We start from the raw sequence: 288358 nt of genomic DNA, 5'->3' as shown, positions 1-288358 counted from the left end.
AAGCCATTTATCTTCGCCTGTGTGCCCCACGTACAGTCATATTTATGTACCTGTGGGGGCTGTAAGAAGCTTATTTATTATTTGTTTTCATTTAATGATCTCTGTCATTCTCCCCTAGGAATACCCATATGCACTATGCAAATCATATTAAGCCCCTGGCAATAGTGAGAACGCCTTGAGCAGTAATATCTGGCACATTAGCTCTTTGAATGTAGGCAACTTGGTGACTGAACTAAGTCCTCCCCTGCACTTCCCCCCCAGCCTCCTTCATTTGCTGATAGTGTCATTCCCCTCCCTGACTTAGAGTCTTTTCTAGGAACTAGTTAGGGCTTGCTCCAGGCTCCCTTTCCCTCTAACTGTAGCACTGAGGCCAGTGGTTTCCAAATAGTGGTCTGTGAACCCCCTCATCTCTACAGAAAGTAGGCCGTTTTGCATGCTGAGAGCTCACAATGTCACACCAGGAGAAGAAAAGCAAATCAAACACTTTTCTAGCAACTATCTTTAATTTAGGCAATGACTTTGACTGGATGATATGGGCATTGTATGATCAAATATCTGAGGCAAGATGGTGAAAGAAGAGGTCAACAAATCATAATTAACCCCTATGATAAAAGAGTGTCCATAATATGGAGAGAATGTGTGAGAATTGACAAGAATTCCTTCTCTCTAACCACAGCATTGCAGAAACTTATGGACAGTGGATTGACCCTGAGACTTAGAAATGTGTGTTTCTTCACAATGACGACTTCTACAACCTTTGCCAATTCACTTAGCCTTTCTAAATCACATTTTCGTATCTGTGATACAGGGATAAAAATCATGAGTCACCACTGTAGAAATCAGGGAGGTCTGAACTGCAAAAAACATGACCGTACTAAGAATCACTGCTTTTGTTAAGGGAAACATTTGATGCTTCTCATAACCCCTTGCGACGAGCTTTATAGTGGCCAGAGTGTGACAGCCTTGCTATAAGTCAGGTCTAACAAGTCAAATGCATTATTTTGAAAATATATACTACATTTCAACTTATCCTTCATTATCCTTATCCCTGTCTCCTTTTAGCTCTCTGCACTGCTGCTTTGCTATTCTAGCCCACATGATCTGCACTTTGATTAATTAATTTATTCTGATTATTTAACTCCTTTTTCATTTTTCCATATTCTTCTTCCTTGATTTTTCTTCCCTTATCTCCCTGTCAATCTTTTCTTTGTATCTCTTTCTATTTCTGCTCTCAAGTAATTGTTTTTCTTTTCATCTCTGCTTCTTCCATTTATTATCTTCATATATGGAAAAATATACACTAATACCTCCAGGGAAAATAATCCACAATGCAGACACTCAGTGAGAGAGAGAGGAGGTCCAAAGAAGCTGCAGTGCTGAAAGAGATCTAGCAGAGACAGCAAACTGAAGATTAGATATGGTTTTGCAAGAAGATACGGCTACAGAAAAGGCTAATGAAATCTTGTCAACATATGCAGAGGCATCACCTTGTGTTACAGACCAGAAAGATTTAAATCCAGCCTTATAGGGATTTCTTGTTAGCTCATATGGAATACTGCATTAGGTTGTATGCAATATGTTGCCTTAGCAATACACCTGTCCATCCAGGTATTTATATAGTCTGTATCACCAATATTCACTACAGAACCAACAACAACCTAAAGGGAATTCAAAGAGGATCAACAGAAAACCACCAAGAAGCTGAAAGGACAACTGCAAAAAATGATGCAAAATGTTGAATAGCACTCTCAGCTTGGTCAGGAAGGGGTTAAAGAGCTCGCAAAAAAAGTGGCAAATACAGAACATATGTAATTATCAAGGAGGGAGAAATGCATTTTCACATCATGCATAAAGAGACAAAATGAAAACAGGATAACCTAGGTTAAATATGAAAAACTTGAGGCTGTGGAAGAGACTCTCAAGTGAGAGGCTTGTAAAAGCCATCACTTGGGACTTTAATGGCAAGATACAGATTTTATTTTTTTCATAATTGTCCCCAACCGTGTGCTGAGATGCTACACTTCAAGAAATGTTCCTATTAGAAACAGTAACTTTTAGTTTAACTTGCACCCAGATATTAGAATCTCTCTCTCAAATATTTTAGCCAACAAGCGCCTCATTTCAGTGACCTTCTTCCAGATTCACTCTCACAGAAATCAACATAGGATAAAAACATGGAAGTTATCTTTCATTCTGCATTGTTTGAGATGCATGTTCAACCTTGGAGCATAATGAGCTTTATCTACTACTTGACCATGCTGTAAGTCAGTGTTAATTAAAATATACTATAAATAATTAACAGTAATTTAAATATTAATATGTTGTTGGGGGCAAGGCCTTTTATCAGACAGTTGAAGATACATTAGTGAACTATGATCTATTTCACCAAGGTTAACTTTATCCTAAAAATGCTACCCTAGTGCATAGAGTAATAAGATATCAGAATGGCCATCAGACAGTTTGCTAATATATAATTACAATATTCTTACCTGATAAACTACAATTTCAGAAATGGTTGATTCATATGAGCAAGTTTTAAAAAATACTGGAAGCGTTCATTTCATTTGACTAATGCTGATGTTATGCATTAAAAAAAAAAAAAATTTCTTTCTTTTTTTATCCAGGAAAGTGATTTTTCTTCCACAGCATTGGAAATGTCACCTCAAATTGTCACTTGAAGGTAGAATTGTTCCTGCGCCAAATGATACTGTATAGAACTGCAAACATCATCTCCCCCAGGTGACTTTGGGAGCTGTGGTTTTCTTTTCTGTAAGTGTTCATATCTGTAGCTTTGCCTCTGGAGCTGAACAGAAAGCCAGTACTGAGTGTATGCTCTCCTACCCATATGCACAAGTAACTTGGTATTAACATGATCCATACCTACACAGTGATAAAACTAAACAAAAAAGTCTAGTGATTCTGGAAAAAGCTCTACGAATCTCCCTCTGCATGTAGTCTTACTAAAAGACTCCTCTCCCCGGGTGAGTATGCAATACTGACAATGAATTGGATTCAGTGGTGCTATTAACCCCCTACTATGAAATACAACATGAAAACGTTCCTAAGTGCTTTGAAAAAAAACATAATGAGGCAATAGTTATTTTTTTTTTAAAAATCTGAAATACAGAAAGTAAAATTTTATAAATGTGAAAAGTCAATGTTCCAATAGCATTGGTAGTTCATTTGCATTTCTCATCTGTAATATTGATTACTCAAGCTTTTCTCGTTAAATGAATGGTCTGCTGCCTTTCAGTTCATGTTAAATTTATTTACTAAAGTATACAAGACAGACTTAGTAGTTAGAGAAAGGAGGCATAGCTAGCCAGGCCACCCTGTGATACCATTGAATACTTGGTTTTGCAAAAAAAAACCCAAATAAACAGAAAACCAAACTCAGTTACTTTCAGTTACTGAAAGAAATCATTTCACATACTGAAAAAAAAAATTTCTTCATAATACAGTTGCAGAGGATGAGCAGTAGTAAGTGCAATCAGGTTTCCAACAAGGAAATTAATCACAAATACCATCTCTAATTGATTTGGCATGAGTGGTCCAGCGCAGTTCAGCAACACTGCTCCAGCCCTCTGCATTTGATGGCTGTATTCATGTCCTAGTCCTGCACACGAGGACTTAGGGCCAAATTAAAAAGTTTGCAGATCTCACTTCACTTCAGGAGGGACTTTACTCACCGCTATACAGTACATTCTATTTGCTTTAATAAGAAGTTAAATACCTGCCGTTAATGCAGGTATGGCTGCCCAGTGTCCAAGAAGAGGTAAAATATGACTTGACATAGTTTATCTGTTGGATGTTTTCAAAACAAAGGACTTCTGCTAAGCTTTTCAAAACGGCTCATATCAGGAAGCTTGGGGTTTGCTTCTCCCTCACATTTTTTTCCATAGTAAGATCCCAAGTGCTGTGACCTTCTGCACAAAACACAAGGCACTGTTCTTCCAGTTCATTTGTAAGTGTGCAACAATGACAAACAGCATTCAAAGCATCCTTCAGGAATTGGGTCTTTTTATCCTGAGAGTAAAGCAAAAGAAGAGCTCATACAGAGCAAGCAAAAGAGCGAGCTCACTGCAGAACAGCTGTCTTCACTCGTGTACCTGGGTTCATCCCAACAATTTGCCACCACTTTGTACAAACACTGACTAGGGACATCAGCTCCTATTCAGGAATGGAGACAAATCTTTTCCCCCTTTCATTCTTGTTCATGCATTTCCATTGATATTATTTGTTCTGAATTAATACACAGCTAATCAACAACTTAACAAAGGAACAACACATCAAATAGCAGGTTTCACACTTACTTCCTAATCCTTACTCTGCTTCCCATTATGTGTAATAAGTGGGTATGCATTCCATATTTGGAGTGAACGATTAGTCTATGGTTTGCATAAAATTGCAAAGAAATAAGAGATAGAAAATCCAGATTTCATTCCTGAGTTTGCTATACTAGTGGGCAAAGTACTGTCTGTCTCAAACAGCCCAGCCATATAACAGAAATAATTAAACTAGCAACTGAAAAAGTTGAATTTGTAAAGTGTTTTGAGATCCCTGAATGACCAACACTGGGAAAAAAAAAGTGTACTACTGCATGGTGAAAAATCACAGCCATACGGATACAGGAATGTCATTTTTGTGTTAAAAACAAAAGCAAGAAAGGAGGATTATGTTACTTCTCTTGAATGGTTATAAGATACTTGTTACCAGAGCTTATGCTGGAAGGTCACAGCTATCCCCTGACAGGCTTGACTTTCACTGAACTAGTTTTTAAAAAGTAGGTGGGTTGAAGAATCACTTTTTAAAATCAGGTAAGGAGTATTTCCAAGTTCATCTCCTGAACCTGTGACACACCCTTTAAGTCACCTTCCTGGTATTCAAAACCTCTGTTAAGTCTGCCCTGTTATAATTACCGGGCAGCCACTGCCTCAGGATAAATCTAATAGACTTTTTGGCACTGTCAGATTAAAACTTACCTATCAACTCACTGCAGTGCTTTAGCTCTCCCTAAATCTGTACTTGGGAGAGAATTTATGACCAGGAATCGCATTTTGCAAAATGATTAAAGTTACCAAACATCCATAAAAAGTTGCAGTTGTAGATATAATTTTTTTGAAAGTCTGCTTAATTTATGAGAGGTGGAAGGTTTATTGTCATTTAGAGTCCACAGTGATGCAGCAATTTAGCATTTTGCTGAAGCTGTACACAGCTGCTGTCTCATTTATGATTTTTACATGTTTTTAAATTGCCATGTTTGTAACTGGGGGCGTCTGCATACTGGGAAGGGGGGAGGGGTAAACAGACTCTCCTTATTATTCCATACCATACTGTTAAAATGCGAAGCAGGTAATGTTCCTTCTAACAAGATTGTGAACTATGCAGTGAGCTTCAGCACTTACTATAAAGACGGAGTGTCCCTCTCTCCTCTCCGTCCCCCCTGAGTTCTGCAGAACCATAAAATTAAACACAGATGTAAACTCCTCTGCTGCCAGTCCAGCACTGGAGATCCTACATGCTGCAAGGACAATGAACTGCCACATTAACAGAAATGGGAAGTGTTTTAGTTGGCCCATTCCCAGCAATGGGAGGCTCTGTCTGACAGACACAAGCCAGTGACCTGCACATCCATAAAGTAGGGTCCTTTAGCCTTGCAGGAAGCCTAACTCTGTCCTCCTAACAGAAGGCACCCTCTTATTCTGCCCTGCATTGGTGTTTTTACCCACATCGCGGGCCACAGACGAAAGGAAGGTTTCCATCATCAGCTTACATCATTTTGAAGTAAGAGATGAAGTGCTTCTCTAGATGTTAAATCCACATTGCAATGTCAGGTTCTCTGTGCAGGGAGAACTGCAAGCTTCTTAAGAGGACAACCGCTGTCTCTTTACGAGCTACAACATAGCATCAGAAGCCTTATGCAACTCAAATTACATTTCTTTCAGTCATCCTGACAATCTTCCTCATGGCTTAAGACTTCTTCCCCTTAGATCACTTCCTGTTTTCTTCTTCTAGATCTCACATCACTTACCTCTCAGTCCACTTCCATCCAGGTATGTACACTTCAAAGCCTGTCAGATGGAAGGACTCCAACAGGCTTATCACAGGATCAGAGAATGGTTGAGGTTGGAAGGGACCTCTGGAAGTCATCTGGTCAGACCACCCTGCTCAAGCAGGGCCACCTACAGCCGGCTGCCCAGGACCGTGTCCAGACAGCTTTTGAATATTCCCAAGAATGGAGACTCCACGACCTCCCTGGGCACTCTGTGCCAGTGCTCGGTCACCCTCACAGTAAAAAAGTGTTTCCTCATGTTCAAATGGAGCCGCTTCGGTTTCAGTTTGTGCCCATTGCCTCCTGTCCTGTCAATGGGCATCACTGAAAAGAGCCTAGCCCCGTCATCTTCACCTCCTCCCTTCAGATACTTATACATTGATAAGATGCCCCCCAGCATCTGCAGCTTAACAAAGACTCTGCAATGTCATCAGGTAAAAAGTAATACTTGTGCTGTTCATTTGCACCTACCGCTTGGTGTGAACAGGCAACCCAGTATAATATCAGGTAATGGAGTGGCATCTTTCTTTAGAGATGTAGTATCAAAAGCTAAGAAGCTCTTAATATTGCTTCCAGTTGAAACTTTTGCATCTGCGTGCAGGGGAAGGCAAATTCACCCCGACCCTTCAATAAACTTTGACAGAGACCTGGAGAGTTTTGATTAAACAGCAATTAAAGCTACCAACACTGTGTTAAAGAAAGACTACGACAACTGAAATTGAGTCAGTGTAAATGCCGGACCTGGAACATGTGCAAATGCCTGTTTGGAAAATGTTTATATACTATCTTTTGCTGTGGAAGATTTACTCCCATTTGCAAATTGAGCCAGTTGTAGACATGAGATTGGACATAAGACGTCTTGATCACCATCCATGTCCTTCCAGCTGCTCTCTATACAGTTTGCAGCTTGTTAACAATTGAGGTTCTGAGAAGCATCAGCACTGCCATGTGCTCATCAAAACTGAACCATTGAGATTTCCAAGGTCAAACTAGCGCAAAGCACAGATCTCCAAGCTGAGAGGTGTGCAACAGAATATAGGGATGCCTCACTTATCTGCCTATCCTGCTATTATCAATAATTCCTTTACCTTACTTTGCGTCAGTTCATTTTTTCAGTTTTCGTTTTACCAAGCTAGACTTGTGCTTGTAACGGAAAACTAATTAAAGACATTTTGATTTATCTCTGTAAGAAATCCAGTCTCTCCCCCTTGAGCATTATAATTTTCCCGCTTAATTGAATTATACATTGTGTTTATGACGTAATTTTAAGAATCCCTAGAAACAAACTCCAAAGGCTCTTTTCATTACTTCTGAATTTCTTTTGCAACAGGCAGTGTTTTATCTATGGAGAAGGCTGGAGCTCCTGTCAATTGTAATAAAATCCAAACGCTTCTTAATAACTGGAGTGAAGTCAAAAGGAGCCACAACAATGAGGAATTAGAGATTAGCAGCAGTAATCATGAACTAATTGAAACAATAACCTATTAACTGGTGTCTTGGCGGTCCTTGCAGACACAGGAAGCTATATGTAACTGAAGCTGGCATTACTAAGCATATAGACTTGTCCTTCTTAATGAAATCCTTGTATTGCCAGGAAGAGACCTCACACTTCCCCTTTCTGTGAGAATACAAAATGCTAATCGCTGGCTTTTACTTACGTTTCACAATCAGGAGCACATTTCATGCTAAAGAACTACCAATTAGCTATTTTTTAAAAAAATACAGTTTAGCTCTGCAGCTTTCCCATTAACAGTCACTGAGACGTAAACTCTTGCTCTGTAAGCAAATTATTTTGTTGTCTGAGTTTGTTTCCAGAGTAGGTAGATATCATATCATTAAGATATGGCATGTTTAAGTAATTAAATCAATATTAATAGAGTGAACATTAACACATCAGCTTCAGCAAAGCAGCTCCAGGGAGTGTTTGGCAAGGTGACCCCCTTTGAGGATGCCCAACAGTATCAGTCCTTTCCAGCTTATAGGATAGGGCAATTTATTGTATGAAGGAAGCTGTTGCCTCTGTGAAGTGTCCACCGCAATGCAGGGAACATTTCTGTCACTTGACAGAAATTGAGCATCTGCCCTTCTTTCATTCCCCAAGAAAGGAGGAGGCAGATGTTTGATGAATAGATATGGCTAGTGCCCTTAGCCATGTCAGCAATCCATAGCCAAATCATTCACTGCAAAACTCTATCTACCTGTGCGAAATATGGTACCTGTTCGCTCATGCAGCTGATACTGGAGAAGGAAGACCTGGCAGAATTTAACCCTTCAAAAATAAACACTCCCTGGAAACAAAAAGTGGGGGAAATTGTTAACGTTTACCTCAATAATTCTAGAAAGGCACCCAGCATCAGCACAAGCTGTCCTGTAGAATATCTGTGCCAGAGTTGACAGGCTAGCAGCCTAAAATCTGTAGACCAGAGCAATATATGATGTAAATGTTGTCCATCATAAAAATCAATGGTTCTTTTGCTAAGTGGTCAATATTTATTTAGCTTTAGCATTGTTTAATTCAATGCATCAATTAAAGATAGTGTAATGTCTGATTTGGTCCCAAGCTGCTGTTTCTGTTTGTCGTTACCTCATCTGTTTGATATCACTCATGTCTTTAAGTCTCTGCTCTTTTGTCCCCTTGCATAACTCAAGGACAGGAGTAATTGACGTGAAACTTTTAAAAATTAATTTCACCGCATATGCCACTAACAGAGAGTGCAAGTCCTCAGAATCATTTATAACTTCATGGTGATTGGCCCTGACAAAACAATACCTTAAAAACTCACGAAAGTAAATTATGGTCCAGGCAAATGGCTGAATGCGAGCTGGGCCCAAGGCTTGGAGCGCAGCCAGGCAAAAACAAAGTAATGTGCTTTTGATATTAATAACAGAGATGATATTGATCCGTAAGCCAGTGTCACTTCTATGCTCAGGCAAGGAGATTGCTTCAGGCATTTAGTCCACTGAAAGCCACTTTCCATATAGGCCATTTAATTCTGGGAGTCTTTAATTATATGAAATGGAACCCAGTTAAAGGGCCAGATACCTATTTACTCATCTTAGATATGGGCTGTGATTCAGGAAGCTGTCAAAAAGGTATATAACTCAATTCTTAGATTTCAAAATGCAGCCGTCTTTTTATATGTTTATTTCATCTGTGTATTTCTTTGGCTCAGAGCCTGCTGGGAATTTGTAGGTACATGGACTCAAATTATAGGATGATATTTTTCAAAAGACCTGAAGCTAATCTTCGTTTTGGCTTTTTTTTTTAATTTCTTCTTTTTTTTTTTTACACAACAAAAGCAGCAACTCAGATAAGAGAGTCAACATCTTTTACTAAAACACAGGATGCACTAGAAGAGAGACGGTACAGATCTACAGTTTGAAAATACCCTCATGTGCGTTTGCACACACCTGAAAACGTACTTGTTATCTTTAAACAAAAGTGATCAGATTTGCATAAATAAATTACTTGCCTTAAATCTACTAGAAAAGGTTGTCCCTTAAAAATTTTTCCCCAGGGAAGGATACTGAGGAGTGCCAGGGATTGCTCATATTCTTGCTATGTCCTTATCTGCTCAGAGGACAGAGTTTTCTAGGGCTAAGGAAAGGGGACGTGGAGCGCATATGGGACCGCATAAAGGGGAAACCAGGGTAACCAATGCTGATGAAGGTCTGCTGCAAAACTGTACTTCTATTTGACTTCTACCTATACACAGGACCCTAATCAAAGATCCCTCTTTCTAAGGCTGGAGTACCTTATTTTCTGTAGCATTAATTTATTACCGACAGACTCAAGTAACCATTTTAGCATATCGTTATATGTCTTACACATAAGCTACCTGAGGTGTTCAAATCCCTGTACTGGTCTTTAACTAAGCACATTTTGGAAGTTAATGTTGTTCTCTCACAAAGCAGAAAATTGCCCCATGTTTTATTTCCCTCTCAATTCCTATATTACACCCCACCATTGAAACTCACCTGTACAAAGCCCAAATCCCTGGGCTTTAAGCGAGGATTTAATTCAGCAGAAATAAGGAAATGAAGTGTTTCAGACTAACCCAAGTACAGGCTGCAAAACTTCTGCCCATCAGCCAACCTCTGCTGCTCCAGCTGCACCCTTCCCTTCTGACACAACCAAATTTTAGCTTTAAATAAAATAATTTACCTCAGGAGACTGAAGTCTTGAGCTCCTATTAACAGATAGTTAATTCCATCTCTAAACAGATGTTGAGCTCCAAGCTCAAAAGCAGCAATAATTTACATATTAAGTCTATGACAATGTTTCACAAAAGCAGGGGCAATACAGAAAGGGAAGCAGGTGGTCAGCAATGCTTACCTAGCAGACTCCATCTGGAGATCCTGAATCAATACAAGGAAGTTAAAAGAGATCATGTGCTCAATGCCAAAGTGTAGCCAAGTTGTCACGCCATTAAATAATCCATCAACTTCTGTATAACACACATAACTTCTGTCTAGCTATGAGGAACAAGTTTGTTTGTTTTTTTATGGACGTGAAATGAGCTGAATCCTAAACACAGCTGTAGCATTTCAACAGTCCTGTGCACAAAAATACATAATATTGCAAAAAACACACTCTTCACCATTCTTGTGTTTCTTGATGCCAGTGTTTATGCCTGAGGATGTCAATAAACAGGGCACTTTATCCTCATCATTTTAGAGTCAGATTTTGTGTAATCATGCATCACAAAGCAGCTTAAAAGAGTAGGAGAAAAACTAATCTAAAAAGTATGAAGTTCATAGAGGTTTCAGATGCTGCATCAGCAGCAAAATGTAAGAGTAGATGCAAACTGCATTCAAAGTGACAAGCTGAGCTCTTAAAACTTGACAGACCCCTCTCATGGTGGGAAAAATAGTTTAATAAAGATTTACATTGCTGCTGGCTTTCAGTGGATGATGATACTTTCGTTTAACAAAAAGAGAAAGAGCAAAACAAAACACACACACGCCCCCCCCCCCCGCCCCGTTATGGTACTTCATATATCACCTCCTCACTAAAAGGACAGAGTAGGCCTAGGGAAGTACAACAAAGTGACCAAGACGTTCAAGCGGTATGGAATAATACCTTCCTTCTTTATGAGATTAAATAGATTAGGATGCTTAGCTTGCAGAAATGAGCAACTGAGGACAATGATAGGAGCCTGTAAATCAGTTTGGGGAAAATGAATGATTATTTACCATTACCCCAACACAAAAGCTAGGTGTTTTCCCCCCTACCTGTCTAAAATGGTCAAGGAGAGCATTTGTGAGAAGGAAAGAAGCATTTTTTTTCTGTAGCATATGATTACTTTGTGAAACTCATTGCCGCATGCTGTCATGGAGGCAGTAATTATAAAGAGCTACTGAGAAGGGATTAGACAAACTCACGCTATTTTCCGCATACAACTTGATTCTAAGGAATCCCCTGAACCAGAGTGTATAAGAGGGAAAAGACCACTTTATAATTAAAATCATACAATCATTTAAGTTGGAAAGGACCTTTAGAGGTCATCTGGTCCTACTTCTGTTCGAAGCAGAGCTAATTTCGAAGTCGGATTGTTTTGCTCAGGGCTTTGTACAGGCAGGATAGCCTTGCCCAGCCTTGTCCTGCTTCTAATACATTTCCCCAGCATCTGGTTGCTGCCGATGTCAAAAGGAAGATACCAGCTCAGATGGACTCTGCCTAGTGCACCAGTCATGCATGGCAGAACACAGGGCCACTGAATCACAATGGGCTACTAACTAACAAGAGGAATGTGCGGTAGCCTCTCATAATTTAACACTGCTCATAACATGTTTTGAGGATGGAAAGATGAAAACTTTTTTGGTAATAATTCCAAGGCACTACCTGAACCGTATGCATGTTTTCGTTTCAATGACACTCACGCTTCTCGTTGGCACTTTGTGGTCTCAAAATGGCAAAGGATTACCAAAACTACTCATTTTAGACTGTAGAACTCATTAACCTCAGGAGTTCAAACTTCTTTTATGTCCCAAATGAGAAGAGTTTAAGAAAAATCAATGTTATTGCTAGTCTTTGTATCACAAAAATACATTTCTCTCTGTTGCAAGCAGCTGCTGTAGCTCATACAGCTGACTGAGGAAGACTGTGTTGCACGTAACATTTCTCCTGTAACTTTCAACAGTGTGTCTGCTGGGGTGATTCTAAGTGGAAAGCTTTTAGCTCCTCAATCAGTGTGGAGGGTAAGTTCAGCTTTTAAAGGTGGGGAAAATAAGGGTCCACCAGCTGACGCATTAAAGTTATGAACCTTGCCATTTGGTGTTGGAATATTATTGTCATTCTGTATATACTTGGGGTCAGAGAGAAGAAGACAGGAGCAATCAAGATCACCAAGAAACGACTAATTGTTTTTGTTGGTACATCCAGACATTAGAGAGGCTGCAAGAAAGGGAGTCTGCTGATTTGTCTGGAGGGCACCCCTGCTGCATTTCTGAAATGGATATATTGGTACAAAATGAGCAAAACACCAAAAGACAAAATGTGTCTGAAAACAGTGAAGAACAAAGACACTGTGTTGCAAATGCTACCAGCCAAGCATCCACAAATATACTGTCTGCAGTCAACATTCATTCAATTTAATAAGAGTAGTTGGGAAGGAGAAAGGTAAAAAGGAATTGGTGCTATGCTAGCATACATTTTTCCTCTGTAATCTGTCATGTTTCTCCCTTAATTTCTGTAAATAAACAAGACTGGTCATCTGCTTACTTTGGGTGAGGTGTTCGCGTGCCCTCTCACATTCTCTCCTGGTTTTTGACGGGAAACCTCCCAAACGAAAGAGTTAACTCACTTTCTGTATTAAATATTTACATAAAAATGTTCAGGAAGGTGTGTGTAAATTATAAATAATGTAAGGCAGGACTGGTCTCGGTTAGAGCTAAGAGACCCAAATTGTATCATCATAATACATTATTCACATATAATGCATCTATTCTCCCCCATTAGTGTTACTAGAAAAAGCCCCTGAGTGCTTAACTTGAATTTGGAAGAGTGTAATAAATGTGAGATAAACAAACAGCAGTGGGGATGCATCTGTAGTTAAACAAGTGTAAATTAGAGCTCAGCCTAATTCCTCCAAACTATACATAGGACAAACATGACGCTCTCCAGAAACAAGAGATCAGTTGCAAACCGCAAAAAAAAAGACACAATAAATCCAAATTATTAGATATAGTTCCTCCCCTTCCCCCCTCAGAAAAAAAAAAAAAGCTTTCCATGGAGAACAGCATTCTGCTGAATATTCTCCAGCAAAGTTACACTTAAACAACCTTTGTGTTGTGACAGAAAATGACAAATGTAAAAAAAAAAATTTAAAATCACACTTGCTCCTAATGCCCAGTATGTGTGCACCTTTTATTGACACAAGAACAGAAACATGCTCTGAGTCCTTTTCTATTGCTAGCCTGTGCTATACAGCTCATACCATATAAATGCATTTCAAAATAAATGACTTATAAAAATGCTATTGGTCCTCCTTTTTAATATAAACCACAAATATATGTATGAAAATGTGAAAGTACTGTGAGTGGGCAACAGTGCATAGGTATTTACTCAGGACTGTATCTGTTCATGCGTAGTTTATACCCATTTATCTTTGTAATTCTATTTCCCGTAAGCTTTAATGGGTGGCTTCTACCCCATTCCTCCTCCCACCCTTGAGATGGACAGAAATTCTACTCTCCCTCCCACCACTGGGCTCAGTTCCTGCAGTTTCTACTATTTTGAGATCCTCAAAATTATCTGATAATTTTGAGATCCTCCAACTTTGTGTGGTGTCAGTGAGAGACGTATACAAACTGAGTGTGTGCCCTCTAAAAAGGTCTGAGGCGCTAAGTTCAGCTTCCCAGAACAGAGGCACCCAGCATCTCTGGTCACTCTACTAAGTTTCAGTTAACAGAAATATCACCTGCACCAACCAGGTGAACAGAAATGATCTCATCTTTGAAATACCTCCTTTGTTAGTGCAATTTAATCTGTGATTATTCTCAAACAATGCAACTTTAAAAAATATACTCTGTTCAAATCCTCTTATTCCAGGTTTGGTTTTTTTTTAATCTTTTGAACAGAACCAATGGGATGGAAATGTCTATCCCCTAAGCAGTACTCTGAGCAGTGGAAATTGGTTTGGGAGTGAGACTGGAAGTGGGCAAACCCGTGAGGTAAGAGTGAATGTTCCCAGAGCACAGAGAGCGGGGGGACAAGAGGCTGAAGCAGCTGATGATGAATTGTTGTTTCCCCATGCTTCTACTTACAGCTTCAATACACAGAGCAGGAATCACGTCATTACAAATCACCCAAAAGTCTTAACCTTGGTCTTGACAAACATAAAGCCAAAAAGCAGAATAAAAAACCCTAAACTGCAATGTAAAATTATATACAAAAAAGTAAGCGTGTTTAAAAGTTATCGGATGAAAGTATTACCACAGGAAAAACTCCATTAAAAAGCACATCTATAAAAAACCTCACATTTTCAGCAGGCCCCATAAATGACTAAATCCCCTGCAGAACTGGCCAGGGTGCTGGTTACAAACACAGCCCTCCACCCAGAAATCAAATTCTTTAAATAGGCTCCCTGATATCAGACGGTCAAATCCTGACATCGAGAGAACTGGGGCCTGAAACACTACAAATACCGGTCAAACACTGGATCCCTCTGGTTGGTCTGTGAACCAAACGGCAGCGGTGAGAGGAACAGTCCCAGGCACAGAAGAAAAGGCAAGAACAGAAGACAAGGCGTTCACGCCAGCCTAAAGCGAAGAGGGAACGCAGATCGGTAAAACCTTGGCAGAGGGACGCATTTCTGCAGACACGATTTCAGTCTCCTGCAAGCTCAGGAAAGCCATCCCTGCTGCTGTCCTGCATTTTCTCTTCAACTAGAGAGCTTCTTTTCCCCAGGCCCAGAAAAAATATCAGCAGCTGCTGACTACTGAGAGCTTGAGAAGTGATTTATTAATTTCCCACTTACTTTCAGCTTTGGAACATGACTGTACTTAACAGCAGTCACCCGACTCCTTGAGCTAGTTTTGCCAGGTGTTTCCTGGTGCCTCGAGCCTCTCTGTTTCTTTTTCACACGGGTTTGTATTACTGCAACATACAGAATTGTTTCAGTAGTTCTTGAGGCAGTTTTTTACTGTTTTGGTATTTTCCTGGAAGTGAAATAAATAAATGCCCCCTTCCCCTCAACACCACAAATATTTCTGTCTGTTTGGAGTTCTGACTCATTTCTCTAGGTAGCACTGCAGTAACTTGCATGTGAAAGCAACTTTGACTATGGAGCCATGCAGGCACAGGGCAGTACCTGCTGATAAACGGGTGACTTCTATGGCCTGTGACGCATGTTCTGCAGACTAACGCAGCAGACGCCTATGTCACTTAATTCAGATGGTCACTTTCTCACTCCAAGTGATTTCAACAGAGACGTCTTTCCATTTTTTATGTATTCTCCCACAAGATCCATCTCCTTCCTTGAACTGCCCACAAGAAGACTATTAAGCCAATGTCGGACATTACATTTGAAAGGGACATCATTCAAAGCATCCTCTGCTTCCACCCGTAGTTCCTTTTAACATGTCTTTTACAAATCATGTACGTATCTTTTTTCGTTGGAGTAGGCTGGGAGGAAGGAGGAGGATTCTGATAGACTAAGTATTATCTTTCTCATACTTTGCAAGCTGCTGCTGGTCTAATAGCAGGGAAGTTGCCTGGTGGCACACTTATTTGTTGCAAATGGTGACTGAAACATCTAACCTGAAAACTCAGTATGCATAGCACTGGTGAAAAACAAATGATATGTCATAAAGCCTGAACAGTCACAGTGCTAGAGGGGAAAAAAAAAAAAAAGTTGCTTGAGGCCAGCTTCTTTATTTGGTACAGGCCAAAGAGCTGGAAAAAACCCACTTTTTGCAAGTGTGGCACGAAGAATGTGGTGAGCAAACACCACTACAGCAACATTATCCACTGACTTCAAAAGGATATTTTGGTGTCAGAAACAGAGATCTTGTTTCTGCCACTATCCCACTACGGAATCTCAGGTGTCCTTTGTATTACTGTTTCCTTAGCTGTGAAGAGAGAGAAAGAGTTTCCTAGGCCTGGAAAGTGTTTAGAGATCTTCAGGTGAAAGTGTTACTGTAAGCACACAGAATATTCTCATTATTAATTATCAGTACACATTAGTAGAGTTGCAATGCAGTACGTTCAGTCCAGCAGGTCCTAGAACACCATACTGTGGTGCATAGACATAAAGTTAATATTTAGGCTTAAGTGCCTCTCAGAAAGGCTTCATAAACAAGCCTTCAATCTCATTGAAATGAGAAAGTCAGCCACTATGTGAATAGTGTTACTGCTGTTCTGCAGGTTTTTTTTTTAACTATTTATTTCTGCTAACTATGGATGTTCAAGAAGCAAGCACGTTCCCCGAACTGCAACTCAATTAGTTTGAATGACTTCGTTTGACAAGGAATTTTGCTGTGAGGATGAGACTTATGGCAGTAGTACAGTCCTTTTGCTTCCTTCCTGCAGAGCTCAGAGACCTTTGCTAAAATAATAAAATTTATTATTAGTGCAGGTAGAACAGGGGTAAAATAGTTGTCTGGTTAGTGGCATGTCTTGAACAAGTAACATTTCCAGCCCAAGTGAATTTTCACTGTCTGAAGAGTGAGTTGGGGAAACACGTATTCAATAAATAATCTTTAGTAGGAATTTTTAATAGCATTTATAAGTAGCACTGTAAGCAATTAATAGGTCTTGTGCTGACAAACTGCACAGTGATGAATGTGCAGTCGACAAACAAGAACTTCCCAGGACACTGAAGAGTAGAAAATTCAATAAATTAGGAAAATGCACACGAGGAACACTCTGAAGTCATACCCTGAATACAGGAGGCCTCTAGACATTAAAGTCTGCACCTATCCAATAGGGAAGGCTAGATAAACTGTGCTGGACATTTCAGGTGAACTAAAGACAATCAGATCAATTTGCTAATGCTTGACAGGAAGCCCCCCAAAACTGCTTCAACCTGTGAGCTTATGCTAAGAAGTTCTGGCTCTGATACAGTTCCTGTACCTGAAATCTGCGAATGCATCTACTGCAGATGTCCAGGGCACCAGAAAAGAACGAGTAAGAACTACACAACAGGAGATAATAAAAACATATATACACATCTATGCCTCCAGGTGAGACAATACAGGTCACAATCTGGAGTTATGTCCCAAGAAGGTAGCATGGTAGTATTGTTTGATTAACATGACTGTCCAGAGAACTCGGAATCAAGCACAACTTCAAGGTCATGGGTCTTGGGAACAGGATGAATAAGACAACCACCACAGGATACAATCAAAGAGGACAGAAAGAAATTGCAGTGGAAGATGTGAATCATGAACAAGTCAGCCTTAGGAACACTGTTCTCCAGACTGGAAGCCAGAGAAGCTTCTAGTCACAAACCACACCAAGAGCTGACTGCGCAGGCACCTAAGAAATGATGATTACAAGTGCAGATCCCAGGACAAAGGTCACAAACTCATAAGGGTGCCAAGACGAACAAAGACTCCAACAAAACTTCAAGAGATTGCCAAGCAATTCTGACTGGCAGTAGAATAAAGCAACATCAAAGAAAATGATTGCCATCTGCATCCAGAAATGGGGATTAAGGTTTAACTGTATGTATACTTCAAACCTTCCCCTTATCCCTGAAGCAGAGCAGGGCATGCTTTCTGCTGCAACACACAAATATGGTAGGGCTGCAAATCAACCAGGATTCCAGCAACAGAACCTGCAGCATTCCTTAGGAATCAAAGATGATGACCTAGCTGGGTGGCTCCTGCCAAGAAGAACTAGCTTCCCAGAAGCTGCAGTATTGTTGCCACCTTCAAACAAGTAAGAAAACTAAGTCTTATGAAGTCCAAGTTCTCAACCAGCAAAGTAAACCAGAGATCAAGAAAGATTTGTAGCTGAATGCAGCTCTTATTTGCACGCTGACTCTATTCAGTGTCTAGTAGCATGAGTTCTGAGGACGGAAAACAGAAGTTAGATGAGGAATTCTTGCAGGTACGACAGGAGAGGTTACCTCCTGGGTAACCTGGTTACCTCCCCGCCCCTCATGGGGGGTCCCATGCTTAGGCATGCATCATCTTCTCCATGCCTTTCTCAAAGATCTCAAAAAATTGTGTTGGATGCCACATCAAAAGGCTCTATATGTCACAGAAAATCCTCAGAGCCAAGAAATGTCTCTAGAATTCCGTTTAAGAACGTTGATATCAGCTGAACAAAAGAGCAATAAAAATAATAAGAAAAAAAATGCTAATAAAGCTTCCCAAACAGCTACTGCAGAACTATATGAAGGTCTCGGCCTCACCATTTCTTTTGGAGTTACAAATTGTTTTGCTAGATACTTTTAAGCTCTATGTTCCTCAGATGAAGGGAGTCAGACACGCATACCTTGGTAAAATGTCCAGCACAATGGGACCCAAATTTCAAGTGGGCGATGTGTATGTTAATTTAAATATTAGGTAACAACTTTATGATATCCTAGAATACACCCCAGGTAAAACCTACAGAAAAACACCCCAGAATCACTAGAGAAAGTCGACTTCAAATAGCAAACATGTTTTCCCCTAGTAAGGTATTTATCCTCCTCCATTCATTAACATCCAATTAGCTCCTGAGCCCTTTAGTCAGTGCTGAGGGTTTCTTTTCAACAAAACAGAACAGTATTACAAAACAAAACAACAAAGAACCCTAACCCAAACAAAACCCTCAGTGTAATTAATTAATATAGAGACAGATTCGTAGAAAAGCTGAAAGCACAGTAACAGCAACAGAGAAATCCCCACATAAGCTACTGAGACTTACAAGAGCTGCTGTAGGCTGAGAATTGCAGCCTTACAGCCCAGAACAGTTTACCTTACATGATGATGATGACCACGACTATCACACAGATGTATTGGGCAGTACAAAGATCTGGCAGATCCACTGTCATAGCGTCTCCTACTATCCCAGAGGATCTCCCTTGCATTCATGTGCTGATTGAAAAGTGTGCATGAAATTAATGCACGTATGTATGCCACCATGTGACAGAGTGTATGTAGCTATAGAAACATTACCAAAACCCCATTTACTAATATAGTTGAAATAGTCAGTTAACAAATTAAGCAGTATTTTCTCTATCAGCATGTCTTAATACGTAACTCTGTTGTTTTCTTCAATCTTTATCATGAGATCTTGGTCTCTCTCTTACTAAGAATTTCATAAACAAATAACTGGAATTACTTATAAACAACCTGATTTAATAAGACATGAGGATGACTATAAAACCACTCTAGTTCTACCATCACACTAAAATCCGCTAAATTATTCACCAAAGATAATTACATTAAGTGAATTTATAAAGTTGCATAAAATAAAAAGGAGAAGAAGAAACAGACAGATCTGAGGACCTCACATTTTAATAGAATGTCTCCTGAAAAAGACTAGGTTAATCTCATTAAAATGTTTAGTTTTGTTTATGTTCTTTAACTTACAACACCTATCGTTAGCAATTATGCTTTTTTGGCCTCTTTCCACAAACAATTCACTAGAAATAGAACCGTCTGTTTTAAGGCCAAATGCTCCCTTAGAATATTGACATCCCAGTCTCCCACTGGGGCAGCACACAATATTCAGACCCTGAATGCTGACTAAAAATAAAGAGTAAAATAACTGACTTGTTTTCCTAGCTTTTGAAAAGTGCTGTGTAAAGAACAGCCTGAAGTGTGAAAAATTATGTGATTTTCACAATTACTGCATCGCAAGCAGATGAGGGTGTTAACTAATGGTACCAAGCAAAAACATTTTTTCCAAAATTTCAAGAGGAATAATATTACTTGTGGGTATATTTATGTGCTTATTTAATGTGATAGTGTCCCTTTAAGTAAACTTGTCAAAGAAGATTTATATTTTTCTCCTATTGTCTGAGAGTATAGCGTAAGGAGTACAAAAGGTCCACTGCCCAGGATACAAACCCTAGAGGCTTAGGTTTACAAAGTGGCTGACAAGGAGAGACTGGGTGACACAATGAATGAAGTATTCACAAGATCCTTTTGTTACAAATAGCAGAAATATAAAAACAAACAATATTTGATTCAAAGAAATTAGGAATAACGTTAGCATCAAAAATACTAAAATTGCAGCATTCAAGCACTGGAAAAGGTAGTGGATATCAACTATTTAATTATTTCCAAATACTTTATCATATATCTAGATGTAATAACTCAATTTTATGTCACTTTCATGGAAATCTATTTCATTATTTTCTTACTTTTTTAGTTTTTCCATCATTCTGTTCCATTTAATGAATACATGGATTTTGAATATTAGGTGAATAGTCCTTGCAATTGAACACAAAAGGGAAATGATGCAGATAGCATTATAGTCCCGCTTCTTCTCTTTGCATTAGGTTGGAAATGATATGCAGTAGGGATTATGCTTTGTTTAAAGCTGAGCCTCTGCCTCTAAAAGAATACATTATACAAATCTTCTAATGTTGTTGAAATTCCCCAAAACTTGGTTGTGTCAGACATAATGTGGCAATGAGGTTCTTAGCCCTACCTTATGCCGAATAAATATCTAATATCAGAGAGTATAACCTTGGAAAAGTATACACTAGGGAACATCCCTCACGTCAATAATTCATAGTGCTGTTGGTGGGAAGGCACATTCAGCTAGCCCCTAACATTATACGGAATACATTAATGCCCACGCAGCCACAGCTCTGAGGAGAGGCAGTGGGGGAAGGGGAGAGCACAAGAGGGGACTGACTTCTTTTCAGGCCCATTAAAAAAAAAAAACCTCGGAATTATTCAAAGTAGCATTCTATATACAAAAAGCAAAACAAACAAGACTCCCTCCTCAACAAGTCCATAATCAGAATTATTTGAGGGAGAGAGCATGTGTAATGTACATCTTTACACATGCACGTGCTACAGAGATTTGTCTGACATTTTCTGACTGTAAGAAACACAGGGTTAGCTTCCCTGATTCAGTGCAGCCAGAATTATACTGCCGAGAAACTGGAGTAATGCACTGATGAATGAGGCCCCCAGGAGTCCACATATTAATTCTACTAATGTTAATCCAAAAATCAATACATGAAGGTTCAGTGATGTTTCTATAGGCAAAAATACAGGTGCCATTCAAATGAGCTCAAAATAAATAAGATAATTTTCTGATAGTATGTATCTGCCTTAAAGATGATTGCAATTTTAACTAAAGACAAAATGAGAGTAGATTTTAATACAGTTTGGGGTCTTTTGCATTCCTATTTGCTCTTTAACTGTAATAGTTTTAATGATTTAGGAACCAGAAGAATAACTAAGAAACCCAACAGTCATTATCTCAAATAATGAGACTTTTTAATGCAAAATCAATGTTTGTTATAATGAAAATAGATTCCTCAGCTCCTGCAGGGTGATACGTACAATTCTTTTTCGCTGTTAAATAGAATGTGATTGCTTATTTTCACCAACATGATGAACATTTTTATTCAGGAGTAAAAATAAAATGTCAGAATTTATTTACTGTTATTAAGCACATATATTTAACCAGAAGCTCCCACCATATGACTGAAGCTGAGGAAACTGGGAATAATTTTCTGTGAACTTTCAGAAGCTTGAGGAAGAAATGCAAAATTTCCAACAAGTAATGAAAAAGCTCACTCTGAGAAAAAATTGTCTGGTTGCATTCCAGCTTCTGTTCAGATGGTTAACCAAACTCTTCATTTGTTATGTCAAATGAACCAAACTCAAAAGCTAATAAAAAATATCTTAAGCAGGCTTAATGAAGTAAAATAAAACACGTCTTCTATAACAACATATCAAAATTGTTATCAATGCTGAGCAAATTATTATTATGACTATGATTTTGATTATTTTGATTTAGAGTCAATGCATGTATTTATGGTCATTTTTGATCTCCAAACATTAGGAAAAGAATTCACATTAATACTTCAGAGCAATATGCTAGTAAGAGTCCATATGATCTAAAAGAATGCATAAAAACTCATGGGCGGAAATGCTTCATTTGGAAACACTCTGTATCTTTCTCAATAGTCATATTTGGCTTGATTTTTCATGCAATGCCTAAAAGGTGTAAAATCAGAACATGAAAAAGAAGAAAATGAGCAGCAAAGCTGCCAATATCCTTTCTTAGGTTCTTCTTTGAGTAACAGGTGAAGAACAAGTTCTCACTAGAACAGAACAACTGGCAGCAGATCTGCACAGGAATCTTCAAATACTAATCAGCAAGAGGTTCGGGGCCTGTGAGGGGTATATGAGCTCAATTTACATTGATTATTTTGGTACTGCTATCTTGAATAATACGCTTTTTTGGCAGCTGCAATCTCTAAAGGGTGCCTTTTGCAGAAATGACAGTGACAAAGCGTATCATTCAGACATCTATGCATAGGAGGAATTTCTTGTAGTGATACAAATGTTTAGGAAAAACGTAGCCCGTCTTGACTGAGTGCCCAGGCAGGTCTTGGGAGCCTTGAGAGCATACACAGTAAATATAGACAAAGCAGGGCTAACTCGAGCAGGTTGCTCTGGGCTATGTTCAGTCAGCCTTTGCTATTGGCTACTTTTATGTTATACATTATAATCTGCTCAGGTGGCACACCACTGTTTGAAACAGTTACACTCTTTATCTTTGGAAGTTTTAACTGAAGAAACTTTTAAGGATAATTGGTGTGAAAACACTGCAAATCCTACTTTACAGTAACAATAAATGTGAAGAAAACATGCACATTTATTCCAAACTGTTAGCTGAGGCTACATCCACATGCAGAAAACTGCTTCTGGACTTGTATACACTTCTGAAGCAGTAATACTTACTAGCCAGTTCAGCCTTGGTTCCAAGCCAGTCACTTAATGGTGAAGACTCAACAACCAGAATTATATAAAAGAGTTTCCACATGGACTTTTTTTGATAAAGCTGTGTCTTTCCTTCTTACTAATGTTCATTTTTCATGAACATTGGAGAAATGGAACTTTGCGTGGATCACTTACTAAAAACAAATTGCAATCCACACAGAGGCATTTGTGGAAATCAACATAAGAGTTCCATGAGCAAGAAACTCGTACTGGGAACTATTTTGTGCTTATTCAGTAAACCACAGCAATAATTTTATGACAGGTGATAACTTCAGTCACAGCTAAACTTTACAGGTCAAACTTGATAAAAAAATATTAGAAAAATATTTTCAAGGAAGAGTGTTACTTACGTATCATTTTGAGTAAATCATGATGCAGACAGAAGTAAAGCCTAAATTCTTTGAGTGAATTACTCACTGTGATATATTTTTTCTTTTTCAAAGTAACCGTGATTGACACTAAATAGAGAATAGTCATTTTTGCCTACAATGGCAGAATTCAGAGTATTAAAATAATATATAACTAACCAAGAAATGCAGTTTATGGAGGAACTTTCCCTAATTTACACGTTCTTTGTAACAAAACATACAGGGCCTCACATTATGGAATCTGTATGCATTTGCATAAGCTGTTGCATTGTGGTGCATGCTCATATGTGCCTTTCTGAAACAGTTTTCAGAATTGAAAAGTATTTTATTTACAGCATACCAGCTACCTGTGTTGCACTACATCTGCCTTAATTATTACATAAATAATATTAAATAGTCAAATGTCTCTATGCCATATAACAGATTCCTTAACAAATGACATATATGGAAGAATTAACCCCATTCAAGTGTTTATGAAAGCATGGGGTCCTCCAGAAAGTGTCACAGACTTATGCAGTATTTCAGAAGACTTACAGCAACTTTCCTCAACAGCCAGCTGCTTCCTTACTAAATATCTAAAATACCTTAAGAGAAAGTATTTCTTAGAAGGATGAACAATATTAGAGTTTCAGGATGCGGCTACTTTCAATGAAGGGGTTTTCCTAATATGATTCATCTTTGTTGTTGAAATCACACACTTCAGTAAGAAATGGGAAAAACCAAGAGTTATAACCAGGAGTCATATTTGCAATACAATTTCTGGTACATGAATATATTCACTTCAGAGGTAATACTGAGGCAGCTTTGAACAGAGCTTGGAACAAACATATATATGGAAAACTGAGCCTTTCGTGAAACCTTTACTGTAGTGGAACAGCTTTTTGTCTCTTCTTTCTTTCTCCTTTCTCTTTAGCATTTAGGAGTTTGAAAATCCGTAATGCATCTTTTTCAACATGCAGGTGTATTCACTATCAGCTAAACTGAAGGCCCAATCAGCATACATAAACTCTGCCCCTAAGCAGTCTGTACTGGTTTATACAGAGATTAGGATTGCTTTGAATTACACATGCAATCAGGACATTTCATAGAGCAAATTGTGGTCATTTTGACAACTATACAGCAAGCTTAATTTCAGGCCCAAGTATATACGATATTCAGAGATACAATGAGGTAATTTAACATTTAAAGGGGAGTAGCTAGTATAAATTAGTAGAAAAATCATGACACTTACAAACTTGTTCTAAAGATGTATTGTTCCTTTTTCTTCAGAAAAAACCCACCAGTTTCTATTAAGAATAAATTAACCACTAAAGAAGAATCCCATTGATGGCCAATTCATACTGGAAATCTATTTTAAATTTGGAAAAGAAAGGAAGGGAAAAGAGGAAAGGAAAGAGGGAGGGAGAGAAGAATGCAAATACGTGCAGAATGTGTGCAGAAATACCGTACTTCTAGCATGCAGTCTGCAGAACAGCAGCCCACACAACAGCAAACTATCCTTCTCAGAGGCTATCAGCTATTCTTGAAACAGCCAGTTTTTCAGAAAAAGCAGACAGTCCTCACTGTAAATATATATATATGTATGTATATATATACACATATGCATACCTATCCATGATTTAAGAAACCCGTTCTATTTTTCGAGGTATGGGTATCCTAAGCATGAGGGCTTGCTCCTGCCCTGTAAACCAGACTACGAAAGCTGCAGTGATGAACATAATATTGACCAGATGTCTCTAGAGACCTAGATAGGTCTACTTATGCCTTTTATCCCAAAACATCCTGCTATGTAATAAAAAATACAATTTAAAAAAAAAAATCTGACATGCATTTGAACCCTGATCTCTTTGAAACAACTTTTTCCTCTCTGTAAACTGTGAAGGAGTACCTACACTACTTTCTTTATATGCTTTCACTACTCTCTCTATGTGCTTTACCAACTTCTTCAGAATAAAAATACCTCCTCTTCCGTCAGGGATTCCATAAAGCACTTGAAGTAAGTGTGTGGGCACGTGCGCGCCCATGTACTGAATCTGGTATTTTGAAGGCAAATGGCTAAAACCTGAATTTATGCAAACTGCATTCCTAGCTGATACAGTAAAAATTCCACCTGTAGTACCTTACACAGGCTTGGAAGATTTGGTTTTGTCATTTTTCCCCTCCAGCTGAGTTAAGATCTGTTATAGTTTAAACCTATACTAAACAAGGAAATGTTTAGGCTTGTGTGTAAGAACTGGAGTGAATGGTCACAGCAGTTCATCCTGTTCTTAACCTTTATGAATCTGCATAGCCCTACCTTCAGCTCCCAGCTTATATGCACCACAGCTCTTTTTGGTGAAAAGATACTTTGGGCTGAAATGAAGTTACGTGCTATCAGCTGGTGCACTCTGTAGGTGTGATTTTTGCCTTCAAAAAGCTGGAAGTCCTCTGAATATTTGATTAGTACCATAAATACTGGATCAGTAAGGGATCAAATGCCAAGAGAAGGATATGCAAGACAGAAATACTGGTTACTAGGACTTACCATGGCCTTTAGCAAAGCTAATGCTGCTCTCAACTACACAACTCTCATGTTTTTTCATTAATTTCTGCTACAGTCTGTCATCCAGTACAGTATCTCCTTTCAATTAAAGATTTGTGTTAAAAGGCATAAAACTTAACTTGTTTTAGAAAACTTGTTATTTGGAATTATGGAGGGTTTTTTACATTTTGATTGATAGCAACATCATCATCTTAGTCTGATTTATCACTCATCATTTTATACTCCTGCCAAAAAGGGTTAAAAGCCCTCCCTTTCCAAGCATTTAGTACCTGACCTTTACATGGCTGATTTTACTACCCTGACAGAATTTTTAGATCTCTGTATTCCTTAAAATGCACCATGATAGTAACTGGAATCTTCTAATTTCTTCAAACTGCGTCTTCCCAATTATTTATTTAAGAGCTGTGTAGATAAGCTCTCCATTCTCACCTAGATCAGTGACAAGAGAGGAAATGGCCTTTTTAGAGTGTCTGTGCTTTTTAAAGCAAATAGAAATAATAAGGTTGACAAAGGAAAAAGGAAAATTGAGCATTATAAGGGTAATAACTTAGAAAGTGTCAGATTCAGAATAATTGAATTCAATGACATTTAATGCTATGGAAAACAATAGCAGCAGCCCAGCCGCCCATCTGATTCATGTCTAGCTCATGTTTAACAAAACAAGGCTAAGGGTCATGCAGTCATGAGTCCCATAAATAACCTGTTAATGGGATTTCCAAACAAGCTGTCCTCAAAATGGTTTTTCGTCTCACAGAAAGAATATTAAAATGCAAATGGATTCGGGCTGTGTCCTCATAAACAACCATGTTCATTTAACCTCTGACCTCAACGTTTAACTGCCCATTCTAGCAATTTGTATGGTATTAGCCACAGCATGCCACTCCAAAGTGCTAACTTTGAGAAGAGAGGACTAAATGAATGGGTTACTATCTGTGATGCCCAGTTAATGCTGTCAAAATGACTTTATAGGCATAAAAGTATTCTTTTAAAACTTCCCTTTAGTCAGTTGACATTTTTGCTACGGGAAGAAAAACCAAACAAGTACAAAAATGACAAGCAAGTGCCAAGAAAGGTATTTTGAAACATTATTGACTGCACAGAGCTGTGCGGCAGCTGAACCGAAGAGCAGCCAGAGCATTTCAGCACAGGCTGCCATTCAGCGTCACCTGCCTTCACTCACCCTCCCAGCCGGTTGGAAGCCCTGCCTTCGCCTGCCTGCTCTCCTCGGCTAGCAGCCAGGACCGCTCGCATGAAGCACTTAGTATCGCTGCTTACAGTTCTACAGTGCTAAGCCCAGACTTTCTTGCCCCTTTTCTGTATCAGGATATTGCAGGCATTCCCTGCAGCATTTTCAGTCGCATCTTTTTCTTACAGTATTAAAAAAAGCCCACCTGCCTGACATGAATAATATATAAATCAGTCTTTGTCCAAATTCAGCCACATCTCTCCTCCCTGCTACTCATCCCAAGTCTCAAGGAGAGCCCTTCAAAAGGCCTATAGAGCTTGTCTGACCATGGACAATGTCAAATTAAAACAGCAATGAGCAAATATCTGGTAATTGTTCCCAGTTATAAGTATCATGAAAATCACAGTAAATACTCACTCAAACCAAATTAAACTTGGTTTTAAAGGAAGTAAATTAAACTAACTTTTTTTGAAAGCACATGACTTCTGAGAAAGGGCAGAGTAAGAGCCCCTCTGCAGTGAACTATGTGTTACAGAAGGGAAAGGAATAGTTGGGACATCAGAGCAGTCTTACCTGACAGGGTGTCTGTATTTTTCAACACAGAACTACTGTTCCAAAATATTCGTCGCACTTCAGAGTTTATTAAATATTTGTAACGTCTAGAGAAAACTGCCACAGTTGACACTGGATTTTGAAGTTGTTTCAAAGTTTGTTGCACAACTCAGTGAGAAGGAGGAAACAATCTGAGCTAACAGTGTTTAGAAAGTAATAATTATTTTCATGGTTTCTAACATTGGACCATGCCTGTACTCTCAGTTGATTATTCAAATGGGCTGATTTTTCATGTCAGTTTTAGACTTAGACTTTTTCTCCATAAGTAAATTCCTTCCTGTAAACAGCTCTTTGGGGGCAGTTTCTAGGCAGATACCTAGTTTCAGGTATCGCTCATTGCAGGTAACTGATTTGTCTTATTTTGCTCACGTTGATTGGCAGTAAAGTCTCTGAATATTTAGTATCCAGAGTTTCACTTTTCTGAAATGTGTCCACTTCCTTGTCCAAGAAAACTGAAAGTGATGATTTACCTCCTAGAAGAGGTGGTAACAGGTCTTACTTCTGTCTTTGCTGACAACATGGAGCGTCAGGAAATAGTTTTATGGCTCATTCAAAAATTAACAAAGCTTCACCTTCTCCAGTAAAAGCGCATGTGCAGTTACTGTGCAAGAAATACAGTGGTATTTACAGGCTGAAAGAGAAAAATAATACTGCAAGTTGGAATAAATGTTTCATTTTGAACTCTGACAGAGTTCAACCCTTTTCCAATTTTCCTTCTTTGTTTACCCCAAAGGATAAGCAATGGTTTCAGAAATCCCGTTTCACCTCTACATACACACATGCATCTGATCTGCTGGACAGCTATTCCCCAAATGCAAAAAAGAGAAGCCAGGCCATTCAAAATTAACATTTTCTTTAGCCTATTCTGTTTCTAGACCTTTTAACATAACAAAAATGACCATTTTACCACACTCAGTAATGCAGAAATCCGGCATTTCAGAATTGCATCGAAAAATACCAGACTTTATCTATTTTAAGTTAAATGAATCTATTTTGACTTGAGATTACAAATTTTTTTCAGTACACACTAAACTCTAACACAGTAACTCTACACACTAACTGAAAGATTCTCAAACTCTATTAACAAACTCCAGATACAGAGTGGCTACTGTACTCCAGTTAAAAAAAAAAAAAAAAAAAAAATCGGATTATTCCTCTTTTCTGATTTTCTGTGACACCTCACATTATGGATAACAGAGTCTGCACTGAGCAAGCTACAATTAAAATAATATACATTATACTGCTCCGATACACAAGAATCAAATAAATTATTGTTTGAATTTAGTATTTATCCCATAATACATTATTTTATATTTTGTGAAAGCTTACTGTGAGTTGTCAAAGGGAAACATCTTCAGAGACATTCATAGCAGTTTAGCTTTCACCTGACTCATATTTCAAAAGCTATTTTTCCACAGGGTCCATGCAGCCACCATGAAGTTCTGGCACTTTATTCCGAAGTTAATTTCACAGATAGCTAGAAATTAATTTGAATGACGCATTCAAGAAGGACATAATTGTCCAAATCTTAGCAGAATTAGGTAAGATAAAGAAGGACACAGCAATTGTCAGAGACACACTTCATACAAGGAGAGACTAAACTGACAAGCCTTTTCAGTTCGGAAAGGAGGCAACATAGGAGAAATATGATATTATCACATGATATAAAATCATGAATGTCAGGTACAAAGTCAGCAGATAAAGATTATTCACTTTTTCTTCCGAAACAAGACACAGGAGGCATAAGTAAACATATTAAAAAACTCAAATGATTAAAAGATCTTTCTATTACTCAGGTTCTCTCATTTCTGACAGGCACTAAAGCAAGTTCCTTGCATTTTTTTTGGTCAAGCTACCTTAGTCCTTTCTGAGTAAGGCGATTCTTTCTCTCACACTTTTTCTCTGCTCCAGATCTTTTGTTTCTTGTGTGCTCATTTTTTCTTCTCCCTCTCCCTTCTCTTTTGGTAAAATTTTATTAATGGGCCTACAGGCTCCCACTGACTTGACTGGTTTTGAACCTAACCTTTCATCTGCCTTTTTGCTTTATACCTCATGTCTTATTAACTTGCAATCTTCTTTTTCCGTATTAAACTCTGAAGGAAAAAGGAGGAGAGAAAGGTGGGGGAGGAAGAAAAATTGTAAAAGCCATAAAAGAAGGTATCCCCTTACATACCAGAAGCACCATAGAGCATTATATGTCCTATTCTCAGAGCACATTTTAGAGAGATTATTTTAAATTACCAGAGTTTTTACTATGATCGATCATTTTGTGCTATTAAGACGATTCCTTTCATTGTACAGGAAAATAATACTGAATTCATTGTTCTGCCAACACAGCTTTGGTTACATAATTTAAATACCTCCAAAAAAATTTCTTAGGAAAATATCCTCAGAAAAAGTTTTTATCTGTATTTGAGTTCTATTTGTACTTGACTTCCAGTTTTATTTAGTGTTTTCAATATGTCTGAATTAGAGAAAAGCAACGTGGTAAAAAATGCAAAGACAATTATAAATTACTGTCTTGGCAAAACAAGAACAAATTTTTAAAGTATTAGGTCACACTGTTATTAAGAGCAACATTTTTACATCAAGGAGAACGGAAAAATGAGAAATTTATTTAAGTATCAAAACAGGATACATCCAGGTGTTTTCCTTTGTCTTTGTTATTGTTATCAATTAGCTTCACCTTCACTTGCAGATATAAAGGGGTAATTAGTGTTTGATTACTGACAATTTATAGTTTCAAGAACAGATTTTTTTTTTTTTCATTGCTCATTGACAGGAAAAGCTCATAATACATTTTTGCAAGAAACTCAAAACACTATTTCTAAAGAAAAGTCTCCAGCTTTACTGAGATGTCAAGCCATTCTGTCTCAAACAGAAAACCCCATATTTTATACACTCTTTCTTCTTCAGGTTTTTTGCCTTCTATAGTATTTCCTGCCAAGTTTTTAAGTTTAGGAAATGAAAAAATATATTTTCTCTACTTGTGTGTTGTGATTTTTATTTTCTAAATTGTGTGATTAATTTATTTTCTATTGAGAGATGGGTATAATAGGATTAGGCTGTGAGATATTTAAGCCATTATCATCAACATCTTAGAACTAAACTTGATGGTCCATGGATGAGGTAGAGCAGAATCCGTATCCCAAAAATGCGTATAAATCCCCAAAGCCTAAATCTAAAAATAATTTTGCCTGTGTTTGTTTTAGAAAAAAATTGACAAGTTTTAGCACAATGTCCCTCTGTTTCTAAGACGTCTGAAGCACTTGATCTTTGACAGACTTGACAAATTCAAGTTTTCCGACAGGAAACCTGTTTCAGCCGCCTTCATTAGCTGATACATTTACTTTCATAAATTCCCAATCCTCCTCTTATCCCCATGAGAAGGTTACCTTGCAGGTGTTGCTCAGTCAATGCATTCCCTCCTTCATCAACAAGACATCATTGTGCACAACTCAGGTATAAGTTTGCACTAGAGTGTTAACTCTGGAAATACTACAGCTGCTACTGAAGCATCCATATATGATGCAGAAAGACTTCTTCAGCCCAGAAGAGAAATGCTGTCCCAGTCCATTTCTCAGTAATACCACAAAAAGATCTCAGCCCGTCCTCTTTCTGTCATCTCAATGTGCAGCTTTCATCATTCATGACTTTTACCAAACATAGTACACATGAAAAAAAGAGAGAGATGAGAGGAAAGGAGGGACTAAGTGAGAAAACATCCTACATCCTGCGTTTTTGCTTTTTGTTCCCAGATTCTTCAAATATAAAATTTGCATGCCAAGATCTGAAGGTGGTACACAAAGATGGCAGCACTAGTAACTGGTTTATCAAATGCAGGAATGGCTAGGTGAACTGCACCGAGTCTTGTGTTTAAAACGAGTTTTTTCCTGCATATTACTGATAGTGCTTAAGCTGTACCTCATGGATTAACTTCTGATGCATTTTTTCTATGCTAAAAGCCTAAATGTATTTTTAAATCCAACACCGATTTAATGTATCTTAAAGGCAAAAACAAACTGCAGAACAGGCAGTACATGGGAAAGCCGTGCAAATACTATCATGTCTAAGAACAACATTACAATGCTCATATCCTAAACATGGTGGAAAGTAGATTTGCCCCACCGGGGGCATGTTTCACTGATACGCATTTGGAAAAAAAATGTTTTCAGAAAAATCTAACTTTGGCCATGAGAGTCTTTACAGAGGCCTTGGACTGCTCAGTGACACAGCGTGTATTAAAGATTTATGTTTAGTTAGCTGCACCATTGGCTTATAGAAGACCATTCCTTAAAAGTTAAATCTAAGCCCAAAAAAGTTAGACTGGAAACTTTTTTCCTGTAACTGGCTGAAAGCAGAGTCATTAATGCTGCGATCAGTCTAATCCAGAGCATTTGTCGCTGCTAATTATTACGGACAAGCCTCTTTATTGAACCACATCCTCTTATCGACATTAGGATGCATGAGCCGAGGCTGTTGTTTTAAACGCACTCATTAACCACACAAATCAGCCCTGTTGACAGAGCGCTTTTGAATTAAGCTTCAGACTGTAGTCATTGGACAAGGAGCAATTTATAATGCCATTAGCAACACTTGCGAAGGTTACAGGCATCAAAAATTGTTCAGCCGTAATTATTCTTAATGGATACAAGGAATAAACTGACGCAGGACAGCTTTTTCATTAGCTTTCAATCAAGGCTGATGGCTTTGAGAAATGTACAGTAAGTGCGTTTTGGGGAGAAATAATGATGTTGCAGCACCTTTCATTGGAAAATGCTCTCAGTTCAGAACTTAACTTTTAATAACCTTAATTCGATATAATTAAAAAATCTAATTTGCTTTGAAGATCTTGCAATGAATTGTTTTGGCTGCTGTTTAACCCTTTTTCAAGTATTCATCCCAAACATGCTAAAAAATAAAAATAAAACTCTTCAGATACTTTGCATTCTCATGGAAAGCATTAGAATTTTGATTTCCTACACCTCTAGTAACTAGTACAGATTTTTAAAGTGAACTCAAAGCAGTGAGTTCACTCAAAGTGAACTTAGAGAACGAAGGGAATTTTACAAAGTTTTTCTACCCCCGAAAAAGTACAGCACATACACAACATTCAGTTGTAAAATAAAGTAAAATTCAGTCGCAGATTCACAGACAGGTGATCTAGCGGTTTTGTTCACCTACAAAGCAATAAATCCTGAAACCTTGCACTCAATCCTTTTTTCAGAGACATGAGGGCAGACACATACATGTGAACATCCTGTTCTAACCTTCGTCCACTAGCACCTACTCTTCACCCCTGTTAGCCAGGTTTCTGAGCTACACAGACTGTCGGCCTGATGCAGTATCTGTTCCCATGTTCTCTGTCAAGTGTCCTTTTACTATACACTGTAAACTTCTATGTGAGATTATGTCATTTATAGAATGCAGAATCATTGCAAGTGTGGCAAAGAGCACAGTAACAGTGCCATTTCTCTCTGAGAAGCAAACCAGCAGGAATGACTGATTATTTCACTCCTTTTTCTTTATAGCAAGGTACCAGCTTTTGGTTCAAATATTTATAATCGTTGCATTTAATGAGTCAGCTGTATGCTTTATAAGTTAAGAAAAACATTCAAACCATTAGGCCTGTGAAACAAGCACAGAGGCTGCAATGGAGTGTGCTTTCTGTATTGGTACACCTTAATCTCATTGTAAGTGTTGACTTCTTATCACTCAGCCCCTTTGGGTCTCTGGTTACTAACAAGATGGAAGACTGAGAGTCAGGAGGGTAGTAAGCTTTGTTTCAATCAAGAGATGCTACTGCACTGCACAGAGTGATGGAAAGAAGTCTTGACAGAAGTCCCAGACAACAAATCAGAGAAAATGTACAGCTGGTGTCTGTGCTCCCTTGTTGGTTTAGGGAAGTCTGTGAAGACACAGCAAATAAAAGGAAAAGTATTCATCAGGGTATAATTTTTACTCAGCTCTGCTACTTCTGAAGACAGAACATAAGGAAGAGTGAAGAAGTCCCATTCCTTGAATACATACTCTACTTACTAGGGTCCAATGTGACCAGTTAAATCACATGCCACATCCCACTGTTAGCCAAGCCATCTCCTCTAGCTGTATACCATTGCATTTCAAGTTGAAAAGAACCAGACATACTAATTACTAATGCTACAGAAGTCTACACTGATATTCTGTAAAGAAACCAATTTTGAAATTTTATCAGTGAAAGTGGTAGTGAGATTTACTCAATTACGATTAATAGAAAGTTAACATGAATAACGTCTGACTTCCTTTGAGTTAACTTTCCAAACCTAGGAACTGCTAGTTAGATCTAACATTCGGATGGCAAGACCACATATGCACAAGCATATACAAGAAAATACATTGAAATATTCATCCTTATTCCTTTAAAGCACAGGTAAAATGGTGAAACAGAACAAAAAAATAATTTAGGTTTTCAGCTGAATTTGCTAGAGGTAAAATCACATTACCTTATTTCTGGAAAGCAAAAACCTTCATAAACTGATCCTCATTTCATATCTCATCACAGCTGCTAATGACAGTCCATGTCTCCATCAGGAATATCTTCTTTGTGAGACAGGGATCTTTCCAGACAGGTTGAAGCTTTTGGCCCTACAGCCTATTAGCCACATCTGGCTCAAGCTGTAAAAACAATCAGAAGTTCTTCTGCTCTCTAGCGCTACATATGTTTTTAGCTCATATGTTTCCATATTTTTACAGTATAAGAGATCTCTTCACTATTCTTTCCTTACACTTACGCAGTTCAAAGAAAAGAGATAATGAAGAAAGCTAGTCCAAGAGAAGGCAAGAATGTGGTTTACTGTCCTTAGTCGTTCTGTGCTTGTCAGATTAAAGGTGAGGATAGAAATACAGCAGCAGCTTTGCTTCTTAAGCAGTCTAACTGTAACAGTAGCACCACTTCGCACGTGTGTAATTCAAACACAACAACAGAAGAAAGATGCTTTTAAATTATGCTGTGCAGAGAGCTGCTGAGAGTACAGGAAGTCTGACACAAAGCTAATGAGAGGAAATAATCTGATCCCAACTGGTGTACTTTAGTTTCAGTCAGGAGATGCAAAGGCAGGCCTTGAAATCAAATTTGAAATCGGTGGGTGCCAATGCAAGTAACAAACAAAGCAGGGATGTCAGATGAGGCCCTCAATAGGCAGATAGGAGCAGCCTCATGTTCACAAGCCCTGGTCCTCATGGGAGACTTCAACCACACCGATATCTGTTGGAGGGACAACACAGCAGGACATAAGCAATCCGGGAGGTTCCTGGAATGCGTTGATAATAAATTCCTTCTCCAAGTGACAGACGAGCCAATGAGGAGAGGTGCTATGCTGGATCTTGTTCTCACCAACAAGGAGGGACTGGTAGAGGACATGAAGCTCAAGGGCAGCCTTGGCTGCAATGACCATGAAATGGTGGAGCTCAAGATCCTTAGGGCACCGAGGAGGGCGCACAGCGAGCTCACTGCCTTGGACTTCAGGAGAGCAGACTTTGGCCTCTTCAAAGATCTGCTTGGTAGAGTGGCACGGGATAAAGCTCTGGAGGGAAGAGGGGCCCAAGAAAGCTGGTTAATATTCAAGGATCGCCTCCTCCAAGCTCAGGAGCAATGCATCCCAACAAAGAGGAAGTCAGGCAAAAATGCCAGGAGGCCTGCACGGATGAACAAGGAGCTCCTGGACAAACTCAAACACAAAAAGGAAGCCTACAGAAGGTGGAAGCAAGAACACGTAGCCTGGGAGGAATACAGAGAAATTGTCCGAGCAGCCAGGGATCAGGTTAGGAAAGCTAAAGCCCTGATAGAATCAAATCTGGACAGGGACATCAAGGGCAACAAGAAAAGCTTCTATAGGTACGTCGGCGATAAAAGGAAAATGTGGGCCCTCTCCGGAAGGAAACGGGAGACCTGGTTACCCAGGATATGGAGAAGGCTGAGGTACTCAATGACTTTTTTGCCTCAGTCTTCACCAGCGAGTGCTCAAACCACACTGCCCAAGTTGTAGAAGGCAAAGGCAGGGAGAATGAAGAACCGCCCAAGTTGTAGAAGGCAAAGGCAGGGACTGGGAGAATGAAGAACCGCCCACTGTAGAAGAAGATCAGGTTTGAGACCTGAGGAACCTGAAGGTGCACAAGTCCATGGGACTTGATGAGATGCATCTGTGGGTACTGAGGGAACTGGCGAATGAAGTTGCTACGCCACTATTCATCATATTTGAGAAGTTGTGGCAGTCCGGTGAAGTTCCCACTGACTGGAAAAAGGGAAACATAACCCTCGTTTTTAAAAAGGAGAAAAAGGAAGACCTGGGGAACTACAGACCAGTCAGTTTCACCTCTGTGCCTGGCAAGATCATGGAGCAGATCCTCCTGGAAACTATGCTAAGGCACATGGAAAATAGGGAGGCGAATGGTGACAGCCAACATGGCTTCACTAAGGGCAAATCATGCCTGACAGATTTGGTGGCCTTCTACAACGGGGTTACAGCGTTGGTGGGTAAGGGAAGAGCAACTGATGTCATCTACCTGGATTTGTGCAAAGCATTTGACACTGTCCCGCACAACATCCTTGTCTAAATTGGAGAGACATGGATTTGACGGATGGACCACTCGGTGGATAAGGAATTGGCTGGATGGTCGCACTCAAAGAGTTGTGGTCAACGCCTCGATGTTCAAGTGGAGACCAGTGATGAGTGGCGTTCCTCAGGGTTCAGTATTGGGACCAGCGCTGTTTAACATCTTTGTCGGCGACATGGACAGAGGGATTGAGTGCACCCTCAGCAAGTTTGTTGACGACACCAAGCTGTGTGGTGCGGTCAACACACTGGAGGGAAGGGATGCCATCCAGAGGGACCTTGACAGGCTTGAGAGGTGGGCGCGTTCGAACCTCATGAAGTTCAACAAGGCCAAGTGCAAGGTCCTCACATGGGTCGGGGCAATCGCAAGCATGAATACAGGCTGGGCAGTGAATGGATTGAGAGCAGCCCTGAGGAGACGGGCTTGGGGGTGTTGGTTGATGAAAAGCTCAACATGACCCGGCAATGTGCGCTTACAGCCCAGAAGGCCAACGGTATCCTGGGCTGCATCAAAAGAAGCGTGACCAGCAGGTTGAGGGAGGTGATTCTCCCCCTCCACTCTCGTGAGACCCCGTCTGTAGTACTGTGTTCAGCTCTGGGGCTCCCAACATAAGAAGGACATGGACCTGTTGGAGTGAGTCCAGATGATCGGAGGGCCACGAAGATGATCAGAGGGCTGGAGCACCTCTCCTATGAAGACAGGCTGAGAGAGTTGAGGTTGTTCAGCCTGGAGAAGAGAAGGCTCCAGGGAGACCTTATAGCAGCCTTCCAGTACCTGAAGAGGGCCTACAAGAAAGCTAGAGAGGGACTTTTTACAAGGGCATCTAGTGCCAGGACAAGGGGTAATGGCTTTAAACTGAAAGAGGGTAGATTTAGAATAGATATAAAGAGGAAATTCTTCACTATGAGGGTGGTGAGGCACTGGAACAGGTTGCCCAGAGAAGTTGTGGATGCCCTGTTCCTGGAAGTGTTCAAGGCCAGGCTGGATGGGGCTTTGAGCAACCTGGTCTAGTGGAAGGTTGGAAATAGATGATCTTTAAGGTCCCTTCCAACCCAAACCATTCTATGATTCTATGATTTGCTTTGCACCAAACAGAGATCAATGGTGACTTCATACACAGGTGAATTTCAGCAGTAATTGTACCAAATTTTATCATGCAATTTGTGATATTTTGTGATTTGTTCAATCATAAATACTGGGACCAGATTATTACACAGAGTAATATTCCTTAAAAGGTAAAGTTTCTAACATGCACACGTGAAAACAATGAAAAACAATGGGTGCAAATATGGGCAGTTCAGAAACGAGAAATCAAACGATTTCTAAATTTGTCGTATTTTTAAAAATATACCTATTCACAAGAAATCTTATGATTTTGTTATCTAGTGCATAACGCTAAAGCCAATTCTGGTCCAAAAAAAAATAGATTACCCTTGCAATGCTGTGCACCAGTAGTGATGGCTACCAAATCAGACAAAAATACAAAAACTGTATCTGTCTGTATCACTTATAAACTACTACCTTACTAAAGGTTAATTATTAAGTTAATTAACCTTATTATTAAGTTAATTACCTTACTAAGGAAAATTATTCAGGGGAAGCACTACCTTCTACTTCAGTGCTTCTTACTGTTGTTTTACTCATATCATCATAATTTTGAGTCTCTTGCTCACTCGTATTAGGAAACAACCAGGATCATAACAGTTTTGTAACAAAACAACTTTTTCTGACCAGAGGAAATGCATAGAGATGAGACATCAAATCTCAAAACACAAGCAAAATTCTTGCATGGCAGACTCTCTAGGACTGATCAGATGCTATTTAATGTGAGTTCCTACTAAAGCTCTTTGTATTTATTGTTTACTGTCCCCTGGCAGTGTGATTAATTCTGACACAAATGTGCACTGGAGGGTAGGAGAGGTGATACTCATGTTCAGGGACCTAAGGGGTGAGGAAGAGGAAAAAAGATCCATGTTACAGACGAGTAAATTGCTCAGAATCTAATAAAATTTACAAAGGTCATGTGGATGATGGCATCAACCCCCCAGTCTTGGGTTCAGAGCACTCTGAGGGGACAAGTCCTTTCTTCCTCCTTTGATCCTCCCCTTTCTCATGCTGGGCCACCCCTAATGGTATTTTCCCACATTTACCCTACTGACTCCCAAATCCCCATTTTCTTTTCCCTAGACTGCAAGATCTAAGAAGGTTTATGCTTAACCCAGTGAACCTCTTTTCCGATGCCACACACATGCTCTCACTGATTACTTCCCAAACCATTCTTTCTGTAAAGACAGATGAATTTCGAAAAGCAACACTGAGATTAGATTCAAACCTTACTGCATATATCATTAAAGACCAGCAATGATCTTACTTCCATTCTCTATTTTTAGAACAATTCATTCTCACTTTTTAATGGCTGACCTTGAAGTTATTCCTCAAGGGCACTATAGGAGTTTGTTTCTGTCGTCTTAGTTCAGATACCGGACTCTGTGCAGAACAGTTCCAATCACAGTCACAAATACTGTAATTCTGACACTTAGCAACATGGTTTTGGCAGCTGGCCCTCTACTAAGAAATCATTTAGGTAAAATGACATACTTAATGGCATTAAATCAAGGTAGAGGGAGCTAAATTCTCCAATTTTTTAATATATACACATGTATACCGACACACATATATTATCAAAAGGAAGTCTTGATAAACGAAGCATTGGCCCTGCCATCCTCACTTTGCATCTAGATTGCAGATTGATTAGAGTTTGGAATGAACCGGAATATGCATAGACTCCAAAACAAACAAACAACCTACCTGCCCACAAAGCTACAGCAAAGAGCATGAGAAGTTTGGTCAAACCTCATGCTCTAATCCATTTACATATCATCCAAACTTTTTCTAACTATGCTCAGTAAGAAAATTAGAAAGCTAAGGACTGCACCCTGATACCAAAGATTCTTCTTTTTGCCTCTCACTGACACATCACTGTCACCTCCCAAAAAAACCAAACCCACACCACCAAGAGGGTATAAAATGTTGTCTCAATTGGTTGTACTTTACTGAATCTTGTCAGCTGGATAAAAACTGCAGTGGGGAAATCAGGCCCACAGCAAAGAATGTATATGGATCTGATTTACCTCATCATTTCATCTTTGGTGTCAAGGAGTTAAAGCTGTTTACTCCAGCAATAATTTAGTATTTCCTAATCATCTGGAAATACAGATTTGTAAGAAATTTAATTCAAGATTAACATTTTCAACCAATGCTTTTGCAAACTGAAGTCTTGAGAAAACTGGCATTTGACAATCTAATGGTAAATAACCAAATTATGCTGAGTGTGCAGTTATTCCTGACCAGTTGAGGTCAGGTGAGGAACAATGGGCCTCCAAAGTAATCAGAGCTTGGAACTTCATTCAAATTTCTCTATGGATTACTTGTTGCTCACTTTACCCATGAATAATATAGCCTCTCCTTCCTCAGATTTAATGATCTCACTCGTCTTTGAACCCTCAATTTTTGTCCAAGAATTAAAAGAAAAAGATAGTATTTAAACATGTAACCACTGCTACACATACCCTATACACACCATATCCTTATCAGGTAGTAAAGAGGAATTCCCTACACGCATACACTATTTCTACATGAAATTTTCCTCAAGCCATAAATTTGCCTCTGCATCAATGCACACGTGAGCTGGACCTTTTTACAATAAATCATTTACGGAATCCACAGCTTGAGACATCCTGCAAGATTCCATGGAAACCACAATCCACAGTCCAGGATGCGACCCCAAGGCGGTATATTCCAAGCTGTGCTATCATATTGGTACATGCTTATTACAGTCCATGTGATCACTCAACAGTACCTGCTATTCTGTGCTAGATAAAAGCAAACTATCTATTGTATGAATCTGAACATTTAACTGGTTGTTTGGAAAGAGATGTCATGGAAGAATTATGGCAATATTGTTTTTTCAGCATGACAGTCAGGTGCTAATAGCAAAAGGAGAAAGACAACTTTCCAAAAAGTTGCCCAACAGTAGCTAACTGAATTTCTACCCAATTGCTGAAAGTTGGTGGGGGGAGAGGGGCAGGAAAGTAAAAAACGAAATCAGTGTTTCAATAGATTTGCACACCAAAATGTTAACAAGTTATAATGAAAACTGATTTTCTACAGAAAAATCTATTTGCTAATTACCTGGCCTTCATAATGATTTCAACACATTACAGCCTTTCTGAAAATACTGGTTCAATTTTTTAGCAAATTGAAATTTAAGTTCAGGAAAACATGGTCTTCATTCTTCCATCATAGTAGTATGAATCAGGAGGGGCTGTTTTTTTGGTTTTGGATGGGGGGTTTTTGTCTGCTTTCTTTTTTCTTTTTTTCTTTTTTTAAAAGTGCATTATTATGAATGCAGTAATCAAAATTACTCAATCTCTAGCTTAAATCTCTAGTTACATTTTCAGAAGATTCAACTAAAATAAAACAAGTTTTGATTAACAATAGAATAACTTTCAATTATGATTCAGAAATTAAGATTTACATATATCTCTTGCAGTGGGTTTGTCCTGCTTCTTGAAAACATGTATCTGCTTTCATTTCAGAACTGTGAAAAGTTCTTTAGGAACTAGCATGCAAACTTGTACTTTGTGGGGGGGAAGCGGAGGAGTGGGTGGTATAATTTTTTTTTCAGCTGTTTTTGCATTTCAGGGCAGGGGGTTACCCTAAAACTGGGGTAAAATTGATAGATAAAGCCTGTAGGTCAGCTGTCTGCTGAATCCTACCAATATCAGGGATCAATCTCTGTTCTAAAATTTTTAACATCTTGAAGCATATGATGTTAAAATATTTTAGAAAATGGGAAGCTTACTACAAAAGTGTTCAAAAAGGGTTATGAAACAGCTCTGCCCAGTACTCTAGTGGTAACATTCAGCCCATCTGGACTGCTCTACAGGGATGAGTATAGCTGGAGAGATGTCTCAGTTGGGAAGAACATAAATATCTTCCCAGCTCTTTTGGTGATTAAGGTGTCATAGGTCATGCTTCTCATATAAACAAATGAACTAAGAGATGAGATTTAAGCCATTAATAGTAAATTTGACCAACGCTGCAGACACTTCAAGAGATGTCAACAGAGGACCAGCAATGTTGGAAGCAGACAGAATAAGACAATACTGGTTACTTTAGCATTAGAACAAAGCGTATCTTTTGGGCTCCATGAAACAAAGGGCTTGGAGAACAAAAGTAGAAGATCTTAGAATTCTGAATCAGAACGGGTTCAGCATACTTCGGGGGGGGGGGGGGAATAATCCTTTGAGATACTGATTTTAGGATGCAGTAAGTCCAGGGATCTTTAAAATAGCAAGATACTGAAACTCCCTGGCAATACAGAGAAAGAACATGCTCATACACAAGCTAGGAGGCTACTGAGAAAGGGCGTAATCTATAACATTAGAAAGAATTTAGATGACAAAGACAGAATTTTTAATATCAGCTGTAATCTCACCTCCCAGCCTCTCTCAAAGCAGTAGTGAAGAGTGCACTATCAGCCAGCAAGCTGATTTTGTCAGGTAGGTTACACGGTTACAACTTAAGAATAGCCCTCATCTCTCCACTCTATTCAACAAAAGCGCACTGCTTTCCAATATTAGCAAAATGACTGGCCAAGCTGTATGGAAGTTAGCCATTATCATCCCAGACAGCAAGCTAAGAGTCCTCTACATCTCTATAGCACCTGAACATTTCACTCTGGTTATCCAATTCACCCTTGGCAGACTCCTTTCCATTAAGGATATTTTACTGTCATTAATTTTCAGGAAAGGGCCTGCAGTACATTCAGACTTTGTGACTCACCTGTGATAGCAGACGATGTCCAGCATCTTTACATTTGTGGAATCTGGTGTTCCTGAATCCCAGTCCAGTGCCTATGCACTGAATATTGATCCTGGCAGATACAGCAGCACTGTCTGGGCCCACCTTTAAGACAAACAGAAAACAAAGGCCCTGAAGAAAGAGGTGGTATGAAAGAAGATGGGATCAGCTCATGATGCAGGAAATTAAAGGGGGAATCAAACAAGCTGACACCCAGTTTTGGGATGATTGTGCCTGCATGGTATGTTAGTAACTCATGTAAAACATGTACCTTCACATATGCATAATTCATTTCAGCCAGTCTGTCAAAAATTCCAAAGACCACAGACTAAGGATTTCTCTAAGCATTTTCGTGAAGAATTTCACAACAAAATCCCTTATTCATAGAGACAGAACTTTTGTCCTGAGATTTCACAGAAAAACTGCAGTTATGTTTGGGAAAGTAAAAACCATAAAAAAAGCATAGACCATCTCACATCAGAGAAAAAGCTGCTAGATGCTGTGCTTTCCCTGAGACTGGAGGAAAGAGAACATGATTCTGCCCCACCATGCAGAACAAGCTATTCTCGTTATTACAACATAACAACTACAGACTGCATAAAGAAGAATTCCTAACATCTGCTGTAATCTCACCTATCAGCCTCTGCCAAAAGAGTAGTGAAATGAGTGACATCAGGAAGCACGCTGATGTTGTCAGCTAGTAAAGCAAAGAAAGCTCTTGAACTGATCTTGGGAGAGAAGGGCAATTAAAGGTTCATATAAATGCCTAAACTTATAGAACATCATAGACCTCACTCCTCTAATATTAGTCTGTCTCACCTGAATGATCTCACCCACCAGTACAGAACACACGTTGCTTTGCCTCCCTTTTGACTATTTCCATCAAGTATCTCCAAAATTTTTCATTCACCTAACAAGTACTAACATACAGACACTTGAAGACTATGGTGCAGCAGCCTACACTGTAAAAAACTAAAGCGCATGGTACGGCATATAATAAAATATTACACCCAAATGAGCCTATCTGAAGACACACAGTCTGGCTGTTTATGTCTCCACCTAGAAGACTGTACAGGTTTTCAACGAGTGGAAGGAATATTTAATAACTAACCCTGTTCGTGCAGACATTAGAAGCTTATTATGCAGCCCAACGGTTCACATATTTGGCAACTGGCTTGCATTATTTAGATATGTCCCTTGTATGAGGATGCAAACATACATTCAACAATTATTTCTTGACAAGAGTACTCTATGCTCCTCTCAGTCCAGCATGGAACTACTGAAAGCTTTCCTTTGCTTCCCCAATCAAGAACCATGCACTTGTATCTAACTTCAATGTTATTCCATGTGGCCTTTCTTCCAACCCAGATGATGTCACATCCCTCCATAAGGCATCAGCACAATACTCATGACAGGCCTTTGCATTCTTGCTCTGGTCTCAAAAAACTGGTCTTTTCCTGTTATGCTGTTAAAATAACATTTGTGACAGCAGGAATTCTGTACTTGTGCTCTCCAGTGACTCACATTTTCAATTACTGCCACAGACAGCACACCTGATATATCTATGTTCGCACTCTGCAGCATACCTAAAATTCCACTGTGCAGAGAGTGAGCGATTCCCTCCTCAGCGTATTGCCAAGAAGGCACCACTAACCAGTCCCCTGTTACTGACAACAGATTTCATTGATTAAAATCATTATTGATGATTCTATTATTGGCTTGTATATTATTCAAAATTCCTTCTGTGTAAGCTTAAGAGATTAGTAAGACGAGTAACTGTTGCCCTGTCATCGTGTCAACGTAGCCAAGGATACTACCCAACCAGAATGGTTTTGTCAGGCTTACTATGCTCAGGGTAACTTTCAGATGTTGAACAACGTAAGATTTGCCTAGAACTGCTGCAAAAGTAATTGTAAGCCAGCAGCTCCCCTAATATCTGCAGGTGCACTGAAGAAGACAAGCCTGGCTGGCTAGTCTACTGCAAACTTGAAGGCTGCAGGAGAGGAAAGAAATACCATCCACTTGCCCTTGGGGATATCAGAGGTCCTGGGTTGCAGTCTTAAACACATCATTAGGCCTTGAGCCTTCTGAAGACAACCATGAGTCACTGGCTGGGAGTCTCCTCTAGTCTGTAGTCTTTGTTGCCAATTATCAGAACTGAGGAGTGTATTTTTCTCCTAGAAACTCAGAGTGGCAGTTCAATAAGATATAGAAAGAGTATTGGATAAAATCTATGGAATCGAGAACTACATCTGTCAGCTTAAGTAGGTCCCTGCAAAGATGTACCCACATAAACCTGGCTCTCAGCTGCATAATCAACAAATATTTTTTTTTTGTTAAAGTACTTTCCAAAGACTGGTTCACAACTTTTTAAATCCATTTTTGTAGTGATTAAAATGGTCAAGTCTAGAGGATTCATCATTTTACCACCACACATTCATGTTAGCTAGCCTGTTCTCTTATACCTACCCTCTTTTCCATCCTCACCATCCTGCTCAGCTGCCTGAAAAAATGGCTACTGCTGCCCATCTCTCTTTTGCACATTAATTAAAAGACAAGCATTGAAGAGGTAGCAATAGGATTGCTATGAATCATTGCCCTGGTTGAGTTCATCTGGTAAAACTGAAGATGACCCTCAGTGGAAGAGCCAAATGGTGAGGTTTTAATTTAGGGAGTTCTTTTCAGGTTTATGCTATGAGTTTTAAAATATTTCTTGTTTTAATAAAATAAATTCTGAAGTCCAGTTACAGTAACATCATGATGTCTGTTTCTAAAGCTATCCTCAGCTCCAGACAATGGATGGGATAGAGGTCCTGCTCCAGTCTATTAGAAGAATTTAATGACCATTAAAAGGCAAGCAGAGATTTGTATCACTCAGTTGTTCAGTGTCATTGTTCCAGTCTTCACAGTGGAGAAGCAGCACATTTCTTTTAAGTAAAATATTGCTGGGAACTCACTGCTTCAGCAATTACCTCTGAAACACATTGTTTTCTCAAAGCCATTAACATGTCAGATCATGGCAGTGCTTGACATCCAAACACGCCTTGGAGGGCTGCAATTCAATTTAAGGATCACCTCCTCTGAACAGGCCAACCTGCAAATTTCACGAAATCGGAGAGAAATTCTCAGGGCACACTTTGATCATGCTGCTTCCTAAATTAAAAACAAAACTGTAAGTGTTAAACATCTTTAACAAGACATTAAACCTCAGCCATAATCCAGGAAGGGTCCCTTAATGAGTAATGACATATGTTGTGAAGGCAGTTATCTCCTAATGTTCAACGCTGAAACAGTACGATGGAATGGCACACTGTTCAAAAGGGATGTATCATCACTAATGAGAGGATAATTTGAAGCTGCTCTTCTGAGAACCCCAGAGGAGACTTTCCATTGCTGCAGGATGGCGAAGGATGCAATACTCCCATTTTATCACACACTTTAAAGAGGAATGGGAAGTGACAATCTGATAGAACAAAAGCTGAGACAGAGACAGAAAATGGGCTAAGTCATTTGGAGAGTCCCTAAAAGGGCTACCTTCCTTTGCTCCCCAAAGTAAGTCTTGGTCCAAATTAGTCGTATCTCTTTACTCCTCTTCCCTTCACCCAGCTGACCACTAACGGCGTACTAGACACAGTAGAGTGCTGCCCTAAAAGGGAGCGTGGCATTGGCATAGGCCCGCTGTGGAACACACAAAATACCGCAAAAGATGATGAGATAGGGGATGAGTCCAAGAAGTGACAATTGAAGGCCATGCTCAAAAGCAGGAAAGGAATCCAACTCCTCTTTTATTAAAAAAAAAAGAAAACTCCTCAAAATTAGGTTTTGAAGTTTTTCCCCTCATTTATTAGCACTATCTTCTTCCAACATGTTATAGTTAGTCATTGTGTTGGGAAGATTATAATCTCTGCAGGAAAACACAGGGTGAAAGAGGGGAGTCTTCCAGATAACAAGCAGACCTTTATGGTAGGGACAGGAAGACAGAGGCCACACACAAGAACAGAAAAACAGAATTGGTGGAGGGGGAGAAAAGAGCTTCCAACCACAGACAGCCTTGGGTTTGTTGGCAAGGTCTTCTGTGGGGTTGGGGAGAGCAGGGAATTTATGAAGTTTCAACTGTTAAGTTTGCCTTCCCATTCTTACTTAGAGATGTGCCTAGCCAGAGGGAAGCATCGTAAGGTGTGACTTAGTGACAAGACAGCCTCTCCTGGCTCCAAGATGAACTGCTGGAAATTCAGGCAGGTTATTTATTCCATGTTTCTTTTCCCTTCCCTACTGTGACTGAACAGTAGCAATGACTTTTCCAGGTGATACAAATATTCAAGGCTAATGACTGTACAGTACGCTGTAGATAATGTTTTTATTTATCTTTGCCACCCCCACCCTTTCCCCACCCCCAGGAGGTGAAGGTGTCTATTTATTCTTGACTATTTGACGAAGTGGGAAATTCTACTTCCAAGGTTTGAGCATAAAAACTCTGTTTTCAAACACTGAAAAGAATCTGCTCAGACTTGTTTGTTTGTTTGTTTGTTTTGTTGGGTTGTTTTTGGTTTTTTTGGTGTTAACAGCAAAACCAAAAATACCTCAAACAAAAAACTCCATGAAGCAAAGAAAATTAGCTCACTAGAAATGCTCCAGCACTACTTGGGTCTGACCTAAAACCACAAAGCTGAAGAAATCAGTTAAGGCCGTGCTACACTCTCAGTCCCACTGCTGTGCGCTATTCCAAGGGACCTTGCTCGGAGTTGCATTAACAAACACTTGCACAGCACTATAAGAGAATGGAAAATGGAAACTGTAGCTATCGCATAGAATTTCCTAACTTGTACTCATTTGATAAAACCTTCCTTAAATTATCTTCCAGCTTTTCCTATTGAGTTTGAACACCAATTCAAATATCAAGCCACAGGATTTAGTTTAGAATAACAGCTTTCCTCATTTACATATGCAGGTAACCTGATAACGGAAGGACTGTGAATCAGGAACTGGGCAATGGTTTAAACAACTAAAGGCCATTAAAAAACCAAAACACTCCAAAGCTCTGGGAGCTGAGAGCACTTCATGGCGGATAAAAGTGGAGACTGTGCAAAGATCGTGAGAACGCAAGAAAGAGAAGGCTTGATTTTTTTTTTTAAAAAAATAAAGAAAAATAATCAAAATATTCTGAGTTCTTCCTTTCAGTTTAAAGGATTATCTTGGGAATAGGAAAACAGAGTAGACACCCTCGCACAAGATCATCTCATCTCTGCTCCACATCATTACCTTCAGAAGAAAGACATTTAAATAATATTCAGGTTGTGACAAAGATGTGTTGCTCTGAAAATGAAAACAAACAGTCCCAGAAACAAAGGGCAAAATGCCTAACTTCACACTTCCTAACTTGTCAGTTTGATACAACTTCAATATTGCAAGCACAAAGGTAGAGCAAAAGGGATAGAGTTTATTTCAGAGATTTATCTTGCGGAGAAAAATGAGCAGTTTGTGAAGAAAGAAAATAATTATGAAATAAAAAAATTGTAAGACTTTCATAAGAAATGTAAATATTTACTGGGCTTACTGAACATATGTGATAGGCTTGGTTCTGGTTCACACATGGCTTACCAATTGTATATGACGGGATTTGCCATGTGCAACTTAGAGAGAGACAGAGTCACTCGTTATGAGCAGAATTAACAGGAAAAAAGACAATGGACCTGATAATTTTGCACACCATTTCTTTATGTGAAGAGCTGTTAGTTAAAGTCCACAGAACCAATTAATCCCCACACATTCTACTACTAAAGTTTTTACAGAATTCTAATGAGTTTATCTCCTGACTGAAGGGACTAGCATTCACCAAAGCAGCACACTGCTGCATCTGCTTTAGTCACTAATTCCTTGCTCTGCAAGACAGTTTTGCATACAGAGGAGAGACATGTCAAAATGGGCTTTCTGCTCTCACTATCCAATTTAAGGCAGAGGAGCCAGCTGTGCTCCTCTAACAGTGAAGGAACACATGGCTGGGAAGGGACAGGGGATTCCACAGAAGACAACAGACACTCAAGTCAAAGCCTGCCTACGATTTCACTGATACTCATGCAAAATTGTCATTCTCTGTCCAGCACCTTTTTTACTTTGGTATTTTTTTGTTTGGTGGGTTTTTTGTTGTTTGTTTGGGTTTTTTAAGGCTTATCTTCAGAGATTTGAAAGGAAAGCTGCTGGAGACCACTTGTAAATGCTTCTTGCATTACTGAAAAAGCCCCGATTTGGTGACAGAGTAGTATTTAATAATCATCGATATGAAATGCGTAACTCAGCCTTCCTCCCTTGACCCTTCCCCTCATGTAAAGACATATGCAAATTAAGTGAATAACAATCAATTTGAGATGTTGCCATTTGCTGAAGCAGGCATTACTGGTTTCTACCTGATGGTTCCTGCGTCTAAATCAAGGGAACTGCTTCCAGAAACAATGATGATTTGACACTACATTGCAGAAGTTATGACAGGCATCAGAGCTTGGGTGAACCCATATTGTATTTACTAAATTACATTTGTTACTTCTGCAGCACCCCTGAGGTCTGTAGAGAAGGTCTTTTAGATGAAGACCCAGCTAGCCTAATAGCCTGTCCCTGGCAGTGGTGAATAGCTTATGCCTGAGGAAGAACCTAATAACAGGCATACTATGTAGTGATTCTTTTCCCAAATTCTTTCCCACCTTCTAATATTTAGTAGCCTAGGGGCTTTTTGAGCTCAAGGTCGCGCGTACTGATGTGAGAACTTCTACAGCTCTCTCTTTCTGTTAATTTTGTATATGGTAAATAACAGCTTCATCTGATGTCCTCCAGATCGTTCACTGAAAAAAACAGGGCACAATCAATCTTTTTTAGCCTCTCTCTGTCACTCTATCATATTTCCTCTGATGCCTTTTCCTAGGTCACTCTGTCGTTTCTCACACAGAAATAGTGTAAGGCCCCTATCTATTGTTGGTGTCATTCGCTGGTTCATTTCCAGGTCTATTATGTCCTTTTTAGACAGGAGCTCTAGAACTGCATAATATTTACCGTGCAGGAGGCCACAGACTTGTACGCTGTTATAGCAACCCTTTTCCACTTACCTGTCTGTTTCTTTCCCAAGAGTTTCAAGCATTCGGATTCCTTTTTTTGGCTACTGTTGAGTGCCGATTTGACATTTTCACAGATGTACCTATGGTAGCTTCAACATCTCATTCCTTGGCAACAGCAAGCAGTTCAGAGCACAACATTTTTTACATGGAGTAAGGATTGTTTATTTTCTTAAATGCATCACTTCGCATTTATATACTTTGAATTGCATTTGCTGTTTTAATGCCTACTCAGCCTCATAAGGCCCATTTGCAATTCTCCACAGTTATTTCACTTCTCTTTACCTGAATCACTTGGTAGATCAAAAGAAAAGTTTTTCAGGAGTGGTTCAGTTTTCTTACTGAAGTTTGGCATGGTGTAAAAACCAAACTCCATATTTATTGTGCATCATCACTTAAATAATTTATTGTGCATTCCTAATTAAAACTACGACAGGGCAAAAACCAAACGCTAAATTCTACCAGAGTCAGAGGTCTCCATCTCTTTCCGTAGGACTAATGTGCATTAAAACTTCCCAGAGTTACATTAATTTAGCTAGTATTTTTCTAATACAACATGAGGAGGCCTGGACAAGAAATAAATATGTCTGCGTTAAAAATTGCAATACCTAGGACTTGGGATGATTACGTGAAATTCAAACTCCAAACTCAAATTACTGACCAAAAGGTCTCCACCTCTGTTTTGGTTTGTTTGTTTGTTTGTTCCCTAGTCTCCTAGATGACTGCCCTACTTTAGGCAGAGGAAACTAACCTCTTTTTTCACCGTGTGGTTTTCAGCGTTCACGCCCCTCCCAAGTGGAGAAACAGCAGGGGGGCTTAAACACTTACAGGGGCAGAAAAAAGGACAAGAAAACCGTCTTTGTTCCAGGCAGACAGTACGAGGTCACGTTACTATGGCAGCATGAACCATTTTCCCTCATTCTATCTAGCAGTTCAACTTTGCCCATAGTTTATTCCCTGGGAAGCCTAATCCAGAGTTCAGGTTTGTGTATGTGGGGTTAGAGGTCAACAGCAATATGACAATGGCCTAGTCAAAAGAAAGGAAAGCTATGATATAGCAGAATCAAAGAGTCGGTTCACCAATCACTGGGGGCTGGCTCGGACAAAAAGGTTAGAATTCATCCCCTCACTTTAGCCTAAAGTTCCTGATTTAGCTATTTTGTGCTCAGCATACAGAAAGCCTGAATAGTGAACAATAAAGATGACACTGGAGCAAACAGTAAAAGATGAGAAGACAGCGCTGACAGAAAAACTGTGGATCATATGCCCAGTGCTGTGTTGTATTTACTACCTAAATTACTGTTACATTTACAGGCATCTTAGATTAATGCAGTTATTTTTGCTGCATCATTCCTTACAATTGTGAATAACATACTGATGGGATATATAATCATAGAATCATTAAGGTTGGAAAAGACCTCTAAGATCATCAAGTCCAACCATCAACCCAACACCACCATGCCCACTAAACCATGTCCCTAAGCGCCTCATCTACACGTCTTTTAAATACTTCCAGGGATGACAACTCAACCACTTCCCTGGGCAGCCTGTTCCAAGGCCTGACCACTCTTTCAGTAAAGAAATATAAAGAAATAAAATAAAAGAAATAAAAGAAATATAAAACCTTTCAAACTGTCTTTATCTCAACCCACGAGTTTTCTCACTTTTACTCTCCTGATTCTCTCCCCCATCCCACGGGGGGGAGTGAGCGAGTGGCTGGGTGGTGCTCAGTTGCTGGCTCTGGCTGGGGTTAAACCACGACAGTCCTTTTTGGTGCACAACGTGGGGCTCGAAGGGTTCGAGATAACGACAGGTTTGATTGGAGTGTGCTACACTGAATTTATAGCTGTTATTGCCATTTAGCTATTAATCGGCGGGCTTCTGTGCTTGCCATGGGGCCTGCTTGCCCTACTGTATATTAGAGTCTAGTACTCGTTAGTGGCCGCTTTTTGCTTTTGCTGCTTGCTGTACTGCTGATCATCTTACCGTGCTGTGCCTGGGAACACTTTGACAACAGCAATGGCGATGTGCCTGGGCTGGCAGATGGCCAGGGCATTGCTGCTGCTTCTGTGCTGCTGTGCTGGACAGGCTGGAACTCCAGTGTGAACTCGAGGCGAAGGGACTGTGACCCATGGATGAGTCCACGCCAGAGCAGGACACCCCGAAGCGTCTGTGGCCGTGGATAAGCCCATGCCAGAGCAGGTACACCCCGAAGCGTCTGTGGCCGTGGTTATGTCTGGGCCACAGCAGGTATACCTCTGAAGCGATTGTGGCCCAAGGATAAGTCCACGCTGGAGAACGTACACCTCGAAGCATCTGTGGCTGTGGATAAGTCCATGCTGAAGCACCTCAAAGCTTGTGGCCATGGATAAGGCCACGACAGAGCAGGTACACCCCTGGAGGGACTGCAGGCATGGGTAAGGCCATGCTGGAGGCAGGGTCACTCCTGAAGGGACGGTGGCTGTGGGTAAGGCCACGCTGGAGCAGGTGTATCTCCGAAGGCTTTCTGACCCATGGAGAAGGTCACGCTGGAACAGGTGCACCTCAAAGCAACTCTGGCCATGGATAAGCCTATGCCGCAGCAGGTATACCCCTGGAGAGACCATGGTGGTCTTGGAGGCTCCACTTGGAGCAGGTACACCCCTAAGGGACTGCAGTCTGTGGATAAGAGTCCAAGCTGGAGCAGGAGCAAGGGGAGGAGTTCACTGCAATGTTAAACCCTATGGTCTGGTCCAAAGGGACCAGGGGTGGAGATTGTAATGGATATACCTTTAAATTGTTGTAACCTGGGATCTGAGTTGCATGTTATGGGAATTGCTATAGCAAGAACCACCTGAAGCAATGGAGGAGAAGCCTTACAAGAAGCAGCGCAAGTGCAGCAGTGACCCAACCTGAGCTGGCTTTGGTGCCCACACAACTTACCATCTCTCCTGCCCTGAGTGACCACCATAACAGATGGAGCACAAAGTCATGGACTAAATGAACTCAATGGACATTTTGTGGACATTTTATGGACATTTTACAAGGGTGGTCCATAGACTAAGGGAATGATATCTGCGTATTGTATCAAAGGATGGGAAGTGGGGTGGTGGTTAATGAGGATGTATTGGATAGTGTGGTACCTTTACTCTTCTGATTCTCTCCCCCATCCCCCCGGGGGGGAGTGAGCGAGCAGCTGTGTGGTGCTTAGTTGCCGGCTGGGGTTAAACCATGACACTTCTCGACACAGAGGCTGCAAGAAGAGAAGCAGGAGTTTCTGAATAAACACATGTATGTGTATGCATGCACCTGTGTGTATATAAGTTCTCCAATAAAAAGGGACAAGTGTAGACTAAAATATTTTTAAGAGAGCAAGAGGCAAAACGTTCATGTGAGGTAAAACACTCATTTCATAAACCTTAAAAGAAAATAAAGAATTATGATCGGTTTTCTTTCACTTAGTATGCCCAGGTACTCAGTTTCCATTTAGTTTACCATATTCTTTTCCCATACAGCTTCTATTTTGCTTCAGAAATTGTAAGCTGTCTCATGTCCCAAAGAAGAGGTTTCAGAAAAATAAGTCCGTAAGTAACACTTCCTTAGGCAAATAACTGAGAAAAGGAGAAAAGCTGAGATCAATGGACACACCCAAAAGTCAGCTGTGTCATATTTGTTCCTGTTACCACAGTCCTATGCTACTTGCTGGACTGGAATTGCTTTATTAAAATGTCCTTTCATAAAACTCAGTATTTTAGGGTTTCTTTATGGATTATTTTCATTTAGATAAGAAAAATTACTGTTTTGTTCTGAAACACAGAATCTTTCTCAGGAGAAAAGTGGCTTAAATTTAAAAGCCACTTACAACCAAAGTGTGCTGCTCCTCTTTAATTGAAAAATGATCTTAGTAAAAGCTACAGTATTTTCGTGCAGAATTTTCCTGAGGATCTCCCATGAAAAACAAATGCCATTTTAACAGCTTTGATCAACATAAGGGCCAGGCAGCTAGATTCTAGCTCTCAAGTCTCCATGTGGTTCTACACTTCACAGCATCTTCACTGCACATTCATGTAGTACAAGGAGAATACAACACAAAAAAGGAGGGCATGAGAATAAGCCCCAAAAAGTTATTGGTTCACACCCTGGGATGAATTATTCTTTAACATGTCAGAGTTGTTCAGTTGTCAGAATGAAACCACAATCCAAGGGAGCTGTCTGCTGTCGGGTTTTTTTGAGTTCGTCCCGCGTCTCCACAAACCCCATAGCCACTGCATGTCCTGCACTTGCTGCTTTCCATTCCTGCTTCCCAGCTACAGGTGGCAGCTGGGATATGTGAAGGGAACATGCAAATGGTAGTTACCAGATATATATTCTGCCAAGAGCTGATAGATAGGTGGGGCCAATTCACACAGACTGGGGGTCCCGTTTCTCCAGATCCACCAAAAGAGTTGTGCTTGTGTTTCCACCAGCAAGAAGTGAACGTGGCACATAGCAGTAAGAGGCAGGGAGGGATAAGGTTAAAGTTCGAACTGCATTTGTTGCATCACTTAGTTGGAACCTGCACATCATGCTTGTGATAGCAATTCTGCCTCTCACAAAGTGAGCCCTTGGGATGGGGAAGGAAGGAAATGAGCTGGCAGTCCAGGGAAAAAGAAAAAAAGACACACAAGAAAGCAAAGAAATTCACTATAAAAACAGGCAAGAACAAACATCTGTGAGATTAAGGTTGCTTAAGTTTCACTGGTCTTTACACTACAATCCTGAGAAATATTTATGAGGAAATCTGGAATTCCAACAGCAGCACAGGATTTGCAAATGATTCAGGGAAAGCAACATGTAAGACATCAAAGTGGACAACTGTTTTGTAAACATTCACAGGCATTAGTCCAAACCAAAAGATTTACTTTTCTCTTACACAGGGCTACAAATATTTTCATCATCCAACTAAAAGGTCTGAAATCTCTTTTAAATCCTGCAGCATGTCACTGAAGACTTCAAATGATGAAGAGAATTCTACTAATGCCCCAAATACGGGAGAACGCCATAATGGCATATCCTTAACTAACGGCCTACGGGCAGTACTCTATTTCTGGACAAGGGGGAATTGCTACTACATTACACTAAGAAACATTTCCAGTTAAGGACAGTAACGTAAGACAAATTAAATACAGTAAACAGCTGCTGTTGAAAAGCACTAAATTTATTAAGATAAGACATACAGAACTGTCCACTTATGGGGAAACATTGATTTAAAAGACCACTCCAGTCTCACTGGAGCTCAAATATTTAAGTGATATTCAGGCCTTTCAGCAGCTCACATTACAAGGACTTCTTCCACCTCTCCCCCAATATTCTTCCTTTAATATGTTACGATAAGGCTCACATACATGAAGGTATTCATTGCGTAGCTTGAATTAAGCCATTTAACCTCCACTGAAATCCCATCAAGAAAAATCAATCCAGACTGGGCTTTATATTACATCAACTAAAACACGATTGGTACCTGAGCTATACAGCCTAAAGTTATATCAGGTACATCCACATTGTACTGTAATCATTTCTGTGACTGCAGGGTAGACATCTGTAGCCTCTGGAGATTCACTGTCAAGGCCTCAGGAAAAACATGCCCAATGCTTTTCTGTAATACAGATCGCAATGAGGGACTTTCCCAGAGAGAAAGGTGCAAGTGAGTAAACTGACATAGTTCCTGGAAAAACCTAACATGCACACCCTATTTCCTTATCTGTAATCTGAAAACTGATTTGTCTTCTCCTATTAGAAAGGGAGATGGCAGATAGAGAGATTTACAGACATAATTCCTCTTGCCCTGCACAAAGTAGGATACTATGGCATGAAAGGATCTTGTAGCCTATCCCAGGAAGCACCACAATTATAAAGGGAAATGGAAATGCATCCCTGTTTCAAGCTACAGGACTGATGTTCTCATTTACAACACAGTTGCATCCTTGGACAGTGTAAGACAGTTCCCTGTTATAGTTGTCGTCGCACCTCAGTTTACTGTGAGAAGGGGAACCTGGAGGGAGAATGGGGTATGCTGAGCTTTAGTGACCTAAGTTAGTCGTCGTGTTCACGTGGCATCTTCTTTCATTCTCTTATTTGGAAAAGAATAGAGTAGTTCAGTTGGAAGGGACCTACAACGATCATCTAGTCCAACTGATGTTAGTCGTCAGCAGAGATGACAAGACTAAAGCCTCATTTCAGAAGACTAGTAAGGAGAGCAAATTGCTCTAGAGAACTGAAGGTGAGAGGAATGGGTGGGTGTTAAAAGCAGTGAATTTTCAACTCTTAAATACATAATGAAACTAATCAGACCATTGAGTTTACTTAGAACGAAGCAAATTCAAACTTCTAAGAAATACTTCCATTCAAACAATAACCTATTGACAAGGCTAGCATAACAATTAAAATAAGCTCTTTAGGACAGACATATTTGTAAGACTAAAATGCATCTTAAGGAGTCAACTGCCAAGAGATTCTAGGTTACACTTAGGTATCTTAGTAGTTATTTAAATATTTTGGCTATAGCCTTTAATTCAAACTTAAAAATTGTAAACACTGGAAATCAACACAGGCAAAAGAGAAAGAAGCATGTAAATGCTTACCACCAAATGGAAGCATTCCACAAAGCGGTCCTTTTTTCTCAGGCTGTAGGACAGACACCACTTTCCTCAAGGAAGACTGTAAAGATTCATACATATGTATCTGCAAAAGAAAGAAACTATTTTTCTTAATTCTCTATTGGAAGCTGCTAAATAATTTCCATTTTTCAATTAGAAAAATATTGAAACTTAACTTCTTAAGGATGTTTTATCAATTTCTGTAGTTACTAAATGCATAACAGAAGGATTAAATTAGCTGAAACACTGTCTAAGTAAGTTTTAAATCTCTCTCTGGTCAAGCCATAAAACAAAGATAATTGATGTAGATCTGGGGCCAAATTATCTTCAGAAGGATTGGATTTATTTACTGAACATGCCAGATGCACAGAAGTCAGCAGGAAGCATTTATTGATTAGCCATCGACAGCACTGTGTCACCCACGTGCGCCATATTATTGATTAGATTTACTTGGTCAATGTGCATCTGCTACAAGTGAACAGCACAATGGCTTTTGGGGAGAAGCAGGACTGGAGAATACCAAAGATATAAAAAGTCTCTGTAACAAAAGGCTCAGGGCAGCTGTGCTCAATTCCTAGACTGAGAGAAGCAGAGATAATCCACTAATCCTGAACAGAGCAGGATAGAGCATGCCTGCCACCCAAGCTGAATTCCAGAAAGATTTCTGTACAAATAAAGAAGCACCTTTCCCTTTGACATCAGAGGTCATGGGTGTTATTTTGTCTGGCGTTGGCTGGTAGTAGTAGTTCTTTTCATCATGATCATTCTTTTCCACTGCAGGATGAGTCTGCTGTTTTCATAGCACTGGCTGAGAAGCATAGACTTTCAATTTCTCTCTAATTTTGAGGAATACAGGATTTGGAGGAAATAAAGCAATTTGGTACTCTAAGAGCCTGCTTTCATCTTTTTGTTGCATTTTGAAGTGGTTTTGCTACGTTGCGTTTTTAGAAGTAAATTACGGCAAACTGATCCATTCTTAAGGATGGGCAAAGCATGCCCTTTACCTAAAGATGTGTTAAGTGATTGAGATGAGAGAAGAACCTGCTTTAGTTGTTGCTGCAAGTCCAACAAAATCTTCAAATACTCTGCTAGCTTTGATATAATTAATGAAGAAATCCCCTCTGTTCTGGTGGGCACTTCTCAGTCTCATTTCTGTGCTACAGTCCCACACAGACAGGCTGTTACACAGTAGTATTAAGTGTTCCACTTTCAAATCGAAACTTTTGCGTTCTAAGGCAATTGTCTGCATCGCTCAAGTGGCCTGACTCATTAACCACCTGTAAAAGCTGCATATCAGATATATTCTAGTCAATGAATTAGGACTTAAGCAGGACTGTCAGAGGGGAAGCTCATCAAGGACCTATAAATTTTTTTATTAGCAGTAAGCTATTTCTCTAGGAAAAAGGGTCTTTTTTTTTTCCCTTTTCTTTTTTTTTAAAAAAGAAAAAAGTGTCATCCATGGTTTCACTACCTGCAGGCTGTCCTGGCAACTGACCAAAAGTCTGAGGGTTATATTTAATTTGCATAAATCAGAGCCGATTACAGTTACTTTCCTCATTAATACCCTGAGTACTGATTAATAATCGGTAATACACAGAATATACTGATGCATTTCTATGAGTCTGAATGCATGCTTGATGCCAAAAATGCTTCTGAAAACAAAACTCCTGTGTCCAGACGCTCGTTCTCAACACACAATGGACAACCAATCTACATCATAATGCAGTCTTTGTTCCAAAAGGAAGAGAAAGACCTGATAGATTCTTTACTTCCTACAGGACACATCTTCATTTTAAACCCTGGGGGGAGGGTGGAGAGATGTGAACTACTCTCGTGGTCCCTGTCTGGTTCCATACAGATGCTTCAGGCAAAACTCTTGACACCCCTTACTTATATACTCACAGGTCCTGTGACCTGGATCTTCACTAACAGCTGGGTTGCATTCAGCAAGAAAACAAGTATAAGAGGAGTAAACTGTTTTCTTCCCGCCTATACTGGACAGATGCAAGAAGCTTATTCAACACAGCACATCTCTCATTTCAATATGACAATATACATTAGCTACCAGCATATTTATTGCTTACATAGATGTGAGTTATTCACATGAAAAATTGATTTATCTATCAGATAATTAGTAAACTTCAATAATTGCAAAAACCTCTTAGCAATCAGTTGACATTTAATTAACATACAATAACTGTCTTATTAAATCTCCATTAAATACCTGTTGGAGTTAATTAAAACCCATACGTAGGATTCCACGATTCCTGGGGAACCACATTATAGTTCAACAATAAGAAGCCTGGAACTGAGTTGCTTGCTTATTTCTATTGCACCGAGTTGCTCTAGTTTAAGGTAAGAACAGTACTATGTTTCAGATTCTAACACTTTATGACTATGTAAAAACATGACATGAAAAACATGAATGAAAAAACATGAAATACTCTAAGATGGTCAGCTGGACTCAGCTGCAAACCTTCTTTTTTTCTTACACACGTGTGTGAAGTTCATGTGGGGGCCCTGGCTTACCTCAATTCATTCAAGTCATATTGTGGCTAACGTCAGTTGAATTAAAAACACTGGGCCAAATTCTCCTTCTCGAATCAAGCAAAAATCTCACTGACTTCACCGGGAATTTTGCATGAGAAATGTCTGAGTATAAACTAAGTAGTAGTTCCAGGGATTTGGCCCGATATCTGTGAAACGCGAATCTGGCCTAAGAGCTTCTGAGGAATTCTGGAATTCAGAAACACAAGGATGAAAAAGCTGGAGTGGAAAAACCAAAGGCAGCTCTGGCTCTGAAGGCCTACCTTCACAGGAAGCTATCGTCACACAACAGATAAACACGGTGAGAAAGGAGGATGTTGAGTCCCACAGCACCTACCATAAGAAATGTGGGACCCCTTTTCTCACCATATTTAGAGAGAAGCACATCCAGTATTGCTCAAGGAAACCCAGTGCTCATAATTTCTGCGCTGCCATGGGCCTGCTCTTCTCCTCATCTGAGTCACTGTCTGTGAGGAGTCAAACGAAGCTCAATGTTACACAATCTAACACAACCTGATATGACACTGATACTCAGCGCATCGTGGCCCGATTTGCCTCAACGCAGCGTGACAAAGATGCAGGCAGTGAGGAAGCCAAATCTCCCTCACTTCCTGCAGCATCCTCAATGAGAAATAAAAAATAGAAAGGAAGAACTCCATAGGCTATTATCCATCCATCCATGCCTCTCATGACACTAGCTTCTAAAGAGAAAGCTTCAGAACAGAGCACGGAATCTCGCACAAGGGAGCAGGGAAGCATACTTTACATACGCTAGCCTTTTCATTGCACATGAAACCCATCCTCAGGTCTGTGTTAGGTCACGTATACACATGCAAAAACTAATGCCTCCATACTCAACAAAGACAATATTGTATGGGTCTAAACAAGTGTTTTGGCATATGGGTATCTAGTATTTTGGTTATAAATCAATTAAAAAAAAAAAATCAATGATGTCTTCCATATACTTGGGTCCAAACATACTGAATGCATGGGTAATTCCAGAAGCATCATGTCACTTAGTAGTTAGAACTGATTGTTTATTGCTGCTGCTGTGTGAGGAGATATATAAGCATATTCCGTAAAATATATAAAATGACACAATCAATCCCAGGAGTTCACAGTCTACAAAAATAAAACTCCTTGCTGCACAGGAGAAAAGAGATACTACTTACAAGCAAGACACTAGCCTCTGGGGGCTATATCTAGACTAAACTAGATGATCTAGACTAGATCATCTATGTCAAAGAGATCAGAGAACTTGTAATTTGGGCAACAAGTCTATAATGTCTCTTGTGTTACAACGGATCTTTAAAAACGATGCTAAACTTTCATGTAGAGGGACAAATGATGAATAATCCACCATGTTCTTTTGTATGTCATTCTAATGAGATTATTTGGAACTAACAATGGTTTGGTCTGAATTTGTCCCCTTACTCACTGAGACTTACTTTGCTGGCTTCTGCTAAGGTACAAGCATGTTCTTCTGTATGATCAGAGAGACAAAAGATGGAGGATACAGAGAACTTCCAAAACACTAGGCAGAATAAATTAAGTTGGGTTTTGCTTCTACTCAGCCCAAAGATGCTCATAAAATAAAAAAAAAAAACCCAAACCAAAAAACAAACAAAAACCCCCAACAAACTAGCCTTTTCCTCTTGCAAGAGACAAAAATGCAAACATTTAGCACTACTGTTTCATCTGCAGCGCATGAACAACTCCGAGCAAATACGAGATCCTTTAAAATGGAAATCAAAACTGTGTAATAGCATTCATATTTGTACATGTTGCTGTTTACTCTAAAGTAAGTCAAAGTCAGAATAAAGTCAGATCACAGAAAACATCAACAATAGGAATTTGGAAATCTACCTCCTTGTTGCTGACCTAGCCTGATAGTATTCAGGACTTCTCTTCTACATACAGTAATTTTCTGAACACCTAAGCATATGTATAAAAGTGAAATCAAATGACTGCCTCAGACTTGACAGAACTGCTGAACTAAGAACCATGCATTGTCCTCTATTAAAGGGCATCACCTTGAGAAAATAAAGCTTTGTAAATGTTGCTCTAAAAGTTAGTATTCTCTGCTATTGGCTATTATATATATTTATAGAGGTAGTAATAATGATCTTCAAAGAATGATGTTGCCTAAACACATTTTATGCGACCTTTACAAAACCCAGAAATCAGTACTCTGTTAGCAGAAATACAGATTTATTCCTATCAAGGTACTAATGTATATCTAAAAAGGGACCCTGTTTTTGAAAATAGCAAAATAGATACTAAAAAGGAAAACAAACCTCTAATCAGACAGAAAATACTGGTCTAAGAGCGAGGGGCAATACTCACAGTAATCTAGGGACATTCAGGTTATAATGAGAGCACATGATGCATTATTTGTGACTTAACTTATTTTAGTCTGAGGTCCCTGAATAATTAACCTGCTTTGTTTCAATTCATTTAAATGTCCATATCCTACTGCTTATGAAACTGGAATGTGTTCCACAAAATAAACAGTCACATTGCTTATTGCTTCCAGAGCTGTACAGAGTCTGAGATGGAAAATGTTATTCGTGATGATTCTTAGGATTCAAGTATTTTGCTCAAAACAAAAATTAACATTGCTTTGTTAAAAAAATTAATTTTGAGAGCAAGTATTTTATCCTAATTACAAAAGAATACAATTTGATGTTTTTATACTGACATTGTATCCAATTTATTGTTTATAAAAATCTCAAATAAAATAGATTAAGTTACTTTATAAAATGATCTCTATTTAGAAGTTGAATAAGTGGTTTAAAATGAATAAATTATTGTACAATATCAAATCGCAATTATGTAAAGATTTGAGTGCAGCTAATAATACTGTAATTCATGATCACTGATAATGTGCGACTGAAAAGGTACTATGCTTATGTAAACAGAAACTAAGGTAAAGGATATATGGATATATGTTTACACAATCAACTTTTCCAGTTGCACCATGAAGGATATTGAAAATTTCCAGCATTTCACTTGGTGTTACTATCTCATTATGTTTTAAACCATGCCTTTCTAATTCTCCTATTTTTCTTCATGGCTGCATCTCTGCAACACAAACCTGCTTCCCTAACTATTAAGAAATACTACTATCGCTGGAAATTCATCTGTCATTTTACAAATCTTTTTCAAAGGAAGAAATAACAGGCTGTCTCAGTGAAAGAAAATAACATAGAAACAAAAACAGTATGCTCTTTGCTCCCACAGGGACAAACCAAGTAACATTTACCTCTGACACGATAAACAAAAGATCAGAAAGGATTAGAACTAATGGCTCTGTAAATAGTATATTCATAAGAGAGGAATCCTGCTAGAATCGCAAGAAAATTGTATCCACTTTCAGCTGCCAATTTTTGAGGAACATCCTGATTTTTTAACTCTATATTTATGGAACAGTGTAATAATGGCAGCAACTCTGCCATCACCATCATCACCTTTTTACATTATTGCCAGGATTTCTTCTGAAGAATTATTAACAGTCTCTTGCGCAGAAGCAACTAAGGCAGATTCCGCAGAGGTCATTTTCAATGACAGCTACATTTTTGAGAGCAGAGTAAAAGCATATCCAGCAAAAGAGCCCGTCTTCCAAAAAACCACACAAGTATCCTTACATAGGACCTTGGACAGAGAAGACTAAATACCGATTTCTCAATACTCATTTCTCTCCAGCTGTTGGTCAAAGACAGGATAAGAATACCTAGAGCACAGCACAGGCAAGTCAATATTCTACAGATGTATTGGAATGCTTGAGAATCAAAGACACATGCCTGGTGGATATACCTTGTACACCTAAGCATGTTATTTTCTAGTAAGGAGTATGGAAGTAGGTTATGCCCAACTACCTTCTGGTTACAAACAATGGCTCATCATTTGCACATTGGTAACTGTCAATGTAATTTTACCCTGCTGCTTTCCATTGCTAATGTATTCATCAATAACTTGGCTAGTTTATGCTGTTACAGTGATTGCAGCATAACTGTATGGCTGTTATTCTGGCTAATAACAGTGAGCTGCCTTAAACCCTAATTTCTGCCCCATCTACTTATATCAAGATGACTACTGACCCCTGATACTGCTGCAGCCTCTAGAACACACATCCAGCAAATGGCCTACTACTGTGCAAATCACTGCAAGCACACTGAAAATAGCTATGGTTGCGCTAAAAGGACTATGATCTTAAAGATAAAATATGCTTGGAAGAAACAGGGAATGCACAACAGTATTTGCATACAGGCTAGCTATTTGTACAAATGGCTCTTAATTAGTAATACTGATAACAATCATAGTAATAAATTGGCTAAAGACATATCCAGAGTATGAAGTATACAGAAAAGTGTTACTTGGGGACAGAAACGAGGTAACTTGCAGGGAAGAAGCTTTAAAGAGCTTAGACAAGTGGACAGGGATGAAACTTATTATTTCTGTTCTGCCGGTTCAAAAATCAATGAAGCTGTGAAAACAAAAAACATTCATCTCCATTAAAAACTTACCTGCCACTATCATTTTTTTTAGTTTCACATTGGACAAAGCTGAAGAGTTACAGCGAGATCTTCTACAGAGCATTTGCTTGGACTCCTCCTGCAGCCCATGCCCAGCATTTGATGCATAAGATTTTTTTTCATGTTAGGTTTTCCTATTTTTTAGCTTCATATTTAACATACGCACTGCAACCACATATTATAGCCCATTTTCTCAGCCAAAGACAAACTTCATTGCTTTCTAAGAAACCTGCTCAAATCGCACAAGGGAACTGATCAGCCAGCAGTACTAGCACTTCTAGTCAAAAAGGAGTCTAGAAATACCAAGAAATCCCTTCTTTCTGACTAACAGAGCCATGACAGGAAGCTTCATAGAGTCTGGTGATGTGCTCTGCCTGGCTGCGACACTACTTCTTGACCACCAGTCTCATGGTTGAGGTGAACTGGGACACATCTGCCAACAGTGCTCATAACAGGTCTCTGGGGAAATCACACACAATACTTTCTTGGTGTCACCATCCTGGCATGATCTCGCTCTGCTGCTTTGGTATCACAGAAGTACAACAGCAACTCCACTTGCTAAGGTCATATGATGCACTGGAATGGAAGAGATGCTTCCTTAGCTGATTTTCATTAATTGCATGTATTTTAAATTTAAATGGAAGAGACAACAACTGAACACAAAACCAGGGCACATTCTCACTTATAGTACATGTAAATCCTTTCACAAATTTGTTTTAAAACAAGAAACTAACAAAATTCAGGACAGAAAATGTTTGTTCTTGAATTACAATAATCCCAAATTAACCTTACGGCATAGCAAAAAAATAGCCTAAAGTTTATCTAACCAAAACTGGCTTGGCTAAAAAAGTGAGCATCAGGGAGGTCAAGGCGAGAATACACTTTAAACACCTGCAAATACTCAATGAGAAGTGGAAAAATCTTCTAAAATTCTGTCTTATTTATTTGAAGATAAACTCACACCACCAAATTTCTGAATATTTCGTTCTTAGAAAATCTCTCAGGTGAATATTCTCCATGAAGTACACTTTTGTGTTACAAACATGCATGATTTCTGACAACTGCACTGATGCTACAGAGGCCACAGCCCCACCCCCAAATCGAAAACTCACTGTGGTGTGAACATGCCCCCTTCTACATGATCAGTTCTAGCGGGTACAGTGTATTTCACTCTTCTCTAGTTAGTGTATTATTTAAGATATGTAAGTTGAGTAGAGTCTTAGTTTCTTTCTTTCCTGCAATGTCAGATGATTAATAAACAGACATACTCAAAATCAAACGAAAAAATATGCAGTTGTGTAAAACCTTACAACACACCTTTGCCTTTATCACAGATGGACACAAGGTCTTCTCACAGCACTTGCAATATAATTAGAATTCAACACTAAAGAAGAAAATTCTCCGAATAACGGATGCAAAGATTACAATCTAAATACAATGTTGTTAGTTTAAAGAAATGAATGTAGAGTATTGAATGTTCAAAATTGTGTTGAATTAGATAAGCAAATCCCATGTAGACTTTGTTAATGATTCATAATCAGCTAATAAGCTCATCTCTAGTAGAATAATGATCCATGGACCTGTTAGCTCATTTATCACCATGTTTTACAACACTGGCAAAGAAACTAATTAAATCCCAGCATCATTACACAGAATTCCTTTTAATAGAGATACAATGATGCACTAGAGGCTACAGATTACACTGCAAATTGTACCAAGAGATTCCGGACAGCAAGTTTTAATTAACATGTTAGCGAGAAGCTGCTCACTTAAATAATAACTAACGAGGAAACATCTGCACACTCAAAAACATTGGAGGAAGGAGAGAATAAGGAAAGGAGCATTATGTGAGGTACTGAAATTGTAGACTTTTTTCTATCCACAGCAAAAAGCTGTTGCTGTTCACTGGCTGCATTCGTTATCCAACACAAATCAAAAGGCAGAACTCTGGCTCCAGATTGGTGTTGGAGATGCTGGTAGGGGCATGTATATCAGATTACCGAAAAAAACCCACAAAGGTCTGTTCAGCACTACCAGTAGGCCAGTGCAGCTGGAGCATCTCCCAGCATACGGCAAGGATTTATCAGACAGAGTACAATAAGTTGTTATCTCATTTTGCTCATTGTGGGAGAGAAGACAGATGGGTAACTGCCCAGAAGAACTGTTCCCTGTTATGCAAGCAAAAGAAAAGAGTACTTTTCTGAAGAAATAAAGGAAGAACTTAGAGATAGTACAGAATGAAGAAAGAGTGAAATGACTGAATAGTCCACCAATACTGGTATTCAAAGGAAAGACAAATCTACAGTGGGAAAACAACAGAAAGCAATCACTATTCCCTTTTCATCTGAACATTCCACCTAGAGCAAGAAGCATACACAAATTCTGCAGTGAATCTGAGTCAGAAACAGTGTTTGCAAGTATCTTTCAAATGCACATGTAAAGGAATATGTAGCCCCAAAATGGCGAGTAGATGCTATGACTATTGAGAAAGTAATCAAAAACGCAGAACTCTCTAGCAAAATACCCCAGGCTTTGTTGTTTTTACCTCTTTTATTTCTGAGAATAGCGATTAATCAGAGAAGCACAGAGACACATCTGAAAATGTTTAACAGGTCAGGTAAGCCAGACAATATTGCGATACAGTTTGCAACATGGGACAATGAATCACTGAAAATAAGGCTCTCCAGAAGAAATAATGATCAGAGAATAGACAACCAAGATGGACTGGAGAGAACATCTTTCGTATCTTACTGACTACATCTGCCACTTGATAGGATACAGGTGGTGTGTGTTAGGGTGCCAGTACTGCAGGGAACCCATACTCCTTCTTTAAAAAAACTAAAAATAAACACTGTACCAGTTTAATACGGGAGTATGAGTTCTATCACAGCCTGTGTTCCCGCACATCTTAGGAGTGGGTTTGATAGTGTGAAATCATGAAGCTTACCTTGCCTTTGTTTCTTTAGCTCTAAAAGCCATACTCCTCTGTTTTGGGGCTACCTATCAGTCTCCTTTCTGCCTGCTCTGCTTTCTCATGCAGTGTTTGCCACCTAAACTGACTGCAGTTTCCTCAACAGCATCATCCTCTTTCACCTCATACGTTTATCCTCACCCTCAGATCAAGACTCATTAGATAAAGATGAACAGACTATCAGTCTCATCCTTCTTTCTTTAGTGTAAAGGAGAGGGATTCTGTCAAAGCCCAACTTGCTATCTTCCACTCTGTAAGTACTGTTGTGGCTTTAACACTTCATACAGTCTGCTTCCAACATACCTCCAAAATTCAGTGCAATTATAGGCCACAGGCAAAAATAATAGTTCATAGATAACTGAGCATAAATTCAACTCTTTTGCTATAAAAATGGTTGTTCTGACTTCAAAATGGGGAATAAATGGGAATAATTTTTTTTTAATTTCCCCATAAGCCATTCTTCATAGTTAGCAAAAGGAGAATGCTTCAGCAACTGCAAAATCCATGTGGATTTCACCTGCTGCACAGAACACCCTGAGCACTATTATTCAGAAAACCTTTGAAACAAATTTAGTGAAATCCCTAAAAGAGTAGTAATAAACTGTTATGAAATAATCCCAGCTGGTTCCACAGAAAGTGATACGCTGCTTGAATTGAGCAGGATCTACATAATTCTTTACCTTCTATGACCTAGAATTTCTCTAAGTAAAAACACTATGAAGATAATATACTAACAACAGAAGACATAATCAGTTTCTCCAGAATAAATCTAGACATTTAGTGAAATTAAACCAAATGCTTCCCTTTCACTAAAAATAGTAATTAACTAAAATTAAAACATCAGTAAATGTAGACTTACACTTGGTCTTGTGCTCCGTCACAAAAGCCACAATAATCAGGACCACATTGCAAAGTTCTGTGCTCACAGCAGATTTCTTCTTCTCCCTTGTTTTGCACAGTCCCTTCCACACTTGTTTTTTTTATGGAAACCTTTGAGTAATGCTAGGGAGCTATGGTGCAAAAACAGAATCTTTCTGGCTTGTTGTAAATCTGAACCCAACACAGCACGGGAGTCCATCCCAATGGTATCGCTGCAGCAGTACTGAGAGAACTGCTAGAACCCCACATAAGCTGCTGCATACCCACCTCTGGCACTGTGCAGAAGTGTTAATTTGCCTCATCCCTGCAAATACCAGCACTACAACAGGAGTTGTGCAAATGTCCTCATAGGTGATGTGACTAATGGACACAAACATATGTGGTCAACTGTGCTGGTTCTGGCCCACGACATCAACGAAACCCCTCATTTTTTGATTCCCTTACATGCTTATGCTCATGATTTTTTCAAACCTGCTCGACAGGTTGGTATTTTAAGGACTTTTTCAGTCAACCTAGATTTTGCTGAGATTTCAAAAGTCCATCGAGTTCTTTAAATTATTTAAGTGCCAACACAGAATCTACTGTTTATCAACTTTGAGTCACCCGAGGTCAACTTAAGTTTGAAATGTTAAGCCTCTCTGGTTTCCTCCCTCTCAATGAACTTCTCTTTTAACAGGCACCACAGCAATAAAACATCTTGACATCACTTAAATCTAGAATGGATAAAACAGTAATTTTAAAAGACCGGTTTCAGTATTTTAACAGTCTTAAAAATCTTTTTTTTTCCCCTCTTAAAAATAGTTATGTAAAATTAAATCAGAAATTATAATAATTTACATAAAGACCTTGAGTGTAACTAAATGACATTTCAATAAGTAAATAAGAATATGTTGTATCAATGTGCCTCCTCAAATTTTAATGAGTTAAAGGGTACTAGTTTTTTTTTTTTTAATTGTGTGAGGAAGCAGGCAAAAATCACCTTTACTTTAGAGGCCAACTCAAGTGTTATAAATGTATCAGAATGTTATGTATCTTATATACTATTTTCATTGCCAATTCTTCAGGGGTTTTGCATCAATAAATGCTATTGGTTTAATTACTTTTGGTTTCAGTTAAGTGAAAAGAAGCAAAGAGAATTTTCTATCTGAAGAATTTTCCTCCACAAAGTTGAGGAACTTTCCACAAATTGAAAAAGCAAGAAAGCTGGTTTTCTGCTTTGTAGGTCCGTGTAATATGCAGTTGACAGAGGATCAGATCTGCTAATTCTAAAGCCATAAACATGGGCCAAATTTTGAAGACTGTTTATGTAACTATAGTTGCAGGTATCTTAAGGGATTTTTCGAGAACTGCTAAATGGGTACTGGCCTAGCAGTTCAAGTATGTTATGTTGACTAAACTGACCTAACTACAGGTTGCCATTAAAACAGATCGTCCTGCTCTCTTTGGACTCAGAATCTGCCTTGTCTTGTTTTCCTCACCATGCATCAAATTACATGATGATATGATCAACTGGACTATCTCACTGATCTCATGGAAAAATAATCCCAGGATCCAACCCAGAAAGGGCTAAAAACCTTTGGCTACAGCTGGCAGGCACAGAACTGGCAAACTTATTTGGCAGCAGCACGCAATTAGATTGGATTGCAAACTGCATACTAGTTCCCAGACTGTGACTGCAATAGAGAAAAAAGCATATAGGTACACATGCTGCATAAATTGTCCCATTCCTTTTGGAAACCTACTTTAAGATAGAATGTCTTGTCTTCAGGAGGCATCCTTCTCTTGCCTAAACACAAATAGCCCAGAACTCTACCTGAGACCACATACCTAATTTTCAGATGTCCAAATCAGAAGATATAAACCCCATTCCAGTTACCTACAAATCTGGACTATTATGAGCAAGGGAAACGCTATTTTTTCCAGTTAATATTTCCTATTTTATAAATTAATAGAGTTTGAAAATATATAAAAAAAATAAAGAGCTGGGCAGTGTCACTTTTTCTTTTCACAGTTGAATTAAAGGGAAACAAAGAACAAACAGGAAAAATCTGGTTTTGAGTTGGGTCTGTTTTAAAATTAGTTCTCAAAGGACTTTTACAGGAATTTATTACTTAAGAGTGTAGCATTCAAAAGAAAGTGTCCATCAGAGCAACTGGTCACTCCAGCAGGATCACCAACTTCTCCTCATTGATTTCTCTGTTTTATTGTCTGATGAAATGTCATTAAAGACTCTGATGGTGCCAATTAAAGACTTCAAGGAACTGAAGTTGGTGTTCACATTATCACATGGTAAAACACAGCGACACTGTAAACATCCACTAGCCATTACAGTTCTCATTAGTCCCTGAAAACAACTCATTAGTGTCCTTAGACATGACAGATAAGTACAGTAAATGAGATAAATCTATCAATATATTCATTGTGTGCAAAATCAGGGCTTCCATCACCATATTCCATACAGTGACAATTAGAAGGTTAAATACACCTTCTGCAAGAAATAAACATAAGATGCAGAGCATCTAGCCAGAGTGAAGAAAGATGCTATGTGAGAAGCTAACAAAGACATTAGACATTTCATTTATACATAGGGTAGGTTCATCTGAAATTCAGGTTGCTATGAACAGTCACAGTCGTTTAGCCAAGGCTAAATTTTATAAAACATATTGATTTAACTTAAACTGCCATAATTTACAAAGTTATTTCAGAACTGAGGGCTGTCAGTTTGTGGAATTCGATGCAGGCTCCTGGTTACCTATATAAAACCTCAGTAGATCGATTAAGAGCTAGATACACACATCCAGGCATGATAAGGCCTATCACAGTGCACTAGTCGTAACGCTGCACACTGCTAAAGATGCCAGTATTAGACCAAGTACCACTTTTCCAACGTGAGATACTGAAGCTTTAACCATTACCAATCACATTCAGAGTACAGACACATACTTTCTCATATGAATATCTTTACTTACCGGTTATTTTTCATTCTTTCTCCCAGCTTCTCTGGATCTATGCTAGCTTCATGAACTCTTGACAAAAGCCTGTCATTGCTTTATCTCAGAAACAACACAGCAGGAAGAGAAAGAACTCAAAGACAGGTCACAAAAATGGTGCCAGGCCAGCAGGAATTTAACTACAAGGCATAATTAGCAACTGGGTCTGCTTAGTTCAGAAGGAAAAAGATTTCATGCAGTTATACAAAACAACAAACCGCATAGGGAGTAAAACAAGAGTTCTCACTTACTGCATCTGGGAATACAAGAACATGATAAATAAATCTGAAAAGCAACCAGTACCTTTAATGCAATCTTTAAAAAAAAAAGGGGGATTAGGGGATGAACAAAATTGCACATAAAATTCAGTAGGGCATAACAAAGATATATTGCTATAGATAAAGAAAACATCTGCAAATGAAGGGCTGGTAGCACCAGTGACGTTGTGACGACTCAGCCATAATTTAGAGACCATAGCTATGCCAGGCCGAATGATTGTTCTAGAAATTTGAGATAGAGGAGAATCTGGCCTCTGAAACTATTCTACCTGTTCAGTGTAGGAAAGGATATGGCAATTCCACAGGTGCAGAAAGCATATGCTGTAGCCCTCTCTATAAGGATAAAGATGGTGATCTCCACAGACCTGGTGCATCAGGCTGGTACCAAGTCTGTAATAGCTGACAGCACAAACGAGACTTTTCCTCAAGATTCCCAGGCTTGCAAGAAAGCCACATGATGGGTGTTTCTGTGTTCATCTGTTAGCTTCTCAAACGGGAAAACATAAATTGGATTTTTGCCATTGTTCGTACAGTGGCAAAATTTTAAATGCATCACATGGTTTATAAGACATTTTAAAAGTACCACCCACATGTTTCAGAATGGTCTTATTTAATGTGGGTGCAGAAAATTTCTACACCTTGTCCACCACTAAGTCTCCTGAAACAGCAGGGGTTCTAGCAATAGTCAGCTTACCACTGTATGAGAGGTGAGTCCTGATTCAAAAGCAAAGATGCAGTCATTCTAAATCATTTTAACGCTAGGTACTCCAGCAGTAATAGAACAAAAAGCGTTCAAGGAATACTGTGACCTTACTGCCCCCTATTCTGAGGCTTAGAAAATTACAACTTTCCCTGAACTATACATTCTAAATGGTTCCGCAGGGACAGGAAAGAATTCCCCTGAAAAGGAAATGACAGTGGAGATGTGGTTTCTCTTAGTTCCATAAAATTGTCATCCCTACATGCTATCTGTATTCCCTGATGTAAAGCCTCATGGCCACTTTATGCAGAACGCACTGTGGGGAATGAGCTCTTTTTTATCCTGAACCAGTCTTTGTAACTCTTTGGAAAAATAGGTTAGCAAGATCCAGACACAACCAACTAAATAGACCCAAGATGCACAGGGTGTATCACTCAAACACTTCGTATCATACTAGGGTATTTTTCTCTTCTTGACACACAGAATATATTACACAGTCATTCATGCAATGAGGACCTCAGGAAAAAGTCCAAGGATTATACGTTTTTCCATATTTGCTTTTTTCCCCCCTCTGTAAATATCTGCTAGCATGTCAGTTGCATCTGTCACTTCTTTTTTTCTACCACTGTTGGCCGGCTCACCATCATCAGTTCATGTGGCCAAAAGGTAACAGCTTAGTACACACTGCAGCAGAGCTATCATCCGAGTAGTTTAATTGAGAATATATGGGACTATTTCTTTTGAACTACTGAGTGCTCTATGCATTTAAAGAATTGAGGGTGCTCAGCAATTTATACAGCAAGAACGGGGTTGAAGATCTCAAGGTCCATAATGTGTACCAGAAATGGATATTCATACACACATCCACACACTCAGTCTATTTCAATCTATTTCAATTTCCCTGCCACCTTATTGGACCCTATCTGGGAACTGATTTGTTTATTCTGTTTGCTATTATAGGAAACAAGAAACCCAAATTTAGCTATTCTTTGCGTTCAAACTCAGATCTTACGAACACAGAGCTACCAGAGGAGAAGGATCTTAGTTTTATTAAATATATCCTTTTGAGTTTGGTGGTTTTTTTTGGCCTACATTTCAGTAAACAACTGGGGGTGAAAAAGAACCATGCAACAAATCGAACAGTCCTTTCCCAACAAAAAGCATTGGAATCTAGCATCCACCTCTTCTATCTGTCCATAACAGAATCCTCAACCTCTAAACAGTGAATGTGAAATAAATGAACAATACCAAAACATTCACTGGCATTTGCTCAGCATGCTGCTCAGACCCTAGTTGCACGAGTACCAGGACTAAGAGAATACCTGTAAAAACCAACAGGTACATTTGATATTGAGATTAATCAGAATAAGCTTGGTGTTATGGGGTTATTTCTTTGCAAGTGTATTTGGTAAGTGTATTTCCTTTAAGGTATTTCAGACTCCAACATGGCAATTCTTCACCCCTAGTTTCCTTTCTCTTCCTGTCCAAATTACACCAAGTGGAATGACTTCAATATTGTTGATTCTACAGGCAATTAACTGACACAGCAGTTACATTTACTTCCACAAGTCATGGTAGCAGTAACTGATTTTACACTCACATAGAACTGTTTCTTATTCTTAAAATTAAAAGAATTAGCTTTTGAGTAAAATGTGATTTTTCCACAAAATCTACAATAATTTTTTAAATACAGAAACCAGTTCTCCTCACACTCTCTTCTTTCATCAAAAAAAGTCTTACGTTTTAAGTACAACTCATATCAGGAACAATCCTAGCGCACAATCCTAATTCACAATTAATAGAATTAATGCCAAGTTGATTAGAATGCTTGTAAAAACGCATAATTTTGGGGATGAACAATGACAGATTAATCACTTTCCTTTTTAACTAGTAAACATGTTTACTCTTTCCTCTAGGAGTTTTTCTTGTTTTCTGTTTTAGTTTTTCCTCATAATGCAAATATCCCTCCCCTTTCCTGCTCCCAGTCTCACATATTTTGCCTACATTCCTTACATGCAAAAATTTCTATGCCAGTTATCCCATGAGCAAGAACTTCCCAAATAAAGCAAAGCACAAACAAACTACTTTTCTTATATCAAAACATATTAGGCAGACCTCACAGACTCTTTGTCCGATTTTGAAGTGGATTCTGGAGGAACAATGAAGCTTAGGTTTTGAGCAAAGGTAATTTCGGAAGGTGGAATCACAGCTTAAGAAACTCTCCAGAGTATTTTCTTGATGCAAAGCTAACAAGACTTTGTGATAATTTCTTAGGAACTGGCCTCATTCCAAGTTAGATTTTAAACACAGATTATAAAGCAAACACCATCCCCCACAAGTATTAAGAAAGAAGAAAATAACAGAATGGGGGCTGCAGAAATGGTCTCTATTGTGGGACCAAAACCTGTCAATCAAGCAGCTTGACAGGCATCAGAGATTGACAGACAGGGCCTCTCTCTTGACTTCAGTTATCTGGGGGAATGGGAAAAGTGTCTGCAAGAACATGTTAAATTGCCAAAGTCATTACCAGTCACCAATTACCAAAGAAAAGATAACAAGGTGTATTTTAGAAAAATCGATGCAACAACATGCATTTCAATAAAGCGAGTTTTTCAGAACTTTAGAAAACAAAATGAACTATTTAGGGAATACACGATGGTTTTTTCACAGAATACCGAGCACTTTACTATGCCAGCAGGCTTTGGAGATTCATCACTATTCTCTCTATATTTTGTATTGGGGCCAGAGGTCAACCAACAAATATTTCCCTTTGTCTCTTCTTAGGCTTAACCTAAAGAAAGAAAGTAAGCTCTGTATCCCAAAGATTAAATCTAGGTTCTATGCTTGGCAAACTACAGTCCAAAAGCCGTTTTGGTTCCCAAGTGCATTTATTCTAGTAGCAGGAGTAAATTCTATTATATGTTAATAAGTTACAAAAAAAGACCAAAAAGATATTTACTGCCAGATTTGACTTTTTCATTCACCCAGGCTGAAAACGGTGAATTGTGTCGGACCCACTGCAAGATCTTTAGACAGGTTGCCTAAGCTTGGAATACCACATTTCTCTCACATCCCTCTATTCAAAATTTTTCTGTACTAGTGACCTAAGTCAAGTGAAATGAAATTTCCTCTGACAGAAAAATTAAAAAGCCTGCAACTAAGAGTCTGAGAAAATAAAGCCTTTGCTGTGATGGAAGGAGGCAGCCCCTTTGTTTCTGTCACCTTCCTTCTGCCAGCACAATCAAGAGAAAAGCAAGACAACCCTTTTCAACATAAATAAAAGTGTTCACTTATCATGAATTAAAGTGTAATGCCTTCATATTTTCCAAGCTCTCCTAACAGTAATTAAATATCATTGCAAATATGTTGAACACATAAAATGAATTAATTTTTTCTAGATTGCTGCCCACTTACTGTTCGTTGAATTATTCCAAGTGCTTTCCTTCTTTTAATTTAGCTGGCATTAGGTTGTTCAGGAGCTGCTTCCACTTTCAGTGGAAACAAAAAGGAGTTTTTTTATTACTACTGTTCCAGCTGTGATCTGCAAGAATATGATTATGGTCTACAGTGGATGCACAGACAGCACTGAATTCAAAAGGGTCCTCTTAGGCATCATATCTCTCTCCTACTGTGTCCAACAACACACGACATATCCCATATCAGCTTCTGCACCCTCCATGACGGCGGATGGAGGGAAGTATGGAAACTGCTGCTCCAGGCTCTATTTGCATACCTCTTGGATACCTCCTCAGGCTTGCAGTGGCTTCTACTAGTCTTTCTGACTCATGTAATTTTTACGGCTTTTTTTAAAAAGAAAAAAAGTACTCTGCAGTCCAGTTTGATGATCACACACACATCTTACACACTTTAATTCCTGCAGTTCTCTCAAATGATCCATTTGGACACCGTACAGTAAGGAACTTAACACTTCACCTCAAGAGCCACTTGTATCCATGTGTATCACATACCAGACCATATCTCTGTGTTTTTATAGAATCACAGAATTGTAAAGTAAGTTAGGTTGGAAGGGAAGGGACCTCTAGAGGTCATTTAGTCCCACCCCTTGCTCAAAGCAGGTCTAGTAAGATCAGCTTGCTCAGGGACCTGTCTAGTCGAGTCTTCTGAACACCTCCAGAGATGAAAATTTACTCACAGGGTTAAAAAAAAAAAAAAAAAAAAAAAAAAAAAATCTTTTTACTGCATTTAAGTGGAATATCCCACGTTCCAACTTGTGTCCATTGCTTCTCGTCCTACTGCTGTGCACCCTTGAGAAGAGTCTGTCTCTGCCTTCTTTGTATCCTGTAGTCAGGTAGTTGTAGACAACAGTAAGGTTCTCCCTTAGCGTTCTCCTCTTAGAATAATTTTTTAAATTATTTAAATAAAAGACTAAATACAGCATTGAAGTTCTTAGTGCTTGACTCACTAGTATTAGGACAAAAATATTCAGAACACTTACATTTGCAGGGGGGAACGTTGCCACTAAGGACGAGGAAAAGGCTGAGGTACTCAACGCCTTCTTTGCCTCAGTCTTTAGTAGTCAGAGTGGTTATCCTCAGGGTACTCAGCCCCCTGAGCTGGAAGACATGGACGACGAGCAGGATAAACCCCCCATAATTCAAGAGGATGAAGTTAATGACCTGCTATGCCACCTGGACGTTCACAAGTCTATGGGGCCGGATGGGATCCACCCGAGGGTACTGAGGGAGCTGGCGGAGGAGCTTGCCGAGCCGCTCTCCATCATTTACCAGCAGTCCTGGTTAACTGGGGAGGTCCCGGACGACTGGAGGCTCGCCAATGTGACTTCCATCTACAAGAAGGGCCGGAGGGAGGATCCGGGGAACTACAGACCGGTCAGCCTGACCTCGGTGCCGGGGAAGATCATGGAGCAATTGGTTTTGAGGGTGCTCACGAGCCATGTCCGGGACAAACAGGGGATCAGGCCCAGCCAGCACGGGTTCATGGAAGGCAGGTCCTGCTTGACCAACCTGATCTCCTTCTACGACCAGGTGACCCGCCTAGTGGATGAGGGAAAGGCAGTGGATGTGGTCTACTTGGACTTCAGTAAGGCCTTTGACACTGTCTCCCACAGCATTCTCCTAGAGAAGCTGGCGGCTCACGGCCTAGACAAGTACACTCTTCGCTGGGTAAAAAACTGGCTGGACGGCCGGGCCCAGAGAGTTGTGGTCAACGGAGTTAAATCCAGTTGGCGGCCGGTCACGAGCGGTGTTCCCCAGGGCTCAGTGCTGGGGCCGGTCTTGTTCAATATCTTTATCAACGATCTGGACGAGAGGATCGAGTGCGCCCTCAGTAAGTTTGCAGATGACACCAAGTTGGGCGGGAGTATTGATCTGCTCGAGGGTAGGAAGGCTCTGTGGAGGGACCTGGACAGGCTGGATCGATGGCCGAGGCCAACTGTGTGAGGTTCAACAAGGCCAAGTGCTGGGTCCTGCACTTGGGCCACAACAACCCCAGGCAACGCTACAGGCTTGGGGAAGAGTGGCTGGAAAGCTGCCCAGAGGAAAAGGACCTGGGGGTGCTGATTGACAGCCGGCTGAACATGAGCCGGCAGTGTGCTCAGGTGGCCAAGAAGGCCAACGGCATCCTGGCCTGTATCAGAAATAGTGTGGCCAGCAGGAGTAGGGAGGTGATCGTGCCCCTGTACTCGGCACTGGTGAGGCCGCACCTCGAATCCTGTGTTCAGTTTTGGGCCCCTTACTACAAGAAGGACATGGAGGTGCTGGAGCGTGTCCAGAGGAGGGCAACGAAGCTGGTGAAGGGCCTGGAGCACAAGTCTTATGAGGAGCGGCTGAGGGAACTGGGACTGTTTAGCCTGGAGAAGAGGAGGCTGAGGGGAGACCTCATCGCGCCCTACAACTACCTGAAAGGAGGTTGTAGCGAGGTGGGTGTTGGTCTCTTCTGCCAAGTAACTAGCGATAGGACAAGAGGAAATGGCCTCAAGTTGCACCAAGGGAGGTTTAGATTGAACATTAGGAGAAATTTCTTTACTGAAAGAGTGTTCAGGCCTTGGAACAGGCTGCCCAGGGAAGTGGTGGAGTCCCCATCCCTGGAGGTATTTAAAAGACGTGTAGATGAGGCCCTTAGGGACATGGTGTAGAGGGCATGGTGGTGTTGGGTTGACGGTTGGACACGATGATCTTAGAGGTCTTTTCCAACCTGTATGATTCTATGATTCTATGATTTACAGTGAAGGGAGAAAAAATCCAAGATGACTGAAAATGGCTCACAAAAGACCTCTCAGAATCATTGAACTCAAGAGCAAAAAATGACTTAACTAGCTGAATTAATTAGCTGAATCACAGACGAGGGACCATAAATGCTCCCCTATTTCTAATAGTAACCTTGTACGGATATGCATTCAGAAGAACACGAGCATTAGTTCTCCTGAACACCAGAAAAATGCCAGTATAGAGAGCACCTAAATCCTGCTTAAGCTCTATTTTGTTGGCTTAACCTTGTACTGGTTGTCTCTAGCAGAAAGACATCCCCAGAGTTTTAACCTCGAGTTGACTAGCTCCTTTTAACATGTATGACCCTGATCTTCAAAAGGGAAGCCATCTCTGACACTCATGAACAAATGCCAAAACCAACACCCATTTCATCATAGCGGAAGAAGAAGAAGATACTAATTCTGAAAATGCTTTCCACTGATATTTTTCTTAACTTTCACAACACCTTTATTTTTAAAGAAACTTAGGTGGAATAGAAACTGATTTTCAGCGGCATGTCTGCACAGTGACTTTGGGGGCAGACTTGCTTACAGCTAGTCTGATACATGAGGGACCAGGTCTGTATTCTAAAGAGTCAATTATTATTGTGGCAGGTGAACAATTTTTTAAAATAAAAAAAATTGCACAATGTACGCAGAACTGAGTTTTCAGAATGCTCAGTACTGACCACAATTAAGCCGTTAATCTGACCACAATCAACAACAGAACCACTAGAGAAATTCCATCCACCACACAGTTTTATATACGTAACATAAATTCTAAAACAAAAACCAAGGAATAAATCCAAAAGAGAGGGAAGAATTGTTAATCATGAATGACTGCTAATTTGCAATCTGCTATTACAGAAGCGATTCTTTATCCGTTATCAGTTCGATAATATGAACAGCTTTGTTACATTTGAGCACAAATTGAGACCCACCTCTTGTGCTTCTATTAAACAAAGTTTGCAGCATCACAAACAGTTAAGACTTCAGAGTCTAAATTTAATTATCTAAATTCCTTACAAGAATCTGAAAAAAAATGCCTAGTTAATTTCAAAACTCTAGCAGATTTTCAGCTTGGATGCTCAACATGACTGCTGTTCTTGCACTTCAAAAGGAATCTGTTAAACACTAGTGCTTCAATTCTCTGCTCATCACTGGACCAAAAAAAAAGGGTGAAAAATTTTCTGTTTAGTCCAACAGAACAGAATGCAAAGTTTACTCTGCTAATAGTCCCTGTATGGAGAAAATACTCTCCTTTGGGAACCTAGAGCCCTAGCCAACATACTAAAACTGGTCCAAAGATATGCTCTTTTTCCTTTATTCTCTCATAGTTCCCGCATCTGCAAGCAGGCCTTGCAGCAAAAGCTGATGTGTCCTTCTCTTGCACTGCTCTTCTAACAGGAAGAGCAAAGAGGAAGGAAGATGAAGGAAAGCAGATCATGTACTGAATGTTACATTTTAAAGGGCAGGAAAAAAAGCAATTGGTGCTGCCACATTCAGAAATGGGAAAGGGGGACCGAGTCTCTGTTTTCTCAGCAGCAACTTCTGAGAATCAAAGATCAAAGAGTTTCACTTGCAGACAAGCTGAGGCCCTCTGATGCAACCTTGGGAGCTGTAGTGACAGCAGCAGGAGCTCCTTGTAAGAGAAAAAAGGGTGTATTCAAGAAGAATCATTTTGTTCATGGGAGCAGGCTTGTGTGACTTGCTCAGTTAGTAGGAAATAGGACAATTGATCTGTTTAGCATGCTTTTGTTCCAAGTCCAACAGGTCCTAGTTATTGAATTACTTGGGAACAAGAGCTGGTCCATTCTCCACGTGTCTGTAATTACATATGAACAAATTCACAGCACTCCCAGAGAACTGCCTAGTGTATCACAACATAGTAAGAACAGAAACGGAGGAGGAGAGGATATAGAAAGTAACTTCCAAGGTTTATTATGTTAAGATCGAATTTTCTTTGCTCAGGGCTATATACTCTTACTGCCACACATCAGGGAGAGAACAATACAACCCAAATTTAGCCTAAAATTTCACATGAAAGCTCACAAAGACAAAACCAGCACAATTAGGAAAACCAGTCAGTAAAGAGCATTCAAGAACAGGGCTCAAAACAAAAATGATGTAAAAAAAAAAATTATATCAAAATTATTTTAACAATAAACATGCATTCATATTAAGATGCCATTGGCAGTCTTAAATCTTGATCCTTCAGCATGCATATATTACAATGATTAGAATGCCCCTTATAGTTTCTCTAAAATTCATATCCTCAGGAAAGTAGCAGCTTTTGCAACCTGCACTTTAACTAAAAAAGTGTTATTTCCCACCTACCCCACCCCCAATTTATACATTCAGATGCAAAGAAAAGACATCCATCCTCAGCCATCAATAATATGAACAGGCTCTGGCAATTATCTCTATATAAAAACATCACCTAGAAGTAAGAGAAACTAAATGACTATCAGAAAGTCTTTCCAAACTCCACAAGTAATTCACTTAAAAGTGCTAATTATTGCTTGTAATTCACACATGAGAAGTAAGGCTGGCACAACAGATACAACACAGGAGTGGTTTGCATTTCCTAACAGTCACATCCTATTAATACTGCTGCAATGTCAAGCGAACACATTAACAGTAACGTGACACACTCTGAAAAGCTAATACATTTTCTGGAATAAAAAAAACATAAATAAAAATGTTAGATGAATCATTCTGTTTTTAAAACATAAGCGAATAGGCAACATACCAAAAGCAAATGTTTTGCATCTCACTGAGACTAGAGCTGCTCTCACCACTAATGAGGTCACTGCATATGTATGTATTATACATGTTAGTCTTTTAGTTCATATTAGGAGTGTGCTTCTGAAGGAAGTCACTTGCTCAACCCTTTTCACTGTACTTCAGTTTGTGCTGCAGAGTTGTCTCGGAGCACGCTAGCTGAGCTCCTTTGCATGAAACTAAATCAGAAGATGCACTCCAACCAGTTACGGACACCGAGCCATCAGAATCAGACTAGAGCAAGTAAAAACAAAAACCCTCTGAAAAACACGAAGTTTGAACTGGACTCCAGTGCCAAGTGGACCAAGTCCAGCACTAACTATGTATAAATCTGCACTTATTGGGCTCCACTAGGTTCTAATGCACAATCCCTCGACACAATCTATACATTTGAGTGGCACTGCTAATGTATGCATAGACACAATAGTTATATTTCATATGTGGGCCTGTTCTCTCTGATTTTGCACTGATTTAATCTAAATGAATCAATTCTATTTTCCCACAATTTACATCAGTGTAGAGCCAGCCATACTTTAGTTTAAAACATTCAATAGCTCCTAGTTTTAAAGGAAGAAATGTTTAGCAGCATATTTCAGACTTGTAGCACAACCTTTGCCAACACTTCAAAGACTTATTTGGAAGACCTTAATTTACACTCTTGATCCTCTGCAGTCTCCATACCCAAGCAGGCTGACATTTGACTTACGTACCTCTGCCTTCCTGCAGAACCCTCACACCAGATAATGTGATCAAATCAAAACTACTTTCCATACAATTATAAAACATAACAGGCCACAGCAAAAAATGTAAAACCTCCAAAGCAGCTCAAAGCTAATTAATTTCTATTACTAGTGAAAGAAGAACCACTTAACGTGTCTTTTCTTATTTAAATTACCATTGACAGCACCTGCTTTTTTTATTCTTGGGAAATCCTGCTACAATACTAGTTAAATTATGTAAGACACTAGAATTTATGAAGATAAGGCAATTACCATTACAAAAACAATTCCAGGTTACAATTTATGGTGAAAAGAAGAGAGTTATGATGCTCTGTTAAATCATTCAGTGATGCATTACATACATAGTTAACCCTTCTAGTTGTGAAAATTTAGGGCTAAATGGTGTCATTGTGTTCAGTAATTAATTATTTTGTTTCATTTAGTGGATACTTCATATATATTGTTAAGGAATAATGCAACTTAATGAACAGCAAATGCACAAGCCCATGTGGCAACCATGTAATATATATAAATGACCAACAGGAGGCAGGAGAAATGACTGAATGCCCAGGAACATCAGAAGTAAACTTTTTTATTATAGCAGAAGGCATCTCATAGTACCCAGATGTTCTGACCACTCTGACAAAACAAAGTTTCTTTAGCATTTCCTGCGTGTTCTCTTCTTACAGCAAATCCAACCACCTCTGTTGAAAACAACAGGCCTGGACTCGCATCTGCTAACCTGCTTGTACTTAAAAAAGATACTCCCCATCCATAAATACACCTGGTATGTGGAACATGGTTCTAAGTAAAACAACTGGAGTGTCTGAACAGGCTTTGCTTCCAGGCTTTAAAGAGAAAGGACTTTCCAGATATGTATGAAAGACAGAATGCACAATTCTGTAAAGCTTTGATTTCCTTTCACAGCAATGGCAGAGGAGAACTCTTCTTGGAATTTTAGATTTTTTTTCTTCCTGCCACTTTTCCACCTTCAGAAAATAAAGGCTCGACTCCAGTGCCGAGTGGTTCAAGACTGAACATCAGATTGAGGCATAAGACCATGGACACCCATGTCCCTTTAAGCTGATCATAAATATAAGTCTTCAGCCCTCTGCCTGGGTAAATGGCAGCCATCACATAGAAGAGTTAATCCTGTGTTCAGAGGGAGCTTCTGAGTGAGAAGTCTAACACTGGCTAGCAAAAGTTGCTCTTGCTGGCAGAGAATGCTCTCGCTCAGTTTAGAGGGCACGACTGAAAAAGCATACCAAGAATTCAACGAAAATTATGAAACAGGAAAATTTCTGTCTTAAAGTTGTGATTGCAGCTGTCTAAACTGCAGCATTACATTGTCTGGAAGAACCATGCTATACAGAAAGAAGCAAGGGAATTATCTTTCCCAGACTGGGTACCTTCATCCTCCTCTGAACTGCTCGCTGCCAGAGTTCACTGAAAACACACTAGGAACCAAAGGTGCTTTTCCAATTTGCTGCAAAGAAAAAAATTCCTAAGCCAGAAAGGTTTGAAATCCTCAGTCATACTGACGTTAGAAATTAGGTTCTTTTGCATGCACACGTGGCTGTTCAGACGCTCACACAGCTTACATTTAAAGGATTCAGTAAGAATGTGAACGATTCTTTATGGTAGGAAACTGCTAAACATAGGCAAGAAAATGAGATTTTGGTCAAACAACATATGGTAACTCCAGATAGACAGAAATATTTGCAAAAGGCAGCTTTTGCTTCATTCTAGTTCAATTTCTATTTAATAGGAACAGACAACAAAATGCATAAAGCACCTTCTCTATTCTTTACCAAAAGTATCCAACAAGTTGAGTCTGTACAGCCACATACACAACAAATGGAGAGAGAGACCCAAGATAACTTCTTGGTAGAGACGTTTCTCAGTGTGGTGGTGCATTCATACCCCGCCCTTTTCTTCCCTGGGCCACTTGTTGATCTGGGCCCCTAAACCACTCATTCGCGACACTCAGGTTAGCCATAAGAGAAAGAAGTAGCTTGTGTAATACTTACTGCCAGGATCCCATGTGAAAAAATAAGCAGCTCCTTTTTTAGCCCTTCAGAATTGAAGATCATATCATAAGCTTTTCTATTGTCCACAGCAGTATTAGTCTCTACTTGAAGCAGCTCACCTCATTAATGTACACCTCATTAATGTACACAATTTTATATGGCCTTTATTTACGATATACACAGTTTTGCATCTTTCAAGACAATCTCTTCTGCCATGTGCTTCTCAAATTTGTGACAAAGGAAAATACCCATTATCTTTATTAAATTATATTTAGATGTTAAGAAACAAACTTCATAAAATTTTTTAGTTTAAATTGACTACCTTCTACTGGCCCCAATCTCCCCATGGTTCAGGCTCACATTTCAAAGCTGCCATGTCTCCAGAATCAGGATCTGATCTGTCTGCAGGATGTCTCAGTGAATATTTATTAACAAGACTGGAGGAAGCAGCCTCTGTATTAATCATCTTCAGTCAAAAAAGAGAAGGCCAGCAAGCAAACTGTGGAGCAGTCAATAGATTTGCCTTTCTTAATTCATTTAGGAAGGTTTAAGTCAACTTTCCCCAGTAGTAATTAATAAGCTTGTCCACTGTTCTCAATGGCAGCGGTGTTCTTTGAATCTTTGTAGATTTAGAACAAGTATTTCTTAAGAGAAATGGCACTTGTAGGAAACGATCCAGTTATCTCGCATTGAGGATGCAGCCTGCAGTCACATAAAGTCACGCTGAACTTAAAAAAAACCCCAAAACCCACACAAAACCTTATGCAGTATGAAACTGCATAAATGGGCAATTTTCACTCTTTTTTTTTTGAAATCTGAAAACCAATCTGAAATTGGTGAAATCTGAAAATGCCCCATCTGATAGATCCAGAGGGAGCTATTTTTAAGAGAGTTTATTTTTGAAAAAGTAATATTTTGGAGGAAATGTAATCCAAAACAAACCTTCAGGAAAAAAAGCAAACTGACACCCTCTAGAAATAAGCAATGATAATAATCTGTAGATCTCAAGGCAATTTGAAAATCCGAATTTCTTTGGGAAGAACAACATATTTTTACTTTCAAAAAAACCCCCACATTTATTTATTTTTATAACTGTTCATGTCTAAAGGGGACCAATACAATAATCTGAAACTGGTTCATGCATAGCAAAGGCGTTTCTTCAGTAACTAATCTCCCAGCTGCAGATCCAGCTGCAATCCCTTTTTAAATGTAACTGCCTCTTACAAAGATTTTGTGAATGTAGTATGGAAGTGCAGGGAGCTGTATGAGGTCGCACACACATAACAAGGGCTGGGGGGAAGGGGAGGAAGGAAGGAAAACAGATATATTCTTTTGACTCTTAGCTATAGGTAGAAGCAAACAGATATTCTTTCTCTTCAGAACCTCTCTGAATGGCAGCATTCGTTTGATTTGGAAAAACTTTACTCCCAGAAGAGGAGAAGCAGATCACGGTCACTTCCATTAATATGCCATGCTGTCAAGCCTTAGAGCTAGACAATACACAAGGATCATGGAAATCAAAAAAAAAAATACAGAGTAGTGAGACAGGAATACAGGAAGGAAAGCAACATGCTTGAAATAGTATTGTCAAAATTCCCATTCACCACTCATACAGCAGCAGATCAGTTCAGGGTGTTTGCAAGAGTATGTGGGTCTCCTGTCCAGCCTCCCCACAAGAATAAAAATGTAGTTATGATGCCTTCTGAATCCCTCTTTGTGCCTGCTCATACCAACTTCGTGAACTTGAAAAAACTGGTGTGGACAAGTGAGTGCCAGTCATAACTTCCTTCAAATCCGTCCTGCCAACACACTTGGAATGTTTTCCCTAAGAGACAAGGATTAGCAGGTTAATCCTTCTCTCTGAATACTTTTCTTAAATCCTCAGCATTATTTTAATGCAGCTTTTGTGATATGAATAAATATGCTACAGAACAATAGACTTTCAGGATCTATTCTCCAAAGTTTTATGAACATCTATGCTAAGAAATACAGATATTTCAGTAATTTTCACTAAAGGAGAGAGCCAGAAAGCACTTTCTACCTTGTTTCTATTCCCCAACCTCAAAGTAAGACTCTCTTAGAAATTTAGATAGAGCAGGCCAAAGGAAAGGGACATTTGAATTATTTTTCAACATTCTACTTAAATTTTCATAGCAATGCTCTAAAATTCACTTGTGCACCTGCCACTTTGCAAATAAAAAGATATCTTCATATTTGCTATTTCTGTCAATAGATATATTAACCCTGCACTGGATAAAAAGGGCAGATTCAGAAATATGTCCAAGCATGCATATCCTGTACTTTTCCCCACCCAGCTCAGTGTGCATATCACGCCAACCCTCACTGAATACCCTCAGCCTGCTGCTTACCTATCAATAGCAAACTGACTATAGACCTCTGCCCACTTACACATCCTCTTATAAATAGGACCAAACGTGGCCAAGTTCAGGTTGCAATAAGGTAATGGGCCAGGAAAATAAACAACCGAAACATAACAGTTGATAGGATAAAATATTGGGTATATTAAGCAAAATCGTACTGATTTACTAAATCCTCACTAATTCATTGTACTTGTTCACAGAGAGATGGCTGGACACAAGGCAACCTCTACCCACGAGCAAGGCAGTCTATACTTGCTCCACAACATGCAGAACTGCACTTCACTGTAGACTGAACCATTTTCAAATTCACTCTTGAAGTCTTCATTTTTAAGCTTTGCCAAGGTAATCAAAATGCAGGGAACTGCATGACTGGGCAGAACACCTTTTTTTCCTATCAAGGCAGATGGCATTATGGTGAGCATACTGTTCTGCCTGAACATGCACTGGTCATCTAGGACATCCTAGAACAGAAGGGGCAGAGGAAATATATTAAATGAAGCATCATGCTTAATTTAAAGACTAATTTCTAAAATTCCTGTTTTGATCACTTCATTTGCAATTGGTCAGACCCTAACAATACAACCCAACTCTAAGCTAGGTTTCAAGGGAAATGAGGAGGTTGCTATTTCCCACTAGGAGGATGAAACTATAAGCCCGCTGTGCTGGCATAACTTTTACTTGAAGATATTAATAACATGTCAGATGATGGGATGTGCTGAATTCTAAATACTCATTTCTCCTCTATGAATGTGCAACATCCTTGTTTAGTAAAGTGCAAACCTGCTACTGCACTGAATCCTTCTGCAGCATCTTATGAAATACAAGAGGCGTCTTTTCCCAATAGGTGACTAAGCTCATTGACAGTAAAAGTAAGGATGTGCTGCTTTACTTGGGTTTAGATTAGTCTATTTATTACTATTTTAAAATTATTTTTTCCTTATTATTTGTTTCTAAATTCCAGATACAAACTAGAGTACAATCCATTGCATACTCTCTAGATTGTATGTCCAAATCATTCCAAACTGATTTATCCAGAAAGGTCACAGATTCTGCACTCTATATGGCACTACTACCAGTGTTTCCAAATTCAGTTACTAACGTGGACAAGATATTTCTAATCATAAAGAATGTTTCTTTTCTGTCCTTTGAGTTCTTTTGCTCTTCAACGCAAAAATCACAAAGAGCGAGCCCATAAGCTAGGGAGTCTAGACCAAAGTACCATGTGCCTATCAACTCTCTCACATCCTCAGACAACTAACTTCGGCTAAAATGAATAATATTCTACAATTGTTATTGATTTATGAATAATTTTAGAAAATTAAATGAAAACAAAAATTTCACTGTTATTTTTTGCTATTTTTTCTGTTGCTTTATTGCAGTAAAGACCCAGGCTGGACCATGGCAAATATTGTGTGCTCTGCAAACCCAGATGGGAAGTGCAGGAGGAAAATAAATGAAAAAAACAAAAAAGCCACCAAAACAAAACAAACAAACAAAAAAACCAACATAGAAGATAACCAACAGATTCATCTCCAAGATGAGTCTCACAGGGCAAAGGAAGTTAATGTTGGAATTTCAGATTTAATCCATTCCTGAGCAGGAAGAGCAATCACTTTGGCCTTAACCTCAGCTTTGAAAACACTGTTTTGCATACATGCTGTTTCAACATTTCTGGGTTGCAATTCAGCATCAAATAATCAATATTCAAGCCTGTTCCCCTTGCAGCCTCCCTGACACACCAGGCTGAATTCCACCTTCTACAAGAGCACTGACACCATTTGAAATTGAAGAACGAATTTTGCATATCTCCCTATCTTGAAGAATGTTTTTGTGCAATACAGATGATATGTTATGAATTTTTGCAAGTTGCTGGTATATGCACACCTAGAGATCTGGTTCCATTCTTTTGATTGGTATGACTGCTTCCTGTGTTTCCCAGACAGTAATAGGGACGCAGTACAGTAAATGCTATATACATGTGAAAATTCAGGCAGTGATAAAATTTACCATGTAAAGAAACATTTACATGATTAAAGTTATAGTCTCTCTATTATTTTTTTTAGCAGACGTTTTGAGAGGATTTTCTTAACCTTTGGTGCAGCAGAGTACCCTGATCAGAAGTCCAAAGATTTTCTGCTGTTTTAAAACTGATTTCTGGTACAATGTTAGGTATACCATCTTTTTACAGCTGGCATGCACTGGAGGCAATCTGCAAATATAATTCCATGAGAAATTACTTTATCTTCATTCAGATAAGCTCTTTGCTATCTAGAACACTGCTGTAATGCCCGAGCCTCAACTGGGAGTTCATTAGCAAAATTTCTGCATAATAGGAATATACTTGAAAATACATTTAGACAGGTGTAAAACAGACAGAATTTATCATCTCTGTTTTTTCGATAAAAACTTCTCAAACATACACAGAAAATAAACCATAAGGGAGTAAGATTTATTTTACTTTACTGCAAAATCCTACTTAAAAATTGTCAGGTCTTTTTATATCCTCGTTTTGTAACATTAATGCATTTCCTAAAAGTGATTACAAACTGGATGTCCTAATTAAGGAAGGCAAAATTCAAGGCTTACAGTGAGAATCTAGAGAGAGAGGTGCAGCGGCAATTATATTTTCTGTGTTCATTGAGCACATAAAGAGCTTAGAAAAAAATCAACAAGACAAAGCTATGCTGTGGCTTTCTCCAGAGATGTACCCAGGCTGCAGTTTTTTCCCCACCTGCTTGGGGTTTTCCTGGTAGCACTGAGGGTATCTGTGACAGTTTCCTGAACTGCGTGACAAATTTAAACAGATTATTTTAGAGTAAAACATAAACTGTGTGATCAGCTCCTAAAACACTAAAATAACCAAACCAAAAAAAACATCAAAAGAAACACAAAACAAAAACCCAACCTAGAATCTAAAGAAGGCAAGGTATAAGCAGAGCAGAGAAAGCTGTTCTCATGTCTGCCAGGTATCTCAGTATGCGGGCTCTTTGTACATCTTCAGCTGAAAGGGCATTTTAAGGCTTTCAAGAATTTATAGCAGATCAAAAATGGAAGGCATTCCAAATCAGGAAGTGTGCTGTATCACACACACACAAACAAAAGAAATAAAATATCAAAGGATGTGACTTAACCTCCACTTCTCAACCCTATAAAGCTCACCATTCTTTCAGTATGTCCTTTCTTATCTTGGTGTTTGACTCATCTTTGATGAAAGAGATTGCTTCATCTTTACATCTTACAATCACAGAATCATTTAGGTTGGAAAGGACCTTTAAGATCGAGTCCAACTGTAAACCTAACACTGCCAAGTCCACCAGTAAACCATGTCCCTAAGCACCACATCTGCACATCTTTTAAATACCTCCAGGATGCTTTACTTTTGAAGCTTATAGCCCTCATTGGGAATAAATTTCCATGAACTTAGCCTGAAGGTTTTCCGATGCAAGATATTTAAACATCAGGAATCCACAAAAAAAAGGCCGTGTTTACAAATTCTACATATTCTCCAGTACATTGAAGACACATTTGTTCTGAATAATTCTTCAGAATTCTCAATTTTTTGCATTTTTTAGCAGGAAGACTAAGCAGAGCTAAACAAATAAATAGGATTTGCTCTCTGGCAAGTCCTACTATTTTTGCAAACCAGACATACCAGCATTTAAAAACACGTTTTGATAGAGAGAGAAACACAGCTGCTGTACGTAACTGTTTATTCTCCTCTTGTGTATGTCCAGCCTCGTCCTAAACTAATGCATCCCCAATTCCCACCTGCAAGTCTTGGGACTTTGTTTTGCAGGTTGTTGAGGAATTTCTCTATGTGATGTTGCTTCCTCCTGTTTGGAGTGCTTATACAGACAAGAATCATCAGACCGGCTTCCAAAAAGCATGGGATTCTGCAGGAATGGGCCTGAGTTGAGAGGACAGTCAGAACGCTACAGTCTTAACAGAGAAATGTATTACCACCCATACCTCCTATGAATGGTGTTCCACATCGTAAGTGGTCCACAATGGGGCAGGCTGCACAGTAAAATGCTGTCCAGCATGAATCATTAATTAAGCCAATTTTCCCTTCAGTGTTAACAAGTACTTTGGAACTCACCACGTGGCCTAATTGAAAACAAAATGCTGTATCTGGGAACATTTTAACAAAGATTAAGCAACTTCAGAAAAAAACATGACAGCTTCTGCTCAGAACAAGAGAAAAATTGAGTTAGCTACCTCAGAGTACTTGCTTTCTTTTTCCAGCGCTCAGGGCATCTGTAACAATGCTGAAGTATTTTGTTACAGGTGTATCTCACGTAATATGCTTGTAGCCATGCTCCAGATTCCAAACCTGTGCTTGCAGCTTCCCCAGTTCTCAGTTTCCCACATGGCAGGAGAAAGATGTGTAAGAAAGAGAAAGCCATTTTGACATAAAATCCCTGGGAAAATTACTTAGGAAAATCCATACAACACGAGCACTGTCCCACTATGCAGGAAATAAATCTAGCACGTGGCCAAAAGCTTACTGCCTGTACCGCAGGCTGTGCTAAGGTACATAACCCTACTGGAGGACACGTCTTCTGTGCACCAGGTGCATGTCTGCAGCTAAATCTGCACTAAAAGGTCCCCTCCAGTCTGGGCTGACTCTGGCTCCCACTCAGCCAACTGAGATGCTCCTAGTAGTCTTTAAAAACACCACAGGTTTCTGGACTAGCTGTTGTCAACTACCCTGGAACAATACTCAGCCTTCTTGTGGAGGACAAACATGGCTGAGCGCGGTCGAGTCAGAATGTCTCAGCAATTACCAGATCTTCTTTTCACTACAAAACTTTGACAACATCAGTGACTAATACTGGGGTGTCTGCAGAATATTCAACTTAGTATTCACCATTTTCTAAAATCACAAGAATTTCCCACGTCATTGTAGTTCAGTAGAGAGCTACTACAACTCTTTGCACAGCGGCTCTTAACACGGGATCTCTGACTACCCTACCCTTACACAGTCTGCAGGAGCTCCTGTGTTTGTGGTGTTGCCCCACGGTTCCCCTCAGTGGTACTGAAATAGTTAAGGTCACAACAGACTGGTGCTATGTAAAGGAGAAATTTCCCTGTCCTTGCCTAAGTGAATGGCTGGGATTAAACTGACAGCCCACCTTAGTGATGGTGGAATAATTGGTTGTTCAGCTCTGTCCTTGTCAGAGCTCTGACAGTTCTGCAGATGTCCTGCTCAGCTCTCCAAAGGTTAGCCTCAGCTGGAGCTGGTGTTCATTAATCATTCCTTCCTGACAGGACTCAGAGCAGCCCACATCTGCCACTCTGTCCCCCTCAATCCCTGTCGCACCCAGCTTGTGTGTAATCACTGCTGGTTTTCTTAAGAGGATACTTGATAAGGGAATATGCATTTAACTACGAGACACACGGTGTTGCCTTCTCTCTTGGTAATCCTTTCAGCAAAGGGCCGGTAATATGAATTTGGTGTCTTTGTCCAAGACAGTCTGGTACAAAAACAGTGAACTGTGGACTGGATGTACAAGAATTATACAGTATCACAGTCTTTTTACAGTCTGTAATGCCCTCATATAACAATAATTTTCCATCTAGTGTCATACTCACACTGAAGATGGAAGGATGTGGTATCGTAATAACCTTGCAGGGATACATGACAGCTGCAAACTGCACATGATTTGGAGGGAGTGGAAAAAAAACATCATGCAACTATCTCACTGAGCAGTTGGGGAAAGAAAAGCTTCAATGCATTCTTCTGATCTGGTCATTTTTTCCAACCACTGGATCTCTCTGGACTATAACAGCTGCTTCACTGTCTGCTTGTGTACACAGTGACTGAAAAATCCTGTCGCCAGCATTGCTTTAACCCAAGTGAACTGGATAATTTTCAGAAGTTCACACATGACTAATTTCTTTGGGTTATTCTGACTGCTTTTATTAGATTCACCCATGATTAGTAGGCAGTTTAGAAAAATCAGAGAAGAACAACAACTAAGATAATTCCCAGCAATTTCAAGTATACACGGCACCTAATGCCAGATGACCCATGCCAGAAGACCTCCAACATGAACAATTTGGCAGCACAGGACTTCTCTACTTGGACAACAATGAAATGAAAGTACTTGTAAAACACACAGCCTTAACAAGTCAGTCTCTAAAGTTTGTTAACCATATACATATAGGTTTTAAAAAGAAAAACACGAAGCTGGATTGTGGTTCTGCATAGCTCACAGGCTCCCAACCTGCAAGAAAACCTAAGTGGGTTCTGAAACAGAAAGCCAAATGGAAAAAAGAACATAGGTAAAGAAGGCAAAGGAATCCCTCTCAGAAAACCAGAAAAAGCAAAGAACATAAATCATTGCCTCCGTCCCCTAGAGGTACAGGCGGGGGGGGGGAGGGTTCAGTTTAACTGCTCACTAATGTGTGCCCCAGAATAAACTATGCATCCTACAGTTAGACAAAAACACAAATATATTACTCATGAATCTTGATTAAATTAAAATAAGCATCAGCACACAGACTGCCAGTGTATTATAGTTGCCAAGACTGTGTAAGATATGAAATTATTACCCACTTCACAATCTTATTACAAGATTGTCCACTGACTTTTCTTAGGGTGCTGCTGTTCATATGTGAGCATTGCAGGAATCATAATTTCAGATAATTGATTAACTGTCTAGTCCACAAAGTTTAAAAAGGAACAAACAAGGACATTAAGTGATTAGCATTCTTCCTTTTAATTTGCAAATCCTGTCTTCACAGCTAAAAAGCCAAATGCCTCAGGCTCCATCCCAGGCACACAGATCCCAACAAGCTTGACAGTAGAAAGAAGGTGCTACAGACGCACATAACTGACATGCTGGATTAAAGCAATCAACACATTGACCATTAATCACAATTGAAAGCTTTACAGTGCACTTACAGAATGGCAGTGGGCCTGTTCCAGAAGGTAGCAGCAGCAATGCTGAATTTCAAACTGTTGAGCCAACCCACTAATGTGATTTTGTCAACATAAGCAGTAATAGCTGTGGATCTTCAGTTAACTCAAGTAAATTTTGGATTTAAATGAAAAGAGAAAAATCTAAGTAATGGACTGCCTTTTGAGTTCCACAACACTGACTTCGCTAGGGAAACTTAAGTAATCAAACCCCGTCTAAATGACATACTTATAACCAGAGTCCCCATCATGTATAGCTGTTCTCCCAGGGGACATTAGAAACTTTCATTGCTCAGCTGACGATGCTTTGTGGTGCTGCCTCCAATGGATATATCAAATTTAACATCAGAAGAGCAGGAGAAGGTATGACCACCTGCAAACCATTTTGAATCTCTGCAGGCGTGAGAGTGCTTATCAGTCACAAAAAGATGTATGCTCCATTGCTGGATGGTACATTAACATCGCAAAAACTATTGGCAGTTCTATCAACCATGCCAATAGCCCCATTGCTGGGGACTGTACAAGGACACATTAAAAAAGCTTATACTATAAAGGGACTAAAACAGATGAAGAGCAAAACTGAAACAGATAAGAACCAATCCCATTGCTTTATGAATTATTTTCTCATCACTATTATCCCTATGCATTGCAGTAGTGCCCAGTTAATGAGTCACTCAAATGCAAAACAAAAAGTTGGGCAATGACCACTGGTTGGAGAAAAATTTTGGTACCACAGGAACAGATCCAGTAGAATATGGCTAAAATTGCTGTCCATAAACGTTAAGCAACAGTCAGACTCAAAATCTTCACTATGCTTTATGTGTATGTATAACTAAAAGACATCCTCCTAACAAAGGATGTACATGTTATCTCTCTGATTTTCCTTGAACCTACTGAGAGCCACATAAAATGATTAAATGAGTAAGGTGTGTTTTTAAGTCAGTAAGAATTGCATTTCTGTCATGTTTTAACAAGGATCCTACAAGCTACTGAATTACCAGAGCAGCTGCATTAGATTATCTAGTATTCCAGCACAAAATACTGTCATTTATTTGTGTATTCTCAATGGCAACTACAGAAAACGAGGAACACTATTTCTTGTTTTGAAATTTAGCTGTGTCCCCGCCTTTCTGCTTCCTGTACTTATGCTCCCCCCACCTTGCCACACACTTCACTTATCAGTAAAATGGACTTACAACACTGACGCATCTGAAGAACACTTTTAGATTCTTAGACTACAGACAAGTAGAAAGTTCAATTACTTTTATTATTGTGCTCCCTCTGCTGGTTCTAAGAAAATCACTGTTGGAAAAAAATCATTTGCAGAACTACGCTGATGGCTTAACTGTCCTGGTTTACTTACCAATACACAAAAGCTGGACACTGAAAATGCCCCAATATCTTGGCTTGAGTTTCTTAAGATTCAGAGGAAGAGACTTCTGGGTTTTTTCCAAAGACTGAGAAAGACAATCCTGAGAGCAAGGTGCTACCTAATGCCTAGGAAAACACTGCAAACAGTTGGGGAAACAATGCTCTCCTGCATAGGAGCAGAAAGCTTGCTCCACAGAGGACACAGTTTTGACAGCCCAGCACACAGGAGAGAGACTCCTCTGGCACTTGTGATCTCTGTATAGATGGACTTGTATGGATAAAAACTCCAGAAGGTGTTAAGTGAAGAAAAGGGTGTCCCTTTAATCCTTAATTGTATGGCCTGTGGAAAAGCAGCACTACGACAAAAGTAGACAGTGGCATTGCCAGTAATGCAATTAAAATCACTGTGATACAAGTAAAATACAAGAGATTATCTCATATGTTCCATTCCTACATTTTCTCCTTTGCCCAGTCCTTCTATCCTCCGAAAATAGGTGTAGGTCTGTAAAAATAAAATAAAACACACAAGTATGACAGTTCTTTAGGTAGTGACAAGAGCTACTTGCCTCCATACACTGGCCAAGACCTGGCATGTTTAGACATACACCATCCTGTCACAAAATAAATAACGCTTGACCAAAGACTCAGTTCAGTGTAAAATGACGTATTAGGATAATCAGAATGAGCAAGCTTGCCATGCTCAAACAATATGTCTCCTCACTGGTAAATACAATTAAAGTTTTTAAGTGCATTTAGAGAAAGCAGACAACAGGAATACAACAAACTTAGCCCTTTCATATGTGGGGTTTTTTTTTTCCCCCCCTTCTAGTAAAAATGCCAGTTTCATACTGCCCTCCCTTTTCCTCCACTTTCACTTAGCTATAGACAGGCATCAGAGTCTTCATGCAGAGCTGTCACTTATTTTGGTGATCATATGTACTACCTTCAAATGTCCCAAAGCACCAGCTGAGAGAATTCAAGTCATATCTGTTCAAGTAAACTGTAACATATGAACCCAGTTTCTCAAAATACACAGAGACTGTAAAGCAACAAGCATTGTGCACATTTCATGTTGAAAGGTTTCTATATTCAGTAGGTTTAATATTGTATTGTATTGTCCCTACGGTTCCTCCACGGGGAAATTCAAAACTCAACTGGACAAGGCCCTTCAGCAGCCTGATCTATGTTGGACCATCTCAGAGCAGTGGGTTGGACCAGCTAACCTTCAGAGGTCCCTTCCCACCTATATTATTCTGCGATTCTATGTTTTGTTGAAAGTTCAGCCTGAGTGGAGATACTGAGGTTGTGAATTTTCAGCACACTTTTACTGATCCCAGAGTAATGGGATTTTTTGTTTGTGTTTGGGTTTTTTTTATTTGTTCTGTTTAATTGCAATTCATTATTAATATGGTGACTAAAACTGAGAAGATTGGGAATTGTTTACCAATATGTATTGCTAAAAACTGCAGATCTGCTTCTTGTGTTGAATGGCAGAAATTTTTTCTTCACAGACAAGTCCTCTGTTTTGCAAATGTTATGGAAGACAATATGGTTTTTATAGCTTCTAATATGAAAACTGGTTACTGATTTTCTACGAAAATAAACCTGATCTGACATTCAAAGAGGGGCTATACATAATCCAAATTACAATTTTTGGATGGCTATTTAACATCTTGTCTATGCAAAAATGTCATATGTTAAATGGCTTGGAAACCATGACAACACTAGCTGTCTAGAGCTCACACAAGCTTAATCAAGCCATAATCAATGGTTTTCTTACATGATTGTCCATTATCTCCTTCTCAGTCAGAGATGCACATTATAGGAGTAAAAAGATCAGAGTGGAATTACCAGCATTAATTACATGCTAGACTAGATCTGTCTTCCTTAAGGAGCTGTCAAAAGGATTTGGAGTACTTCTAGGACATTCAGAAGAGTCCTGCACTGATTCTGCACAGGCTGTAAGCCATAATAAAAAGTATTAGCACAAGTCAGTGTTACTGAAAATATATTAAGTTCCTCATATTTGATGAAAGTCTATTCAACTCTGTGAACACAGATGCATTCCATACTATGGATTACTATTAGAATGACTATGTCCTTCTAATAATGAGAAGGTACCTAAAAATATAGCACAGGTGATATGTGTTTACCGTGAAGAACAAGGTTTTAGACTAGATTATTCCAGTGTATATTTATCAGACTAAAGGCTTGTTAATAGCAGCACAGTCATTTGAAGCCTGTGTTGAAGAGAAGTAAAACTTTTTGTCTTTGTAAGTTTGTTTGAAAAGGCACGACCTTCTTCAGTCTTATTCTTTCGGTAAACTTCCTAAAGCAATTCTGGAAGCTCTGACCAAGTTAAGAAAGAAAGAGGTCTATAAATACCTATTTTTAATATGTCCAAAGAGAAAAAGAATTTCTTTTTTTTTTTTTTTTTTTTTTTAAATCAACAACTAAAGTATGGACTTGATTAGTAACTTGGAGTCCTTAAACACTCTGAAGTTCAGCAATACAACAACATAGCTTTCAAGGTAGAAACTGTGAAAGATGTCAGTAAAGAAAATAACAGCTAACAAATCATGAACCAGTTACACTCCTTTCTTTGCAGCAATTACAAATATCTAATTCCCCTGTCATGTCTTGTTCACAAAGGTTATCTTACAACAGGAGAACAAACAAAAAGGGGTAGAGCTCCTCAGAACCAGAGCAGAACCTCATGAACTAAAATACACAGATACAGCACAGAGCATCCAGATGGAAACAGTAGTAAGTTTAGTGAATACACTGTGGACCATGAGGAGATCAGATATGGCAACGAAGACCTGAGAAGACAAATGCACGTACAAATGTACGTACAAAGAGCATCTAAGAAATATGTTCTGCAAGTGCTGAAACTGTAGAGAGCTGTTCAACATGCAGTCCTCCAGCTGCTCAGTATTTAGTATGAATGTACGAGGCTCAAACAATGTGAGTGAAAAAACAAAAAAAAAGAACAAACCATACCATGTGACTTATACAGCCAATAAAAGCTACGCAAGAGCAAATAAAAAAAATACGAACAACAAATGCGAAGAGCTTGTGAACTACTCATGGATTTTTCATGAGGCGAAAAAGAAATTTGTCAGACAAATTATTTGCTCTGAATTATTCACTCAGCTGTAATTATGGCCATTGGCAGGCAGAGAAACCAATAACTTTGATGATTTCTGAGCTTCTTAGCAAATCCTTCATCAGAAGACCATGATCGCGAGAACAAAAGCCTTTTTGCTGAACTTGTGAAGCCATACATTGTTTCGTTCAGGCCACAGCCGCTGCTCTGGACAGTTACTCTAGGTCAAGATTTTGTTCTTGTTGAAATCATAGCCATAGATATCGCATCATCTGGCAATTTCCTTTCTTTGCAGTCTATGCTCTGCTCTCCCAACGAAGCAAATATTTCAACGGGGGATTGCTTTCACTTCAAGGAGGTAAATACTGTATTATTAACGAGATAACTGCAGTTTTCTTCTCCATTTTAGTTTCCTAACCATTTTCGTGGTCCCATTGTCTGTACCAGGGAGCAGTGCAAGGGACACAAGGCCACATTTTATCTCTTGAGGTAAAACCAGGGAGGACAACATGCCTCTAGATGACAGTGGGTCACAAAGGAGCCCTCACCATGTCTTCCAAGAAATCAGGAATCAGAAATCCGAGAATAAAGGCTGGCAGCAAACGAGCCTTGCATTTCTCTGTTTCTACATTCTTGCATTTTTCCACGTGAATGGCTACACTGGAGAGCATTTACATTAAAATTTTTACTTTCTAGATTATCTGTAAGTTGCTCCACAGAAGGAGCATATTCTGGCACACGGACTTCTGTACCATGATTACCATACACTGTCCCCAACAGACACAAGCTTTCCCCTGTATATGCCCATAACTACCAAGCTTCTGCCCCCTAAACCAGTCATGGTGCTCAGGTAAAAGGATTTTTTTAACTTCTGCTGTGCTGACTGTAAAAAGCTGGGAAGATATGAACAAAAATTTCAGTTTTACATCTAATGTTACTGACTCGATAACAAATGAGTTATAATACTTTCTCACCTCAGATATTTTACCTATTAAATGGAATAGAAATAAAGTGAGAATAAAATAAAAAATAATACACACTTTCTTTTTACTGGGAACATTCTGTTTTACATATGATATCCTAAAAAGTTCGCTGAAGGCATCAGAAACGTGGGAGTTTTATTTTCAACTTTACAAAATACTAAGCATTTTATAAGAATTATTTACAAAAATCAAATAATTCAGTGTAATGACTATTCAGAGTGATTCACTCTGTCTATACTAAAAGCCTTAAACCTCTAGCAAATTCCAAGAAGCACTCCAACATGCCTTTCTTCCACATGTCAAAGTCCTAACTCAGTTAAAATTTGGGCTCCAGAGGGTATGTTCTGCCACTCCAGAAATACTGCATTAGGATTCCAGACAAAAGTCCTTCTACTATGCAACAAGGTAAGACACACACACAAAAAATCCTAGGCTCTCACACTCGAGCAGAAATGTTTCCAACCTTTTTCCATTCATATGAAAAGCAGTCTTGCAGTCAAACTTCATAAAAACAAGTGATTACATCAGTTCCTTCCCCATCCTATACATCCACTGATTAAATTACTCAAATTTACAATCCTGCTTCCAGAGGTTTTTCCAGTTTTGTCTATTCTTTTCAGTCCTCGCACCTCTAACTTTTCACTTACTGAAAACTTTTTCCTCGCCTACCTATTCAAAACATAACCAAAAAATTAAAAGGTTGTCCACTTCTAAAATTTCCTCTCCATAGGTAGACTGATGAGGTGAGGCATTTGAAGACTAACAGAAGCTAGTTGTTCCCTCACATGCCTCTGTCACTTAGATACCTCAAGGGTGACCAGGGGAACAAGAAGACTTCTGCCCTGAGACTTCACAGAGCGGAGGCTGAAGGCACCGTGTGCTCTCTTGCAAACGTATAATGCCCGAGAGAAGATATTGCACAGCACAGTGTAAACAATAACACAGAGTACAGAACAACAAATAGAAAGAAGCATAGGTTTTATGTAAAGTTAGAAAAGAAAATAAAAAAGTCTTCTAAACTACTTGCAATTTGTGATTAGGAAAATAGATAGGGACATTAGGAAATAATGTCCAATAGATTGGACATTAGGAAAAATTTCTTTACCGAAAGAGTGGTCAGGCCTTGGAACAGGCTGCCCAGGGAAGCGGTTGAGTCACCAACCCTGGAAGTATTTAAAAGACGTGTAGATGAGGCGCTTAGGGACATGGTTTAGTGGGCATGGTGTGTTGGGCTGATGGTTGGACTCGATGATCTTAGAATCATAGAATCATACAGGTTGGAAAAGACCTCTAAGACCACTCTTTCAGTAAAGAAATTTTTCCTAATGTCCAATCTAAACCTCCCTTGGCGCAACTTGAGGCCATTTCTTCTCGTCCTATCGCTAGTTACTTGGCAGAAGAGACCAACACCCACCTCGCTACAACCTCTTTTCCAACTTTAATGATTCTATGATTCTATAGTGTATAATAGCTGTGAAAAAAAAATTTCTTGCTTCTCAGCCAGAACAGTGGTTATCAGTTGGGTTCAGCATAGTACAGCATTGTGCATATCAACTATGAACAGAAAACTGCCTCCCATGAGTTTCGACTTAATGTGCCAAAAATTAGATTATGTGGATGAAGACTTGACATGCTACTTCATAGAAAAGTTTCAGAATTGTTTAGTATGTTCAAGACATACCTGCAGAGTATTTTTAAGAAAGAAAGAGTAGGCACAGACACTGAGAATGTAGAAAGTGGACTACAGCTAGGCCTCTCAAAAGAAATTCATTCAGAAGTGCAGAGTTGAGAAGAAAAAAAATATCTGGAAATCTGAAGGGATTTTTTTAATACTTTAAAAAAAAAAAAATCAGTAAGTAGATGTGTTTCTGCTCAACGGGAACATACTGGTAATAACTGCCACTTCCCCCCGCCTTTTTAAGTAAGAAATCGAATTTTTATTAGATGATTGTCTAACCAAGAGAATTGTTACCACGAAAATATCTTGCAAAAAACAAACTAAAATAAACCAATAAAATGGTCACCTTGGGTGAAAAAACCCCGACTGACATTGTGAGGGTGTTACAATAATTGGTTGGATACATTTCAAAGCATTATACAGATAAAGCATTACATAGATGTGCAGACTTGTATTTCTCACCCTGATCTTCTTGCAAAAATGCCCCAAAGAAACTTCTCATTGTCTACTTCAAGCTGATACTCAGGCTGTTCATTGTGTATCTTGTCAATTTTCAAATGGTACTGTCAGGGCTTCAAACTGACAGGAATCATCCCAAGTCAGAAGCTGCATTCATAAACCTGAGTAAAAAGAAGCAATTTCAGGCAGCATTTGGTTTCTCTGAGAATGGAGTGACACAGTTCAGAACTGTATCACAGAATTTTTCTCTATCCTGGCAAGGAGTCTCAGGGCATTTACAGAGTGAAATAAGACTGAATACAAGTAGAAAACCTGATGGTACTGTTACATAAGCGAGCTCACTATGATTAAAATAAATAATCCAACAGCAACATCATAAAATGTCAGGTTTGGGAATATAAGATTGTATTAAAATATGACATATATCTACAGCCAGGCACATACGTATTTACGCCATGCACAATTAAGTTGATTCATCTGTGTGCAGTTAGCCCATCAGCATGAGGGTTACCGTAGGTGACACCCTCTAGGGCAAGTCAGCTAGGAATCAAAGCTGCTACATTTTTGTTGCTAGCTTCTCATCACTGTAATATTCTACCTCCGTTACAGCACTTCCAGACAAACATGCCTCAATTTCTGTCTTCCCATAGCTTTGAAGTGCAAACCTCAACATGCTAGGATGCCCAAGCTCTCTGATTGCACATAATTTTGAATGGGCTACTAATAGTTGATTTAAGATCCCTCAACTAGTTTGTCACAGGCTTTTTAGAAAAAAACAGGAAAAAAAAGAAAAAAAGACTGCGGAGATAAATCTATTATTACCTATTGTTCAGATGCCAAAATAGTTTATTGACGCTGCTAAGATGATCACTGCAAACCACACTTACTTCACACTCACCGCATGAAAATGCAAATGATGTGATGGGAGGTGCTCTGTAACATTACCTGACCGGGAGTTCTGGAAAACTAAACTTCTCTTCAAGCAATTGATTTTCTGCTTGTTGCTCTTAATAATAATGGATGAAAGAGTTCAACTGAAAGCAATTAAAAAGCTTTCCTGTTTTGTGACAGTTTTATCTATTCTATCTCACAACATTTTAGCCATGGACAAAATTATCAATATTTACAGAAGAACTGTTGTAAAGAGTGTAGCCTTTACTGAGCTACAGCTGAGACTACAGTATCCAACAATTCTAAATTCTTTCAGTAGATGTTCTGGAACCAACTGCCAAACACCGAAGGCTGTTCATGAGAATCTCAGACTTCGCTGCTTTGTAAATCTCTACTTCAGGAGTACCGCTTGCAAAACCTACAGATTTCAAACTCAACATGAAACTTCCCAGAGCTTCAAAAATCTCTCAGAATTGTCTGATTTTATCTACTGCGTCTAACAGTTATGCAGTGTAACAACAGATGACAGGTCCTTCCTTTGCCTCCAAGAAAATAGAAAAAAAAATTTAAAAAAAAAATCAAGCAACAAAAATTCAAAGGCAATAAAAGAAATAATTTTATGGACTCTGAAAACGAGTTGGGATATAGTTATACACTTGAGCTCAAATATCATCAGAAATCATAATTCATTAGTTCATAATTCAGAATGGTTACTTTAATAAGCTGTGCTCCCTTTCCTTTTAATGCCTTGTTCAAATTTGTCAGAAGTTTAATCTTTTGCTATTACGTGGACAGGTCTTCACTAAATCCAATTAGCCTGCACAGTGTGTCCACAGATTCTACACACACTGAACTGTACATGTAAGTGGAGCACACGTTGGCTGCTGAGCACTGACCATGCTGTCACAAATTTCAATTCACATCACAATTTCATGCTGATTACACCATAAAATACATTACTTTCCTACAGAATATCAATGGCGTAACAACTTTTTCTCAGGACATGGTTCGCACAACCAGCAGAGTAGGTGTTCTCAGGGCACAGGCAGCAGACCACATCAGACCTGTAGGATTACTGCTGCTGCATGTTTTTCCCCTAACACAGGAAGTTATGGGTTTGATGTTTGTTTTTAACTATTTATCAAATGAAAAGATCACCTCAGTGCTAGAGAATTCAGTTTTCCAAAGAGAACGCCCAAGACAAGTAACAGGTCCCTAACGAAAGCAAAGCAAAACACAGAAAAGATTCATTAGGTCCCCATTAAATTCCATTCAAACGGGCCTACAAATTAAGAAAGATCACTGGATTCATAATCAGGATCGCTATAACCTTCAGTGATGCATCCCATTCCATTTAAGTGAAATCACCTTCACTTCTTCTGGGATAATTTATTGCGTCCCATACCTCACCCAAACAAACATCACCTCCTCTTGTAACACAGATTCCTACCAGCTCCCTCGTATCAACTAGTGTCCCATCTGCCAGAAAGCTCCCTGATTGCATTAGCATCTTTAGACAAATCCTTCCCATGAGAGGCCTAGCTTTGGGTGCACTGATGACAAGTTTGCTGTAAGACAGGCAAAGACAATCCCCAAAACATTTCTGCCAGCCTTATATGCTACACTGCCTTCCCAGCACCCTCTTGTTCATGTGAGCTGTTAAGACGGCCATAGCTGGCAGTAATTGCTGTTGACATTGTGCGGAGCCTTGCCTCACTGCCAGAGACAAATCTTTCATTCATGAAGAAGTGCTTGTTAGGCCAGCACTGGACTCCAAACCCACTTAATTAAATGGGGGGCGGGGGGGGGGGGGGGGGAAGTTGCTTAGCTCTGGTGGGAAATTTGCACACAAAGGCCCGGTGTCTGGGTCTTTCCTCCACTATTGTGTCTCTCAAACAGTTTTACAATATAACAGCATCTCTCTCCCCCTGTCCCTTTCCTTCTAGCTACTGCAAAGGCAGTAGTGACCCTCATTAAAAGACCAGTTTGTTACGGAATGTTTTCCCAATGATTCACTAACAGGGCTTTTCTCCTTGGCAATCAAGGGCTTGCAAGCGCTATGTAAGGGCTCTCCAAGGGCTGATTGCTTCAAGAATTTCAAAAGTAAAGAGTGTAAACAGGTAGATGGAAAAAGCCTCTTTTGAACAGTTATGTAAGCATTCCCCATGCAATTTAAAAACCTCCACGCTGAAACTGTCAAGTCTGACTCTTTTCTTTAATTATATTCACACACCACTTTTGGCATATACCTACCAAATAGCACTCGGTCAGATACTCTGGAAAGCTATGGCAAAACACACATTGCAGAACTATAGAACAGTAGTTAGTGTGATTAAAAACCAAACAAACAAAACCTCAAGACCCTCCCCCAAACACAGCTTACATTTTAGAAGTAGCAGAGACAACCATACTACCCACACTAAATTCCAGGTGGCACGAGCTATTCTGTGAAGAAGGAGTCAGGAAATGGAGTAAGAACTGAACACAATACTTAAATGGATTTGGCTTTGGCCTAATCTGGCAATTTTTGGTCTTTGTCTTGGCTTTCAAATTTACATGATTGTTTGGTTTGGTTTTTTTTTCACATCCATTTAATTGTAAGCCTTTTGGGGCACTGGCCACAGGTCTGAATACTACACAAAATAAAGCAAATTGCCAGTATTAATAATGGATTGCAACAGCATTTCAGAGGAAAAAGTACATGGAAAGTATCACTAATATTTAATAACTGCAAATATTGTTTTTCCTCTGCACGTAATATTCCTTTCTGTATGAACAACAACAATCTGTTTTATACTAACAAATCATCACGGAATAATTTTTGTATTATATGGTAAATAACGTTCAGAGTAAAATTACCTAATTCCATATGACAGCTACACTCAGCTGTTTATATATAATTCTCTACCATAATTGAATATTGATTTACATAAAGCAAAATGTTTATGTCTTTATGTGAAACACAATAAATTAATAAGAACAATACTTTTTTTTTTTGAGATTCCATAGAGTCAATACAAAATTATAACACTAAAACATTGAGAAAAGTTAATTAAGATGGTAAAGCAAGGAATCAAAGAAAAACATCAAACTGCCCCGTAATTTACATCAGCATCATAATAGATGTATTTATCTTATTGTTTCTATCCTTACAAAATCCTTAATCCTTTCTACAGAAAAACAAGATAAATACTTTTTTGTCATACCACTTGAGTTGTCATTAAATAAAATATGGAAGTGATATGAGTACAAACGTGTTTGATACTCAAATATTTTGCAGCTGTATCTGTCGTCCTATAACTCACAAGATGCTGAACTGAAATCTGCTCTGTCTTACGCCTGTGATTTCTGCTTGGCATGAAAGAGGTTGGGCCCTACTTGTGTTATCAGCCCTTACAATTTCAAAATATAGATCTTTCAGACTCTCTTAGATTAGAGTTATAAAGCTCTTCTTTCTCAACTGACAAACAAAGAGGCAACATGACGGCTGGACTACCCGGCGGATGAGGAATTGGTTGGATGGTCGCACCCAGAGGGTAGTGGTCAATGGCTCAATGTCCAGATGGAGATCGGTGACGAGTGGTGTCCCGCAGGGGTCCGTATTGGGACCGGTACTGTTTAATATCTTCATCAATGACCTAGACAGTGGGATCGAGTGCACCCTCAGCAAGTTTGCAGACAACACCAAGCTGAGTGGTGCGGTCGACACGCCTGAGGGACGGGATGCTATCCAGAGGGACCTGGACAAGCTCAAGAAGTGGGCCCGTGTGAACCTCATGAGGTTCAACAAGGCCAAGTGCAAGGTCCTGCACCTGGGTCGGGGCAACCCCCCGTATCAACACAGGCTGGGGGATGAAGGGACTGAGAGCAGCCCTGCCGGGGAGGACTTGAGGGTACTGGCGGATGAAAAGCTGGACGTGAGCCGGCAATGAGCCCTCGCAGCCCAGAAGGCCAACCGTACCCCGGGCCGCATCAAAAGCAGCGTGGCCAGCAGGTCGAGGGAGGGGATTCTGCCCCTCCGCTCTGCTCCGGTGAGACCCCCCCTGCAGTGCTGCGTCCAGCTCTGGAGCCCTCAGCACAGGAAAGACATGGACCTGTTGGAGCGGGTCCAGAGGAGGGCCACGAAAACGATCAGGGGGATGAAACGCCTCTCCTATGAGGAAAGGCTGAGAGAGTTGGGGTTGTTCAGCCCGGAGAAGAGAAGGCTCCGGGGAGACCTTATTGCAGTACTTAAAGAGGGCTTATAAGAAAGATAGCGACAAACTTTTTAGCAGGGCCTGTTGCGACAGGACAAGGGGGAATGGTTTTAAACTAAAAGAGGGTAGATTTAGACTAGATATAAGGAAGAAATTTTTTACAATGAGAGTGGTGAAACATTGGAACAGGTTGCCCAGAGAGGTGGTAGATGCCCCATCCCCGAAAACATTCAAGGTCAGGTTGGATAGGGCGCCCAGCCTACTCGCTGGCGGGATGGGGTGAGGACCAGAAGAGGCCTTGACTCTGTGTAAGCACTGCTCAACAATAACGACAAGATCCCTGTATTGTCAACACTGTTTTCAGCACAAATCCAAAACATAGCCCCATACTAGCTACTATAAAGAAAATTAACTCTATCCCAGCCAAAACCAGCACATTGTATTAAAAATGTTATTTAATATTTTTTAAAAGTCAACAAATCTGAAATACACATTTTACAGTTATAGAAAATCTGAAATAAGTATGACTATTAACTGCCTACACTTGAAGTTCATGTTCCTTCTTAAAAAAGTTTAATTTAAACTTATTATAAGATTACGCATAGATAACAATGCAACAAGTACTTTTGATGGTTCTGGCCTATCCCCTTGGCCTTGTTTTATGTCTTACTGTAGAAAACCCTACAGTTATTCAGGTGTAGGAAAACAGTAATTCTGAAGAGTAAATGTAAGAAATCACCTTCTTTGACTCTAACTGAACCACTACCAGAAAAAAAGATAAAGGAATTGGTTATTCTGCTCCTTTTTATGTAAGCCTTTCCAGCTTTACATCTGAACTGTTTATTTTATGAACATCACAACATAATTTTCATCAGGTTAATTTTCAACTTCCCTAAAACTAACTAGAAGACAGATGTAAGTTGTACCCAAACCCCAGGTAATCTCAATCTAAGATCAGAAATTATTTTCCGGGATGAATATTTGAGATTACTCTTTTGTGACCTGTGTAAATCAAGTAAACTTTTTGAAACAATGAAACTCTGGTAATGATTTCTCATCTCATTTCCTGTACTGTAGGCTACCAAAATTTGCTTTTTACATGTGGTGCAATCATTCAAATTGCTAATTCTACTTATGTTAGCAAAAAAGTCCACAAATGCAGTAATATTTTTCAGATAACGAGACTGAGCAGAAAAATACAGGTATTTGCAAACCTACTAAGGTCAATTGCTCCTACACTTTAACACAAGACATCCAGGATCATCCAAAGCTGCCTGAAATCTACAAAGTCCCCACTTTTAAGTGACATTTCAATAGACTTTTGACCAGGTCTCAAGGCAGTATGTAGGTGAGGTATTTACTACTTTCTGATCAATGAAAAGAGTATTAGTCACACTACTAAGTGATTATAACAGCTCCCTCCACAGGGATTTGTAACATTTGTCACTGGAAGTTTCCAAAATAACATCTTAGAGTAACTGAAAAATATGCTTTCATTACATACCTAGCAAAATAAGCTGGATGTTTCATACTTTGTGAATTAATATTTCAATTTTGATAATGCTAATTTTTAGATGTTGGATATTGTATTGATATTGTATGATCTTAAGAGAAAATGGATGTAAATATGCTTTATGTAATATGCCCTGCAGAACTGAACCCCTCAAAAATGGAGTAATGTTCTTAGTCTTCCTTGATTCTTAATTAAAACAATTATTTTGCTGTACAGTCCCTCCTCTGCCTGTTCTTTTATTCTTGCATGAGTTAGGCTACATTACTATTTTGATGTGTTTTCATTATTAGTAGCTTTTAGCAATGGAATAGAGTTAAAATTATTAGTTTATAACATGCCTTTTGTACTTATAATTCACATACTTTGAGCAGAAGCTGAAAGCATTAATTTGTCAATCAGTCTTGCTCTATATCTAGTCTTACTTGAAACAGACTAAGTACACACACACACAAAAAAGATCACTATGTATTTCCCAGAAGTAAATGAGCTTGTAAACATTCAGGTATGTTAGGATTTACTAAGACTATTAGCCATAATTCTGAAGCATATTGCACACATGATAGTATATTACAAAATCAAGGAGGTTTCAGTATAGAAACCTCCTTTTAATCTAGATAATAACATCAAAAGTTAAGATCAATTTTCAATCCACAGATCAGACCCAAGAGTTAAAACTAACCACTGTAAAATATTTTTTGATGTTAAACTGAAAACCCTCTGGAAATCTCTGAGAAGAATTTCAGTGCACATTTGATAGTGGAAGGAGTTTTGTACAATCTCACGGAGTGTGCAAATGACAATTCGCAACAGCGATGTGAGGGACCATGCAGAAAAAGACAGAACACACAGAAACGGCAAACTCTCAAAGAGTCAGATTTAAACCCTACTGTACTTAAACAAATGAGGCCTGGACAACAGCAGGTCTGATGATAAAATCAGGAGTGCAGAATACCTCAAGTCTAACCCAAGAGCTGAAACCATCTTTTTCTAAAATGTGAATAGAATTTTTTTCCTTCCTCAATTGCCTTGCTGTGAAACGTGGATAGAGTTGTATACCCCAAAGGGCAAATCCTTTGTGTAGGAGAAAGAGGAGGGCAGAAAAGAGAAGCTATTTTGACAAGAACGTTTTTGGTGGTAAAAATTATTTTTTGTGTCCGTGAAAAAGAAATGTTAATTTTAAAAGCATATATTTATTTTTTAAAAAGTCTCTGTGAATGTCTGTTTGTCTGTCTGTCTATGGGAGGAAAAACACTTCCCTATGACAAGTCAGAGAAAGACAAACAGCCCTAAGCCCTTTCTTGACACTATCCTTCAAATATCTGAGGAATTACAAAAAAATGAGTCTGAAAACCCACCCACCCATCCCCCCCAAGGCACATAATGAAAACCTTGAATGAATGTTTTGTTTTGTTTTTTTAAGATAATTTACCTTACCTTTTGTTAAATTGTCTGTGCATTTTGGAAATGCGTATCTCAAGCGAGATGGAAGAAAATATCAAATAGGAAAGGTTTCCCCTGCACTCTTCAGTTTGCCTGGAAGCAGAGAAACCATGTCTGTCCTTTGACCACAACAGAACAAATGCTACACACCAATGTTTTTTGTGCCAGAAGCACAAGCGGCAGAAAAAAACTCTTTGTAGAGTTCATTTCTTCTATTGATGTTCATCCGATGACACATTTGTTTTCAGTTAAGCTGAGCATAAGCATATTTTTATTTTATTCATTTGATAGTTATTTATATAGCTGGATGCCTACCGTGATCACTGACATAACAATCCCCCACCAACATATTCACTGGAACGTCTTCCATAGCTCTTTCAGGAAAATGCAGCTATTTTGGTTCTTCTTAGAAGATGTCTTCCCTTTGTATTCCCTTGCTTCCTCTACAGACCACAAACAGGGAGGACAGCTGCACACACTGGAGAGGGAAGAGACCTGGACCGTAAGTCTAAAACCCGAGAGTAGAAATGGATTTATCTTCGTGCAAGGATACAATTCGGTAAATGAGAAGTGTCCAGGGAAACAAAGTGTCTCGTCCATCGCATCATGTCTCAGCAAAGCGAAAGTCTGTGTAACGGCAAACAAGGGACACTTGCACCACAGAAGTCAAAGCCTGCACTCTACTCTTCAGCGGAGATAAACCCTACCTGCGCTGTCTGAAAGATCCAGAAGGCTCAGAGACTGGTGTGCGCTGTTTTGGGTATGTACCCAAGGCAGAGGAGCTGGGGTTTGCAGAATAAATGAAGCAACGTTTCGTTTATGTTGTCCCCTCAGTGGCAACATGGCTGAAATGTCAGATTCAATCAGGGTAAACTCCTCAAGGTAGAAACCTTGTCTTTACACAGGCCTTTCACTTGCCATGCACACACCACTGATACTCCAAAAACTACATGCAAAAAACACCATTAAAGGACACTAGGAAACACTAGCAGAGACCAACAAAACTCAAACTTAGGTACTGCTGTTACAACAGTTTAAAACACCATATTATGATATTCCTTATTGCGATTTGCTTTCTATGCAGTTTGGGAATCTCAGATTGCTAATTATGGCATTTCCATGTAAAAATGGCTTCTTACCTACCCACAGTATGTAGAATTCCCACAAACCAGATAAGATATACTATCATATCTTTAAAGTGGTTGGGTAGTAGTGATTTCATAAACAAATATTGCTGTCCTTAAAAAACAAAACAAAACCCAAACAGTCACATTACTAATAAAAAGCTTTTGCCCATGGCCCTTAACAATATGATAATTTATTTAAAACAGATACAGTCCTGATAGCGACCCACTTAAAATTATTAAAAAGATATGGTGTTTATTTTTGCTGTCCATAAAACAGGCAATGGCTTATGAATATGCAAACTGATCAGATGTAATTAACATGATTGGCTCCTACTGAAATACAATCTTCTGTGTTTAAGGGAGTTGGATGCAAAAACTAATGAGGTCAAGTTAATATGCTTGTGAAGAAAGCATCAGCTGTCAGTGCAACCGACAAGAATGCCGGTACTAATCCCCTTTTCTGAGAAAATTTAAGTTTTCCTTGATAAACAAGGAAGTCTCAAGAGCATGGAGTCAACCAGTGCTGATTAATGTGCGATGATTAACGAGGAAGAAATAAAAGCTTGTGTCCATTTATAGTAATGATAAACATGGCATTTAATTAACTAGAAGGTTTTCAACAAGTGTTATGGGCAATTAGTTGACCATCACAGCACTGGCCTCATCAATCCTGTCCAAGATGCACAGTTCCAACAAATGACCTGCAAATATCTTGCTCCACTGACCTTAAGGAAAAGGTAAAATGTAACTAAATGTATTATGACATCAGCAATTAAACTAAGCAGGTTTGACCTCTTAGCACAAAAATCGATACCTAGAAACTGTTGAATGTTTAAATGTTTACATTTTTCTATTCTGGTAGTTAAAATGCCTCCAGCCACCTCAAAATACCACTCCTGTCCTTTCTTTGCAATCCCCTCCCCCCACTTCTACATAACAATAAGAAAGGAAATTCTAAAATCACAGGCAAATAAAGGTGAAAATGAAACTTTTTTTACAATAAAAACTCGGATTCAGATATCATTTTAATGCCAGTTTAAATGAAGAATTTGTCTTTGAGAGATATCATGGGCTCATTTAATTATGAAACAATTGTAAAATTTCAGTTAGGGGTGTTGTAAGCATTTCTTTAATCCTGTGTTTGTATTTATTACATAGGTGGTATAGTGTATGTAGTATGCTGCAGGTAGAGAAGTATTTCAAGTACTCTGAGTCACTAGCCACTATCTATGAGTTCTTACCGAGATGGTTACGATTCTTGAAAATCAAAAAAGGGAAAACACCCTATCTTTAAAAAGGGAAAAAAGAAGGAGCCAAGAATTTATATACCAGTGCCAGATTCTTGTTTGATAATATCCAGAAGGAAACTGGAAAAATAATCTAGCTTTTATATACTTGGAAGAAATCGAAAGTTATTAACAGCAAACATGAGTTTGTCACACAACATACCCACGCACCCTCCATGTCAACTTAGTCTAACTTCCTTCCAGGGTAAACTAACAAGACTTAAGGACAGAAGAGAAAGACAAGAGTCCCATGCTTTGGTACTTTTGACACTGCTTCACATAATACACATGCTGCAAAAACACAGTGAAAACCAGAAATCACAATTCTAGCAGTTCCCCGTAGCTCACTACCAGGTAATCCACAGAAGCCTGTTAGGATTTTGCAATTTTCAGTATTTTCATGGCTGGCCTAGGTGAAGGAATAGACTGTAATTTAAGTCATTTTCAAATCACTTCAAACAGTAGGGGCTGCAAGCACTTTGGTGATCAGTACTGTAACTCTTATTTAGCCTAAACTGTAGAAATGGATTGAAAGAAACATAAATGCAAGAAGTTATTCCCGGGCAAATATAATCAACTGCACTAAAACTGGAATGGGAAATTGGGTAGAAAAGGAATCTTGGGGATGAAACAGATCACAAGCTAAGCCTTAGTGACGTTCAAAACTATTAATCAAAGAAAATCATACTAACGGCATATATAGGAATATTGTTTATATGATAGGAAAAGTATCTCCCTGCCCAACGCTGGTGAAATCTTAGACGGAGAATACATCCAGATTTTGGTGCTACACTTCAAAGACATGCTGCAGAACTGTGACACTATTCAAGGGAGAACAAGACGAATGCTGGGGTGGGATGTAAACAAAAAAAGAAATCTTTCTTCACTAAGACCACAGACATGATAACCCTATTCCATTATGCAAAGGATTTTCAGCGTGTAGTTCTTGTGCCCATATTGAGTGGCCTGAAAAATACCATTGAGATTAACTGAACTGCTGTTCTGCCTGCTGACTCTCAGAATGAAATCCTGATACTCTTCACATTACTAGATGCTCTAGTATTACACAATTGTTGAAGAAATCTTCCTCCCTCTCTCTCCCAAAATGCAATATACTACCTTATAGGACATGGAAAAATGCCCCAATCTGAAACAAAAGAGGAAAAACAGAGCCAAATATTTAGAACTATAGGGGGGTTTGTCTTGTCTGAATAAAAACGATGAAAGAATCCCGTAAAGCTTGAATCACCAGCCACAGTTTTTAAATATTAAATAAATACTTTTGAATTACTTAGATATTTCCCCCTTTAATAAAATATAGACAAAAATGACCATTTTAATAGTGGGCATGGTTCTTACTTTGTAAGAACTGTGGTATATTATTTTGCTTGTGAAGGTGCCATGGCTAGTCTTGTAAACTCCCATGCTCTCCTGATGTACATATTTATTTGATTGTTAGCTTACATGAAAGTTTAAAGCATACCCCAAACCCCAAAAAAGAAGCCCTTAAGGGTCTGAAGCTAAGCAGAAAGGAAGGTTTAATTCTCAGTTCCTGCTAGGTGGAACAAGACATAACAACTAAATTCCAGGAATGGATAACAAGGTTTATTATTAAGAAAACTGTGAGAAGAGTGATTAAGTACTGGAAGAGATCACCAAGAACACTGGCCATCATTGCTGTTTTTAAAAACACGTTAGTCAGGGATAGTTTAAGACATAATTGACCTACTCGGGGCAGGGGAATGGGTGAGATGTCTTCTAGCAATCCCTTTCAGTTTTACTTTGTACGATTTGAATTATTTTTAATACTGATGCATACAAAGAACAGGAAGCAGCTCTCCGCCACCCCCTGCACTGTGAAAAGCACAGAGAAAAATATCACTTCACTTCATTCTCAGAGCTCAAATATGGGCACATCAGGAAACATCAAGGAGTTTATAAGCACTGCTGGCAGACTATGCAAATACCCTTTCAGTGTATCCTTTACGTATAATAGGTTTCACAGTCATACCAACGCTATGTGCCTCTGTGACCGGTAGTTAACATCATCTGCCTTTAAGACATTTGTAATTCGAGGCCAGAGAAATCCACTTTCACCCAGATTCCTGTGGTGTAACAGTGACACCCAGTGACGAGTTTTACACTAACCGCCTGCAAGCATCCAGAAAAATATAATCACACTTCTGTTTAAAGGTAAAAGGCAGAATTAGTTTGTCTATCAGTTGCCCATTTCCTTAGCGTGCTTCCCGTGAAAGCCTGGGCAGGAGCTCGGCCTGGAAAGCGAGCTCTCTGCTGCATTCTTTGCATTCAATTCTGCATTGTTGAAAACTCAACAGTGACAACCCTCCCTCAGCACTATCCCTTTGTGCTGACTGAGCTGCAATAGCCTAGCAAGAAATAATACAAATGCAGAGCACATTTACCACTATCTCAAGAAAAGTTAATACACTTTACGTAAATAATTTGAACAAGGCTTGATAAGTTGGAAGCATTTTATAAAGAGCTCAAGTAAATACGGTCCCGCACTCCACACAACTCAAATGGATAGTACAGTCAGGTACTAAATATGCCTAAATGTAGAAGCATTCAGACATAAGTCTAAATTTGGTACTCCCTTTATTCATCTAAGCACTACTCCACATTACACTAACTGGACATGCATTCTTGGCTATTACAAACACATGAACAACTAAAACAAGCTTTTGTGTTCTATGATAGCAACCTTTTCTGAGCTTAAACATCTCATTTAAACATTGTATCTGTGGAATAATCCTCAGGCTGTTAACAAACGTTTGACTTTACTGCATGTTAACACAGAGACGGACTGTCATCATCCCATTTCTTGCTTAGTTTGAATCCCAGCAATTAAGAGTGAAATTAGAGGATAAGAACGTTGAGATGCTGGTTCAATTTCATTCTCATATAGTTGGCTCATGACTAGAGAAAGGTGGCCATGACATACATCATGACCACAGCTCAGATGTTTAACCAGTGTATGCAGTTATAGTCTGAAAATTCATGCTCATTTCTTTAACTTGGAAGAGTGGACCGACACCCTAACACCTAATGGGTTGTAGAGAACCAGTGACATGAAGAGAGAAAGGAATGGAAATCAGAAGATGCTGTGCAGTGGGTTGACCCCAGCTGGCAGGTAAGCCCCCAACCCAGTCACTCGCTGACTCCCCCCACCCCAAGCAGGATGGGGGAGAGAATCAGAAGGGCAAAAGCAAGAAAGCTTGTGGGTCAAGATAAAGGCCAGTTTAATAAGTGAAGGGGGAAAAAAAAAACCCACCACCAAAAAACCCAACAACAATAACAAAACAAAACAAAACCAAACCCAAAAGTGATGTCAAAGCAATCACTCACCAGCGGCAGACTGATGCCCAGCCAGTCCCTGAGGAACAACTAACTTTGGAAAAACTTCCTACCATCCCACCAGAGTTATTGCTGAGCATGACGTTGTATCGCATGGAATATCTCTTCAGTCAATTCAAGTCAGCTGTCCTGGCAGTGTCCTCTCCTAGCCTCTTGCCCACTCCCAGCCTACTTGCCGTGAGGGGCACAGTGAGAAACAGAGAAGGGTTTGACACTGTGCATGCACTCTTCAGCAGTCGCTAAAATGTCAGTATGTTATCAACACTGTTTTGGCCACCAGCCTAAAACACAGCACCATATGGGTTACTATGAAGAAAAAATTAACTCCATCCCAGCCAAACCCAGTACACGCTGGTAAAGGAAAACTTCAGAGGGAAAAAAAAAAACCACTAAAAAAACAAACCAAACACAAACAAAAAAACCCCAAACCCACAAGACTTCTCTCCCAAGCTCTCCAAAAAGTATTGATTGTTTTGTTTACTTATTTAAACATACCAAGCTACCAAGCAGGTTCAAGATAAACTAAAGTAAAACAGCCTCTGCTCTGTTGGCTGAACAGCCCCTTCCATAGTAGGTGCTGAAATCTTCTCTTCCTTCTCTCTGCCAAAACCTCTGGAGCAGTTTGTTTAATTCTCTACACACATTACTAAGAGATATTTTACTCTGCAGCACAGTGCTGTAAAGTGAGTACATAGTTAAACATTATTCTATTAGAATCATAGAATCATTAAGGTTGGAAAAGACCTCCAAGATCATCGAGTCCAACCATCAACCCAACACCACCATACCCACTACACCATGTCCCTAAGCGCCTCATCTACACGTCTTTTAAATACCTCCAGGGATGGGGACTCCACCACTTCCCTGGGCAGCCTGTTCCAAGGCCTGACCACTCTCACAGTAAAGAAATTTCTCCTAATGTCCAGGATTTCTCCTAATGTCCAGGAGAATATTACAGAATACACATATAGTAGCAAGTATACCTTGCAAACAGCAGTAGTGTTAACATCTTGTACTGCACACCTACTGCATTTTTTAATTACTCTCTTTTTTTTGCAGTTGAAAGGGGGGAGGAGAGGGAAAGATACAAAAGTCACAATACGGATATGTCTGTCAGATGTAAATTTATCCCCTCAGAAAAATACCGTAAGAGCCAGAAGTTCCCACAGTATGAAATGGAGATGTGGTGAACAATATTCTCCACCTATTTAGTGCATGTGCAGATATGTCTACATGCAAGTGAGTATTGACGGTCTGGCACAACAGAGGCCTGATCTGCAACTGCACCATGTTATATACCAGTAATATACCACATTACTCTATTTTCATTGCCTTTTCAAAGTTTTCAATTTCAAAATTGATTTAAGCAAATATTTTCTTACTTGAAATTACTGGTTAGGTAATTTGGATGATTTGGATTAACAATTCTAAACCGATAGGTCACCTGAAGCCTCTAATTTATCTTGAATGACTGGTCACCAAAGTTAAAAAGTTAGCCAAGCACAACTACTGCTCATTACCCTAACTCAGAAAAATCTTGCTCTTGGTATCTGTCTTCTGGGTTCTTTCCCCATCACATGATTAACAGATATGTGTGATACATTACCATTGGACAAAGCCATGTTTTGGAAAGAAGGCAATCAAGAACAGCAGGTATCTCACTCGCTATGCCTTCCTAAATTGCCCACGGGAACAGGTCTGCCACAAGATGGCAGAGGGCCAGATGAACTGTCACTGCAGAATGCAGTTAAGCAGCCCTCTTTTACACCATAATTAATATAATTAACAAGAGCTAATGTTCTAGATGTCACTTTACTTCCAAGACCTCTTTCAGTGCTGCCTTGCAAATTACTTACTTTGTGAAAAAGCTTTGCAGAACTGTGCCCTGAATGTCTGCCTGTAAGTTTAAAACTAGTCTAACTATTCCTTCTGATCTTTAAATAATTATAAGGCAAAGGAACAGCCAGAGCAACAACAGCTGCTAGAACATTATTTTCAAGTTGATATTAGCGAAAATTCAATTAATGTAGTATTCACAAAGAAAAGATTAAAAAGGGAGGAAAAATGCCAGACAAGCTCTGGTATCACATAGGTTAGCAAGAAGTTCAAAGCCAAGGATGGTTAAAATACAGAGAATTGAGTCTCTGTATTTGTCTCTGTCAGTGGTCAAAGACTGGAACAGGTTGTCCAGAAAGGCTGCGGAGTCTGCATCTGTAGAGATACTCAAAACCTGACTGGACGCGGTTCCTGGGCAACCTGCTCTAGGTGACCTTGCTTGAGCAAGAGGTTGGGCTAGATGATCTTGAGAAGACCCTTCCAACCTAAACAATTCTGTGAATCCTTTAAAACTCAGTAGCGTTTGGGAGCTTTAAATGAATGGTGAATAGCAAAGATGACAATATGATGTGCTAAGGATTATCCTATCCAACCTTGTGCAATTCTTACAAAGCCCAGGTGGGACTGCTCTGCCTGAGTTTGAGGAGGACAGAAACTATTTTAACTTCAGACCCACAGCAGTACTTAACAACCAAAATGGTTGAGGAGGAGTCAAGATTTTACATTTTTTCCTGTGACGTAGTCAGGTGAAGAAAAAGACTGCAGTTCTGGATGTGTTCTCCTTGTGGTTAGGAGATCCCTGAAAGAGTTGCTTTGCATGTACACCTATATACACCCCCCCACCACCCCCATTCCTTAATGCTTTTAGGTTATGCCTAAAGAAACCGTAAGATAAGATTTGTTAGATGAACTTACAAAAGAGCATGAGAATTGGCAAAGGACTACCATGAACACCAGATACGGGTCAGGGCTACGTTTTTGGTTAAAAATCCCATACTGGTAACAGGCATGTGGTCAAATATACCTATGTAAGCACATCTCCTGGAGGAAGTTACTCAGAGACAAACATTTCCAACATTAAGTCCTAAATTAAGATGCTGACAGAATGAAAAATGAGAATAGAAGGAACTAGGCCTGGATGATTCAGAAAGTACATATCATCTTGCAGTCACTTGTATGATGGCTCTGGCATACCAGAATAGCCCAGGAAGCCTTAAAAAGTATTACCACAGCTGGCAAAACTTATGAATAGACAGAGTAAATCTCTAACAAGTGGCAGAATTTGGGAAGCTCCACAAACCAGAAACATTTGTACACCTGGGTGGAGGGCGAGGGGGGAAGGCAGGGCACATGCATGTGGGCATGCATTTATTTACTTGTTTACTACAATCAGAAAGTAAGTAGATAAAAATCTGAACACTGTTAACATAAAAAGTACTCCATCCAGTAAATCTCTCTAGATTAGTGTGATGGGTTAACCTTGGCTGGACGCCAGGTGCCCATCAAGCCACTCTATCACTCCCCTTCCTCAAGTGGACAGGGGAGAGAAAATATAACGAAAGACTCATGGGTCAAGATAAGGACAGGGAGATCACTCAGCAATCACCATCATGGGCAAACCAGACTCGACTTGGGGAAACTGATTTAATTTATTACCAATCAAATCAGAGTAGGATAATAAATAAAAACAAATCTTAAAACACCTTCTCCCCCATCCCTCCCTTCTTCCCAGTCTCAACTTCACTCCCAATTTCTCTACCTCTTCCCCCCGAGAGGTGCAGGAAGACGGGGAATGGCAGTTGTGGTCAGTTCATCACATGTTGTCTCTGCCTCTCCTTCCTCCTCACACTCTTCCCCTGCTACAGCATGGACTCCCACCCATGGGAGACAGTCCTCCATGAACTTCTCCAACATGGGTCCTTCCCAACGGGCTGCAGTTCTTCACGAACTGCTCCAGTGTGGGCTCCTCTCCACAGGGTCACAGCACTTGCCAGGAGCCTGCTCCAGCGCAAGCTCTCCACAGGGTCACAGCCTCCTTCAGGCACATCCACCTGCTCCAGCATGGGGTCCTCCATGGGCTGCAAGTGGGTATCTGCTCCACCATGGACCTCCATGGGCTGCACAGGGACAGCCTGGTTCACTATGGTCTTCACCATGGGCTGCAGGGGAATCTCTGTTCCGGCACCTGGAGCACCTCCTCCACCTCCTTCTTCACTGACCTCGGTGTCTGCAGAGTTGTTTCTCTCACACATTCTCACTCCTTCCTTCCGGCTGCTGTTGTGCAGTAGTTTTTTCCCCTTTCTTAAATATGTTATCACTGTCGCTGATGGGCTTGGCCTTGGCCAGTGGCGGGTCCGACTTAGAGCCAGCTGGCATTGGCTCTGTCAGACATGGGGGAAGCTTCTGGCATCTTCTCACAGAAGCCACCCGTGTAGCCCCTCCAACTACCAAAACCTTGCCACGCAAACACAATACAATTAGGAAACCCTGCTGAGTAGTCGCCTACACCAAAGCTAGGCATGCAAGCTAAATGTAAGCTCAAGGATGGGGAAAAAAAAAAATCTCCAATGAATCAATAACTTCGTAGTGTTCGGGCTTTGTTCCTTTTTTGAGGGGTAAAATATTGATAATGTTTTTAATTATTGTTGCATTTCCATTTATTAGCTCCTCAAGACACCACTGTTGAGAAGATGGCATAACAACCAGGATTAACTAAGCCAATTGACATGTCCTTTGGAAGAGTGTCTGCAGATGCTAAAGAAAAGGTCAGGAGACAGGAACACCACATAGTCGGATAAATTTTCCCCTAGTACTAAGATAAGATTAATACTTTTGTGTGTATTCCTCCAAAACTGTGTCTTTTACAACAAATGAAGTGTGATAAAGGTTTTTATATCTTCTTTATCTGGCAGCGAGTACTTCAAGAGATGGGTACGACATCATCATTTGCCCTGCTCACCCACACAAACACATCGCTCTTCCGGACACTACAAAGTAGTATGCTAGTCTAGCAGTAACACATGATCTCAGTGATTAGGTGTATGACACTTAAGCAGAAGTTATTAGCATGTGTATCCTACATTATGGGCAAAACATCCCTGGTGTCTCAGAGAAAAACAAACCTCCCAGAAGGTGACACTGATTGTACCCGTTTCTCATGAGGGTGCAGAGCTAGCTTCTAGGCCTGAAGGAAAATGCCATGGGTGCTTTTCAGCTGCTGTGGTAAAGAACAGTCCCAGAGCAACAGAACAGACTAGAGCTCTAATTCAGATAGGGATGACTGGGAAGAATTGGACAAAGACCAATAAATGGAAAGAAATTGTCTCTGCTCATAAAACATAAAGGCATCTGGGAGATAGGTCATTTTCTCAAAAATGGGCCAGGAGTTTGACAAAGCAGTGTCACTAAGCCAAGAGCTGCAAGGAGTTTGGCACTGGATCAACATACCGAGGCACAGAGACTGCAGACACACTTGCAGTGAACTCAGAAACGTAATAGAATGAAACATTAACTAAAGCACAGGGAGGCGGTGCAATAACAAGCATGTAAATGTGGCCATGGTGGATAAAGAAAGTAGTCACAAGATGAATCAAGCAAAATTATTTGGCTCCAGAAAGCATGATTTGCATGAATAAAATAAAATTATTGCATACTTTGGAAATTAAAAGCCTTCTTTACTTATTATAGTGCAAAAGCTAATTACAGTTACTGGAGATGTTTGCTATTTACTCATAATAAGCACCTTGATGCAGCATAATTAAAATGACTGCCAGCTCATTGGTGTTGACATGCATTAGTAAGGACTACTTTCCACATCTGTGAACCCTTGTAAAAGAACAGCTGAGTTGAATCGCACATGCAGGTTGTCCTCCTGCATGCCAGAAATGCCGAACTCACACAGGGTTTCCACTCATACAGTGAGAAGGATGCTTCTTTACCGATGTTCCAGAATTGTGATCAACACAGAAAGCATTCATTGCCCCACTGGCCAAACAATATTTCAAGACCATACTCAGTGATGCAGCAGTGGCAGCAGCTGTAAGCCTCCGCTCCGTTGGAAGCCTGCTACCAACAGTCACCCACAGTGGAGAGGCACAGCACCAACAGAAACACACAACTTCAGGCACCCCAACAGCACAGCGATACTGGCAGCACAAAAGGTTGGGCGCCAAAACATTCAAGATCCAAGAGAGGAGTAACTCATGTTAGGCACTACCTGCTAACACTTCATTCAAGGATTGAAGCACCAATAAAATTTCTGTTTAGGTGCTCTGATGTTCTTCCTGGCCTCATTAAGTACAATGCTTTCACAATTATTTGGCCCACACAAGCCGAGAATGTGCATCAAATTTAATTTTTTGATCATGGTCATAACAGTTACTCATTTGAGATTCTGAGATGAAAGTAACATGAAGGAGCAGACCATCCTTTTGCCTAGAGTACAAGGATTCCTAATCTGTAGGAAGCCCATTATGAATTCTCCCTCCCTCTTTTCTCTTTGTGTATTAAATAAAATCATAAATCCCTACAGACATATGCACTGGAGTTGCAGTAAAGTTCCCTTCCACAAGATCAAGAATTTTAATAAAAGACATAAATTCTGTTTCAGCCTTGAATCACAGTGGCAGCTTCTCAGTGCCCAGATCACTGTGTGGTTAAAATGGAAAATGGAAAATATTCTACTGCAAACCTGTCTAGACTTCATATTAAATATCAGGCCATTGCTTCATTCTGAAGGCAGGTTTATTTTATTCTTCAATAATTTTTACCAACTTAGAAAGTCTGCTGAAGTAAAACATATAGCACTTTTAGAAGGGAGTTAAGTTGTCATTTTTAAAAGCGAAAGCAGCATGCCATAGGAACACTCAGGTAAGAGTCTACCTCAGGCCAAACTGTAAAAGTTTACATTACATATTGAAAACAGTAATGCAGGAGCTTTTCACCTGTAATTAGGGGTTTTTTTTTCCCCAAGATGTATCTTTATGCACCTGCTTCCCCCCACCATGAATATTACAAAATAAACTACTGATCTGCACTTTCAAAATAATACTTTTCCAGAGTTTCACCACACCATTATGAAGAATGCCAGTTCACGTATGAAGAATAATATAAGCAACTCTTGAGTATACAAATCCCTTTTTCTAATTCCTATAGAACAATAGCATAAGTATCTGATGTACCATCAACTTACAAATCCAAAAGGTTGATTAAGGTTTCATAGAATTTTACTTACAGAACTCATCTCACCTAGAAAGCATAGTATTAACAGAACTCACTCTCACTCTCTCATTAGGGGGTGGGGGGAAGCTGGAATGTCATCTTTCAAAATTATCCGAGTGTCAAAATAAATCCACAACTACTTTTTTCATATTTTAAACTCATAAACGATCTCATGGAATCATGTGCTTCTCTTTATTGTCTGGCATCATACACCCTGTCAACTGTAAAAAAATAAGAACACATCTTAACATAGTTATATCTTCATAGTGTAATAACACAATGTTGTTTAAGAAAATTATTCAGTTTTATGTGTAATTTTAGTGTCCACCCATTTAGAATTCAGTGCAGCTAAATAAGTCACAATACCTGTTAAATCAGCGCACCACATGCAAACTAACGTTATTTTCTCACTAAAGAAAAAGGATGTCATAGTATTAAAGAAATCCTAAAAGTGGCTTTTTCCTCTCAGAGCTGTTACTAATGTTATCCTACGATTTCTTCATAGATAGCGATTCCAATGCAAAACAGAGCTTTACTTTATACATGTGGAATGTGGTATCTATTTCACTATACAAATTCAATGACATCAAAACCAATGACAGCAAAAACCTCAGTTAACTAGCAATGAAGACAGAGGGGTCTGTTTTCAAATCCTGAGAATTAATAAAAGAATAGTCATTAGATCATCTTTATCAAGCATGTAACATTTTCTAAGATGGCTTTCAACTTTCTCACTATGCCTGGGTCTTTAATGAAATCCATTGGGAGCAGCAACACAAAAAGCTTAGGTAGCTTACTTTTCAAAGGCAGGCTCATTACTTACAGTTGGTTATTCTACACTGGGGGCAACTGCCCCAAAGTGATAAAACTGCCCCATGGTTTCTATAGTGTGATTCAAAATGGTGGTGCTCAACTCATTTGCCATCTTTAACTGAATAGATGGCACTAAGGATCAAACAGCAATCTCTTGAAAGCAATAGAATCATAAAATTAACCCTGGAGCTTGCTGAGCCACTCAGGTCCTTCAATATATGAGCTATTTTGAAAATACCTTTACGCCCTGCACTTGGGTAAACTGAGAGAGAAACTAACTCTGAGGGTAATTTTAACTGTTTAAAACCACTGCAATACATAATTAGAAGCACTGGCACAAACAACTCATCATTCATTTTGCATTTTTCTTTGACAGTATATCTAATTCTTCTAGTTTGGTGGGTGGGGTGGGAACTTTTCAATGGGACTAACACCTCTACATTGCTTTAAGCAAGGTATAGGGCTGTAACACATTATTCAGCACCATACATGTCTAACTTTCAAACTAATCTTCGTATTTAGCAGCTTACATTCCATTTTAATTGAGAGACAAATTCCCTCACAGAGGCAGAACACTACACAAGCATGTGCAATGTATGCCCTAAGCCAGAGTCTAGTTTACAAACATATCAACCATGTGGTTAAAACAAATAAAGATATAACTTAAAATAATAAGGATAAAATTCTAAAGGCCCAGTCACAATTAGGCAATCTGCACCAGGAACATACAGTTCAAAAAGATTTAATTGGGTATCAGAGGCATGAAAGACAAAACTATGCACTGTATATTCTCTAAATGGTTAATAATCAAGTCATTTAGCTGTCTACAATGGACTAGGATAGCAAAGACAACAGTACACACCTGGTGACATATACTGCAAGTGTGACTTTATTTCTGCTAAAAGCCAATTACTTTACTGCTATCACAGGCAAAGTGTGGAAAGATGACCACAAGTACTTAGAGAAACTGATGCTAAATAGTCCACAAGGAAGGCTGTCTTGGCTTTTTCTATCCTGTTGGATAGAGTTACTTTCAAGAAGCTCCGAACTCTGTTGGCTCCAGTCTCTCTTTAAAAATTACAGCTGACAATTGTTTTATTATCCATGAGCAACCAGAACTTTTCTGGTAGCAGTAGGCACTCCTATGCAAATCCACCTTGCCCCCAAAACACTTGCACTGTTAAGCAGGTGAAGGAGGCTATTAGTAATAAGGAATAATCCTTCAGAAAGTTGAATCGACATCCATATGAGAAAAATGAGAAAGAACAAATTCTAGCAGGTTAAAAGTAGAAACATAATATGAGAGGCTAGAACACGCGTGAAGACCAATGTAGTCAACGCATAAAAACTAAGAGATCCTTTTTCAAACACATCAGAAGCCAAAAACCCGTTAAGAGACTCATGGAAACACTCCGAAAACATAAGGCCACAGCAGAACAAAATAAATTATTTTGAATGCATCTTCACTGTAGATGAGTTTTACAGCTTTGGAATCCACCTTCACAGGGACATGTTATAGGATCTCTTCTCAAGCTGAGGCACAATTACATGACATTGTAGGAAAAAAAAAACCTGAAGAGCAGCAAATCTCCAGCACCAGATGTTACTGGCCCAAAAAGAAATGGAAGTATGGAACAGATGCACTATTACCTGTTGTGTGTAATCTCCCACTTCCAAAGAAATGGAAGATGGAAAAGGCTACGCTCATTTTTTTAAGCTTTGCAATGGGATGCAAGTGATCACAGATTACGATGTCTGACTTTAATAACCAGGCAAGCTATTACAAGGTAAGCAGTAAAACCCCCTTGCCGTAGCACATTAAGGACACTAGAAATGTGAATGGACTCAAGGACAGAATTCACGGGAACACAACATATTAAGAGTTGTTAAAGACAAAGATGAGATTTCTGTCTTAGAAAGTCTCCAGCTCTGGAGTCTGCAAAGAGACTACCAGGGAAATATCACTGTGCACTTGCCCTGTTTCCATACTCTTTCCTAACACTGACACCAGAGGCAGAATACTAAGCTAAGTAACCCTTAGGTCTGATCCAGTACTGCCATTCCCATGTTAGGCACAGTGCAAAACCACTTAATATGCACTCATATGATAGACTGGGGAATGAATATGTAGAATATGTCCTATTAAAAAAATGCCCAAAACTAGCGTGGTTCTTTGAGGAAGCCAAAAGCATGCAGATATGAGAAATCCAGCCAACAAAATTTTCTAAACACATTTTAACAAGATCTCAAATCAAAACTTTTTCCAGAAACTAGCCAGTTGTCTCAACAGAGAGTGATCACCAACAAGTTGTAAAGGATTTGAATTAGGGCTTGTACTGTTCAAGCTATTCATAATATGCAAAAGAGTGAAATGTAAGGTAACTGTTTGTAGGAGTTGGCTAATGACAGTTGTAAAAAATAAAAACACATAAAAATAAAAGCTAACTGAAGAATTGCAGGATACTACTTCATAAATGAATGACTAAAAGGCTGACAGAATTCAGTGTAAAGTGTAACATAATGCAAAAACTTACTTCAGTTTACATATGTTTTATACATATTGACAAGCTCCAAAGTAGCTATTATCACTCAGGAAGAAGATCTGGGAGTTAGCTGCTGATGGTTTTATGAAAAAATCATGTCTGTTTGCTTAGCAGCAGTCTAAAAGGCAAATAGAAGGTTAGGAATTGTTACAAAAAGAATTGAGAACACACACACAAAAAAAAAAGACTGTCACTTTTTCGGAGTTCTTACCAATGTATCTGAAAATGGACATAGTAGAACTGGGAAAGACACAAAGGTCAATGGAAAATCGTGAAGAAATACATGAATGGCTTCCAAAATGGACTGTAAGCCTGCAGATGATGGCCAGAGAACAATTACTCACTGACTTTCCTAACGCAAAAGCCAAAGAGCATGGAATCTTTGAATATCAGGAGGCAGATTCAATAAGAGCATTACACATTCTTTGTACAAGGCAGAGCTACACCGTGGGACTCACTGGCAGAAGATTCTACACTAAGGGTTTATACACGGACACAAAAAAAAGCACCTGGACAAATTCATGGGAAAAAAAAAAAAATCCTTTTGTCTGTCCTCACGCTTTTCCCTGGACTTCCACTATTGGCCTCTGTTGGAGACAGGATGTTGAGCTAAACGGAGCTTTAGTCTGCTTTAGTCTTTATATTATACTCCCCAAAAATGTCAGCCACCACTAAGTATGTAGATTCCTGCCACTAGAAAGACTTATGACCATGTTTTCTCTTCCTTTGAAGACTGGCTGCATACTTATGATCTCTCCCACAATGACCTGCAAGCACCTGCATACGACTCTCTTGTAGAAGGATGTGATAAATGAGTCTTAACAGCAACAAATCAGTCTTATGGAACTGCCTTTGCCTCCCTAATACATGCTTTCACCACATACACAGAATATCAACAACTGCCATGTGGCACCACTTTCTCTGCACCAATACTCTACATAGACTAGTGTGCTGTAAAACATCTACCAGGCACCATCCAATCAATCTTTTGTGAGATTGGGCTGCATTCCAGCACTAGTTCATGCACCTGATGCATTAAGCTCCGATTCATATTCAAGTCTCACACTTACATAGAGGAATCAGGACTCAGTGTCCACACAGATTTTGATATCTCCAGCTTCATTAAATTCGGCTGCTACAGTTCAGAAAAATTCAAATGGCTGTAAAAAGTCAATGGCTGGCAGAAAGGAGGAACTCTGAGAAAGCATTGCTTCAGCCAAGTCTTGTTTTGAGATATACAGCATAAGAAGATGAGACTGGCTTAGCAGGCAAACCAGGTGACAATCTGGGATTGGGTTCACAATTTATATGCATTAACACCTCCTACGTTCACAACTGTACATCTAAGTATTTATTATGTGCCTCAGTATGCCAGCATGCCTTGGGAGACAATGAGACAGAAACATGGAAAGACTGGGATATGGCAACAAGCAACTTTTAGACATCTTGCCAAACAGTGGAATCCAGAGCATTGCTGAATTCTGCAAACAATATGGTGGACAAATTGGTATCCCCGAACAGAATCAACAAATATCTATACCTTGAATAAAGAATCACTAAAGTTAACCAGCTGAAAACATAAAGGAGTGAGGCTTCTGCTCTGCCTCTCAGATAATTACATGCCCATCTCCAACTGCGACCTGTAAATCATGCATATCCCTGGAATCAGGCAGCATTCTTTAAACGGTCTTGAAGCATCTGAGCAGCAAAAGGAACATCAAAGTTGCATTACACAGTTTGTCAGAATTTTGCTTTCCAAACTGTAGATTTAGTATTTGCACCCATCTCAGAAGGAGGGAGATAAAAAGAAAGTATTTCCTTCTTTAGCTTGGCAAGAGTTCTATTTCTCCCTCTCGTTTACTGAACTCCACAATGCTAAAAGTTCATTGTCAATTTTTGTATTTCATTCAGACATCACTTCCACATCAGAGTGCTCACAATGTTTCATCTGAGCAAGTTTTTGGGGTTTTTTGTTTGTTTGGGGTTTTGGTTTTTTCAATTATTAACAATTCTTCCTCAGTGTAAGAAGCCCTGTAAGAAACTACAGTTTGTCATTTCTATTTGCAACATACACAAGAAATCCTTGCAATTTATTTCTTTTTAGTTGATTCTTGAGAAGGTATGTCCTTGACAGATGGCCCTTCTATTCAAATATACCAGGGCAAGTCCATAATTCTTTAGCATCGGTAACACAAGGCACAGACTCCCCTTGTAATTTACTTCATAGAGTCAGTGGACTGGTTTTCAAGATTATGCAGTTACTTTCCCGCAAACAAAATACCTTCAAAATTGCAGAAGCATTTGTCACTGCTCTTTGTCCAGACAGTGCTGTTTCTTCTTCTAAGGCAACAATCTTCTTTGTTCTTACATTGTTTAATGCACCCAGAGCGTTCACAACATTTTCTGTCATGATAACACAGTCTCTTCTCAACCCCCAAAAGGACAGTCTGTTTCCAGAATCCATTTTCCAATTGTTAGCAGGTTGTGTGTTAAGTTAGTTATCCCCTCCTCTCCCTCTCTCTCGCTCAAAAAAAAGTTTTATCAGGTTTAAGCAAGACATGTCCCTCAGGTCACCCATCTATCTACATCTTTTATAAAAAGGTTTTTCAGCAGAAAAACTGAAGAGCTTCAGCTTTTGCTGATCCACATGCCTTACAACTGTTTACCTGAGGTTTACACAGAATCATTCCATGCCTTTTGACATTATCAATACAGGATTCATGCAACAAAAGCCACTGCTGACCTTTAATTACATGTATGATGTAGAAAAAATTCTTTTCCATGACGCCCCATGAATGACCTGGACTAATCTCTAGTAAAAGCTAACTGCATAAATAATAGCTAGTATGGCAGAGAAGAGACTGGACATAAGATGCAAGATCCGTGTCTTGCCTCTGAATATTGAACCTCACTTCCCAAGAGCGTAAGATCCATAGACTCTGTAACAAGGTGTCATGCTTGCCATAAAACGTCTCATCAACAACAGGAATGTATGAATATATGATACTGTTTGCAAAGCACAATTTTTTCAGCTGAGAGAAATAATTATTAATGATAGCATCTTTGTTAAATGATATCACGCATACTGCAAGCCCATTTGTAATATAAGGAACTGTAGAAACTGCTCATTATGTTAACAAGATCTCTTCATTCATAATGATAGATCACTTGTATTTTAAAACAACTTTTTGCCATTTAAGCTCTTATATCCACTCTGAGTAGGAAACAAAACTGAGATGTGAACTTCTTTGGGTTTTGTCCTCTTTTCTTCGCTGGTCATCATTTCTATACCTACAGAAAAGCTGCAGAAGCATGACTGCTGCTGCTTTTTATCCTGGGAAAAAGATCTGTGGCTGGAGTAAAATGTAATGGTTTTCACTGTAGGTTACTCTCTTCCCTGCAACTGAGGAGCCTAGGCTAACTTTTATTCAGGATGACGTATCAATTGTTTCACCATAACAGCAGCATTGTATAACTATATATATATTACACTATTTACTTTGAGTTACATATAAGGTGTTCTCTCACAATGCTGGATCTTGCTCAAGAGTGACTTTCTCCATACATAAACGAGTCCTGAGACATGAGCTTTTGCTTGGAAATAGGGATGTTGGCTTTGGAACTTGGTTTCCTATTTGACAATTTCTATTTTATCAAAAACTAGGACCCTTTATATAAAACTTGTACTTGAGAACTGAACATTAGTATTTTACAGGTTGCAAAGAATGCAGACGTGGACAACAGAGGACCCTGCGGTTAATGATTCTTAGCAGTAATTATGGTTGAGGCAGTATTTGCACTGTCTTATTACACCCTTATTTTCAAGGTAGCTTCAAAAAAAAAAAAGTATTTTTGGCATTATTTTTTCTGGTTGCTATATACTCATCTGAGACATCATGATTTCATTTAACTTTGCTATTTACTATAACATTTCCCTCAATTAAAAAAACCTCACATTTGACCTACAGATAGTAATTTAGAAGGAAGGTAAACCTGGCTAAATAAAAATGATATATTGTCATGGTGTCATTGATGAATTAAAAACAGCAGTTCCTCTTCCCGGTTTGTGACATTAACAAGACATTATCTAGGTTAACTCGTTGACTGAAACAAACACACAGCCACTTAATTTCCATGATTAATATGAAATTCCAAAATTAACAAGAGCAATCCTTTTTCCTTCGTATTTAAAGATCAACAAAACCATGCAACTTCAGTACCAAAAACCCCTCCCTTTTTAATGCAACACTGTTACTGGGATTTCGCATATGCAAAAGTCATGATATGCAGCTGTATCCTAATAAATTTCAGCAAATTTAAGACAGAAAAATTTCACCCAGTTGTGTAACGTACTAAATAAATTATATAACAAGTAACAGAGATTACCACTTACATGCATCTGAATTTCCCTGAAAAACTTTTAACAATTATATTACGAGAATGCTTGGTTTTGCATATAAGTAAAGTGCTTTTCCTTATGAATCTTAGAGAAGAAAGCAGGATCAGGGCAATCCTTTTTATAACACATACGAGTTAATACTTGCCCATGATAGTTTAAGTTTCAAGTGGCATTTTTTGGTTTGTTTGTTTTTAAAGTTAATGCAAAATAAATGCATATTACTGATAACGGAGGAAGACGAAATGCATTTGTCTGTTTTCATAACTCCTAAATCATCCTAGTCTTGGTGAAATTAATAAAAGCAATACAGACTTTGCCTATCCCTTGATTTAACAGGGTTGAAAAACCACTTTCAAGAATGCAAGGTTCATTTTTGTGCCTCAAAGCAGAATAAACTACTGTTATGATATTCTTAACAGATATTTGCCTATCACATTTTAAAGAACTGCAAGAAATGCCTGAACTGCTCGCAAAGTGATCGGAGAAAGTATCACTTCATGTTTCTTACACTCATCTCTAGGCACTTGCTATTATCTTTTGTCACAAACGAGGTACGCAGTTAAACTGACCTTTGGTCTGATTCAGTATGGCTGGAAGACTGACATCTGAAGCTTTGCCACATGTGGGGCCAGATGGGATCCATCCAAGGGTACTGACGGAGCTGGCGGAAGTGCTCACCGAGCCACTTTCCATCATTTATCAGCAGTCCTGGCTAACCAGGGAGGTCCCAGTTCACTGGCAGTTAGCAAATGTGACACCCATCTACAAGAAGGGCCGGAAGGAGGATCCGGGGAACTACAGGCCTGTCAGTCTGACCTCGGTGCCGGGGAAGGTTATGGAGCGGTTCATCTTGAGTGCCATCACGGGGCACGTACAGGACAACCAAGGGATCAGGCCCAGTCAGTATGGGTTCATGAAAGGCAGGTCATGCTTGACGAACCTGATCTCCTTCTATGACAAGGTGAGGGAAAGGCTGTGGATGTGGTCTCCCTGGATTTTAGTAAAGCCTTTGACACCGTTTCCCACAGCATTCTCCTGGAGAAACTGGCTGCTCATGGCTTGGATGGGCGTACTCTTCACTGGGTAAAAAACTGGCTGAATGGCCGGGCCCAAATTGTTGTGGTGAATGGAGTTAAATCCAGTTGGCGGCTGGTCACAAGTGGTGTTCCCTGGGGCTCAGTACTGGGGCCAGTTCTGTTTAATATCTTTATCAATGATCTGGACGAGAGGATCGAGTGCGCCCTCAGTAAGTTTGCAGATGACACCATGTTGGGTGGGAGTGTTGATCTGCTTGAGGGTAGGAAGGCTCTACAGAGGGACCTGGACAGGCTGGATCGATGGGCTGAGGCCAACTCTATGAGGTTCAACAAGGCCAAGTGCCAGGTCCTGCACTTGGGTCACAACAACCCCAGGCAACACTACAGGCTTGGGGAAGAGTGGCTGGAAAGCTGCCCAGAGGAAAAAGACCTGGGGGTGCTGGTCGACAGCCGGCTGAACATGAGCCGGCAGTGTGCCCAGATGGCCAAGAAGGCCAATGGCATCCTGGCCTGTATCAGAAATAGTGTGGCCAGCAGGAGTAGGGAGGTGATCATGCCCCTGTACTCGGCACTGGTGAGGCCACACCTCGAATCCTGTGTTCAGTTTTGGGCCCCTCACTACAAGAAGGACATTGAGGTGCTGAAGCGTGTCCAGAGGAGGGCAGCGAAGCTGGTGAAGGGCCTGGAGCACAAGTCTGATGAGGAGCGGCTGAGGAAACTGGGGTTGTTTAGTCTGGAGAAGAGGAGGCTGAGGGGAGACCTTATCGCACTCTACAACTACCTGAAAGGAGGTTGTGGCAAGGTGGGGGTCAGTCTCTTCTCCCAAGTAACAAGCGACAGGACGAGAGGAAATGGCCTCCAGCACCACAGGAGGTTTAAATTGGATATTAGGAAAAATTTCTTCACCAAAAGGGTTGTCAAGCATTGGAACAGGCTGCCCAGGGAAGTGGTTGAGTCACCATCCCTGGAGGTATTTAAAAGACATGTAGATGTGGTGCTTGGGGACATGGTTTAGCGGTGGACTTGGCAGTGCTAAGTAATGGTTGGACTCGATGATGTTAAGGGTCTTTTCCAACCTAAATGATTCTATTCTATGATTCTATGATGAGATACTCCTCTGACAAACCACAAGCAAAGTGGGGATTATTTGGCTGTCAGTTAGATGGTTTCCTCAAAGGGAGTAAAATGCCAGAAAACCTTTATGTTTCAAATCTCACTACTGGACATATAACAGTGAGATAGATACCAAAAACCTAAAACATCTCTGACGGATTAGAAAAAAAGCTGAGATCAGCTGATTCCACATGAATGGCCTCCACCCTCTCCACGGTACATAATGTGCCTGCTGCCAGTTACCATTTTAACAAACTAAAGTTTCTCTGAAGAACAGTAAAAATAAATAAAGCCCAGAGTTCGGGCAACTGCCTGGGTGTAGCCATAAGCAAACGAAACTGTAACAACATGCCAAGCTTTATGTCTGCCTTGGCCTCCATTCCACAGTCCCCCTGCTGAGACCTTGTGGCTGTCAAGTGCTCTTGATCATGCCCCAGTGATCCCAAACCTCTTCAGCTCAGTGGGTGAAATACCCGAACCGCAGTCAGCAGATGCCTGGCATACAGTCAGCAGAACGAGACAGCACCACAACGCTAGCAACAACAACGGAACAATGTCAGCACAGAAGGCAGCGAGTGCAACTCTGGCCAGTACTACATTATGTGCACTAACAAAAACCAGCAGGATCCTATGAAGACACGTTTGACATTTTTGCTATGGGCAGAAATGCTGACATTCTCATAACTAAGGAGCATTCCTAACGATGACGCAGCAAGAACCCAAAATACTTGGGTTCTTCAGAAAAAAAAAACAACAGCATTTATCCCCAGTTGCATTATCAAGTAAATTAACGAAGAGTCTTTGAGCTCACAGAACAGGAGGCTTTTTGGGGATTCAGAAATGTTACTCTGTTTCCAGGAAAGCAAACAAGCTCTTGCAATCTACATGATTTTCAGAGCAAATAAACAGTCCATCAGACAAAAGTCAAGGAACCTCATTATCTTCAACCTCCATTTAAAGTTCCTACTTTTCCCTGCATCTCCCCTGCTATGCTTCTGGCCTTGTCTATCAACAAGCACAGCTACAAATTCAGGAAGGAAAATGCCCTTATATGGCAGCTGAGGAGGAGATTTGTGTGGTCCAAATCACCCCCTTTACAAATCACTTTGCTGATTCATAGCGTCACACTGTAAGAAAGAAATACCCTGCTTCTGTAGCTCACTTAGAACACCCTGATGCTTTGGGTTCTTCTGTTCTGTAAACCAAAATATCCCATCAAGTCCTTCATGTTTTGGCTTCATGTGGTGGATGACTTCCTCTAAAGTTTGCTTAAAACAGCTACCATCTCCACAGCTACCATCTCCACAGCTACCATCTCCAACAGCTACCATTCACTGCACTTTCAACAAGTAGAAAGTTCTGCACAGGCTCAGCACTGGAAATCGCAAAGAATATGAGTTGTACGGCAGCTGCCAAATCACATTCAGTTTGCTAAGTCTATGGAACATGCTGAAGTCTTCACACATCACACAAGTAAGTGGCACTTATTAGTGTCTTAAGTCCACTTTTCTGAAGTTAACCTATCAGTTGTCTCAATCCCATTTCCTAAATGAGTAACTTCACAGACAGCCACTATATTCTCCCTCACATGCTTATGGCTTTCTTTGTGTTACTCTCCTCTTGAACTGCAATTCTGCCTTTATCTATAGCGTCTAAATTCCTCTGGCCTTTTCCCAGGGCATATGCAGAAAAAAACCCTGTTGGAACTGCAGTACTGCCAAATCTAAATTCACACTTAAAGGAATTCCAACTGCCCTCAAATCAGACTGAAAAGAATCTGTAATGATGGCTTATTTTTAATTCTTCTTAAGTAGAGGACTCTAATGACTTTTCCTGATTTATTGGGGGAGTAAGGCAGATCTAGGTTTTCAGATTCCTTCATGAATATTTCTCACTACAAACTGGATGTCATTATTCTACTGAGAATCAATTAGTCCAAATATTGTTATGACAGTTACAGAAAAATTGTATTTTTAGCTACAATTTATAGTGTTCTGTCTCTTCCCAAGCAATCTTCACAGAAATGCTGAAAACCTCAAACCTAATCAGGTAGTGAAAGAAAATATCTTTGATGAGAAAGAAATATATGCAATTGCAAGGGTTTTCTAGAAGAAAACATAAGCTTTTTACTCCTAGATGTACCCTGCTACTTTAGAGGAGTCCAACTGAATGTATAAGCAAGCAAAATGCAGCAAAAGGAGGATTTAATTTATTTTCTCTGTTTCATTTGATTCAATTGTAGACATTTCACAAGGAAGCAACAAATAAGCAATGTTCTTTGGTCATTTAATACAACAGATGCTGAACAATCATTTTCCATAGGCTGTGGGATCACAAATTCACTATGTCTGAGGCACTTTCATTAGCAAACACTCTCCCCCCACCCCCTTCTCTCCCGTCCTTTCTTTCCACAACTACCATCAATATTAGAAGAAACGTAGCAATCTGGGAGATGGTTTACAAGGCAAAAGTCATATTCTGTGTGCTGCAACACACGTTCTTAGAGAAACTGTTCTGAGAGTCAGACAGGCTCACTATCATACACATTGGACACTCGTGGCACAAAGCAAAAAAAAAAGACCAAGTGCGAAGACACCTCTCTTTTGTAAACGTATTTCCCCTTGCCACAAGGGGAACTGAGAATAGGAATACGAGGAAAGGCAAGTAAGTGCAAAGGACAGGGGAAATAAACAGAACAAATCAAGTGTGGTCAGGGGTACCCTGTGATAACAACATCAACTGATTAAAAATGGTAAGTGATTAGAAAGCAACAGAAGCTCCTCCAACAGCAATGGTGGTGTTCCCTCTCAAGACATGAGAAAAAGGCTACCTATGTTTAGTAGCAAAGTCATGGAGCAGCAACAACTATGCTGCTTACAATAGAACCACACTACTCAAGTCCTAGGAATATGAAAGGGTGTCAAGAAAAAAAAATTAGATGTCTGTCCTGCATCATATGCTGGACTCGACTAACATCAGGTCTACCAGTTCCTATGACCAGCAGTATGCGAGAGTGAGGCTTGCATCATTTTCAGTCTCCTCTCCTTATACAACTGCGCTGTCCACTTCTGACAGATGCAGCTAAGAAGGTGTTCTAGAAAATGGTGTAAGCTGTTTGATTTCCCAAACACATTTGTTGCTCAGTTCATCAGCTCCTTTCTACATTCTCATATGAAACTACCTGGACAGAGGAAGAGGGGAAAGTAGTGCTTCAGATGAAGCCTCTACTTCAAAGAAAATAATGAAAAGCCAATTGGTCTTCATATTAAAGGCAGTTCCATAAAAGAGGACTTCCTGCCTCTTGACTCAGTCCTTTTTTCTGAGTTTAGATCGACTGATCTATGATCAGACTTAGAACTCTCATTTCATTTAACTTTAGTACTCAAAATTCACAGCAAAGATCTTTTGCAAAGATAATGTTTTTCTGGACTCAAAGATACTCAGACTTGCTCTCCCATCATGGGATATAATGACTTCTGCCCTAGCAGCAATGAAAGAGTTACATTTCAAAAATAAGCAGCTGCAGCCCTGTCACTATTCAGTGAACAAAACCAAATAGCACCAGCTTAGCTTGCATGATGGCAATGAAATCACTGTGCAGTTACAAAAAAAATAGAGCTGAAAAATGCGTCTGTTATCTCTCTCTAATGCACAGTGACAGCCAAACACAAACATCCACACAAACATGTGTGGTCCCCCACAACATCCTTCTCTCTAAACTGGAGAGGTATGGATTTGATGGGTGGACTGTCCGATGGATGAGGAATTGGTTGGATGGTCGCACCCAGAGGGTAGTGGTCAATGGCTCAATGTCCAGATGGAGATCGGTGACGAGTGGTGTCCCGCAGGGGTCCGTATTGGGACCGGTACTGTTTAATATCTTCATCAATGACCTAGACAGTGGGATCGAGTGCACCCTCAGCAAGTTTGCAGACAACACCAAGCTGAGTGGTGCGGTCGACACGCCTGAGGGACGGGATGCTATCCAGAGGGACCTGGACAAGCTCAAGAAGTGGGCCCGTGTGAACCTCATGAGGTTCAACAAGGCCAAGTGCAAGGTCCTGCACCTGGGTCGGGGCAACCCCCCGTATCAACACAGGCTGGGGGATGAAGGGACTGAGAGCAGCCCTGCCGGGGAGGACTTGAGGGTACTGGCGGATGAAAAGCTGGACGTGAGCCGGCAATGAGCCCTCGCAGCCCAGAAGGCCAACCGTATCCCGGGCCGCATCAAAAGCAGCGTGGCCAGCAGGTCGAGGGAGGGGATTCTGCCCCTCCGCTCTGCTCCGGTGAGACCCCCCCTGCAGTGCTGCGTCCAGCTCTGGAGCCCTCAGCACAGGAAAGACATGGACCTGTTGGAGCGGGTCCAGAGGAGGGCCACGAAAATGATCAGGGGGATGAAACGCCTCTCCTATGAGGAAAGGCTGAGAGAGTTGGGGTTGTTCAGCCCGGAGAAGAGAAGGCTCCGGGGAGACCTTATTGCAGTACTTAAAGAGGGCTTATAAGAAAGATAGCGACAAACTTTTTAGCAGGGCCTGTTGCGACAGGACAAGGGGGAATGGTTTTAAACTAAAAGAGGGTAGATTTAGACTAGATATAAGGAAGAAATTTTTTACAATGAGAGTGGTGAAACATTGGAACAGGTTGCCCAGAGAGGTGGTAGATGCCCCATCCCCGAAAACATTCAAGGTCAGGTTGGATGGGGCTCAGGTTGAAGATGTCCCTGCTCATTGCAGCGGGGGTTGGACTAGATGACCTTTAAAGGTCCCTTCCAATCCAAACTATTCTATGATTCTATATTTTCAAGGGTATTATTGTAAGCACTGCGAGGAAAATCTATGTGTCCAGATAGATCCAATTGTCTAACATAAAACATTTTCTTAGTCTCACCCACCGTAGCAATTAACAGGTTCACAGTATTTATCAGTTGCTAGTCTGTAACCATACTGGCCAAGAGAGAAAGCATATTCCCTATTTTCCACTGTATTGCCACACAGCTAAAAATGAGGCAAAAAATGTCCAAAGATTAGTTACCAAAAAACCACTGTTGGCAACAAGACCAAGAACTTTGTACGACAGCGATTTACCTTCACATCTGAGTGATTTGGGTGCTCCCTTATCTCATTTGGACACCTTGCTATGATGTTTTTGCTTCACCATAATCATTAACCTTACATCCAGATCTCCTTATGCGCTTCCGGAAACAATTTATTTAGCGAACTGTCGTGGTTTAACCTGGCAGGCAGCCAAATACCACGCAGCCACTCACTCACTCCCCCCGCCCCCCCAATGGGACGGGGAGAGAATCGGAAGGGTAAGAGTGAGAAAAACTCGTGGGTTGAGATAAAGACAGTTTAATAGAACAGAAAAGGGAGAATAATGATAATAAATAATGATAGAATATACAAAATGAGTGATGCACAATGCAATTGCTCACCACCCGCGCTGACCGATAACCAAGTAGCGATCGGTACTTCCTGGATCACGCCTACCCTTCATATACTGAGCATGACGTCACATGGTATGGAATACCCCATTGGCCAGCTGGGCTGGCTGTCCTGATTATGTTCCCTCCCATCTTGTGTACCTAGCTCAGTCAGTAGGCACGGGAGCTGTCCTTGGACTAGGAGGGCACTTAGCAACAACTGAAAACATCAGTGTGTTATCAACATTCTCCTTGTACTAAATCCAAAACACAGCACTAGGAAGAAATTTAACCCTATCCCAGCCGAAACCAGGACAGTATCCACCCCTTATTCCATACCATTTACGTTATGCTTAGGTCTCACATTTTTCAATACCTTTCAATTAATCATCACTATCTTTTTTATATATATACATATATAATACATATACATACATATATACATATAATACATATACATACATATATACACATAAATATATATATAAATGTCCATTGAGTTCTTTTAGTCCACAACTTTGGGCTCCATCTGTCATAACAGTCTTTCAGGGCCAGAAGGATGGTGTGTGGTGTTGGGCTGTTGCATCCTGAAGCCAGTTCTCATTTCGGTACTGCTGCACTCGTTCAGTTCTATCATCGTTGCACTTTGCTCGGTTTCATCGGAGTTAGTTCATTCTTCATTAATCTGGGTGATTTTCACTGCTATACCATTGATAGCAACCATAGAAATAATGATATACAATATCATATAACAATTGACATTATAAAATTCAGTTCATTGGCTATTTTCACCCAAAATCAAATCCCCTTGAGGTACACACCGGACTTGCCCATCCTTTCGCATCACCCACCAAGTGCACCCAGGTCCTTGAGCAAAAGCAATCCCACGGATGGGTTTTCCCTTGCCAGAGGCAGGAGCAACCCAGACTGTCTTCCCCAGCATATTTCTTATGTGCACGACAGGGACTTTATCTCCATCTACAGTACGTAAAAGTCTTGATTGGGCAGGGCCAGCTCGATTAACAGACCCCCTAGTGTTGACTAACCAGGTGGCTTTTGCTAAATGTGTGTCCCAATGCTTGAATGTCCCACCACCCATTGCCCTCAGTGTTGTCTTTAGCAGCCCGTTGTATCGTTCGATTTTCCCAGAGGCTGGTGCATGGTAGGGGATGTGATAGACCCACTCAATGCCATGCTCTTTGGCCCAGGTGTCTATGAGGGCGTTTCGGAAATGAGTCCCGTTGTCTGACTCGATTCTTTCTGGGGTGCCATGTCGCCATAGGACTTGCTTTTCAAGGCCCAGGATGGTGTTCCGGGCAGTGGCATGGGGCACAGGGTATGTTTCTAGCCAGCCGGTGGTTGCTTCCACCATGGTGAGCACATAGCGCTTGCCGTGCCGGGTTTGTGGGAGTGTGATATAATCAATTTGCCAGGCCTCCCCATATTTGTATTTCAACCATCGTCCCCCATACCAAAGAGGCTTTACTCGCTTGGCTTGTTTGATTGCAGCGCACGTTTCACATTCATGGATAACCTGTGCAATAGCGTCCATGGTTAAGTCCACCCCTCGATCACGAGCCCATCTATATGTTGCATCTCTTCCTTGATGGCCTGAGGCATCATGGGCCCACCGAGCTATAAATAATTCACCCTTATGTTGCCAGTCCAGATCCACCTGAGCCACTTCAATCTTAGCAGCCTGATCCACCTGCTGGTTGTTTTGATGTTCTTCAGTGGCCCGACTCTTGGGTACGTGAGCATCTACGTGACGTACTTTTACAACCAGGTTCTCTACTCGGGCAGCAATATCTTGCCACAATGCGGCAGCCCAGATGGGTTTACCTCTGCGCTGCCAGTTGTTCTGCTTCCATTGCTGCAACCAACTCCACAGGGCATTTGCCACCATCCATGAGTCAGTATAGAGATAAAGTACTGGCCATTTTTCTCGTTCAGCAATGTCCAAGGCCAGCTGGATGGCTTTCACCTCTGCAAACTGGCTCGATTCACCTTCTCCTTCAGCAGTTTCTGCAACTTGGCGTATAGGACTCCATACAGCAGCTTTCCACCTCCGATGCTTTCCCACAAGGCGACAGGACCCATCAGTGAACAGGGCATATTGCTTCTCGTTTTCTGGTAGTTTATTATACAGTGGGGCTTCTTCAGCACGTGTCACCTCCTCCTCTGGGGATATTCCAAAATCTTTGCCTTCTGGCCAGTTCGTGATCACCTCCAAGATTCCTGGGCGACTGGGGTTTCCTATTCGGGCCCGTTGTGTGATTAGCGCGACCCACTTACTCCACGTAGCATCGGTTGCATGATGTGTAGAGGGGACACTCCCTTTGAACATCCAGCCCAGCACCGGCAGTCGGGGTGCCAGGAGGAGCTGTGCTTCAGTGCCAACCACTTCCGAAGCAGCTCGAACCCCTTCATATGCTGCCAATATCTCCTTCTCAGTTGGAGTGTAGTGGGCCTCCGATCCTCTGTATCCCCGACTCCAGAACCCTAAGGGTCGACCTCGAGTCTCCCCTGGTGCTTTCTGCCAGAGGCTCCAGGTAGGACCATTCTCCCCGGCTGCGGTGTAGAGCACATTCTTCACATCTTGTCCTGCCCGGACTGGCCCAAGGGCTACTGCATGAACTATCTCCTGTTTAATTTGTTCAAAGGCTTGTTGTTGCTCAGGGCCCCCATCTGAAGTCGTTCTTCTTCCTGGTCACTTGATAGAGAGGGCTTACGATCTGACTGTAATTTGGAATATGCATTCTCCAAAAGCCCACAACGCCTAAGAAAGCTTGTGTTTCCCTTTTGCTAGTTGGTGGGGACATGGCTGTTATTTTGTTGATCACATCCATTGGAATCTGACGACGTCCGTCTTGCCATTTTATTCCTAAAAACTGGATCTCCTGTGCAGGTCCCTTGACCTTACTTTGTTTTATGGCAAAACCGGCTTTCAGAAGGATTTGAATTATACTCTCCCCTTTCTCAAAAACTTCTTCTGCTGTGTTGCCCCACGTTGGGCGCCAAAAAGGACTGTCGTGGTTTAACCTGGCAGGCAGCCAAATACCACGCAGCCACTCACTCACTCCCCCCGCCCCCCCAATGGGACGGGGAGAGAATCGGAAGGGTAAGAGTGAGAAAAACTCGTGGGTTGAGATAAAGACAGTTTAATAGAACAGAAAAGGGAGAATAATGATAATAAATAATGATAGAATATACAAAATGAGTGATGCACAATGCAATTGCTCACCACCCGCGCTGACCGATAACCAAGTAGCGATCGGTACTTCCTGGATCACGCCTACCCTTCATATACTGAGCATGACGTCACATGGTATGGAATACCCCATTGGCCAGCTGGGCTGGCTGTCCTGATTATGTTCCCTCCCATCTTGTGTACCTAGCTCAGTCAGTAGGCACGGGAGCTGTCCTTGGACTAGGAGGGCACTTAGCAACAACTGAAAACATCAGTGTGTTATCAACATTCTCCTTGTACTAAATCCAAAACACAGCACTAGGAAGAAATTTAACCCTATCCCAGCCGAAACCAGGACACGAACAAACACACACTCGGGTTTTTTTCCTCATCTTCAGTCAGACAACTACCTAAAAGACTGCTAGTGAGAAACCTACCTGTTCCTTTGTCTCGCCTAAGTATATAATATTGAAGATCATACCCACGTATAATACTGAAGCAGTTTCCCAATTTTTAATCCCCACATGTAAGAGTCCCAGGCCTGCATTGTTTTCCATATTCGGGATGCTGGAGTTTATCCTCTAAGAGATAAGCTCAAAGTGAAATGAATCGTGAAAACACAAAAGTGAACCCTTCACCAGCAAAGACAGACTTGACTTGCCTGTTCTTCACTAAACCTGGGAACTGCAGTAGAAGTATGTTCATACAAATGAGGCGCCGACTAATTTTGTTGTTTTGTAGAGGAAGTGGAACAGAACACGACACGACATTTCTCTGGCAACATTCTCTGCTCAAACTTTCACTTCTAAGGAAATGCCACTAAAATTGACGTTGTTCATTAGCCTGCAATACATACCCCATTCTTTGATACAGAGGGCAGCTACTGGCACTTCCCTGTTTATGTGGAAAACACAGATGCTTGGTGGCAAGTGTGAATAATCTGAAAAGAAAATCTAATAGTTATTCAGTATTTCCAATATATGCCCAAGCTAATTTTAAATTCCTTAAATTCAAAATCCCTTGTTGGCCCACTATTTAACAATTTTAACTGAACACTGATAATCACACTAAGTTCTTTTCCTTTCTTTTTTCCCAGAACTTTAGCAAAGTGCCTGGGATCTTAGCTTCACTGGGCAATGTGCATGAAAGAGAGAGTAAGCAGTGGAATGAAAACTCATATTTATTTATTTATTTAAGTAGCATGTCACTATTGTACACAGCACTTGAGCTGCTAACCTTACTCCAAGATCGAAACTCCAGAGGTCAGAATTCCAAACATGACAGGATTAGTCATAAAGCTATCGTGGTCAGGTGCTGACTTAACATACCATCACACAGACTGACTCTCCTGCTCTCCCCAGCACACAACCTGTTTCTCAGTAATCACCCAAATCACTGATACTTCTGAGCTGTGAGCCAGAACATACAGCACAAAGCATGAAGACCCTAACAAAGCTTTCTCCCAAGAAGTGACTAGTCAGGGGAAGAACACAATTTAATCCGATTTCAACCAGTAGCAGAGGTAGCTGCAGACTCTTTAAAATGACCTGTTGTACAGGCTGAAGGCTGTCTTGTGTGCCTATATTGTCTACCAGAGCTATAAACCTTCAGATCCAAACACATTAATGTTTGAATCTAAAGCTTTCTTAACACCCACACCACCCCGCATGGAAGTGACAGAAAAAAAAAAAAAAACCAAGAAAAACTGGTATCAGTTGCATAACTGACAGCCACTTTGTCTCACAACCTAAGCAAACCATAGCCATCAATGACTTAAGGCAGTTGTTGGGGTGGAACTAGGTTTTATTTGAATAGACGTCACTATATTTTTCTGCTGAGAAAGAATGCCAAATTACCTCTCTGTTTCAGTCACAACATGCTATGCCGAGATTATTTCTTTTCCTTCTCTTTGGATTCAAAATTGAGGGGCATTTAAGAAAGAGGGAGGACTACTTCAGCACCAAGGCTCTGGAACATAATACTGAAGACATTCATGCACCCGTTTCCTCGACCACAGGCTAGCTTGAAACTCTGAGGGTAATACAGAATTCCAGAATTTTCTAACGCAACTCTCCTTCTATAAGTAGAAGTAACAATGTTTTCTCCTTAGCTCTTATGTATGGTCCTTACCACAACCTCCAATCTTTCAACTGTTTCAACTGTTGATGGATTTTGGCTCTAGGAAACCTTTGGAAGTCAAGAATATATTAGCTCCACTTTGCTAGTACAGCAGCCATGGAATGTAAGTGTGACCTTGTGTCCCAGTTCAGTTCCCTGTCAACACTGTGTCTTGTATCTCACCCCTGGCCCTTCCTCACTTACCTTTTGGGTTTAAGCATATGGAAGTGAAAGCACAGACAGTGAAGCTGGATCACAATTTCCAGATTTCCTTGTTTGACCAGTGCAAACTTCTGCTAAGGAACAGCAAAACAGGCAGGCACCCTTTCAATGGAAGGAAGCTTTAAAGCCATCAGACTGGTGACAGAGAAGGTTAAAAAAAAAAAAAAAGAGTTTCAAGACTGTCCGACATTTCAGCATTTAGTATCTTTCAGCAGAACCACTCTTCCCAGGACAGAATTAAGGAGGACATCTGAAATCAGGATGTGAGTAGCAAGGAGTGCACCTAACACCAGAACTATACTGGGCTGTCATCCAAACTACGGTTCTTCAATAAAAAGGCCAAAAAAGATTAAGATCCCCAAATTTTGGAATTGTAATCCTTTTCCATGTGATTGTACCAAGTTCTCTGCACAGCTCTCGCTTTCCGGGGAGAGCTTATATTTGAATCAAATTTGGAGCCTGACTGAAGGACAAGGATGTACTAATGAGCCCTAGATAATAAAACTGGAGTGCCAAAGCGTATATAGAGCCACTCCAATACAACCTTTTGCAAGCCCACTAACAGTAACAACATTTTTTAAGCTTTTCCCTCTAATTTTTTTCCCCACAATATCTTATTTTCTAACTGTATTACCACCATAAATAATAACGGTAGAACAAAAAGTTGTCCATTGTTAAAAAGAGAAAGAAGCTTCACCATTTTTTTCCTCTGACTTCCTAAGAGATGTGATAGCAACTGATAGCCTTATGTTTTGTATTTCGGCCCAGACACAATGGCCAGATTTCCTTCCCAGGAAGAAATTTCACAAAGCAAAAATTCTGCCTTGTGGATCATATCAGTGGCTTTTGTAAAGCCATTTGTTGTGACATACGGCTGCATGCATGACATGCCAAGCCCAGCCCCATGCAATTACTTACTGCTGCAGAACAGTGCCAAAAGCAGCAGCATGAGAAAATGCAAGGCAGAATTTATGCCTGGAGACACAAGCAGTCCCCTGAACACGCAGAGTAATCAATCTCATGCTGAAACTGAAGAAAAGGGTTCTGTCACAGCATACTGCTCACTGGAAATAGAGAAGACAGCAAGTAATCTATGAAGAAAAAGCATAAATGGATTTGAAAATACTCAGGAAAAACCCTTTCCATGTAAGACAGCAACCCCTTTGGTAACCAAATGCATGGGAAGATTTTCATTTCCAATATTTTTCAGGAACTTTGTAATTTTATTAAAATGAGATCACATTAAAAGTGGTACAAATCAAACTTTCATCACCATGAGCATAGAGAATCCACCAGCTCAGTGTTACTAGTATTACTAATATTATTACACAATAAAAATGAAAACAGATTTGTTGAAAAGCAATTCAAAATGTCCTCTAGAAACTTTGCAAAACCCCAAAATCCAGTTTAATTTCAAGGCTAGTATTTTAACAAATACCGTGTCTCAATTTTTTGAGTCCTATTTGTAGAAGAAATAGTAAGAATATTTAACTAGATGTTAAAATAACCTTGAAAATATACCCCCAAAGACTAAGATTCTCATGCCTAGTTTTCCTTATGTTAAACAGTATCACCTCTGTCAGGCAGTACAATCCCACTTAGGGAAATAATTTATAGGAGGATAGATAATCTGGAAAGTGGAAATTAAGTATGAGGACTTCTCACTATGACAGGTGTCTCTCTACTGGTGGCAAAATATGGAAATCTCCAGGAAAACCACAGCTTGGACCTGAAAACATTTAAGCAGATAACTGGAATGGTGAGGAAGACTGACTGCAATTGTAATAAAAAAAAGAAAGAAGAAAAAAAAAAAAAAAAGATGCACTGAAAATATCTGTCCAGAACACTGATAATCAGAATATTGAGTTGAATAGTATACGACCATATAGCCTGGGCAGTAACAAGTATCCATAACAGTATCATTTTGCAGCACTAGCATCCTTTAGCACATGGGCTAAACATCAGCAGGCAACCAGATGGAGGATAGAGGCAAGGTCATGACTATTTTCTTGTGGTTTCCCAAAGATCCTGTATACATTAAATCCTCACGGACTCCTAGACCATACAGCAATAGAGTAAAACAACACCCGAACACTTAAGATCGGTAGACCTTTCAACAGTTTTTTCAACAGGTCTTACATCAGAGATCTACTAAACTTTTGGTCTCAACCATCTTATGCTTAGCACTATATAACTTTTCAGATTTCACTTTTGTTCAAATGTGTTAGCAATACACCTGAAGCGTAAAACATTGCCTGTAGAGCTGGCCACATGCACTGAGAGAAGAGTGGCTATTTTCTACAGAATAATAGTGTACTACTTTGAAAGATGTTTTTGTTTAAAGACAGACATCTAGTTAGGACCTACTTCCTATGATTTAACCCTATACTTTAGGCCGCTGGTTACTGCCTCCAAGAGACAAGAACCAATTTCTCAATCACCAACACAGCATCCTTTCTGCTCTTTAAGCAATGATAGATCACAATAAAAGTCACATCTCTAAAGCTCTGCAGGTAGAGTTAACCTGAGGAGTTTAAACATTTCAAAGACACTTCAAGAATAAAACTACAGCAGATATAAACACTACGTAATTTCTAATACTACTAATTTATTGATTATTGCTGAGGTACTGGCCTTTATGTTAGGCTTGAGCTAACAGCTCAAGCTCAAGATAACACAGGAAGTCATCCATGGCCTACAGCGGTACATATTGCTCTTCATGAGGCAGTATTTGCCGTTCATATTTCATGACAGATAGATAGCACTTACACCCTTTTTTAACTAAATGTTCTGAAGACCTACTGCCTGCAGTTAAGAGATGAATTCCAAGAACTCATGACAAACTTACAGGAATACACGAGCTTTCCTAACATTAAACCAGCCTTTTATTTTTATTCTTGTATCACTGTATCTTGTATCACATCCTACTTTTGAGACTAAAAGCACAAAAACTCAAGCCTCTCCTCTGATGTGGAACTTCCACTTAAACAACAAAAGCTTCAGCAAGAACTCTCCCTTCAAGTGAACTGTTGTCTGTTTTGAAAAGCCACAGGGAAACACTGGAAGTACCTTTAAAGAACAGTTCTGCTTATAGTGTCCACTTCCAGATGAGAGGGAATGGGAGGAAAGACAGCAAAGCTTCCGAGATGAACAGAAGTCGGCAGACCTTAAACTGCAATTTGCTGCTGTAATAAAACAAAGGACTATTAGCCAGTAAAACCACGTGAGCCATGTGTGGCGATACTAGAATGTTTTATTCAATAGTAAGCATGGTCGTCTTTGTGGAAATACTGAGAGCTGTAAGAAAAATGCCATACCACATAGAGAGAAATGCTAACTTTCAACAAGAAGTGTAAATGCAAAGAAAAGGAAAAAAAACCACGATCATCTAATTGATCAAAACAGATTTAAAATAGGCTTCAAGTTGCTGAAAAAAGAAAGAAAAGAATAAAAATGGGCTATATTCCAGCTCTTGAGAAAGAGCACACATACTCTGATCTTTTTAGTCTTTCTCTAGCCTACTGCACCTTCTGTCAGTTGAAACAATATCAAAGAATATTTTAAAAATTGCATTTTGATTACTAGTACTGGGCTTAGCTGCCAAGGGCCTGTCCGTTGACTGGAGACAGTATTTATCCACAGATCAGGTATGACAACACCAACAACTATTCAAGCTGCACTTACTCTATTCTAGTAAGCGTGCCTAAAGCCAAAATAACTGTATGTGACAGTTATAAACAAAGACTGACCTTCTATGTTTATATTTCCAGGGTCTCAAGAATCCTTTAGTAGCTTAACCTAGTATACACATATCAGCTGTTAACCACGTCAAGTAAACTTCTAAAAGTAATGCCAGAATTTGTACCAAGTTTGTTTGCATCATTTCAGATTTTAAATATATTCAAGAGCTGTGACAAACAAAAGTATCTACATTGTCATTTACGATGCATCTACAGGTGTCTGTATGTCGAGTTACCTGTGGAAGACAAGATGAGAAGAAGCTGATGAGAGTTGTTAATGAACAACCTCACTAAAACAATAACCAGGTTTATAACTATACAGAGGGAAATGCATATTCCTAACTTTGCTGACACAGCTGCACTGGCAAGACTGAGAAAAGAGAGACCAAAGGGGACATTAAAATGTAAGAGGACAACAAACTTGGAAGAGCATAGCAGAAAAGTAAGTGGCCAAAAAGGTGGTCAGATCAGCAAGGGCTGACAAACTGGAAAGGAAAGATAAATAGGTGCACTCTGATGCAGACTTCTTCCAGACAGAGACAGCACCTAGAAAATTCATAAAGGAAGATTTTCTTTAAAGACCATTACTGTATCACTTTAATTGACCTTAGAGTGAAACATCCTCAGACTGGGAAATGGTTTACCTATATCTAAGAAGACACATCTCTTAAGGTAGTGCAACCAGAAAATAGGATTGGTCCTCAAAGAGCCATCCTAAAACTAACTGATCACCCAGGGACCACTGAAGGAAGTAGGCTTCTTGAGTGATCTCAATGCATAACACAAACTCATGTACACGAGAATGCCATTCATTCTAAAACCTGAAGAGAGAAAGTACTAAGTTACAAGCTGATTCTCTAAAAATATTGAAGCTGGTTATTTAACCCTAATCAAACTTTACCTTGTGTAATAATTAAAAAAAAAAAAAAAAATCTACAGTATATCATTCTCCGTGAGGAGAAAAAAGAAAAGAAAAGGAGGGAAAAAAAAAAGAACCATCTATAAATATATGTTCCTAAGAACCTTTGCCAAATACTAGTTCTCACAGAGGCTTAAAAAGTTGTTTTTCCTGTGGAAAATTCACAGAACTGGTATAATTTGTTATGTTCCTTTAAGTCTTCGGTGTCTAAAGAGGAGTTACAATTTAATGCTAATATGAATAACTGAATCACAGGAAAAACACCCTCCAGCCATTGTCATGGTTTAACTTCAGCCGGCAGCTAAGCACCATGCAGCTGCTCGCTCCTTCCCCCCCGGTGGGATGGGGGAGAGAATCAAAAGGGTAAAACTGAGAAAACTCGTGGGTTGAGATAAAGACAGTTTAATAGGTAAAGCAAAAGCCGCGCACGCAAGCAAAGCAAAACAAGGAATGCATTCACTCCTTCCCATCGGCAGGCAGGTGTTCAGCCATCGCCAGGAAAGCAGGGCTCCATCACGCATAACGGTTACTTGGGAAGACAAACGCCATCACTCTGAACGTCTCCCCTTCCTTCTTCTTCCCCCAGCTTCATATGCTGAGCGTGACGTCATATGCTATGGAATATCCCTGTGGTCAGTTGGGGTCAGCTGTCCCGGCTGTGTCCCCTCCCAACTCCTTGTGCACCCCCAGCCTCCTCACTGGTGGGGTGGGGTGAGGAGCAGAAGAGGCCTTGACTCTGTAAGAACTGCTCAGCAGTAACGAAAACATCCAAAACGTAGCCCCATACTGGCTACTATAAAGAAAGCTAATTCTATCCCAGCCAAAACCAGCACCTCAACATTCTCACCTTATCTTATATTCTTTGTAGTTGTTTCTCCACTGCATATTAAGTGGGCCCCATCACATGAAACTAATACTGTGTTAGGTCTGAAGGAAGAAGGGGGGGAGGGAGAAGAAGAAAAGTTGTCACTGAATTGGAAGGTGCCAGCTGCAGAACTGAAGTAATCTTTGATAGGATAATTCCAGGCTTATATATTGAATTCTCTTCAGATTCTGGAAAAAAAGGATAAGTGACTAACTTTCCACAGATTACTGTGCAGTTCAAGTACCATTTGCTGACAGTTTGGGCACCCATCAGTAACTGTTTTGAGAAACCTGACATTAACAGACCATCAAAACGCAGCAGATAGAGCAGCATGTAATGTCTTCCAGATTTTTTTCAGAATTCAAGTCAGCAATACATTTTGTCTCTCAGCCTTTAAATACAAGTTGCATTGTCTTTCTCAGAATCCACCAACTTCTCGGAAAAGATCTGATACTCAAAGGAATTAAAAACGGCACTGAAGGCCAGGAGAAAAAGGGAAAGCAAAAAACCTGCTGGAGAAAAACATACAAAAAGAACATGACAAAAAAACGTTGCAGGAGGAATATGTGCCATTACCTATTACAGGAGAGAGAGCTCAAACAAAACAATGAAAAGAAAGACTGTCTTTAACATCTGCATAAAAGCACTGTCCTTCCCTGAAGTAGTCTCTAATTCACATTTAAGTAGAAAGATGATTTGACATCACAATATTAACAACAGCTATTTTAACAACGGATGAAAAAGAATCACAGCAACTTCATTATTCGCAACTGCAATGGGACACAGATCTTGGCATGGGAATGCCATGGTGATTGCTAGGCAGTGACTGGAATAACAAAATTCACAGGCACCTGACATGAGTTTTAAAAGAATGAGATCTTAAACAGTATCAACACACTACAGCAACCCAAAAACGCTTCTAAAATTGTAAAGAAATTGTCAAGTTGTTCATTAATCACATCATGAACAGGGAGCTGAAATTCCTTGGAAACAGAAATGACAACTGTGGAAAAGACAAAGTCACTTGTTGCTTATTGAACTAACCATTGAAGGACAATGAAGAAAGGAAATACATGTAAGAGAATGAAAAAAATTGCAAAAGGAAGGAAAACACCCACTACTACCAGTTGACCTAAAAACCTAGAGTCCAGAATTAGGCAAAATTCTGGCAAAAAGTTAAACTTTTTTAGTAAGATGTGATGAAAAAGGCAACATGAAAAAGGACCAACCCATACTCCAAATCATCAAATACCAGAGGAATATCAACACGCACATAGTATTTATGAAAAGGTGAGGAGAAACATAATAAGCATCTCAAGGAAAGAAACAAGCGTAGCCAGAGAATTGAGAAAGAAGTCTTGAAATGACATAATTTGCAAAACTTCCAGCATAAAATCAATTTGAAGATGACAACTAAGCAGATACAATATATACTCACAGCTTATCTAACCTGCCCTGGGCAGATTCTGGGCTGCAAGGTGCAACTTCTAAAAATTATTTTTCCCCTGTCAAATATTCCAATCATGTCTAATGTGAAAGTGGTCTACATTTAAACTGATTAAAAAAAAACCCTCTCCCTTTAAGTGCAAGAAGTTTGCATAATGATCCAATCTTATCACTGGCACCAAATGTATCCTACCCAGACACCTGAAAAGAAATACATGAAACTCACTGCAATTGTGATGGTCACTAGATTCCCCAAGTGTGAACAGCTACCGCAGACTTCAGGAAGTGTCTGTCACAACTCATCTGTTTTGATGTCCATTATGAAACCCTCCTGGGGTTAAATAATACACAAATACAAGACAGTTTCACCTCCACTGGAAGGGTTTTAAAAATGAAATTAGACATGTTTTTGAGGCAAAATCTTTTGCAGTTAACTCCCCAGTTCTGCACATATTCCTATAGAATCTGTGGCCAAAGGAACCTCCTCTAAACCATTTCCCATCACCTCCTCTGATCTGTCATCTTCAATTGGGCTTTTCTTGTAGCACTGCTTGTCCTGTACTGAGAGGATAACAAACAAACAACTCAGCTCATTCTTTTAGATTTATAACTGCCATCTAAAAATCTGTATTTATTCTACTTGCTTAAAAGTCTGAACTGTTTCAACATACAGTATTCACTACTGCACATTCTAGTGTACTTTACCTATTTCCATCATTTTTCTCTTCTCTCCTAGTATCTGTGGTACAGAAACATTAGGAGAGTCACTTTTTTCACTCTGAGGCTACCCCCTCTAATAAAATACTTAGGCAAGGCAGAAATATTCCAAATGCAGAAACATCTATTAGCATACTTACTGATCAATTAGACAAAAATGGTAAGTTTTAATACATAGAATCATTGGGGTTATCATTGGGGTTATCATTTCTTTTTAACTATTTGTTTTGTTTTTAGATTACTTTGCAGTTGGAAGAAGTTAAATAAATTGAATTCTTCGGAATGGATTTGTCCAACAATCTTCTTTCCTCTGGGGGCATTTTTAGGAAGAAAAAAGTATTCCAAATCAGATTAACTGAAAAGCTGGAAAAGCATCTTGCTAGTTTGACATATAAAGCAGTCAGAATAAAACAAAAAGTCCATGAAAGCATACAACCACTTTTCAAAGGCCTTGCTAGAAAGGCCTTTAAAAACAGAGCTAAATGCAAATACAGTTGATCAAAAAGAGAAATACTCAAAAGGCAACTCAAACTCTCAGAGAAAATTGTCCTCATTCGTCTGCAGTTTATGAGGGCTTGCCAACAACCTGGAGCAAATGGCATATTAAGCCTCATCTAGGAGAAAGGGCCAAAACGTACCAATTACAGATTTCCAGCCAGATGCTTTCATTCCCTAGTTTAGATAACATGACTTCTTCCACCCTCATCATTTATCTGCCATTTCCCAAAGAGAAATGAGTCTTGACTGGGAGGGACAGCACCGCTACAGACTATAAAATTTGTGCCAGATGCTTTAACTGAGGAAATATTCTCAGGTTTTCATTTGATTTATAATGGCAATTGGAGTCTTAATATTGCATTCTTATTACATCACTCTTTTCTAATTTACTTTTGTATAACAACTATGGCAAAGATCATTCTCTCCCTCCGTAAGTGGAAAGGGAAATCAAAATCTTGTTTTCTCAAAGGCAATCCATTGTTGCTCTTACCCAGATTGTTATCAATTCTACCATGAATTGTTTTCTGTATATTCTAGGAAGTTTTTAAGTGATCAGCCAATGCCTCAGAGGGGGAAGTACTCTAGATTTTGCATCTCTCTGTAATCCATTCACTCAAGAGTAGTTGTTGACAAATACACTAAAAATAAGCTCTGAGAGTAGAAGATTACTAATTTTCTGTTAAATGCATCCTCTTACAAACCAAACCTATACAAATGAGCAACAAAGCATCACAACTGATGGTACAAAGGAATAGGCAATTGCTGTCAAGTCGTATCTACATTTAGTACTCAGTAGCCAAAAATAGTAACTTTTCCATTCTCTGTTATTTTGTTAGCAAATACTGGTGCAGGCAATGGAAGAAATGATGAGGATTTCCTTCATAATAGTCACTATTATGGCTACTTCTTTCAGATAATTTCTCATTCATGGAATGCTAGTAAATGAGTAGACAGAAAATTACATAAGATAAACAGCCAGTGTTTGAACATAACAACTACAGAGAAATAGGCTTCCTATGCATTTCTCCCTCAACTACTCCCCCCCCCGCAAATGAAAAGAACTCCTAGATTAAAACAAACCTGTTCAGTCATTTCTGGCTCAGGAAATTATTTAAATAGACAAACAAACATAAGAAAAATGCTGTCTGCTTATGGACGGTTAAATGCATTCCATGCAAATGTCTATTTAGAAGGTTTCAGTAGTTGTTTATACAGTGGCAGTACAATTAGTGTCCATATAACTACTGAAAGATCAAACCAGCAATGAACTGCTAGAAAAAAATCCATCCCTTACACACTCACTACATTCCAAAGTGAGTCTTTCTGTAGTGTATTGTCTGCTGTAAAAATAAACCCATGAAACATAGTCAGGGGTTTAAGAGGTTAAAAGCTGGAACAACAACAACAGAAGATTTAAATAGATGCAGAAGAGCAAGAGCATGGGAACATACAGACTCACTAACAGATCAGATTCAATAGGTATGAACCACCCTACTCTGACTTTTCCACTGTTACACTTCCCATAAGCTTTCCTTCCGACTGGGTCTTCTCAGATCTCCTTTTACGCTGCTTGCTCTCCTCGCGGCAAGTGAACAGAGTGCGCCAAGTTCGGAGGACTTTCATATTCCAACCATCTTTGCAAAAAAGTGGAACCTATTGACAGTCCCTTTCAAAAGAAATATCAAATTAAAATCTTCACATAGTGTCAACAATCCACAGCAATCCACGTAACAATTAAAAAGCAACAAATCAATACATGAGTACTTTTATGACTTCGCATCTCTTTCACTGTATAGATAGCTCAGCCTATGGTATGACAGATACACTTTTTATGCTTTTATACATTTTGGGCACATGTTAATAACAGGCTTCCTTCTCAGCAGTATTTCTTAAGTAAGAAGAAGATTCTTCTGTTCACGGAAAATAAAAAACTTCACTGTGCAATTACCTGGTTTGATGAACATTTCAAATGTTAACAGCAAGGATTAAGAAAAAGGAAGAAACTTCAGCAGGTTGGCAAATTGAAGCATCAGAAGCCAGAAAACAGATGGTGAGTTTATAAGGAACATGTCTGCATGAGCCATACAATGGCTCTGCTATGGCACTGGCCAACAGATTTCTGTTACTGCTTATCCCAGTATCAACATTTATGGTCCAGCAACAAGAACAGAACTCTAAATGCGTAGATTCAAAGAACTGATTTGCAGCCAAATGAGGAAGTAGACCCTCAAAATTACTTTGATGAAATGACTTGTACTGAAGTACCAATACTGAATTGAATGCTGTGTACTAGAAAACTGCATTAAATCAGTAAATAAGGATTTTTTCAGTCTCACTAAGAAGAACAAAGCTCTCTTAGGGCATGTCTATGTTTATATTAACTAGCAGAATTTGGGTTTGCTTATCACCACTGACTGCCGGGACATTTAAAATATCTTGATGGATCAGATGGGCATTATACAGAGAGATTGAATTCCTCCTACTTTAAAAAAAGGGGGACCAACATACTTAGGACCAACTCACATCCTATTCACTTAATATATGCTGGACTTGGACTGGAATAAGTAACACAGATGGAGCAGTGGTAAATATTAAAATTAGCGAAGCAGAGGAAAAAGCCTTAGCAGCAGTACAGAAAACAGAAGGAAAGCAAAGGTGACTAATACTGAAGAAAAATGGGTTTGTATGTTGAATGCAGTCATTACAACAGGGACGTAAGTGACATAAATGATAAAGGGACACATGCAAAGGGAGAGGTACATGGGAGATCATGAGATAGTAGGTCATGCTGAACAAATCTGATTAACTTCTGTGAAAAAATCGCAATAAGAACTGATGGGACAGACTAACAGACATAATGTATTTGGACTTCAAGATGGCTTATAATACTGCCCAGCAGAAAAAGCTAGGGTAAAAGGTCAGTAAATACAGTGCAGATAAACATGGGAATTCTAAACTGAATTCAAAACAAGGTCAGTAAAAAGCAGCAGATAGGTAAAGAACAGATAGAACACCGACAGCTGTGCAAATGGCTAAGGGTTTGACCCCCTCTTAGACAAGGTACCAAAGATAAAGGACCTTCTGAAGAAATTAAAGCTGTGGCCATAAAATATCAAATTGGAAGGAAGGTTTGGTAATGCAGGGGATATGGTCAGAGTCCCAGCGACCCTGCTTAAAACTCAAAACTAGATTGCTTGCTGTTAAATACACTCTTCCATTATTGAAATTCTGGGCTAAAAATAGACAACACAATGAGACTTGCAAGAGACCCACTACACTGAAAGAGGAGACAACCTGGAAAATTTTGCTGTAACTTGAGAGAAAGTGGTAATTTTCTATCTCTAGGCCATTCCTATCAACAGGTGTTTCTGATTTTGTAACTTTCTAATTTTAAGCTTCACCAACTGGAATTTTCTCTTTAAATCATTTCAGAAGCAATTTAATCAGGATGTTTGCAAGGGAAGCCAATCTTTGATCACAAGGAGGGCTGTGTTTACCTGAAAATGCTATTGCATGAAGACAAACTCGGTAAGTATTCTTATGTTTACAGTTATAATGAACTGCTTTTCATTCTAAGAAGCATACTGTCTTTCATTCCCTCTACTTACCTAACAGTTTGTTTTACTAAACTGCTATCTATTGTCTTCCTTTTAGATTGTAAGCTCTCTGAGACAGGAACTGCCTCCTTAAACAAAACAAAAAAACAAACAACAAAAAACTTATTTATATAGCATTCAATACAGTGGGATCCTGACCATAGACTTCAAATTGAAGATGTAAATGAATAACCTTTAGGAAGCTCTGTGGATTTAATAACATATTTCATACACCTTTGGATATGATGGCTCTGCCACACAATCAAAAACAAACACAAGGTAAATTTTTGAGGGTCAGATCGGGCAGGCATTTAAGCATGTGTACACCACGAAACAATGGATTTTGAAGATGACATAGGATAGTGAAGTTGGTAGAAGACAGTCTACTAGCTTGAAGCTGGTAAAAGAATACTTCCATTATTAGGACACAAAAGGATTTTCTTCATGATGTTTTAAATGTAGACCTTAACATTTGATTCATATATTCCATTGAAACCTTCAACAGATTGCATTGAAATGACAAAGCGTGACATAAGATAATTGTAGGCAGAACCTTCATAATGCGTAATTAGTTTGCTTAGTTATTCTTTCATAATGTTCTGAGACATTAATACAGCCCCTTCCTTGCATTTTTCAGCACTTGACATTCTTCATTTTCAAAGTGCTCTTGTGAACTGCAGAAGTGCCAGACATTTGCCTCAAGCTTAATTCAAACTGTATGGTGTGTTATTCTACTTGTGGGTATGGATCTTTCTAAAACTAAAAAAGCCACCTTCTTTCCAGTAGAGGTGTTCAATACTATTTACTTACAGAGTCTGCCTATCTTCTAAACCTATTTCTTAGCATTGTCCTGTTAACAGTATCATATTGTGCAAAGTACTCTACAGATGAGGAGAACTAAACAGCTAAAGGTGGAAAATAAAACAAAGGAAGTTTCTCATTTTACCTCAAAATTCTTTCCCTATTCTATCGCTCTTCTCCCTTCATCCTGATTACAATCTTTTACAAATAATTTTTATTTTATCTACTCAAAATTATCAATAGGGCAAGGATTTCTGCTGTTGTGTTTTCCTCAGCCTCATCCACACAAACAAGAAAAGATTTTTGCATCTAAAGCTTCTTCTACTTCCAATGTCTCATATTCAGTAGCACATAATTATATTTTAGACATAAACACTGTGAAGAGCAGCATGGCTACTAAAAATGAAATAGAAAGAAAAACCAAAACCAGCAACAACCACTGCCTTGGGCCTCATCACTCCTAAATATTGTGGAGAGTTTGAAGCTCCTTGAGACAGTTGTTTTGATAATCTAAACTAAAGGCTTAGCTATTATGAATCCCCCTCTCTAAAGACAATCTGCTCCAAAAATGGTATGTTGTAGAAAGTGAACTTTACATAAGCAACAAATCTGACATCAGATATGCAAGTGGAGATCAAACGGGACTCCTGTGCAACACCACATACTGCATTCAACTGTGAGGAAATATTTCCCTAAGCGTCCTGGTGTCTGTGAACACACACTGATCTGTCTGCCCTTTCAAAGCTCATGGTCCTGATTCCCAGATCTGATTGGCTGTCTAACAGTCCTATCCTAACTACCTATCATATGCATATCAGCAAATAACCATATTCATTGCACCAAACCTATGTCATCTTTCTCTGAAAAATGATTGGCATCACTGGTGTTCATTGCTGCTAACTCACAATTAGCAATCAAGAGGGACCATTCTCCGCCTCTTCAACTACAAGAAATAAGGGGCATCAGGTGAAACTAGCAGGTTAGAAGTTCAAAAGTGGAGGGGAAAAAAAAAGGGGCATAAGTCTTCAGACAGCACTTAGTTTAGCTCTGGAACTTGCCAGAGAATGCCATGGATGCTTAAAAACGTTATGAGCTCAAGGTGTAAGGGGACAAGTTACCAAACCCATCAAAGTCTTCTAGGTAGAACAACTGCAGGAAGTCCGGTAATTACAAAGCGTTGAAGACTCAAACAGAATACAGGGGGAGTACTGCTATATGTTTACTGTACATTATGGGGGCAATACAGTTGCTATACTCTTATGTTCTTTCGTCAGACATCTGCTTTTGGCCTGTGCCAGACAAGATAACAGGCCAAATGGACTTCTAGCCAACTGCCATACAGGTCTGCATGTTACAGTTCTCAGTTGCAAAACCTGAAGCCACTGCAAATACATAAAGTGATGGGTTCCCTTGGGTAACTCTTGGTAGAAAGGAAAGAAAAACAGTACACTCCATAGAATGGCCAAACGTGCTTTTAGCAAAACGTGAACTCCAGAAAAGGAGACTTCTAGCAGTGCTCGCAATTCTGACATAAGATGTTTAGGCTTAATGCAATGTGCACTGATGCCCTGACAGCATTTATCAGCATACCAGTTCCAGGGACAGTGCAGCTTCTGTGCTGCACACTGTGCTGTGCCCTAAAGGTATTACAGAGATCCTAACTGGACTAATGCAGAGTCTCTGGTCCCAAACTGCTGCCTCTCTGCTCCCTCCTCAGTATAATTACCTCCACAGTAATCATAAAAATCTCTTTACAAGGTTTCATAAAGACATTACAAGTACTTCTGAGTAAAATGTTTTTAATTTCTACAGATTAAAAGAAACTTGGTCATGCAAAAATTACACAGTTTGCTGAAAGCTACAGCGTAACTTACTATCCAAGTTAGGATTAGAACTTAGCTCCCAAACACCTTTACCAGGTTTCTTTGCAAAAATAAAGGTATGGGAAAAAAATGAGGAATACTCACAGATTAAATTGCTTGCAATTTAATTGTTGCAAAAACAACTACAACATATTGATGTTTAAGTAGCCATTTCCTTTGGATGATCCTTTTTCCCTTCTCCAAAGTCTATTTTTCATCAGAACAGCAATAAAATGCACCTTTTCCAGCAGAAGGCAGAGTCAAACATTTCCACCTCCTTGTCTCTTTTTGAAAGATGTTAGACACTAAACTGCATCCATGTCTGAAATCCACAACTGTATTGAAAAGGTGCAAAAAGTTTCCTTCTAATTAGGTCCAATACAGAATGAGGAAGAATACACTGGTACGTACCAGCATTCCTTCACCATTTACATGTTTTACTTCTCCTGAATCAGAACACAAATCTGAATTTTTCTTTTGAAAATATTTTCAAGCCAAAGGAAGAAGGAAACAATATAAAACTTAAAACATATTTAAAACTTAGCATTTACTCCAGAAAACAGAAGTCAGCCAATAGCTTGACGGTCTGCATGTGGACAGCAATCATTGCCCAGGTTACCAATTACTTGACTGTTACAGATTACATGTAAATGCATAGTCATAACAGAGTAACAAAGAGCCTGCAAAAATCTATCCCTAGAACTAATTCTTTATAACAATATTGTAAGCTCCATCATTCATAATCTAATACGATTTCTGAAGATCAGGGAAAACAAAGGCTAAGAAAACGCCATACAACATTATAAAGAAGTTACTGTGCACCTGGAGCGGGTCTGAGCAGTTGCCACTACCATCTTCTTCTGAAAGTACAGTAGGGCTGGGGAGCAGGCAACAGAGGAAACGGAAAGTAGGAGACTGACGTTCTGCCAGCCATGGTAGAAAGGTGATAACGGACAACTAATCTTTCTGTAGAGTCTGAAATAAGCCAACAAGAAATCACTTCTTAACACTGGTGACCCTCTGAGTCAAACAAAACACATGAACAGTCCCCAGTGAGAAAAAGGCAAAAGGAGAAATAAGAAACCATTTACCATAACTAATCAAATTCCTCTCATGTAAGACTCAGAGGAAGAAAATTCCCTGCAAGTTAAACTTGAGCACTAGTACAGGGACCCAGACCTCTTGGATAGAATGCTTAGGACATTCTTTTTCTTGTCCTTGTACACATAAGCTACAGGAATTTAATTATGCTGTTTCCATCACCTAAGAACATTCAAGTATATCAAGCCTGTTGCTTCCAGCATCGTAGGGACTAGGCAACATCCTCAGATGATCGCTGTGTTTCATGCCCCTTGTCAGACTAAATCAAAAAGCAGCTTTAAACCAGACGGTAGAAATCACCCAGCCTGTCACCATGTGTGTACTCTGAACATCTCCACTGTTGATAGTCTGAAACTAGATAAGTAACAGAAAGAACTTACACAGCACAGTTGCATATAAATAAAGCCAGTCTTACCAAGCCCTCTTTCTACAACCCTAAGCCGTGCCGTCTCTGCAAATTTTTAGTTGTAGCCTCAGCCTCTCCAGACTGTCAAACATCTACTGTTCAAAGTCGAACCCACCCCAAATATGTCCAATGTCTGCAAGAAACAATCTCTACATTTTGCAGTTAGATTGCAGCAATTACAGTCACTCTAAGACTCAGAACTCAACATCTTAGTGTCTGATGCTCAGAGCTGCTGTGAATTAGCAGTACACATTAACTCCTCAACAGTTTGTCCTCCATCGCATTTAGTTGAAGGCAGAGGCCCAAAGAAAAGATACGGCAGCCATACAACATTCCTTGACTTACAGTCTTCTAAAAGTATGGGTCACATACCATTCATTCATGTAAGGCCCAAATTACTTACTGCCAAGATCTTCCAGATAGCAGAAACAAATTGATGAATAGGTTCACCTTGAGGCTAGCCTGATTAGCAAAATTGAAACTTTTACATTAGATCAGTCTCTTGCCTAGGTGTAAGTGATCTGTAAACTTTCCAGAGCTTTCCACAGCCAGACAAGAATTTTTTGGCTTTCAATAGCAGAGATCTACAGAAACTTTCAAATATCTTTAAGTCCACAGACAAGAATAAAAGACTTTAAAGAATTCAGCCATCTGACCTGGAGAATAGAGAGGTCATTACAGGTACGAATGAGAAGAGAGGTACAAGTAACATAATAAATTCAGCTATTCTTGTAGGCGATATTAGATATGACAGAGCCCACATAGAAACTTGCACTATAGCTAAAAGGCGAAGTTAGATCAAGATGCCAGCATAGCAACTACAAGCACATGTACACAGTGACCCATATTACCACTATTAACTCTCCCTTTTTGCTTCAGAATGTAACCAATGAGCTAACTGCCAGCTTCTCATCAAAATGAAGGGTGTTTAATATTTTTAGCCATGCAAAAAGGGCATGTGCCACAGCTGTACATTCACCCATACGCACAGGAATGGAAAAAAGGGAAGCTGTGTTTGTACCAGCAGAAAAGAGTTCCATCTCATTGTAGTACATCCAATGAGATGTACAGAGCACATTCAGTTTGAGGCTCCCTGTTATATAGCTGGCAAGTGCAAGTACATACACTATCATGCACATTATAAGGCTATATGCTTGCCTTTATGTCACATGAACTACAAATTGAATGACACTTAGATTAATGTGGTTCTCCACAAGGACGACATGTCAGTTTGCAAAGCCTTGAATATTTTTTACAGTAAGGCCTTCGCCAGAATACCAAAAATTAAGCTTTGGGCACTGTATTTAAAAAGGCACGTATAAACTGAATACAGACAACAGGAAAGGAACAAGAACAAGCAGATATGTAGAACACAAGATCTGCAAGGAAAAATTGAAAGAACTGGAACATGAAATCTAGAGAAGATAAGAGGGGAAAAAAATATGATAGCAAGTATTCAAATATGTAAAAGGCTAGTACATGAAGGGGAAATAAGCTCTTCCCCCATGAACATAGGGGGAATATGAACAAGGCAAAAGGTAAATGGCTCAAATCACAGCAAGGGAAATAAGGTTCAATACTATGGAAAACTTTCAAAGGCTATGAATAGGGAAGCATGGGATCAGCCTGTCTGTGGAAGTTGTGAAATCTTTGTCTTTTTAATTCTTAGTGCTTTGAGCACCCAGAATTACAGGTAGCCAGAACTGATAAGAATTCCAGTCCATTACAGGTCAATAAAAATTTCTATCATTCACTAGAAGAAACACTGAGGGACATTTGTAACTCAAGTTAAATGACCTTCATGCATAATTTCAACGAAAATTCAGTATTATATTAATTTATTTAGTTGGTTTTATTTTTTTAATTGCAAGCTCAGACAATGGGAACTAAGGTTTTATGGAGAAGACAGTAAAAGGGCTCTGTACTACTGTCATACTAAAAAGAGGAACACAAAGTCCTCCTGATCATATTAGTCTAGGACCAAATGCTTCCCATTTGCAAAATGGAGATATAGCGAGAACTGCTGTTAAAAAATGCTATCTAAATGTTAGGGAGGGTTATTAGAGAGATAAAAACATAATCATTGTTTGAATCTACATTGCTGTTTGTAACACTGAATTGTTCTCTAGGTCTGATCAGTGAGAAACTAGTTCTCATTTACAAAGAAAAAAAACCCATAACTGTCAGCAATAGCAAGCTTTACATATTCGCCCCTCCAAAACTACATCCTTCTGAAGTGGTTAAAAAATGAAAGAGAGTTGAAACAAATGGCTGTGCTGGGAGTAAGCATGGCCTTCACTTAAACAGGCCTATAAATCACAAGCCTGACACTGGATACGAATGATTGCTGGCAGGGCTAGCACTGCTCCAGGCAAACTCCACAAGGACACGCAGTGCATCTGTAAGGAAACAGCACCCAACTGACTGTTAACCCTGTGCTCTCTTCCCGAGAAAGTTTCCACTTGCAAAGTAGAGTAGAAGCCTCCTGAATAGTTGTCCCTTTCTATACCAAGTTCAACCAAAACTTATGGCAGCACCACAGTAAATTTAAGAGGACACCAAGTCACCAGGACCTTTGTTTTAATTATGGCACAAAGTTTCACTACATTTAGAAAACATTCTTTTCTTCATTTAAATTTTCTTGCAGGTTGTTTTTTTTTTTTTAATTCAGAAGATATGATAGGATTTTCCTTTTCCCTCTTCTATTCCCTTGAAAAGGGCAAAAAGGCAAGACTGAAAGACAGATAAAAGAAAAAGAAAGGAGATGAACTTTTTGGCTTTCACTGAAAAACAGAGGTCTTTGATGCATATCATTGTTCTCCTTGAAAATTTTCACTGCTAACAACTTTATTTTAACCAAAATATTCTTATTGGACATTCGAAGTGCTCATCATCTCAGTCAAACAGAACTTATTAAACCAGTGTGTAAACCATGAGTCTATTACTTTTCCACTTTCCTGTTAATATTCCTGCTAACATCATTGTTCTAATACCAGGTACTGCTTCATGAAAAATACATAAATAGTCCAGGGACCAAAGATCAGAAACCAGGTCTCTTCTATTTTGTGCCAGTTCCCCAGACACTTCCATAACCCATGCTTTTGGCATTCTTTGCTGCTTCAACAGGAGTCAGAACATGCCTTAACTCTGAATTGCTTAAAGCCTCCAGGCACTTCAGGGAACAGAACAGGAGTCTGAACCCTCTGAGGCCGACCTTGAACTCAATTCTGCCGATTTTGGAGTATGTGTTCCAAACACTAGGACACCAGACAAAAGATTTATTAGCGCACTACCTCTTGCACCCAGAGAATTCTACCATACAGCCCAACACCTGATATCCCGAGACAAGCAGATTTCCAGACATGTAGCAAACTAAGTATCTACTGGCGTGAAGGTGCTCCCTGCTCAGCATCTGAATGGTCCACTGAAGTGCCTGACTCTCATTCAGCATAAAGAATTAACTGCCTAACCTGGATGACCTGGAGCATCTTCCTGGGTCCCAGTGCCTACTTTTTAGATAGTGTAATGTCTATAATAGACAAGCCACATAATTTGTTTTTTGTCTAGTCCTCTCTCTCTTCTGAATGGCATTCTTATTCATTTCCGTAAACTAAAATTTTATTGTGAGTGTTCCTACTGTGTAATTCTTAAAAAATCACCATAAGAAGCTTGCACCAGAACGGTCTCTTCCTTAAAATAATTGGAGATGAATGTTGGAAAGGACAAATACATATAACTAAAATATCTAATTTAAATATGAAAAAAAAAAAAAAGAGGTTTGAGGTGCCTCACCACATAATCAAGGGAGTCCTTCCTATTAGCGTTACAGAAGCACTCACTCTCACCAGTGGTGTGAATCAAGAAATGGCTGGTTGCCTCGCTGATGCAGTTGTCCGTTTCAGGCAGTGCATTAGGATGTACCTTCACACTTGATCCAAGCTATTCTTACTGACCTTTCTTCATCCTGTCACTTCTCCCCCTCTTCCCACTTCTTTTCTAGGACACTTATGACAGTACTTCCCTATTGTCATAAACTCTGTCTCCTAGTAAGCCCATTAATCTTACTGTCAATACAATCAAGTCACTTTTCTTTGGAGGGTTTTCCCACCATAACCCAAAATTGAACCTTGCTTCTCAAACCCGGGTGACCGTTAGATCCCAGGCTTCACAGGTGCAAGGGCTTAGAATTGAAACCCTGCACGTTAGATAGATACACTCTGCTGTACAATCTATACAGGCTGCACGTGACAATGGGGGTACAGAATCAATCTTAATTTTGCACATAATTAATGCAGTCTGAGAATAAAAAAAGATTTTCCTCATATCTCCTGTGTGCAAAAAAACCCAAGTTACTTCATTTCATGAACATCTTTCAATCTTCTCTTCTCCTCTAATGATTCTGGATTACTAAAAGGCCTGAATTTGTAATACTGTACTCTTTCATCGCCAGAGTCGTAGTCTTGCCCTTGGTTACTTCCCTGTTAACTGCAAAGATGGCCAAGTAATGCCTCCAGAGTGAAGCAGCTTCTGCTCTACCAGGCTCTGACAGCTGTGTACATTGTCTGGCTCCATTCTCCCTGAAAGCTGTTACTGTCACTTCTGCAATAAGTCTCCACCAGCCAAAGGACCAAATATGCCAATTACAATCCTGAGCTGTGGTGAACTAGCTTGCAGCAATGTAAGAAAAAGAATGGACATGTTTTAGAAAAGCAAACACATTAGCCTTTCACCCTAGAACTCACGAATAGCTTTAATATGAAGTGGACTTTTGAGTGGCCTCAGTTCCTTAAGTCATAATTGGGAAATTCTTTGGTAGTGCCTTTTCTTCTTCTGTTTTTGGTAGAAAACAGAAATACGTGATTTCAAAGTTTTCCTTTCTATCCTGCCTCATGTTTCTCCTCTACTGTAAATTCTTGGACACATAGTCAGGGTTTACCAGAGATCAGCACTGCTAACATACTGCCAACACTAGCTCAGCATTACAAATTCCTGCAACACTAAAAGATGTTTTTAAACTGACGACATAGTAACTTATTTTTAAAAACAATAAGCAGCAGTGCCAAAGATCTACATATTTATTTTGACAGTTGATACTGTTCCTAACACCTTCCTAGCACAACATGTTTCAATCGGACCTGTAATCACTTTCAAGGGTAACATGGCGCTGTTTATGTTGTACCCCAACTATACGGGATGAATGACTGAAAAGTATCTGATATTTCACTGCAGTAAGGGACAATGTGATAAAAAAACTCAGCACTGACAGTATAAAAGGGTAACACAGTTAAAACTACTACGGTTGTGCTCAAGTGCAATACTATGCGTTACCATCTCCAGTGCCTATGCTAATGTATTTCAGAAGCATCCTGGATAATGCCATGCTCTACTTACAAAGATGGGCAACAATCCAACTTTACAGCTCTGGGGACCAGATCACAGTGCTGGGACCACCCCTTGCATGACACTGACAGCTCCTTGCCATCCACACAAACAGAAGAAGAGAAGCACTTTCAGGTGGATGTAACGACAACAGCTGGTTCTCTACGCTGATGGATGCTTACAGTCACAGTGGTAGTCATTCTGCTGTTAGGGCATCATGTACTGGTCAAACAACTGTTTGCCTGCCTCTTCTAACAGAAAAACAGTGAACTACAAAGAAACGTGCACCTAAATGCTTCAGTTCCCGCACCTATGCACCTACATGTTTCAGTTTCTACTCCAATGTACCGTCCTGGGAACTGTATTTCATTAAAGCACCGTGTCCTAAAGACTGTCTCCCTCTAGTGCAAATTGCCAATAATTTAATACTGTAATTTGAAACACTATGCTTCAATTAGTTTTCTTAAATTAGGCATTCCCAGATACCAGACCTCTTGTCTGATATTTCAGTAGTTAACAATCTTGCACTGACGAAAACATCTGTGATCTGCTTTAGTGGTTAATGTAGTAAATACAGATCATGTTCAATTAAACAATTGCTACTTCTCAGTAGGGATTTGATTTCTAGAGTTCACTTCCAACTAGAAAGCGCATATTATTTTAATAGCAATACACCTACACGTAACTGCAACAGCTGCCTACAGTTAACAGGCCACAAATATGATGCTCTTAAATGACAGAATTTGTATTCTCAGTATTTTTTTTGATCCTGTTCCAGCACTCGTAGCTCTGCATACTGGAGAATGCATATAGAAAATGGCAATTTCTAATAAGCACCTATGTCAGTACAGTAGTCGACATCTAAAGATTGAGTAGTCTGCTAGAGATATGAGCATGCAACAAATTTCAAAGACTTCAATAAGAACCACTTCTGCCCTTGCAGAGAGACAGGCTTCATCGAGATAGCTCCCCTAGAACACTCAAGCACAGTTCAGAACAGGAAACTGACTTTCTCAAGGTATTGACAAGGCCAAGTATCCGTCTCTTTCTCTCCCAAAAGGCCTGACTTTCTATTCCCTTCCCCTGCTTACATTAGCTACTACTTTTATTAGGGTTTGGTTTTGTTTTACACTCCTACCCTCCACATCAACTAAGTCTCCCAGGACAAAAAGCCTCAAGAATAAGAGTTTCTAGGCAGTCTATGCCTTGGTGCTCTCTCCTCATAGGGAGCTTACTATCTAAGACACAATAAAGTGCATATGGCTTCTATTAGAATAACTTTAATGCCATTAATACCAATTCTTAGATATCTCTGTAACACGTTTCAGTGCTTGAACTCTGTCATGCTTCATACAACAGTTTGCAAATACCAAAGGTAACAAAGAATGAAAATAAAAAGAAAGGCCTGGTGCCTGTAACCCAAAGTCATATGGAAATCCACTTTATTTAAAAATAAATGAATAAATAAAGCTCACAACATACCAGATAGGCAGCAGTCAGCAAACGTAATTTGAAATTTACAGGATAGTCTGAAGTGTATTTCCTAGTTTCTATGATGCAGAGTTTCTCCTTCATGCCTTGGAATGCTATACAGGTAAGTTTGCTTTTCCCCTTCTCTTCCCCCCCCCCCCCCTCCTTTCTTCTACTGAGATGTCATAACATGGGAAAGCTGTGTAAAGCCAGGACTGTGCCAATCATGGTATACCTTAAGTGATAATCAGGAGACCTTAAGAAGGAGGGAAGGAAATCATCTTGACATGACAGTTTAGTACTCAATCATGGGTCATGAGGACAAGTGTCAGGAAGAGAACGGAAGGAGATCTTTCCATTCTGAGTTAGAAATGAAGCAAGCATTTCCATGGGGGTGTCATCTTTAAATCCTCTTTAATACTAGAAGCTAGGATGGTCTAACTGCACATATTTTCCGAGACAAAACAAGTCTTAGCATAAGTCAAATAGCCTTGCAAGTTAGACAAGACATTGGTGCAGCTAAGTAAGATCCTTACTGTTAAGCATAATCCCCAAGATCCGTCATATTGCTTTATTTTTTGAGACCTCAGTTTCATTATCCAGATGCTAACTGTTAAGTAGTTTGCATTGCAACAATCCTAAACAGGGTGCTAGACTTTTTTTTTTAATACTACTCAAAAGTAACCAACTACTTTTCAGTTATGCAGTGTGAGTCGACCCAGTAGTTGTTAAAAATAGAATTTTGATGTTGAATGAGTATTTTCTGGTGGCTAATATTAGCAAAAGCCCCTCTGGCAGTACAGGAGGAAAGCACGGAGAGTTCGTAAACTTCATCCACTGAAGTAATTTGGCAAGTTTGTAACAGATAATTCAAACTATTCTGTCTCTTAGAGAGTCATAGACCTATAGAGTTGCAACCAAAGATGGAATTAGATTTTATGCTGCTGGGGTAGAGACTCTATTGTGCATACGAGGAACATAGTGAGATGTAGTCAGATCCCATAACTTCAGGCACCTAACTTTGGACCCCTGATTCCCTTAAAAGTCAAAAGAGCTCCAGAAGACTATGTAGTAGTATTGATCAGTCTGGAGGTTTTATTTACTAGGGCTCCTAGCCCACTTTTGTATGGATCACAAGTGTATTCATAACTGATAACTGTGTTGGCCCCCATTTGTGGTCAGAATGCCAACTTTGAAAGGGACTGGTACAAAAGTTCTTGCTGCGTTCAGCGTATGCCAAGAAGCCATGAATAAATCTAGCTATGACAACAGAAAGGTGGTGCCATTACTGCCAGATAAAGAGAGGACTTGTGTCTAAAAACTACAACAAATGCCACTTTCCTTCTGACTTTTCAGACCAACAAACATGTTTAAGAAAGCCAAAGCAGCACCTTAAGAAAGAGAATGGAAGCATTTGTGGAATACTTGATTCCAGGTTGCCTAGGTCAGAAGTGACTCCACTTTACTATTTGCATTTACATGGAGCACAAAAATGCCAGAATTACTTGACATTTAATTTTAAAAAAGATTTCTGAGCTACATAAGGAGTAATATCCATGACTGGATCTCTGAATATAACAACATGCACACACAATTTTGCCTTTCTTGCTCATTTTTCACAGGCAGCAGTTAGTCCTTCATCTAACTATACAACGAGAAATCTTAACATGCTAGCCTGAAGGCTACTGTAAGCTGCTCTTGGTATCAGAGGTTCAAGTTTCTATTTATTAGACAGTTCAAAATGCATTTTAAAGGAACAGAAAAAACCAAAACAAAACACACAACACAACAAAAACTCACACCCTCCCCCAACATCTGCCACTACCTACTGGAAGCTGATATAACTTGCTCTGAATCTCAGCAACGTTGCTACTGCTTTAGTTCGAGTGAACTACACATAAGCATCCTTGAACTACGTGTTTGTTAAATAGCACCACCTCCAGGAGCTTTTGATAACGACAGGGAAGGTGAAATGCTCTGTTAAGTCCCTACTGCTGAAGTAGTTGAGAAACACACGGACAGTGGTAGCACATTTTATAAAGGCTTAAAATCCTCCACTAAACTTTCATGTTTGTATTTGACGATACATGCAGATAGCTTTTGCTTTATGATACTTGTCACACAAATTGCTAACACATTGTAATAAAACAGTGTATGCTTCCTTACAAGACAAAGAATGCTCCAGGAACATCTGCAAAACTGTAAATATCCAAGGCCACAGGCACATAGGTAATCCAGTGGAGGCAATAGGCAGAGGCAGACATGTGAAAACACGTGAACACCGAACATCACATGCATTTCTACTCACAAATACCCAGAACACAGTACTGCACCCTCCTCAGTTATCAGACCAGCTAAAGCACTGAACTCGGTGGTAAGCCAGGACCAGTGTCTCCAGGAAGTACTGACAAATAGTATCTTTGCAAAGCTTGTAAGTCTGCAAAGGTGTTACTCCACTTCTGCTGCTGCCAGCAGTGCCTGGCTCTTTCACACCTAAGAAGAAATGGAATCTCACTCAAAAGCCACAATGCCTGGAGATATCTTAAATGAGCTTAATCATCTTCAGTTACAGATGGAATTTAACTGAGGACTAACATGGTATCTCTGTTTGAGGTGGTATGTAACCATATATTCCAAAAACATATAGGGTATAATGAAATATGACTATTTTGCTATGATCCATAATATGAAACCCACTCCATGATTTTAGAATCAGTAATAAAAACAGTTTTGAAAATGAAAACCTGTATTCCCACTGTGGTGGATGCTGGTCCAAGGACTATTTTCAGTCAGTGCACACACTGGTAATACGAAAAAACGTATGTTTTCAAGGCTTCCTTTTTCCAGCTGCTAAATCACATTTCAGAAACTTTAGATTAAAAAAGACATATGGTTAAATATTTTCATGATATCTACTTACTGTAGAAGAAATTATCGGAGAAAACACAGGAATCTTACAGGATTGCAAATGGTAGAGACTATAACCTCACAATACATTCCTCAAGAGGCAGCCACTCTTAAAAACAAAAACAAAAACCAAAACCAAAAAAACAAAAAAACACAAACCCTTGAGAGTATCTGCAACTGGATACCTGATATTTAGCAAGTTCAATAATGCATATTGATGAAGTATTGTGTTTCTGTGAGAAACAATGAGGTCTCAGCAATGGGAAAAATGCCAAGAAAGTTAAGTTGTACAGATTTTCATGGGAATCAGACACTACAATGATTGAGGTACAATTAAGACCACCGTGGTGGATATGGCAGCGAGAGTTTTTGCAGAAGAGAAAAGATCTGACTTGATGCTTTGGGGTGGAGCATTTTTTCTGTTTGTCTATTTTTGCTACAGTTTCTTTGCCAGCATCTTCCATTTTCTATTTCTTTACAGTTATTATAGTCTAGCAAAACAATTTTTCTGTGCTGATTGCCTACAAAGAAAGCTTTTTTTAAGAACTGTATTTTGGGGTTTTTTTATTCTTTGTAATTCACCTATGTGGTGTTTAGTGCTTTACAGCTTAAAAGAGAGCCTGAGTTTAGTTTATGGGTGGAGAAATAGAGATGTCACAGGAAACAAAAAAATAGCGAGAGCTGATTGCGTGGCTTTCCAGCAGATACTGTTTTCCGTAACAGTGGGTCACTAGTGGGAGGCCCTGAAAGATGAGAAAAGGAGGAAAGATTAAAAAGAAGGGAAGAAATTCCAAGTGTAGGAATTAGCAAGAAGGGAAGGCAGGAAAATCCAAGTGGGGGAAGGAATTCTTCCAAAATGTTAAATAATAAAATTAAGCTGTAATAACAGCATCAAAATACAGTTAAAGGTAGATTTATAGTCCCATATTTTACCTTACACTATGAAATGTGCATTCAACGCGAGTCTGCTCAACTAAACGGTTGCAAAGGCAGAAAGGAAGGAGTTAGATGTTAGAGAAGACAGTGCAGTCTTATTTCTCTCTCTCAGATTTTGTTAATTGAAAGTAAAATTGTGCTTATTATTTGAACAATGTCAGGTAAATACTGCATGCAAAGTGAAGAAACGTAAAAAAGCAAACCTAGGTAACTGCATTCCCCCTCCCTCTTCACGTGCCTTCAGGCAACAGAACAGTAACAAAAATACATCGACTCTTCTGAGTCAAGATATAATTTTCACTCCATGAGTTTGAATCAACTCCACTTTGAATATCTAATCAGCTAGATTAAAAGTGCCAAACTCATCTGTTACTGCTTACAGAACACCCTCTCTACATTACTGATACAATGCCTGGAGATGAGACGTGCAGCGATCCTCACTGGAAGACCATTGTACATCGACGAGCGAGCGCTCCACAAACTGACACGAGCACGCCCAGGCCTTGCTGCACATGCAGCATGGCCTTCGGCTGTGCGGGGCTGCACAAACCCCTCGGCCACAGGAAAAGCTCAGCCAGCTCACTCAGGGAGGAGCAGCTCCCACTCGGTACCGGTGATTACGCCACCTGCATGGCCTTGCCTTTACCTAGCAGTGCTGCAAGAAGTTCTCGTGAGAACATTGGTTCTGTTTGACTGTAGAAATGATAAACAGAGTTGTTTCCTTGTGAGAAAATCACGTAATAGCTCGACTGACTGAAAGGCAAGAATCTTTGCTTATGGACGAGGTCTGCATGGTGTGCTGCGTGTGGGTCAGAGTCCTGTTTGATGCTGCATTGCTCCCAGCATCTAAAGGGGCGTAAGATTATCTGCTATTCTCTTCTTACAGCATTAGCTCTAATAAATAACATTTTAAATGACATCCTACAGAGTCTGAGTGCCTTTCTTACCGGAATCATAATGGACTAAGAACCTCCTAGTGCAAAACAACATGCTGCATTTTCAAAATATAAAGGGCAAGAATAATAGTTCCTTGCCTCTCTTCAATACAGCACTACCATTTTCATTAAAATATCCAGTAACAAATTCTGATTGGCTGCTTAATTTCTGGACTAGTTACTGCAGATGCAGATGGGGATTTAAGTACAGTGCTGTTGGGGTATTGGCCTGGGGAGGGCCTACAAGACGCAAGCATGATCTTTTTAGCTTTACCAATTATTCAGCCAAGACGACACCATAACTGTATTAAAGCCTTTGGGAATAGCTCAGAATCTCTTTCTAAAAGCCCTTAAATGTTCGTGCAAACATCATGATGTTCCTCACCTTAAAGAATGTCTTGAAATTATACTCTACATTGCCTTCCCAGATGTGAATCATACCCTGTTGGACTTAATTTACATACGCTGTATTTTATTTTTCCCTTGGCTTTTAATAGCAGTGCCATATAAGGAACTCTGCCAAGGGAGGCCATAAACATACAGACGGGTGCTAGCTTAGACTTTCAGAGCTTAATTAATGATTTCTGTCATCTTCTTTTATGTTTGAATATTCAACAAAAGCAGAAAGAACAGATCCAGAGAGTAACTTCAGAATGCACAGCAGGGCTACTCCAGAAGACATAAGAGTAAATTACCAGGGACACAGACAGTTCGCACCCTGGTCCTAAGGCTTAGCAGAGTAGCCTCGTCCCTTTCACACGTAGTCAGTCAGGCTCTGAAAGCGAAATATTCTTTCCACCTGACCTTGGAGCCTCTCCAAGTAACCTGACCAGTTCAGTACCAGGCAAAGCATTATTTCTCACTCTACCTGTCTCTGGGATAATCAGAGCAAACTCTGAAAGACCTAAAATAAAGGCTGTGAATTCAAGTATAGATGCCACATAAGCAGTGCTATGGGAGTTTTGAACATAAACTGCATCATGTTCACAGGGTTCCTGCCCATGCTTTCAATTTTGAGAGTCCACAAGTAAAAGGTACTTGTCTGCTTAAGTATTTCCCAGCCTGGTGTTCTTTTAGCTGAGGTTCTCAGACTCTGCATACTACTACATCTATGTGACCTTTGAAAGGTAACTAAGCAAGGTGAAGCTTTTGTCAATTAGTTTAAATGCCCTACACAACCTGGCACCTCAAACATTTTAAAGGAAAGACAAATTTTCAAAAGCTGAAAGCCATTCAGAGGAAAAGGAAGCATGCAGTACAGATGTAACGGTGCATCAACTCACCTCACTTCATGAAAGGCAATAAGACATCCACAACAAAAAGGATGCCTTTGCTCAAAACTATTACTGTCTTCATCAGCACTAACAGAGGCCAATGTAGACAGCTGTCTACAACCCGTGACACAAACTACTGTTGGCTGTTTATGACTAATGAATTTAACCACTACCACAAATTTCCTTGTCTTTCTAGTTATTTGTCATTCTTTTGCAATCCTTCCATATGGTAGTAAGCCTGTGCCACGCTGACTCACAAGGTTTGCACAACTTTTTTCCTCTGCCAACAGATGGCCCATGTGTCAGGTGATGTCACTTCAACACTACAATCACCAGGCCCAGGCAAAGGCAACTGAAGGCTGCTGAACAGCGGTGGGAGTGCTAGCCTAGCCTTAGCAGGAGCACCTGGAAGAGAACTGACAGGGTCCTATGGTCTATCTTTATCAAACTGGTAAAACCAGAAACATTTGACAATTACACTAGTACTATAAACCCAAAAGCTTCTGTCTTCCACACCTCTTCCCAAGCAACTTGCGAGCATCACTGACCTAATACCATCTCCAGATAACAAGCAGGCATCTACTACTCAATTAGCAAGTTCACTTGTTTCTGTGGGGCTCATTATGTTCTTTTAATACAGTCTAAAGAAGCAACCAAAGGGAATAATTTCAATTCTGAAACGGTAAGATGGCTTAAATATAAACTGAGGTTAGAACATGAAACTTGACAGAATAGGACCACTGGATGACAGTCAGCCTTAACGGGAAAACCAATGGAAATTCTACTTGGATCAGAAAATAAAGAGCGAAGGAAATGGCACATTTGAAAAACTAAAATTTTTTCCTAGCCACCCAAGTACCTCTGTGAAGATCTCCAGTATCCCTTCTTCCACCAAGAGTTCTGACTTTTATCTCAGAGCAGTAAGAATGCTATAAAGGGACCACAGAGTAATGGAATATACAGTCTCTAAACTCTGAAGTGAACTGTGAGGACATCAGGAAACGGAATTACTCAGAGCCTCTACAACATGCAATGATACAACATTTTAAATGGTAGTTGAAATCAACTGCCTGAGTTGCTCTATCCTCAAACTACCACACGGCAGCAGTGGTTAGGAACACTTCTTTTTTCTGAAAAGAAAGTACTCATTACGTTATCTATCCAGTACTATTACACTCTATTCATAAATGAGTAAGAAAACGGGCAATTTCAGGGGAAACAGATATCCAATGGCAGCTGCTATTACAAAGTAAAACTCTGGGCTGAGCTTTTTTTAAAACCCTAAGCCAAATCTCTTAGAACAGTTCTTCAAACATCACTGCCAGCGACATCACCTGAGAGTAACAGGCGTCACTTTGTCCTTGCTTCTAAGAGACAAAATACAGATACATGATACAGTGAAGAGAACCAAAAGAGACATCAACAGACGACACAAATCAGTAACATGAACAAGGAGATAAAGACCATTAGTGATTTAGCAAACTGCTTACCAGCTTTTTGTCTCTTCTCCAGTAAAAATCGGGCTACCTAGCAAGCGCATAGTCTGTGTGCTGGATTTTACAGCTGCAAAACATATGCCTGCCACTGCTGATACACCAGCAGAACAACCTGACAACTGGTGCTTCCTTCCAAGTGCAATACAAGTGACCCTCTCAAAAAAAAGTATCCTGCAATGTAGTCAAGAAGTGAGGAACAAGCATGTTTGTTGTTTTAGATGTTTAAACTGCTTTGAGCTTTTTCCTAGGTGCATCTGGGCTGCTAAATAAGAAAGCGACAGCTGGACTGGCAGAAATTTTCTTGAGGTCTGAGCTATCAATCCAAGCCAGTTTATTTTGGCATAGGTATTCTGACATGTTTTCCCCTCCAGCTAATCTCTACATGTAACGATGACGTGCAAAAAGGAATACTTGGAGTAAAGATACCTAAATCCTCAAAGTAATAAACAGATTAGGTGCTCTAAGACTTCCTTTAAGTGGAAGTATTATAACCCAACACAGAAAATACAGAAAGGTGAGATTTTGACTGCAGTCCCATGACTTCAAACATTTAGTGTTTCCTAGTTCTATTGTGTCAAAATTTGTACGAAGTAAGCAAACAAAATGATTTAAGTAGTAAGATTTTTCTCCTCCCTCGCTAATAGTACAGAACAGTACATATATTTAAAGAAATGTACTCCTTGGGTTGAAAGTGCCAAATGTATCACTCATCCCTACAAGATTATAGATCTTTCTCATTAATAGTTAGATTTCAATTAAAATATCACAGCACTTTTGCAGACAACCATAAAGCACGCCAGTAATATCATTTTATGTTGGACATAATGGGGTCTCCAGCATAGATCACGAACGCTGAAATACAAAATGGTTTCAGCCACATGCTAAATCATTTAGTAAGTGGGGGGGGGAAGAAAAGGAGAGTCAGATGAGCAAGAGAGGAAGAACTGACAGATTTAAGATAAGGACACCTTGGAAATAAACTATTAATCAACTACCTTATGAGTAGAAATGCGAACAAATTCAGAGTTTAATTAAAACTTTCTTACTCTTTCCATTACATGGTTGTAAAATTCTTCCAACCTTAGTATGATGCAATTAAATAAACTTGAAGGCAACATAAAATAAATCCCAATTAAAGATGCCATTCTCAAGTCAATTCACAAATATAAAGGCAGACCACTTAACTAAATTACCAAAAAACATAAAAAGAAATGCTATTGTCCAAACACACGCATCTGAGCATGACTAATTAGGCAGAGCAAAGACAGAAAAGAGATTGTGCTTGCAGTAAATGGCACACTGATAAGCAGATTTATACAAATGCTTTCCTGAACTGTGGCAGTGGTGCAGCAACAAGAAACAGAAAGAGGGTGCAATCTCAACTGCAATTCTTACTCAATCTGACGAGAAACAGAGCTTGTGGTTTAGGTTATGCATACATTTCGTTTTCCTTCTCTTTGGTATACGCTTCTGCAATTCAGTGGCTCATCCTTAGTCATGGCTTCTCTTTATTTGAGCTCTGCTTTGCTGCATCTTTCCTTCCCTTCAGCAGCTTGCTAGCCAGTGATTTACTGCCTCCTAAACATTCAACATCAGTCAGGCAGATGTGCATTTCTTCTCTGCCCTCTCTGTACATTCTGTTCCTGGCTTACCCCCGCAGCCTGAATCCTAGAAGCACCTTGCACCTTTAGTACTGCCTCTTGCACTAGCTCTGTTTGTGCCTCTTTCTGTCCTTGAAAGCTGTAGCTGTGTAACATCTATTTGCTTAGACTGTTTCCCAACCAGTGACTTGTTCTGGGATAAACTTTCCCTGAGATCCCCTAGGAGTTATGCAAGTACAGGGATCTCAGTAGCCACTCAACTAGGAGCATGTTTGCTTCTACAAAGGAATGATCTGCAAATCTGATCTCAGCCTATATACCATGCTGTGAGTTTGCCATTGTAAGTCATACTTTGTCATCTCTAGTTTGCAGTAAAACTATTTCTTTTATTCACCATTCTTTTAATATAGGCTGTATCTTAGCAAAACCAAAAATCTGTAGAACTTTTTCTTGGATAGTTTTTGAAGTAAGAAGATTCTATTTCAAGGAACTACTGCCACTGGAGGTCACTCTCTCCTGGAGCAAGAAAAGAATATGGTCCAAAATATACCTCCAACCGCAAACAAATCCATTTCTAAGAACATAAAGCATTCCCAGGAATTCTGGCCAATAGATAGGTAGACAGTAGCACATGTAACAGGAGCTACTGTATAGCCAAAGAACAGGCTGCTTAGTATAGCTAATATTGACTTTGGAGCATTTAGATTTAGCTGCATTTTATACAGACCCTGCACAAGATGCCAGTAGGGAGATTATGTCCACCCCTAAGTTTGACTCACTGAGTCTAAGTATGTCAGGTAAGTGTGATGTGAAAAAACAAACACCTTAAATACAGCTACTTACTTACCAGTAAGGGCTTGAGTTGGTATAACCTACCGTATTTGTGTTTCTGGGCTACTTCCAGCTCCAGAAAAAAAAACCAACTAAAATGTGAATATACATATGCCTAAAAAGTCTGTGCACGAACTGAGACAAGTATAAGAGGTCAGAAGTCTATTCCATCCTGAATGATTCTATGCTTTTAATTCTTTCTTTTTTTTTTTTTTGTCTAAAAATTGGGCGGGGGGGAAGCTAACATATTCTATGTCATATTTCTTCTTGCTCTTACAAAGGTGATGGTTAGTATTTATGAAAATCTAGGTGTAATTGCTTTCTCAGGAAGCCCAAAACCAATGTCAAAAGAAGAGAAAGTATACTGGGCAAAACACTCTTCTATGCTTTACCTAAGGATGTATTACTATTCAGTACCACAGCCAGGATACGAGGCTACATGTATTCTTCCTTTTATAAAGCAGCTTAGTGTGCCTATAATCAACAACTTATATCTAGCTACATTCTCTTTGAGACAAAACAGAAGAGAACACTAAGAACTGAATTCCTGTTTTACAAGCTTCATGAAGTAATGTACACAGGTTGAGGCAAGAATTCTTAATATGTGTATTACTAATGCTAAAAGAGTAATTACTTTCAACTTTCAGCAGACTGGCAAAGAAAGCACCCACTTGAACAATGAGAACTGTATAGAATGTTACTGAAAGAAAACTGCAGATGTATCTCCATGGTTTCAATAACAAACTATGAATATTAACAAGAATTCAGATCACAGAATAGTAAGGAAAAACAAAGGAAATCTTATTTCTAATAAAATAAAAAGGTCATTTAGGGAAACAAGTACAAATGCCAAAAAGTGCCAAACCCAGCTAGGGAACCATAACACACCATGCCCCAAGTTCTTTGTAGTAGGGGTAATGTTTGAAACATACATCTCTAAGTAGTACTGTTAGATACAGGACGTTTATTTTAGATTTCCAGTAACAGTTCTGTCAGACACACTGCAAGATCTCCCTCTCCATATTATCTTCAAACATATCTGAGTGAAAAGGCAAACAGAAATTTGAAAGAGATGATTGCTTCCTTTCTGGGGGATACAGTTACCTACTGAGACAGGAACATATTTGAATTCCGATCTGCAATCATTTCCAGTATTTATGAGGTCACTGGACTTCCTCCTGCTGAGCTCAATTGAGCAAGAGCTTTGGCTAGATCAGTGCAGAGAATATTACAATCACATTGACTTGGTGATGTCCAAACTACCACAGATACATAACTCAGAACTATCAATAGGCTGAAAGCTATACACATTTCAGTAGACAGCCAGATTTAAAAAGCTAAGATGTAAATACAAATTAAATAATGGCCTCAAAGACACCATTAATTATGAGTCGAGAATAAAAGGACTCACGCACTAAGGCAGGCATACTGAAGTCAACAAGAACTTCAGAAGGTCATGAAAGGTGTCAGTTTAAAACAAACAAACAAATATAATCCACAAAACAGTAACAAAAAACCCCCACCTCTCATTTCCATCACAGAAAGAAGAAACATTTCCCCCGCCACTACCCCTATCTTTTGAATGCACTAAGCACCATCTCATTTCATGACTTGCACAGGATTCATGTTTCAGTCTCATGTTTCCCTAAGAGGATTGTCTACGATCACTGAAATCAGGAGAAAGTCAACAGCTATAAATACAGAATGTATCTGTTCTGTAAGATTGTTTCTCTTTAGTTTATGTTAAACAAACTTAACAAAACATACCTAAATTTTTCATCCCCTTCCTTACAATTTATCTTTTTTTGACATCCTATATATCAAACAAGGATCTGAGGCAGGAAATACCACATTATATTTAACATTCACAAGAATTTTCACGTATAGAATGCTAAAAGAATCGTCTCTTCAGTCATGATGGAAATTAGAACAGACTGCAAATGTACTGCTGGAAAATACTGTGGCCAACACGTGCACGCTGACTTATCAGTATGTACTCTCAAATGCCACACCAACAGTTGAGCTCCAGAAAACCCTAAAATAATTGATTGAGAGGGGAAAAAGCAGCAAGCGAACTTCAGCATAGAAGTGAAGCAGCACACTAAGAAAAAAAATAATCTAAATTGGGTCTTCATAATGCTGAGCTTGAAACTGGCAGTTACAAATGAAGAGAGACCTTTGAGTTGTCAATGGCAGCTCCCCGAAATCACTGGCTCAATGTGCAGCAGAAGCCCAGAAAACACCAACAAAATGCAGGCTATCATCAGGAAAGGTGTTAAGACCCAGTCAGAGGACAGCGTTTTGCTGCTATTTAAGAAGTTGGATGACCTGCACTTTGAGCACTTAAGTTGTGCTCCACATCTCCAGGAGAAGGTAGCACAGTTGGCAGACACACAGAAAAGGACAAGTAAACTGATTAAGGAACAGGAATGGCTGCCTTATGAAGGAAGAACAAAAGGGCTGGAACTCCCCAATCTAGAGAAGAGATCAACTGAGAAATTAGAAAATCATACCATATCAAAATTGTGAAAGCAGTGGAATGTAGAACAGCTGCTTACCAAATCCTGCTATACTGGAACTACAGAATATTCATTGAAAGTACTGGTAGATCAGTTCAAAAAAGATGTGGTTTTGCACACTGAGAGAATAGGAAGATGACAGACCACAGACAGTGGCTGGACGAAGCATCTTCTCTCTAATTAGAATCTCCTTTTACCACTTGTAGAGACAAAAATGTTCTAGACCGACCACTGGTCTAACCCTACACAGAAACTTTCTCCTTTCCCAATCACTTCATATTTTGGTGCCAATTCTTTCAATTACGGTTTACTTCAGAAATTCGGGGGGGGGCAAAATTTTAAGGTTAGAATGTTTGGCAATCATGATCATGTTTTATTGATGATACAAATAGAAGAAAATTGAAATTTAAATTTCAGAATGTATGTTAAGTCTCATATTACAAGTTTTGATGAGTCTAATTGGGGGCCAAGAAACAGTATCATTCACAAGAGCAACAAAAGCACACTTTGAACTCTGCTTTCTGCCATGCTTGAAACCAAATAGAATGCAATTTCCTCTATGTTTCTGAAATCAACTACGTGTCAAGCTTCAGCCAATAGATTACGATTAAAATAATTTCCTGGAAAGTGGAACCCTTAGCTCTAGATTCTCTCAAGACAGAAGAATAATCACCTGTCAATCTGCATAGTGTTATCTTACAGCCCTAATGAGTACGCTCATCACTGAACTAATAGGAGAAATAAGGTAGAGGACCACAGCTACTACCTACAAACATGTTACATCACAAAGGACAAGCTTGGGTGTCTAATTCCAGAGGTATTACTGTACCAAGCACTTCTTTAGGCCTTCTCTAGATCTTGCCCCATATTTCAGAAGTAATCTACAATGTAAATCAAGATTAAGATGACACCTCTTAACCAGCACAAAATTTACATTTGTAAATGGACTTCAGCAAACCTATAATAATCAGATTTGCATGCTATCAATACTAAAAAAGGTACAGAGTACGTCAAGCCATTTCAGCTATTTAAAATTTTATGCTTAACTTATGACTAATAAATATAAACTTTCTACTCATTTTTGTTGTCCTAATTCATAAATAGCAGCAAGATAAAAATCAGAAATCATAGTCAATTATTTCATTGGAAGAGCACTCCACTGTTGAAACTGCAAAGGCAACACGATATAAACACACAAGTCCAATGCATCCAAGAAAGAATGTCAAAATACACCACAGGGTAACCTCTGGAGACTGAATCTTCAATGTATAGTGACCAGGTCATATTCTTAAAGTTTATTACAATCTTCTCCATACGAATTCACTAAATCATCTTCAAAATAACTATTTATTTTGTAGCAAACTGGCTGAAATGACACAATGAGGATCTGGAATAGAGTTTTTTGGGGGCTTGGTTGTTTCGGGTTTGGAGTTTTCTTCCCCCCCTCCTTCTTTTTAACAAGTTGTTCCATGCATAGCTGAGCTGTAACTCCTACAGGTTCAAGAGCTACATTTGCTGTACTTCCCCTTTCCAATTGCAACGGCTCTAAATCGGAACTACCACAAACAGGAAGGCATCATACACCTGGTGGCTGCTGCTGAACAAGGTATCTGACAGGGTGCACTTTCTTCAGTGGAGGCACTGGGGTATCACCCCTTCTTTTACTCGACAATTAGTTTTCCCAAAGCAGATAGGAACTCAACTGTCTTTGAAAGCTCTACTTCTCTGTTACGTTTAATTCAGCTTGGCCAGGAGGTTGAAAATTACTGGGCAAACAGTTAGTTTCCATACAGACATCAGAACAAAGGCAACACTTCTCTAGAGGCACTTTAAAACTTTTGAAAACCTTGCTCATTGCCTACCCCACATCAGGCCACACATCTGTGGTGATAGTTCTGGTCAGGAAGATCTTGCAATCTGGAAGAACTGGACATTATTTTTCTCAAAGATTTCTTTTTCTACATAACTTCATCATTTGAAGGCTTCAAATCATTCAACTGAAGCTAATATATTTCAATTTTTGCAAACAGCCTTTAAGACTTAGAAACAGAACTGGGTCTTATGATCTGAGCTGTTTGGTTTAGAAACACAGGAAAACTTCCGTTGGAAGTGACTTCTGGAGATCATCTAGCTCAATTTTCTGCTACAAGCACAGGTAACTAAGGTGTGATCAGGTTGCTCAGGATTCTTCCTGGTCACCTTCTGAAAAAATCTCCACAGAGGGCAACTCAGCATCCTCTCTGAGCAACCTGTCATTGTTCTTCCTGCACCTTCTCTGCTTGCTTTGTTTTCATTTATCAGTGTGAACCACAGAACCCAAATAGCTTTGAGAATTCTGAATTGTTGTGCAAAAACACAGCCTCAAGAGGAAAGAATCCCTGGAAGGACAAAAGGATTCTTGCTTTGGTCTATGACAAGCTTTACACTCGCAGTCTGCAACAAAACACATTTTTCTATCTGCCTGTCTTCTTGGAAAATAAGGCAGCTTACCCGCAGTGTGTTTTACTTCTGGAATGAATGAAGGAGGAAGGCTTCAAAGCTACCACCGGTCTTTTATTTCATGTAGTTTACAGTACACTTACACAGATAATTTTCAGCAGTCAAGCTTTGCGTTACAAAGGGAAGTGGCGCATCATCTACTGGATATGAGAAGTCATGAAAATACATTTCACTCTCTCAATTTCATACAGCATAAAATAATTACAATAAAGTTCTACATAAGAATTTATCTGATTGGATCCAGTCCCCTGCTTTAACATAGAACTGCTTTTTTGGTCTTCGTAAATGACTAGTGATTTGCTATCTTGTAGAGTTTTCAGAACCTGAAAAGTATGTAATACCTGTAGCAAATATCAAGGTACTGCATCCTTATGGAAGCAGCAATCTGTAAAAACAAGATACTGATTCCTCTTCAAGAGTTCAGCAATCCAATCTTTTTTTGCTGAAGTACCCCAAGGACAAAGGATACATTCCAAATAAACTGCATAGGGCAGCTAGTAACAGAGAAGCTCTGTGACTGAGGTACCTTCTTTGACCAGCATTTGCCACTGTAGCTTATTTTTATGCAGCATTAACAATGCAGAGAGTGTCTGAACCCAAGGGACCACAGCACAGAACCCTATGCTTGTAGATGGTCTAAAAATCTCTCTGAAATATTTTTGCATAAACTAATGGACAAAATAGGTTGTGGTATAACAGAACCAACACTTCCATTAGTATCTATAGAGAAACATTGAGGGCAGAACATAGGTAAAAAAAGAGAAATTCATTAAAAGGAATGTACAGTGACATACTATTTGGACAGATTTAAACCTTAACAATAGCTAGTGTATATATGCTCATTAGGAAAGTTAATGTTGCAGGCATCGAAATGTGGGGGTTTTTTCTCTTCAAATGCATTACTTCATTTTTCTGAAAAAATATTGCTACATCCCATAAACCAGTAATTTAAAGAAACTTCAATATACTCAAAAAAAAAAAAGGGAAATTTGTTTCTAAATGATTTGAATATATGGAACACAAAGGAATATCAAATCTGATCTCTCGTAAAAGTTTACATTTCCAGACACTTTATGTTGTTTTAAAAATCAAATAGGAGAACAAGTTTCTTTGGTAAACTGGAGTTACAAGCATGAAAGAAATATCAGCTCTTCCTTTAACTGATACTATATGTAAATTAATAAATTACATGTGCTTCTTTCTGGTAAAAAACATATTTACAGGGAGTTAAAATTTGCTATTTACTAACTTTAACAAGACAATATAATATTTGGGTTGAAAGATCTGTAATGTAAGCTGTACATTCCTCTATTTTCACATTTAGGAAACTTCCTTAGCTCTTCATGTCCCAGGCTTTGGTAGAAACCTGTCCATCAAAACAGTGATAGCAATGGAAATGGAATCAAAAAGTTTCATCTAGTGATGTTAGCTTATCCTTTTTTTAAGTGTAATCTTTGGTTTCATTACACTTAACTATTTTTTATTGGTGTTTGCACAGAAAAGAAGCAATGTGCATTTTAAAAGAACTGTGAAGAGTGCTACAGACAAAGTTGAGAATAATGTGCGTTTCTTTCGCAGGAAAACCAGCCTACAGGAAAAAAAAAAAACCCATTCCAGTAATTTAGTTTAGCCCTACGTATAAAATAACTGAAGTCAAGGTGCCTGCGCTGTTATTATTTTTTCTGATGTTTTTGACACCAATGTGCTGAGCTTTATGGCATTCACAGTTTCAACAGCAGTGAGTTCCCACTTGGTATAGTCGTAATACTCCTTAATATTTTCATTTTGATGTAATTTGCGGCCCCAGCTTTTTAAATATCCGCTCTGTAATAATGTTTAATTTCAGGGGTCACTCCGCCAAGGAGTATATTAAAGCTTATAAAACTCATTTCCAAAGCTCAAATATCAAGCTGTGATCAGGTTAGGAGGGCAGCATCTGTGAATATTTCATCTTTTATCATGCTGATAATAAGGAGATGACAGAGGCACATTATTACAATGAGAGAATTGCTCATTTCAGCCCTGGCTGCTGGAAGCTAGGGTCTGCAGTGTACGTTACTCAATAAAATCAATTCTTATATGAAAAGCAAGTTTACTGAGCCACCACTGTGTCTTATTTGATTGTAATGAATAATATATGGACCCGAGAGCTTGCGCATCCGGTAGGGAGAGGGAAAGGAAAAGGTTTAAGTTTGGAGGGGCACTTGAGTATAGACAATAATTTATCAAAACTGTATTTTATTGTTTAGAAGTAACATTATGAGACCACTGTTTGTTAGACTTATAATTTTGATAACAAATCTTAGTGGTCCACTAACACAAAGACAGAACAAGTTCCTGTACTGGCAGAACAAGTTCCATCATCCATTCATCTATTTATGCTCAACAAATAATGAGCAACTGGTGTGACAGTTTAAGGATTACAACAGTTTCCGCTGCAGTCTCTTGTTTGGCCACATTTCATGCTAATCTCTACCTAAAGAAGAAACATTTGAGAAAAACCTCATCTATCACCTTTTGTAAAAGAGGGAAAGCACCTCTCAAAAAGTAGTAGCATCATACCTACTTTGAGAGGGAAATAAGAAAACAGGCTGAAATTCTCTTATCCTTTGAGTTATATACTACTACTATTTTTGCTTAAACATATTTATGCCATTTGAAAATTGCTTACTAAGAACAGAAATTTGGATAATTTCAGAGAGCAAAACATACGTTTTGTCCAAATTTGGTAAATTTAAGCGTTGGTACTGTCGTATGTCCCCTGACCCGTTTTATTCAAACTTCATTTGTTTCATGATTAAGCTGTCAAATTGAAAGAGCTTCATATCTTTTAAGCTATGAACATTTAAAACAAACCCAAAACACCCAAAAAAATAAAAAAACTAAAAAAAAGAAAAAAAATCATCAAATCCCAAGCAGTCTTGTGCATATCCACATATAAAAGTTTACATACATTCTTCATAATCTAAAATATACATTTTCTGTTATTAGGGGCATTTCCTGTTAGTCATTCTTTTAAAATAAAATGTTACATATAAAAACCACTCTACAGGTAATTTTTCTATTACACATTTAAATTTTCACATCATGAAAGCAGCTGAACTGTAAACTGAATTACCAGAATAAGCACCAAGACACTGCAGAAATGCATAACTGTGTAATTGCATGGTAGTTTTATTTGGAGAAAAGGATAAAATATTCTATTTTTCAGGACTATTGTAACATAATACCAAACCAACCTTTTACATCACTGGGTGTCATAAGTGTGGTATATAATGCTAGGTTTACAAAAGTAGAACATAATTTGTCTGGAAGCTTTTCTCTTAGTAGCAACTCTAGTCAAAATGTTCACATTTTTATTTACTCGCCCCTTATCAGCTTTTTAAGACAAACAGCTCCCGGATTCCCATTTTCCACACTTTGCAAACATGGGAGACTTACCTCTGCCACAGTTACTTTTTTTTTTTTTTAAGTATCTCTGTACTAAACTTTCACATTCCCACTAAAGGTGAGAATTATTGTGAACTGCAGCTTTAAATCAATCGCCTTATAGGCAAATGAGTCTCAGTATACTCAATTATTTATTTTTAGCAACAGTATTAAAACAGGGTAATTTCTTTTCTGAACTTCTGGGAACAAATGGCCCTCATCACAAAGATAATACGACTTTAAATTGTCATTATCGACCTATCATTTTGGCACTTGTAACTCTGAGTTGTCTCTGTTCCAATCCCTCGCTATAAAACATATTTAACTCATTTACGTCTAAATATTTATTCTGCCTGCCTTCATTTTTTTCCCTCTGCTTACACACCATCAAGTTCAGTAGGGTTTTGTTTGGGATTTTTTAATTATTATTATTTTTACTCTGTTTTTAAAACTTCCCCCCCATTCTGTTAGGGGTGCAGTTGAGAGAAACTGAAACAACATTCCCACATTTTTAGAAAGAGAATTAAGGAAATGATAGAATATGAGCATCAGGAATACCAGGAAGCTTCCCAAAATTTACACACATACACTTCAATTCAACAAATGCAGACTAATGCTCATAGAATCCCAAAAAAACAAACCCCAAAAACCAAAGCCCCCCAACCCCCCCCAAACAAAACCCCCAACCCCCCCAAAACCTCCCCAACCTCCCCCAAAACAACGCCAACCCCCTCCAAACATCCCCCCCAAAAGAACCCCCCCCAAACCTCCCCCCCAACACCCCCTCGCCCCCCAAAAAACAAAACCAAAAAAACCAAAAAACCCTGTAGGTTGGAAGGAACTCCAGGAGGTCATCTATTCAAAACTCCTGCTTTGTGCAGAGCTAACTTCAAAGTTAAATTGCATTGCTCAGGAATTTTCCAAAGGGATTTTGATAACAACCATTGATGGAGATGCCACAGGTACTCTGGGTAACCTGTTTGAGCGCTTACCCACTATCTCTGTTAAATTATTTTCCTGTACTCTGGGTAACCTCTCTGAGCGCTTACCCACTATCTCTGTTAAATTATTTTCCTGTACTCTGGGTAACCTGTCTGAGCGCTTGCTCACTATCTCTGTTAAATTATTTTCCTTAGGTAAAATCAGAGTTTTCCTTTGTTGCAACTTGTGACCCTTGCCACTTGTCCTTTCACTGAATCTCCGAGAAGAGTTGGGCTTAGAAAACGTGTTAAACTCTGCTCCCTTAGCCTCTCCTTATATGTCATTTTATTTTAGAGTGGAACAATCCAAACTCTGGAGCACCTATTATTGTTTTCCTATTACAAACTAGTTCCACCAGAGACCATTTGTACTAAGGTTTCTGGAAGTGTGCTTAAATTTCTTAACATATTAAACTGTTGCATTGTGTGCAACAGACTCAGTTTTCGCAGCTACAATGAACCCCCATGTAAATCCACACTGCATTATTGTAGTTGATCCACGTATGTGCATTGCCAATAAATCCCGTTAAAATTATTTTGATCTCTTAATTGTTGAGGAGTTCTTAAACTGATCTTCTGTACAGTGGTAAATTTTCCCAAACAGACAATCTTGCAGCAAACAGGAGAAAATAATTACATATCAATTCTTGTAGTTTGCCTGAAAATGTATTTTGTATCCTACAACTAAAACAAAGGAAATACAGATCCAAAGATATAATAAAAATATAATAGATATGCAGATTTCAGCGAACAATGTCAACAGAGAAATAAAAAGCTTTTCCCTATAGAAAGTCATTTAAAAAATGACAAAACGTTCATTCATACAGAAAAATAGTAATCATTTAAAAAAAAAAAAAAAAGAGTACCCCAATTTCTGTAATATAAACTCAAATTATTCCAATAACCACCAGCTGCTTAGTGGATGTCCCAGATAAAAAGAAAAAAAGATTAGAAAGAGCTGGAAAACATTTTTTCTTGTGAGTGAGAGATCCAAGCTTGGATACTAATTTTTCTAAGGGGAGCCAGAGAGAGAACTACGTGTCAAATGTATCAGAAGGGGTTAAAACAGGTCTTTCACATCTTCAGCAATAACATTTAAAACTGCAACCACTAATCTGAACTTCCCTGACATTATTTGGCTGATAGCGCTAACATATGAAGATGAAAGAATAGAACTCATCTATGACAGACTGTCAGGGGATCAAAACTCCCTCTTCCAAGTTAAACCTGCACAAAGAACAGGACTCAAAATACAGTATCCCCTAGGAGACAAGGCTTTTTGATTTTAATATTGAAATAGAGGCATTGTTCAAAGAGATCTGTGTGTGAAATAATTATCTTGAAAATAAATAACAAGGTACAACTTCAAAAAAAAAAACCACCACACACACTGCACTGGCACCAGTCCCCAAAGCATAAGGTTTAGAGTTGATGGTCTGGGATTTGTTGTTTGCTGTAAAAGACTATAATTTCCTAGTGGATTCCCTCCAACCCTAAAACTCTTTAAAAATACATAATTTGATTGTATAATTATGCATACATAATCTCAAGTCTATTTTATCACAAAGGTCATTTTATAGCAATTCACTCCTAACAATGAGTAACTTTCCAGCACCAGGGAGGGTCATTTTTACTGAAACATATGTTCTAACATTGATGTTTTGTCCTAGTCTCCAAACCTCTCTCAAAGTACAGGTCCTCTAGGCAAGACATGAAAATAATTCCTTACCATTTTACTCCTGCTCTTTAAATTCTTTAAATTCCCCCTAATGCAATGTGTGCTGGTTTTGGCTGGGATAGAGTTAATTTTCTTTATAGTAGTAGCCTAGCATGGGGCTATGTTTTGGATTTGTGCTGAAAACAACAGTGTTGATAACACAGGGATGTCTTCGTTACTGCTGAGCAGTTCTTACAGAGTCAAGGCCTCTTCTGCTCCTCACCCCACCCCACCAGCGAGGAGGCTGGGGGTGCACAAGGAGTTGGGAGGGGACACAGCCGGGACAGCTGACCCCAACTGACCACAGGGATATTCCATAGCATATGACGTCACGCTCAGCATATGAAGCTGGGGGAAGAAGAAGGAAGGGGAGACGTTCAGAGTGATGGCGTTTGTCTTCCCAAGTAACCGTTATGCGTGATGGAGCCCTGCTTTCCTGGTGATGGCTGAACACCTGCCTGCCGATGGGAAGGAGTGAATGCATTCCTTGTTTTGCTTTGCTTGCGTGTGCGGCTTTTGCTTTACCTATTAAACTGTCTTCATCTCAACCCACGAGTTTTCTCACTTTTACCCTCCCGATTCTCTCCCCCATCCCACGGGGGGGAGTGAGCGAGTGGCTGGGTGGTGCTCAGTTGCTGGCTGGGGTTAAACCACGACAGTCCTTTTTGGTGCACAACGTGGGGCTCGAAGGGTTCGAGATAACGACAGGTTTGATTGGAGTGTGCTACACTGAATTTATAGCTGTTATTGCCATTTAGCTATTAATCGGCGGGCTTCTGTGCTTGCCATGGGGCCTGCTTGCCCTACTGTATATTAGAGTCTAGTACTCGTTAGTGGCTGCTTTTTGCTTTTGCTGCTTGCTGTACTGCTGATCATCTTACCGTGCTGTGCCTGGGAACACTTTGACAACAGCAATGGCGATGTGCCTGGGCTGGCAGATGGCCAGGGCATTGCTGCTGCTTCTGTGCTGCTGTGCTGGACAGGCTGGAACTCCAGTGTGAACTCGAGGCGAAGGGACTGTGACCCGTGGATGAGTCCACGCCAGAGCAGGACACCCCGAAGCGTCTGTGGCCGTGGATAAGCCCATGCCAGAGCAGGTACACCCCGAAGCGTCTGTGGCCGTGGTTATGTCTGGGCCACAGCAGGTATACCTCTGAAGCGATTGTGGCCCAAGGATAAGTCCACGCTGGAGAACGTACACCTCGAAGCATCTGTGGCTGTGGATAAGTCCATGCTGAAGCACCTCAAAGCTTGTGGCCATGGATAAGGCCACGACAGAGCAGGTACACCCCTGGAGGGACTGCAGGCATGGGTAAGGCCATGCTGGAGGCAGGGTCACTCCTGAAGGGACGGTGGCTGTGGGTAAGGCCACGCTGGAGCAGGTGTATCTCCGAAGGCTTTCTGACCCATGGAGAAGGTCGCGCTGGAACAGGTGCACCTCAAAGCAACTCTGGCCATGGATAAGCCTATGCCGCAGCAGGTATACCCCTGGAGAGACCATGGTGGTCTTGGAGGCTCCACTTGGAGCAGGTACACCCCTAAAGGACTGCAGTCTGTGGATAAGAGTCCAAGCTGGAGCAGGAGCAAGGGGAGGAGTTCACTGCAATGTTAAACCCTATGGTCTGGTCCAAAGGGACCAGGGGTGGAGATTGTAATGGATATACCTTTAAATTGTTGTAACCCGGGATCTGAGTTGCATGTTATAGGAACAAATGTAATCACAGTGGCCCCCATTTATGATCAAAATGAAAAAATACAAAAAATAATAAAAAAAGGTAGCTTCACATTGATTCAACTTCAATAACTTGGCCTACAAAATAGCTTAATTAGCCATTTGAAATTATCTTCTTACTTTTACCTTTCGTTACAGCACAGAATTAGATTCACTATTAATGGACAAAGCAGCACTTACTAGTGAGTATATAACCTTAAACACTTGATTAAGAGGTGCTATTTCCATTTACAGAAGGTATTCCCGTAGTCAGTAGCTTTTAAAGGGCTCGTTAATGGCTTACTCTTTTCATTCATCATCAAAATTAAAGTATCACTAGTAGATGTGGTTTATGAACTTAAGTCAAGAAATGCGCTTATTCAGCTGTAACAGCCCACTTGCAAGTGATATTTGTTCCTTAAAATAAATTTCTGCTATTCAATGGCTGTAACAGTCTTATTAATGGAATAATAACTATGTGAATGTTATTAGCACACCTCGGATGATGGGATGTCCATTACACTCATGACAAAGCAGAAGTTGCAGTCATGCAAAAAGTTCACCCAACTTACTATGGGATGTTATAGAGTGTGAATGTGAATCCTTAAATAAAACCAAAAACTGCATAAAAACCTACTTGCAATTCTGTTTCATTTAGAACACAACAAACAGAATCCAGTTTACAGGGGGGAGCTTCCAACTGTTAGGAAAATCTCATTCCTTAACTATTATACCAATTAGTCTTCATAGTATGAAATTATATTATCTTTACTAAGATACATACATAGTTCACATTGTATACTGAACAGCCAGCAAACTAAAGGACCCAATCTCATCGCAAAGAGAAGGCCAGCCCAGCCCTGGACATAAGGACTTCGCATCTCGGAATCTTAAAGCTGTCCACAAAGGATAAAAGAGACCCCTGAACAATCAAGACAACAGCAGCATCCTAGCCCCTCTAACATATCTTTTAAACGCTCCCATTGTCTGGTGTAATAGATAAGTAACTATAGCAAGATCGATTCCAGGGACATCTATATCAATAGAGAAGCATAGAGAAGGTGTAGTTTTAGATATCTAACACAAGAAGCGCAGGGACAAGAGCGATTGCTGCTAGAGAACACTGAAAATTAGCCATTAGCATTAAGGGGAATAGGAACTGTAAAGTCTTGTTTAGAGCTCTAGCAAATTTGTTGTAATTTTGCCATTTGCTATGGTTCAGGCCACAGCCGACACTCCTTACAGAGTAACAGTTTTCTCTCTCCTTCACTTCCCTGTTTAGTAAATATTACCTAAGCCAGTATTATACAGTGCACTGCAGAGAAAATAGACATAGGTTAGAATGACAGAGAGATAGTCTTTACCTCTCAAACACAAACCTTCCAGGCAAGGAGAATTCATTCTGCACACATTACAGATGTGTAGTTTTTAAAGGGGTGGGAAGAGGTAAAGGAAGGGGGTTGGGGAAACAACACACTACAATGCTCATCTTTTCACTTGGACGCATTATTTGCATTTCCCCTAATATATGCAAGCTCCTGCAGAATAGCTAGGTGTTATTATTCATTACAATTTTCTATTACACTGTGATAAATGACACCCCCAGGGCTAGAGCTGCCCGGCGAATGCTTATTACAGTCATTTAAGTAGGAGTTGATTTACCTTAAATAGGTTGTTTCATATAGCTATATGCCATGGCTATACAGGCCTGCCACTGCTATTCTTTTCAGTGCTGGAATAACTAGAGTTTAATTGAATTATAACTGTTTCGTGTATGTATTACACTGTATACTTTTTTTTACATCTTGCAAAATAAGACAGTACTAATTCTACATGCTGCAGATCTAGAATCCTTTTATTCTGCTTAGAGATTTGACTTTTTTTTTTCAGCTTCAAGTTTAACAAGGGTTGTTGATTAAAAAAAGACCATCACTCTCCAGAGAAAATTTTACAGAAGACAATCTACAAGTTGTACTAGTCCGTTTCCCGTGTATCAAAAGTAGTCTTCTTTCACCTACCTGTTTCAAGGTACCTTTAATTCAGTACCCGACTTATGCACAGATGCACAATACTGTCCAGATAATGTAAGAGTTTGGACAAGAATCTGACAGCAGCAGACTTAACTCCTCTTAGGGGTTTTGGCCTTGTCTTTCCTACTGCCATAAAAACACACAAATTAAGGATATATAAGGATATTTTGCTTCAGTTCATATCGATATGACAGATATTGAAGCCTATCAATAGTCTGAATACAATCAATGTATTTCACTGTTTAAAAACCACAAGTTTAACTCAGAGAAGAAATCTATTGAGCAAATGAAACTACAAAGGCCTCAGTGAAAAGTGAATGGAAGGTAAGAATAAAGAAATGTACAAAAGAAAATAAATTCTCCCACTGAACAAAGAAATCATGTAGTTAGTGCTGTTTAGCTTCCTTCACTATGTTCCTAAAATTCTTTAAATAAAAAAAAAAATAAATCTTAAAGTTGAAACACTTCATCAATGGCCACATATTTAACATCAGGGTAATTCTCAATGCTGTTTTTCCACCACAGGTAGCAGAAATTTAACAAATTTTTTTTTGTTCCTTTCCTAGTATTATCATCATTATTCAGGAAATATACAGAAGCATTTGCACTACATATGACCTATATATTACAATGAAAGTGCTTTCATCAATGCACTTCTCACAATGTCAAGAACAAATCTCACAGAGCTGAATTTTGTTTGATTGTATAACTGCAATAATATGCTTTTAAGCACATTACAGGAGGTTTATAATTTCATTATGCATTATCAGTAACCCAACAATATTTTCCAGTTTATTTTGATTAAAAGTGAAAAGCCAGAAAGTGAAAACTCAGAGCAAATAACATGTTAAATATAGACTGTACTGCTTTAGCATGGAATTCTATCTGAAGTTAAAAGATCCTACTCCCATATAAAATTCAGATGAGACAAACAGGTGGGGAAATAGCTTTATATATCATTGTTTTCTCTGATGTGAGAGAAAGCTGTCTTTTTTCAGATTTTAGCATTCAAATGCCATTAAGGGTCAGCTCCAGGGCTAAAAAACCCTGTTTCCTAGTATCAAAAGCCCCTATGCTACTGAATGCTGGGGGAAAAAAAAAAATCTCATATTCACACTGGACATCAGAACGAAGTCAGTACACAAAAGTTTTTAATCTGATCCTGTAGAACAAAAATTCTAAAGATAAGCACGAGTAGCATGCAATAGAAAAAGTGAAGCAAAGCTCAACTTTTTAAAAAGACATCTGAGGTACCTATTGGCAGCATAGCTTTGTATAAGCCACCTACTCTCATGACAGTACAAAATCATCAACATAAATGAGGATGCTAAAATTGTATCACCCACATACGTGCACTATAACAGCAAAAATGTTGATAAATAAGCAATTTCAAATAGAAAAGTAGATTTACTTGATGATAACAGAAAACAGTGACCCTTGCATTCATCTGCCATTGACATTACTCTTTAAATGATCATCAGCATCAATTCACAGACCCAGCTACAGAAGGAGTTTACACCAACTTTGTCCAGCGATTTAAATAAGTACTTTAAATGGAAAACAGTAATGAATTAAACCCTAGCTTTCTAAAGTAAATGAGTAAGCCAACAGCCAAAAAATATTCTCATGAGAATACATAAAGCAATTAAACTTTAACAAATTCTTTTAGATGCTAATGCCATTGTTTTCTCACTTGGTAAGTAAAATTTTGTGTCACAAAAGGTTAGATGGTTGCAAAGATTTAATTGAACGTCTAAAAGAAAGGGAAATGTTTCTTTAAAAAGCTAAGATGGACCTCTTACCACATTCCTACAGCAAAATGTCCTGTAACAATAGAGCTGTGATTTGCTGAAATTAAAATGCTATTATGGTGGAATTAGGGCTTCAATATTTTTAGCAGCTTAAATAGGCCTTCCATTTTTAAAGGACATCTGATAATAGATAATTACATTTCATCTTAAAGAAACTGAGTTGTTTTCTTACGGAAAAATACTTTTCTTTTTTCCATAGAGGTTAAAGCATAGCCATCATTAGTAGCAGCAATAGGCTTTAGGTGCCTACTTCAGCTTGGGGGATATATATTAGCATATAAATAGCCGTTGGTGGCTGCTTGATTCTACCTATTTTATCTTTCAATGTGGCATCAGAATGCACTTAGCAAAAAAACGGGGAGGGGGGGGGAGTGTGGAGGGTTCTGTAATATGGTGGTTTTATAGAGGGGGCATCTTCTGCTATAAAAAAAATCCCCTGTTCCTGTGTTACTGGGTTTTCTTTATGTTTACTGTATCATTTCAATAGTCTAATTAACAAGTTCTAAAAAGCAATCTGACACTGCGTTAGAGGAAGGTGCATTGGTTTAAGCAGCAGCTCTTTTCTGAGAATACAGGAATAAGTCAAGTAGTGCATTTTCTACAAGATAAATACAGTTGTTTATTTGTTTTATATTTACATGAAATCTGTCTAAAATAATTTCTACCCTTTTTATTGATGGAAAACAATGGAAAAGCAAGGGGTCGTTATTACCCTGCCAACACTACTTTCATGCAATACATTCCCTCATGGGAGGCAGACAGGGAAGGAAAGCCATGAGCATTCCCTGTCCTCTGTTTCAGACTGACCTTCAAGATTTACCGCTTTAAAATGTTAATCATCAGGAATGACATTTCTTGTGTCACTAAGTGGATTGTAACAGCAGAGGGAGAAACATTCTTTTTAACAACTTTCCTGACAGCCAAAGAGGGGTGACTGAAGATAGAGCAGAGGTGAGGAGATGGCTCCTCTAGGAGAGCCATGAGTGCAAACACGCTTCAGTCAGTGCATTCTTATTAGGGAGGTGATGAGGGCCTGCAGCGAAACAAGCCTGCCCAGTTGCATACATAGACCCTTTACTGAATCACAGCGTGCAACTGGTCCAATGGCATCTCTCAACCTCCCACTGATCTAGGCTCTCAATACATGAAAGCGCTAGGCCAGATCATACGACCAATCTGAAATCAGCAGCACAGTTGCAGCCAACTCAAAATTGCCACACTGTTCCTTCACAATCACCCCAAGTATGTAACAAGAAAGTGTATCTGTATTTGGAGATGCAACAGACCCATTCAGGCAATGTCAGGGGAATTAAAGATTACCCATGAAACATCATTAGGGTACATCAGCTTTAGCAGGCAACAGCATAAAAATAAGATAGTCACCATTCAAAAGTAACTGACTTCTGATACTGCACAGTCTAACCTCCGAACTTTTCAGACTCCCTAGGTAACCATACATGATTTGCAAACGTAATACAGGACAGAGGAGAGCCATACCCTTCTGGAGAGGTAGCTGCTGGTGGCAGCATCTAAAACTCTATTAGGGGCTGGCGTTCAGGTATCTGAATCCAACAGTTCATATCTATGTGTTTTGAAAACAGGAGCTATATATACATATCTCACATGCTATCGATGCATACTCATTTCTAACGAATTGCATCTGTCATGTTCTGAAAAGTTTGTTATAATTAGAAAGCAGCCAATACTGCAGGCAACGAATGCCACTTTTGAACATTCCGCCTGCCAAGACTAAGCCCTTCTTATCAAAGGTTAGAATCTTCTTTCCTCGACTTGCTTCTTTGTTTTGGTCTTAGGCAAAGTCTCCATTAATTTAACAACAAAACAGTTAGGTCCACAAGTGGCAAAATAAAATATATTTTGTCTTACACCACAAGTACCAATATTTGAAATGCTGGTTGAAAAAGCACAGCAGGAGATTTTTAGATTGGGCTGATTAAAATGGCCATTAAAAGTGTTACTGTTTAATTATAAACAAAGCATTGGAAGAAATTAAATACCAGTCCCATCAATTTTAAAATTACCATCTCGCTCCCAGTCAATCAAGTCAAAGAAAGGTCAAAGACCTCTATCTTACAACAAATACAGTTCTTGATTCATTACATTACGTCAAAAATTTTAGATTATAAAAATGTGACATAACCCTATTATTTTATCTGCATCATTGTAATTTTTAAATATGTTATTTAATCTCCATGACCTTTGCATTACAGTTTATACCGAATGAAGCAGGCCAACACCCTGTAAATGAAAACGGGAACCATAACAAGGCACTTCAGATGTCTCTTCTTTATTAGAAGGGCTGGTAAAAAGAATTATTTTTCAACTTAGTAAAGCCTGCTTTTATGGGTTTTAAGTCACTAAACCAGAACTAAAATATTTGCACAGTAAAGGGAGAAACATGGAAATATAGTAACAGAACATTTAAAATACTTCAATTCTTTCTTAAGAAGTTTCAAATAGAAATAAATGCCTGAAAAAGTATAAAACAAACAGTTAGCTGTCTGGTCAGAAATATCGCAGACCTGCAACTTAATCCCTTCACTAGCCAGAGATGTAGTTTTTGGTTGGTATTATGCCAGTAGGCACAGCAATATCACACTAGCCATAAAGACCCAGATGAAAAAAAGAGATAATAGAGGATTACAACACACCAGGAAGGAGTAAAATTGGAATTCTACCCTGTCACCAAAAACCAAATCCGGATTGTTTGAAAATACTGAATTTGTTAACCTCATGTAATCACAGAATTTACTGAAGTACACTATCACTAGAAGATTCCTCAAGAGAAAATAATATGTTGTTAGTTTTATTTCCCAAGTCCAATATGAAAGCCTCCCTTGAACTTGAAATAATGATCAACAGCATCAATAAAACTTGAATACAAAGAATGAAAAAGGAACTCTTAAAAATATTTTAAGAAGTGAAATGTAACTCAGTACAGTTTAACAGAGCAATGCAGAAGTTTATAGTTTCGCCACACATATTAGAACCTGCTTAATAATCAGAAAAAGGCAAGCTTCAGCACCACTTGCACCGCTTATTTCCCAAACCAACCTACATCATTTCAGTGAGCTTTCAGATACCTGTGCAACAGAAAAAGGTATCTGGCAAGTGTTTGTTGAGGACTTCTGCTACAGTAATACAGATGACTTCACACAACCCCGAAGGCCAAGCTACAAGTATCAATGAGTCCTGGTGGCATTTTACACACCAGTGCACAGCACAAGGAATCTACAAGTTACTTCAAATTTCTTCCAAAATTTCTTCTTTTCATACACCTTCCAAAGCAAATTAAAAAAAAAAAAAAGTTTCACAATTTTTATCCATAGATACCCGCTTATGAAAATAGAAATGCTTACCTGCCAAACCTAACCTCATTAGGAGGGGCTGCTTATGCTGAGAAGAATTTATGTCGGTTGCTCATTATTGCTCTAAAGAGGAATACAGGCTTAACAGGTCAGAATGGCTGATAGCTTGAATGGTTTAGAAAGAGGAAGGCTAACACTGAAAATGCAAACTGGATAACCAAGAAGTATGGGACTTCAGAAATAAAAATAATTTCACAATTTTCAAATGTCAAAACAACAAAGGTAAACATACAACACGCCAAGGCTGAAGTCATTAAAAAAATTGTACTTTCTGATTTAATAGGGGCCAGCTGAACATTCTGATACTACTGCATCATTTTCTTAGAAAATAATAATAAAAAAGTATACCTACGGTGCAACCTATCTCAGTTTCTGAAGTACTAGTTTTTAAAATACATATTCTATGTACAGGAAGTCAGTTACTCCTACAGGAGGATCAGTGAGCTTTTAATGACCTAAGCAGAAAAAAAAAAAGTATAAAAAGGTGAGTGGGAGACTATGATTTTATGAACAAACTACAGCAACCTTGAAACATGCAGGTCATATTGCAGTACAGCTGTCTTTAGGAGAAAGTTTTGATTAGAAGCTAACAAGCATCAGTTATTTGGTTGTTGTGGTTTAACCCGGCAGACAGCCAAACACCACGCAGCTGCTCGCTCACTCCCCACCCCTGGTGGGATGGGGAGAGAATTGGAAGGATAAGAGTGAGAAAAACTCATGGGTTGAGATAAAGACAGTTTAATAGAACAGAAAAGGAAGGGAAAATAATAATAACAATAATGAGACAATATACAAAATGAGTGATGCACAATGCAATTGCTCACCACCTGCTGACCGATAACCAAGTAGCGATCGCTACTTCCTGGAACACACCTACCATTCATATACTGAGCATGACGTCACATGGTATGGAATACCCTGTTGGCCAGCTGGGCCAGCTGTCCCAGCTATGCTCCCTCCCAGCCTCTTCTAGAGCATGGAAGCTGAATGTTCTTGACTAGCAGGGTACTTAGCAACAACTAAAAACATCAGTGTGTTATCAACATTCTTCTCATCCTAAATCCAAAACACAGCACTAGGAAGAAATTTAACTCTATCCCAGCTGAAACCAGGACACTGGTCCAGCCAAAAAGTCATTTCAAGCCCCCCACTCCCCAAAACCAGCTCAATCTACTTAATAGAACTGTGGCCCTCCTATTTAAAATTCTGATACAAAGTTAAGTGGGATTGGCAACTGATAACCAGAGTATGCAGTTTACAGTAAAATTAGGGTTTGCGTTTTTATTGCATCTATCACTTTAATTACAAAAATAACCGCAGATTTTGCAAACTATGAAAAAATTCAAAGAAAAATATGAAGAAAATAAATTAGGAAGCCGTTCTTCCAACAGGCTTCATGCAAGCAACAAATGTGGTTAAACAAAGTTCAGGATGGTGAGAGACCGGCAGTCTGACAGAAGACTGCTGTCAGCAGGCTCCAGCAATCACCATGGGCACCTTGTTTCTCATTAAAATGCCGGATACAAATTCCAGTTACCAGACAGAAAGGAATACTCCTTGTGCGGGGTCAGCAGCTTCCGCATGCAGGAACATCACAAAATCTACAGATAAAACTAGTTCTTAAAATCTCAGCTTAACACCCCGATATTACAGGGGTTCAACAAACATACCAAAAATTTTATCTGCCAAACAACACAAGGCTTGTCTATTGTAAACATCAGAATGGTGATGGTTTTGTCTTCAGGAGGCTTGTGAGCTTGTTAACAACTGGTTAGTTCACGTAACTAAGCAATTCTATTGGGAACATTACTGTTGATGGTACAAATCAACAACACAGCACAGAAATGAATTCCAAATAAATCAGATTTCAGTTCTTCCTAAAGCATATCAAAATGACCACACACAAGCAACAAGAGCAACAACAGAAGATTTGAAGATCATCCATGTCTGGGAAACAATCCACCCGAACGCAATTATTTCTCATGTGTTTGATGTATTCTGTACACTAAGATTTGTATTTTATGTACTTACATAGAATTATGTACTTATTTATATATCGCCATAGTACTTGAGCTTTCAGATCTGATAACTTGTCATGAAAAACATACAAAACAAGTTTGGCTGTTTAGCTCCAAATTTCTAGCCTGCACTGACATACTAATGAAGAACAGTACAGCCATGCACTTCCGTTTGACAGCTGTACGCAGGAGAGTTTAAGGGACAAAACCAACCAACCAGAAACACAACGACGACAAAACCCAACATCAGATGTAATTTAGATTTGTATTTCCCAGACCAGGAATATTTTTCATGTATAAACATTCTGCCCTTTCAGCAAATCACAATAACAATAGGGTTCTGTAATAATTATACCATAATTACTTTCATACAGTTTCTGTAAAAATATCCTAGCAGTTAGACTAACATTGGCCTAATGATCAAACGTATGAAAGTCCCACAAGAGCAAGGATTTAATAGTGCAGCATGACAATGCTTCTAACACCGTACAGCTTAATCAACGTAACTGTGAAGCTGATTTTGCAGACAGAGTTATGTTGGTTTACGGCTGAACTTAGTAGATACTGCTCTATCTGTAACCACCTAATTAGAGAAGAAAGCCAAATGGAAACCGAACAAGAGCAATCAGAGGCATCCTTTTTCAAGGGAACACACCTTCAAAGGAGCCATCACATGATAGTTGAAGTGCTCTCCTGTGGCAGAAAAGCTCAAGGTGGTATAAATATGGCAGCCATCGTATGCTATAAATCTGTCTTGTCTTATGTAAACAGTGTGCTTTTCCTGCTTTTAATGAGACAATTTTCCCCTGCATGGGAGAAGCTAACAATAGGAGAAGTGCCTTTGATGTGATTCATGTGAAGCTTTATTTTCAATTGAAGCAGTTTGTTGCAGGCCCTAGCCCTTTCATCTCAAAGAAAAATCTAACATGTCTTACCTGAAAACGTTGGGGATTTTAATAGGCATTCCCAATTCATCTGTCTAGATAAACAAATGGTTCTACTTTTACTCTCACCCTGATCAAATAAAAAACATTAGTCTGAAAGTGGTCTTTGTTTATTTCCCTTCCTGAAATAGAGTTGAGAGGCTACAGATTTCACAACTGATTCTATTATGTCAACATGTACTTCTTGCAAACATAAGCATTTGAAGAAAATATACCTTGGATCAGAAACATCTTTATTGTGATGTAGAGAGTTACCAAAAATCCTCACAAATTATTTTAAAATAAATCAAGAATATTTGTAGACTGCAGCATCCATCCGTAAAAGTATTTAATCACTATCCATTCTCCAGCTATAAACAACATAAGCAAAAGCACTAACTGCTAGGATACTTCTGAATTTGTGAATTACCTTTTAATATCTCTTAAGCAAAACTTAATGACACTTTGTGAACTATCCGCTTTACTTCCAAATATATTATTTAAAGTTATACAACCCAAACCAAAAACCCAATAGCTAGGACTTTATCTCCAAAGCATAAAGATCTAATGTAGTGCCTGTAAAAGTGAAACTAAAGATTTTTGTGAAAGCGGTGTGCCACTAAGTTATCTTTAGAATTTTTAAGTATCTTCATAAAAAGTTAGGTAAATATACATAAGCAAAAGCAATAAACCAGCAAATATTTCTACCAGTGCATTTAAGAATACGTCTACATTCTTTTCAGACCACTTAGTGTTGTTGTAATCATTCATGTTCTCTTAATGCTTTCTCATTGGGTGTGTAAAAAAAAAAAAATTATCTTTTCTTTAATCTTTTCTCAAAGCCTATAATTTTGTAGCTACAACAAACTGCAGGAATAAAATCCAAACTGTAGGCTTAATCAACTACCAACTGCAAAAAATCTTCTCAAAAAATCACATAATTTTTGGAGATGGTAACACAGGGGAGTAACAAGGTTGTTTTCCACAGCACTGACCATTAACTTCAGTATCATCAGAACAAGAGCAAAAATAAAATTTCCATAGACCTCAGTGAGTTAAGAATTAAGCCACTGAGGAGGGATTTTTGTTGTTTTTTTTTTTTTTTTAAACTTTATTTGTAATCTCATTGTAGCAAAGACAGATGCAACTGACTGGTAGAAATGAAGCAACAGATGCAAAATAGGAAGGTTTTGTTTGTTTGTTCTTTTTAGGTTTGGTTTTTTTTTTTTATCTATAAAAATATTTTTTTTTCCCTAAAGCAAAACAAAACTGTTACCAACTTAAGACAATACATAGAAAAAAGTTACTTATTCCTTTGCATACAGTTGTGTCTTTGCCCTCATGCCTTAGGCTTGAAAATTTTACTTTAAAAAACAGGACTATCAGTAATACTAGCTCTAGCTCTCCTAAACATTCAAAATTTATTATGAATTTGTTAAACATTTAGGAATGATCGGTGTACACAACATCCATGCGGGCAATCCAAATAACTGCAAGAACTACATGTAAGCAAAACATTCTTATATGATGAATTTTGTAGAGCCAGGTTCTCTATGAAGGACTGCTGGTAAAGTCTCTCAGTTATGTGATGGATATATTTTTAATCATAATGAAAAAAAAAATGACCTTTGAGAAATAGGCTTTGGAATTGCAAATATCCAAGCATTAACTTCTTCAGGGTCATCAGAAGAAGTCAGGCCAACACCACTTTAGCCATCTAAGTAAGTTCCCATTTTTCCTCCCTCCTGGAACAGCAAACCAATTTGCACCAGCGCATTGAGAGTTAAAGAGTTATAAGTGCTTTGGCAGAAGAGTAAAGAGAAGTGATGAAGTACCTTGCCAAAGCTTCAGTTGGCACCTTTCCAATCCCCTGTGCCTGCCCCAAACCTCCCAGGTCCCATGCCAGGAAGAACCTTAGGCTCTGTGGCTGGATTCCTGATAAAGAATCCGGGCTCTACACTGCTGCTTTCACACGATTCCTACTCCCGAGAACGTTTTCATAAATACGTTTTTGTTTCATACACCATAACTACACATACATACACAAGTATCTCTTCAAGTTGTATCAACAAAACTACACGAAAAATTTTAAGAGAAAATTATTAACTCCCACTGTTCTGGAGGGACAAGCCTTACCAACAACAAAGCAAAGTACATACATTACCATGTGATCACACACTATGGAACTTAAGTGAAGAATGGAAGCTGATTTCTGCGAGGGATAGATCTGGCTGCAGAGCTGTATCCTCATCAGGCAAATCTCACATTAAAATGTGCTTTAAAGGGACAAAAACATAGGAGAAAAAGCCTTGCAAGGGATGAACCAAACTATCACTCAGCGCTTCCCATGCTCCCCAAAACATATGAACACAACGGCTATATTTCTACACAGTCGTCCCCATGTAACCTGGGACTTAAAAAAAAAAAAAAAATTAGGTTTGAAATCAGCTCTAGACAGAGTTAGGCAATTTAACACTGCTCTGACTGTAGCAAAAACACCTGATCTGCTTCATTCCAGTTTACATTGGTGTGGGTTTTTTCCTGTTGGGAGGTTACTTAGTATTGTATTGCAAAAGCAACCCAGAAATGTATTTCACATTCTGTTGACTGAATGGGTGGGAAACGTACTGCCAAGATAGACAAGTCTCCTGAGTGCAAAAACATCTGTAATCATAATTAAACAATAAAGTGCTGGTAGCATCTGTACCCTCACATCCCCACGGGGCTTATGTGTAGCACTTGAGGTGATCTCAGTATATTGGTCAAAAGGGTTAATTATTGTACAATGGGAAGTAGAAAAAAGTAACATTCTGAGGGGAAAGTACCACTGAGGCAATGTACATTACTGAATCAATGGTCAGCAACTGAAGAACAGATTCACAGCAGGCTGCTAATGATGAGACAAATATTACAGTTAGACACATCTTGCTGGTAAGGACATCAACTCAGAAATAAACGCTGAGGTAGCACATGCTAGAATGGATGGTGTAAACAAAAAAAGAGAAGGAAAGAAAATTATGAAGATGGAAAAGATGCTCTCAGCTGATACTTATTCATTCCACTAAGTATTTTATGTTCTGTGAGTTAACCATAGCAGGGGGGAGGGGGGGCACATTAGGAGGAGCTTCTTTCTAATCACACTTTAGCAGATAAGTGGTTTTTCCCCCTCCCCTTAAAAACCGTCTCTATAGAGGTCTCTGTTGCAAAGCAGTCCATAAAACTTAAGGGTTTTTAAAGAGTCATGTTCACAGGGCCAGACACATGTATTCTGTTAGAACTGCTGAACTTATAAAAATGTGTCATTTTGAATTGTGAAGATGAAGTATAACACAGTGAGATATGTTCAGTTTCCTAATGCCTTAAGAATATTTTGTTCACTGTATAGTTATCACACACTTATTTCTGCAAGGCATGCTGCTTCTTGTACATGTCAGCTGAAAGGACAGCAGCCCTATTCAAAGACAGATGATGTACCTCCTGCTGTGCTAGCAGACACTCAACAAGATTTGACTTTCACTGCTAACAGGCATGGACACTGAACTTTGCAAATGAAGCCTCAGACTGAAAGAATGTGTCCAAGAAGCCCAAAGCTTCAGACTCCAAGTTGTAGTCTCTGCCTCTCAGCTTGATCGAAGCACCTCCCTTAGTTGGCCTTGTTCTTTCCAGATCTTTAATTCAAATTGTGAATCAAGGAAAGATTTGAAATGGGAAAAGACATACAACCTGACTATTGACAGTCAAAAATATGACATTCTGGAAAATCAGTATAGTTTTGTTTAATGGAAGAGTAATGTGATTCCCTCTTAAAATGGAGACAACAAATTTGCTTTAGTTTTCCAAATTATACCATTATATTGGATAAGAGCTTTTTCATATAGACTTTGGAATAACCGAAATAACTTTGTATGTTGAACTTTATTTGTTTATAGTAACATAGAATTTCCTAGTTAACTTATCTAAATAATGACTTGGAAGGCAAGCAGGGAGACCATCAAGGACTACTTCCCAGAACTGGAAGGATGACAGCGATTGTGCACTTCTATCTACCATTACTTAAGATAACTGGAGCCTGATGACTGATGAGACGTTCTTAAAACAAACAAACAAAAAAACCCAACAAGTTGAATCATGGAAGTTCTCAAGTGCCGGCAGCTGATTCTACCCTTTAGATATGTACTTTCTTGAGGTTTATAGTAATAAAAATCAAAAAAGTCATTAAATCATTGGTACTTCAGAACACTCAAGTTACCTAAGAAAGAACTTTCTCGCCACAGTTCTAATGGCATTTGGAAAAAGACTTATTCTGAAAAAGGCAACCAGGAGAAAGCAGCACAGCATTGTTGATCCCTCAAGGAAGATCTCTGTTATGCTTAGTAGCTTTAAGGAAATTTGAGTAAGTTCTTTAGTCAAAACCATTCACTAATAAATGAATAAAACCATGCTGGGAATTTTTATTTTATTTTTAGTCAGCAATTGTCTAAAATTGCTACCATTAAAAGAAAAAAAAAAAGACATTCATAAGTGTTTGTGTCTTATAGATATCTCAGAGCACAAAATATAGAGAAACAGGATTTGATTCTGCTATTTACCATAGTGTAAATCAAGAGCAACTTAGAGGAATCCAGTGTAGATATTCAAGTGTAGATTGGTTTAAGTTTGGAAGTGAATATCAGAAAGGCAGAGGGAGGGCGACAACGATATCTTTCTTTTCAATAGAGTTTTATAGTTTCATAAATAACAGTGGTCATCCATCCCTGCCCAATGATTGCTTTCACCTGGTTAGTCAACTGCAAGCAAATTTGGTAGAAGAATTAAGATCCAAAGTTCTATCCAATTTCATTTAAAAAACCCAACAAAACAAAACCCAGCAAAAAATCCCCCACAAAACCCAAACAAAACAAAACAAACAAAAAAAGAACCAAAACCAACAGTTAGATAGAGGAAAAATTTGTTGCCCCATTGAAATAAACTGTACACTGTAAACTCAACAATTGCCCATTTTTTGGCAGCAAATCTACATATGATTTGCTTGGAATCAGTCACAATACTGCCCTACCCCAGCCCCATTAGTAGTTAAACAACATAAGAGGTAGGTGCAGGTAGAGGAAGGAAGAGCTTAGGGCATGCGAGAAGAACTGGTTATCACCAGTTTATGTACTGAGGTTACAGTACATAAATGCATAAGAAGTGAGAACCATTTACCCGCATATTGACTTGCTAGGAATGTATTTTAACCTTAGTTACTCTTGGCTATAAGTCCTTTCCTATAGGATTCAAATTAAAAACAAACAAAAAAGAACATCCACACAAACTGCTGAGTCAGGCTTCTTAAAATTAAGGATTCTGTAAAACAGCAGAGTAGCCTCTGGGTTCTCACATACAAATAATAAAAAACAGCTGTCTTAAAAGCTTATACAAATCTTCATTTAGACTTACTATAAGCACACCATAAAAAAAGGCAACTGAAAGCAACAAAGAACAAGACAAGCAATAAATGATGATTTCCATGTTTTCATACAATTTTTTTTTTTAAACATTCACAGACAGATGGGTTTTCTTTCATTTTTCCATTCTCTGGCAAACTGATTGGCCTGCTTTTCTTTGGCATATCATTAGGAAATGTGGCGTGTTGACCGACTGAGGTATTAGGAAACTAGTACAAATGGAAGACAGCAGAAATAAAGCTGAGTCTTTTTTTCCACTTGCTACCCAGAATACTTGGCTTGCTAGAACGCTGCCATTAGGCTTAAATTCAATACTAAAAATGAAGTAAGCTATTTTACAGTCCTAATTAGTGTCCATTTATTCTTTGACATTCTGTTTATGGGATTCCTAAGAACAGAGTTTGTTATAAAAGAAATCTAAGTCAAATTTTTTTATTTTTTAACAACACAAATTGTAGAATTACCATCTGATGGTAACACAAAAAACCACTACATAAACAAAGTATGGTTCTTACTAGAGAACAGACTTCCTCTTTTACAGGCCTGTATCAGGAGTTCACAGCTTTAATCTATGCGTTCTTGAGAGGGGTTGATACCATTCTTCACCACCATTTTTCAGGCTGACAAAGTCTATACTTGGAACAAAACAAACATTTCATCTCTCAGAAAAAGCAGAGCAGTTGCTGTGTTCTCTAGGAGTTCAGGAAACACTGTGGCTCCACAGAGCAAAAAAATCTCCTGGGATTTTGAAAGGGATGGATAGAATTGTGCTGATTGCAGTGTATTCTCTTTCCTTAAAGGAGAGATAAGCCAATATGCAAAATACATAAAGATTCTATAGATTTGCAATTGCTCTGATTAATAAAATCTAATCTAGTAATTACAAATTATAACTTACTCACTGTACAAGATACTTTGGGTTAGATTTAGAAAACACTATAAATCTCTTTGTTTTCCCTATTGACAATTATATTGTCTCACAACTGTCAAATTCCTGAATTCTTCATGCAGATTTGTTTTAAATGTCTCAAGTGACAGGATTTCACCTAGTTACTTAACATATCATGCTATCTATAGTCACAGTCATGTACAGCTGTGGGTTAAAAAGTTTTTGCCACGCACCAGCTCAGTCTACCTTCTAACTATATCTCTATAATTAACCATAGAATCTCTTCTCTCTTTCTCTTGCAGAAAGCCAGAGAATACTAAAAGCTCCTGCAACAAGACAGGAAGGCAACAACACCCTTTCTCATAATCAAATTTTTCTAAGGTTTACAGGCCTCCAAATCTGAAGACCAAGCTGCAGTTTCAAACAAAATGAGGGAAGTTTATATCCTCATATAAGCAGGTACCTTTTCCAGACTATCGTTACACTTCAGAGTTAGAAATTCAGTCTGTTCCTGTGATCTGGTGCTACTAACAAAAAGGTAACAATTTAGGATTGGCCTCTATTTTTCCTTACCCGAGTCTGATGTAGAACAAACGCTTGACACCAAGAGATTGTTTTTATTTGGGAAGTCCGAAATTGAGACATTTCAGTTTATACAGACACCTTATTTGATAATTTTGTGATATTTTATGTTTTGCTTCTTGTTGCTAAATATCATTTAGAATCTTCCCTTATAATGCAGTATCAATACGCCCATATGTATTTCAGATGCAAACGCCTGCTAAGAAAAGAAAGCCCAACACTGACAACGTTTAGTCCTAGGCAATAAAATGAAACAGATCATTTAATCTTAAAATGAAAATTTAGGACAAACATCTAGACTAAGGAAGGAAGAAGTGATCGAGTCAATTATAAACAAACCCAACTTCTAAACTATTTACCTGTTAACATTCTGCTTAACATTCTGAAGACTTCATATTACAGCATTCCTCTAAAAACGAAAGCATTTGACTGTATCAGACATACCCAAGAGGTTTAGATTTAGGTTGAACCAGAAAAACAGCAAAGCAGCAAACCCCTTTGGGCTACAGAGATAGTGCAAGAGCAAACACTTATGTGTCCTATAACTCCATATATTCCCAGCAAGCACCAAGATGAACATTTTGGACAATTTTACTTCAAATGTTAGCTAACTTTCCATTTTTAGGTATTGCTTCCCTATTTCAACAGGTTTGAAAATGAAAAACCTACATGACATGATTTTCAAAGATGGTGATAAATCTCACACAATCATTACAGTTAGTAAGAAAAAAAAAATTAATAAAACTTTTGAAAATAAATCCAAAATCAGGTAAGAGGTAAACCAGAAGATTTTAGAAAAAAAATTACAGAAGTTAGGCAAGTTATTTAGTTTGGCCTTTAATTTACTTGCATTGTAACTACAAAAGTAGCTTTGTTAAGCTTTGTGTTGTTATAAACATAGACCACATAAGTGTCATTGTATAACAGATCACTTCCATAACTACGCAGAAATGTCAGAAAAAGTTCAGTTCTATCAAACCCTTTAATTTACACACGTAGAACAATGAAGAAGTCATTTTAGTGATAGAAAAGACTTTTTAGAGGGAAATTGCAACCAATAAAATCAGGTATAAACAAAATGCCTTTCCTTGTTATAACTGGCATTTGACAATACTATAACCATGTTCGAACACATTAATATCTCCACATGTATTTTGTTAGAAACTATTCTAAAATACAATTTGAAGATGCTTATATCTAGAGCAATCTGACACCCACCAATGGGGAGCACAGTGATCTTGGAACCCCTTACCTCGAACTTTGCTGGGTGGGGACTCTTCTATGTGGAACTGCTCCACTGAATCTAGTACATATTTTTAGCATACCACGTACTTCCTTCCTGGCCTGACAGGAGAAGCAGCAGAGATTTTAGCACCACAGTATAGCAAGGTAACAGTAACAGAAAGATGGAAGCTAACCAGGCCTCTCTACAGACAAGCTTTCTATTATGACTGAGTCCATACAGATTTCTTCAGCTATCACAACACACAACCTGTGCATGAGGATTACCTGATCGCTTAAAAACAACGCACAAATTTATTAAATTTTTTTAAAAAAAAGCAAACTCAAAATTTAAGCATTGTATCTACCGCTACAGACCATAATAAGGGTTACTACAAAAAGAAGCAAAGAGGAAGCCTCTTCCAGTATTTTGTTCGTTCTACATTTGATAGTTTTTTATCTAGCCAGGCAATCCAAAATGTATAGCTACAGAAAACTGCGGAGAGGGATTCAAAACAAGAAAGGAAACAGGAACAAAATTCCACATAGATCTCCTCTACCTAGTATATCATATTTGATTAACAAAACAAGACCTCACCTTAGAGCTTCACAAACCAGTGCAAAAATAACATCCTCAAAGTAAAAGAAACATACACTATAAAGAACTATTGGAGCATCTGTGAGAATTTATTGGAGCAGCAACTCTATTCTTTTCTGTGGTCTCATATGCTAGAAGGAAGAAAGTAGGCAATTATGAATGGACCACAGAATTTCTTTTTATATGCATAGTAGGTTAAGATCTATTTCCTGCTAAATGGAAACGGCTTGGTATCTAATGTTCCACAACTGCAATTTTATGTAGGGCTTGGCTAAACATATTTTGGATATACTAAAGCAACATAAAAGAAAACAAAACAAACCAAAACAAAACTAAAAAGAAGTATTATACTCTTAAATCTTCCCAAATATTGAAGGTTGCTAGTATTATGCTAAGAAATGAGACCCACAAAAGTTTAATGCTGTTTGCACTTATTTTCACAGAACAAATAATCTATAGTTAGGTAAAGTGATGAAATACATATGTTAAGCATGCCACAATACATTTTCTTACATCTTTCTATCTTACAGAATTCAGAGTCAAACCTTTGGTTTGACTTTATTGTTCAAGTACGATTTTGTGTTACAAATCATAGTTATCAGTTTGCTGTGCATGTTACTAAAATCTAGGAACTACAGATTATGATCTCTGTCAAAACCCGTCTATATTTCTACTATAACATTGCAAATCTGAAGGGATAATACCACATGACTTCAGTTAATTATCAAGTCTTTCCAAATGTTTTTTCTGCATTTGAAAGTATTAAAAATGTAACATTTTGTTACATGAACATTCAAAATATCAATATACAGAGAAAGTAATGCAAGATTTCTTCTTTCCCAACAGACAGAAAGACAGATTAATTAGATATAGCTATGTCAGTATGCTGGTGTACAGTATTTCATTCAGCCAAAGATAGGTGAAGTCGTCTCACTGTATATGGATCTCTACACTACCACTGGGAAAAAACCTGCAGTTAAGAAAGCGGCTGGCTAGTAATATATTTAAAACCCCACCTGACACGATAAATGAAAGAGAATAAATGTATACAGCTAGTGAAACTTCCAGGGAACAGGGGGAGACTCCAACACTTTTGCTGACAGTGACTTAACTGTCAGTGGCCTGTCTCTCTCGGAGGCAGCTGTCAATCACAGACCATCTTTCTCTCCCAGAGGAGTTCATTGTGCCTGCAGACAGTTGTGGAATAACTGCTCCTAGGCGTCAGAGCGGCAGATGGAGTGTATCTGTCAATCATTGTCACTAATTATTAACTTCTGTCACTCAGAGCAAGGCAACATACCTCCGCCTGATCCTCTGTGATTTGATCTGCTACGCCACCTCAGAGACAGACAGTTCAACCTTTCATTATGTGTCACATACACGGCGCTCTGCTGGGTCAGCCCTCGTGACTCAGTGTTCCAGCAGAATTCTATTTTAGCCGCTGAACATTACAGGGAGAAGCTGGCACAAAGGACACGCTCTGCATTCAAATGCAGCGGTCACTCATTTTCAGTAAACATTTTGAAGCTAGAGAAGCACGGAAATACCAGTCTCCTAAGTTTTAAATAAGGGGAAGGAAAAGAATCTAAATATAAGCCAAGTAACTCAAATGTTCACATGATAAGCCGCCCCTTGTAATTTACTAAAATGTTAATTATCTTATCCAAAAGACTTACTCTGAAAAGAGGCAACTTCTTTTAATGGCAATTATTTACAGCAGTTAGTAAGGTTAAGAGGGGCAGACCAGACAATAAGGATCACCCCTTCCTTTTCCATTGGCCTGGAAAATGACTAGAAATTATCATTGGTGATTTCTGATTGATCTTATGTTTGCCTGCATTTTCTATCTTGGAATTATGGGTACTTTTATTAAAATTCCATGCAATAACATTGGCCACGCTCACTAAAGGAAAAGGATCAATAACTGAAACATATTACTGCAGGGAAAGCATATTCTCCCTCTCTTTTTATTTTCAAATAAACACTTGATATCCCTCTAGAAATTCTACTTAGCCAAACCCAATGCAGTATCCCAAGGCTGATAGAGAATGTTTATTATATACAGTTTATGCTATAAAAGAAATCATAATGCCTTCAGTACTTAAAATTCTGTAAATCAAAGAGGCTCCAGACACTTTTTATACAACCAGGAAATTTCACAATTTTTCTTCAAGCATCTCTGCTTTGAGAAAAGTCTTATGCACAGACCTATTTAAACAAGAACACCCCTCTGCAGGCTTAAGTCCTCTCCACCATTTTTAGTATTGGCAAGGTCGTTAACGATGATCAGATTTCTTCAGGCATAAGAAGCGATGTGGTTTTTTAACAAACTACTACTGCTATATTCTAATATATTGTATTCTACCATATTCTAATACAACAAAATAAAAAATGTGGATATCGAAAAGGGATTCAAGCCACAGGTACAGATTAGGGGACAAGATCTTGGGAGAAGAACGCTTCCGAGAAGGACTTAGGGAAGCACTCCAAATTAAGCTTCCACTGCGATGTTGTGGAAAAATGGATGAAAGCAATAACTGGGTGCATATAAGAGTAGAGAAGACAAGGGGAAATTATTCCATTATTGCAGTTTGCATCAATTAATCAAAGCAAGTGTAACGCAAGTTATTCTGGTGTTCCCATTTAAAAAGAATAAAGGAATAACAAAGACTTACAGAAAGAACCTCACCATTACAAAAGACTTGCAGAACTCAGTATTTTTTGTTTATGAAAAGACTATGAGAACTAACTTCATCATCATGTATAAGGATCATAAAGGAGAGAAAATGACAAATATTTCGCAGGCCTTTGAAGACTGAAAGAAAGAAAACAGAGCTAAGCATGTACAAATTAGACATGGGGTAAAAAAAATGCAAACAGCCCGCATCACCACTTTTTAATAGTGGAGGTGATCCAGTTTAAACAGTGGATTGTCCACAGTCTCTGGATATTTTCGAACATTTTCCTCTCCGGACAACCCCATTTAGCAGAGAACAGTGCATTTTTAGAAAAGTTAATGGGTTCAAGAAGGCATTAATGGTTGAAATACAGTATTAGCCTGTCCCATTTCCATCATTCTCCGTCTTTAAGTTTCCTAAAAAGTTACTAAATTTCAAGTTTTTAAAATTTAAGTAGTTCAGAATGGGTAAGATTTTGTTCTCATCTTAAATTCTATTAACTCCTTTATCCAATACCACTTAGCCTGACTACAACACCTCAGTAGCTAGCTACGCCACTTGCTTTATTTCCTTTGCTTCCATTAAAAAAAAAAAGTAATCAATGAAGTTCAAATCTTAAAGACTCATGCTAGACTTGAAAATTCTTATGAGTGCACTCATAAGTTTAAACAGTAGATTCTTTATCTTCCCCTTTGAATACTAGATGACTTTTCCATACCAAAGGATACAGATCCCAATCAAGCCCACGTTTAGTACTTCCCTCCCCCCAACAAAAAAACCCCAACTATCAAACAATAAAAAATGAGATTTATTTAGGTATTTATTTTTAAAAGTTCATGACAATTTTGATAGGTCTATTCAAGATCCTTACCCACTTCTCTCTCAGAATACTTCTGATTCAAACACAAATCAAATTTCAAATTGATAAACAAAAGAAATAAAAAGAAAACATAGCCAAAAAGGGGAACCATCATTGGAAATTGCATACCAAACTGATATTCCAAATCTTGGAAAATTTTCATTTATTTCCTTACACATGCCCATTTAAAAGAAGATACATTTCAGTGCCTTTAATAAGGACTTCTGATAATGTACAGTTTTCATTGGAAAACAGGAACAAAGAGAGACCATGAGACTATTTCTGTTTCCTCTGGTTTAGACCCTGACCATCTGCTGTCATTACAGCTCAAAGTACATTTAATTTCCTTTCATAATCTTTGACAACATGAATCACTAACAGTATTTGAGTTGAAGAAACTTTTATAAAATATTACAATCAGATCAATAGCATTAACACATTTGAACCTCTAAGTTCAACACAGTGGAAAACACAATACTTCTTTATTGTATCAGCTGTCTGGTCATATATAAATCATCTGTAACTAAAACCAGAAGTATTGAGAGTACTATTTATCCAGAGTTAGCAAAAGGAATTATCTGACAGTTGAAAATGAAAAACCACTAATAAGCATTACAGTGTATTGAAAAGTTTAAACAATGTGATTAAAGAAACTTTTGCAATAATAAGGAGTGTATGTGATTCTATTTTACCTTGCTAACAAAATTCCTCTGGGATTTCTTATTCTGTTATACAATAACTAAACTGGAATATTATGTTAAATAAGTCTCACATTCTACCTGTATTCAGAATATATTTAAAATTAAGAGATAATGTTCTTTCAGTGTATTGCACTTCACTAAAGCATTCGTATTTTCACTCAAATTATTTGCCCAAAGCAATAAACAGAACAGAAGGAAAGTCAAAAAGCCCTAACTAATGCCTTGGCCATTTAGAGGCTTAAGAGATGCACTGTAAAGACATTTAAACCATCTTTTATAAAATTTATTTTTAAGAGATGAAACAAGGAATTCTTTAGAAAGACTGAGTAGAAAACTCAGTGAGGGAATACAGTGAAGACATGGCAGAAAATAGTGCGTTTACCATATCTCCTGCTGTAAGAAGCCAGTAACAAAGAAAAGCATGCAGTGTAATCCTTCAAGAAACAAACAACATTGAAAAGGAAAACTGCAGCACAGGTAATAATTACATTGCCTATACTGTTCACTTAGTGACTAGAGAATTAAAACCAAACCAAACCAAACAAACAAATCAATCAAGATGTGCCTGGGAATATAAGAAAGAGCAAAATTTGTCACTTACCTTATTTGCTGTGGTCACCGGTGATTAGACCCTATTAAGTAACCAAAATGTTATCAAGATACAAAAATTAGACTAGATGATTGTCTCTGCAATGCAAGGTCTGACAGCAGCCCCACCTCATTTGCCTAGAAAACACCACACTTGATAAATACTGTATTCCCAAGTTATATAGAATTACACAGTTTCTTTATATTTGCCTGGGTTTTAAACTGTATTTATGTTCCTTATTTAATTTTATTTAGGGCACTATTTGCAAGTATTCAATGATGAACAAAATATTCCAATAACTGCTTTTACCTGGTGCTGCCAACATGCCATTTGCACCGCACCAACCAGCAGCTTCACTACATCTGAAGCAGAGACAATTACTTAATGTATTTAAAGTTTAAATCCTTGAATTTAAAGTTTTCCATAAATTTCTTCAGTATGTGTATTGCAATCTGCAAATCACTGGCAAGTATTCTGACCATACAGCTTGCAATTTACTATTTATCAATCAATAAGCCCAGACACACAAATACTTTCTATCCGAGTATAATGCCCCAGTAAGTTACCATTCCAAAGCCTGATAAAATTTTCAAACAAAACAAAAGTACACAGACAGAAATAATATTTTCCAACCTCCAAACCATTAAAATTATTACCCAATACTATTTTAAATACTTAAGGTTCAGACTTGTATGCATCTGAATTGGCATATGCAGTCCATTCGCTTCCATAGAGTTGTAAGGCAATGACGTAAATTCATAAAAATGCATCCAAATCTAAGTCTTCATTTTGCTCCAATTTTAAGCTATATTTAAACCTAGCCACAAGGAGGTCAAATTCATAGTTCTGTATAACTGCTTTTTATGTCAAGTAGGTTGTCACAGGAACGTATGAGGGTGTAAGTTTATACTACGTTTCAAATTCATTTCAGCTAGACAAGGCAAACTAAAGTCTCAGACACTCCACCCTTTATACTATCTCTGGTTTAATCCCATCTCGACCTAAGTGCTTTTCTTCAAACTATTCCTGGATTTAATACATTTCAAATACAATCAATGGAGGAAATGAGATGACAAAAGCATGTGTCATGACCACTAGGTTTAGAAAACAGTCTCCTGAATCTCGACAGCTCATGTTTCCAAGCAAGACAATTAAAAATCCCAAGAACCCATAACTGTTGTTCCTAGCATCATTGTGAGCACAAATAAATTCTATTGTTTTGGTCATGTACATAGGCATAAAGAACCACACATTCTCCTCTTACATCTTCAAAAAAAGGAACTATAAAACTCAAAAGAACCATTCAGCAATAAATTTACAAGTGGGACATAGGAGCCTAATTCCCAAATGCCCTACTCAGTTGCCAGTCAGCTCTGAAGGGTACCTGAATGCCCTGTGTATCTAAGTTTCCACTGGGCAAATTCCTAAGGCACTTGAATTCCTGCCTATCAATACTGGCTATAGTGAATCTTCTCCTTGCTGTATTCTGGATGAAAAAAAGACTAACCTGCCTCGGTTGTTTAACGAAGTCAGGCATCTGAAACCTTAACAAAGCGGAATCTTAAGCCCATCGTTTTCTTTGGCATTTTCTATTTGCTGGTTAAAACAATTTGGTAAGCAGGCTGTTGCAGATCCCAATTTTGGGCACCGCATCTTTTCTCTGTATGGTACAATGAAAATGAGATGCTTAAGACTGGACTCCCCACGTCAAAATCAAGAAATGTGAGGTAACTGTTTCCAGCATCATCACTGGAAAAAGGACAGCATATTATGTTGTGCCATAAGACGTAAGAGATGGGAACTACAATGCTGAAATAACAGCCTACTGTGTAACCTAGCTTTTTTTGGTCTTCCCTTCCCTGCAGGCCTCCCATGCTTCCATTTAACATCAAATTTTGCTCTCTTTATGAACAGTTATAGATACAGATATATAGCTAAGAACCCACAACACGGTTAAGAACAAAGGAACTTGAATGCTATTCAAACTTCAACAGGCTTTTGGATATTACAACAAAGAATCTGCAAAGTTATGAGGTGACCAAGGATGAATACCTTTATCATTACAAAAGAGGAGTTATGTGGCAATCACATTACACAAAGATGCTGAACCCATCAGGAATAAAAAATGAGCACAAGGTAGAAAATTTTTAGAATTATAATTCCCGTGCTGTCACTATAATGATGGAGAGCAGCACCAGAATATTCATTCTAGTAATGCCTTTCCTAGGCTAATAGGAAAATATTATTCTAATGTTGAAAATTAACATCCTGCCCTGTCCAAGTCAGAGAAATATTTTACAAAACAAAATGTCAGAGTTGCAGCAGTTCCAGAAGGACATTTTCTTATTCCACAGAGAATTGAGGCTGGTAATAATGATAATAATTTTTATCGTAACAACGACAACAACATTTCGTACTGAATAAGCTGGGATGCTTTGTGCCCTCACAGAAATGCACGCAGCCCGATAGTCTTAATGTTTGATCCTGAATATGTCTGTCAGGAAACAAGCGCAAGCCTTCAGCAGCCAAGGCTGCCTGATTAGTCTCACAGTCACTCCAACGAGCTATCAGCTTCTCAGCGTGAAGTTCTCCTGCACCACTGCTCCAAGCCTCTAGGCAAAGGATTCTAATAACGAGTCACAGTGCCGTGACTGAGGCCACACTTCTGCTCTGGTGAGCTGCTTGCTGAGAGGGACTGCATGCTCCCTCATTATCATTTTACAGCTTTTTTTCTTTTTTTTTTTTTATTTGTTCTTTTGTGTTCCTTTTCCTTCTTCCAAATGCTTGGTGCATTTCAGTGAGAGTACTTGGTGCTACCACCAGGACAGAAGCCATATGCTCATGTTTAATAACCTTCTGGTGTGAGGTAGTCATAAAACTTAAGGCAGAGTATTATGCAGAAGAATAAGGTAAGATACAGTCTTCTATAACATCCTAATAAATAGATGTAGACATCCTCCTTCCAACCAACAGAGGTTACAAAGGTAAAATATTTTACACATTTCTCCTTCATTGACGGTATTATGCAGAATTAAAAATAAAACAAAAAAGGTGACTCACTTATGTAGCTCCACCCCAGCAGCTCCACCTCCTACCTATATTCTCATGCACCATTGGGAAGACCAATTCCTTTAGAATTTGACGAATGTTACTTAAGCCAAAATGTAGTTACATCAGTTACATCTTCCACGTACACAGAGCGGTACTAATTTGCCATTTACTAATCGTCTGGCAACATCCAATTCAACAAACGTACTGGACAAACTTGCCACCGGACTTAAAATTTTTCATGCTATTATGCCACTCCAATAAAATGCCCCACTGTTTTGGAACATACCTAGATCACAGGCAGTGTCATGTGGTGTTGCTACTACTGTTTCTTGTTCGTTCTTTCTGTAGCTAGAAACTTTTTGTTATTTTAATGTTCTTTACCTAAGGCCTAGATCTACTTGAGTGCTAGCAAACTTTATCATTACTTTTCTAGAGAGGAAGCATGATGGTAAAAAATGAAAAATTTGGAATATGCACATACAGTTCTGCTCGACTGAATCCCCAAAAGATACAGGGAAATGCATAAGTGAGATAGAGCAGATAGAAAATGGATAGCGTGACTACTCTATCATGTCAGGAACGTTGATAGTCTATCCATATGCTTAAAACTGAACGGAGGGAGGAGCTACAAATAATCCTCTACAGAGCTATGTACTTATATATGTACCCCTTGTTATTACAGTATCAGACACTAAAAAAGAAATCCAGTGAAAGTAAAAGTTGGGAACTTCAATAAAATTGCAATAACCATTTCCTATTTTATCAAGACCTACATACAGGATTCTGTACAGGATTAGAACAACCTGAAAACCAAACTGACCAATGGACTACAAAGACCCATAAGGCACATACGTTCCGATCCATTGCAGAGTCAAACATCCATGCAAAGTACACCACTAATCTGAAAAAAAAAGCCAGTGAATCTCTCCAAGTTCACCTCCAGCTTTTACTTTATAACAAAATTTTCTGAAAACAAAGTTTTTTCAGAACTATACATGTGGAACATTCACATACAGTGTCTGTCTTTGCTCAGCCTCCTCTCTTTTTTGTGTTTGCATTTTTTTGTGTCCTCGCAATTAGACAAGAATAAGGCAGAATCCACTCAACTCCCTTACAATAATGGCAAATGGTGCAAGTCCTTTCTTTGCCTTGCCAGCTAAGCAGGGAAAAAAAAAAAATAGAGGGCACACATTAGAATTAGCATATTTTCTCATACAGAGAAAACAGACCCTATCAGCACTGTTATTGGAAAGAATAAAAAATGAGAGGAGAGTGTTAAAAATAAAAAAGGCTTAAGTTAGTGATGATCTCAAACGAGCAGTATTTTTGTGTAATCAGAGAACAGCAGCACTACAGAAACACTGAATATGACAGCACAACCTCACATCTCCCCTAATTTTACATGATTGGAAACCTCAGGTGTTTCAATCATGCATCCTTCCTTGGGACATAGCTACGTTTAAATCAATCAAGCTTACTTTAGCTGACTTTTACCTGCATAATTTGGATGGATCCTAGCATGTTCCAAATACATGAATATTTTCTCCACTTCCCTAACATACACTGCAACTCCACTCTGCTGTCACAATGTTAGCGGCGTCCAAGTGAACTAGTTTAAAGATAGCTCAGGTGTATCTACGTAAGCTGCAGTCACAGAAGCCATTAAACTTAGATATACCTGTACACATGACATTTCCCTTTTTTCTTCACTTAGATATCAAGCATACCTTCACGCTAGCAGCACATGGCAGTGACCTAAAGGGAGTAAGCTTCACAGATAGAAAACGTAAGAAAGCAAAATCAAATGCATGTGGGGAAAAAGCCTTGAAACAATGAGTTTCAAGTCAATCAATGCCGAGTGTGCCTATCCTACACTGACAGTGTTACAACATTGATATTTTCAGTATGACTTTTCTCACGTTATCTATATAGCATTAAAAGGAAGAAATATGGGAAACACATTAGCTGAAAAAGATGTGATCCGCTTGGTAAGTCTTGCATCCCACATCTGTGAGAGCATGTTGGTCTGCAAGGTACACAGCTGGACCATGAAATTCAGAGCTTCATTTAAATTCACACTGTCTTTATGGTATTTTCAATTAAGTTTGAGAAAAGGATATGCTTTTACTTGGCATTTTGACATTTTGAACAAGTATCATTTGAAAAAGGCCCTATCAGAAAAAAAGTAGAAAGAACGCAACACAAAAGAGAAAAAGATTATCCAATTTTTGAATGAAGGACTCTGCTGCACACATTGAAGCGAAAAATCACCTTTCTGTTGCCTTGAAAACAGGTTTTCCAAAAACGAAAACTCTCCCAACTACTCTTCCATTCATTTACTTTTGACAGATTTCAGGGATTCTCCTCTCTCTTCAAACACAACTGCTTTCACTGTCACTACTCCTGGTGACACATCCTTCTCATACAAACATAGCTGCACAATGAATAAACCTTACTCTTTCTCCTGCTCCTTGAGTTTTCTGATTTTTTTTTTTTAATAACAAATAGCTCAGGTGACCATGCATTTCTGAAAGTCAAAACAAATACAGATTTTGAAGCTTTTTAAGAATGTTACCAAGCCATCTACTTGGTTGGAAATATAATTAAATTAGGTAGCCTTGAAAATTCTATAAAAGCAAATAACTTAATAAAGTCAAATGTAAACCTCATGATGGGTTTTTCTTAACCTCAAAAGACTCTTATCTGGCTTTTGATTTTTTTAAGTGAACTGACCATCCTACTAACCTCATCCTACTACTTGAGAAGCTGTGTGACCTAATTGCACTGGACTTCCTCTACGTTTAACTTTTTGTCCCCAAGAGTTCTGTGGTACAATTTTGTGTAAAATTATAGTTAACTTATTCACTAATAGATTCATGTGTTCTTTAAGACTGATATGCTGTGAGCCATTTCAGGCTAAACTAAGTTGACAGACTGTGTTAAAGCACAATACTGTCATGCAAATTGTGATCTTAACACAAGTGCATGTGACGGATACCAATTACTTTGCTCCTTTTCATAAAAAGTCTGCATGACATAGGAGTTATTATGAATGACTGATAAGATCACTGAATGCTTTACATCATGATTTTCAAACGTGATTCATCCTTAATCACGGCGTAAGCATAACTGCTTATCTATCACATTATGACCTGTTGTACCCAGGAGAGGCAGATTAAGCTAGTCACCTCCTAACCAAAGTTACCATCAGACTGTGCTAATAGTCACTTACAGAAACTGGCATCTTTCAGAAGCATTAACTTACTAGACCAGAAAGTTTTTTCCAGAAAGCAATTATTTTAATCAACGCTAAATAAGATAAATTATTATCCCTTAACAGTTGTCTTTAAAAGCAATTAACTAGACAGTTGTTTCTAAACACCCTAAGATCAATGCTGCAGTCAAAAGGAGGGCACTGCTTGTCCAGTGTGCCACTTAATGAGAAAATTCCATTTTCAGTAGTTCAGAAGGAAAAAATATATTTGTAAAGACATTTAGAAACAAAGGAAACGCTGTAAAATTTAAATACCTTCATCACAATTCAGAAAACTGTAGAATAGATCCTTCTGCCTCTCTATACTTAAACACAACAAATACCAAGATCATGTTCTAGGTTGATTTACTTATGAATAAAGATAAATGCCAACTGAATAGCAAGCATTGGACTCGCTCCTTCCTGCGTTAAGCAGCTGTATCTAACAAAATAAATGACAGACGTAAAGAAACAAAAATTTTAGTTTTATTACCAATGAAGAACTGAAAACTTCAGGAAGTTTTCACTCCACACCACTGATGGGTGATTCCTGAAGATTTGGTTTTATTAAGCTGTTGTTTGGCAATTATTGTACAACTTATAAGAAGTTATAAAGCCCAAAACATGGTTAAATGTCTGACTTATAAGTAATGACTTGGGCATTCAAAAAATGCATTGGAGTAAAAAGCATAAGCTCGGTCAGCCTACACGTCCCACAAAGTTAGATTTGGGAGTCACTATTTAGAATCTCGGCCATAAGCTACACATGTAATTTCAAGAGGGCCCTGGTGCATACTTCAAAACATATATGCGAAAAACCAAACAAATCACAGTTCTACCAAATTACATAAATTTACAATTATCCAATAAATCAAAGGTTTGAGCAATGCGTGTGGCATGGCACTCAACTATACGTCCTCCTATTGTCCTCCTATAAACACATATAAACCAAATGCTGACTTCCCATGCAAAGAGCCATGAGCATTCATTAATATCCGTAAAGCACTTCATAAGTTTTAGAAATTATTAAACTAGCCAAAACGGACATGTAACATATGATCAGTGTTTCATTTGGGGGCTTTCAGGGGTTTCCTCTGGTGGGTTTTTTGGGGGTTTTTTGTGTTTGTTTGTTTGTTTCTTTTAAACAATGCTCACAAAATAAACAGATTTTTGCATTGCTGGCTTTTCTTCATGTAAAGTGTATGCAACACTCATCTTAAAAATTAATTCACAATAGTCCATTTAAAGACAATTCTCTACACAAGTTTCTTCTGAAGACTTACTTCATCTAAAATCAAATTTGCAAGATGAAGCCAGAAATCTTTTGGGGAAAAAAAAAAAGGGAAAAAAAAAAAAACAGAGGAAAAAACCCACTCAGAAAACCTTCTTGTATGTCCTGTGCTCTAACGCATTAGAAATACTGCAAGAACATTCCCTCAGTATCTTTACTATACTCCCCACGCACTTGTGGCTATAGTCAAAAGACTTAAAGAAGTTTTTAATATAAATGAATTAAACAAAATTCCTATAGAATTAAGTAGATGGAAAAATACTACTACAGCTGTGCCTGTTAGAACCATGAGAGAATTTTTCTTCCCATGATAAATTAGCAGTTTTTTGATATAATGAAAAATGTATTAGGAAATATTTTCAATTCTCTGAAAAAAGTTAGTACTTATTCTCCTCCTGCCCAGTAGCAGAAGAGGCATCAGCTCACAGTTGTTCTCAGCAGGTTTCTAATGATATAGTCACACATCAACATTTTTGCTCATAAACGCTTAAGTACATTGCAAATATGCAAACATGTAAAAACTGTGACTATTTAAATAAACTTTCTCCCTTACAGCTCTACTAGACTCTTTGTGTAACAGATTCTTTAAAAGAGAACAAGACAGCCATCTAGAGGGCAAGAAAAATAAACTATCTTCAGATCACAAGGGAACACTGAATGACCAATTCGCTCACTGTAAGCCAGAAAAAAACCCGACCAAATAGATGTGAGTCTAAGTGAGAAGGATCCACGTTACTGTTACCCACCAGGGAGTTTATTTTTACTTGGTAATTCAACATAACTCACTTAATCAATAACCCTGAACCCCAAAGGTGACATTTTTCTCCTTTTAGGATGATAACTTACACAGAAAGTACATATTTTTATAAAAGCAAAATGTTTTTCACTATACGGCACAGAAGTCTAAAAAATTAAAAGCACTGATCCGCAAATAGGACATCTTTATGATGTCAGTTCTGTCTAGCTTCTTAACTACATTACTGTACTCATCATTTCCTTCTCCTGTACTGACTGGCTCTGGCGCAGAAGAAAACAGCACAAAAAGGCAGCTAAACTGGCAGTGAGCTTCCTTACTACAGGTATCGTAAAACAGCATTCATGGCCATAATGCCCATAGCAGTTCATAACTGGTAAGTTGTAAACCTTCACAGTAAGTCATAGAAGTGGGAATTCCAAACGGAGCATCTTTATAAGTAGCTATTTCTTGGTACATCAGAGAATTGGATCAATTTGGGGATTACAGACCAGTGGGAAAGGACTCTGGGTAATTCTTACTGTTTACTCAGGTCAATTCCTGGCACTGGGAAAGCTTAATGCAGTTCTATTAGCGTAGCTGTTTCGGAACAGATGGTACAGATGAAGAAAAATGTGCAGAAGAACTGAATTATCATTTGAAGAAAGTACAGAGAAAAATCTTTCTAGAGTTTTGATTCAGATTGGGCAGAAGGAAGATTGTGGGGTGAAACAAATAATTAATCAGCAATGCTTTTCTCTCTCTGTGGACCAATTTCCTTTTTGTTGGTCTCATTTTCTACCCTACCAGAATCTAATTGTTCTTAACGTAGCCACTGTGACCACTGCAGGCCGTCTCTTAAGCCTATTATGGGTACCTGGCATATTTTTCATTGTATAGGGACAAATGCATACAAAATTCTCTCACATCTCTTGCCATTTCCACAATACGGAGTAAAGGTTTTGAGTTGTCACTCGGGAATTGGGGGGGTGGGACATTTAATTCTACTGTGTTCTGATTTAGGAAAAAGTCTACAGAAGACTGTTCACACTGAAGTACCTCGTCCACTAGATTTCTGGAGGAGCCTGAGACATTTTACACCTTTCCTTTGTTTCATATCCGACATGAAGCGCAGATGGGGTGCTTACTGACACCAGCAAAAAATAATCTTTGAATTAAATCCAAAAGTGTTCTTTAAAAGATTCTTTACACTGGTCTTCTAATGATGACCTCTTCCCTAATTTTGCAATGGTTTAAACTGGCTTTTCGATCATTGATATAGCTATAAAAAGCAAAACACGTCCTCCTAACCCCATTATGATGAAAGCTTTAAATTTTATTATTCCTTTTTAATGAGAAGAAGTTAAATTCCCTCAGGAACCATAAAAGGTGGGTTTTTGATCTATCAGCTAATGGAAGCTAGCTACAGAGTCATGCCTTCAGCAGACAGTCTGATAAAGGGTATACCTTGTACTTGGATGACAAGAGAAAGATAGATGTTGCCCATTATTGTTTTTTAAAAAATAAATTCTTTCATTTTAAACAGGACTATTTTAGGGGTTCTTCTGTTGTTTGGTTGTTGGTGGTTTTTTTTTCCTTCATCTCTTATCAGTCTTTGAATAGTATTTCAAAAATCATGTACCATCAACCGAAATTACAAGCTCAGACCAAGACACCATCTTAAGATAATTGTCTGTTTAACATTTAGATCATCCCACACAAAGGTAACATTTCTGTTCATCACTCTGTAGTTCAGAATTGTAATATAACCCCTGCTCTACACAATGTCATTTTCCAAAAGCCGTTAACATCAGTATTTGTATCAAATGCCATCAAGGTTATATATATTAAAAAAAAAAAGGGGGGGGGGAGGGTGCGGAAGGGGAGGGAAGACGGCAAATCAGATCACGTTCCAGGTCAAAAACTGTCTGGCCTAGCACCTGGTTGATCTCCAAATGAGATTTCAAAACCTGACAACTGACTGCAACAGCTCAGAAGATGGCTCTGCACAGTAAGCACTAATCAGCCTGGGAGCATGTTTTTATCCCAGTGAGTTCCAGGTAACAGGTATGTGACATGTGACAAGAGCTAGCCTTGAGACACCGGGGATTGGATTCTTTAGTCTGGATCTTGCAAACACTCCACTTTTCAAATTCCTCAGCTGTAGCTTCCAGCATTTTTCTAACCTCCTGTTTAAACACAGATTTATTTTAATTGGTCCTTTTCCTTCTGAATGGTCCCTGACTGCTTTTCTTCACTTGCCTCACCAGATGTCTGAGACGTAAATCAAGATAATTAGTTCTGAATTACCTAGCTGATTGCTGAAAAAAGTGACATTATCTAAGGTAAAAAAGTGACATTATCTAAGGTAAAAAAGCAGGAAGGGAAATTAGAATCTTCTAGTATAACACACAAATAAAGGACAGAAAGGAAGAGGGCAGTCAGAACAGTCTTTTGTCCTCCATCAAGTCCATGAGGCTAGCAAATGTGGTCATACTCCCTGCTACCAAAGACAAATCAGTTGCTCACAAACATAATTAGCAAGCCTCATTTTGTAACAATTAAATACCCAGTAGCACTCTCTGACTGCAGCCTCAGTAATCCGAAGAACATGACTGACCATATCTTCACCATCAGTAGAAGAAAGCAAGCACCAAATCAATCTTTAGAAGGTCTCATCAGTGCTGAACCTGTTTTCTCTGTAACAAACTACAAAAACCTTTACAGATTTGGTCTGGCTTAGCTTGACCGATTTATGAATACTAGCTGTGAATGTACTTCTATAGAACTTTGTGTTTATGTTGTAACAATGTCTTAGCTAAATAAATGGCAACAAAAAAGACAGAAAATGAATTTGCATACAGTTGGTACTATTATAATCCAAACTAGAACTTTTGAAGACACTGATCTCTTAAAAGAGCAAGAGGAAAAAAACCTGCCTAAGTTGCATCGCTAGAAAGACAGACAGCTCACACGGAAAGTTGTGCCAATCGTTCCCCTCAAGTGAGAGGTGGGTAACAAGCTATACCTGTGTGCGCTTGGTATAGAATTTAAGTCCAGGTCAGTGGACAAGGAATTAAGGACCTTTCTTGACTTACTACCAGGCATGCTTTGTACCCAGTGTTGCATTCTGTATTTCACTGTATTTTGGTGGGGTTTATTGTTGTACATATTTGTTGTATTTTCACCTACAACACAGGTTTGTTTTAATGAGTCTGCTTCCAATTTACTCAAATTTGTTATCCCAGAGCCCATATGAACATGTTTTCTGGATAACTCTTAGACTTGATGAAGCAATGATATACAATTAGTAACTGTAAGACAGTAACCAGGTTCTGATGCTGACGAGCAAATTATTTTAAAGCCAAGTCTTTCTGTACTTGCACCAAGCATGATTACAGAGAAAGGCTGCTGTGGCACAAGCCTAGTGACTATGCTACTTTTGCTAGTTGACATGAAGTATCCTACTAGGTAATCGCTTTTAATTGTATAGTATGTTACCCAATCATTCAAAGAGATTACATTCTCGGTACACACAGAGACTGGAAATAATGAGCAACCTGTTTGTCACCTGGGACAATACTGGGAAATTGTCAAGCATTAATTACATTATAAAATATAAAATGGTCTATTATTTCAGTGACAAGTTCTATAAATAGAAATACAATTTGTTTAAAGGGCACGGCTACCAGTGTCAAACAGCAAGCACTCAATACCTTCTGTATAGTTCAGTTCTGAAGAAACATACACCAGATAGACTATATTTCAGATTCTTTTCCTCCTCATCTGTTTTTTCCTCCATTGTATGCAACTTTTACAGTAGGAGTTGGGAGGAGGGGCAGGTTAAGATTCTCAGCTGTGTCAGTTAACACTGAAGACAAGTGAAAAATTACTACAAAAGGCTGCACAAGTAATTCAGTAACTGCAGAAGTAATCCCAATCCAGGCACACACTGTTTGGAATGCTCTTATGACACATGGAAGTCCTCCCCTAATACTTACACCTATGAACGGTTCATGATGGTATGCGTTCAAGAATACACAGAGGGAAATGTTTTCTAAATGATGCACAGAAATCTTTAGCCCAGTAAACAGTCAATATTCATGTCATGGAAAGGACTGAGGTGTTGTGGGTATTTGTTCATTAAAGTGAAGGACGTGCTTTGCAATTTGTATTATCACTAAATATTTAGGGTTTGGGTTGGGGGCTTTTTGGGTTTTGAGTGTTTGGGGTTTTTTTATTTGATACAGCTCACATTCTTCTTTCTGGGATCAATGCTGCCACCGCAACAATGAAAAATAAAATGGTAGTACCTTTATTTACATTTCTAAAATATCATGAAAACTGTTCCCCAGGCAGGACCCAATCAATGTTATAGACTCAAACTATGCCACTCTGCTTGAAGCTATAAAAGATTTTTTTTTTAAGAAACCAAGAAATTAGTAGTGTAACGAAGTAGCTAAAAATGCTGTCACACTTTTTGTTGTATATGAATTGCACAGCTGTGGAGGTACAGTAAGTGCCTAACGTAATGACATAATGAGTCATAACTGGAGCTGGAAGGCTTATTTGCCCCTAAGTGACACAAAACCAGTGAATTAACATCAAAGTAGGTTACATCCAATATAAGATATATTGCTTCACTTCACAGCAAACTCAACTGTGAAATGATGGAATATTGATCTATTCCTCTGTGAAATAATGAGACTTGAATTTTTAAAAAGCACATCTTAAGTTATTTGCTGTTTCAGTGACATTTATTTTCATGCTGAATACATTATATTGTTATAAATTCTTTAACTAATATTTCACCCCAAACACAACCATCTGGACAGTGAATCATAGAAACAAAACAGTAGCTGCTTATGCCCAGAAAAATTACAGCTTTCAAAACAAATAGGAGAGCAGAGTGCGAAGGAGGAAAATATCCAAATTGCAAAGTAGAACTTTGACTGCTATTTAGAACCACAAAAATGCTTGTATTTAAAACAAAGAAACTCTTATACTCAAAAAACAATCTACTTCCTGACTAAAACTGGGAAAAACTTACAAATTTAAATAAAATCGTATCAAGACTATGCAATCTTCTCTGTGATATGCCTCCCCCTCCTAGTTTTACAAGGTCCGCATTTTTATAATGGTGCCATTAATAAAGCTGTGCACCTGGAGATACACAAACACCCACTAGCACCATCTTTACATGGATTTCAGAGCATACCCAGAAAACAAGTTAGGGTTAACTTAGGGTTAATTAAAAACGAAGAAATTGGTATTTCTTTCCTTCTCATGCTTAAAGGATACCTGTTCATACATTAAGACCAAACTGGGCAGCAACATACAGCTTTGAAGCTCAGGAGCAGTGAAGAATGACAAGTAATTCTTAAATCCAGACAAAAGTGCAGCTAATATAGCCACATGTTAAGAAAAGCTCAGCAGATTTGTTTGGTTCCCAGTAAACTTCGGCGATCTAGCCTTTAAAACAACAAAGTTAGTTAAAAAAGAGATATACGCTTTATTTTGCCTTTCATTTTAAAAAGTTATATACACTTTATTTTGCCTTTACTGCTTGGTCCTGTGCAATGTTTACACCAATATGAAGCTTTATTCCTAACAGTAATCAAGCATTTACTTACTTACCTCACATTCCCTTGGGGAATAATAGCAAACCACCTACACAGAGAAAAAAGCATTTTTCTCACTATTTTTAAACACATCGCACACTACAGACCACACACCTAAGCCTGGTGGTCTTACCACCGATTTCTCTTCAGCGATACTGCATTTTGAACCGCATATATACTGCAAATTAGAAAATGTTTCTTCTGTTGCTTATACTCTTCAACTAGCGGAGTCAGAAACACCTTGCAGCATCACAGAGCTATTGGATGTAAGGAGCCCCTGAACGTCATCATGTCCAACCGCCCTCTCAAAGCTATTGCCAACACTAGATCAGGTCAGCCTTAGCTTTTCCTAGCTGAAGCTTGAAAACATCCGAGGATGGAGACCCATAACTCTCTGGGTAATCTGTTCCAAGTACTGCATCACCTTCCCAGCAAAGACTTTCTTCCGTAGTATCTAGTCTGAACTGCCCATGCTGCAACTTGATGTCACTCCCCCTCATCACACCATCAGCCACTATCAAGAATTGCTTGGCTCTGTCATCTCTGTACCTCCTCTTTGACGGTCCATTTACATATACGTGATGAGAACAAATGTTGACGTTTAAAAGGGTATCACGTAGTTGCAAAAACGAGGTGAACAGTCATATTGAAAACAAGGAAATACAGTAATAGTTCTAGACATGGAAAAATACTCTGCTTATAACACAAAGGAAAAAATCCTAACATGATGGATCTTGGGCAACAAACATTTATTCTGCACTTGAATGAACTGACGGGAGGACAAAATCCTATTTATCCAGACAATATAAGAGAACTTTACCAAATGTAAGTTGACTCAAAAAACAATCCTGCATTCAGAAAAGGCACCTCTAGGACTCCTTTTTAAAGGAGACTTCTCTCCTGCTACCCATTTCCAACTCTTAGGGTAGAAACAAATGCTGGGAAGGCAAAGCATAGTCGGAAAAGGAAAGGAAGGGAGACAACGGCCATATGCACAGTAGCAGGAGTCAGTGGAAATGTAAAGCAAGAAAAAATAAAACGCTTTACCTGGGATACAGCAACAGCACTTGACAAAACAGACAAGTTGAAAGATGACAGTTTTCCTCAGCTGCTCTGTTCTGAAAGTTAACTCAGTCTTCAAGGAAAAACTACAAACACTTCTGAACTTGTCCTACCGTACAGCAGCAAGCGGATATATATTTGTCCCAAGTAAGACCTACCTGAGACAGAAAGTGAAGACGATGGCCTTGGGAAAGAAAACGTTTTTTAAAATCTTCTTGTAGACATGTTACAAGAGTGCCACCTACCGCGAGTAGGTACTCAAAGCTGAAAAAAAACCCGCACTAAGGGGAACACCAAATCTTTCGTAACTGAGAAAAGACCATGCACGCACAGGTGTCGGGCGGTACATACTCAGACTGACCGGCAGCTCCCGAAGCCTGTCACATCCCGCACTGCGAGGACCGGACGGAACCTTCCCAGTCTTCAACAACGCGGCACGCGCTGACCCGCGCCAGGCCCAGCGCCGACACGCAGCGGCCCCGCGGGCGGCAGCGACGGGCGCGGGCTTCCCTTCAGGCGAGTAACAGCGCGAGGGGCGCCCTCGGCCGCGCCACCACGCGCGCCGGGGTCCCTCCCGCCGCGCCGCCTGCCGCAAAGCCCGCCCGCGCCGCCGCGGAAAATAACGGAAGCGGGCGGGAAAACGCCCGCTCCGCCCGGAAGCCGAGCGACAGTTACCTTCGCGCCATTTGGGCGCCCCCTACTGCCTGGGCAGCCACCCGCTCCCGGGCGGGGGCTCTGACAGCGCCCGCCATTGGCGCCTCAGCGACTCTTCTCAGCGCGGGGACGAGGCGCCTCGCAGGGAGGCCGCCACGCGACGAGAGTTCTCCCCACACTTCCCTTCCTGCTGCATGAAGGCAAGACCCCGCCCCGTGTCGCCCCACGCTCACAGCTGCTGTCCGTTGGCTAGGAGTGAGTGATTCAGTTACGCGTGACTTTTGGGGAGGTCTGAGAGGAAGGGAGGGAAGATCGATCGCTCTGCCAGCCAAACGATAGGCAGATTTAAATCTTCAGGACCGCAGAGAGACGCCATCTTTTATTACTCTGCCCCTTCTTCCCAGGCTTGGCCTTTCCCTCCTTCCCTTTCCTGTGCTACAGCTGGCATGATTGTCAACTGGAAACCTAGCCAGTGATTAGCAACCATCTGGTGCCAGACACCTCGAAGCTCTGAAAAGTATCTTGCGCAAGGGGTTGCCTTAGTCTTCAACAGAAAGAGATTTTATTCCTCCTGCCTGCAGGCTAGTCGCCTTTCCCCCCATGCTCTCCCCTGTCTGCACCTTTTTTCTCCTTAGAAGCACACATCCTCAGTTGTTTGCAAAAAAGACTGCAGGTTCAGAGGAAAAAAAAAAAGGCAGAAAGGTGAAGCACTAATTGATGGTCTACTTTACAATTTCAATCCTTTTATTGGAGAGACTATGATACTGCCTTCCCTTATCTCTAATAGGATCTCTCCCTACAGCAGGTCAGCACAGGAAGGGGAGACAGGTCCCTGCAAAAGGGAGAAAATAAAGCATAATCCCTATCCTTCCCTCTCCCTCCCTGGTAGCATAAAGATTCCAGCAGAAACCAAAAACTGCTTCGCTAAAGCAGCAACAGGTTAAGTAACACTCTACTTGAATTGATTGATGTTAGGAAGGACATTAAGACTAGTTCTAGTAAATGAAAGAAATACCGTGCTCCTTACCAGAGACAAATTTAACATTTAAAGCTAATATTTTTCCGGTAACAGTGAAAATAACCAGTATGTTTTGAGATGCTACCATTAACCTTTAGTAAATGCAACCATTCAGGAGTGAGGTAATGCTGACAAAAAAAAAAAAACAACACGCACCAACAAAAACCCAAAAAAAAACCCCAACCCAACACACACACCAGAAGGCAGAATTTCAGAACGCGGCCTAAGGCTCACCATTAATCAAAAGAGAACAAGTCACTTTATCATTTATATGCCTTTAAAGTTAGAGTTATCTTCTGAAAATTGAGTTTGGAGTCAGTTTGGAGTCAACTTTTAATTGAGAGAAAAGCTAAGGTTGACTAAAATTTTTAAAGCCTCACATGGGAAGGTGGTATTTAACTTTTTCTAAAAATACTGTGAAGATAACATGGCTTTTTAAAATTTGCTTAAACATATAGGCCTTTATAGACTTTTGTTGAAGTATCTCTCTCTCCAACAGAAACAACAGTGTTACAGTTTTACCTTTTTTCATTTTATTAGCACAAAATCATGTAGAGTGAAGACAAAGAGGTACATGTGCACTTAGAACATGGAAAACTAACTGCACAAATGGGAATGATTTCTTCCTTCCTGTGATCTTGCCAATTACCTCTCCTGTCACCTTGAGTACTAGAACACCGTGATAAGAGCTTGCAAGCTACAAAACCCAATCTTACAAGCCTGCAGCACTTCCATAAAAAAACCCTGCAGTTCCATTACCAAAAAGGGGCTCAGCCTAGGTTCAGAACTACAACCGCTATTAAGAGAACTGAACTAGAGCACTTGAATTCCCAAGTCTCCTGCTGACTGTGGTAAATTTTGGAGCAGATCCTTTATGTATTTAGTATCATACAACATCTTTAAAACAAAGGAAAAACATTTACACAGTATGTGCATACACCCTAAAGTTAATGCATGTATATTCATTTTTACATAGTTCAATGAAAATCCGTTCTACAAGCACAGAAGCAATCCTGTGGTTATTTCTGACCACATAAATACATCAGTTGCAGAGATCGCTTACAGTTACAGATCTTCTTGCAGAAACTTTTATAGTGGCACTTGTATAGTCAGTTGGTCCAGTGGCTTCGCAACACCTATACACACATAGGGACAGGTAAAAAGAAGCAAGATCTTTATGGGCCAGTAGCTGAGCTTACTGCATAGCAAGGCTGATGTACAGTATGACAGCTGCAGTAATAATACCAATACCAATAAATTAGATTAAAACAATTCAGATATACTTCCCATAGTATGAAAGCCAGCATTCACAAAATCAGAAAAAACACTATTCTACTCAGATTGCATGGCGACAAATAAGAAGGTGTTTGCCACAGTACAGAATCAACACACTTTCGATGTCCAGTATTATTAGTAGGTTGTGGCACACTGATATTTAATTGCCATGCAAGGATAATGCCTCAGACATTTTCCTAGGAATTCTCTTGATTATCAGTCAGAGGGTAGAGAGACATCCACCATCAAAAGTCAGTAACTGTCATTTCTTCGCTTGGGAATAGCTGAAAGTGGTTGCTTTATTCCAACAGATGGCAGACATTTCAGTTTAGTTAGCCATGCAGTTGTTTTGTGAATAGGATTAATCACACAGATTTATGACTGATGTTTTTGCAAAAGAGAGCAGGTAGTTTATTTCTGGTTTTAATACTTCCCTTCCATCAAAGGGGGCATAGCAAGAAGCGTGGTCTGAAAGCAAAGTATCTTAAAATGAAGCTCCAGGTCAGCTCTCCAAACAAACATAGAATCACTAGAACAGAGCTCTACCTTGCATCCACTTAACAAGTACAGAATTCACAAGAATACTCTGAGCACACTGGTGAGAGCAAGAACTACTTTACGGAATGATTTGCGAGACCAGCCTCACCAAACAAAAAGCCTGAGTTTCTCAAGCCTAAATAACACCACCATCTTTTTTCTTTTTTTTTTCCCCATGACAAAAGGGTAAACTTAAGCAAAAGTGGATATTCTACAGATTAATTAAAAAAAAAAAAAAAAAAGGTGAGCAGCTGACTATTCAGTGTTTCACGCAAAACTCAACTCAATAATTCGTACGTTTTGACCAGGCAATCCGTCAGAGAGAGACTGTTAAAATAGGACTCCAAACTGAAAAACCACTGCACTTGCAATAAAACTGGTTTCAAACCGGCATTTCTAACTCCACTGGCCTCAAAGTATTTTTACAGTAGTTTCAGTTGACCAACATGAGTTACAAGCTGCTATTCCTCAGTTAGCGCCACTCTTCTCCTGTGAAACATACTTCAGGCTTTCAGACTACTCTTCTCTTGTTCCACAAAACTTTGGAGTGAAGAGCTGACAAGTCTATCCAATGTCTTTAGTCTTCCTCTAGACTGCATTCCTAGGTGTGCCATTGTGAGTCACTGCTTTCATATTTGAGGCGCTGGATTGATGGTTGCAGATCCTGTGGGAGGCAACACCTACTTCAAAGACTTCATGAATGGCTTTGCGGAAGCAATGAAAATTGTAGTCTATCAAACCTGTCAAGAAGGAGGGGGAGGGGAGAGGAAAAACTGTGCTCAGCTTGGCACATTTACATAATCAACAGAGCTTCAAAATAAATATAAAATGTTTTGTGTAACGAACAGCTATTTTGCTACTTTTTTTTAGTATGAATTTGGATTCAGAAGATTTAACAAAGTTTTACTGATGCCAGTATTTATTTAGACTGTCTCAGTTTTTAGAAAAAAGAGGTACTCATTTGGAATGCAAGGTGTATATTCATAATTAAACAGCAGGTGAGGGGACAACACAAGACACTACCCCCAAAAAACATGCTAGCACAGCACGACCATCACTTGAATGTTATCTGGCACTTTATGCTATTGATAAATATCCTAACTGTGGTGAGAAAAACTTTGAGATCAAATATAGTACAGTTATTAAAAGAACACATCTGCTTTTTCTCTTTTTAAAATGCCAAGGTAAGTACTGTCGCCATGTAAGTCGAATACTTTGAAATTAGGGCCTATGCTGTCATTTCTGCCCCTTAATATATGCAAGACCATTCATACTATCATCTCCTACAGGTCCAAGCAACTATATAGTTGGTTAGACCTGCAATGTATTAAACTCTTTGTTCCAAGTTCCTACCACGTAGCCTACCACTGTTGATTTCTTCAGTCGTATGTTAAAAAAATTACATCAGTGCAACATGTGATAGACAATATGGCTATTCACAATACAGCAGCTGTCAAGCAGAACATAATAAGCATTACTACTCCATTCTACTGATTCCACTATAGCAGATGGTAGTGACACAGGCATATGAGCTACATAAGTCATTTCAGCAGGAGGACAGTGATTGAAGTGATGATTCACAAGAATAAAAATAAGACCTCTTTATACATATCTCTAGGATAGGAGAAAATTCCTTCCAGAAGAAAAACAAATTTAGTTACACAAAAATCAAGGCGACTTGTAAAGTCATTTTAATATTTTATAGTTGATAAAAAACATTAGATAAAAGCCATTCAATGGGGGCAAGTCCTTACCTTTGCGCTCAAAACTCTCTTCTCTAAGAATGCAAACTAATGCCAAAAACTTTGTTACTTCCTTTAAGTACAGGACCGTTGTGTTATTGAGCTTGATAATTGCCATTGACTCTTTATCGTAAGCACTTCCAGTGCCATCTTCCTTCAACCTAAGAAAGAATGAGTTAACCCAAGACGTAATCTAGTAAGCACGCATATGTAACTTCAAGACAAATACCCGTTAAATGCAGTTAGCAGAATATTACTTATACTGAACAATGAGCAAGTGAAGAACCTGCAATGCAGGTCTTAACACTATCGTAAGATCATTATCACACCTTAAGTTTCTCAGGAAAGCTAGATCTGAGTCTGGCTAGAGTCTGAAAGCTAGAAACAGAGGAGAGGCCTTCACTAGATACTATCTATCTCATATGAGCAATTAAGAGCAAGCTATCAGCATGCATTCTTTTGATATCAAACTAAGAGCTGTGGCTGTTTAGTCGATAGTGTTTTCAGCTTACAGCTGAGCATTCTTAATGGACGTAGTATAGTACATTAGTTATAGCGTAGTTTACCTTCAAACCAGAGAGTCACTGCTACTCACTGTCTCACTGAGTTTACAGTGCCACAGTAAGGTATCAAGTGACTGGTTTGAAGTTTTTAATGCAAAACTTAATGTAGAAATGTCAATGGAGTGACATCTCAGCAGAATTACTTTTCATAAATAAATACAAAGGCTTCCTTAGTGAGGCCGGGACGGAAGGGGGAGGGATGCAACAGGGAGCAGGACACTCTTTGGTCTTAGGCTGAACCAGCCTGCATTTACAAGAAAAGATTAGGATGCTGCTTTCTATCTGCAAGTTATTAGTGTTAGTTAAATTACTGTAGAAGCAAAAGATGTATCGCAAGCTACTTCTTAAGCACTCATGAAAAAACAAACAAACAAACAAACAACAACAACAAAAAATAGTGACACAACCCTGGGTTGACCCATCAGGAGACAGACCATTAAACATTGCGGTATTTCTTGGCAGCCCTGTATTTTCCAGGCTACAACCACAGTTCTAAAATAAGTTACTGCTTCTCCAAAGCCACTTCAAAAATCCATTGTGAAGTATAATTCAGCCATAAATTGTGAGAAACAGGCACTATACGCATCCCTCAGAGAAAGTCAGCAAGAGCCAAGTTGACCTCGCAAAAGCTATTCTGTTCAGATAGCAGCAAGTCTCAAAGCAATGTGACTGCAAGTTATGCTTACAAGCTATGGCATGCTATCGACCCCAATTATTTGCAGGTATTAACATACTTGCACCCACCATGCCAAACAAGGCACAGCAGTATTTGTATTTTTCATGAAACACTTGACTTTTACAAATGTCAGATGGCTGTCTAGGGCCACGAGTGAAGGGAAACAGAGTACAAATGCTCAATCCAGCTGCCAAATCATTTGGCTTTATTCTAGTTACTTACAGAACCAATGTGCTCATCAGAACAATCTAGCTGGATTGGTCATAGCATCTTACTGGATAACAAAGCTAGCACCACTTGCACAGTTTACAACCTATTCCACAACTTTTAAGGACTTTTTTTCCTAAGAGTATTCATCACTTACCCATATATACAGGAAACATCTATCACTACATCAATCATGTCACAGCACAACTCATATGATTGCATGTCCACAGGGGAACTGTCTGTTGCAATGTAGATTTTGCTGACTACATCGAAGAGAAAAGCTTTTTCAATGCCTGAATTCTTCAGAAAGAGAAAGAATTTGGATGAATTTTTAAAATAACTGCATTTTTTAAATCTCAAGTAGAATTCATACACTTTCACATTCTTAATAGCAGAAAATGGTTTAAACATAACCAATTTAGAGGCTTAAGACAGAATCAAGATTTAGAGCATACAGTTTATAAATACAATACCCCTGTTGCCATAGTACATATCAACATCACCTTCTAGTTGACAAAAATAAAGCTGGGGACTCGGTTAGAATTGTTTTTAGTTTATTATTTACCAGATCATAATTAAGGTTACATTTTACTATGCTTCCAGAACCCAAATTCAGCAGTTTTCCTCTTCTGTGTTTCTATTAACTCCAGAAGAGCCACACATTTACATCCACCTGATGGACGGGGCTCAGAGATGAGTTACTTCATAGTAGCATGCTGACACTTAAACTTTACGCTTGTAGTATCTTGGCAGTTCAGTTTCTGTGTGAGGCAGTTGCCATGTAGTTTAACATGCAGAGCAAATAAAAGTCAGCTTCTAAACTTATGACTCCATGAAGGGTATCACATTATGGCAGCTATAGGTATGGAAAAGCACCGAGCCAATTGTACCATCCCATGTGTAACTGAGCACTTTGGCAAAGTGCACGTGCTCATACTAAGTTCAGAAGCCTTCTGCTGTTAAGCAAGTTACCACATATACACTATGGATTTCTGGCAAAGCTTAATTTCTATTTATGCAGCAGAAGCATTCCTTATCACTTCTTCCTAGCTAGTCCGAATACTCAAGGCAGTGTCCTGAGGACATCCAGACGATCCTTTTGGCATCAGGGCTGTGCTCCATACCCTCATGGCACTGAGCAGGGTGAGCATTAACGTGCCCTTTATCCACTGGGCTGGGTTATTACAGACAGTCCTCTACCAACACAGGAAAAAAGCATTATACAGTAGTAGCATGGGGCGACACGTCTGACCTGCACAGCGCCTCTTAATCGCAACTGTTTTTTTCCATGTTGTCCACATGCCTGCAACAGCCTCACAGACATAACTTAAATGAGACAGGCTACTTCAGCCTTGACTCTAGGGTGATATTTTATTTGATTTAAAGTATACAGCAGCAAATTTCTATATCACAAATTCTGTAAGAAACACAAACACTAAAGGCAAAAGTCTCACAGGCCACATGAAATAGACAGTTTAGTTCAAGGACAAGTTCATATTACAAAAAAAGTCTCTTGTCAGTACAGCTACATTAGACTACTAAGTGCCTTAGCAAACCAATCAGTATATCGTGCCGGCAGAAAACTTCCGTATCAACGGTTATGAACAGGCAAACTATGCTTTGTCAGAATTTACAGAAACCCGCACAAAGCACGCACCAGTACAATTTAGCTGTGGTAAAGAGCTTCTAATGCAGACAATTGGGCCAGCAGAGTACACCAACATGAATGCCACCCGAATCTCCCAAGGGCAGATCTAGCCAGTGTTCCTTAGCAGAAGGACTTGCTTTACCATTCCGCATATTTCACTCAAAGTTCTATTAGATTAACACTTACTGATATAAAGATATTTAGTAGATTTTCCAGCGTTGGCAGTTGCGGAATGAGCTTCTGTACCACTTTACTGAAGGCTTCAAATATTGAATGGTCATAGATACTGGTCAAATAAAAGCTGAGATGAGGAGGGAGGGAAAAGAAAGAAAAAAGAACAAAGATTCAAGAGTATTTCAGAATTGCAATAGAAATGTTAAAGCTATGTTTTCTAACATTCAGGCCTGATGATTTAGATGGGATGCCTTTATCACAAATATACCTGGCCACTGCACCAGGAACCTGATTTCTGAGTGACTGGAGTAAACATGAAACAGACTTCCCCCATCCCTGGGAGATGGGACAACAGAGAGAAAAATTTGAACATGCTTTCACAACACACTTGCCTACAGAATGCTTATCACAAAGGCATTAAACACTCGACTGCATTTCTTCAAGTCTGATTTCTGGCCTTCCACTTTGTTCACACTAACACCGAGTGATACTGGCAATACTTAAAGGCTCCATGAGAATCAAAATAGCAGTAAAAACAGAGAAAAGATAGCTAGTTTTAAAGGTGTCAGTAGAAGACACCTTAAAAGCGAGCCAAGTATCAAGTAAGAGACTAAGCTTTTAAAACCAATTACGCTGAAAAGTCAGGGCTAGCCAAGACTATAAGGCAGACAGCTTCCCCTCTCCTTCCCCTGCCCCTCCAGGCCGCATATACAAATTCAGCCTGTTATGCTGAATGAAAAGTATGCAAAAGAACCTTGAATTATCAGCGAGTTTATGAATAAATCTATTGACTGGAATCTGATACAGTAGCCTGCCTTATTTTAGTCAGCCTAACAGGCCATAAATTCAGCGGTGTATTTTGTAACAAGAGTTTGTGCAATATTAAGAAACTAACAAGGCCTTGCTCTGGTCCGTTCACTATTACATCTAACAGGCATTAGTCTGTATCCACATCAGCAACAGTAGAATCACATATGCCAGAATCTTTAACTCACCTAAGGTGAAGTTTTTCAAGCCCAGCATCCGTAAGGTCATCATTAGCCCGCTGATGAATATCCCTCTGAGTTTCTATTTTATGGTCATCCGATAAACCATCAACTTTATGAATAAAAACTTCAAAGTTCATTTCCGGATTGACCTTGTAGGCTTTTGAAACTGTAATGTGAAGTCTTGTTAAAGCTTCCATGTAGTCATCCTGTAAATCAGTTTTGGCAGGAATGAATGACAAGGCTTTATCTCCGATAACTATTCCATTCTGCACAAGGACAAAATATTTCAGTGCAAGAACTTCACTTCACTTCTGTAACTAAAGAGAAGTATGGGAGAAGAGAATACCCTGGAGTGTCAGAAATCCAGGTAGCTTGGATTCTGTTACATAAATTAAGTTGCATTAGCTATACAAGGCTCAGCTACACAAAACTAGGCTTCAGAGCAAAAGGCAGGTTACACTTCAACTCCAGCAAAAGGCGGCAGTGATCTCCAAGACGGTCCTAATAACCAGGTAATCTCCCACGGTGCAATTCCTAAGTTCATTAGAAGCTACCAGATACCCAATAGTACCAGTACTTGAAACTGAGGTCAGAAGTGTGCTGTTATTAAATGAACGCCATAGCAGTCAACAGCAGAGGGAAGGGATAATTCAGACCATCTAGCACAGCAGGCTCTCACTATATTTGTAGAAAAGGTAAGTTCAGAGTAGTCGCCCCTTTCCACTCTCTCCACCGGAAGCGTATGTTCCAGTCACTTCACAAGACTAAAAACCACACACCAAAAGTTAGACTGCCAATGCATCCTTTCATACGTAACAGATGTTTTACAAACTTATCTAAAAATATAAATTATTAGCTTCTCGATCGTTCCTTTCGCACACAAAGCAAAAAGAAAACTTCCTTGTGATTCTTAGTGATTTGTATTTACCTGGGCATCAATAACATATATTAGAGCACCTGTTCCTCTGAAGATCATCTCATAATCAAATGTTGGATCAAAAAAGTCCATCTGTCCAGGAAAATCCCATATTTGGAAATTCACAAATGAACTATTAGAAATATCATCTTTGTAGATCTTGTTGGTACTTTCCAAGAAGAGAGTCTCATTGGGAGACATTTTGTGAAACACCACCTGTTAAAAGAACACAAATAATAGTTTCAACTTTATCTTATTAGAAGAGATTGGTAAAACTTCTGTGACTTGAATCTTACAAATAGGTTTGTCCATTCTAAAGTGTACAGTTTTCTTTTGATATAGACAGCTTCCTGCATCAGCTAAGGAAATAACCTACCCTTGATCAGAACCAAGCAACTGAATACAGTTAAACATTTTCGCAAGTATAAATAACTCTACTGCCTAAAGGCACAAATATCCCAGTTACTCTTTCTTCCTTGCAAGTCTAACACAGTATTTTCCCATTCTGCTATATTAGCCAATTCAGGTCTGGTATAAAGCCACCGTGTTAATTAAGCAACTGCAAGCTTTTAAGAACTGTTCCTTTCCAGTCTTAGAAATTCCTAAAGAAAACTTTGATTTTAGTCTGGTGTCAAGTGTTACGACACAATATAATCAGACTGTTCCTAAACTACAATAAAAATGTACAAAAATAACATTTCAGTTTTAGAGACCCAAATAGCTAGATAGTTTGCCGTCTATTAACAGCTGAATTATGTTTGCTGACCTTCTCCTTTCAAGTACCCTAAAGAAACGATGAAAGCTTTCATGCTAGTTGGTAAACAGTTTAGCTGCAGTGATGAAAAACATACTCATTGCTAGTACTCAAAAAGCCCTGCTGGGATTTTAGCCCTTCCCTGAACAAATAGAACTAGCATGTAACCCCACAGCAAAGCAGCCTGTAGCAAAAGCAGTCAGTTTCAACAGCGAACATTGCACTAAAGCAACTCAACTGTATGTTACAAAAGATACTGCAAACGTGAGATGGTCGAACGCTAGGACTGCAAAAAGAAAGATGTTTCCTATATAACACTTGGTAATTTTTTTTGTTTTAATGTTTCACACAGTTACAGAAGTCATCCATTAAAGAGCCTAGTGTAACAATCTCTGTCAAAAAAACTGCAAGAGAAACAACTCCACACCCAGTGTAGTTAATGGATTGTTTAGTGAGGTTCAAAGTAGTAAGTCAGCCTAGATTTTTAAGACCAAGGGAAAAAAATTCAGTTCCTCAAGGCAAACGTTTGAGGAAGCCAGGATCTAAATGAGGTTTTAAGCAGCAGGACATTTGTATGGAAAAGAACAGTTCTAGATATGTAGCAGCTGTATTGCAAGGACTAGAAGTTCCTCAAGGTTTGCAGTACAGTTTTAAAGCATTCTGAAATCAACGTTCCTTCTTTGGAACTCAGCACCTCCCCCAGGGAGCAGGACAGAATTAGTGAATCCAGTTTAAAGCAGATGAGTCTCTGAGAAGCAATGCCATCATCCCCCTTTTTCCTCCTTCCCAAAGCAGCACGTTTCATTGGACTGATGTTCCCCATCTGTTTTTTACACTAATAGGGGAACCAGGACACAGTTTTCATCAAATTCCATTTCTATCACCTAGCATCTACCCCCACTCTTACTCGCTTTACACAACTTCAATAAAACAAATAAAAAGGCTGTGGAAGCATCTGATTGGAAGCATGCAGCTAACACTGATGCCAAGCAATTTTGACTAGGCATATGCAGGCGGAGCAGACAAAGCTAGTAAAATTCTAAGAATCTGCTGAGTTTCTTCGCTATGGCTTTTATCATTCCCAAGTGTTCCTTCTACACCTTCAACATGCAACAGCCTCATTGACTTCTTGGCAGACTTCCTGCTCTTACCGTGTTTTAAGAACTTTTCACTGTCAGCTTGAGCACTCTTAGCAGTACACTCTTCCAGATATTTTTTTTAATCCCTCTGAATTTCCCATTCACATTTGACCTGCCACGATCTCTGAGTTTTCAGGATTTTTTTTTAATTTCCTGACGTGTCAACCTTTTCTCAACAATAACTTCTCTACAGCGGCACTTGGTTTTATTTTTGAATTGCAGCGGTTAAGCTGCAGTCCTGATGCAGTATTTCTGAACCGCGTCCATGTTTTCAGACTCCCCCCCCCCTTTTTTTTTTAAAAACGCACAATTTCTACCTCAATTTTCAAGTAGTTAACCTTCCTTGGATCTGCGAGCTGAATTTGTCCAACACGTTCATTCCCACTACCTTAAACTTTGAATAGACTCCCCAGGGAAGCATGCATTTGTTGTTCCTTTTTTAACAAATCAGAGAACAGCCATATTCAGAATTTCACTTCCAGCTGAAATGTTGGCCTGATCTATACAAACAAAAATTTCCCAGACCACCAAACAATAATCCTATACATCAAGTGACAAGTGTGACTTCCACAACATCCCTACTACAAGAGCTTATGAAAAAATATAACCTGCCACCGCAAGACACCTTATCGGGTACATTGTAGCAACACCTCTAAACTGCAAGAAGAATATCTAACACAGGAATTGCAAGTTGCTGAGAAAGTAACAAATCTAGGATAGTGTCCCTTTTTTTTTTGACACTTTGTCTGCAAACATGAATAACTTGTTTATATCTGAGAAATCTACATCCTTTTCCTCAGAAGGGAAACAACAACTGGAGCCAGAACTTTTCTGAGAATCTTCACAGTGCAAGTAACCCGAAGGGAAGAACCCTTTACTGGGAATTGTCCCAAGCCACCACAAAGCATGCCCCAATGGAGTCTGTACAGCCGAAGCAGGCAATTTGCCCTTCATAAACAACCAGTCTCCCCACTGTAGCACAGGGTCATTCTGCACATAAAAGTAGGCACCTTTACCTATAAGTCCAAATGCAGAATGGGTTTTCAAACTCCATTTTTTTTTCCAGCCATAGTAACCCCCTTTTTTTTTCTTGAAGTAATATTAGACTATTTCTATTGCCCTGATGTCCAGAAAGGAATTTGCACGGGCAGATGGAAGGAGGTCCCTGAAAAGAGAGAGAAAAGGTATGGTATTGCAAGATGGTGTTGAGAATCTACTAATTGGAAGCAAATAGCTGCTTCGCAGGTAAAAATGAAAAACAACTTCCAAAGGATTCCCTAACAGCAGTAAGATGTACAACTGTTTTGTCATTTTCATGCTTTCCAGAATCTTTGCTTTAATTCTGTGGATTTCTTAAGCTGCTATAATGAGTGAGATGGTCTCAGAAGTAGCAGCTGTCTTTTTTTCCAGAGGAGAGATTTGAGGGATGTGGGGTGACAAAGGAAGAGGGTACATACAGTGAAAGGAAGACAAAACAGACATAGTTTTTAAAGAAATTCACTAGTTATTAGGAGCACTACATTACATCTTGCTGTAAGATTTTCTAAGCATTACAGTGTGCTACAGAAGCACAACAGACAGCTGGTTCTGAGTCCCTACTCCCCCAATTCAATTCATTTATTTGGCACCTTTAAAGAAAAATGGATATAAATGAAAGGTTTACAGCAGCTCCAAACAAACTGTTGCTTTAGGTTCTACCACACGCACAAATTCCTCCTCCAATAATATATTTATGCTAATCTTATGAAGGCAGAGCAGCGAGTCTGGTGACCGTGACAAAACAAAACAAAACAAGAACAACAAAAAAACAAACAAACAAACAAACAAACCACAACACACCAGACCAAACCCACACACCCAAAAAAACCCAAATCAGCTACTCTTTTTGAATTCTTTTCAGGGTCCTATTACATAAGGACAGCATAGTAAGTCCAGTTACACAAGTCATATGTCTGCACAAAAATTTGTTTTATAAACTGAAGCAATCGTCACATTCCCAAAATCTAACCTCAGTTTGCTACTGAACATTCACAGGTTATACCAGTATGGAAAATCTAATTGTCCAAAGAAAAAGAGAGTTCCTCCCCAGCACCATTGTTTTTTCTTTTGTGAGAGGCCTCCTGTTAATATTGCTCTCAGTAGAAGGCTGGAATGGTTTAATAATTCATGGTTTTTGCACAAATTTCTATATTCCCACAAAGCCAATACTTTTCCTCGATACAGTGTTTATCGTGCATACCCTGCACGGTTATCTCTGGCAAGGTGATCAACAACTAGTGCAACTAGTGCCCAGACAGAAGGGTCAGGTCTGATTATGACCATTTTTGGACTACAGATCTAAGAGCAGGGACGCTGTTGAAGAGAAACTTCATACTCCAAGAGTGTCTCAAATTATTGCCACAGTTAGTTTGCTCAGGCCGCAGCACAACGAGCTCCTAGGTAACAGAACCACAGCTTCTAATTCCCAAGCCAGATCGGCAACCGATCGGCAACAGATAAATTCTATGTCCTCTTATTGCATACTCAACATCACACTGTTCCTTTCCTGCGCAACTACTTGAATGGGTCCTCAGAGAATTGATGGTCATTAAAAAAAAAAAAAAAAGTCCAAAAGCTACATCTATAAAGTGACTTGTAAAGTCTTAAAATCTAGCTGCAATTTGGAGTTACTGCTTCCCTCTAGCTTTTAGGGTTCACTTTTTTCAACTGTGGGTAATACAATAAGATCTCTAATGAGAGTCTACAATGAGTGCCGTTCACATGACTTATAAAAAGACTTTCAGTGCAATCACTGCATTTACACATACAGCGGGGGCATTAGGCCTAAATAATGGGGAATAACTGGAAAGACTGAAAAGCAATGACAGCCCAGTCTGCCATTGTATTTCAGAATAGCACAATGGAAAAAATTTCTCACTAACAGATACGGTACCTTTTGCAAACCTTGTCTAAAGAAAGGCAAGCCTACAGCAAAAGATAGGAAGTCTTCAGACTACAGTTTAGAACACATTGGTCTAGTACAGTCTATGGATTACCAAGTAGTCTGCATAAGACGGCTAAAAGAAGCAGATTCATACCTGCTATACCGCAACATCCAAAAAAGGCTTCTCTGCATAAAACCTTCACAGAAATCTCTGAAGGATTCCACACTTGCATTTGAAGAAAGTTTGAGGCCCCTAAGTCTAGAGCTTGAGAACCACCGCATTTCACTAGTAACACCTTCCCACAAAAATATCAACCTAAAAACTTCATAACAGGGACTGCAAATACAAAACTTGCACTGAAGAACAAGGATCAGTTTTAGCGCTACACTTCTCTTGAGCTATGTAGCAAACAAAAATAGTCAGTTTTGTCTTATTTTTATTAAGAAACACTAGTAACTTCACAAAGCTACCAACAAACCTAAGGCACCGAGACTGTTTTATTTCCTCCTCGACCAGCAACTCGTTTGCTCAGTCTAGCATACTAAAGAAAACCAGATGCTGCCTTTCTGCTCATACAAAAGCAGAAGTCTCTTTCAAAGGATCAAACAGCAGAACAAGAGCTCAAGTCTTCTTCTGACCGGAAGCGTTCGCTAAACACCACACACCTGTACCACTCACGGTGCTTTTGCATCCGTAAGAAAACACCCCGTGATAAATTTCACACCAGTATCTTCACTTTTTATTTTTGAAGCGTTAACATGAAGAACTACAAAGGCTACAACCTCTGCTATACAACCTTCCTCTCTGGGGCAGATGATCGGAGTCCGTTCTGGGAAGTAAGCGCCTTTAAGCAGGAGCCTCCCTTCTCTCCAACTTCGCCACACGCGCCCACATTAAAAAGCAAAAATTGCCTAAACAGCAACACAGAAAGGAGAAAGAGCTCGGCGCCGGAGAGGCAGCGCGGCAGGCAGGGGCGGGGAGCCGCCGGCTGCCCCTCACCTTCTGGATGGAGGACTTCCCGCTGCGCCGCAGCCCCATGAGCAGGATCCGCGGCTTGGAGTCCGCCCCGCCCGCGCCGCCGCCGGGCCCGCCCGCGCCGCCGCCGGGCCCGCCGGGCCCTGGGCCTCCCTCCAGCTCCGCCTCCTCCTCCTCCTCCCCGTAGCCGAAGTCCTTGGGGAACGAGTCCGCAGCCCCGAAGCTACCCCCCACCAACGCCGGCTCCTCAGCCGTGCCTGCCGCGCCCGCCCCGCCGAACTGCAGCGCCATGTCCGCCTCAGCCTGCCGCCCTCCAGCCACCAGCGCCCGTCCCAGGGCCTCCTTCTGCTCGTCCAACCCAACCCGACACCACACAGCCTTCCCCGGATTGGCTGGCATCAAGCTCCGCGGCGCCGATTGGCTCAGGAAGGCAGCGAGGTAGGATGGCTCCGGTCAGACGACCCGAGTCACCTGACGGCGCTATCGCACGTGAGCGGGAGGGGCGGGGCGAGCAGCGGCCCAGCCGCGCAGCTAGGGCGGCACCGGGCGCCGCCGGAGAGGAGGGGCTCGCCGCACCCCCGGGGCAGCCAGCGCGCGGCACCCTGGGCCCCGCGAGGGGCCCCCGTGCCCGGCCCCGCTGCGGAGACCGGCCGCAGGGCCCGCCCCCGCGGGCGCGCTTTGGCTGCGGCGCGGAAGTAAACGTAAACCGAGGCACGGGAGCTTTCGCTGAAGAGGCAATCCCCCTTTCTAAGCGAACGTTATCTGTGAAGCAAGGTTCTTCATATTCGTTAAACAGTCATTAATTTCTACTGGCATCATTTGTACAGGCAGGCAGCTCGACTGAAGTTTCAACAAATATTGGTCAGGTTTCATTACAATCCTAATCTAAGGCTCCCTAGACCAAACTCTCTTCAGAGGGAAGCGAATGCAGTTACGGAAAGTCTAAGTGTGCATTACTGCCCTCACACCCGACGCCTCGACCAACGAGTCCTTTGTGTCCTGTGATGACCTCGACTAAACACCTTACCTGCCTTCTGCTTCTTTAGCAGGACATGCCCCGAACAGTGTTTATTTCTGTCTTCCTCCAGTCACTTACTTGCAGCACATGTTCAGCTGTATGATGCTTTTTCTACAGCATTATCCTCTCCTTATTTCCACATGATGCAACTTAATGCTAGGTGTATGTTCTAACTTAGAAGTGAGCTTTTTTCTCTCCTTTGTTGCAGAGGGTGGGGCATTTTCTTCCCGTTTGGTTTTTTTTTCCAGTTTTTTTTTTGTTGTTGTTTATTCAGGGTGCAGGTTTTTGTTGTTGTTTTAAAGTTTTAACATAGTATTTTCCCCACATTTACCTCTCTTCAATAATAGGTACAGTAGTAAGGTAAGCAACCATTACATTCATTAGCCCTTGATTTCAGTTTGTACATTGTCTTTAGCAAAAGTTCTGATCCATCCTACCACATCTGTAAGACAAGCTGCAAAACCCACCCTAGAAACAAAGAAGTTAAACTAATAGCCAGTAGATCTAATGCATAAGACAGCTACTGCAGTGTTTTTCCACCCTTCCTTTATTTTTCCTGTCATCAGTTGCCTTTAAAGTACCTAGTTTTCAGATAGGAGACAAATGCAGATCTTTAAAAATGTATCTTTTTTTTTTTTAAAGGACAACTTTGCATTTCAGAAGAATTGTGAAGCTGATTCAGGGAAACAGGGGCCATAGAACATAGAGGCGAAATTAGAAATCACAAGTCACATGCACACACCTCTTGGGTTTTTCTGCCCTGCCTAGATTTTCTTTTCCTCCCGTTAGATGAATCAGAAAGCAGAACTCTGCATTATACTCTTACATGCGCCACTCTAATTACACAGGACATCCATTACAAATAAGAATTATGTATTCTGTTCAAAACTGTCCAGGCTGTATCTGGATCAACTGTCCAAGGCCCAGCTTCTGAAACAGGATCAGAGGCATGAACTGCATGAGAACAGGTACACCTCATGCAAATTAAAAAGTGTAAATTCAGTAGGTACTGCATCTCCAACATTGTGCTATGTCCATCACTTAACATAACTGTACTCACTCCTTTTGTGCCCCTCTGAATAGACAGTTACCCTACCAGCTTCAGTAGAAGCCTAACTTCAGTGCTGAGTAGCAACTGAGAACATACCTTGGAGGTCCTGCTTTAGTTTACAGCTGGTCCATCTGTGGCATGTTACCCCCTCTCCAGTTAAAAGAAAAGCAAGAGAGAGAGCAGCAGCTTAACAGGACCATTGACCACGATGCAAAATTTACACAAAGTTGGCAGCCACAGTTATCTACAAGTTAATCATAACTATCACCTTTTCTCAAACACAGAAAGCAAGAAAGTTGGCCAGTATGCTTAAACTCATCAGTTGTTGCACCAGCTGCACAATAACAGTTGTACACTCATGATACTGCATTTTTTCTTTCTTTAAGATGATGAGGTAACAAAGTAGACATGCAGAGTTCACACACACACAAAAAAAGGACTGCAGTTCTCAGGAAGCCCTTTATTAAGTCAAGGCATTAAAGGAGAAACTATTGTTATTCACCATGCTTCTCGTCTTGAGGTGGTTCATATTGAGCCAGCTGTGGATTTAAAGAGAGGAATTCAGTTAGCTGCAACATTTCAGAGACACTTTCTACATTAAGAAGTGTAGGAAAACATTTGGTCTGGAAGTGTTCCATTTACTTTGTGCATTTTAATCCATCACTGATATTTATGCAAGTCCATTTTCAAGTCAGGCAACAAAGTAACCCTTCCCTCAAAACATCAATTTGTCACGTTGTATAATCATGCAGCGATAACAAGGGCGCTTTTTAAATGCACTTTCAAGTATATCGGTCTTGCCCTTAATTTTTCCCTGTTTCTTGTTCTAGGTCTCATTAAGTACTTTTCATCTCAAATAGCAGCTGATAATGATCAGTGCCTTATAAGCTTTGATTCCCCTGAAACATGATTCAATGAAACAGTCATTCTCATAGCAAGAGTACCCAAACTGACGTTTCCTGTAATCATTCTAGCTTTCATTATGCTTTCTGGAGAGTATGGCCTAGGCAACTATACACTAAAGTATGACCTTTACTTATAAAGTTATTTCCAAAGACACCTATGAAGGTGTTTACTTGACCTCAGTTACATTAAAGATAAGCTCAAGCTTCAAAAACAGTTCAAGCATTAGGACTGAGTCTCTGAAATAGACCAGTCCAGTTTCCTCAATTAAGATACTTCCCCTCTCCTGCAAATTGCAGAGTAGGTTAAAAATAAATAAAGTACAGAAAAAAAATTAAGACACCCATGTGTTTCTCGTAGCAACACTAAATTACAGCAATCACTATGCCGCTAATAAGAACTGCTAAAATAGTATTTTGTCATTCTTGTAGATTTTACCACAAAAGATGGCCAGTACACAACCCAAAGTCAGTACCTGACACTCTGACCAATAAAGGTAAGGAAAAGAACAGATCTTCACAGAGGAATGCAACTGAAGAACACCACCTATCTGGACATGAGTTACCAATAAATGCACAGTTAAAGGCATGTATTCTATGCTAGAGGACTGCTAAAAAAAAAAAAGAGCTGAGCGGTAGTGTTCTCCCTGCATTCTGTCCATGTGAACTTCCACAGTGTGTCAGAATGACGGGCAGAAGATGGTAGGGGAAAGAAAGGGAAAAAACAAAAACATTAATACCGGAAAACATGTAAAGTGAGAGTTATCATTTGAAGGCTGAAGAAGGTGAAAGCACAAATAAACCCACGATTATGGAAAGGCTTACTCTCCTGGAACAAATTTTGACTTCTTTAAAGATTTCTTTAAACAAAGACCCAGGTTATTCTGCTTTCATGTGTCTACTTACTATCGGTTGCATTTTTAAGTCGGCTACGCCGAGTGAACTGCTGGTCTATTGCTACTCCCCCTAAAATTCTGCTCTTTGCCATATTTCCTAGTAAGAAATAACAAATGTAGCTGTAAGGATGCACAGTGGGTAACAGAGAAGGAGGAGAATTAACAGGACAGCAAGAGGGCACTCCAGACAAGAAATGCAAAGGGGTAATGCCCAAGAATCCCTTCTCCCAGAACTAAGGTGGGGTGGTTGCCTCCCAGTAAAAAATCCATAGGGATGTTCACATGTAACAGCAGCCATCCTCTTCCAACAAATGCAAGGAAACCTGTAGCGGCGCATAAGCTACTAGCTTATTAAGGTTCTCAAAGGTTTCCTTCTTCAGTGTTGTTACGTTTACAGTCAGTGCCCTCTTGTAAGGGGAAGCTGTTCACATTTCAGAGCTGTTTCAGACAGACAGTAGACCCATTAAAGAATGGCTCCGCCTTAGCTAGCACTTCAGATCCACTGTTGTTGCAGATAGAGGAATACCAGGGTCGTTTTAGCTGAAAAGTGCAAATTACTGTTCCATGTGGATACGAGTGCCTCCACTAGTAACGTCCCAGCACATGCAAGTCTGTGCCAGGTCACAAAAACAAATATATAATAGTCCTCCTTCAGTTTGCCTTTTGAAAGCCTTTATAATAGATACATTAGCTTTTTTCCTCTTTCAAAACTCTTGTGGAAGCATAAGCTACATAATATCAGACAACTTAAACACATCCAGACAGACTGAAGACATGAGATTAGCCTCGATAACATATACTTTCACTAAATAAATGAAATCCCTAGTTTTGCAATACTATTCTATGTTATAGAATATAAGAAGTGTCCCATCAAAACAAAAGTCTTTACTACGATTAATTCTATCAGCATTCCTCAGCCATGAGGCTAAACAATGCAACAACATTTATCAGTTACTCTAATGGAAGAAAGTTAGCTGTATTCTAAGTATTAAAGTATTCTTCTTGTTGTGTAATATGGAACTACTGAGGAACACTAAGTAGACTTTTACCTTGGTTTTCAGTTTTTTATTTTCTTCCAACACAGCTTCGTATTTTTCTTTTATCTCTGCCACTTCCAAGCGAAGTGCCTCCATTTCTGGATTCTCAGGAGCTGAAGCTCCCAGATGATGTTTCAGAAAGCTGATATTTAGATGTTAAGTATTTCTTCAGTTAGATAGCATAACTGCATTTTAGTTTTAACACTTAAGATGAAGTTAGTGCTGCAATACATGTGACCGAAATTGCATTAAACTGCTTAAGATTACTTACAGTGCTTTTCATCCTACAGGATGAAGCTACAAAAATAAGAAAGCTTTTCAAGTTCATTGGTATATTCCTTAAAAAACAAACAAAAAAAAAAACCAAGACATCAGTACACACAGGACAAATTCTCATCTTTTACTACACCCTCCTCTTCAGAAGCCACAGTTACTGTAAGTACTCAAATCTAACGCTGCAGGTCTATGACATTCTGTAACGGCCTATAACTTAACTTCATAATTGCTGGCATACTGATACGCACAGTTCTCTTGCATCCTGTCAGACTTTGTTAGCTTGTAAGAATGCAATTATTAGCTAAAATGCATCCATAAAAGCCACGTTCTCAAAGTAAGTCTTCTAAACGAGCTTCTCCAGTTCACCTACGAGTTAGAAGCAGTACTGCTGTTTCACGTGAAGTCTCTACAAACAATTCACAGAAGAGGAAAAGGATACTCCAATGCACTATTTGGTTTCTCTGGCTCTTCATATAAGGCTACCAACACTGCAAACAGAAAATATTCAACAATTGCAAGAAGTTCATGCAACTCTAAGTTTTTAAAACACGTACCAAGTCAGAAGGCATACAAGTTGCCTGCCACATTTATAGAACATTCTTCTGTTTAACGAGATTTTCACCTATAAACTTTTGATGTAAAGAATAGGTCTGCTGTACAGGAGGGAACAGAGCATCCCACCCAGTAACAGCTAGAGAGAAGTTTTGTTGATCCCCTAACCACAGTCTTTGGCTATTCTAGCACACAACACAAAACAGCCTGGACAATTTTTACATATTCCACACACAACCCTAGTATTGGCTTTCATCAGCAAAATTGAAATTCTAACTATTTTGAGACTCTCCCTTCATAAACCATTACTTCCACTTAAACTACATCTTTGAACTGCAGGACAACATCAGCACTTCCTTAACTTTCAGCATAAAAGCAAACCTCCATCGAACACCTACAGTTACAAAACTAAATGGCTATCATCAGAGTAGGTGACACCGATAATCTTTATGGATGAGGGCTCTAGCAGCCAACAGAGTATCAGAGAGGTCAGGCACAAGCAGCAGTACCCTGACAGCTTAAATAAAACTAGCTGTACACATACCAAGTCCATATCTGGGGAACACAGTCACATGAATACTCAGAAAGTTCCCAAACATAACCACTCCCCCCTCCCCACAGGGGCACACACATGGCTATAGAAGATGTCTGCTTTCATAAATACTTAGATGCTCTTCTCCCAGTTTCAGATGTCCAAACTGCAAAGCCAAATTGGTTTTAAGCTAGCACTTAAGTTAAAAACAAAATTAGGATGCCACTTCCTAATTCATAATAAGTGCTTCCTAAGCACTTCCACTGCTCGGAAGACTTGTTTTGCCATCCCATAGGAAGATGGGATACTATACATAGGAATACTATTGCTTACTATTGCAACAGAAAGAAATCAAATGGTACCCACATGCCAGACCGAGAGTCTTAGCACGGCACCTATTTGCTTGACATCCTAGATCTGCTGCTCCCTCTTTAAACTGCATATTTTTCAAGCAGGAATATTAACAGATTTTCTCCACATATTATTGGAAGGCTCTGAAAGAGACTTCAGAAGGATTTAAAAGATGCTAAGCCATACAGAAAGCCAAAGTATGCATCAAGTTTAGCATCATCATTTTCCCCATTCTGATACAGATAGTCACTCTCACAAAACTTACAGGTTCATTAGCTTTAGAAGAAGCATCAAGCTCTACTCAAGAAAGGGTCTTTTTAAAAGCAAATTTGCTGTTATTTTTTGTCTCAAGCATTTACTTTCTCTGGAGAGCTGTGGCAGAAGAGCAGCCCCCAGGAAATTCAGCTGTTTCTGCAAGCAAGCATAGAGAAAAGCACTTTGCCCGTAAACGACGTCACCAACACAGCACATGAGGGGAAAGGAACTGCCTTCCTGTTCCTTACGTGTCTCTATCGTTCCTGTTCCACACGCGTCTCTAACAATCGACCCACACGCAACGACCGTGCGAACTGCCAGAAAGGAGGTCACGCACTGCAGCTCACAGGCCACGTTTCCAAAGAGGCCCTCTGCCCTCCCCCAGCGCGCAGTGCCTCGCTGCCCAGCTCGCACTCGATTTCGACTGCCGCACCAAGTTTTCCGGGCGAGTTCTGCCCCCGGCCGCCACGCAGACCGAGGAGAAAGAGCGATCGGCTCACCGCGGCGAGGTGGGGAGCCGGCAGAGAGCGCCGAGGCAGCCCGGGGGACGGCTACCCCATAGCCGTGCCGGGGCGGCAGCTGCGCCGCGAGAGCGGGACGCCCCGAGGGGAACGGCCCCCGCCCGCAGAAGCGCCCGAAGAGCCGCCCACGGGCCCCTCGGGCGGTACGACGCGGGCCGGAGACTTACCCTTGGTGAGCGTGTCCAGCACCCCCGACTTCTCCAGGTACCGGCGGAACTGCTCCCGCTTGGAGTCCGCGGCCTGAGGGAGGACGCCCACACGGTCAGATCGGCGGCGCCCCCCCCGCCCAGCTACGGCGGCGGCTCGTTGGACCAGGCCGGCCCCCCTCTCCGCCGCGGAGGCGGCACGAAGGGCCAAGCCGGTGCCGGTCCGCGGCCTGCCCCTCCGCGCAGACGGCACGATAAGCCGCACCAACCCCGCGCCGCCGCCGGCTCGCTCCCTCCTACCTTGTAATGCGCCATCTAACCCCCACCGCGCCTGCACCCAGCCTCGCGCCTGCGTCCTACTCTTTTACGGCGCGAGGGCTTCCCAGCGGTTACCATAGCGACGGGACAGCAGCAACGCCCTGTCCTCGGCCTCGCCCCGCGGGGGCGGGCGTGCCGCGGTCGCAGCAGCGCGGCGCTGCCTTCCTCTTCTCGCAGGCGTCCTCGCGGCCCCTCTCGTCGCCCGAAGGCACGGTACAGCCGGCGCCGGGCCCGCTTCCCCCCGCAGCTGCGGCCGCTGTCCCGCTCTGCCCTGCGCTCTTCGCCGGGGGCGGAAGTGCGTTTCGCACCCAGCGGTTCCGGGGCTCGGCTCTGCCGGCCGGTGCCGTGCCGCCGGGTAGCCGGGGGGCGCCGCGACGGGTGGCTCCCAGGCCTCCCCGGGGGGAGCGCGCGCTGCCGCGGCAGGAGTCACCCGGACCACGGGGCAGCGGAGCGCGCCCGGTCGCGAGCGGGGTTGCGCGAGCACCGGCTAGCATTCACTGTGTCTCCGTACCGCTGCGCCGGGTCCCGCGGCTTTCGGTCGGATCAGTTGGCTGTCGTACATGCGGCTTGAGAAGTAACTGGAACTGACTGAAAAATCAGAGGAGGAGAAAGTTGCAGCAAGCTGCAGCTGCAGAGTTGCCAACCCAAGGGGCTCCAAAGAGTTATACGAGGTGAAATCTTCCCATCGAAAAGAAAGTCTTTTGCCTTAGCCTGTTTTAAAAAAAGGAAGCGGTTATACCAGCTTATTTTTGCGAAACGCTGTGGCTAGTGACCGATAATATCTGTTCATTATAAAAATAAAAAAAAAAGAACCAACCGAATGATCTTGCACCTGCTATATTAGGGTCTTTTCACACTTTGTCTGCATGATCTTCTTCAATGTCTTCAATTTTCACTGGAATTAAGTTACACTTTTCTGTTGGCAAGGTGCTGTGATGAACTAGAATGTTTGACCCATGTCCACACAAAAAAAGTTAAAAAAATCCTCTGCCAGCAGCAGACAGAATAAATTCTTTTATATCTTGTCTTGAACCAACAGAAATGCAAATGACATATCCCATATGTGAGCATCTAAATGCTAATTTTCTATTATTTAGACAGTGGGAGCGGAGTGCATTAGATACTAGGCTTTTTATTGCAGAGACATTAAATGCAAAACGTGCATTAGCACAGTTATCGCCCACAGAAACTTACGCATCAAGAAATGCAAGAATTAAAGCCACAGTAGCAGTATTAACTCAGCTAAATCACGCTATACATTTATATACATTCCTGCATATTACACAATGTTAAATTTTACAGTGTAAGCAGAATTACATAGGGCTGTATTTATGTATACATGTAGAGAGATACTAGAGGTGAGAAGAACAGCTGCTGGAGAGAAGTCTACAGTGAATAGTTTTAATAGTACTAATGCATATTTCTTATGTGCACAGGGCCAAATAATGCTGCTGCTGCAAGCAAAAGAGCCTTTTAGGTTTTCTGGCTCCTTTTTTTCCTAATATTGTACAGCCTTCAGCCAATCTGAAACATGGGTGTCTCGTAAGCACAATGATAATATACGTTAAGAATTTTATTATGCCATAACATCGTGACACTACATCTCACAAATTATTTTTCCAGTACACGTACAGTAAGTCAAATCCACTAGTAAAAAATACATGCATATACACTAATGCATCCCAGATGTGACAACCTCACCAAGCATTTACAGCCTGTCAGTCTTGTGTGACTCAACTAAATGTATTTCATTCATAGAAGTCTCGATTACAAATGTAACACAGTATTTTGTTCATCTTTCCCTCCTTTATTATTTCAAGATATTTCATGGAACTTGCCTTACACTATATGGACTGGAGCAGCAGGTGGATGAATGTACTTTATTTGTTTTATAACCCCCATAAAAAGCATAAATGGAAATGCTCCTTCTAAATACTTACAACATTCTTTCGTTTAAAAGTTTGTCAGAATTTGGGGGACAGATGGACTCCAGAAAAGGAGTAGTTTTACAGTTTGATAAACCTTTTATATGTTTTTTGACATTGTAACTGAAAGTTGGAAGGTACTACCATTTTTTCTTTTTTTTTCTTTTTTTTTTTTTACCATAGTAAGCCTTCTGGTTTGTGAAATTCAAAATTTCTAATTAATAAATTTCAGTAACTTGTTTTCTGATTAAAAAGAAAGTAATCGCTAGCTTATTAGTGTTATGCAAAATCTCAAAATCAAAGCTCACAATTCATTTGTAATTAATGATGCTTTAAAAATATAATAGTGTATTTAATGGTAATAGTATACGATAAGAGATTCACTCTGATTTTTCTGCTGAGGAAGTCAGTGGTGATACACTGAAAAAAAAGTGTACCATGGAGTCAAAGAATTAGTGATACATGTATCAAATGTTTTGTTCTTTTTGTATTTAACACAGTTCAAACAGCGGAATATGTTTGACATTTTGCTTTCAGACAGCTATCAAACGTCTGTTTGAATTCTCAGAGAGATTAAGCAGAAACATATTTACTGATAATTACTTTCTCCTGAGAGCACCAGTGCCATCTTTAGCCTAATTTTATTTACTGGTCTTCGTAAAATATATTGTTAGACTGTAAATTTTGTCTTCTACTTTTATCCAGTTTAAATAGTATCAGCTGTGATTTTATGCCTGACTTTTCCTAATATGTGGACTTATACAATATACGTTTTCCTTTTTAGCTGGAAGGGTAGTGTAGAAGTTTATACACGGAGGTCTAAGCCACCCTTTCATTACAAAGGAAATAAAGAGACCGTTTAAAAGTTACTTAGCTAATAGTCAAAGGGCTACACAACTTTTCTATGTGAAACAGCTGGTTAAAGTTGAACAATTCAGCTACTCTTATACAGAGGTCTTGCTTATGTCGCAATATTCAGCAATTATCCCAGCATTGACTAGTGCAATTCACAGGCTAACTCACACTATATTTGAAGATCAGTGGGAGCACGCCTACTGCTGGCATTACTTGACAGCGACAGTCGCCTAGACAGCGAGAAAGGCTTAGGACTATTGCAGTTTCTACTTTGTTTAGATTCTGAGCTCACCTCCCCTGTAGAGTCAGGAGTGTCTGGTCGGCTAGAATTTTTTACATCAGCATTGTAAGGAGGTTGGGCTTTGTTTGCACTGAAACTGCTTTGTCTTTTGTTGGTGTTCTTTGGAAGAGAATTTGTTGAAGCTCCTGCACTCTCCACAATTGCCGAGCAGTTCCAAGATGAACCAATTCCATGTTGTCTTGTGAAACCGGTAATAGGAAAAGTTGTCTCGGGTTGCAGTGAAGTTTGAGATGGCATTTCAGCAAAGCTTCTCAAGCACGTGCTTAAAGCTGTATCTGCATTCTGAGTACCGACAAGGAAATGTTTATTTTCAGCTTCCTTTTGAGCATCATGCACTTCAGACCCAAGCTCGCCAAGCAAGCCTTCATTATTATTAGCGCTAGTATTTTGAGTCTGGTTGTCTAAAGCATTTGTATCTGGCCTCTTCTTTGGCGATTTATTTTCCTGATTGCGATGGGTGTAATTGCTGCTGCATTCTGTACAGTTATTTGGCACAGACTGAAATATGGGAGGAGAATTTAGAACCGGGTAGATGGCAGTGTCAGTTTGCTTTTCCATTAAAAAGGTGTAACTGCTAAGTGCAGAAGGAAGATTTTTTTGAGGGGTGGTCGATATTCCCAAAGAAGAGTGTGGTATCACAGAATATTTCTTAGATTTGTTTACGTAGAAATTGTCAGGGTTGTCCTTGTTTTTATTCTGCCCGCAGAGTCCCATTTTAATTTTTCGGAATCCTAGGTGGATAATTTCTAGGATATTTAAAAGCAATGATACAGTCGCTATTGATTGCATGAATAATATGAACACTGTCTTTTCTGTTGGTCTAGATACAAAGCAGTCAACAGTGTTTGGACATGGATCTCTCTGACATTTATAAAGGGGATCTAGATGAAAGCCGTAAAGAAGATACTGCCCAATCATAAAACCGACTTCCACTGCAGATCTTGTGAAAATATGTATTACGTAAGTGCAGAGCAAAGAGCCTCTCAGGGGTGCTTTGTTTAGCTTTCTTTGATCCAATTGCCGGAGTTCTCTCTCCAGCCTTTTCCGATTTTCAGTCATTTCTAATTCAGTGCTTTCAAGTTCCACTCTCACCTGAGCTTTCTTTTTTTGCCTCTCTTTTTCCAAGGCTCTTAGTCTGTATAAGGCATGACCCATATACACCAAGGAAGGGGAAGACACAAATATAACTTGCAAGACCCAGTATCTTATAAGAGAGATGGGGAAGGCCTCATCATAGCACACGTTTCTGCAACCAGGTTGCTCAGTATTGCATATAAATTCTGATTGTTCATCGTTCCAAACATCCTCAGCTGCCACTCCAAGGACAAGCATTCGAAATATGAAGAGGATCGTTAGCCAAATCTTTCCAATAATAGTGGAATGAATGTGGACCTCCTCTAAAATGCCTCCAAGGAAATTCCAGTCTCCCATGGTTATTCTGCCATCTTAACACTAAAATATACGAGAGAAAAAAGTATCAAATATTTTAAAAGCTGCAGTCCTTCCTTAACGCATTACGAAAAAATGACACTGAGAAAAACCATCGTCTCTCACATTGTAACCATGGCAACATGACCCACTGCTCATTGATAATCTAGGTATTATTCTCTCTCATCTACAAGATGGAGAAGTGCATCGTCTGCCCGTGTCTAATTATCAGTAAAAGACATCTTGACAAGCACACCACTATGAGGTATTAAGCACCCCCAGTCTGCATCAAATCAGTGGAAACTAAGGTGTCTGACTTGTTATAGGATTTTAAGAGCGTTATGCGGTCCATTTGAACCGTCATCCGATAGTGGTGTGAGAGCGGTATGTTTATATTTAGGACACTTATGCAGGTAGAGGAATATTTCCTGATCCTCCTTTTCAGACGTTCTGAGCCCCACATTGCAGCTGAAGTTACGGTAATGTCCAATTACTGTTTCACAGCGAGAATTGGTTACAAAGGAACTTGAGAGGGAATAAAACATCTCGCTAAAATTGCATTGTTAAATTAAAAAATACGTTTAACCATATAATTTGGCACAGACAATTGCTTTTTTTTTGCAGATGTTAATGATAAACAAATAAATAGAATCACTGTAATCGGTCCAGTTTCCTCTGATCCATGATACCCGCATTTGAAATACAGAATAGAGTCCCTAAGTGTCAAGCGTTGCTATCTTTGGCCCTGATTCTGTGAAAAATAAATGATTTATGCAAAAATTCTCTACCACCATTTTCCTAAATGATTATCATCTGAGTACAGATAAACTGGTAATATATGTGTGTAATCGCACATCTCGTCTTTCTTTTGTATGTTTCTTTCCCCAATACAGGATACTACATTGTAGACAAGATTTTAAATTCCTTTCCAGTGGTTATGTTATTGTATGTACTAACAAATAACTTTTTCTTTCTTATGTGCGGGGTAACTGGTACATCTGTAGATTTACCTTTTCATTGTATGCACAGTACAATTCAACAGAATTCAGTTATACTAAAACCACAATGATCTGACTTTTTTTTAGGATAAAGGTGGTTTAACACAGTGTTTTCTGTTCAAATGGGATTCATTTTCACCGTGTAAAACAGGAGTGTTAAGAAATCAAATGGAAGTTGCAGTCTTACAGCCACAGTACCGATGACTATAGAGGAAACTTTATGTTAAGGCAGTCCACTAAATGTGAAAATACTCTTGCAAATCGGTATACAAATAGGCACGTTAGACACATTTTAGATTTTAAACAAATTAAAAATAAATGGAAAATTAAAAATAAAACATACCTTTCTTTACAAAAATGTGTGAAATTACAGATCTGCAGTGTCCGATAAAAAGTTACAACCCCTGCCATCTTCTGTCCGTGTGAGTAAATTTCACATTATAAGCAGTTTATTTCGCTACAGGAGCAAGTGATGGAGTGCAGGCTTTGCACAGTGAATTTATATTTGCTAGGGATGGAGGGAGGAGAAAATCAATCTGTTGTTCAGTCTGTTACCGCTCCAAGCATAATTTAACTATGACTAGTGAAAGAATCTCATTAAAAAAAGCTAGAAATAAAAAATCTGCAGCTCTAACTTCCTTCAGATTATCTTCCTTTTTGCCTCTCCAGCACCTTCCAAGTTTTAAGAACGATCTCAACCTCAGACAAACAGAATAAAAGAAAACTTTCGGACTAAGTTTTAGTTTACATATCTCAGTAGCAGCAAACACTCAGCTTGCCTATGCAAAAGCGAAGAACACTATCATTGTAAATTTCTGCAGACAGTCTGTTCTCGTGGAACGGCTTAGCACCACATTCCTGATGTAAAAACCCAATGGTAGTATTCTTGGCCCTTCCAAACTCACTCCCTCTTCATAGACAGCATCTGACCTTATATTCTATTATTCTGCGCCTCTCGCTTATTCTCCATATGCTATCTTACTTGTCATACTGACTTCTTTAAAACAGCCCTGAACATGGCAACTGTTTTACACCATTTTCCCCATCCATATAATTCTGTGTTTCTTTTTAGGAGCAAGTAATTATCATTCCAGTCTAAGTGTCGGACATACTAAAGATGTCAGTCGTTCTTCTTGATAGTGATACTTCTGCATAGCCTGTGAAAACAGACCAGGTGACACAAGCCCCCTTTTTATTCCAGGCCTTCAGCTACCCCTCCGCATTACCTCAGCAGGAAGAATATCGAGAACAGGCTGAAATATTTTCCAATATAAAAGAGTGCACGAACTGCCTAGTCTCAAAGAACAGGGATTTTCTAGGTGTTTAGGAATGCAAGGGCCATATATATTAATTGATACAATTGCTCACGGGTTACAACCTACTGTTGTTAACTTTTTCTTTTAAATTCATCCCTTTCCCATTCCTTTCTTTACATAAGATGGATCACTGCAGCAGAGTCGCCCTGCGACTCGGGTGAATAAATGGGTTTGTTCTACTGAAGAACCTGCTTACTTATGGTAAAAGATTCGGTAAATCTATACACTATACATCCTTGTAAGCTGAACTGAAGCACAAAAATTATTTAAGAGAGTTTAAAATCTACTCGAATTTTTTTTGAGCCAATTGGAGTGCTACAGTGCATTTTGGGGACCAATGGTAGGCTGGGGAACACCCTTTCAAACACTCCAAACTTTAGGAAATACCTGCAAAAAATGTTGGGGAGAGGGGAGGGAAAGTCACCTCATTTTAGAAAAGGAAAGAAAGGAAATGTGCTTGATTTGTGTACAAAGATTGTCCTGGAGCCAGCGTTAGCAGCGCAATGGCCAAGGATACGGCCTTGTTAGGCATGCCTGGTATTAATGTGTAACCCCACTGCTAGGATCAATATGAGTTAAGAAGTATATCTAGCACTATAATGCACTTTTAGATGATTCCTCTCAGCGCTCTGCAAAACTGTATCGCTGATCCAACTGTCCTGTATAGAATAAATAAACTTCCTCTGCTGAGATCTCTAAAAAGCTAATCATTACCTTTTAATTTTGGTGCTGAGGATCAGTCAATAGGTCACGTCCGATTTCATAGTTAAATGACAGTTTGCCTAGAAGTATTCGATCGCTTTGGCAAGCTATCAGTCTACAGCCAGCCATTTCTATTAAGTACTTAAAGCAGGTTTCTAAACATACACCTCTTCTATCGAGTACTTAAAGTAGGTTTCTAAACATTTTTCTGCTATTGGTGAAAAAAATTCTTAGTCCGTTGAAGTGGCCCGCGGACCCCCCCACCCCCCACCTCCTGCAAAGATGCTGAAGCTTTGTTTGAAAATCCAAAGTGTTCGGTGAGACTGAACTATGGTGGCTGGGGATCTACTTGTTCTGTAAAAGATAAACGTTAAGACGAACATTTAATGATCTGCACATAATGTTCCGGGATGCATTATCTCATTTAAAATGGTATTTCAGTCAAATGACAACTTGACAAGCTGGGAGGGAAAATGAACTTAAGCACCAATGACAATTTTATAGTGCCAATGCTGCTCTCTACCTTAGTCCAGATGTTTTGCGGATGTGACTATTTATACAAACTGTCATACCAATATTCAGTGCTTAGTAACAAAATACTTAGTGATGTAAGGAGAGAATACTTGTTTTTCTTCCGGCTCTGGAAGCTACCTCACTGGCTTTTCATCAGTGGTGGGTTTGCTGCAAAACATCCCCCAAACTTTAACAACTATATTATGTTTTCTTAGCTCAGGGTCAAACGCCACAGAAATCATTCAATCATGGAAATATTCTCCAAAGATCAAGACCTTTTCATTCCTACTCATCAATAATGTGCACTTTATGTGTACAATTGATTTTTATTTTCTACTGTATTTGTCTGATCCACAATGGCCAGCTAGATAACTAGAGGCACAAACATCAGTGATGTGTCCTACAGGCTTTCAGGGCAACATGGACTCACTCCCATAGTTTTCTTTCAGTAGTGAAGTTAGGATCACAAATGATAAACTGCAATAATGAGAAATTTGGACAACTGTACTACTCAATATTGTCTTTAGGACCGCCAAATCCAGTGGTAGTGTTTGAAGGCAGACCAGAGAATACTACATAAAGACCGAGGCACAGGCTCTTCATGTTTGTCTGTTTTCTGTGCTGGCTTATAGATTCACTTTGATTGCTAAGATATACATGCAAATCAGTAGGTGCAGATTTGTGTTTTCACTTTCATGAGCAAAATTTCTGAAGATGCCCTGGCATTTACCCACAAGGTTTAATGTGGTTTTTTGGTCAGTAATTAGCTATTTTTAAGCTTAGATAGCATGCTGTATTTCCACTTAGGACTTCCCTTTTCCCCACGCAAGTTCTTCACTATGTTGAAAAGAGCCTCTTGTAAAGTAAGCAGGATGCTTGTACTCCCCAAATGCTCCATTCCAAGACGTTTACAGAACACTCAAAAAACAGTTTCTTGCTATTTAGGAACTGATTGTGTAGAAAATTTGTAGATCTGAGGCAAAAACATGTAAATTGCATCCTTACATCCGGGAAACATCCAATCGGATGAGCCTCAGCATCTTTAAAGAAAAGGTAATCACTTTTCTTTGAAGAGAATTTGAGCGATATGCCAGTTGGTTAGGTAGCTTGGACTGCACATGTTCATCATGTGGGTAATAGGCTAAAAATCATAAAAACTATTTCCTCAGCTGAAATGTTTTACCCATGTTCTGGCCACTCTGCGAACAATTTTCCAGTTATTTTTTAGGGTGAGATTTACTGACCTGAGGAAACAGGTTTTGAGGTGCTGTTAGCGACTGCAGGAGGAGCGTTCCAATTTGTCACAAATGCTTTTCTCTCTCTTCAGCAGGTACCGGTTTCCTTAAGAAAAGGCTGCTTGGTTGTTGACAGGTGTCACCGGCTCTGGATGTTTGCCTGTGGAGCTGTGAGGACTGAAAATATAAAGTTATTGTCCCTAACGCAGATGAACTGATTCTTGTAGGGTTGCAGGTAGATTGGGTGGAAGTGCATTTTAGTTCAATAATTGGGATTGACTCATGCCTATGGTCATGTGTCCTGCTTCCTGCTGGGACAGGGTTAACTTTCTTCCCAGTAGCTTGGGGGGTGTGCTGGCTTTTGGGTTCGGTGTGAAAGGAGCGTTGATGGCCCATTGATGCTTTGGCTGTTGCTGGGTGATGCTTGCACCGGGAGGGGGGAGCACAGCCAGGGTGGTGGACCCAGCTGGCCAATGGGGTGTTCTATACCATGTGACATCATGCTCAGTATAAAAACCAGGTGTGGGGGGGGGCTCCCCCCCCGTTCGTGACACGCGGTCGGCGGTCGGCGAGCGGTTGTGTTGTGCATTGCCTGCTTTGTGTATTCTGTTATTGTTGTTGTTCTCATTGTTATTATTACTGTTCTACTTAGTTTTATTTCAATTATTAAACTGTTTTTATCTCAACCCGGGAGCTTTCCTACTTGTGCCCTCCCGATTCTCTCCCCCATCCCACCGGGGGGGGTGTGATCAAGCGGCTGCGTGGCGTTTATTTTTGCTGGCTGGGGTTAAACCACGACATCATGTTAATACGGCAGCTAAAACCAAGCTTATAAAAAGTAACTGTAATGTGCTCCTGGGGTCCGTCTGCATGTTCTGCTGAGATTCCTAGCGAGGGGCAAAACATTTTGAGCTGTGAGCAAAAATTCCAGTTTCCCTTTAGCAGTTTCCTGCTTATATGCGTGTAAGTGTTTAACGTTTAAAAAGGAGGGTTTGGAGTTTTTAATTTACCTTTTTTTGTTCAGAGGTTGCTGTTGAGGGTTTCTCACTGAGGGGCTTATGGTTCATTACTTTATTTTGTGGGGCTCGGTATACATCAATCAGCATTTCCAGTTCAGTCATTTACCGATCACGGTGCAGGATTTAAAATCTAACCTTATCCAAAATTTTTAAATCCCCAACAACCGTTTGGGTTCCAAGATTTGCAGTTTACTGCTTCTGGATTCAGGGTTTAGAGCTTAAGGATGTCAACCTTTCTATTGAACAGGTGACAATAAGCTGTAAGGCCTGAATCCCAAACAGTAGGCTGCAAACGCTTCTTCGCTTCTACAGTTTGTAACTGTAATGCCCCAGGGCTAATGTTTGTTACGATCCCAGTAAGAAAGGCACTCAGACTCCATATTGGTTAAATTTCCATTTATTGACGCTAACACTAGAAGGAAAAAGAGGATAGTGTACATAATCATACATCCCTTCAGATGCTGGGAACCCCGACTTGTGCAGAATCAGAGGGACCACTTATCAGGGCACAGTATGCAGTCCAGATCCTGTCCCTGGAGAGTTCCACAGACACCTCCGTCTTTAGAGTCTTACAGTGCTTTTCTAAAAATAGTGCTATTAATCATTTCTACTGTCAATCACAAGGATGTTTGCATGAGACCCTCCCGCTTCGCTTGAACGTAAAGTCAAGGACATGTGGCTGGTGTAATTGCGAGTGCCAAGTGGGAGCTACCTACAGGCTCCTTTGTTACCGTTAGCCAGCTAAGTTTATGCTGAGACCGAGGGATACACGGGTGCAAAGCAGGCATGACAGGGTTGGGCTGCCAAGGCTGCGGTTGAGCTGAGAGTGGTGGAAGTTTCATGCAGGGCTCTAGTCTAGGGCTAGGGCAGAAGCACAGACAGATGAGATCAGGGGTTTTCCCGTCAGATATTGGAACGGAATTCTACCTCTCAGGGAAAAAGCAGGGGAGAAGGCTAACAGCTACTCTGTGACTTGACTATCGAGGGCAGCAGCAGGAGCTGACCTTCCCCCTGGACTGCCAAACGCTGGGCTAGTAATGACTCTTGAGGTGTCACAGAGGAAGGGGGCGTGTACTGGCTCTGAGTCCCTCAGCAGACTCATCCCAAGTGTTGTTTATGTGCATTAATTACTAAATGATTTTTCTTTCTCCTCATGGCTGTGGTTCCTGCAGTCCCTTTGCACTTGGTAAGTGTCTGTGACAGTGCCCAAGGGAAGGAGGTTATTCTTTGTGCCTGAGGGAGCAGGGGCTGGTCCCAAGGTCTCTCAGACCCCCTCTCCATCCCTGGGGGTTCCTGGAGAACCTCTGTGCTGTCAACAGGGCCCCAGGGGGCTTCCCTGCCATTGTCATGGACATTCAGGGCTGTTGGTGGCACCTCCTATGATCCCAGGGACAGCCAGGACCCATCCAGGCTGTACAAGTATACCAGGCTGCTCCTGTGCTTTCTCACAGCACGCTGAAATGGTCCCGTGGTGGCCGGGGCAGCAGGTCAGGATCTCTGTGGCTGGTGCTGAGTGAGGGAGTTTCTACAGAGATGGCGGATGCCTGCAGGTGATTTCCTATTGGCCGCACTAAGCTCCACAGCATGTCTTTCAGCTCCTCCAGGACTCTCTGTCCAAGCTTTCAGAAAGCAGCTCTCAGGAGCTGGGGTATAGCTCTGCCCTAGTGGGGCCTATGGTGATGGCCCTCTGTGTCCTCTATGAACTGCAGCTGTGGGCCACACAGCAGGTGGGATGGGGCTGCGGCTACGGGGCAGGTGCTTCTCACGGAATCGGCTGGCTGGGGGCAGCCACTTGGAGGGGGGTGCCGTACTCCACGCAATGCCTTACCATGCCGGGGCGGTCTGGGACAACGGAGAGGCCGCCGAGCATCGCCAGCCGGGACCGGAGCAACAGCTGCACCTGTGGAGAAGGTGAGCTGGGACGAGGTGTCCATGTTCGGGGCTTCGGGTCCCGAACAGCAACAACCGCCGGCAACATGACACAAGCGGTGGGGATGCCAGAGGGGTCTGGGGCCGCGCGGGGAGGGGCCCGGAGAGAAACACACTGGGGCCGTTGGAGGGGCAAGGTGGCGCACCAGGGCGGTGTGGGGCCGCCCGAGCACGGGGGCTCACTGTGCCAGGCAGGCACCGAGCGCGGGAAGCCCTGGGGAGCATCCCGGAGAAGAGGGGACTGAGGCGGTCCGGGGCCGCGCGAGCGAGAAGCGTAGGGTGATACTGGAGAGGCTGGGGGGGAGCTGGGGCAGTATCGCGGATACTGGTCCTGGGGATTCCGGGGTTGTGCTTCGCTCTCCGCGAGGCTTACCGGTCTCGCACGGACGGGGAGGGAGGAGGAGGAGGAATGCAGACAGCATCGCCAAAGGATTAAAAATTTATAGAACGCAGGGGCGCGCTGAATAGCCTCCCTACACAGGATATCCGGGCAGCCAGTTTGTGCCGCTCGGCATGCCGGGAGGCGTAGTGATCCGGGACTGGACTTCCGGACGGCCATTTCGCGCCGCGCAGCATGCCGGGTGATGTAGTTTTCTGGCACTAGACAGCAGTCGTCCATTTTGGCCCTGCGTGGCATGCCGGGAGGTGTAGTTTTCCGGCACTGGTGTGCCATCGGGCGGTTTTGTTTTGCTCGGTACGCAAGACATGAAGTCTTCCAGCACTACGCTGGAGGACACCCATTTTGTTCTATGCACCATGCAATGAGATGTAGTCTTCCATCTCTAGATTTCAAGGATGCCATAGAACTTTGCACGTCAAGCTGGGAGGAGCAGCTTTTGGCATAGCCCCCTCTGAACTGTTCTTGTTCTCTCAGACCCACTCCCAAGATCCTTATATTTTCTCTGAGCCTTCTTTTGTTTCTCTGCCCCACTCAGGATCTCCCTTCTCCTGTCACAATGCCTGCTGAGGTCTTCCTTGTGCCCCACGGCCATCTTTTAACTCTAGCCCCCTTGATGGGAGCAGCCACAAAAGCGACCCAGGTATAATGGGAAGAATACTGACAGAGGAAAATTTCTTCTGACATGCTGACAGAAGATGATGTCTGCCTGCCTGGGAACTGCTAGCCTGGGAACCTGGCTTCGGAACCAGAAGCATCTTTGAGATGCACAGCTGGCATTCTTGCAGTGTTGCTGAGTACCTGAGACATCCAGAGGTACTCTCAATAAGTGCAAAACCAAAAAACTGCAACAATAAAGATATTGTATGGAACGGTAAAAAATAGTAAAAAAAAAAAAAAGTGTAAAACATCCTGAGAAAGTAGGAATCTGCAACACGTACTGGCTGCCCCAGCTGGAGGAACGGAAAAGATGTCTGAGAAAGTAAAATATTGGTCTGAGAAATAGAGGACCCCATAATCTATTGGCTGTTTCAGGTGAAAAATAGAAGTTAGTAACACCTACTGGTTGCTCCAAGTGATGGTGTCCTATGCCCCCTTATGGTCTAAGATAGAAAAATGACTCGCTTTCTACCCAAAATGGAGCTTCTCTCGAACTTCTCCTGTGAGAACTTCTTTATGCGATTTCCTGAACGGACTGGACCCTCATGAGGGAGGCCTGGCTGATTCCAGACTCTGTGATGCGGATCATCTTTGAAGTGACACTTTGTCCATCGTAGATTGGCTGCACTCCTGGGAACAGTTTGATGAGCGCTATATGAGTAACAGTTTGACTAATATATATAGGCACGCATATAAGTAAGTAATGCTAAGTCTGCTTGCTGCTTTACTAGTGCTATTTTTGCAGTAACTTGTATCCTTGCTTTACTAGTAGTAATTAGTAATAAAGGAATTTTAAGAAACAAAACTTCTTCATCCTTGTGAATCCTATGAGCCCACTATCATGATCATCACTCAACTGCAGGCTGGGTAACTTTTATAGGTTGGGACATTATTAGGAAAATCTCATTCCCTAACTAACGTACCAATTAGTCTTTATACTATGAAATTGTATGAACTGTCTTAGTAGTACAAAATTGTATTAGCTTTCTTAACAGATACATAGTTTATGTTGTATTCTGCATAGTCATGGTTGAGTTTTAAAATTTTCTTTCCATGACCACTTCTTTCAACATGCCTATCGTTATTTTTTAATTCTTTCCTGTCTGTCATGGAACATGTTGCTTTTAAATTTTCTGTGTCTGCTTCTATCCAGCTTGCTGTCTTATTTTTCATTATTTCTTGTCTTTTCGTAGTGACCTCCCTTCATAAATTTTCTGTCTGTATTTATTTAGTTTGCTGTCCCTATTTTTTTTCCCCTTCATTTCCCTAGTCCCTGTCACTTTTTAAATGTTCTTTCTATGTCTAGTTTTGTCCCATTCACTGTCTTTAGGTTTGAATTATTTCTTGTCTTTCTTTAGTACCATTGCTTTTTCAATTTTATTTCTATGTCTCCATTTTAGTTCGCTGACCCTATTTTTTAATTTTTTCATCTCTTTATTCCTTGGCTTTTAAAATTTTCCTTTTCGTTTACTTTCATCTACTTTGCTGACCCTATTTTTAACTGTCTGTCGTGTACCTTGTCGTTTTTTAAATTTTCTTTCCATGACCATTTTTATCAACATGCCTATCCTCATTTTTTAATTCTCTCCTGTCTGTCGTGGAACACGTTGCTTTTAAATTTTCTGTCTATGTCTGCTTTTATCCAGTTTGCTGTCTATTTTTCATTATTCCTTGTCTTTCCTTAGTGCCCTCCCTTTATAAATTTTCTGTCTATGTCTCTGTTTATTTAGTTCGCTGTCCCTATTTTTTAATTCTTTCCTCTCTTAAACCCTTGGCTTTTAAAATTTTGTTTCCATGTCTACTTTTATCAAGCTCCCTATCCCCTTTTTAATTCTTTCCTGTCTGTCGTGTACCCCATTATCTTTTAAATTTTCTATCTATGGCTGTTTTTATCCGGTTCACTGTCCCTATTTTTTTACATTTTACTCTCATAATTCCTTTCTCTTTCAAATTTTGTTTCTAGGTGTACTTTTGTCTAGTCTTCTGTCCCTATTTTCAGTTTTTTTCCTGTCTGTCCTGAACTGTGTCACATTTTCAATTTTCTTTCTATGTCTAGTTGAATCAAGCTCCCTATCCCTATTTTTAATTCTTTCTGGTCTATCATGTACCCCATAACTTTTAAAATTTACTCTCTCTGTCTCCATTTATTTAGTTCGCTGTCCCTATTTATAATTTTTTTCCTTTACTTCCCTAGTCTCCATCGCTTTTTAAATGTTCTTTCTACATCTACATTTATTATCTTTGCTGTCTTTAGTTGTGAATTATTGTCTTTCCTTAGTACCGTTGCTTTTTAAATTTTCTTTCTATGTCTGCATTTTAGTTTGTTGTCCCAGTTTTTAAATTTTTTCCTTATTTCCTTAATCCTTGTCACTTTTAAATTTTTCTATCTTTATGTTTGAATTCTTATCTTTCCTGAGTGCAGGCAGTTTTTAAGTCTTCCTTCTATGTATAGTTTTATCAAGCTCCCTATTCCTATTTTTTAATTCTTGCCTGTCTGTCATGCACCTGGTCACTTTTAAAATATTTTCTCTACATATAGTTTACCCAGCAATTTATTCCAATTTTTTAAAACTTTCCTGTCCGTTTTCTATGGTGTCGCTTTTTAAAGTTTGTTTTGATCTCTATTTATCTAGTTCCCCTGTCCCCATTTTTTAATGCTTTGTGGATTACAAACGAATTCGCTGGAGAGATCGGACATGGCTCGTCTTGCGAAATGCTCAGAAAAGAGTCGTTAAAATCATGCTGCACGACCGAATTATGGATGCCGGGTGGCGAGCTTTTCTCTGCTCGCTGCTGCCTCCAGGCGACCAGAATTCGGTACTGCAGCTCCAGAGCCGCGCATGCGCGGTGGCGCGCTTTCCCTTTGCTCGCTGCTGCCACCGAGCGACCAGACTTCGGTACTGCAGGTCGGCAACCGCGCATTAGCGGACGCGCGCTTTTTCTCTGCTCGCTGTTGCCTCCCGGCGACCAAAATTCGGTACTGCAGGTCGGCAGCTGCGAATGCGCGGAGGCGCGCTTTTCTCTGCTCGCTGCTGCCACCGAGCGACCAGAATTAGGTACTGCAGCTCGGGAGCCGCGCATGCGCGGTGGCGCGATTTTATCTTGCTCGCTGCTGCCTCTCGGCGACCAAAACTGGGTACTGCAGGTCGGCAGCCGTGCATGCGCGGCGACGCGCTTTTCTCTGCTCGCTGCTGCCTCCCGGCGACCAGAATTCGGTACTGCAGCTCGGGAGCTGCGCATGCGTGGAGGCGAGCTTTTTCTCTGCTCGCTGCTGCCCCCTGCGGCCAGAATTCGGTACTGCAGGCCGGCAGCCGCGCATGCGCAGTGGCGCGCTTTTCTCTGCTCGCTGCTGCCTCCCGGCGACCAAATCTCGATCCTGCTGCTCGGGAGCCGCGCATGCGCGTTGGTGCGCTTTTATCTGCTCGCTGCTGCCTCCCGGAGACCAAAACTCGGTACTGCATGTCGGCAGCCGCGCATGCGCGGTGGCGCTGTTTTATCTGCTCGCTGCTGCCACCGAGCGACCAGAATTTGGTACTGCAGCTCCAGAGCCGCGCATGCGCAGAGGCGCGCTTTTCTATGCTCGCTGCTGCCTCCCGGCGACCAAAACTCGGTACTGCAGCGCGGCAGCCGCGCATGCGCGCTGGCGCCCTTTTCCTCTGCTCGCTGCTGCCTCTCGGCGGCCAGAATTCGGTACTGCAGGCCGGGAGCCGCGCATGCGCATTGGTGCGATTTTTATCTGCTCGCTGCTGCCTCCCGGCGACCAAAACTCGGTACTGCACCTCCAGAGCCGCGCATGCGCAGTCCGCGCTTTTCCTCTGCTCGCTGCTGCCACCGGGCGACCAAAACTCGATACTGCAGGTCGGCAGCCGCGCATGCGCAGAGGCGCGCTTTTCTCTGCTCGCTGCTGCCACCGAGCGACCAGAATTCGGTACTGCAGCTCGGCAGCCGCGCATGCGCGGTGGCGCGCTTTCCCTTTGCTCGCTGCTGCCATCGAGCGACCAGAATTAGGTACTGCAGGTCGGAAGTTGCGCATGCGCGGTGGCGCGCTTTTTTCTGCTCGGTGCTGCCACCGGGCGACCAAAACACGGTACTGCAGCTCGGGAGCCGCGCATGCGCAGTGGCGCTCTTTTAATCTGCTCACTGCTGCCTCCCGGCGACCAGAATTCGGTACTGCAGCTCCAGAACTGCGCATGCGCGGGGGCGCTCTTTTCTCTGCTCGCTGCTGCCTCTCGGCGACCAGAATTCGGTACTGCAGGTCGGCAGCTGCGCATGCGCAGAGGCGCGCTTTTCTTTGCTCGCTGCTGCCTCCAGGCGACCATAATTTGGTACTGCAGCTCGGGAGTCGCGCATGCGCGGTGGCGCTCTTTTATCTTGCTCGCTGCTGCCATCGAGCGATCAAAACTCGGTACTGCAGGTCGGGAACCGCGCATGCGCGGTGGCGCGCTTTCCCTTTGCTCGCTGCTGCCTCCCGGCGACCAGAATTCGGTACTGCAGGTCGGCAGCCGCGCATGCGCAGTGGAGCGATTTTATCTTGCTCGCTGTTGCCTCCCGGCGACCAAAACTCGGTACTGCAGCTCGGGAGCCGCGCATGAGCGGTGGCGTGCCAAGCGACCAATACTGGGTATCGCAACCCTTGAGGCGCATATGTGCGGTGGCGCCCCCCTTCTCCGCGCTGCCGTCCGCCGGTAACGGCAATGCCGTACTGTGGTGCCTGCGGGGTGATGCCGCCGCGTTCGTTGCTTCGTACCGGTAAGGAAACGCCGCTCCCGCCCCACATGCGCGGTGCCGGCGGGCGCTGGGCGCGCAAAGCGTGGAGCTGCAGCGCCGGTGCCGCCCTCGGGCACGCGCCGCCGGGCGGGTGCTCCCTGCTGCTGCCGCCCCGTGGCCAAAATGCGGTACTGCAGCGCCGGCACCGCACAGGTGCGGAACTGCTGCCGCCCCGAAGCCGAAGCGTGGTACTACAGCCCGGCGTTCGCGCGCCGGCTCGGGCCCTGGCCCTTCCATGCACCGTCCCCATCCCGGTGCATCCCTCATCCCGGTGCATTCGTCATCCCGGGCGGCAACAGTTAGGGTGCTCCCCTCCCGCATGCCAGCACCCCCAAGTGTGTCGGTGTGTCCCAGTGCTGTCCCCATCCCTGGGGCAGGTCCCCATCCCCGGGGCAGCTCCCCATCCCCTGTTCCTGCGGCTGATCGTTGTTCCCCCAATAAAAGACAGGTACGGAGGGGACCCGTGGGAACAGGGGGCGGGGACCCCCAGAGTGTGGGCTGTGCTGCCATCGCTCCTTGGTGCTGGCCCTGCTTGTCCCCTGTCCCCCCAGCGATGACGAGCTCCGGGCCACTGGCGGGGACCCTCACCCCGGGGACCCTGGGCCACCAGCGACAGGGACAGTGACGCTCCCCCCCCCCCCCGCCACGCACACGAGTGTGCAGGGGCACAGGCCACCCCTGTCAGGTGGACACGCTGGGGACACCGTCTGCCCCGGGGGTGTTTGGGGTCCCCAGGGTGGGAGCAGAGCTGCAGGATGCTGGGTCCCCCCTGCCCGAGCCCTGCAGACCCAGGTGGAGCGCCGGCATCCCCCACCCCTGTGCCCAGCCCTGTCTCCGCGTGGCTGTGGGTCAGTGCTACCATTGCGTGGCCAGCGGCTGGGAGGACACAGCTCCCGCCAGCTGGGGCCAGAGGAGCCCGGAAGCCTGGGGACCCCCAGGAAGGGCTGGCTGTGGTGGGGACTCAGCACCCAGGGCCCAGGGCACCCCAGAGACTCTACAACAGGGTGCAGCATGAACTATTTTATTACCTGTGCAGTATCCATGAGTGAGTCCCCATTGTTCCCATCCTGGTCCCCCAGTGGGCCGGGGTCCCAGCTGCCCCTGGGGGTGGCTGCAGGTGTGGGGGGCGGGATTCCTTCTCCCTGCGGTGCCCCCCACCTCCCCAGGTCATCCCTCCCAGTCTCAACCCCCCACATGGTGTCCCCAATCTCCCGAGAAACCTCTGTCCCCAGATGTCCCCCTACCCCACTCCCAGGGTCCCTCCCAGACCCCAGGATTCCCCCCCCCGCCCCATCCCCACGGTCACCTGCAGCCCTGAGACACACACACCCCCCTCCTCTCAGCACAGAGGTGCCTGGGGAGACACTGGGAAGAGCCGGCACTGCCATCGCGGGGTCCCGCTGGCCCTCATCCCCCCCTAAAGTCTTGCACCATGCTCTGCTCCTTGGGGGGAGTGCCCACAGTTAGGGGGGATGGGGGCTCCCCTCCTCCCCAGGGAACCCCCCCAACCTGTCCAGGGCACCCTCTGCCACCTCCCCAGGGTCCAACCACCGTAACAGGGTCTGACCCTGGGATCCTGCTGGTTAACGTCAGGTCCGAGAGAAGGTTCCTCATTACTCCTTGATGCATTCTTAGGTGCCAGCTCGAGCTGGGTGCCTCCAGAGAGGGACCCCTACCCCGGATCACCCTCCTTGCACACCTGCACCCGTTGCAGGAGGGTCCACGCACACCATGGGAGCCACGTGGGAACCGGAGGTGGCCTTGAGGCTGCTCAGCAGCAGTCAAAACTCCCCAGTGGTTTCAGACACCGGCTGTTTTGCTCCCGAACCCAAGGGTACTGCCGAGAAAAATAACCACCACTGTCACACGAAGGTTCTGCACAGTCACCATCATGGTACAGGGCTCCCTACACAACCACAACCATTGCACAGGGGTTCTGCACAATCACCACCATTGCATGAGGGTTCTCTGCACCCACCCCCCGTTGCATGAGGGTCCCTTCCCCATCACCACCATTGTACAAGGGTCCTGCACAGCCATTACTGTCGCATAAGGGTCGCTGCACAACCACAACCATTGTATGGGGGTCCTACGCAGCCACCACCATTGCATGAGGGTCCTGCACAATCCCCACCATCACACAAGGGTCCCCATGCACCTGCCTGCCATCGCACAAGGGTCCCCTGCACACCAACCAATTGCATAAGGGTCCTCCTGCATTGTCCCCCCCCATTGCACGGGGGTCTCCACACACCGACCCGCCGTTGCGCAAGGGTCCCTGCACAATCACTACAGTTGCACGGGGGTCCCTGCACAGCCACCCGCACTGCACAAGGTGCCGTGCGCATGCGTACTTCCGGGTCGGGGACTACAACTCCCGGCGTGCCCCCCGCGGGCGGCCCGGTGGAGCCGCGCGCTGATTGGCTGCGGAGGATATTTCAACAGGGCGCGCGGCGGGGTCTGCACCCAGGCGGCGGCGGCGGCGGCGGCGGCGGCGGCGGCGGCGGCGGCGGCGGCGGCGGCGGCGGCGGCGGCGGCGGCGGCGGCGGCGGCGGCGGCGGCGGCGGCGCCGCTGTGTATTCCGGGGGGGCCGGGTGGAGTTATGCATCCCGGGGGAGCCGGGGAGTGGGGTCGGGGGGGGCTGTGTGCCCTAGGGGTCCCGGGAGTGGGGCCGGGGGGGGCTGTGTGCCCTAGGGGGGCCAGGGAGTGGGGCCGGGGAGGGCTGTCCATCCCGGAGGGGGCCGGGGAGTGGGGCTGTCCATCCCGGGGGGGGGGCGGGGAGTGGGGCTGGGGGGGACTGTGCATCCCGGGGGGGCCGGGGAGTGGGGCTGGGGGGGGCTGTGTCCCCTAGATGCGCTGAGGAGTGGGGCTGTGTGTCCTAGGGGGGCTGGGGGGGGCTGCGGTGCCCCAAGGAGCTGGGGAGTGGGGCTGTGTGTCCTGGCGGGACTTGCGAGTGGGGCTTGAGGCTCCCGGGGGGCTGGAAAATGGTGTGGTCGGGTGCTGTGAGCACGGGGGGTCCTGGGGCTGGGAGGTGCTTGCAAACACTGGGGAGGGGCTGCGAGCATGGGGGGCACAAGGGTTGCACCAGGGTCCTTGCACGATCACCTCCATTGTACGGGTGTCACTGTACAGCCAGCCGGGCTGCACGAGGCGCTGTCTGCATGCGCACTCCCGGGGCGGGGACTACAACTCCCGGCGTGCACCGCGCGGGCGGCCCGGTGGAGCCGCGCGCTGATTGGCTGCGGAGGGTATTTCAACGAGGCGCGCGGTGGTGTCTGCACCGAGGCGGCGGCGCAGCGTGAGTGTGAGGGGCTGCGGGCCCGGGGAGCCGAGGAGTGGGGCAGTGGCGGCGGGGGCGGCCCTTGCAGGCTCCGGGGACGGGGGCTGGGGGGGATCCAGGCGGGGGAGGTGCTGTGAGCATCTGGGGAGTGTGTGTGTGGGGGGGGGCTGTGTGCCCTTGGGGGGCCGCGCAGTAGGGCCGGGGCGGGGGGGCTGTGTGCAAACAGACCCTCCCTGCGAGTCCCCACTGTCGCCCCGTGGGGCCGGGGACCCCCCACGCCTCCCTGCAGGCAGACGGGCAGCCTGTAGGCAATGGAGACCGCCCGCCCCAGCGAGGTGCTCGAGCCTGGGGGCTTCACGGGCCGAGTCGAGGGAGGAGCTGCTGGAGAGAGGGATTAGAAACGGCCTTCTGCCCCCGAAACTGCTGGAGCATTTGAAGGGGAGGGACAGATACACCCCAGGGCCCCAAGGGGAAGACCTTGGAGCAAGGACTTGGGGTTGTTCCAGGAGCAAAAGCTGGTCCCAGCCAGCTCTCCTCTGCTCCCCCGGCACCGGGATCAGACCTTTCAGCCCCATTTCTGCCAGAAGCATCACACAAGCGCTTGCCCTCCCTGGGGGCATCTTTGGGACTTGAGAACAGGTGCAGCAGCTGGGTTTTTGGGCTCAGAAATGGGCGCTGAGTGAGCTGGTTTGGGGGCCCAAAGCAGAAGCCAGTTTGGCCGTTTGTGCGGAGGGGTTGGGAGGGCATTGGAGGCTGCGGGGGAAAGCAGAGGGTGGGCAGGGTGCGTGGACCCTCCCCGGAGGTGGGGGTCTGGTTCTGCTGGACCCCGAAGTGTGGGAGGCCGGCATGCACCAGGCCAAACTCAACGTCTGAGGTGGTCTCTGGGGGGAAGAGGTGGTCTCTGCTTTTCAGACCCCGCATGCCCTCTTCGAGTCCAGCTCTTCCTTGTCGACTGCTTAGAATAGTTATTAACTAATTAATCATACAAACTAATTAATATTTATACAATGTCCAACTATGATATTTAATCTTAATAATCAAGTTTTGACAGCGATTGATTTACGACCTTGTCAAAAGCCCAGGCTGTTGCAAATAGCTGGAGCTTGTAAGGAGAAGGAGCTGAAATCAACGGGAGCTTCAGTGCAGAGCTGGAGCTTCAATTAGCCAGAACCGTAGCAAGCAGGAGCTGGAACGAGACGGGGTGTCTGCTGTCTGGGGTGTGCCTTAGCCAGAGGCAAAATTACCTGCAGCTGTAATGAGCAGGAGCTGCGATTTGCTGGAGTGTCTATTTGCCGGAGCATCTGTCAGCCGGACTGCACTCCCAGCATGGCTGAAGAGCAGCCAGGCGCAGGCAGGGCTGTCCCCAGCAAGGAGCTCCGAGCGGCAGGGAGGCGAGTCGTCCTTCTGCCAGCGGGGAGCCCGGCCTCTTCTCTCAGGGATTAAATCCATGCCACGTGCCTCTCTCTGCGTGGAGGGTCTCTCCTGGTCCCAAGGGCCGAAGTGAGGTGCTGGTGCCCTGACTCTCCTGGGGGGCAGGCGGCAGCACGAGGCGGCGGTGTCTCCCCAGTACCCGGCAAAGGGGAGCGAAACCGGCCGGCTGGAGCTCCCGGGATGCACAGCCCGGCCCCACATGGCAGAATCCTTCCCTGTGTTTTCACCGTTGGCTGGGTGTGACAAACAGGTTCATTTTGTGCCTCCTCTTTTCCCAGCGTCACCTTCTGTGTCACGTGAGGAAAATCCTGCGTGGTTGATGCCGCTTGCTGCTCAGGTAATGGCACGTATGGGCCTGGGGGAGCGGGGAGAAACATTGGTGAGTTCAAGGACACTGCAGTTACTCCACATCAAACCAGGGAAAAGGCAAATTTGCTGCCAGTGCAGAAAAGCTGATGAACAGTTGCCGTTAACAGAGCATGCCTTGTTCCTGAGTCGGTCCCTGGGTAGTTACGGATGTTTTCCTTTCAGGTAAAAGAATCAGCTTTCATCTATGATAAATTAAGAACTGCCTGTTACCTTCTTTAGGGTCAAGTGTTTCTCTTCTGTTTGTTCATACTGATTTTATGGGCAGGTTGGAAATAGCCTTGTATTTTTATATGCATAACTCAATTTTTAGTAATATGTCGTGTCAGTATAGTTAATTTTTGAGCACCTAGGTAACACTAGAAGTGTAATGAATGAAACATGATGGAAACTGATATTTAAACTTGATTTTTACTTGATTTTTTTTTCCATTAGAGTGTTGATGGCATGTTGTCCTGTGGCTCAATCCACATTCTGTTCAGTGGAGTCTTCAATCTAGGACTTTTAAGGAAAAAAGTTTGTCCTTCCAAAAAAGGGCTAGTCATTCATAGGATCGAGGTATAGACTTGGAGAGTCGCTTAAGTACGTGATCAGAATTAAAGCTAAATGTTGCTTAATGTTGCTGCTGTTGGTCTTCACTTTCATTAATTTCCCTGCTGCTCTGTCATGGTTGGGAGCTCCGAATCTGAATTTTTTTCACTCCCTAACACATTTTTCTCCCCAAGGAGAGGCTACGTTTAAAAGTTAATTAGTTTCCTCACAAATGCATCGGTCAATAAAATAGAGTTATAATTATTAAAACCACAAAAATGACACCAGTCTTCCAGATCTGGACTATTTCTGAACACGTGTTCATCACATGCAGATGTCATCGGGATACAGATCATCTGCACTTCGTGCTCTGATGAGACAATATGCTGAGACAGGGACAAGCTCCAAAAGGAAAAAAAAGTACAACATCAAGGTTTTGTTTTGTTGTTGGTTTTTGTGGTTTTTTTTGTGTTTGTGTGGGTTTTTTTTTTAAGAGTGCGATGTTGACTGGTGGCAGCCTGCAGAGCTCTCTTGCTGCCTGATGTCTCCTTTTCTTCTCTGTCACTCCTCTTTCATGGCTGTAATTTTCACTCGGGTAGTTTTAGAAGAGCAATTTAGTTCCTTGCCTGTGTAAATGTGCTGGTAATACTAGGAAGGTAAATGTTTGAACCAGTAGCGAATAACTTGGCTACAAGTAGAATTTCTGAAGGAAGAACAACAACAACAGGAAGCAAGTAGCAAGTTACCACAAATTTGTGTGTGTCAAACATGTCAAACTTTTATTGCCAAACATTGTTTGGCAATGTGTTCCAAATGGCTCGCTTTGGTAAACATAAATTTTCAGGAAGTTCAGGGTTGTGTGTGGAAAAACGTGCCCCTCTGTCTAGGTGTCCTGCTATGTAAATAGCATCAGTCAGTAGCACATCCAGCGGCAGGGCTGTTGTTCCCTGCTCTCGATATTGCCGTAGTAGTGTTGTGATATTTCGACCTAAGAGGCGGGTTTAGGAATGGAAGGAGAATGCCTGTGTTCTGTAAGGGCTACGAATGCCGACCGTTTTCTCTGCCTGCTGCTTTCCTGTGCGTGAGATGAAACTATTGTTTTTCTCCCTTGTTCCCGGTCGAAATATTTCTGAAGCTGTCGCTGCTGTGGGTTTGCAATTTGCGTTACTGCATTTTTGTAGAGTTCTAGTTACGGATCATTTCTACCGTGGTGAAGTGTCAAGATACGGTTTTCAGTTTAAAGCTTCAGAAACTGCATTTGCTGAAATCAGCATAGGTGAAACGGATTGTTGTGGTTTAACCCGGCAGGCAGCTAAACACCACATAGCTGCTCGCTCACTCCCCCTGCCCCCAAAGTGGGATGGGGGAGAGAATCGGAAAAAAAAGTGAAGTTCGTGGGGTGAGGTAAAGTTTAATAGGACAGAAAAGGAAGGGGAAATAATCATAATGATAAAAGAATATACAAAATAAGCGATGCACGATGCAATTGCTCACCGCCCGCCGACTGATGCCCAGCCGGTCCCTGAGCGGCGGTTGCCGCCCCCCGGCCAACTCCCCCAGCTTATATACTGAGCGCGACATCATATGGCCGGTTTGGGTCAGCTGTCCTGGCTAAGGTCCCTCCCAGCTTCTCGCTGGCAGGGCATGAGAAGCTGAAAAGTCCTTGACTATAGCAACAACTAAAACATCAGCGTGTTATCCACGTTTTTCTTGTCCTAAATCTAAAACACAGCGCTATACCAGCTACCAGGAAGAAAATTAACTCTATCCCAGCTGAAACCAGGACACTGATCTTGCGCATGATCCTGCTATGCTCGCAGGGGTGCTCAGTGGCTCCTCATCAAAACAGCGAGGTGTGTGTGGACGTCCGTAGGGTTGCGCTCGGGGTCTGAGAGGGTTATGTATTTTTGCTATTGGAAGACAGAATAGAGCATGTGCCTGTTAAATCTAATGACGGTCGAAGATTGGGAGGGACCCTGAACAGGTTTGGTGGCACAACTACAGTTTTAAAAGATTAAAAGATGTTGATGGTTTGGAGAAATGGCCTGGAAAAAAGGATTCCTCTTTTGCAGCGAGTTCACAAGGACAGATGGGTTGCTGTACTCTTTAACAAAAATACTCAACTTGGGACGTGTAGGGTGAGGAAATTGCGGCTATACTTAGGCTTGAGAAAATGTATGTAGGTATCTGTGTCTGTCACCTGCGTGTCTCTAGGAAAGTGAGTTCTAGCGAAACTAAAGCTGCCCACGAGCCAAAAAAAAGGCACGGTTGTCTAAAACATGCAAAAGCTCTAGTGGCCTGTATCAACAACTGTACCAAAGATGATGCAAAATACTTTTTCCTCCGCTCAGTTGTAGTCTTCACAGAAAAGGAAGCTTTGTGCTAAATGTTGGTTTTTTTTTTTCTTTCCTCTCAGCAGAATGTCAAATGCCACCATTTTGCCGCGGTCGCCCTTTCTTCTGCCGTGAAAGTACGAGACAGATGGAAAGGATCCATAGTGGTCTGCAAGTACAAGGTACGTCTGTGATAGTGTCTGCATTTTTCCTAAGGTGCTTGTAGTATGGACTTTACAGTTAACGTTAAGAATGTGGCAACTCTCCTTCTATATAATTTTTTCACGTGAAATATTTTAACACAAATAGTAAAAAAAAATAAGGTCTGTTCTGGAGCATGGTACGGCTATGCAAAGCTTGCTTCCCTCTGTCTGTTTTCTCTTCCTGAAAGCAGAGTCTTCTGTTTCTGCGTGCTTGCTGTTAAAGGGTACTGTGAACATAATGTTGGACTAGAAGAGGAAAGGAACTGTTTGTAAGAGTTCGGATGTTCAGGAGAAACAGACTTTGTTTTCACGATAAAAGCTTTATGCTTTTTCGTCAGTTTTTAAAATATCTTAAGTTTTTAAAATATCTTACAGTAGTACTCAAAAACCTTTCTGAGATACTAGCATCTGTGCTAAAAGCGATCAAGGTCAAAGAAGAGATGTGGACAAAATGGGACAAATCGGCGTGGGTGATGATGCGGTGGAGGAGCAGGTGAGTGGGGAATGGGGGCCACAGGGGGGTCCCCCCAAAAAAGGGGGTCCAGCCCAAACCAAAAAAATGCCTGAAAATTCATGGGGGGGGGGGGGGGCAGGGGGTGTTTAAAAAAAATTTTAAAAACTGTAAATATGTGTGAAGCGTTAAAATACAGAAAAATCTCTGATTTTTATGTATATTGAAAAATAATATTTATATATACAAAAATTCAAAATAAGAACCTATATCCACTATGTTATATAAAGGATTTTAGCATATAAAAAAATTCTAAATAGACATATATAAGGTTTTAAAATACAAAAATAACTGATATATATAAATTAAAAAATAAAGGACTTTAAAATGCAAAAAGGATGATATATTTTGTATATGAAGGAATTTAAAATAGAAAAAAGTCTGAATAGATGGAGCTATCTATACTTACTACCTGTTACGTAGTAAGTCTAAATAGATATTATATGTAATATAAGAAGTTATATATAAATGTAAATAGATATCTAAGTCTAAATAGATATAAGTGTAAATGGATATCTAAGTCTATAAAGACATAGGTGTAAATATATGTAAGTGTAAATAGAGAAGTCTATAAAGATATTTAAGTGTCAAAATACATAAGTCTAAACAGATATATAGTCTGAATAGGTATTACATGTAGTAAGTGGGAAATAGGGTGGGAAAAGTGGGAAATGGGGGGGGAAAAGTGAAACATAAATATGTTCCCTAAATACATGTATATGTATGTGTAAATAGATACAGAAGTGTAAATGTCTATGATAGATAAGGTTTTTAACATGCAAAGAAATGCTGTTTATGGAAAGGATGTAAAAAATTGACACCACCTGCTGCCCCCCCCCCCCCCCCCCCCCGAAATACCTCTCATTGAAGATATAAAAGAGCTTTCAGAAGCTGCCCCTTTCCCCTTCGCCTTTACCGCCTTTTCCCGTCCTGATTTGGGGCCAGTTCCCCCAACAGGGACTTTCCCCTGCGGGGCTGTGCACACACAGAGCGGGACCTGCCGCTGTGGCATAAAAATACACCCAAACCCCTGAATCAGGGTCTGCAAGGCGGGGGCGGAACAAAAAACAAATCACAATTTTGGGGGAAAAATACCCAACTTGGAGCTCCCGGGAAAGCCAACTCCACCTGGATTTGGGCAGCCGGAAAGCAGAAAACCCCCCATTTTCATGCAAAAAACCAAAAGCAAAAATCACCAATTTATGGTGATTTTATGTTATGGAAAAGTGCCGAAAAACCTCCAAGTTGAATATTTTGGAAAAGAAAACCCCTCCAATTTTCATACTATGGAAAAGCAAAAAACCTCCCAATTTGGGGTGAAACACCAGCGGTTTGAGGGGCATTGCTCGGGGTTATCCGGTGTGGATTATCCAGTGAGGGTCAGTTGTCTGGAACGGATTATCGGTTGTGGTTTCTCCCAGGTGAGTTATCTGTGTGGATTGTCCCAGGTGGAGCCCCTGGTGTAGGTCATCCCCATGCATGTCCCCCCATGCATGTTTTCTACCCACACATGCCCCTCCCCATGTCTGCCCCCCCTTTCCCACGCCAGGCTTTCACCTGCACGCCAATCCCACCCCACTCTCCCTCCTCCTGCGTTTTGGATTTGTCTGAAAAGGGCGTTGATGACGCAGGGATGTGTTAGTTCCTGCTGAGCAGCGCCTGCACAGTGCCAGGGGCTGTTCTGCTCCTCACCCTGCCCTGCCAGCGAGCAGGCTGGGGATGCACAAGGGTTTGGGGGGGGACACAGCTGGGACAGCTGACCCCACCTGACCCAAGGGATATTCCAGAGCATATGATGTCATGTAGTAAAACTCGGGGGGAGGTTGGCCGGGGGGCCGCTGCTGGGCCTCACTTCAACTTCAGTTTAAAGCTTCAGAAACTGCATTCACTGAAATCAGTGTAGGGGGAACTGATTGTTGTGGTTTAACTCAGCAGGTAGCTTAACACCGCACAGCTGCTTGCTCGCTCCCCACCCCACGAAGTGATTGGCTGCGGAGGGTATTTCAGTGGGGCGGGGGGCGGTCCTGCAGGCCCCGGGGAGCGGTACTGGGGGGCTCCAGGCAGGGGAGGGGCTATGAGCATCTGGGGAGTGGGGCTGGGGGGGGCGTGAGGGCTGTGTGCTGTAGAGGGGCTGGGAGTGGGGTTGGGGGGAGCTGTGTGCATTAGGGGGCCGGGGAGTGGGGCTGGGGCAGGATGCAGGCCCTTGGGTGGGGTGTTTTTGTGGGTCAGGGGCAGTTTGTGGAGGGTGTTTGTGTGAGGGAGGGACAGTTTGGGGGTGTCCGAGGGGCGAGGGTCCATGTGTGTGAGGGAAGGGGCAGTTAGTGAGGGGAAGGTGCAGTTTGGGGGTGGATGTGAGGGGGAGACGGTAGTTAGTGAGGGGGAGGTGAAGTTTATGGGTGACCGGGGCGGGGGAGGGGCGGCTGGGGGAATCCATGTGGGTGCGGGCAGTTGGTGGGTGTTGGTGTGGCGGAGGGGCAGTATTTTGTGGGTGGGGGATGGGGAGGAGGAGCTGCACTGGCAGAGTTTGGGGGCGTGGTGTGGGGAAAGGGGGCAGGGCTTCAGCGCCACCTGCGTGGAGCGGGACTACGGGTCCTCGGGGTGGGGGGGCGTGACTTTGGGTGTTTGGGGCGGGGTTACGAGGAGGGGGTGCTGGCTTGGGGTGCTCGGGGCGGGCCTGAGGGCAGGTGGTGTGGCTTCGGGCGCTGCCTGCATCCTTCGCAGTAGCTTTGGGTGGGCGGGAGTAGGTGTTTTGGGGAGCTGCTCATCCCCTCCGCAGTAGCTCCCCCGGGCAGCATGGCAGAGGGCTGGCAGGACTGCACTGTCCTGGGCCCGGGCTGGAAGTGGCAGAAGGTTGTATGGAAATCTGGGACCTCGTGTGAGCGCACTGATATCTATTGCAAGAGGTACTGCTCCCCCACCCACACTCATTCCCCCTGAATGCCTGCGTTCCTCCGGTCCCTCCCCCATACCCCCCGGTCCCTCCTCTGCCTAAGATTTTTACCCCCTCAACCCTAAACAGGACCCAGAGATCCTCCCCACAAGTTGGCTTTGGGAGTGGGGCTGGCTCTAGCCACACCCCTTTCAGGTCTAGAGCCCGCCTCCTGGGTCTAAGCCCTGCCCCCTGCCAGGTTTGGGGCTCCCCTCTAAGCTTGAACCCCCCCGGGTGGTTTTCACAGCCCCCTAGGAGCGATTTCAGGGCCTCCCTAGGAGCTTCTCCTCTTGCCATTTTGAGCCACCCCGGGGCCATTTTGGGGTCTCCTCACTTCCAGGGATACCCCCCTTCCCACCAGTGGCCCCTAAATCTCTGTTACCTGTTTCAAGGCCCCCCCCTCCTAGACTGTTTGGGTCCTGATGGGGGCATTTTGGGGGCCCCTGGGGTATGTTGAGCGCCCCCAGATTTTGGGGGATTCCCCATGGATTTCATTCTCCCCGCCTCATTTTCACTTGTCCTTTCCACTGCTTCTGCTTGGATTTTGGCATCTCCTCCTGATCCCCAAGATTTCGGGGACCCCTCCATCTCCCTTCCTCCTTGATTTTACCCCCTACTGCCCCATTCCTGCCCCTGCTTTCCCTTGAATTTTGGGGGTCCCGCCATGGATCAGTGATGCCCTCCAGGTTTTTGGGGGACACCCCTGGGGTTTTGCCACTCCCCCCTCCCCCCCCAGTTTTGAGGGACCCTGACCACTTCCTCCCCCCTTGATTTCATGTTCCACGCTGCCCCATTTCAACTCCTCCATCCCACTTGCTTCTCTTTGGCTTTCTGGTTTCCCTCAGGGGACAGTGACCTCCGCTGGGGTTTTGGGGACCCCCCTGGGGTTTTGGTGTTGCTCCATGTTTCAAGGATTCCCCCCATCTCTTCCCCACATTGATTTTATTCCTCCCTTCCCATTTTTGCTCCTCTTCCCCAACTGCTTCCCCTTGGTTTTTGGGGTCCCTGGGGTTTTGGGGACCTCCCAGTTTTGGGGACACACCCTATGTTCTTCTGCCCATTACTTTCACCCCCCACTGCTGCTATTCCCTCTTGACTTTTGGGGTCCCCCATAAGCCCCCCCAGGGGTTTGGGGTTTTCCACCCTGCCAGGGCTGTTTTTTGCCCGTGCCCCTTCAACCAGGGCTGGTTTTCTCCCCCATGAAGGCTGATTTTGCACCCTGTTGGGGTTGCTTTTCTCCCCCTACCATGACGGGGGCTCATTCCCCCCACCTCCCCGGTTCAGTTTTTGCCCCATGCTACATCCGGGGCTGGTTTCCCTCCCCACTGGGGATGTTTTTTACCTCCCCCACTGCAACTGCTGCTGTTTCCCTCCTGGCAGGTGCAGCTGAAGCTGGTGGAGGAGACGGTGCAGCAGCAGGCAGCACAGGTGGCCAAGCTGTGGGTGCAGGCAGCTGCCCAGGAGCAGCGGCTGGGGCAGCAGGAGGAACAGCTCCATGGCCTGGAGATGGAGCGGCGACATCTCCATAACCTTGTCCAGGAGCTCAAGGTGAAGCCCAGGGGGGTTTGGGTGGGGGACGAACCATCTGAATTCCCTCCTTGGACCGCTAAAATAACAGCTTCTGTCCTTCCTTAGGGCAACATCTGTGTCTTCTGTCATGTGTGGCCAGTGCTGCCCGAGGAGGAGGAGCAGCAGAAGGGCCTGGAGCATCTCTACTTCCCCCCAAGGACAACAAGGTGCTGGTGCTCTCCAAGGCAGGGGAGATGAATCGCTTTGGGGGTGTCTGCCTGTTGCTTACACCTATTTTGAGAGGCTGAGGGTGTCTCTGCTGCTAACGAACCCCTCAGCTGTCCTTAGTCCCCCTCTGATGGGCTCAATGAGATTTTTTAGGACAAACGGGGTTTTAGCTGCCCCCACTCGCTCTGGGGGGTGAAGACAGAGTTGGGGACCCCCCAAAACCTCCTTTTACACCCTCCAAGTCTCATGTGGGACATGAGCAGCGAGACAATGTCTTGGTTTCCGAAACCAGGGGTGTGACCCTGTGCGTAGCACAGCAGGTCTTCAAGGGTGCCTGGGAGCTGGCAGAAAAAGACTGGAAAGTGAGTTTAAAAAGAAAAAAAAAACAAACCAGAACCAAAGCGTTAACTCCATTTTGGGGGCATTTCTAGGTTTTTTAGGGCTTGGTGTGATGCTGGTGGGCAGTATGCTTTCACCGCCAGCTTCCTGGAGATCTACAACAAATGTCTGTGGGATCTGCTAGCCGGCCGGCCGAAGCGCAGGGCCAAGCTGGAGATCCGGCAGGTCAGCTCGGCCAGCGAGGAGGTGCATGTTGCCTCCGAGGGGGGGGTAGGGGGACCCTGATTCCCCCCCTTTAAAGCTCAGATTGGCTGTGTGGGTGGTTTTGGGGGGTAACGGGGCATCTGTGTCCCCCTGCAAGGTGCTGGGGCTGCTGCAGATGGCAGCTGCCAACCACTCAGTGGCCCGGACAGCCCTGAACGACAGCTTATCCTGCAGCCATGGCGTCTTCTAGCTCTGCTAGGGCTCCAACACTGCCCGGGACCTGTGCTGCGCCTGCGAGTGGGGGCGTGGGACCCTTTATGGGGAGTCACCCTTTAGAGGCTGTGGTTTGGGGTGAGCTTTTAAGGTAGGGACCACCTGGTTTGGGGCGAGCCTTTAGGGGCCACTGGTTTGGGGCCATGGGTTCAGGGCCACCAGTTTGGGGTGAGCCCTTTTGGGCCCCTCGTTTAGGGCCATGGGTTTGGGGTCACTGGTTTGGGGCGAGCCCTTTTTGGGTTCTTCCTCTTGGGGTGAGCCTTTTAGGGGCTCCGCTTTCAAGGCCACGGGTTTGGGGTGAACCTTTTGGGGCCATGGGTTCAGGGCCCCCCTTTTGGGGCCACCAGTTTGGGGCAAGCCTTTTCAGGGTCATGAGTTTGTGGCCAGTCATTTGGGGTGAGCCCTTTTTGAGACCCCCCTTCTGGAGTGAGGCATTTTGGGGCCCTGTGTTTGGGGCCCCAAATTTGGGGTGAGCCCTTTTGGGGTCCCCCTTCTCAGGCCACTGGTTTGGGGTGAGCCTTTGGGGGGGCCCACCTTTCAGGGCCATGGGTTTGGGGTGACTCTTTTTGGGGTTTCTCATTTGGGGTGAGCCCTTTTGGGGTCCCACTTTCTGGGTCACAGGTTTGGCGTCACCAGTTTAGGGTCAGCCTTTTTGGGGCCTCCTTTTTTGGACCCACAGGTTTGGGGTGAGCCCTTTCTGGGCCCCCCTGTTTTTGGGGTGACCCTCCTCTCCCCCCACAGCAGTGCTGAGCCTGGTGGGCTTGGCAGGCAGCGAACAGCTGGACGAGTTGCTGTTGGGCGGGGAGCAGCCGCATGAGTCGCAAGCCATCAATGCCAGCTTCTCCACCCTGGGGCAAGTCATCATGGCCCTTGCTAAAAAGGTACGGGGAGGCCCCTGGGTTTGTGGGGGTCCTCAGGGCCCTCGCCTTAACTGCCAGGGTCCCCGCAGGAGCCTCATGTCCCCTATTGCAACAGCAGGCTGACCTACCTCCTGCAGAACTGCCTGGGGGGCTTTGCCAAGATGTGATTGAAGGGCTTGGGGGGGTATTTTGGGGGGCTGGGAGTTTTGGAGGACCCCACTGACACCTCGATGTATCCTCAAGATTGGTGTTAGTGAATCTCACTCCCCTGGAGGAGAAGTTCACCGAGTCCTTTACCTCCCTGCACTTTGCAAGCAAGGTGGGGCGGACGGGGGCTGGTTTGGGGATGGGGGGTGGGCTGGTTGGGGGGGGGGGGGCAGGTTTTGGGTGGCTTTCAAAATGATTTGGGAAGGGGGAGATAGAAAATTTTGGAGGGGGGGTTTGGGGGACATAAAGATGGTTTTGGGGGGTGGGGGTGATTTGGGAAGGGAGAGATGGGAAGTTTGGGGGGTGAGATGGTTTTGTGGGGTAGGGGAGCATTTGGGGGAGCATAGGAAGGTGTAGAGGGATGGGGGCCAGTTTTGGGGGCAGATGGGGGTGATTTGGCAAGGGAGATATGGGAAATCTGGGAGGACTGGGGCAGTTTTGGGGGATGGGGATGATTAGGGAGCGCACAGTTAGGGGAGGGGCAGGTTGTTTGGTGGGTCAGGGGGCAGGTGGTGGTGATGATTGGGGTGCTGGGGGTCTGTTTTGGGGGTGGGGGGCTGTTTTGGGGGGACAGGTTGGGGGGGACAGGGGTAGGGTTTGGGGTGGTGGTTGGGGGGATTTTGGGGGGTCTGTGGGCGGTTCTGGGGATCCACAGTTCCCTCCCACCCCCCTCTCCACAGTTGAGCGAATGCGTGGTGGGCATGGCCCATGCCAACTGGAGGTAGCCCCTTGCTCCCCTGGCAGCAAAATCCATAGGGCGAGCCTCTTCCCTTTGTACATCTACTGTCTATAAGCCCCGCCGGCACCTATAGCGGAGCGTAAATGCTCCCACGTATCAGTGAGCTAAAATTCCATTTTTTTTTTTAAGGATTTGATGTTTTTCTCAGTAAATATTAGGGCTCAAACCCTAAAGATTAATAATAAATGTCAGACTTGGTTTTTGATATGGGTAATAATAAAAAAAAAAACTTTTTAGAGGCAAAATAAACAGTTAAAAGGGATGAAATAAATAGTTAGTTTAAATTCTGGCTGGTTTGGGTCACGTCTTGCCGTGGTCCTTCCCATTTTGGGTGGAAAATGGTAATATTTAATTCTTATATTTCTAAGTTCAGGCGGGAGGACAGCGGAGCAGGGGCACAGGAGCTGCAATTGAATGCCCCGATAAAGATATGTTGAATTTTGCTTAAAAAAAAAGCGAATTTTTTTTTAGGATCACAATTCACGTGTGTTTTATACCCACCTGGGGTGTTCTATTGTCAATATTGATGATATATCACACCAAGGACTTGTCGACTTTTAATTAAGGTACAACGAGTACTGTTTCCTCACCAAATCGTCGCAAATGACCCCAAGCCTGCCAGGATTTCTCTGCCTTCGGCCTCAAAATCTGGGTTATAGGGAAAAAGGAGGAATATGTGAGTAAATATATACATAAATATACCCTAATAAATACATATATGTACATTCAATTATGCTTTTAGTCGTCTTGTTTTGCAACATCGCATTGTGTCCAAATTTATTATATTTGGTGCCTTTTTGACTCCGTTACCTGTTTTTTATTTTATTTTTGCCCCAACTTGAGCAGCTTTTGATCCTTTTTTCCCTCCATATTTCCCTTGTGAATTTGGGGGGGGGTTTAGGGAATTGGTGTAACTCGGGTGTCGGGGAACCGCTGGCATTAAGCTATACCCACACTCTTCCTGCTCCCCTGGAGGAACGATCTCCTCCAACGGGCTTGATTTGTTTTTAATTTATTGTTTCTTGTGAAAGACTCAAGGAAAACGGGTTTTCTTTTAGTTCTATTTAACGATTTTATGGGTGGGTTAAGGGCGGCAGCGAGCCCAGCACCTCCCTAGACCCTGTGCTGCCTTGTTTTGATCAATATAATATTAATTATGATTAATAATTTGCCCTCATGCCCCTGGAAACTGGCACTGGCGAAGTCGAAATACACTCCCTGCTTTCACGTCGAGCCCCTGTGGTCTCCCTGCCCGGCGGCATCATCGTGCTGGACGATGAGGACGAGGGGGACCGTGAGCCTCCACCCGGCACCTTCAGAGGGTGCCACCTCGGGGTCTCTGTTCCCCCTCCATCATCTCCATGTTGCTCCCTGGGTGTCTTTATCCCCCTTGGTGTCTCAGTGCCACCTCGGTGTCTCTGTGCCCCCTTGGTCTTTCCCTATCACCTTGACATTGCTGTCTGATCTCAGCATCTCCTTGTTCTCCTGCAGTATCTTCATGTCTCCCTTGGTGTCCCCACACCACCTTGGTGTCTCTGTCTCCCCTCGATGTCTCTGTCCCCCGCAATCGTCTCCATGACCCCCCTTGGGTGTCTCCGTCACCCCCGGTGTCACTGTGCCACCTTGGCATCTCTGTCCCCCCTTGGCATCCCCATTGGCATCTCCCTTGATGTCTCACCTCGGCATCTCCCTTGATGTCTCATCTCGGCATATCCACGTCCCCCCTTGGTGTCCCTGTGCCACCTCAGCGTCTCCATCTCTCTGTGTCTCTGTTTTCGCTCCATTATCTACATGTCCCTGCTGGGTGTCCACATGCCACCTTGGTGTCTCCATCCCCCCTCAGCCTTTCTCTGTTCCCCCCTCCCTCACCTTCCTGTTGCCCCTGGTGTCTCTGTCCCTCTCCATCATCTCTGTGTTCCCCTTGCATTACATCTGTGTTCCCCTGAGGTGTCCCCGTGCCAGCTCAGCGTCTCCATCTGACCTAGTTGACTCTGTTCCTGCTCTATCACCTCCCTGTACACCCTGGGTGTCCCTGTCCCCCCTGGATCACTTCCGACTCCCCACTGGTTGTCTCCGTCCCCTCTCCATGACCTCTGGGTGTCTCTGTCCCCCCCGCATCATCTCCATGTTACCCCTGGGTGTCCCTGTCCCCTCCTTTGTCACTTCCATGCTCCCTCTGGGTGTCCCTGTGCCACCTTGGTGTCTCCATCTCCCCTGGGTGTCTCTGTCCCCCCTCCATCACCTGTGTGTCCCCCTTGGTGTCCCCATGCCACCTCAGTGTTTCCGTTCCTCCTCCTTCACCTCCCTGTCGCTCTGGGTGTCCCTGTGCCGCCTTGATGTCTCTGTTCCCCCTCTATCATATCTCTGTCCCCCCTTGGGTGTCTCCGTCCCCCCCTCCATCATCTCCGCATTCCCCCTGGTTGTCCCTGTCTCCCCTCCATCACCTCTCTGTCCGCCCCCCCGGGTCCCTCTATTCCTCCTCCATCTCCTCTCTGTCCCCCGTGGATTTCCCTGTGCCACCTTGGCATCTCTCTCTCTCCTGGATGTCTCTGTCCCCACTCCAGCACTTTGGTGTTCTTTTCAGTGTCCCTGTTTCCCCTTCCATCACCTCTGTCCCCCCCCTTGGTTGTCTCTGTCCTCCCTCCATCATTTCCACTTCCCCCCTGAGTGTCTCCATTCCCACCTCCATCACATCTGTCCCCCCCAAATGTCCCTGTGCCACCTCAGGGTCTCTGTCCCCCCCGACCCCTCTCCCTTTGCAGTTCCTGGAGCTCTGCACCCGCCTGAAGGAGGAGCACCCCGAGGTCATCCCCTTCCTCTGTGGCCATCACCAAAAAGCCAGCCTGGATTTCATGGTCTCAGCTGAACTTGGCAAACTTCAGGAATTTTAGTTTAGAAGTGTACACACGATTACGTTTTAAAGAAGAGGGAACGTGAGGATACGTGATACCTGAATTGCCACAAACTGCGCCCGCAAGAAGGGTGCCCGCAGCAGCACCCGCGTTGATGGGCTGGAACCTTCTGCTTTCTGAAACAGCTGCACGTGACCTAAGACATCTCCATCTGTAAGTGCCACTCACATCTCCAGAGTTCACTCTCTTAACTTGTCATTAAATTTCTATCCTTTCTCAGAAGTTTTAATGAAAAATAAAGAATAGTCCAGTTCAAAACCTATTTTATTCCTATGATTTGAGTACTTGTGAATGTTCCTTTGATAATGTGAATAAGGACTGCAAATGCGTATTGATACTCATTATTGAGTACAGAGTAATTAAAAGCGTAATTAAAATATATTGAGATAATTACTATAGCCAGAACACACATCTGTATCCCAATTCATGTTTAAACTTTTTCCTTAATTTCAAATCATCTTGGTTTCTATTGGACAAGGAACTACATCACACTTTCATTATAATCTAGAAAAATACTTATCATTGGGCTTTTATCATTAAATAGTTATCAATAACACTGCAAGTCTGTCAAAGGCAATTTGCAATATGCTACACATTTAGCAAAAGCTGGGGGAGGGAACTTCACGTGATTAAATTGTATGCTTAAATGAGATAGAAAAAGGCAATTAAAAGTGTTCCTAAAATCATGGCCTTAAAAAAAAAAAAACCAGCCTTCAGAATGGTTTCACTTTTATACTGCAAAGTGAATGTTTTCTGTCTTTTAACTAAACATAGGATTCCTTTTCCACTGAATACTGCAGATGCCATGAGAAAGCAAACATAGACTTTATTCTTTAAACTGAATCACTCGGTACCAATTTTATTTCTCACACTATGAGAGACGCCCCCCTGCTCCACGCTGCTGTCCGCCGGTAACGGCAATGCGGACCTGCGGGGTGGTGCCGCCGCGCTCGTCGCTGCCTCCCGGTAAGGAAACGCCGCTGCCGCCCCACGTGCGCGCTGCCGGCGGGCGCTGGGCGCGCAAAGCGCGGAACTGCAGCGCCGGTGCCGCCCTCGGGCACGCGCCGCCGGGCGGGTGCTCCCTGCTGCTGCCGCCCCGTGGCCGAAATGCGGTACTGCAGGCCGGCGTTCGCCCACCGGATCTGGCCCCTCCGGCGCGCCGTCGGCAGTCGGCGCATGCGCTTTGCGGGGGAGCAGCATGGCGGCACGCCGGGCGCGCTTCCCGGCGGCGGCGGGTCAGGGCCGAGGTCATCGGTGAGGCGAGCGAGTCCCCTCGGCGGATGGCGCGGTGTCTCCTGCCCGCTGGCCGCTCGGGGGTGGCGGGACGGGAAGCTTCAAACTGCCCGCTGCGGCAGGCTCCCGGTCTGCTGGAGCCCTGTAGCCCCAGGTCACCCCCAAGCCCAGTCGGCAAGCTGGCCCTTGATGCGTCTCCAGAAGCCCCTGCAGAAGGAGAGGATGCGGCCAGGGGCAAGCTACGGTAATATCGGTCGCTGCTTTTTCTTTCCCTCTTTCAGAGGCTGCACTGAGGATGTGGTTGTCTGTTCCTGCCTTGGAGATGCCGTTGATGGCACCCGCCTCAGGCTTGCGTGGGTTGTCTCTGCCCGGCCTCGCTTTCCTCGCAGTGTTGGGGCAAAAAGGGACAGGCAGAGCATTTACTGGCTGTGGACAGGGGCTGCCGTGGCTGAAGCTGGAGAGACCAGAGAAAGGTAAAGAAGATGACATCGAAGGCCACCCGGCTGGCCACTGCCTCCTGCTGCAGGCGAGAGAGAGCTTGCCTCTCCAGGTGAGGAAGGATCCCTCTTCGTAGTCCGCAGCAGGCCAGGCCGCCAACACGGACCGCAGGGTCTGTATGCGTCACCAATGGCACGGTACGGCCGCGTAGCGCA

The 288358-nt window shown here is 40.8% G+C and overlaps 3 protein-coding genes and 1 long non-coding RNA gene across 8 annotated transcripts; 1 reads left to right on the top strand and 3 right to left on the bottom strand.

Annotated features, from left to right (window-relative positions):
• Positions 1-82829: 82829 nt before the first annotated feature.
• On the bottom strand, positions 82830-242167 carry RRAGC (Ras related GTP binding C). Of its 2 annotated transcripts, XR_012677269.1 has the most exons (8): positions 241742-242167; positions 235938-236141; positions 235016-235215; positions 234033-234147; positions 232356-232498; positions 230765-230913; positions 225878-229750; positions 82830-83000 (listed from the first exon to the last, which is right to left on the bottom strand). XR_012677269.1 is itself a non-coding variant. In XM_075173847.1 (7 exons), exons 1-7 carry the CDS (start codon positions 242114-242116, stop codon positions 229599-229601), a joined length of 1338 nt encoding a protein of 445 aa, XP_075029948.1. In that variant the 5' UTR covers positions 242117-242167; the 3' UTR covers positions 216043-229598. The 2 variants fall into 2 exon arrangements, 1 of the variants encoding a protein (XP_075029948.1); XM_075173847.1 differs by lacking the exon at positions 82830-83000 and having other exon boundaries at positions 216043-229750.
• A 2059-nt stretch (positions 242168-244226) lies between these two features.
• MYCBP (MYC binding protein) lies at positions 244227-249652 on the bottom strand. The gene is made up of 5 exons (XM_075173848.1): positions 249555-249652; positions 249276-249348; positions 247337-247385; positions 246634-246763; positions 244227-244325 (listed from the first exon to the last, which is right to left on the bottom strand). The coding sequence occupies exons 1-5, from the start codon at positions 249567-249569 to the stop codon at positions 244281-244283; spliced, it is 312 nt and encodes a 103-aa protein (XP_075029949.1). The 5' UTR covers positions 249570-249652; the 3' UTR covers positions 244227-244280.
• Positions 249653-250689: 1037 nt separating this feature from the next.
• Positions 250690-262292, bottom strand: GJA9 (gap junction protein alpha 9). 4 transcript variants are annotated; one of them, XM_075173843.1, is made up of 5 exons: positions 262167-262292; positions 261693-261764; positions 258855-259022; positions 255423-257451; positions 250690-254105 (listed from the first exon to the last, which is right to left on the bottom strand). In XM_075173843.1, the coding sequence occupies exon 5, from the start codon at positions 254082-254084 to the stop codon at positions 252522-252524; it is 1563 nt and encodes a 520-aa protein (XP_075029944.1). In that variant the 5' UTR covers positions 254085-254105; positions 255423-257451; positions 258855-259022; positions 261693-261764; positions 262167-262292; the 3' UTR covers positions 250690-252521. The 4 variants fall into 4 exon arrangements, 3 of the variants coding, with proteins under 3 accessions (XP_075029944.1, XP_075029945.1, XP_075029946.1); XM_075173844.1 differs by having other exon boundaries at positions 255423-255587; XR_012677268.1 differs by lacking the exon at positions 250690-254105 and adding an exon at positions 254112-254832.
• Positions 262293-282502: 20210 nt separating this feature from the next.
• LOC142092986 (uncharacterized) lies at positions 282503-284290 on the top strand. The gene is made up of 2 exons (XR_012677267.1): positions 282503-282635; positions 284127-284290. It is a non-coding gene; the product is annotated as an uncharacterized LOC142092986 (long non-coding RNA).
• The last annotated feature ends 4068 nt before the right edge of the window (positions 284291-288358 follow it).

The sequence above is a fragment of the Calonectris borealis genome, chromosome 25 (assembly GCF_964195595.1).
Source record: "Calonectris borealis chromosome 25, bCalBor7.hap1.2, whole genome shotgun sequence".
NCBI lineage: Eukaryota > Metazoa > Chordata > Aves > Procellariiformes > Procellariidae > Calonectris > Calonectris borealis.
This window is presented reverse-complemented; position numbering and strand designations above follow the sequence as displayed.

Bases quoted from the DNA above. Each gene is read 5' to 3' on its own strand.
- RRAGC (XM_075173847.1), bottom strand. From the start codon at position 242,116: ATGCCAGCCAATCCGGGGAAGGCTGTGTGGTGTCGGGTTGGGTTGGAC. The intron at 236,142-241,741 runs GTGAGGGGCAGC...TTCTTTTAACAG, and splicing joins GGAAGTCCTCCATCCAGAAG to GTGGTGTTTCACAAAATGTC. The intron at 229,751-230,764 runs GTAAGGACTTGC...CCTTCTTGACAG, and splicing joins AGAGAGTTTTGAGCGCAAAG to GTTTGATAGACTACAATTTT.
- GJA9 (XM_075173843.1), bottom strand. From the start codon at position 254,084: ATGGGAGACTGGAATTTCCTTGGAGGCATTTTAGAGGAGGTCCACATT.
- MYCBP (XM_075173848.1), bottom strand. The intron at 247,386-249,275 runs GTAAGTCTCCGG...TTCTGTTTGCAG, and splicing joins GCTGGACACGCTCACCAAGG to TGTTGGTAGCCTTATATGAA. The intron at 246,764-247,336 runs GTATCCTTTTCC...TCTAAATATCAG, and splicing joins AAACCAAATAGTGCATTGGA to CTTTCTGAAACATCATCTGG.